This window comes from Rana temporaria, chromosome 1, assembly GCF_905171775.1.
Source record: "Rana temporaria chromosome 1, aRanTem1.1, whole genome shotgun sequence".
In the NCBI taxonomy this organism is placed as follows: Eukaryota; Metazoa; Chordata; class Amphibia; order Anura; family Ranidae; genus Rana; species Rana temporaria.
In genome coordinates, this window is record NC_053489.1 from 517,625,186 (window position 1) to 517,913,543 (window position 288,358).

A 288,358-nucleotide genomic window follows, 5' to 3' on the forward strand; every position below is an offset into this window, starting at 1 on the left:
AAGTTATATATATGCAATAAGGATAGAAATCCTCAAAGGCAAAAAAGACCCCTTTAAAAAGAAATCTTACATAAAAAATATAAATGACGTCAGCCACGATCGCACACCCAAATTACATAAAATACATCAAAAACACATATGTAAATCCTTATATATTAACCCATTAAGGTCTGGAAAAGGAACACTACATGTAACAGATAGATACTGGACATAAATGTTAAGAATATTAAAAATAAAAATAAAAATATTAATATTAAAATATATATATATATAAAATATAATATATACAAAATATAATAAAAAATATTTAAAAATATTTAAAAATATACAGATACATAAGAAAGGGGGGATTATCTATTGGAAATAAAACAATTAAGGTCAAACTCTACATTTAAACCAGCTGGCGAGGATACTTTAGTCTCATATATCCAATAAGACTCACGCCGACTCAATTGGCGGATGTAATGTCCCCCTCGCCAATGTTTTGTAGCGGACCGTTTCCACGGATAAATCCTCTCGAGGATTTCCGCGGATTTCTATGCGATGGAGTGTACTCACCATCGCCATCGGAGGAATTCCTCTGGGATTACTCCGGGTCATTCGAATCTTAGGAACCGCTCTACTTTTAACCCACAATATACAGATACTAGGCATCTTGATGTCTTTCGCAATATGGTGTGTAAAGATTTGGAAAGTCTCAACATCAAGAGAGTGAAAGATTCTCAATGTATTAAGCGTGGAATTTTATCACTAGAAAAACGGAATGATATAGTGATTCGTCCCGCTGATAAGGGGGGGGGGGGCTTGTTGTGCTCAGTAAGGCTTATTATTTCGAGGAGATGAGCAGACTTTTGAGCGACCGTAGTACTTATTCTGTATTGCGGGGTGATCCTATGGTGATGTATAAAAATGAGCTGCATTCTTTGGTGGAAGTGGGTAAGGGTAAGGGTGTTCTGACCAGTAAGGAGGCCTCTTATTTAGATCCTTTTTACTGCCGGACTCCCATTATCTACTTTCTACCGAAATTACATAAGGATGCTGAAAGGCCTCCTGGTCGCCCTATTGTAAACGGCATAGATTCCGTCAGTTCCCGACTGGGACAATATCTTGATGTTTTTCTACAACCCCTTGTATGTAGGTTGCCTGCTTACCTCAGGGATACTAAACAGATCATTCAGATTTTGGATACTATCCCCTGCACTCCCAATACCATTCTTGTGACTGCAGATGTAGGGTCAGTTTGTGAGGCTCCGCAGGAATTGCACCCTGGAGTCGGATTATCTGGCCCAGTCGCAGGAATTATCTAATCGATTTGTGTCTAAAGGTTACTCTCGCCCCTTGATTATGCAAGAAATGGAAAAAGTTAGGCTGTTAGAGAGGAGTGTTATTGTAGCTGACAAACCACCCATTACTGATAAGGAGCCATCTAACTTCAAAATGGTGCTTGACTATAACATTCAGTATAAGAAATTTGAAAAAATAGTGGCCAAACACTGGCCCATCTTGAAGGGCGATGTTGTTTTGGGTACGGCCCTTCCGGATCGGCCACAATTCATCTATAGAAAAGCCCCCTCTCTGAGGGATAGTCTAGCCCCTGGTGTAATTGACCCGCCAGTTGTTGCACAGCCAAAACTTTTTGACTTCCTATCTGGATTTTATGCTTGCGGTCGCTGTGCGACCTGCAAGCATGTCAAACAGCATATTAAGAAACGGAAGTCTTTCTGTTCCAATGTGACCCAGTTAGAGTATCCCATCAAGCAATTAATTACGTGCGATACTATCGGCGTAGTTTATATGCTTGAGTGTGAGTGCGGCTTGCAGTATGTGGGTCGCACGTCACGGGCATTGCATGTGAGAGTGGGGGAACATATCAGCAATATCAAAAGGGGTATTAGGAGTCACAGTGTATCTAAACACTTTAGGCAGTGTCACCAGAGGAATCCCAAAGGGTTAAAATTCTGGGGCATTGAAAAAGTTACAAAACATTGGCGAGGGGGACATTACATCCGCCAATTGAGTCGGCGTGAGTCTTATTGGATATATGAGACTAAAGTATCCTCGCCAGCTGGTTTAAATGTAGAGTTTGACCTTAATTGTTTTATTTCCAATAGATAATCCCCCCTTTCTTATGTATCTGTATATTTTTAAATATTTTTAAATATTTTTATTATATTTTGTATATATTATATTTTATATATATATATATTTTAATATTAATATTTTTATTTTTATTTTTAATATTCTTAACATTTATGTCCAGTATCTATCTGTTACATGTAGTGTTCCTTTTCGAGACCTTAATGGGTTAATATATAAGGATTTACATATGTGTTTTTGATGTATTTTATGTAATTTGGGTGTGCGATCGTGGCTGACGTCATTTATATTTTTTATGTAAGATTTCTTTTTAAAGGGGTCTTTTTTGCCTTTGAGGATTTCTATCCTTATTGCATATATATAACTTTTGGTATTTAGGAGTCTGCCCTTTGATAGTATTCCGATCGAATGTGTTTCCTTTTTCCCATTATGATCGAATCTGTCACTTTTTTCCATCATGGTGCAGTTTGTGCCTTCCTTTGCTGACAGTCTTTGTTGTCTAATTAGGATTGATGGGATGGCTTGATTACTAGTGGGTGTGTCATGGCAGCCACAGGCTTCTTATACCTAGACAGCGGGACGTTTGCATGCTGCCTTTTTTCACCCCACGCTGATGAAGTCCCGCTCATAGGGACGTAACGTCGTACGAGGGGAAGGGGCCACATGTGACGTCAACCGCGATCGCCGACCTAGACTGAAACCCATGCTCTTATGGATGTTTTATGCTGTTTCGCTGCACTCGTTTGAGAGTGCTTATACAGTGAGTGTATTCGTTTTTTATTCTTAAATAAATGTATTTTGGCTTCAGAGAGCACTAGATTTCCTCTCCTTTGTTTTTTATGCCCTGATTGCCATGTCCTGATCCTGAGTCTGACTGATATCGTGGTTCTACTGCTGCATTGCTTGCTGTCCTCTGAGAACAGGTGGTTCTCTGATTATGCTTTGTGACCTATTGCAGGTCGAAGTTGTAAGGTGAGAGGCCATTCCTGCTATTTGGTGGAGGTTCCTTCTGGATATCACCCTTTGGATTTTTGCACTATTATATTCCGATTTGGATCATCTTTTTGCACTTGAGCACTTTATATGGACTTTATTATATAATTTTTAATTATATATCATATATCATATGTTTTAACTTTCTGTATGTATAGTTTAAAATTGTTTGTTTTGCGCTGCACTATTATTATTTTACGTCCGAAGGGATCCCCCGCATGCGTCGTAATGATTCGACGCATGCGTGGAATTCCTTATATGACAGCGTCGCGCACGTCGACGCGTCATAATCGCGGTGACGGCGCGACACGTCATCGCCAGAGGATTTCGGCAGGGGTTTCAATGCGATGGTGAGTACACTCCATCGCATAGAAATCCGCGGAAATCCTCGAGAGGATTTATCCGTGGAAACGGTCCGCTGGTAAATCCTCCCGTGTGTATGGGGCCTTAGAGGAGAGGGGGCACAGAAAAGTCATTGGCGGATTTAATAAAACTGAAGAGTGCTAAATCTGGTGCAGTTCTGCTCGGAAACCAATCAGCTTTCAGGTTTTATTGTCAGAGGTTAATTGAACAAGCTCAGTTTAGAAGAAGCCCGTGTACGGCTGCACCAGATTCTAAATGCTCCAGTTTTATTAAATTTCTCCCATTGCATTACTGTATTGAAACCAGTGGTGGCTGCTCTATTAGAGGCGCAGGGGTGCCTCCCCCCTATTCATGCGACAATTTTAAGGCATTGCCCAATAATGTTATTTAAAGTAGAAGTCCAGCCTGAGCTTTTTACACTAGGCTTCTCCTCTGGATTACAGGAGTGCAATTCATTTTGCACTCCTGTGACCCCTTTTCAGCAGAGAGCGGTCTGAAGTCCGCTCTCCGCTGACGTCACTGCTATCAGTCGGGGCAGCACGTCATCACGATTTCCAGGTTGGGAATCCTCCAGCTGCCTCGATTGATGACAGCCTCAGTGAGCCGCTGAGGCAGTGAGACGGCCGCACCCCGGTCCTCCACTGCTCAGCGCTCTAATGAGCGTGGAGAAGTAGAGCAGAAGCGATGCTCGGGGAGGAGTGAGAACCGAGCCATCGGCGGAGTTCGGTGGCTTGGTTCTCAGTGCAGAGACGCCGGGGTACAGATGCTGCATCCACTGAGGTAAGTATGATTAGAAAAAAGCAAAAACCCATACTTCTCTTTTAAATAATGTCTGTGTTGTTAATGTTTCCCCTAAAGTCACATGAAAAAAAACTCTTCCCACAGTCTCTGTTACTGTCCTCTGGATCAACTGGATGTATAGGATTCTGTAGGATTCTGTATGTGGAGGTTTTTTATGTATTTATTCTGTATATTTATTTTTTTAAAGTGGTTGAACTAGATGGACTTGTGCCTTTTTTTCAACTTGAATGACTATGTATGATTTTTATGGGATTCTTCACTAAGTTTGTTTGCCAAATTTCAAACAGGATTTGCCAAACCCTTCATAAGTCGAACCCAGATTTGCCCATTCCTCTTAAATCCTGCTATGAAAGGGTGTAAAATGCATAACAATTACGGTATGTAGAGCTGTCAGATCACATCACATCCTAGATGCTATTCTCAAAACTTAACAGATACAATCGCTCCTTTTCTCCAAACACACCCACAATGTCAACTTCTGATCGGCTGATTGTTGGAGCCAACTGACCCAAGCTCCCATCCCACTTCTTCCTCGAATAGGACAACAACCCACTGTTGGTAGTTTGTAGCCTTCCCTGTCTTATGCCCAACTCCTTACCACAGGCATACTCATGACATTCCTGGCCATTATCCTTTATATTCATACAAAAGGAATGTTCACACATTGAAATATGTTTTTTGCACTTTAATCATATTCTTCAAAGATGTCAGTAACACATCACATCACATCAACATACTGACAGGTGTCTTTGGCATGCATTGCCATACACAGTGGACAATCTATAGCAGTCGTTGTGAAAGCAGAACATTGCATATCTCACAGCCATCTTCCCATAGCATCTTCTCTCTTCTGTCCTTGGGAGCACCACAGAGTTGTCCCTGTAAACTAGCTCTGTAGCATTCTGCTCTATTCAAACCAAGATTCACAAAGTGAAGCAGCCTGCTTTGTCAGCCATGATTAACAATGTGCTTTTTGTAATATACAAATCTATCTTTCGATTTCCCACTTCATAGCTCTACCCGGCTGCGTATGCTTCCAAATGTTACTCTCTCACATGGTCATTTGTTTTCAATCAGAGGGTTCTGAATCACCCTTTAGGCTTGTATTAGGCTATGTATTCAGCTCACAACTCCCTTCATGTCGTTCCAGAAACAGGACTGCTCCAACTGCACCTCAAGATTCTGTACACTTCTCCTAGAACCTCTAGAGCAGTGGTTCTCAACCTTTTAGTGCCATGACCCCTTGATAAAATGTCCCAAGTTGTGGGGACCCCTAACAGTAAAATGATTTTCGTAGCATGGGTTGTCATCACCCAAGGCAAGACAAGTAATTTGCGCTCCTAACCCACGGAAATTTAGCGCTCCCTGAGTCCCCTCCACTCGTATAGTATTAAAGCCTCATATGGTACATTTTAGGATGTACCACTCTTTCTCTTTGTTCTCCTCTTTTTCCCTTTTATCTCTCGCTATCCTAATTTCTTATTTTTTCCCCCATCGATCTCTAGAGCCATCTTTCTGTTTTTTTCCTCTTATTCTTTCTCTCCCTTTTTCTTTCTTCCTCCCCCTCTTTTCCTCTCCCTTCCATGTATTCTCTATTTTAATTCCTTCTCTTATTTCTTGGTGGAGGGGGAATGGGATGAGTGGCAATGCTAGGGGGAGTTCTGATCAGCCAACTTAGGTGCTCTTGATCAAGGTCATCTGCTAATCTGAGAACTGTAGTGGGGAATTTTAATGGCAACTATAATCATAGGTAGTGTTACCCAGTGTGTCTCCAACTTTGTGGTGTCTCGTAGCAGTGACACCTATGCTGAAATCAGTAGATTGGGTCTCCTCCAGCCCCTCACAATCCTCACCAGTTAGCGGACCTCTAGTCTCTGCCCCCCAACCCATGCCATGAACTGAATGGGCGTCTGCGAAGAGGCTGAGTGGGCAGCCGTGTGCTCTAGGAACAGCCCAGCTGGGTGGCCATGGGCTCCAGAGACAGCCCTGCTGAGCAGCTGCAAGAAGGCTGGGAGAGTGGTGCGGGCTTCAGGAACAGCCCAGGATTTGGTGACCCCTGGCAAACCATCATTTGACACCCGAGGGGGTCCCGACCCCCAGGTTGAGAACCACTGCTCTAGAGGTATTAGTACTCATAACAGAGAACACTGAGGCTGGCCTAAAAGGCCTTTGTATCCTGCTCTCAGTCCTCGTAGACCATGTTTCTGTTCAGGGCAACTTCAGCTGGCTCTTCTGGGTGCTAGAATATCTCTGACCTTCTGCCCTGTGCAGGGCCTTTACAGTAGCTGACTACATCTGCATGACTGTAGGGTGTTTAACTCCTCATTCCTGAAATTTACACTGATTTACCATTACATGACTACAAAAAGTAACATAGTCACTAACATAGAAGAGTAAAAACATAAAAAAAGAGAGGATAAAATCACTACTGGTAGCATCCATTTTGGGGCCAGCGTCCGAACAATGGACTTCCAGCTGGGTGACAGTCTCTTCTATGAATGGAGATTGACTTCCACGAAAAATCCCAACATGTTTCAAAGGTTAAACAATCTTCTTCATCATCCACCAATCCAGGGTCAAATAAATATTAAAGATGGCCCTGCCAGTCAGCAGGCTGGGGTTGAAGTGATGACACCACTGTATTCCTGAACAGAGAAAGTGGTCTCATCCACCTGGAGGTGTAAATCTCAAGACTAGATAGACCGTAATACAAATTCTTTGTCAGGTAAAATAGCTCCTCAATACACAATTCATCTATGTATGTATCTACTTGCCTAAAGTTCATCTGTAACTAGTTTACCATATTTGGCAAAAAAAAATATATTTTTACAATTACTATTCTTCTTAGTCCTGACCATAATAAAAAAACATGTACAGAACCGTTATATATGTACTGTATATATAACATTTTCTTAGCTATTTTATATTTTTCTGTTTATATTTTTAATTTTTTTTAATTTAAATCGATTTTGTCTGCACAATACATCTCACATACCAAATCATTAATTACAAAAACAGTAATATATCTGCAAAACAGACTTTCTCAAACGTTAAACCAAACCAGAAATTTCCTTTAGCTTTGTACATCTTATGTATATGCAGTGGATTCTAGCACGTATACTAGAGTAAGTAACCAGAAGGTTAACCCCAACAGCCAACTCCCAATTCTGTGTAAACAGATAGCATTTATGACATAATAATCGGTGTAAACCATGACAAAAGATACAGTAGTTATGAGAAAGTATGATATGCAGACGTGGCACATAACATTTAATTATGAAAACAAATGCTTATAAAGTAAATAGCATTGATAATGAGTTTTGGGAACCTAACAATATTTTTTTTCAGTTTGGACACATATTAAGACCACCCTCATAGACCAGCTAATTGAAACAAATCCCTAAAGAGACTATTTATCATTTGCTACCATGTTTGGCAGCCAACTAGCCATAACAAAGCATGTAAATTAAACCAGGGCCGATGATTAAAGAGATCGCTGGGAGTTTCTGTTCTGATTTTAATAGTGATAAGGTCTCTACAGAGCTCGCAGTTTCTCAGTCACAGGCATACAATTCTACACACTCAAGGAAACTAAGATACACATAATCTGCTAATGAATTCCTATACATACCATTGGCTGCAGATGTTCATTAGCCATATTAAAGGAATTTTCTGTTTTTTGGAATAAAGTGAAAACTAGTTATGAGTAATCTGATACACTCAAATTTGGATTTCAATCCGGTGATTCACTCTTCTAGGCAGACTAAATCACTCGGTGAATTAAAGTACAAGTCCACCTTAACACTAAAATCTCTACTTTTACAGACATCCACAATCTAACACTAATCTGATCACGAAAAGAAGAAATCAATATACATACCTTTTAAGGCAATCCGACCCGATCCCATGCTGAGCTTCGCTGTGGAGGCGGATGCAGAGGACACAGCCGAAAACGGAAGCCCCATAGTAAGCCTAGGGGTGACGTCACTCCCCATTTATTTCAGAGCCTTTGTCGGCTGTGTCCTCTGCAGAGGTTCCGCCGCTGGAGACTGATTTATTTTTACAGGGCTAGATAGGTTAGTGTTCGATTGTGGATGTCTGTAGATATAGGGATTTTAGTTCTAGGGTGGACTTATCCTTTAAAGGCAGCAGGCCGCGTACACACGATCGGTCAAAACCGATGAAAACGGACTGAAGGAACAATTCATCGGACCAAACCGATCGCGTGTAGGCCCCATCGGTCAGTTATCCTTCGGTCAAAAAAAAGAGAACTTGCTTTAAAATTGAACCGATGGACGCCTAACCGATAGGTCAAAACCGATCGTTAGTATGCAAAAGCATCGGTCAAAAGGCCGTGCAGGCTCAGAATCAAGTCGACGCATGCTTGGAAGCATTGAACTTCGTTTTTTTCAGCACGTCGTGTGTTTTACGTCACCACGTTCTGACACGATCGTTTTTTTAACCGATGGTGTGTAGGCACATCAGACCATCAGTCAGCTTCATCGGTTAACTGGTGAAACGGTCCTTCAGTCCGTTTTCATCAGTTTTGACCGATCGTGTGTACGCGGCCTCAGACTTGCCTCCATATTTGTACTGTGACCATTGTCACTGAGAAAAAAAGGGGAAATCCAAAATATTAGAGTTGCCCTAGAGCAAGAAGAAGTGGAAATATTTCAATAGGGACACCTGTTTTGGGGACAACTATATAAAAGGGGAATTCCTTTCATGTTGGGAGATATTATCTAATTTCCTTTTGTGTCTCTGGCTCAGAAAAACCCTTTAACCCTTTGCTGCTCCTTACAAAACTAGAAAAAAAAGTTTTGCTTTACATACACTTTAAAGTGGTTGTAAACCTTTACAGACCACTTTAACCTACAGGTAAGCCAAGATTAAGGCTTACCTGTAGGTGCAAGAAATATCTCCTAAACCTACACAGTTTAGGAGATATTTGCAGAAAAGACTGCACCGATGTCTATGGTGCATGCGTGCTGTAGACAACGGCGCAGGCGCACTAAGCATTCCGTTAGTTGAAGTCGATCGTGCCGTCACTGACCGCTCCCGCGCACGCCGGAGTCACGTCATTGCGGCTCTGGCCAATCACAGCGCCGGAGCCGCGATACCCGGAAGTCAATCGGGTATCATGGCGGCGGTGGAGGAGAGGAACGAGAGTCACTTCGGGGGTTTGATCTCTCTTTTTATATTTTAGCGGGTTTACTTCCTCTTTAAGGGGTCACACAGAGTTGCCAGCACTCTGTGTTACTTTCAGGTCTTTTTTTCAGCGGGAACGCTGTTCTGGCACCTCCAGAACTGAATGTATGTAATAGCAGGAGGTGCTGGGGTGTGCTGGAGGCTCTATTGATTCTGGGTGCTGGGGGATCTGTTGTCACTGGAGGGGATCTATTTTTGCAGGGGGGTTGTATGTTTCTGGGGGTCAATTGTTGCTGGGAGGGATCTATTGTTAAGGGAGAGATAAAATGATACTGGCTACTGGAGTGTCTCTTGATGCTGAAAGTTGGAGGGTCTGTTGATGTTGGCTGCTGAAGGATCAGATTTTGCTGCTGGATATCCGTTGTTGTTGGAGGGGTCTATTGTTGTGGGGAGGATATGATGTTGGTGGGGGTGCCTATTACTGGTGGGGGGGGGCTATTGTTTCTGGCAGGTTTATTGTTTCTGGGGGGTCCATTATTGCTGGCCACAGGGGATCTATTTTATTGTCTTTCTAGTTATCAATAACAAATTTCATCAAAGTTTCTTAGCACCACAAAATGATACTTGGTTCAGTATTCTCTAAAAGGGATGGTACTGGGAGGTGGGTAGAGGTTGGAAACAAGGGACAGTGCTCCGAGGTGGGTAGGGGGTGGGAACAAGGGGTGACTCAGAAGGTTTGAGTTCCTGCGCACCTGTCCTGGTTACTTTACATATACATACCATATTTTATGTAGAAATAAGCAAATTGGGATAATCAACATTTTATCACTTTTTGATGTTGCTAATTCTTAATTACGGTTCATAAACGGTATAGCAGTAGTTTAATCTTAGTGTTTGCTGATGATAGGAAGCTAACTAAAGCAATAACTTCACAACAAGATGTAGCAACTTTACAAGAAGACCTAGGTAAAATAGAGGGGTGCCCAGTTGTATGGTAGATGAGGTTTAATACTGAAAGTGCACATTAATACACTTGGGAGCTAAAAGTAAAAATTCAATTTACTCGCCAGGGGGAGAACCTCTGTGAGAACAAAGATGGAAAAGGATCTGATGCCCTATTAGATTACAGACTCAGCAATAGCAAAAACAGCTGAGAGGGAAAGATCGCTGTACTAATGTTGGATGGTTAATTTTGTAAATACCCCTGAAGAAGCCAATTCCGGTGAAACATGTTGAGATCAAACACCACATTTGACCATCTACATCTTGCACACCAGTGATCAATGATATGATATGTATATATGCAAATATTTGTATTGAATCCATTTTTTACTTTTTGTGAATAAACTTGATATGTTTCATATGTAATGTGTTTTTTCCATGACTTTTGGCACCGTTATAAACCCACACAATACCCTGTTGTTCCATATATACCCAATAGGGATGAGGTGTCAGATATAGCACTGTCACCTAACCGCTATCCACTGCAACATTTCTTCATACTTGCCACTTTTGCACAGCACTGTATAATCCAAAAAAGAATGTACTGTAAAATAATGAGTTTTGCATAATGAGTCTTGCAGGACAATAGTTTTGGGGATCTCTGCCCTGTTTCAAAAAGAGGTACCTTTTTATCTTGAAAAAGGACAGTGATGCCTAAAATTGTCATTCTGCAGTTTTTTACAGTGTTACACATGTCTTAAACAATATAAGAAATTTGTATGTATTTAATAAAATGTTGTTATTTTTATACATCACTGTGTCATACATAATTCCATTAGGAGCTTTCAGTATCTAACAGTCCCATTACTCTATTTCTTTTTTTTACTGTGTACTGTTGATATATTTCCCTAAAGAAGATTAACCACTTGCTGACTATGCTATAGCCCAATGACAGCTACAGTGCAGTCGTCCAGTTCTTAAAGGGCATCAATTGACGTCCTCCCAGAACTGCGCCGCTGCAGCACACACCCAATGCACTCTGTGATTACTGTGTCCTTCAGACACAGCTGATCGCAGATCGGGGTAAATGGCAATCACAGCAGCCCTTTACTATGTGATCAGCTGTGTCTGATCAGAGCTGATCACAATGTAAACACACGGTTATCGGCATTCCTTTCGTTACACTGTCACAGCGTGAGGAAAGGAAAGCTGGAAACCGGCAAGTGTAAAAGGGGACATCTACACTGATAATCAGGGCACTGATCATCAGTGTCCTGATTATTAGTGCAGCTCCAACAGTGCCCATCAATGCTGCCTATTGGTTCTGATAAAAGTAATTGGGCAGGTCTAAAGTCACCTTATTACTTCTACAGTGCTCTCAAGGGGGCGTTTCCCGGCTCCCACATTGATTCCTTGGTTCTCCTATTCCCCTGGGGAGCCTGGGACCACAGGAAACAGGTTTACTGAAGTAAACAGGAGAAACTCAGGGAAAGTCTATTCCCTGATCTCTCCTTGCGACTAATGATCCCAGAAGTGACGTGTACTACATCACTTTCCGGGGTCAAAGCTGTAGTTTCTCGGCTAGCGTAGACAGGAATGCAGCTATTACAGCATAATCTGGGGGAGGCAGGGGAGACATTGGGGTTCTAATAGACCCCAGTGTCTCTTAAAAGAGGACCTGTCATCTGTCCATGCATCACATAGGGGGCTTGTTAGGGGGCTCCTGGTTATCATGGTCATTCCACCTCTGAGCCTTTTCAGGTCTCTACAAATCCTGACTCACCCATGGAGTATGCTTTCTATGGACCAATTTGCAATCTGAGTGTCATAGCTCTAGCTTTGTAGTTATAGACAAACTCATCAAGATGGCTCTCTTCATTTGCTTGAAGGGTATTCGTTCTGCCACTGCTATGGCTGACACCTTCTTTAGGGAGGTGGAAAGGATTCACAACCTCACAAAATAAATTCAATCTTATAGTGGGGTACAAGCTGATTTGAAGTTCTGGTAGGTGCAAAAATCAAAAGATCCACATATCCCTATTCTCTGGCTACCACCCAAAAACAAATGGCCAGACTGTACGCACTAATCCGACCTTGGAATAATACCTCAGGTGTTTCTCTACCACAACACAATATGACCAGGTCTCCCTACGTCCAATAGCCAAATTTTTATAAAACAGCCTTTTTCTCTTTGCTACCTTGCAAACCCTGCTTTATGACAATTTATACAACTTATATAACAATGCAGTGTGGTACTTCAAACTAATTTGAAACTGTTGTATTAAACTGTTTTGCTACTGGTCAGTTTGTATGTAGTTGAGGACTTCAGCTTTATTATTTTTTTAAATAAAATGTCATACAGGTATACTGTAGCCTTTAGACATGTTTTAGGGTTTTAATGATTTAGATTAAATGCTGAGGTTTGTAAGCAAAGCTAATTGTTAACCACTTAAGGACCGAGGATATTTTTCAGACTCTGTGTTTACAAGTTTAAAACATTTTTTGCTAGAAAATTACTTAACCCCGAAACATTTTATATATTTTTTTCCTAACACCCTAGATAATAAAATTGTGGTCATTGCAATACTTTTTGTCACACCGTATTTGTGCAGCGGTCTTACAAGTACACTTTTTTTGAAAAAAAATAAAATAAGACAACAGTAAAGTCAGCCCAATTTTTTTATACTGTGAAAGATAATGTTACGCCAAGTAAAATGATACCCAACATGTCACGCTTCAAAATTGCGCCCGCTCGTGGAATGGCGTCAAACTTTCATCCTTAAAAATCTTCATAGGCGATGTTTAAAAAATTCCATAGGTTGCATCTTTCGCGTTACAGAGGAGGTATATGGCTAGAATTATTGCTCTCGCTCTAACTATTGCGGCTATACCTCACTTGTGCAGTTTGAACACCGTTTTCATATGCGGGCACTACGCGATACTCACGTATGCCTTCGCTTCTGTGCGCGAGCTCGTCGGGACAGGGCGCTTTAAAAAAATATGTTTTTGTTTTATTATTTTTTTTACTTGATTTTTTTTATTTTTATACTGTTTTTAAAAAATAAAAAAATAGGTCACTTTCATTCCTTTTACAAGGAATGTAAACATCCCTTGTAATAGAAAAATCATGACATGTCCTCTTTAATATGAGATCTGGGGTCAGAAAGACCTCAGATCTCATATTTAGACTAAAGTGCAATAAAAAAAAAAAATATGTATTTGTCATTTGAAAAAACAAAAAAATGACGCATGGGCGGAAGTGCCGTTTTGACATCGCTTTCGCCCTGCTATGCTATGGAGACGGGTGGGGGCCATCTTGCCCTCACTCGTATCAATGACACAGAAAGAGAAGGACCCCTCTCCCGCCACCGATAATGGTGATCTCACGTCGAATCCGCCGCGGAGACCACCATTATCGTTTACAGGACCGGCCACGGAAAAGATGGATATGTCGGTTGTGGCAGCAGCTGCTGCCGTTACCGAGACATCCCTCTTTAAAGTGCCGATGTATATGTTCGTTAGCCGATCCTTAACTTAAATAAATCCATTTTATATCCTTTATTTGTGATGTCAGAATACACTGTCACTAATGCTCTCCATGAAAATCATACTGTCCTGAAACACTAAATGCACCTTTAAGGCCGCGTACACACGGTCGGACAAAACCAATGAGAATGGACCGAGGTTCAGTTTCATTGGTCCAAACCGACCGTGTGTATAGCCCATCGGTCTATTGTCCTTCGGTCCAAAATTTTAAAACATGCTTTAAAATCGACCCGATGGACCACTGCCCGATCGGTCCAAACCGATGGTTAGTACAGAAAGCATTGGTTCAAAACCCGCACATGCTCAGAATCAAGTCGACCCATGCTTGGAAGCCTTGAACTTAATTTTATTCAGCACGTCGTGTGTTTGACGTCACCGCGTTCTGACCTGATCAGTTTTTGGAACGATGGTGTGTACGCACATCAGACCATCAGGCTACCTCAGCGGTGAACCGATGGAAATGGCCCGTCGGACCATTCTCGTCGGTTTGAAACGACCGTGTGTACGCGGCCTAAGGTTTCTCCCAAGCATGCTATTTAGAGAATTGGTCCCTCTACCCCAGTGGTTCTCAACTCCTGTCCTTAGGACCCACTAACAGGCCAGATTTTAGGTATTAATTGGGGAGATGCAGACTAGAATACTGCAACCACAGCAAATGATATCACCTGTGATGTATTTCTTTTTTTTTTTAATCCAACACAAAAGCTTATGACATCTATACAGCAAAACCAGATAGACAGCCATCAAAAACAAACAAAACACAGCATTAGGATTACTAGAACAGCTTCACCCCCTCCATAATACACAGATTCCCATACTATGGCACTCATCCCGCATTCAATCCCAACAGTCTGCCCATGACCAGATCCACCGGTGAAAGCCCCGGCGTATCCAGCCACGGAGCCCAAAGGTTCTCATATTTTCGAGTACTCCCTCTGTGTTGATAAATAAGCTTCTCCATGCGTAACATGTCACCTATCTTAGCAGTCCATTCCCTTGAAGTCGGAGGATTCTCAGATTTCCAGTAGATCATAATTAACTTCCTAGCCTGGAATAACACCCTTTGCACAGCCTCCCTTGTGTACACCTCCTCCACATACTCCTCCAATACGCCCAATAAACAGACTCTGGGGTCCACAGGTATAGATACCCCAAATACAGAATTGACAGTACTCACTACCTCAGCCCAGTATTTGTGCAGTTTGGGGCATCTCCACAGGAGATGTATAAGGTCACCATGGTCACGCTTGCACCTAGTGCATGTATCATCAGTTTGCATCCCCATCAGTTGCAATCTATGCGGCGTATAGTATACCCGGAAAATGATGTATAACTGAGTAAGCCGCTGAGCCACATTCAATGAGCAGGAGCTCACCCCTTGAAATATCTCCTCCCACTGCTCTCCATCCAGTTGGCCCACGTCCCTCTCCCATTTTTCCCTTTTTCCCTCACCATGATTGGATGCTGCCCCAAGAAGTTCTGTAATAGGATGGCATAGCATTGAGAGATAAATCCCTTCGAGGACACAGCATCACCCAGGAGACTGAACACTGGGGTTGGCGACAAATGCCACTCAGAAGACCTACTTTGAGCCCTTACTGCGTGTTGAAGCTGCAGATACTGAAAGAGTGAGTGAGTGAGAAACTTGTAAAACGCAACACATGCGAACTGAATCACCTCAAGAGCATTGAGGATGGAAGCCCATAGTCCGCCCGCAAATCTGCAAACGGCCTGAGCCTCCCATGTCTAAATACATGTTTAATATTTGTGATCCCATATATTTTTCACCCAGCCCCTATCTGTAATTTGGCCAGTTCTGTGTAAGTATCATTAAGCCATAGGGTGCTGTAGTCAGTATATCCATCAGCTTGTTGAATATATTTGCATTTATTCCACACTTTTTGTATGAGATTATACGTAGGGTATTTCTTATTTGGTTTTGCGAAAGCCAAGGCCTCAAGTGCCATGGGGATGGGCCCATCCCCCACCGTGTGGAGCATCAGCCGGCTCACTCCCGAAGCACCCCACCAGGTGCTGCAACTGCGCCGCCAGATAGTACAACCACGGGTTGGGCAGTGCCAGCCCGCCGTTGTCTTTGGGCCTCTGAAGATGCTCCAGTTTAATCCTGGGCGGCTTATTCTTCCAGATCAGAGACCGGAAGATGGAGTTCACTATTCGAAAGACTTTTAGAGGGATCACCACCGGGGAATTGTGACGACAGTAAAGCAATTGCGGCATTAGAATCATCTTCACCAGATTCACCTTGCCCGCTACCGAGATACAGAGATTGTTCAACGAGTTGACCCGTTCCCTAAACCTCTGAAGCAGGGGGGAGATGTTCAAGTGGCTAAAGTCCCTTGGGTTGGCCGTTACATGAATCCCCAGGTATTTAAAGGAGGTCGTGACTGGTATGGGGCAGGCTGGCATCACCGTTTGTGTGGCCTCCCCGTCCAACAATAACAGGGCAGATTTCGACCAGTTGATCTGTAGGCCTGAGTACCACCCGAACCGCACAGGACATGTCAGTATCTCCCAGCATGAGCAAGGTATAATCCGCATAAAGCATCACCTTCTCTTGCAGGGGGCCATAGCAAAACCCCACTATACTTGGATTAGCCCTGATCTCTATAGCGAGGGGTTCAATGGCTAACGCAAAGAGGAGAGGGGACAGCGGGCAACCTTGTCTCGTCCCCCTCCCCAACGCAAAGCCATGGGACAGACAACCAAAGGCTCTGATAGCGGCCTCCGGTCGACTGTAAAGTAAACGTACCCATGCTATATACGTGTCGCCAAACCTGAACCGCGCCAGCACCTCCCACATGTAGTTCCAGTCAATGCTGTCAAATGCCTTAGCTGCATCTAAGGACAGCAGAGCCCTGCTTCCTACATTGTCCGTGTCGGATTGCATATTCAAAAATAACCGTCGTAAATTAATGGCAGTGGACTTATTTGGCATAAACCCTGCCTAATCTTCGTGTATAAGGGACGTTATAACAGAATTCAATCGCATTGCTAGCACCTTTGCCAGGATTTTTATGTCACATTGCAGCAATGAGATCGGTCTGTAGGAGCCTGGTTCAACTGGATCCTTGCCCAGTTTAAGGAGCAAAACAATATTTGCTTTAGCCATGGAGAGCGGAAGCTCTCCGTCCCCCAGAGCCACATTAAACACCCGAGCAAACGCGGCAGCAAAACATTTGCGTGCTGTTTATAAACCTCCATGGGGATCCCATCCTCCCCCGGTGCCTTACAATTAGGGAATAGTCCCACCGCCTCCTGAAGTTCCTCCACCGTGAGGGGCGCGTCCAACCCCGCCCTCTGCTCTACCGTCAACCTAGGGAATGTCAAACCACTCAGATACCTGTGATGTATTTCAGTTATCTTGCAAACCTGTCCTGTTAGGCCTCGTACTCACAATAGGTTAAACAGAGGACAACGGTCTGATGGACTGTTTTCATTGGTCAAAACCGATTGTGTGTGGGCTCCATAGGTTATTTAACCATCGGTTAAAAAAAAAGCCAACTTGCTTAAAATTTAACCAATGGATTCCTAACCGATAGGTCAAAACCGATCGTTAGTAGGCACGACCATCGGTTAAAAATCCACGCATGCTCAGAATCAAGTCGACGCATGTTTGGAAGCATTGAACTTAATTTTTTTCAGCACGTCGTTGTGTTTTACGTCATCGCGTTCTGACACGATCGGTTATTTAACCTATGGTGTGTGGGGGCGCGACGGACCATCAGTCAGCTTCATCGGTTAACCGATGACAACGGTCCTTCAGACCGGTCTCATCGGATGGACTGATCGTGTGTACGCGGCTTCAGTGGGTCCTGAGGACAGGAGTTGAGAACCACTGCTCTACCCCTTATGTTATTTTTACATTTTTTTCAAGCTTTGTTGAATGTTCCCCCTATCAATGTCCAGCTTCCTATTCCTTTTTTGATAATAACATTCCCATTATCCTTGAAAATGGCCAGAATTTACTATCCAGATTAGTTCCCCTGCTTCCCACAGACAATCGAGTTTGATGCTAAGTTCAAGTTTTGTGGATCTCACGAAGGATTCAATGAAACTAGCAGCTCTGCCATGAACTTACCCCAAGCAGATTTGCTCATCTCTACTTAGAATCAAGAAGACACAGGCAATGGTTCTATATTTGGTCGTCTCAATAGCTTATTAATATTAATAATAATACAGTAATATTTTCAGTTTTACGTTTTATATGCTTCTTCAGCCATTGTGGAATTACCATTGTGGCATATGTGTGCTAGAAACCCGTTAATATTCTGACTAGGCTTGGTATATTTCATCGTGGGAGTCATATTTCTTCTCTTACTGCATCATACAGTAGCACATTATCTGGCCCTAAACTATTCTACAATATGTAGCCTTCATCATGTAATGGGTGTATTCCCACTGGGATCCCTAGGGGTTTGAATATTTACGTTCCAAACTCATGAAAAGAGAGAGTTTATCTTTGTAACTGTCGTCACCTTGGTCTCCCAGTGCTGCACATTTTCTAATCCATCTGCTGCTCCACACTTGTTTTAATTTAGCCTTCCCTCGGAGTCTCAGTTACATATGCACTTATGAAACCCCCAGGTGATGTGAAGATCTGGTTTCAGCTTCACAATGAACTTTGATTGTGTATGTTAATGCCGTATGTTATCACTGTTCTATGATAAATGGTTTCTAAAAGGCTGGAATGACCATGAACATGTTCTCTTTTCTCAAAGCCTATGCAAAAATATTCCATCAGATTTATGTTTACTGCATGCTGTGGTTACATTGTATCAATCTTTCCTTTTTCCTAAGCCATGTTACTTATTGAAGACTATCTGAAAATATGTTAAAAGGCTGGATTTATGGCAAAGGATAACATTGCATACTACATTATGAGTAATTTGCCATTATAATGGAGCATATTAGTACATAAAAAGTTTTAAGCAGAGATGAATGAACACATTCCAGCAACTATTTACTTCAGATTATAGTGTGAGAACATGCTGCAGTTCACACATTTCCACAATATAGCCTTTTATAGGGTTATCTTCTTAATAATAATTTAGCAACATCTGCACAATCAGATTCTTGGATTGGGCATACAAGACAAGTCATATGAAGAAGAATATACCGTAATGAATACACACTTTTTGTTGTAGTTACAATTTTGCTATAGTGCCTTTGGCCCGTGTGCCATTGTCTTATACTAACCAGTAGACTTGTGCACTGCCGAAAAATTAGTTCGCTTTAGATTCATTCGTTTTTTTCCGTAAATCCGTAAATTAGGAAAATTCGAAAATAAGAAAAAAAATCTGAAAATTCTAAATAATAACTAACTAATAATGACTAACTTTTACATTATAGGTATTGGAATTTTCTTTAAAAGTTGGCTGTTAGGGAATGCAATGAATACAAATGTATCTGAAGTTCTGAATTATCTGAAATAATAAATGCTGCATCTAAACAAATGATAGAAAAAAGTTTTCACCATAACAGAACAGAATAGTGAGTTGCCACATCCCTAGATATATAGAAAAAGGGAAATACCCCCTAGGTGGGACTTTAAATTGGCAACAACATTCAAGATTTATAACATAGATATTTATTGAAAAATTGAAAGGTAAAAAATCATCAGTGACATATGATGATTAGTAAAACACACATAAACAATAGACAAGGTTACAATAAACACAATGCATAATAACCACTAGATGCCCACGCTATAGTCAAATGACGGCTACAGCGCAGGCCTGAAAATCTGGGAGGACGTCAATAGACGTCCTCCCCTTTGCAAGCGCAATGCGTGCCCCCTGCAGGGCGCTTTTGGCACGCGCTGTGATCACCGAGTCACTGAGACTTGGTGGATCACAGATCCGTGTAAGGGGCCGTTCCCGGCCCCTTACCACGTTATCAGCTGTCAGCCAATGACAGCTGATCACATGATGTAAACAAAGGATCGGTAATCGTTTTTTTTCTCCTCACGCTGACAGCGTGAGGAGAAAAAAAAAGCCAATCACCAGCCTGTTTACAAGGGACATAGATCCCGAAGAGGAAGGAGGCACATCTGCCTCCTCTGTGCCCAAAAATACCGCCTGCCAGTGCCACCTGCCATTGCCACCTTCCAGTGCCCACAGTGCCACCTATCAATGCCTGCAGTGCCACCTATCAATGCCCACAGTGCCACCTATCAATACCCACAAGTTCCACCTATCAATGCCACCTAGTAATGCTGCCTATCAGTGTAACCGATCATTGCCCATTATTGCCACTCATCAGTGCCCATCACTGCCACTCATCAGTGCCCATCACTGCCACCTATCAGTGCCCATCACTGCCAGCTATCAGTGCCACCTATCAATGCCACATATTAGTGCCACTTCTCAGTGCCCACCAGTGCCACCCATCAATGCCCTTCAGTGCCACCCATCAGTGCCACCTCTCAGTGCCACCTATCAGTGCCCACCAGTGTCGCCTATCAGTGCCCACCAGTGTTGCCTTATCGGTGCCCATCAATGCAGCCCATCGCTGCCCATCAGTGCAGCCCATCAGTACAGCCTCATCAAAACCGCAGAGGTGATCAAATACCACCAAAAGAAAGCTCTATTTGTGGGAAAAAATATATAAAATGTAATTTGGGTACAGTATTGCATGATCGCGTGATTGTCATTCACTGAAAGCTGAAAATTGGTCTGGGCAGGAGGGGGGTTTAAGTGCCCAGTAAGCAAGTGGTTAACTTGCTGTAGAATATTGTTGAATATATGAAAAAATTACTCTCCAATGTCCAAGAAACTCTTAGGTAAACGACGCATTTCAGGTTCAAAGACCTTTCATCAGGGGTATTTACTGTATATAGGAGAATTTGTATTCAGCATAGAATAAATGGGGCAGCACTCAAGCACACAAATATTCTGGCAAGGATAGAATCAACACTGTCAGCGAACGGCGTAGTAGAAGGCCTGGTTTTGCCTTCATGTTAGCCTTTTTTGCCCCACGGATGATGCCGTGTCAGTCTAATCCTAAGTGAGAGGAGTTCAGCTGGAAACAGGAGCTTTGAAACTCAAAGTAAAGTCTTTTAGTAAGAGCCAGGTCAGGTTCGTAAATTGTAAGGGTTCGTAAATTTCAGATTTTTGAATTTTCAGGGTTTTCAAATTTTTGGATTTTGGTTCTTTTGAATTTTATTCTTATTCTCAAATTCCTGAACTTCTGAATTTCCAAATTTTCAGATTTACCAATTTCGAATTTTCGAATTTACGAATTTTCAGATTTTCGAATTTACGAATTTTCACATTTCTGAATCTCCAAATTTGTCGAAATTAGTTAAATGAATTCGGAACTAAACAAATTGCACGTCTACTAATCAGCCCTTGGCCCAGATATCAGTTTTACAGCTTGTTGGCACCACCAGTTGCTTATCCAGATCTTACCAGCCAGGCCCCCTTACATCAGAGTCCGCACAGACATCCCTTACATCAATGCCCCCTTACATCAGAGTCTGCACAGACCCCCCTTACATCAGAGTCTGCACAGACCCCCCTTACATCAATGCCCCCCTACATCACAGTCCGCACAGACCCCCCTTACATAAGAGTCAGCACAGACCCCCCCCCTTACATCAGAGCCCCCTTACATCAGAGTCCGCACAGTCACCCCTTAAATCAATTCCCCCTTACATCAGAGTCCGCACAGACCCCCCTTACATCAGAGTCTGCACAGAACCCCCTTACATCAATGCCCCCTACATCACAGTCCGCACAGACCCCCCTTACATAAGAGTCAGCACAGACCCCCCTTACATCAGAGTCCGCACAGAATTTCCACTTACTGTAAGGGGGAGCTCTGTGGGCTCCAATGTAAAGGGGAACCCTAATTTAAGGAGGAATCTTATGTAAAGTGGTGTTCTGAGAACCCTGATTTAAGGGGGAATGCTGTGGACTCTGATGCAAAGGGGAACTCTGATGTAAGGGGTCTCTGGTCATCAAAGCATCAGAGTACACAAAGCACCCCTTAAATTATTTTTAGATGAAGGAGAGAGGGTGATCTTACAAACCCCAGGATATAGGCTCAGGCTACCTTCACATCTCCCCGAGTGTGTGGGCGGGGCAGACACAGAGTAGAGGGGTGGGAGAAGGAACAGCATTCTGTCCGAGCAGGGAGCAGAGAGCGGAACTGTTCGCTCTGAGGCTGAGCTGTGTGTGAAAGAGACACACTGCTCTGCCCATGCAGCCGATAACTGACCAAGAAGCCAGACACAGGTATGGCCGCATAGCGGTAGGTGAGCGGTGGCTGCGGCCTGTGTTAACCCTGTCCAGGCCGCGGTTGCCGCTTACCTCACGCTGGGCGGCATGGACATCAATAGACCGCAGAGCGGGTGGCCCTGCCTCACGCAGTCCCGGCCCACCGGGCAAATGCCTGGTCTGCCCTTTGGCCAGTCCGGGCCTGGGAACAACTTAGGATGACAACTCTGCTCCTCCGCATTACATTAAGAGAGCGATGTCGCCCTAGGTTAGGAAATGTGTTATTGGCATGATTACCAGGTGAAAATAAAAGGGAAAAAACCTGAAAAGAGAACACTAATGTTGCCACCACATCTTAGAACTAGTAAGCTATAATACAATAAATAACATTATGTTCTTGGATTTAGATACCCTTTGAATTTTCTTGGTCCCAGTTTCAAGCACATTACAACATTCACCAGTTACAAAAACTTTTTATTTCCGATTAACATTTCTCATATTATTTACTATTTATTAATACTTCTTTAACAGAATTCAACAGTTTTTATGAGATAATATACTGTATGGTACAATCACGATTAGCAGCTTTTTTTCCCCTAGACAAGGTCTCCCCTTTGTTTTAGTGGCTTTGCAAGGCAGAACAGAAGCTTAACCACTTGATCTCCGGAAGATTTACACCCCTTCACCACCAGGCCATTTGTTGTGTTAAGACACTGTGTTACTTTAATTGACAATTGCACAGTCATGCAACGCTGTACCCAAATAAGATCTATGTCATTTTTTTCCCCACAAATAGAGTTTTCTTTTGGTTGTATTTGATCACCGCTGTGTTTTTATATTTTCTGCCCTATAAACAAACAAAAAAACTGTAAATTTTGAAAAAAACTATGGGCCAGATTCACAAAGGAGATACGACGGAGTATCTCAGATACTCTGTCGTATCTCTAAGGCCCCGTACACACGACCAAACATGTATGCTAAAACTGGTCCACGGGCCAGTTTCAGCATACATGTTCGGTCGTGTGTAGGCGCGAGCGGGCCGAATTCCAGCAAACATTTGCCCGCCGGGCCTTTTCCCAGCGGGCAAATATTCGTGGACGTGTTTTAAAACCGTCCGCTGGAATCCTGCCCGCTCGGACATGTACGGTCGTCAGTACAGACCTACCGTACATGTCCAGGCGCCCGCCGTCCCTCGCATGCGTCGAATGACTTCGACGCATGCGTGGAAGCCTTTAAATGGCAGGCCCGCCCACGTCTCCGCGTCATCGCCGCGTCATCGTCGCGGCGACGACGCGGACACGCCCCGCGTATTGTTTACGCGCTGACTTCTGTACGATGGTTAGTACAACCATCGTACAGAAGCCCTCTGGCAGGCATGTACGGTGAAAACGGTCCGACGGACCGGTTTCACCGTACATGTTTGTTCGTGTGTACCCGGCCTCAGAGTATCTATGCGACTGATTTATAGAATCAGTTACGCATAGATATCCCTAAGATCCGACAGGTGTAATTGTTTTACACTGTCGGATCTTAGGATGCAGTACCGCGGCCGCCGCTGGGGGGAGTTGACGTCGTAAGCCAGCGTTGGGTATGCAAATTAGGAGTTACGGTGATCCACGATGGATTTTCGCGTTCGCTACGTCGCCTCTAGTCTAGTTTCCCGTCGCAAAGTTAGTCATCGTTTTTGGTGCCTTAACTTTACACAGCAATCGTATTGCTGTATAAAGTATGGCCGTCGTTCTACGATACGTTACGCCGCCGCACTTCTACCTGAATCTGGCCCTATATTTTTTACTTACTGCTATAAAACATATCCAATAAAAAAAATCTAAATAATCAAATGTCTTCATAAATTTAAGCCAATATGTATTCTGCTGAAAATAAAATTAAACATTTATATATATATATATATATATATATATATGTATATATATATATATATATATATATACCTGCGCCAAACCTATTAGAAAAAGTAGTTTTTCACATTAACATGCCAAAATAAACAATACAGTATATCCATCAATATGGCGTCAGAGTCGCACAACTAGCCTAAATGCGTTTTGCATGTATTATGCACCATCAGGAAACTTCCTGATGCAACACTGATGCCATATCTTGCCCACAACCCGCACTGAAATTGAGGCTTGAACCGCAGGCCGACTTCCTGTAATGGAACAGCGAGCACCGGCTGTTACTGCAACGCTGGATAGACTCAGTACCTATCCAAAGGTATGTATAAATGTGAGTGGAAAATTCCTTTTTTTTTTTTTTAAACAATAAAAGTGTGGTATTTTGCGCAATGATGGCCATTTGTTTTACATGAGTAACTAAGAATGATATATGGTGGAGACAAAGGAAAGAGTACTGCTGTATCTACTGGGCATAGTTTTGATCCATCTATATAAAGGACCAACAAGATTAAGGCATAAAAAGGCTTTTTTATAATCTTTTTTTGGTGAGTTCATATTGTGAAAGGTGGTGGTGAATTACGAATCACAAGTGTTTTGGATTGCACACTATTACTTACATTTGATATGTGAGACTAATTTATTAAGAACCCGAACTGGGACTTTTTGCATTCAATTATTTTGTATGCACATTTGATTATGAATGTATTGAGCACATTGAATTGAACATAATATTGGTTATGATTTTAAAGGGGAGTTCCAGCCAATTTGTATGTTTATTAAAAGTCAGCAGCTACAAAAAGTGTAGCTGCTGGCTTTTAATAAACAGACACTTACCTGCTCCAGCGACGCGCCGGCCGGGGCTCCGCTCCTCTCCCCCCCTCCCCGGCCGGCGTCTTCATTCTCAGTGTGGGCACCCAGCCGTGACAGCTTTCGGCTTCACGGCCGGGCACCCACTGTGCATGCGCGAGCGGCACTGCACATGTGCGAGCGGCGCGGCCCGGCGCTGCGCCGTGTAATTAGCCAGGAGATCGCCTAGGACCTGTGACGTGTCCTAGGCGATCGCCTACACCAGCCTCTTCCTGTAGGCGATTAAGCTTAGTCGCCTACAGGAAGGAGGAAGTGGGACAGGAAGTCCCACTCTTCCTGAAGCCCCCACTCCCCCCCAAAAAAAATTACATGCCAAATGTGGCATGTAAGGGGGAGAGGAGTGGGTTAAGAGGAAGTTCCAAATTTGGGTGGAACTCCTCTTTAAGTATATATTGGTAAAGTATTGATGGATATATTGTTTATTTTGGCACGTTAATGTGAAACACTATTTTTTGCAATAGCTACATATATATATATATATATACATATATATATATATATATATATATATATATATATATATTCCACCGTTTACACTAATATTAGTGGAAAATTGTAGCAGCAGCAAGCCACATATGTTGAAAAAGGATTTGTTTGATCACTGTTGTTTGAATTATTATTTTGCACTGGTGGAAAATATAACACAATATGTATTCTGCTACATATTTTTGGTAAAAAATAATCAGTGGACAGCCTTCCCAGAAGAGTTGAAGCTGTTGCAAAGGGAGGGGGGAAGGGGATGGGGGTTGACAAACGGCAAACTCAATATTGAACCCTACGGACTAAGACTGGGATTCCATTAAAGTTCATGTACGTATAAACTGCAGGCCTCACAATTAGGGATGAGCTTCGAGTTCGAGTCAAACTCATGTTCGACTCGAACATTGCCTGTTCGGCGAACAGCGAACAATTTGGGGTGTTCGCGGCAAATTCGAAAAGCCGCGGAACACCCTGTTAAAGTCTATGGGAGAAATCTGGAGTGCTAATTTTAAAGGCTAATATGCAAGTTATTGTCCTAAAAAGTGTTTGGGGGCCTGGGTCCATTTAAAATCACTTGCGGCTATAATGAATTGTCGGCTCCCGGCAATTCAGAGAAAAGTCATTCATAAAAAAAAATTAAATTACCAGGCCCTTCAGGTCTGGTATGGATATTAGGGGAACCCCGCTGACAATTTGGAAAAAAAAAATACGCGGGATTCCCCCCAAATATCCATTTGCAGACCCTTCAGGTCTGGTGTGGATTTTAAGGGGAACTCCCCCCCCAATAAAAAAAAATGGCGTGGAGTTCCCCCAAAAATCCACACCAGACCCCTTATCCGCGCACGCAACCTGGCCGGCCACAGGAAAAGAAGGGGGACCAGAGAGCACCCCCCCTCCTGAACCGTACCAGGCCACATGCCCTCAACATTGGGAGGATGCTTTGGGGGTCTGTGACCCCTCAAAGCACCATATCCCCATGTTGATGGGGACAAGGGCCTCATCCCCACAACCCTTGCCAGGTGGTTGTGGGGGTCTGCGGGCGGGAGGCTTATCGGAATCTGGATAACCCCTTTTACAATGGGTACCCCTAGATCCCGCCCCCCCATGTGAATTGGTAATGGGGTACATTGTACCTCTACCATTTCACTAAGAACGTGTAAAGAATTGTAAAAATAAAACACACACACAGTGGAAAAAGTCCTTTATTAACCACTTGACCACCAGGCCTATTCTGGCACTTCTCTCCTTCATGTGAAAATCACAATTTTTTTGCTAGAAAATTAATCAGAACCCCCAAACATTATATATATTTTTTTAGCAGACATCCTAGGGAATAAAATGGCAGTCATTGCAATACTTTTTGTCACACCGTATTTGCGCAGCGGTCTTACAAGCGCACTTTTTTTGGATAAAAATCACTTTTTTGAATTAAAAAATAAGACAACAATAAATTTTGCCCAATTTGTTTATATATTGTGAAAGATAATGTTACGCTGAGTAAAATGATACCCAACATGTCACGCTTAAAAATTGCGCCCGCTCGTGGCATGGCGTCAAACTTTTACCCTTAAAAATCTCGATAGGCGACGTTTAAAAAATTCTACAGGTTGCATTTTTTGAGTTGCAGAGTAGGTCTAGGGCTAGAATTATTGCTCTCACTCTAACGATCGCGGCGATACCTCACTTGTGTGGTTTGAATACCGTTTTCATATGCGGGCGCTACTCGCGTATGCGTTTGCTTCTGCGCGCGAGCTCGTCGGGATTGGGAGCTTTAAAAAAATTTTTTTTTGTTTTCTTATTTATTTTTATTTCGTTTTATAATTCTTTACACTGAAATAAAAAAAAAAAAAATTGATCACTTTTATTCCAATTACAAGGAATGTAAACATCCCTTGTAATAGAAAAAAGCATGACAGGTCCTCTTAAATATGAGATCTGGGGTCAAAAAGACCTCAGATCTCATATTTAGACTTAAATGCAAAAAAAATAAAAAAATAAAAAAAATGTCATTTTTTCAAATGACAAAAAAAAAAATGTTTCTTTAAGAGGCTGGGCGGGACTGACGTTTTGACGTCACTTCCGCCCAGCAGAGCTATGAGGACGGGTGAAGGAGATTTCTCCTTCAGTCCCGTCCCCGCTCAGCTGCCGGACACATCCGATCCCCTCCGACGCTACCGACGGCTCCGGTAAGCGGCGGAGGGCGCGGGAGAGCGGCGGGAGGGGGGGGCCCCCCTCTCCCGCCACCGATAACGGCGATCTCGCGGCGAATCCGCCGCGGAGACCGCCGTTATCGTGTACACCACCGCCCCCTGAAAAGATGAATATCTCGGTTGTGGCAGCAGCTGCTGCCGTTATCGAGATATTCAACTTTAAAAACAGGACGTCTTTTTGACATGGGGCGGTGGTCAAGTGGTTAAAAAAAAAAAAAATCCAGCGCCGGTAATCCACTCTCGGTCCCCATCCTCCCAATGTTGAGGGCAGGTGGCCTGGTACGGTTCAGGAGGGGGAGGCGCTCTCTGAGGCTGGTCAGGTTGCGTGCTCGGATAAGGGGTCTGGTGTGGATTTTTGGAGGAACTCCACGCCATTTTATTTTTAAATTTGGGGTGGAGTTCCCCTTTAAATCTACACCAGACCTGAAGAGCCTGGTAATTGAATTTGGGGGGACCCCACGCTTTTTTTTTATGAATGACTTTTCTCTGAATTGCCAGGAGCCGACAATTCATTATAGCCGCGAGTGATTTTAAATTACTTTTTTTCCTTCAGAAATTACACTTTGTGCAGAGACAGTTCTAAGCACGGGAAACATGCACTGCTTCACAGGCATACTATACACCCCCCAGGTACGAAATTTATATTTCACTTTTATTGTTTCACTTTAAGCATTATTAAATTCACTGCTCCCGAAAAAACTGCAGTTTTTAAAACTTTTTTTTGGATTGATACATGCCCCCTGGGGCAGGACCCAGGTCCCCAAACACTTTTTTGCATATTAGCCTTTAAAATTAGCACTTTAGATTTCAAACGTTCGAATTCCATAGACTTTAACAGGGTTCTAAAGTTCACATGAACTTTTGGTGTGCTTGCAGGTTCTGGTGCAAACTGAACTGGGAGGTTGTTCGGCTCATCCCTAGTCACAATACTTATGACAATATAGTGTATCTCTGTAGCTGGCCACATATATTCCAATATTACTTTTTCATTTATTTAAATTGAATTAAAAAATTGTGAATAATTTCTTTTATAGGGTAAAATCATGCTTGTCTGATTGTCGTTTGCATGCTTTGGTATAAAAAAAAAAACTGGTGCGTATATTACACATGCTACAACCACACTGAAATTGGACTTATACTTTTCAGACTGTCCTATCACTTCTTTCTAATTTTAGCCATAATTAATTAAATGAGGATAAAATAAAGCAAAATTAAATTTCATTTATATTTGGGTGGCAAAAATGATCATTGTCACATCATGAAAATCTTGCACAGCTCCATGCTTCCTGTCACTGTATCATTAGCCAAGAAAGCGTTGTTTCTTCTTACTTGCTGGCAGGAATGTAATTCAAAGACATTGGGCCAGATTCAAGAAGCACTTGCGCCCGCGCAACCATAGGTTGCGCGGCGCAAGGGCTTACTTGCTCCGGTGTAACGAGTGCTCCTGATTCAGGAACCTCGTTACACCGACTGCAGCCTAGGATGTGACAGACATAAGCCTCCTTATGCCTTCACATCCCAGGCTGCATTCTTGCGTTGGCCGCTAGGGGGCGCGGCCATTGTGATCGGCGTATAGTATGCAAATTGCATACTACCACCGATTCACAAAAGTTGCGCGGGCCCTGCGCACGCAAGGTACGGAGTTTCCGTACGGCGACTTTAGCATAAGGCTGCTCCTGCTAATAGCAGGCGCAACCAATGCTAAAGTATAGCTGCGCTTCCCGCTCGCGACGTTCAAATTTTACGTCGTTTACGTAAGTGAACCGTGAATGGCGCTGGACGCCATTCACGTTCACTTAGAAGCAAATGACGTCCTTGCGACGTCATTTGCCGCAATGCACGTCGGGAAAGTTTCCCGACGGAGCATGCGCTGTTCGCTCGGCGCGGGAGCGCGCCTAATTTAAATGATTCCCGCCCCTGGCGGGATCATTTACATTAGGCAGCCTTACACCCGGCTGTTTAGCATATCGCCCGCGCAATTTACGGAGCAACTGCTCCGTGAATCGCGGGCAAAGCGCAATATTTGCGTGGGCGCAGAGAAAAATGTTTGCTCTTTGCCCACGCAAATATTGCGCGAATCTACCTGAATCTGGGCCATTGAAAATCAACATTTGCTCCCACAGATGCTGAGTAATATACTGAGCTAACACACATTCAGCACCTAGAAGAATTGGTAGTCCAACATCCTTTCATGTACCCTACTTACGTGACCACATGGACTATCTTCTTGGGTTTTCCATGAATCAAAACCAATGAATCAAAACCATTCTCTCACATACCTAAATGCTCAAGGGTCGCCCCCCCAATATCCTATAGAAGGCGGGGAGGTTTTGGAACTCTAAATGAGATGCGTTTTTAGCAAAATGCAATTAAATATATATATATGGAATATAAAAAATGTTTCCATAATACCCAGGCTCAAAGTTACCAACCAAAAAAGCAACAAACCAAATTAACCTGTCTAGCTGTAAGCATTAAAAACAGAGGTTTAGTTGCACGCATTTGCAAATACCTGTGTAAGCTGCAGGCCCAGTCAAGGCTCTCTGTGTACTGCAGTTCCTAACTATGAATTTTAAAGTCTCCTCAGTAGGAGCACAGGAGTGCTAATCAATAGATAGGGGGCAGGTGATCACCTGATCATGCCCCTACCTATAGCTGATCTAGCAAAAAAGAGCACTGGAAAAAACAAAAGAAATACAAGAGTGGAACTTATCATGCCTACCAAACCAAAACACCACCAAACCAAGAGCGGACCACATCAACCTGGGTCAGCTAGTCAAAAAATGACAATGCATAATTAACTGTCAGTGGTAAATCTGTGGAGGCACTTTATTCCACTCCTGAAATGCATCTCCATCCCTGGATAATGTAGAAAAAGGGGGGATAAGGTTGGGACTTTACATGAAGCATATGATAAATTACAACCATAGACCTCCATCTCTGTAAATTGATAGAAGGGGGGGAGGTTTTGGGACTTTAAATGAGATGCGTTTTTAGCAAAATGCAAATAAATATATATATGGAATATAAAAATGTTTGAAACATTTTTTATATTTCATATATATATTTAATTGCATTTTGCTAAAACGCATCTCAGGTGATCACCTGCCCCCTATCTATTGATTAGCACTCCTGTGCTCCTACTGAGGAGACTTTAAAATTCATAGGAACTGCAGTACACAGAGAGCCTTGATGGGGCCTGCAGCTTACACAGGTATTTGCAAATGTGTGCAACTAAACCTCTGTTTTTAATGCTTACAGCTAGACAGGTTAATTTGGTTTGTTGCTTTTTTGGTTGGTAACTTTGAGCCTGGGTTTTATGGAAACATTTTTTTTTCTTTCAAAATATTTTTTATGGTATTTTTCAAAGGAAACAAAAAAAAATTCAGTTTCTCAGTCATACACCGTTATCACATATATGCCTGGGTAGGCAACAGACTATCAACATACTTAACGACAATGTTATAGGACACTTGTCCGATTAGACAATATTTGATTGCTTAATCAAGTAACTACAAACCCTGTTTACCCCAACAGGATCATACTGTAAACAAGGGATAATGACTCAATATAATATATTATAGAACAAGAACAAACATACAAGGGTAACAAGAGAGAAGGAAGGGAAGGGGAGGTGAGACGGAAGTTATCTTTTAAATCCTACCAAATTTAAGAGTGTAGTCGTACAGGAGCACATCAATAGTTCTTAGAATTCTTCAGAAAATTAGAAGCCCTAGGGTGTGTAATCCGTTCATTCCAATTTTTTATAAATTTTGCTGTGGAACCTTTTTTGTGCGCTAGCATTAGTTCATAATGAGCTTGCGTGTTGAGTCTCTGGATAACTTCTGATAGATTAGGTGCTAAGGTAGATTTCCATAATTTTGTTATGGTGAGCCTTGCTGCTGTGAGTATATTAGTGACTACAGTTCTATAACAGGGAGAATAAGGGTCAGATCCACATACATCTGCGTGGGCGCAGCGTATGTGAGATACGCTACACCGCTGTAACTTACTTTGCTATTCTTTGAATCCTGAAAGAATTTGCGCCGTAAGTTACGGCGGCGTAGGGTATCTCTTGCAGCGTAAGGGGCGTGTCTTATTTAAATGAAGCGCGTCCCCGCGCCGAACGAACTGCGCATGCCCCGTTAGTCAAAACTCCCAGGGTGCATTGCTCCAAATGACGTCGCAAGGACGTCATTGTTTTCGACGTGTACGTAAATGGCGTCCAGCCCCATTCACGGACGACTTATGCAAACGACGGCTGGGAACGACGGCCATACTTAACATTGAATACGCCACCAGATAGCAGCTTTAACTATACGCCGGAAAAAGCCGAACGGAAACGACGTAAAAGAATGCGACGGCCGCTCGTACGTTCGTGGATCGTCGGAAATAGCTAATTTGCATACTCAACGCGGATTACGACGGGAATGCCACCTAGCGGACGTCGAAAAATTGCATCTAAGATCCGAAGGCGTACAAAGACGTACGCCTGTCGGATCTAACCCAGATGTCGTCGTATCTTGTTTTGAGGATTCAAAACAAAGATACGACGCAGGAATTTGCCAGCGTACTTTCTTTGTGGATCTACCCCTAAATGTCTAGTTTTAAACCTAATAAGGCCAATTCTGGAGTGGGTATCTTTAGGTTTCCAGTGAAAGACACAATAAAGGACGATACATTATTTCAAAAGCTAGACAGAGCTTTACAATCCCAAAGTGTATGTAGTAAATTACCTGTATGGGTGTCACATTTCCAGCACATGGGGGATGAGGTAGGGAATATTTTGGAGAGTCTGTATGGGGTCAAATACCAGCGGTTTAGAATGTTTTGGGCGTTTTACCAGTGTTCTACACATGAAGAATAGGTATTATTAATGTGGATGGCTTTCTGCCACTTTTCCCATGTAAAGGTTTGGGACAGATCCTTCTCCCATTTGATCATATTTGTAGTTTTAGTTTGAAGCGGAAAAGATGCAAGGAGTTTATATATATGGGATATTCCCCTCTTCCCATCCATTTTAGAAGAAGTGAAAAACTCCCACAGCGCCCTAGGGAGCTCCACACTTCTCTCCGGGTTGAAATTTTTATTGAACGGTTTGGCGTTGATCTTAGTTATTATTTTATGCTTGTGATCATTTGATAGCTGATCAAAGAAGTTGATTCCTTGTTTGGACCAGGACGAGGTGATAGTGCGTACTTTACAATAGTCAATTACTCTTAATGGTAATGGTGCGAGGACTGGGGCATAAGTCGGCTGTAACTTTGTTAAAGCAAACTTCCAGGCTGTCAGGGTAGCTCTAATTGTTAGGAAGTTGGGTGTATTTTTTCCCCAACCAGACCAAGTTGTTCAATTTTGAATTAATTTGTGTAAAAAAAATTGACGGTATCGGGATTGGAAGGGAGCGGAAGTAGTATAAGATCTTCGGCAATGTCTTCATTTTGAAAGCCGCAATCCTTCCAATCCAAGACAATTGCGTTTTTTTAATAGATTGTATATCTTGAGTAACTTGGGTCAATAAAGAGGGGTAGTTGACTTCATAGAGTCTGTTAGGTGGGTAGGTAAGCTGAATCCCTAGATAATTAATGGAGGGGTTGTCCCAATTATAGTTAGATTGCTGTTTTAGTTTAACAACTTGATCTGGTGGGATGTTCATAGGTCAAACAAAACATTTATTATGGTTAATCTTATAATAGGGAACTGATCCAAATGCATCTAGGACATTGGTTACTTCTTTTATAAGTGTGTCAGTAACGGACAAAGTTAAAAGGATGTCGTTCGCAAATAGACCCAGCTTATGTTCAATTTGCCCGACCTTAATCCCTACGATATTGGGGTTAGTTCTCAGAGATATCGCAAGGGGTCCAATTGCTAACGAGAATATAATGGGTGATAAGGGGCACCCCTGTCTCGTACCATTTGAAAGATTAAACTGTTTAGAGATACTGCCTGACGTGTAAACCCTGGCAGACGGTGTTGTAGAAAGTGACATTATGGCTTCAAAGATGAATCCCGAGAAACCAAATCTCTTAAGGGTCTCTGCTATATATCCCCAGTGGACCCTGTCGAATGCCTTCTCCGCATCCAAACCGAGAAGCAGAGAAGGCATCCGACCCCGCCCCTATGACTGAGCAGATCAATTATTCGTCTGGTGCTGTCTGGGCCTTGTCGGCCTCTTACAAATCCAACCTGATCCGGTTCAATTAGATAAGGTGTAATTTCTAATAAACGGTTGGCTAAAATCTTAGCAAAAATGTTTAAGTCAGAATTGAGTAATGAGATGGGCCTATAGTTAGTTGGCGACGACGGGTCTTTCCCTTGTTTTGGTATCGTGATAATAATCGCTTCAAGCATTTCCTTAGGGAATGAGTGGATGTTGACAGCATGGTTAAATACTCTTGCTAGATATGGAGAGAGCATTTTTTCAAACGCCTTAAAATATTCGCTAGAAAGGCCATCTGCCCCGGGTGCTTTATTTATCGTTATTCGTCTTCGGTTATGGGATCATTTAATTTTTTTAAGATAGAGGGGTCCACTGTCGGAATAATAATTTTACTAAGAAATTTAGATTTTGGTTGGGTGATAGTTTGGTCCTCTTTTAGGTTATATAAACCCTCTTAGTATTCTGAAAACTCGTCAGCTATACTTTGTGGGTTGTATATTACTTTCCCTGATTTATGGTGGACTAATTTATGAATTTTCTGTTTGTTCTGTCTATTACGTAGTTGGATGGCGAGAAGTTTACCTGCTTTGTTTCCCTGGGTGTAGTGGTTAAGTTTTAGTTTTTTAAGGTATCTTTCATAATTAGAGATTAGAATCGCCCTAAGCTCATTTCTAGCATCATTGAGTTGCTGGAGGAGAAGGGTATGTTTAGGGGATAATTTATGTTCTCTCTCTAGTTTATCTATTTTTGTTAATATATTAGTTACTTCCTGCGCTCATCTTTTTTTATCCTTTGATGTCAACTGGATCAGTATTCCTCTAATAAATGCCTTGTGGGCACACCATATACCAGAGATAGAGACTGCATCATTATCGTTTAACTTAAAAAATTATCTTTTGTCTGAAAAAAATGGATCTTGGCGATCACATCTCTTGGGAGTTTCGCTGGGATATGCTCTGGTTTGGGTAGTCTGTGAGCTCTATCGATGAACAGATCTTGGTTTTGCAATGAGGGGATGAGATCCGTGAACATTTTTTGCAAAAAAATATTAAGATCATTATTTTTGACATTTTCAGGAATGCCGCACAATTTAATATTGTTTCTCCTAGACCTATCTTCGAGGTCTGCGACTTTAAGTTTTAGTTGTCTGACTTCTTCCTCAAGCGCAAAATCATCATCCACTAATTCATTATGGGCATCAGTGAAATCAGTCATTTTATTTTCAATATAATCCACTCTTTCACCTAAATCTTCTATTTCCACTTTGACTTTATGCATAAGTGATCTCATATCATGCTGGATTGCCGCATGCAGTGATTTTAACATTTCTTTCATGTCAGTATCAATCATTGCCTTGCCAGAAGTTGGAAAGGAATCCAGCTTTTCCTCATAAGGGTTAACATCCGCATCTGAGTCTATATCAATGTCACTTACTTTTTCCTCTGCAGCTATTTTCCTCTTTTGCTTCACAGGGCTGACAAAATCAGCTTGAAAGGCATCCTGCTCCTTCACTGTCTGCAGCAGCGTGCAATCCTGTGTCCCTCTCCTCACAGTGTTGGCTGCCTGCTTGTCAGTGTGAGTGAGGGAGGAGGGATCAGCGCCATTTCCTTTCTTAGGAGACCCGGCAGGGCTGTTAAAAGGCCCCAATTTGCAGGGTTTCTTGCTGGAGTTATGTTTCCCCATGGCGGGGGAGAGGTTCACAAATCCCTCCAGCGTGATGCTGAGTCCTCAGGCATGCTGATCGCCGCTGCTAGCCGCTTCAGGGAGGTTAGGAGACACAGCGCTCTAGCAGTGAGAGTCCAGTGAGTGCCGGCCACGCCCAGTCATGGAAATTTTTTTTTTATATTCCATATATATATTTAATTGCACTCCTTCCGCATTGGAGCCGCCACCGAAGCAGCTAGATTAGGCCTAGATGATTCCGTTATTAAAAGTTTAGGTAGATGGCAGTCTATGAGGTTTAGTTTATATATCCGTCCTAATTTATCTCTCTAATTCTAGGGCCAAAGTCGTCCGTCTGGATTATTGGACATTCTTTTATTCACTGGGCTCAAAAACTAGCCTGTCAACGTTGTTAAACTTCTAATTTGTCCTTATCTCCTGATTCTTTTCAAGTTTTTTGGAAGGGTATTCGTGGGCTTTGTTGGAGCAATCTTTTCATTTATCTTTCTTCGCTAGTTCAGTCCTGGCCCTATCCAGATATTTTGATAATTCATCTTGGAGGTAACGATGTAGGTAAAAGTACAATGTTGGATCTGATTTTCATGATAAAGCGTGATTTGCATCGTATTCAACTTTCTTTTCCTGGTACTAAGGTAATTTTCTTGGAGCTGGTCCCACGTCTAGTGTGGTTATCTTTGTCAGAGAATAAATCTTTGGAAAAGATAAGGAGACGTGTTAACCATTCTATTGAAAAATGTATGCCTAGTTTGAATAGTTTCTCCTTCAGGCATATTGATTTGGAAGGAGGTTTTGCGGGCCTTTACAGACAAGATGGTATTCACCTGTCTGATGTAGGCTTAGATATTTTTATTCTGGATTTACAAACTATGATAGAAATGGCCGCAGTGGTGGGGTAGGTCGTTTTTGTTAGCTGACAAAACCAGCTGGTGGGGACTTGAATTTTATTTATTATTTATGGTATTTGCTCGAGTTCTATGACTGAGCGAGATCTTGAGAGATAATTTAAAAGTTTTGAAAGTTTTATTCATTAATGATTTAAATAAAATTAATTCAATATTTATGTTTATATACCAATGAAAGGTGCCGCGGTCAATTTTATTACCAAAAAAAATTATGAATATTTATTAATAATGTTTTTTTAATCTATATATGGTGTGTTGGAATTTTTATTATTTATTCATTCTGAAGTTTTATTTGTACGGCCTACACTCCCATGTTCATTCCACTAGGAAATTAAGTATTCAATCTGTGTATCCACCACACCTCCCGCTGAAGTAAGGTATTGTGTGTAACCCCCCTCTAACAGATCTTTTCACATTGTTCCACATAGCAAAAAGAAAAATACTCCAGATTACCAGCATGAACTGTTCTAAAATGTTTAGACACATTTGAAATATTGTTTGCATTTCTATTTACAGTGTCATTATAGTGTTCTAGTATTCTAATACGTAGATTGCGCATAGTGCATCCCACATACTGTACTCTACAGGTACTGCAATCAAGTTTGTGATATGAAAGTTTTCCTAATAGAATACAAGACAGCAGAAAAATAATGTAGTTGAGGCAAGAAATAATGAGGGTATGAGTTTGTGGACTCTTGAGTTAGGAAGGGGAATATTGTAGATGTAAAGGCAGTATTTATAATTTTTGTTTAAAAAACTTGCATAGCTATTTGTCCAGTGAAACTGATGGTATGTTTGTTTGACAAGATCAAATATTTATCTTTGATTCCTCTAAAGATTGCAGCCGTCTACCAGGAGATTTTGGAGCACTTCATGCCTCCTTCTGCAGACAAGCTCTATAGGGATGCTGACTTAATTTTCCAGCAGGACTTGGCACCTGCCCACACTGCCAAAAGCACCAAAACCTGGTTCAATGACCATGGGATTACTGTGCTTGATTGGCCAGCAAACTGACCTGAGCTGAACCCCATAGAGAATCTATGGGGCATTGCCAAGAGAAAGATGAGAGACATGAGACCGAACAATGCAGAATAGATGTAGGCCACTATTGAAGCATCCTGGTCTTCTATAACACCTCAGCAGTGCCACAGGCTGATACCTTACATGCCACGCCACATTGAGGCAGTAATTGCTGCAAAAGAGGCCCAAACCAAGCTTGTTTTATTGATTGCATGTAATATTCTAATTTTCTGAGATTGTGGATTTGGGGTTTTCATGAGCTGTAAGCCATAATCATAACAATTATGATAAATCACCGCTTGAACTATCTTGCTTTGCATGTAATGAGTCTATCTCATATATTAGTTTCACCTTTTAAGTTACATTAGTGAAATAAATGAACTTTTGCACAATATTCAAATTTTTCGAGTATACACATATTGAATGATACCACAGTACAGTTACAAATTGTTGTAAATGTATAACCTCCAAACTCTGTAATTGACATCAGATATAGATAAAAAATTGCTGTAGCAATAAGAAAGATGAGTGGGAGGTATCGCTTTTAATGTTGCACAATGCTTGAAGTGGCTATTTAACATATATTATCCAAGTATTATTAGACACGTAAACTTTTTCCTGTGTGTTATCTTATGCGTCTGTTTGTGAATTTCTCTTACATTATTTCATTTTTTTTCTTATATTGTATAAAACGTGCAAAGTTAGCATAATATCTTCCCTTGAAATATATGTTATGTATTTATAACAGATACTAAAAAGTACCTGATTATATATTTTAGCAGTAACTGGTTAACTTGCCTTCCTTGCTGCACAGTGGGATCACTATTTTTCTACAATGTGTCAGCCCTTTGTCCTAAAGAAAGGCAAGATATTTTAGCCAGGTGTTCCTCATGACCTTGCTCACATAACTTAACCCTGCATTGTGCTAAACATCTGTAAGTTACAAGTGTTCACACAGCCAGCCCTCCCTGCTCTTGAGAAAAACATGTTCTGCTTCACCTCAGTTTGCTCATTCAAGATCTGCCATTTCCTCCTATTGTCATAGTAGAGATCATTCTGAACTTTCAATTATTAGATGCTGCCACTTCACTAGTACCATATCAAATAGAGTGTATCTGCAGTATACCTGAACAGAAAGCACATAATACAGTGTTGTATTAAAACATAAATAAGGCTTGATGTAGAAGCAAAGTTTAAACAGTAGTTGAGTGGCCTTCCCACCCGCTGCTTTTAGGATTTATTGAAGGCTCCTGAAGTGTACACCTGTGCTATTTTGCCTTGGAGAGCATCTGAATAGGACATGTTTCCGTTCAGGCTGTGCTGAGCATAGCCCGAGGCAGACAAGGTTCTCTCAATTTTCAGAAGCCAATGTATAGCTATCATTAGAACATTTCTTTCACTATGCGTGAATGTGTTTTGCATGTGTAAGTGTGTATAATTGTCTGTCACGTTCAGGAAATACATTTTCTAATGATAGTTGTAAATGGGCTTCCGAAAACTGAGAGAACCCAGTTTCCCTCTGGCTTTGAGCAGCACGGCCCAAATAGCCTTTTTGGTTCCCTTTAGTCCACCTCAGGATAACCTGTCTGGCTATAAACAAATGTTTAAATGTTAAATGTGACAATACTACTTCTGTTACTTCTACCGTGTTTCCCCGAAAATAAGTCAGTATTATATTAATTTTGGCAACAAAAGACACAGTAGGGCTTATTTTTGGGGTAGGTCTTACCATGTAATGTGCTGTCTTCTCTACCCCTCTCTATCCCTGCCTGACAGGAATCCCCATTGTGAACTGAGTTAAAATGCTTGTAAAATCCTATAATCCACTCTATTACAGTAGTATATAATGTACAATGTGAGTGTTTCTGTAATATAATTGGGCCAAATACATTCGTTATAGCGCTGCTCTGCGCTTCTGTGACCCGCCGGAGCTCTCTTCCCTGCAATTATATTACAGAAATACACACATTGTACATTATATACTACTGTAATAGCGTGGATTATAGGATTTTACAAGCATTTTAAACTGGGGCTTATTTTTGGATAGGGCTTATATTGCAATATTCACCACCACACCAGTCAGTGTCCCTAATCCAAGCTGCCCACTCACAGTGTGCCTAATCACTGCTGCACCAATCACAGTGTCCCTAATCATCATCACACCAGTCATATTATCCCTAATCACCCCCCACACCATTTACAATCCCTGATCACCGCCACACCAGTCCCAGTGTCCCTGATCACCACCACATCAGTACCAGGGTCCCTGATCACAGCCACACCAGTCCTAGTGTCTCTGATCTCCACCACATCAGGACCAGTGTCCCTGATCACCAAACCGATTCATGTTCAGATCACTCTTCACAGAATATTAGACAGGCAACGAGGAGGCATTGTATTACTTCTTTAACCCCTGCTTTAACCTCCTTGACAGGCAGTGGGGAGAGGTTGCACTACCTGCTTTAACCCCTTGTACTTTGCACAAGCACCACCATTCTCTTGAATGGGTGACAATCAGTGGGCGTACAAAGGGTATAGTTCCTGCCAAAGCTGTGAAGCAAAGCATCACAGATGCAGCATGTGTACACCCCCAGCCACTGTCTCTGCATCTAAGGGGGTAGTGGTTGAGAAGTGGTAAAACTGTAGCCCATCAACCCCTAAACTCACATGTAAAAGAGCCCTAATATTTAGGCCAGTCAGTGTCTCCAGTCACAACAACATCAGCCAGTGTGGCCAAACCAGTGTAGCTAGAATCAGTGTTCCTGATTGCCACCACCCCAATCCAGTGCAGCCAACTGCAGTTTTCCTAAACCACGCCTCACTAGCCCCAGCATCAGCAGACCAGTATATGCCAGGAAAGGTGTTCCTTTAAACAAACACACCAGTTACAGCATCACCACACCAGTGTAAGCCAGCGACATTGTCCCTGATTGTCGCTGGTCGGCAAGTGAATAAAAGATTCACCATTCCTCTTAGAAAATATCTTGAGATGTCTGTTTCCACTGCCATGGTGCTCCAGGGCCTCCAAAAGTCTCATGCATGTGGTATCGCCATACTCGGGAGGAGGAGCAGAATGTGTTCTAGGGTGTAATCCTAAGTAAGCCCTACTATGTGTGTTAGACTTCAAAGTGGTTACTTTGCCTGTGATGTGTGTTAGAAGTATCGTAATAATTGACAACTTTGTGTAAAAAAAAATGATTACATTTTTTTCTGCATTTTTAAAAAAAATAGCATTTTTAAAAGACTCTCTTTGATTTTCAGAAAATACCTTGGAGTGTTTGCTTTCCAAAACAGTCAATTTGTGAGTGGTTCGCCTGTCCTGACACTTCAGGTGCTCCTTTGGTTTTGGGTCCCTCTATGCATCTAGGCTGTGAAAGTCTCACATGTGGTGTCCCCGTACTTTTAATTGTAAATATGCCAATGCTGTCTGTGAGAAATAAATGGTTAAAATTACAAAAATGTACAACTTCATCATGCTTTTTACTAAATATGGTGGTCTGTCATATGACACTAATGCCGCGTGCACACGATCGGAAATTCCGACAAGAAAACCGTGGATTTTTTTCTGACGGAATGTTGGCTCAAACTTGTGTCAGGAACGCTACATGTATAACACTACAAAGAGCCGAGAAAAATTAAGTTCAATGATTTTGAGCATGCGTTGAATTGATTCCGAGCATGCCTGTTTTTTTGCACGTCGGAATTGCATACAGATGATCGGAATTTCCAACAAGAACTTTTCTTGTCGGAAAAATTGAGAACCAGCTCTCAAATTTTTGCTGTCGGAAATTCCGTCAGAAAAAGTCAGATGAAGCCTACACACGGTCGGAATTTCCGACCAAAAGCTCACATCGAACGTTTCTTGCCGGAAATTACGATCATGTGTTCGCGGCATAAAAAAAGGTACCGTAATTGGTATTGATGAGTACTTGAGGAAAAGTATTGGTACTCATACTCAGTCTTACAAGATTGGTATCGGTGCATCCCTAACATAAACTATAGTTTGTAGACTATAACTTTTACACAGGATAAATAATAAACACTGATTATTTTTACCAAATACATTTAGCAGAATACATTTTGGCCTAAATTTATGAAGAAAGATTTGCAAAACTGTATAACAAAAAAAAAAAAAAAATTGGCACTTGCGATGAAAAATTGCGGCGGTGTAACGTATCTACGATACGTTATGCCGCCGTGATTCTACCTGAATCTGGCCCTAAGTTCCTGGTTCTGCTCCCTTAATTCTTGGAGCTATAGGTATATTCACTAACCTTTGAGTTTTAGGTTCCCTTGTGCTTCATTCTATATATTATTATTATTATTATACAGGATTTATATAGCGCCAACAGTTTGCACATCACTTTACAATATGGGGCAAACAGTACAGTTACAATACAATTCAATACAAGAGGGATCAGAGGGCCCTGCTCGTTAGAGCTTACAATCTAGAAGGAAGGGTCAAGTGGAACAAAAGGTAACAGTGGTGGAGGAATGATCAGCTGGAGAAAATGAAAATACTGTTGTTTGGTGTGTGAGGAGGAGGGTTTTCAGGGATTGTCTAAAAGCTAATAGAGTTGGGAATAATTAGACAGATTGGGGTAAGGAGTTCCATAGGATTGGAGAGGCTCTGGAAAAGTCATGGAGGCAAGCATGGGAGGAGGTGATGAGGGAGCTGGAGAGCATGAGGTCTTGAGAAGAACAAAGAGAACGATTAGGTTGATATTTAGAGACTAGGTCAGTGATGTATCTGGGGGCAGAGTTGTGGACGGCTTTGTAAGTAGTTGTTAGTATTTTGAATTTAATTTGTTGGGTGAGCAGGAGCCAGTGGAGTGGAGTAGCAGACACAGAACGATTGGTTAGGTGTCTGGCAGCAGCATTCATGATGGATTGAAGGGGGGATAGACTATGTAGAGGTAAGCCAATGAGGAGGGAGTTGCAGTAGTCGAGACAAGAGATGAGCAGGGAGTGAATTAAATGATTTTGCTTTGCCCATGACTCAGAATCTAGAAATGTCAGTGCAGCACTGGATGAAAGATGCAAGGGTCCGTCAGGACTATTTTAAATAATAAAAAATATGACTGGGTGAACATGATACCTCTTAAAAGATGCAGACACTGTGGTAACTTTGGAGTACATATATATTGCCTCTGGGTTCTCCAAGACATACTACCATGTAATAAATGAGCTATTCAGTAAATATCAAATGCTGCAGTATCTGAAAGTATTGTTTTCCTTTGAACATATATATTCTCCAGATGAAGCTCAGAAGAGTGCTTACATGTCTAAGATCTTTTACTGATACATATTGGTTCAGGGAACAAATAAATGATGCAAAAAAAAAAAAAAAAAGATAGGGCATCATATTATCAACTGTCAATAAAGTATTGAATATATCTACACAAGACATACAGTATGTTACTTTATTCTATATGCATTGGTTATTTTGCTTTCATTTCCTAATATGTGACTAGCCGTAATTAGCTGAATTAACCATTTACTTTAACTTATCCTGGTTACAAGGGAGGAAATTCTGTATTTACAAAAATATTTTAGCATAACATTATTCTTTTCAGTCATCACATTTAAAAGCAGAAGGAAATGCCTCATTATGGTTCAGTGGCAAACACTCATGGGTCACTTACAGTGATAATATTACCTTCTTGGTGCTCACCATAGAAGCGGTGTTGTGCTGTGAATAATGAAAATAAGAAAGGGCCGATGTTGAAGTAGGAAGCAGCAACGGAGGGAGAGTCACTGAACCATAACTAACAGCAACTGTGAACCATTATTAAAACCAATGTTATCCCCTTCCTCTTATTATCCTAAGCTTAACTGTTTTCCTTTACATTACAGGGGGAAAAGGTTAACAAATAAGCACATATAAATGTGGGATTTCCTGAATAACTACAATTTAAATTGCTATTTGAAATATGTTTCTTGCGAGCCCTGAAGCAGAGAGCCAGACTAAAACAAAAATTAGAATTTATGTTAAAAAAAGAGAGTGATTATATTGTTAAATCCATAATCCACATCAGTGAATTCTAGAAGCCTGTGTAGTGCATTTCATGCTCCTGCTCAGTACCAAAATTAATACTATGTTAGCCTTGCAAACAATAAAGTGCTTTTTGGTAAAGAGTTTCTTCTTTTTGCATAACGTACACCTGCCATGAAAGGAATACAGAGCTTGCCATTTTTGGCCGTGTCTGAAAATGCTATTTGCCTGGAGGGCTGTGGCCAAACTCATTAGTTTCATATGACAGGTATCAAATATTTGGCCACAGTCAACAGGACTTGTTCTGAAATGTTGAAGATGTTTTGCAGCCCATCCAAGCCAGTTCAGTTCTAATGAGTTTCAATAAAATACTCCAGCATTTATTTATACCCACACCGGTAGACATACCATGACCTGGACAAATGAGAACCTTCCGGGACATGTCATTGGATGTATTGAATGACTTGGCCTAAATCCCAGCTTCTGGCTCTACATATATTAACAAATTAAGTCTTTATAGGACATGCATATATACATGGTCCGCCATTTTCACAATAAGAGCTAATTTTTCAGAAAGTTTATTAGGGCTGCCAACGGTAGCTTCTGTTCAGCTGTAGAGAAGGACTGCACATATGTCTTCCCAGTGAGCAAGACTATGCTCACAAAGTCGCTTTGGCTGTGTTGTCAAATTTGATAAGTTTGCTGTATATATGTACAGAATATATTTAACAGTAAACTATAATTGCATTGGCTCAATTTTATTTAATTTTTTCCACTCAATTTTTTTATTCAGTTTCAAAGAAAATTTTAAATACCTAATGGGCATACCCAGCCCCAATGTAATACATAGATACATAAACAAACCAGGCACCTTATCCAATAACAGCTAAAAGGTGTATACCACCTACTATTTAACCAACATCAATAATTGAATACCTTTATTTTATCTTATATGGAGACCTGACACATTCACTCAGGCCTGCCACATGGGTAACCTACCACTTCAAAAAGCTGTGTAGAACCCACTACACCTCCACACCTGCACCAGCCCCCCATTTCTAGATGTAGCACATTTTTCTTTACTCAATTCCTTACCTTATTCTTTCTTCTCTCATTTAAAACCAAAGGTGCAAAAATTCAGCCCTTTCCCTTTCCATCCCCCCCCCCCCCATCCCCCATTTCCCCTTTAGGCTACATGTTTAATTTTCCTGTATCATTAAATGTCACTTACCCCAATTGACATATGATGCCCATTACCCGGGGATAGATGAGAAGGAGAACATGGGGCCCATGGGTCTGCTCAGTTCTAGACTTTCTGAGAAAAGTTAAATCACATTAGGCTTATATCACTTGTATTAATTGTAATAATGTATTCTCTTTATTGCGAGAATACTTAGTGATCTTTTTTTTTACAAGAGCATATTTAAAGCAACTCTGATGTCAAAATAAAAATGTGTCAAAAAATGCAGCCCCTGCAAAAAAGATTGCTTTACCTATCTGAGAGTGTTGATTTTCTACACCACCATTGCACTCAGTGGTTTGATTAACTGCCACCTACTTCACTACAGTATGCTGTACTGATGTAGAGCCAGTAGAAGGAACCATGGAGTGCAGCAGGATACCAAGAAATGTAACATTCCTGGAGATGTTGGATCCTAAAAATTGTTCATGCAGTGATTTCTCTTCAATACAGCCATGATGGTGGGTTGGAGGGCACGAGTACTAACTATACTTATCTTTACAGGCAACACTTATTTTAGTGACAAAGTCCCTTTATTACAAGATGAATCCTTAGGAAATGCTTATAAAAGCACTATGAGTTTTCTAAAGTGAGAGTACATCTGAAGTTGTTTTAGACACTCTGACCTTAATTAGGTGGGTCTTTGCTCTACTAATTCACTTATGTGTGTGAATTACAGCTAGATCTGTTGAGTTCTGTAAACAATAGGGAGGGACTGTAAAGTGTGAAAAGAGACTAAAGTTGGCCATACAGTGCCTTGAAATAGTATTCATACCCCCTGACATTTTCCACATTTTGTCATGTTACAACCAAAAACGTAAATGTACTTTATTGTGATTTTTTGTGATAGACCAACACAAAGTGGAACATAATTGTGAAGTGGAAGGAAAATGATAAATAGTTTTCAAAATGTTTTACAAATAGGGAGGAAGAAATATGGGGAACGGTGTACCTGGCCCAAATATAGGGCCAGGTACACTGTTCCCCATATTGCTTTTATTCTACAGTGATCACTATTATTTTCATGTTGGTTTTTATCAAATAAAACCATATATATTTTTTGACCTGCACCATTGGAAGCCCCCCTTTTTTTTTTTTCACGTTCTGCGGACATGAATTTTTGAGGGCCTTCCATTCGGTCATCGCTACCCCAGTTGGGGCCATTAGTGTTTAGAATTCACTGAATGCTTTTGGACTTTGCTTGGATCGTTTGGCTTTCCCACTTAATTGGAATATTAATGCCTGACGGAGCACTGGTCATGAACAACTAGGCCCAGCAGTTCCATTCGTGGCTACTTCCATCCAGATCCCTTTAAGGAGTACACCGAGTTCCATTGGATTCCTTGGATATCCGGTTCACCAACCGATTGGGAATACCCATGCCTGATTGATTCATTTTCGCTGACAGTCGGGTCCAATGGCTCCGGTAAGAGTGTTTTAGACACACCATTTGTTTGAAGATATAATTGCTATGACGGTTTATATAACCCCAGTGACACCTTCACCGTGAGATTCATCATCTATTTGTGACAGACATCTTATTGGTTTTTGTTTTGGGACTCAGTTTTCACATTTATCAATTTTTTCGTGTGTTTTTTCACAGATTGTTGTACCCCATTGGGCTCATAGTGTTAGTTATTTACACATATTTCACTGCTTAATTACCATAGCGCTGCATATTCACCTCCACCTATCCTTGAATTTACACATTCTTGTGTAGCTGCTTCCTTCTCTTTTTTTGGGATAGCTCAATAATCACTTCCATTCACTTATTCCTGACCTGTCTGGTGTGTTCCTAGGCCTTTATGATGCTGTTTGTTCACTAAGGTTCTCTAACAAACCTCTGAGGGCATCAAAGGACAGCTGTATGTATACTGAGACTGAAATTACACACAGGTGGACTTTATTTACTAATTAGGTGACTTCTGAAGGCAATTGGTTCCAATAGATTTTAGTTAGGGGTGTCAGAGTAAAGGGGACTGAATACAAATGCACACCATACTTTTCACATATTTATTTGTAAAAATAATTAAAAACCATTTATAATTTTCCTTCCACTTCACAATTATGTGCCACTTTGTGTTGGTCTATCACATAGAACTCCAATAAACTAAATTTTCAAGACACTGTAGATGGGTAAAATTTCAAATAAAAAAATCTTGGGAAAAAAAGATTCTAAGAAAGTTAATTTGTTTTTCTATTCGTTAGTGGGCCAAATCTGCATTTGTTTTGGATCGCAGTGACAAGACAGGAGGATGGATTTTTTTTTCAAATGAATGAATTTCGTACACATGATCGGAATTGCCGATGGAAAAAGTCTGACTGACTTTTTCCATCGGATATTCCGATTGTGTGTAGCCCCATCTGAGTTTTTTCATCGGAAATTCCGATGAATTCCATTGGAGTTTAGATATAGAACATGTTCTATTTTATTCCGATGGAATTCCCATGTGATTTGGCCGGACAAAAGCCTGATCGTGTGTATGCGGCATAAAGCCCTGTACACACGATCGGTTTGTCCGATGAAAACAGACCGATGGACTGTTTTCATCGGACATCCCGATCGTGTGTGGGCCCCATTGGTTTGTTTTCCATCGGTAAAAAAATGGAACATGTTTTATATATTTCCTATGGATAAAAAAACGATCGTCTGTGTGGAAGTCAGTCAAAAATCCACGCATGCTCAGAATCAAGTTGACGCATGCTCGGAAGCATTGAACTTCATTTTTTTTCAGCACGTCGTAGTATTTTACGTCACAGCGTTTTGGCATGGTCGGATTTTTGACTGATGGTGTGTAGGCAAGACTAATGAAAGTCAGCTTCATTGGATATCCGACGAAAAAATCCATCGGACTAGATTCCATCAGATATCCGATCGTATGTACGAGGCTTTACAGTGTATTTGGTTTTCATTGAGTAAAGTTAATTTATTCCAAAATCAAATGTTAAACAAAAACAAAATCTTTGGAATAACAAACGAATATTCTGAGAATGAAAGACGTATTGAATTTTCCTAAGACTTCTCCTAAGAATTTTTTAAATGATATCCATCTATAGGCAGCTTTAAGCTCCACCTTCAGGCTTAATGTGGCATCATAATCCTATGCAATAGGTAATATTTACCTGAATAAGAAAAATACAAAATTTATAAAATTACAAAGATATAAAAACTGAGCCACTACATATTCCTTTAAGATAAATTGATGATTATTGTAATGTAATGATTAATTGTATGGTACAAGTAGCTCAAACATGTTGCCTAGAATTGCACTTTCGGCAGCATAAGAGTGTCACCAGTCATATAAAGTGTTACAAGCTTTTAAACATAGTCATACACATTGTGAGAATCATACCATAATGAATTCTTGTAGGAAAGGTTTATTATAGTGAATAATTAGGTATACATATTAATTGGAACTCACTGCAACATCAAATTTCTCATTTTTAATTCACAATAATAAAAGTAAATGTAAACATTAACATGAATAATAATAATAATAATAATAATAATAATAATAATAATAATAATAATAATAATGATAAAAATGTAATTACATTTTAAAATCTGTGCTCAGTCTTGCCCTGAGACGTGGCGATAGTTCACACAGATTCTTGTCATTCATTCCTTTTGATGGACAGGATGTTGTTTAAATAGTCACCAGCCCAGCAGCTATTAACCCCTTTGTATCCAGAGATCAGTAAAGCCTAAATTCCCAGGTCAAATTTAGTAGTGTCAGTATGTGTTGGTTACGTTGACTACAACTCGATGACTAATTTGCAACCTAAAAAGTTTTAAAAAAAATTCCTAAGACAAATAAGGATTTTGTTTGGAATATTGTTTTAATAAAAAGAATGCTTGTTTATATATATGGAACATGGAACCTGCACTTTAAAATACATATACAGATATATATAGATCTATATACATATATATATATATATACACATATATATATATATAGAGAGAGAGAGCGAGAGAGAGAGAGAGAGAGAGAGAGAGATATGGATATATCAGCAATACCAGCTCCCACATTTTTCTATTCACAGGTTTGCTTTAAAGGGGTTGTAAAGGTTAATTTTCTATTGTCTAAATAGGTTCCTTTAAGCTAGTGCATTGTTGGTTCACTTACCTTTTCCTTCAATTTCCCTTCTAAAATTGTTTTCCCTTTGTTTTCTTTGTCTGAATTTCTCACTTCCTGTTCCTCCTCAGTAAGCTGGGGGCAAGCTTACTGAGGAGAAACAGGAAGTGAGAAATTCAGACAAAGAAAAAAAACATTTACAAGCTAAATCAAAAGAAAGGGTAAGTGAACCAACAATGCACTAGCTTAACCACTTCCATACCATGCACTTACGCACCTTCCTGCCCAAGCCAATTTTCAGCTTTCAGCGCTGTCGCACTTTGAATGACAATTGCGCGGTCATGCTACACTGTAACCAAACAATTTTTTTATCATTTTGTTCCAACAAATAGAGCTTTCTTTTAGTGGTATTTAATCACCTCTACGTTTTTTTTTTCTGTAAATGTTTTGGGTAAATAAGTACGTTTTCTACTTCGATTATGGGCACCGATGAGGTGGCACTGATGGGCACCGATGAGGTGGCACTGATGGGCACCGGTGAGGCGGCACTGATGGGCACCGGTGAGGCGGCACTGATAGGCGGCACTGATGGGCACTGATAGGCGGCGCTGGTATGCGGCACCTATGGGCACTCATAGGCGGCACTGATGGGCACTCATAGGTGGCACTGATGGGCACTCATAGGCGGCACTGGGCACTCATAGGCGACACTGATAGGCACTCATGGGCGGCACTTATGGGTGGCACTGATGGGTACTTATGAGTGGCACAGATGGACACTGATAGATGGGCATTGGGCATGGATGGGCACTGAGGGGTGGCACTGATGGACACTGAGGGGTGGCACTCCTATGTAGCCAGTCCTATGTCGCCATGGCATCTATTCTCTTTTTTTTTTTAACTGCCTTTTTTTTTTTTACTGCCCTTCCCTGGTGGTTCAGTGTGGGCTTTCCTGTGGTCCAGTGTGGGAATCCGAGGGGGGGCTGCGCTGATAAACAATCAGCGTGACCCTCCCTGTTAGGAGAGCCGCCGATCGGCTCTCCTCTACTCGCGTCTGTCAGACGCGAGTGAGGAAGAGCCATCAACGGCTCTTCCTGTTTACATCGTGATTAGCCGTGATTGGACACTGCTGATCACGTGGTAAAGAGCCTCAGCCGGAGGCTCTTTACCGAGATCGGAGATACAGGGTATCAGACTGACACCCCGCATCACCGATCGCGAGCCGGCATGAAATCCTGCAGGACGTCAATAGACGTCCAATCAGGATTTCACAACCACTTCCCGGACGTCAATTGTCCATTGACCGGGCGGGAAGAGGTTAAAGGAACCAATTTAGAAAATAAAAAACGAACCTTTACAACCCCTTTAACTTTTGACTTCCCGTAACACTTAAACCCAACAAAAAATGTAATCCCTAATGCTGGTATAACTGTTTTTGCAGCTTACCAGAAATGAGCAGGTCTGGAATGTTGGTACTGAGAACTAATGACCTACAGCAAATTGTCAGTGAGAACTGACACCTGTAATTTCCAAAGTGACCTTCAATCTCTCAGGTGGGCTCATTTCACGCGTGTGTCCTGTAGAGTGAGACACACACTCAGGTAGCTTGAGGCTCTAACGGAGATTCTTGTGAGTACATGTCCTTCTCAAGGTAGTAGTGACTAGGTAATAATATTTATTAGTCAATTGAAGGGCTTTTCTGTCTCTTACTCTGATACTTGTGGAGTGTCTAGGTCAGTGTATGCAGTCCTGTGTAATTCTGCTGCCGGAAGGATTAGCGTACTGCTTCCACATACAACTGGGAGGAATTCCATTCAGTTTAAGAAAGAAACTGAATGATCTCATCTACAATAACTGCACACTATAGAATGAACACCTGAGTGGATGTAAGTGGGGGAAGAGTGCCTCAAAGCTACAGGTTAAGTTAGGTCATTAAAATGTTTTATAAGTGGAATTCATAGAAACTTAGAGGATGCATTTAAAACTTTGAGTAGATGTTCCACTACTAATAAAATACGGTTGTTTTACCAAAGAAATACACAGGCCACAACCTTTGCTTTGTGGAAACATTCAGTAAGTATGATGGAAATATATATTCATATATTAAAAAATGACTCATTTCGTAAATCACGCCAAAGAAAGTTAAAAGCATGGTCCACTGTTTGGATCATGCTACACCTATACTAAGGGCAGTGGTTCTCAACCTGTCTAGTGCCGTGACCCCTTGATAACATTTCCCAAGTTGTGGGGACCCCTAACGGTAAAATGATTTTCCTATCGTGGGTTGTCGGCACCCAAGGTAAGACAAGTAATTTGTGCCCCTAACCCACGGACATTTAGCGCTCCCTGAGTTCCTTCCACTCATACAATATTAAAACCCCTATAGTACATTTTAGGATATACCACTCTTTCTCTTTGTTCTCCTTTCTTTCCCTTTCATCTCTCTATCCTAATTTCTTGATTGTTATCCCCATCCCTCTCTAAACGTCTTTCTTGTTCTTTCTCTAAGGCCCCGTACACACGACCGAACATGTCTGCTGAAACTGATCCGCAGACCAGTTTCAGCGGACATGTTCGGTCATCTGTACGTCCGACCAGACAATTTTTCCGGCGGATCGGACAGGTTTCCAGCGGACAAATGTTTCTTAGCATGCTAAGAGACATGTCTGCTGGAAGCCTGTCCATCGGACATGTTCAGTCGTCTGTACAGACTCACCGTACATGTCCGCTCGGCCGAAAGCCCTCGCATGCGTCGAAGTGATTGACCTTCCAGGGCCGCGCACGTTGCGGCGTCACCGCGTAACGTGTCCGCGCGGATTTCTGTTTGATGGTGTGTACATCCATCAGACAGAAATCTCCGAGCGGACATGTCCGATGAAAACGGTCCGGCGGACCGTTTTCATCAGACAGTCCGTCCGTGTGTTCGAGGCCTTATTCTTTCTCTCCCTTTTTCTTTGTTCCTCCCCCTCTTTTCCTCTCCCCTCCGTGTATTCTCTATTTTTATTCCTTCTCTTACTCCCTGGTGGGGAGTATGGGATCAGTGGCAGTGCTGGCGGGGAGTTGGGATCAGTGGCAGTGCTGGCGGGGAGTTTGGATCAGTGGCAGTGCTGGTGGGGAGTTGGGATCAGCCAACTTAGGTGCTCTTGATCAAGGTCATCTGCTGATCTGAGAACTGTAGTGGGGACTTTTAAAGGCAACTCTAATCACAGGTAGTGTTACTCACTGTGTCTCCGACTTTGTGGTTTCCCGTAGCAGTGACACCTATGCTGAAATCAGCAGATAGGGTCTCCTCCAGCCCCTCCCACTTCACATTCCTCATCAGTCAGCTGACCTCTAGTCCCTGACCCCCAGCTATGCCGTGAACTGAATGGGCGACTGTGAAGTGGCTGAGTGGGCGGCTGCAGGCTTCAGGAACAGCCCAGGTTTTGGTGACCCCTGGCAAATCCTCATTTGAACCCCAAGGGGGTCCCGACCCCAGGTTGAGAACCACTGACTTAGGGCAAAACATGGATGCATACCCCATTCCCAAAACTCAACTGAATCGTGGGGTGAACCTTCTTGGGGAATACTTTTAACTACTGTTATATTTTTATATTAGGAGTGGCTGTGCATGGCTTTGCTTACATAGCTGCATCATCCATTCATAGGGATTGCTGAATCAAAATAATATAAGTCCCATCTGCCGTCATAGCAGAGGGACTCAGCAGAGCTTGCTGGCAGCAAGGCTCTGATGTCATCACTTTTAATCCATTCATTATCTACCTCTTAGCAGGTTGTCCGTACCTCCAAATGGACCTGCAGCTGGAGGTAACCAATGCAGGCACATGTGCGTTGAACCTGTGATGCACTGATTATGGTTGCAATGCTATGCAGGCTTGATTGTCTAAATGGAATAAATGCACATATTATTAATTCATTGTCAGTGGCCAGATTCACATACATCGGCGCATATTTATGCGGGCATAGCGTATCTAATATACGCTACGCCGACGCAGCGCACAGATGCAAGCATTGGATTCACAAAGCACTTGCCCCCAAATCTATGCTGGGTTTCCTCGGCGTAAGCCAGCGTAGGTGGAAGTGGGCATGAGCCATGCTAATGAGGCGTGACCCCATGCTAATGATGGGCCGAGTGACAGACAAGTACTTAAAATGAACGGCGCATGCGCCGTCCCGTGGACGCAACCCAGTGCGTATGCTCAGAATCACGTCAAAACTACTCCCTAAGATACGTCGAATCACTGCCTACGACGTGAACGTAACCTACGCCCAGCCCTATTCACGTACTACTACGTAAACAACGTAAAAAACGACGGCTGTTCCCTGGTCCATACATTTGCTTGAGTTGCGCCTCATAGATGGGGAATAACTATACGCCGGATGAAAGCCTTACGCAAACCGCGTATATTATGCGCCGGGCGCAACTACGTTCGTGAATCGACGTATCTCCCTCATTTGCAAATTTGCAATGAGGCGGCCAGCGTAAATATGCGCCCACGATATGCCGGCGTAGGAAAGTTACGTCGGTCGGATGAAGCCTATTTTCAGGCGTATCTAGTTCTGTGGGCACGGCGCACAGATACGACGGCGCATAGTTACACTTACGCGGCATATATAGAGATACGTCGGCGTAAGTGCTTTGTGAATCCGGGCCCGTGTATTTATATATTTTTCTAAGATGGACTAATTAAAGATTAACCACTAAAGGACTTCTTCACGCCGATATACGTCGGCAGAATGGCATGGCTGGGCACAATCACGTACCTGTACGTGTCTCTTTAAGCCCAGCCGTAGGGTCGCAAAAACGCCGGCGGCATTGCGCTCACGACCCGGTCCGAAGCTCCGTGACCGTACACGCAGGACCCGATCACCGCCGGTGTCCCACGATCGGTCACCGGAGCTGAAGAACGGGGCGAGGTGTGTGTAAACACACCTTCCCTGTTCTTCATTGTGGCAGTGTCAGTAATCGTCTCTTCCCTTATATGGGGAAAGATGATCACTGACGTCACACGTCCAGCCCCGCCCCCCTACAGTTAGAAACACATATGAGGTCACACTTAACCTCTACAGTGCCCCCTAGTGGTTAACTCCTAAACTGAAATTATCATTTTCACAGTAAACAGTGCATTTTTATAGCACTTTTTGCTGTGAAAATGACAATGGTCCCAAAAATGTGTCAAAATTGTCCGATGTGTCTTCCATAATGTCGCAGTCATGAAAAAAATTGCTGATCGCCGCCATTAGTAGTAAAAAAAAAAAAAATATTAATAAAAATGCAATAAAACTATCCCCTATTTTGTAAACGCTATAAATATAGCACAAACCAATCGATAAACGCTTATTGCGATTTTTCTTTACCAAAAATAGGCAGAAGAATACGTATCGGCCTAAACTGAGGGAAAAAAAAGTTTTTTTTTATATCTTTTTTGGGGATATTTATTATAGCAAAGAGTAAAAAATATTGCATTTTTTTCAAAATTGTCGCTCTATTTTTGTTTATATCGCAAAAAATAAAAACCGCAGAGGTGATCAAATACCACCAAAAGAAAGCTATATTTGTGGGGATAAAAGGACGCCAATTTTGTTTGGGAGCCACGTTGCACGACCCCTAAATTGTCAGTTAAAGCGACGCAGTGCCGAATCGCAAAAAGGGGCAAGGTCCTTAACTTGCATAATGGTCCGGGTCTTTAGTGGTTAAAAACATTTAATTTATTGTGTAGATAGATATATTACATCTATTTAAGAATCTGTTAGGTGTCTACAGAAGATGTAAAAAATACAAAAAGACAACAATTACCGGTACCTTTTGAATGTTCTAGGCTGCCTGTCTTCTTCAGTGCTTGTTCGTATTTAGATATGGCAGCGCAACATTGGTAGGGGTTAACAGACTCCTCTGAGAAGAAGTGGTAACGTCATGTGACGTAATTCACTAATGCTGAGATTAGAGTGCACCCTTTAGTATCAGAGTGAGGCTTGGTAGCGTGGTCACATGACCGGCTGTGAGAAGCATATTCAGCGTTACACACAGCTGAGCTTAGAGTGCATCCCCTATTATCAGAGGGAGGCTTGGCTGTGTGATCACATGACCGGCTGTGAACAGCGTTATACATAGTAACTCACTTCCGGTAACGCCACACATACACGACTTGCCGCACACAGTATTGCCTGTACCATTAATTATTCATCTTAACAGGCACAGTGTTTATATTAGAGCAGTCTGTGTTGGACATATAGGGCTAGATCCAGATAGCCCTGCGTAATTTAGTGCGCCGTTCGTGAAAGAATCCCAGTGCGCATGCTCGAAATTCCATCGCAAATCGTCATTGCTTTCGACGTCAACGTAAATTACGTCCAGCCCTATTCGCGAACGACTTACGCAAACAACGTAAAAATGTAAAAATTTGACGCTGGAACGACGTCCATACTTAACATTTGTTGCTTCTCATATAGCAGGAGCAACATTACGCCGGAAAAAGCCTTACGCAAACGACGTAAAAAATTCCGCCGGGCGCACGTACGTTTGTGAATCGGCGTATTTAGGTCATTTGCATATTCTACGCTGAAAACGATGGAAGCACCACCTAGCGGCCAGCGTAAATATGCACCCTAAGATACGACGGCGTAAGAGACTTACGCCAGTCGGATCTTAGCCTAATTTCGGCGCATCTTGCTTTCTGAATACAGAAAGAAGATATGCCGGCGCAGATTTGAATTTACGCGGCGTATCAATAGATACGCCGGTGTAAATTCTCTCTGAATCTAGCCCATATTATTTATCTCTGGTCTGTCCATTTCTTATTTTATTTCAATCCCGAGTCACTTCCCGTTTGAAAGTGAGGCTTGACCCGCACGCCACACTCTCCATCTTTCACCAACCAGGAAGTGGTGAGTTATTGCTACCACTCTCCTATTGGAGCCACGATCTGAGCATGAGGGTCATCCTATGTATTTAAGGGTAAGTATAGCAAGACACCAGCACCCCAGATGATGTTCTATTGTACGAAACATGTCGGGAAGGACTGCTGTCGTTATTGCTACCCTGATTTTATGAGATCGTTTTATCACTGCAATATGTGAGTTTCTTTCTTTTAATAAATGTCGTGTTATTTATACGGAATTATGCTATGTGCACTCCAATTCTTTCCTTTACATTGGGATATCTGATGTGCCGTCTCTGGGATTTGCTGTAAACCATTACCTGGTGTGAACCCCTGGATTTCCCTGTCTCAGGTCTTATCAATGATTCCTGGCTTCGAGACATCTGTGGTATACCCTTAAAGTGTGTCGTATTTACAAGCTTGATTGGCCTAGTGGGTATATGCCCTTCTGGGTCCAATCTATCCGGTAAGCCCCCTGTCATAAGTGGTGGTGGATCTCCTATTCAGAAATCACCGTTGGATTCTGTGTATTTACTTAGTCACTGCATTTCTTATTTATGAATTTCTCCTTTATGAACGTTTTATTCAATTCAATTTTTCTGGCATTGTCCAGATCCTATTACCATTAATATCCATTCATTGGAGGTTTATGTACTTCAACTAATGTTTACACTATCAATTCACATGTGGTGTTGTACATGAAGTTTTGTTTATTTATATTTATATATTTTTTCACTGAAATTTAATCATTACTAGCGCTACACTTTTTCCACTCCAGTCTACAGAAGATGTTTTGTATCGTATTCTAGACTTTACAAACAGATGACAACTCAATGAAGCTATCATGTTATGAAAAAACATTCTTCCATATATTACTTTAAACTAAAAGCACACATATATTTGTAGTACTTACCCCCAAAGGACCTGCTGTTTTTCGGATTCCCTGTTCCTGCGCCCGCGACTCTGCAAATAGCACCACGCACTCTGGCACACCTGGTTAAGTGGGGAATATTTATTGCAAATGCATATTTAGTACCCCAATAACAAAAGAGATGAACAGTAATGACATAACAAATAGTTAAATAATAGTAAGAAATATATTGTAAATATATTGTAAATGGGTGAACAGTAGCAAGAAATATACAGAAACATCAAACTGGCATAAAGAGCAACCCCTCCCAAACCCTATATTGGGGCAATCCTAACTAAACAAAGTTATTTCTCGTAGACGCTTTTCCTCCTGGCAGTAGTGTTTTTGCAGAAAAAATTTGGGTAACGCATTTCGACATGTGAATCGGTTGGACGTTAGTAAACTTCATTGCCCAAAATAATAATTTATTCTGGCCTTTGCAATTGATTAACACTCAAACATTAAACACACCTAGCACTTAGGCATATTTTGATGCATTTACATGTGTTTAGGCACAATTACAGGCATCAAGCATTATACTGTGCCCTCTCTCCTTTGCTGGGCAGCTTGTTGAGGTCCAACTCTTATGAGTTGGGCATACTAAATAGAGCGAGTCCAAAGACTGGTAACAAAAATGATGAAAGGTCCGGGGGATAAAACATATCGAGAGCGACTTCATTCTGATTGAAACCTTTATTGGTGTCCCTTATTTTAAAGGGAGCTTCCAGATTTTGATAAGCTCCCCCACCTACAGACCCCTCAGCCACCAGACCAAGGTTGTGGGAAAAATATGCTTGTCTTTGTCAACATGATGACAAGGTGCTTTATCTGGTGTGTGTCCCCTTGCAAGGTACCTTCCCCATTGAGGACACATGGTAAGGTATAGTTTAGAAGGGGGATGAGGCATGGTGGCTACCAGGCTGCATGCTCAAAACTGCCTGTTTTTGTTTTCTGCACTGGGTCCCCCATTAACATTTAGGCCTGAATCACACTAGTGTGGTGCGAATTTCAGCTCTCTTATCTCTGCAGAGAGATAAGAGAAGTGTTCAGCAGATTAGCAACATTTTAGATGCGAATTTGGAGACCTGGGAGAAGTTCCGGGTGAGAGGAGAGTGGGGGAGAATTGTATTGAGCTGAATGAGAGAAATTCCTGAAGAGAACTGAACACATCTGCGAATTAGATGCGTACCCATAGAAGATAATGGGACTGAATTCGCACCTGAGCCGCACCGCAAGACCTAAAAACCGCACACGGTTTGGAGGCAATGCGCAGTGCGAATGAATCGCACATATGTGAACCAGCCTCATTGAAAACAATGTATTTTGAAATGTCCTGCGAATTGGGTGCGGTTTAAGCCGCACTCAATTCGCATAGGTGTGATCCTAGCCTCAGGGCCAGTTCACACCAGACGCAGTTCCGTACAGTTTCGTGTGCAATTTTTTCTGCATTAAAAATGCATGCACAGCGTTTTCCATGTATTCGTATGGCTCTAGTTGGCTCTAGTTCACACCATGCAGTCAGTTTCTGGTGCAGAAACTGACCGGAGACTGACTGCATGGTGTGAACTAGAGCCAACGAGAGCCATTGGAATACATGGAAAACACTGTGCATGCATTTTGTGCAGAAAAAATGCACACGGAACTGAATGGAACTGCGTCTGGTGTGAACTGGCCCTTATATCAGAACCCCATGAAGGAAAAAAAAACAGCTGGGAACTGTCATTTACCAGCAATTTAAAATTATTTTTTTTCACTTGGTAAGTTCCAGTTTTATGCTTAAGGGCATCCCCTGTTTATATTTATGTTATTTAACCAAATTTTGCATTCTTAATGATGTAATTTAAAAACCTAAGCTCAACCAATAGAAAAATCAGCACATGGAACATAACAGTCAGTAGCAGGGTCGGGACAACTCCTGGTGCCCAGGGTGGAAAAAGGCACAGGGCCAATCACTACAAATATCTTCCTCCACCCCAAGTATAGAGATTTTCCCTTAACTCCAATACCTCTTTCCTCACTACAAAGCTCACCTCTCACCCTACTCCCAGAATAGAGCTCCACCTCCCAATACAAATCTCTTCCCACCCCATAGCCCCCACCCCAGTACATAGCTTCCCCTTCTCCTCTCCCCCCAGAACAGAGCTCCTCCACCCTCTAGCCCTCCAGAACAGAGCCCCCTCCTCCTCCCACCCCCTAGTACAGAGTTACCTATACCCCATAGCCCACACCCCTGTACAGAGCTGCCTCCACCTTCTTTCTCTACAGAACTCCCTTCCATTCCCTTGCCCCCATCCCAGTACAGATCCCCCCTCTTCTCATCCCCCCCTCCCAAGTACAGAGCTCCCCCCCACCCCCCAAAATAGAGATTCTGTTTCCTCCCACTCCTCCAGTACATAGCTCCCCCGCCCCCTAAACCCCCCCTACAACCATGCTCTGCCCTCCACCCACTTCCCGCCCCCTAACCACCGCAAGGACAGAACTCCCCTAGCCCCCAAATCAGAGCTCCTCCCATCCCCCAGTACAGAGCTCCCCTAACCCCCTAGAGCTCCCAGCGCATCCTTTCACTCCGCGCATAGATCCAGTGCCTGGAGAACATGCCCCGTCTGCCCTCTCTCCCCCCTTGTCCCAGGCCTGCTCAGTATGATGTGTCCTTTGTGCTGATGTCTTTTAATTTAGTTGAAACCTTTCCTGTCCATGTCCTCCACCCCTGCAATCTTCCTGTGTAGCGGGAGTTAATAGAACTAAGGGGCTGTCACAAGCTCTCGTCAAGAGAGTCTGACTATACCGGGGGTGACTGACTATTCACCCCCTTGGCATTGTTGGGGTTTTGTTGCCTCACAACCTGGACAACCTGGAATTAACATGGATTGTTTGAGGATTTGCATCTTTTAATTCCCAGAACATGCCCACAACTTTGAAGATGTTTTTTTTTATTGTGAAGCAAACAACAAATAGAACAAAATAACAGAAAAAGTCAATGTGCATAACTATTCACCCAGCTAAAGTCAATGGCCCAGATTCAAGAAGCAATTGCGCCTGTGTAACCATAGGTTACACAGCGCAATTGCTTACTTGCTCCGGCGTTACGAATGCTCCTGATTCAGGAACATCATAACGCCGACTGCAGCCTAAAATCTGCGTGGCATAAGGCTCTTATGCCACGCATATTTTAGGCTGCATTCTTGCGATGACCGCTAGGGGGCGCTCCCATTGTGCTCAGTGTATAGTATGCAAATTGCATACTAACACCGATTCACAATGTTGTGCGAGCCCTGCGTACGCAAGTTACGTCGTTTCCGTACGGCGTGTTTAGCGTAAGGCTGCCCCTTCTAATAGTAGGGGCAGCCAATGCTAAAGTATACCCGTCGTTCCCGCGTCGCGAAATTAGAATTTCACGTCGTTTGCGTAAGTGATTCGTGAATGGCGCTGGACGCCATTCACGTTCACTTGGAAGCAAATGACGCCCTTGCGACGTCATTTGCCGCAATGCACGTCTGGAAAGTTTCCCGATGGAGCATGCGCTCTACGCTCTTAAATGATTCCCGCCCCCTACGGGATCATTTACATTAGGCGCCCTTACGCAGGGCAAGTTTACACAGCGCACACGCAATTTACGGAGCTGCTGCTCCGTGAATCGCGGGTAGCGCAGTAAATTTGCGGGGACGCAGGGCAAAAACGTTGCCCTGCGCCTCTGCAAGAAAGGGGCAAATCTACCTGAATCCGGGCCAATACTTTGTAGAGCCACCTTTTGCGGCTATCACAGCTCCAAGTCACTTGGATAAGTCTCTATGAGCTTGCCACATCTTACCACTGGGATTTTTGCCCATTCCTCCTTGCAAAACTGCTCCAGCTCCTTCAAGTTGGATTGTTTGTGAATAGCAATCTTTAAGTCTGACCACAGATTTTCTATTGGATTGAGGTCTGGGCTTTGACTAGGCCATTCCAACACATTTGCATGTTTCCCCTTTAACCACTCAAATGTTCCTTTAGCAGTGGCCCAGATTCAGGTAGATTCGCACAATATTTGCGTGGGCAAAGAGCAAATATTTTTCTCTGCGCCCACGCAAATATTGCGCTTTGCCCGCGATTCACGGAGCAATTGCTCCGTAAATTGCGCGGGCGATATGTTAATCAGCCGTGCGTAAGGCTGCCTAATGTAAATGATCCCGCCGGAAATGATCCAGCGCATGCTCCGTCGGGAAACTTTCCCGACGTGCATTGCGGCAAATGACGTCGCAAGGACGTCATTTGCTTCTAAGTGAACGTGAATGCCGTCCAGCGCCATTCACGGTTCACTTACGTAAACAACGTTAAATTTGAACGTCGCGAGCGGGAAGCGCAGCTATACTTTAGCATTGGTTGCGCCTGCTATTAGCAGGAGCAGCCTTATGCTAAAGTCGCCGTACGGAAACTCCGTACCTTGCGTGCGCAGGGCCCGCGCAACTTTTGTGAATCGGTGGTAGTATGCAATTTGCATACTATACGCCGATCACAAAGGCCGCGCCCCCTAGCGGCCAACGCAAGAATGCAGCCTGGGATGTGAAGGCATAAGGAGGCTTATGTCTGTCACATCCTAGGCTGCAGTCGGTGTAACGAGGTTCCTGAATCAGGAGCACTCGTTACACCGGAGCAAGTAAGCCCTTGCGCCGCGCAACCTATGGTTGCGCGGGCGCAAGTGCTTCTTGAATCTGGGCCAGTGTGTTTGGGGTCATTGTGCTGCTGGAAGATGAACCTCCGTCCTAGCCTCAAATCACACACAGAGTAGTACAGGTTTTGCTCAAAAATATCCCTGTATTTAGCACCATCCATCTTTCCCTCAACCTTGACCAGTTTTCCAGTCCCGACTGCTGAAAAACATCCCCACAGCATTGTGCCATGCCTGTGGGGAAGGTGTTCTTTGTGTGATGTGATGTGTTGAGTTTGTGCCAGACAGCATTTTCTTTGATGGCCAAAAAGTAACATTTTAGTCTCATCAGATTAAAGCACCTTCCTCCATACATTTTGGGTGTTTCCCACATGCCTTTTCACAAGCTCTAAACGTGCCATTTTGTTTTCTGCTGAAAGTAATGGCTTTCTTCTGGCCACTCTGCCATAAAGCCCAACTCTGTGGAGCGTACGCTTATTGTCGTCCTATGTACAGATAGTCCAGTCACTGCTGTGGAACTCTGGAGCTCCTCCATGGTTACCTTAGGTCTCTGTGCTGCCTCTCTGAATAATACCCTCCTTGCCCGGTCCGTGAATTATGGTGTGTAGCCGTCTCCAGGCAGGTTTGCAGTTGTGCCCTGTTCTTTCCATTTGGTTATGATAGATTTGATTGTGCTCCTAGGGTTCATAAAAGATTTGGATATTTTTTTATAACTTAACCTTGACTTGTACTTCTCAACAACGTTGTCCCTTACTTGTTTGGAGAGTTCCTTGGTCTCCGTGAGAGAGAGAGAGAGAGAGAGAGAGAGAGAGAGAGAGAGAGAGACTTGTAAAGCGCAACACATGCGAACTGAATCGCCTCTGGGCGCTGTATCCATTTCATGGGTAAGGAACCCCTTGACCTCAGAAGAGATGGGTTTTAATCTTTCTCCTGAAGGCCAAGTGGTCCGACTCCAGTCGGATGGTGGTTGGTAGTGCATTCCACAGGCGAGGTCCCTGGACTGCAAATCGTGGCAGTGTTTGGTTAGTGGTGCCTCTTGCTTAAGTGTTGCGGCCTCTGGGGCCTTTCAAAAAGGTATGTCTATGTAATGACAGATCATGTGACACTTAGATTGCACACAGGTGGACATAATTTCACCAGAGATTTTTAGGGGCTTCATAACAAAGGGGGTGAATACATACGCACATTCCAATTATCATTTTTTTTTTATTTCTAAATAATAGTTTTACGTATATATTTTTCTAATTTTTCTTCGCCAACTTAGACTATTGTGTTCTGATCCATCACATATAATTCAGATTAAAAAAAACATTGAACTAAAGGCTGTAATGTAACAAAATAGGTAAAAAGCCAAGGGCAGTGAATACTTTTGCAAGGCACTGTAAGAATGAAATATGATCTATGAATGGAGGACATGTGGATGATTAAAAGGTCCATCTCCCCATTTATAGAGCATGTTTAATTCATAAAAGCTGTATTATTACCTCTATATATGGAGCAGCTAGGTGGAAAGGGTGGGCATAGTCGGGTTGTCTTGAAGAGCGCATATGACAGTGTCTTAGTTCTATTAACCCCCTCTGCACAGGAAGATAACAGCAGGAGGGTGTGGGGTATATGGACAAAATCAGGGGAAAATCGTGGGTGCATGTTATTCGGCAATCCCCGCTCTCTGTGAGGGGAAGAGGAGCGAGCGCCACCAATATACACATAGCCGAGTGTACTGTGTACTCGGCTAGGCTTGGCTCCGCTTGCAGTCACGCCCAGGCCCGCCATTGGACCTGTGTTATGTCCATCATAGGAGCCTGGCCAAGGGGCGGGACTGGGCGGGACTGCGATAGGAGCCGAGTACACAGGACATCCAGCTCTGTCTATCTCAGCGGCAGTAATTTTAAACTGATCATGTTGCAATGACACTGGGCAAGGCTGCAATGACACCGGGCAAGGCTGCAATGACACTGGGCAAGGCTACAGTGACACTGGGCAAGGCTACAGTGACACTGGGCAAGGCTGCAAATGACACTGGGCAAGGCTGCAAATGACACTGGACAAGGCTGCAGTGACACTGGGCAAGGCTGCAAATGACACTGGGCAAGGCTGAAATGACACTGAGCAAGGCTACAGTGACACTGGGCAAGGCTGCAAATGACACTGGGCAAGGCTGCAAATGACACTGGGCAAGGCTACAGTGACACTGGGCAAGGCTGCAAATGACACTGGGCAAGGCTGCAAATGACACTGGGCAAGGCTGCAAATGACACTGGGCAAGGCTGCAAATGACACTGGGAAAGGCTGAAATGACACTGAGCAAGGCTGAAAATGATACTGGGCAAGGCTGAAAATGACACTGGGCAAGGCTGAAAATGACACTGGGCAAAGGGGGCAAATGACACTGGGCAAGGCTGCAGATGGACACTGTACAAGGCTGCAGATGGTCACTGGTCATTTTGCAACGATGGAAAAGGCTGCAGATGGACACTGATCATTCGGCAAATCGTGGGTGCATGTTATATGCCGATCCCCGCTGTCTGTGAGGGGAAGAGGAGCAAGCGGCACCAATATACACATAGCCGAGTGTACTGTGTACTCGGCTAGGCTTGGCTCAGCTTGCAGTCACGCCCAGGCCCGCCATTGGACCTGTGTTATGTCCATCATAGGAGCCTGGCCAAGGGGCAGGACTGGGCGGGACTGCGATAGGAGCCGAGTACACAGGACATCCGGCTCTGTCTATCTGAGCGGCAGTAATTTTAAAATGATCATCCTGCAATGACACTGGGCAAGGCTGCAATGACACCGGGCAAGGCTGCAGTGACACTGGGCAAGGCTGCAAATGACACTGGGCAAGGCTGCAAATGACACTGGACAATGCTGCAATGACACTGGGCAAGGCTGCATTGACACCGGGCAAGGCTGCAAATGACACTGGGCAAGGCTGCAAATGATACTGGGAAAGGCTGAAATGACACTGAGCAAGGCTGCAAATGATACTGGGCAAGGCTGCAAATGACACTGGGCAAGGCTGCAAATGACACTGGGCAAAGGGGGCAAATGACACTGGGCAAGGCTGCAGATGGTCACTGGTCATTTTGCAATGATGGAAAAGGCTGCAGATGGACACTGATCATTCTGCAAATCGTGGGTGCATGTTATATGCCGATCCCCGCTGTCTGTGAGGGGAAGAGGAGCGAGCGCCACCAATATACACATAGCCGAGTGTACTGTGTACTGTGTACTCGGCTAGGCTCGGCTCAGCTTGCATTGACGCCCAGGCCCGCCATTGGACCTGTGTTATGTCCATCATAGGAGTCTGACCAAGGGGCAGGACTGGGCGGGACTGCGATAGGAGCTGAGTACACAGGACATCCGGCTCTGTCTATCTCAGCGGCAGTCATTTTAAAATGATCATGCTGCAATGACACTGGGCAAGGCTCAGGGGAGGGCTGGCAGGGGGGGCAGGGTGGAAATCTCCCCCCGGGCTGGTGACACTATGCACAGCCACCGGCCGCCACTACCAAATGCTGTTTTTTGGAGAGCAGGAATATGCCTGCTGGAGCTCTGTTAACACAGGTCACGTCCGCTGCTCACCTCCCACTGTGCAGCCGTGCCTGCGTCAGCTCCGAGGTAGATGGCTGCAGAGCTGAGCTATGTCTCGTCTCACACATAGCTCGGTCTCAGCGCACACCAGCTCTGACATCCCCTTCTCTCTCTGCACAGACACGAGGAGAGATAGAGCTCATCTGCTCCTCCTCCTTCTGAGTCTGCCCTGCCCACACTCTTCGGGCATGTGTGGGCACTGGACAGGAAGTCTGAACCCAAAAAAGCATCAGACAGCCTGCCTGCGCCTCAGCCTCCATCCTGGTAAGCTCATCCTCTCTAGTCTCTCCTGTCTCCCAGTGTATAAAAAGGGGTGCCCTGTGGACTTTGTTAAAGGGGAGGGGGGGCAGGCTTTGGTGAGCAGAGACCCCCTTTACACAATAGTCCACCGCATGCACCCTTAAATCAAGTTTCGCAGAACACCCCTTACATCAGATCTGATGTATATGGGGTCTGTGCAGACTCTGATGTAAGGGGGGCCTCTGTGCGGACTCTGATGTAAGGGGGGGACTCTGATGTAAGGGGGACCTCTGTGCGAACTCTGATGTAAGGGGGGCCTTTGTGTGGACTCTGATGTAAGGGGGGACTCTGATGTAAGGGGGGACTCTGATGTAAGGGGGGCCTTTGTGCGGACTCTGATGTAAGGGGGGCCTCTGTGCGGACTCTGATGTAAGGGGGGCCTTTGTGTGGACTCTGATGTAAGGGGGTACTCTGATGTAAGGGGGGACTCTGATGTAAGGGAGGCCTCTGTGCGGACTCTGATGTAAGGGGGGCCTCTGTGCGGACTCTGATGTAAGGGGTGCCTCTGATGTAAGGGGGGCCTCTGTGCAGACTCTGATGTAAGGGGGGCCTCTGATGTAAGGGGGGCCTCTGTGCCGACTCTGGTGTAAGGGGGGCCTCTGTGTGGACTCTGATGTAAGGGGGGCCTCTGTGCCGACTCTGGTGTAAGGGGGGCCTCTGTGCGGACTCTGATGTAAGGGGAGGCTCTGTGCGGACTCTTGCGATCTTGAAAAATCTTAGACTGTTTTCCTCGATCCATCACTTTTCCACGCTCTATGGGCCACTTGACTGGACTTGCCACCCAGGCCTAAGGCTGCCAGCCCTCACCTGGCAAGGCTGCAATGACACCGGGCAAGGCTGCAGTGACACTGGGCAAGGCTGCAAATGACACTGGGCAAGGCTGAAAATGACACTGGACAATGCTGCAATGACACTGGGCAAGGCTGCATTGACATTGGGCAAGGCTGCAAATGACACTGGGCAAGGCTGCAATGACATTGGGCAAGGCTGCAATGACACTGGGCAAGGCTGCAAATGACACTGGGCAAGGCTGCAATGACACTGGGCAAGGCTGCAATGACACTGGGCAAGGCTGCAAACTACACTGGCAAGGCTACAAATGACACTGGGCAAGGCTGCAAATGACACTGGGAAAGGCTGCAATGACACTGAGCAAGGCTGCAAATGACACTGGGCAAGGCTGCAAATGACACTGGGCAAAGGGGGCAAATGACACTGGCAAGGCTGCAGATGGACACTGGGCAAGGCTGCAGATGGTCACTGGTCATTCTGCAATGATGGACAAGGCTGCAGATGGACACTGATAAGGCTGCATTGATGGGCATTTAAATGTAAGTTTTTTCCTTAAAATTCCCTCCCAAACTTGGGGTGGGTGTTATACCCCGGGCTTGTTATACGGCGATAAATACGGTATTTTATTTATTTGGGCTGCAATTATTATCAAAACCGTTTACCCCTGCCAGATTGAAATTGGTACATTATCCCCATGGCAGTGCCTCACCTATTATCCCAGAAAATGGCCATTCTGCAAGGATGAGTAGGGACTGGGTAGATTACTTTGATGCAGTTGGCCAGCTTGAACACGTATTGCAATAAATACAATTTAAGAATCCCTGTTTTGAAGTAAAGGTTTGCTATGCATAAAAGGCTAGAGCAGACAAATGAAAGGAGTGTATGGACAGAGCAGAGACTTTGAGGTAGTGGAATGACTGAGCAAGCACACTGACGATGTGGATGAACTGAACAGACAGTGTGAATAGTTGCAAGGACTGAGAAGACAACGTGAAGGAGTGCAGGGACTAAGCAGACGATGAGAGTAAGGATTGAGCAGACACACTGGGGATGATTTTCTAAAGGCACATAGACTGTGCACTTTGCAAAGTGCAGTTGCACTCTGTAGGAGCAGCTTATTAAATGAGCAGAAACTCTACTGACTTCCATCATCCAATTAAGTGCAAGCAAAAAGGTTTATTTTTTATTTTTCCTGCACGTTATTGGGTGTTCTTTGCAAAGTAAAGCTTCCCCTCATGTACTAAGCTCTGGAGGAACAGCCCTTGCAGAGTACAACTGCACGTTGCAAAGTGCACAGTCTATTTGCCTTTAGTAAATCAACCCCATTGTATGAGCACAAGGACTGAGCAGAAAAACGGAAAGAGCATAAAGACTGTGTTATATGAATGTACAATCACACTCCATGACCACATATATTGTAACGTGTCCCCTATAGAACACCACCATAGTAAGTATGTGTAGAGTATGTAGTGGAATGTGCCCCCATAGTGAGTATGTATAGTATTTTGTGTCCCCCATAGTAAGTATGTATTGAGTTTTGTGTCCCCCCCATAGTAAGTATGTATAGAGTTATGTGTCCCCCATAGTGAGTATGTATAGAGTTATGTGTCCCCCATAGTAAGTATGTAGTGGAATTTGTCCCCCATAGTGAGTATGTAGTGGAATTTGTCCCCCATAGTGAGTATGTATAGTATTTTGTGTCCCCCATAGTAAGTATGTATTGAGTTTTGTGTCCCCCCCATAGTAAGTATGTATAGAGTTATGTGTCCCCCATAGTGAGTATGTATAGAGTTTTGTGTCCCCCATAGTAAGTATGTAGTGGAATGCTTCCCCTATAGTAAGTATGTCTAGAGTTTTGTGTCCCCCATAGTAAGTATGTAGCGGAATGCTTCCCCTATAGTAAGTATGTATAGAGTTTTGTGTCCCCCATAGTAAGTATGTATAGAGTTTTGTGTCCCCCATAGTAAGTATGTATAGAGTTTTGTGTCCTCCCATAGTAAATATGTATAAAGTTATGTGTCCCCCCATAGTGAGTATGTATAGAGTTATGTGTCCCCCATAGTGAGTATGTATAGTGTTTTGATTCCCATAGTGAGTATGTATAGAGTTTTTTGTCCCCCGTAGTAAGTATGTAGTGGAATGCTTCCCCTATAGTAAGTATGTATAGAGTTTTGTGTCCCCCGTAGTAAGTATGTAGTGGAATGCTTCCCCTATAGTAAGTATGTATAGAGTTTTGTGTCCCCCGTAGTAAGTATGTATTGGAATGCTTCCCCTATAGTAATTATGTTTAGAGTTTTGTGTCCCCCGTAGTAAGTATGTAGTGGAATGCTTCCCCTATAGTGAGTATGTATGGAGTTTTGTGTCCCCCGTAGTAAGTATGTATAGAGTTATGTGTCCCCCATAGTAAGTATGTATAGAGTTATGTGTCCCCCATAGTAAGTATGTAGTGGAATTTGTCCCCCATAGTGAGTATGTAGTGGAATTTGTCCCCCATAGTGAGTATGTATAGTATTTTGTGTCCCCCATAGTAAGTATGTATTGAGTTTTGTGTCCCCCCCATAGTAAGTATGTATAGAGTTTTGTGTCCCCCATAGTAAGTATGTATAAAGTTATGTGTCCCCCCATAGTGAGTATGTATAGAGTTATGTGTCCCCCCCATAGTGAGTATGTATAGAGTTGTGTGTCCCCCGTAGTAAGTATGTAGTGGAATGCTTCCCCTATAGTGAGTATGTATGGAGTTTTGTGTCCCCCGTAGTAAGTATGTAGTGGAATGCTTCTTCTATAGTAAGTATGCATAGAGTTTTCCGTCCCCCGGTAAACATGTAGCAGTGTGCCCCCCATGTGCGCTGAGCTCTCTCCCCGCCCCCCTGTATACAGGCCGGTGTACGTTGGGGCAGTGACGTCAGGGGGCGCGGGGTGGCACCTCCTTGCTCTCTAGTTAAAAAGAAGCAAAAAGAGGAGCGAAACATGAGAGTCGAGCGGAGATGCGAGGAGAGCAGCACTCACAGCCATCCCAGTGAGCCGCATCCACACAGCCAGTCGGGGAGGACACATCGCATCCCAGCGCCGTTCCAAAGCCTTGTCCCCTGGTCCCAGCCCCGAGCAGATGAGCCCACCTCACCTGAGGTCCCTCAGTCCAGGTCAACTGGGATCCCTCAGCCCTGCTCATCTGAGATCCCTCAGCCCACCTCACCTGGGATCCCTCAGCCCTGCTCTTCTGGGATCCCTCAGCCCTGCTCACCTGAGATCCCTCAGACCACCTCACCTGGGATCCCTCAGCCCTGCTCACCTGAGATCCCTCAGAGCACCTCACCTGGGATCCCTCAGCCCTGCTCACCTGAGGTCCCTCAGCCCACCTCACCTGGGATCCCTCAGCCCTGCTCACCTGAGATCCCTCAGACCACTTGACCTGGGATCCCTCAACCGTGCTCACCTGGGATCCATCAGCCCTGTTCATCTGAGATCCCTCAGCCCACCTCACCTGGAATCCATCAGCCCTGCTCATCGGAGGTCCCTCAGTCCACCTCACCTGGGATCCCTCAGCCCACCGGATCCCTCAGCCCACCTCACCTGAGGTCCTTCAGACCACCTCACCTGGGATCCCTCAGCCCACCTCACCTGAGGTCCTTCAGACCACCTCACCTGGGATCCGTCAGCCCGGCTTAGTGTCTCCTCCGCTCTCCTACACCTGGACTTGTTGCTGGGAGGAAGATGCTGATGTTTCAGTGGATGTTGTTGGTGGGCACGGCTCTTGTGGTTCTGGAGTGTGAAGCCAAGTATGGAGAGAAGAGTGACCCCACAGCCAGGAGGAGAAGGTGTCTGAATGGGAGCCCCCCAAAACGTCTGAAGAAGAGGCATAGGAAGCTGCAGAGCCTGGACCTTGGTGGGGCTGGGGAGGGATGTAGGGGGCTCTACCCCCGGCTCTCCTGCTGTTCCAAACCTGAAAGCACAGGCTTCTTCATGGACCCCAAGGTAGGTCCTCCTGGCTACCTACAACCAAGTGTCTCCAACATGGGCCAGAGGGCAGGCTGTGCAGGTGTTTGCTTGCTGAACTCATCCTTCTGAAGGCAATATTTTATATTTTCTTTTCATCCAACTGCGTAAGGCATTTACAGGTGGACTTTATCTCCAGCCGCAGCGCATGCACGACAGGCTGACCGAGCTGTCACCGACAGCTGTGGGCGTCCAATCATGTGACCACTGTGACAGCCAATCACCCACTTAAGTATTTACTATAAAGATTGCAGAACACCTAGAATGAAACCAGGTAGCTGGAGCAAGGCTTCCTTAGATGCCTTCAGGCTACGTAGATTATAAGGGCTCATTCACACCCTTAGGCGCGCACGTATGGGTGTATGCGTCTAAATGCAGCACTATAAGAATCATTTGGCCCATATGCACAGCTGCGTCTACAAACTCAAATACGCGCAGCGTGCCAAAAAAATTAGGACGCCACTGCACCCGGGCCATGCGTATGTGCAGGTTTTAGAGGTGTATTTAGGAATTATGAATATGTTATGCAGAATTTTCCAATAGCTCTGCCAGCACGAACACGCGTTCTGCAGAGAAATGATGCCCATGTGAATGAGTCCTAAAGCTGGACTAGGAAGGGAAAAATCCTCCGTGGCAGTGGGGCTACCTCCACACTGCAAGGATAAGCTGCTCATTGTGTTCTAGGGGGCCAGGAAAAGCAGTTTTACTTGCCTGATCCTCCAGGGCGTAGGATTGGTCACCACAGCCTCTTCTTCCTTATGCTTTGATGGTGGCAGGTCCTCGGATGTCATCAAGTACAATACATGGCCAAAAGCCATGGATGTGAGGGTGCCAAGGTACAGCTCACTGTGTCGGGGAAGAAGAGGAGAGCGCAGACTGCTGAAGGAGCGAAAGGTAAGTACAACTGCACTTCCTGGTCCACTAGACCTAAATAAGCTTTTTAGTCCTGTTGCAAGGGAGTATTTTTCTTCCCGGAAATTTTTTTTTTTTTTGGTCATCTGTGTCCCATTGGGGTGATTTCCTTTCATTTTCTGTCCCAGAGACACAAAAGGGAGGGAAATCCCTTCCTTGGAATTGATCACCAGAACAACTTTCCCCATTGAAAGAAAGCCATCTATGGCTGTTCTGGTGACAACCCAATGTTTGTGAATCTGCCTTCCTTTCACTTTTGTTGTCAGTAGTTCCCTAAGAGCGACACGCATAACAATAAACGTAAAACACGTAAAACCACCAATATTTTGGAGACTTGATTTTCTAAAACGGAAAAATATGTTGCAGCTCTGCATGGAAACCAATCAGCTTCCATGTTTTATTGTCAAAGCTTAATTGCTGAAGTTTGATTGATTTCTATGCAGAGCTGTACCCGATTTTGCACTCTCCAGTTTTAGTAAATCGACCCCTGTGGTCCGCTGTCTCAAAGTTTTTTTTTTTTTGCTTCACAAGCTATTGTTATTACAATGAGATCTTAGAAAAGATCTGAGATCTGTGACCTCAGGTGTGGTGGTCATTTCTGCTACTTTGGATTCTTCTGGTGTCTCTGTTGGCCGTGTGCCCTCTTCAAGGTGACGATGCGGGATGGATTTACGTTCAGCAATAAATACCTGACAAGGGATCTCCAGGGCTGTCTTAATGAGAGAGCACACCTGGGCACTGCCCAGGGGCCCCACCTGTATGGGGGGGGCTGCACTTTCCCCAAAGCAGATGGTCCTTGAGCATACGCTGCCCCGAAATTGGGGGGCCCCATGATGGCACTGAGAGTGATAGATGCAAAGGGGAGGCAGTCTGCCTCCTACCTACTTTATGTCTGTTTACCTGCACTGTCATCATTGTAGGGGCCCCAGAGCATTACTTTGCCCAGGGGCCCATGATGCTATTAAGATGGCCCTGGGGATCTCTCATAGGCGTGCGCACAGGTTGTGCCCAAGCACACCCTCATCACCCTATGCAGCACAGATTCCCCCTACTGCCCTGGTTCCCCTCTCCTTCCCCCTACAGCACTTCCCTACTCTCCTCTCCCTCCAGCTGTTACTGCGGGGATGTTTTAGGATGAGTTGGGGGAAGGGGCCAGTAAATATGCAACTTACCGACCCCTTCTCTTTCATCGTGAGTGATCGGTACTATATGTTTGATCTTTTTGCACACCCTAATGCAATAGGCTGTGCACACCTATGGCATCTCTTTTCAAAACTAAAAAGGTTTTGGCTTTAGATACACTTGAGCAAAGTAGTGCAGAGGGCAGGAGATACAGTATAACAGCCAATAGGATTTTATCATTGATAAAATGGTGTATATTGCACTTGGCAAAAATGTGATTCTCCGCTATTCACGGAGTTATGGTGGTTTTTCTTTAAAGTGGAGGTTCCCCCTAAAAAAAAATTCTAACAATACATTCAGAAGACTGATTACACTGCGGGTAGGCTGGGTTTTTTTTTTTCGTACATACCTCGTTATCGCCCTTTCATCCCTCGGCTTCCGGGTATGATTCTTGCTGGACCTAGTTGATTGACGTTCCTCCGACCGGCGCATACTGCACGTCACGACTTTCCGACAGAAGCCGAACGTCATTGCGCAGGCGCCGTATAGAGTCGGCTCTATACGGCGCCTGCGCAGCGACGTTCGGCTTCTTTCGGAAAGTCGTGACGTCAAGTATGCGTCGGTCGGAGGAACGTCAATCAACTAGGAATGCCCAGCCCCACAAGAATCATACCCGGAAGCCGAGGGATGAAACGGCGATATCGAGGTATGTACAAAAAAAAAAACAGCCTACCCGCAGTGTAATCAGTCTTCTGAATGTATTGTTAGAATTTTTTTTTAGGGGGAACCTCCACTTTAAGTTGAATTTACTAAAACTGGTGCACACAAAATCTGGTGCAGCTGTGCATAGTAACCAATCAGCTTCCAGGTTTTATTGTCAAAGCTTAATTGAACAAGCTGAAGTTAGAAGCTGATTGGTTACTATGCACATCTGTACCAGATTTAGTAAATCTCCCCCAGTTGAGCTGGCCATACACCATACAATTTCCTTATTCAATTTTCTTTAGATTTACCTTCAACTATGTAGTAGAAGGGCCTGCCTGATTGCATACAAATTGAAAGTGTTTAGGTTTGACCTCATATTATATGGCTTTGGTAAATCTAAAGACATTTTTCACAAGAAAATTGTATAATGTATGGCCAGCCTGAGTGCTGAATACTCTATGTCCAAGTATAACTCGGTCTTTTCAAAGCATACCAGGTCAGCTAATCTGTAGTAGCCACAAGGGGCCACAGGTTGCATCCCTTAAATGTAGGTAAGATGGGCCAGGGATGCGTTGTATCAGCTCCGTGGCTCTCAGAAGTCCAGATCTCTGTGCTAACAGCTCTTGACACTAAGAGGCTGCAGCACATCACATGTGAAGGGAAACAGGCAAGCGCTGCGGGAATTTGATCACCATCCAATGCCTCGTACTAGCGTGCTTCAAAACTGAAAGAGTCCATTGATGTTACGATAACTTTTCAAGAATGTCTGTGTACCGTTTATTTTCATATTGCTGTTTTATGGACGGGGATGTGAGCTCTAAAAACCTTTGTTACTGAACGCTCCTGTATTAACTTCATGCGAGTAAAGGCGCAGGGTATAGGGGTTTGAGAATCGCGATTTTAGCGATACGGTTTAATGGAACTGTAAGATTTTAGCGCTGAACTGTTTAGCTCACATACTTTGATGCCAGATCTTCGGAATTTTGCTTTTATGAAATGTATGTATTTTTAGGCTGAGTTTTTGGGGTGCCAAATGCATTTTGTGGGATTGATTTACTAAAAGTGGAGAGTGAAAAATCTGATGCAGCTCAGTTTTTTGTCATAGCTTGAAGAATAACTGCACATTTGTTGAGAAAAACAAACAAACATCCCCTCTGGATGATCTGTGTAAATAGCAAGGATTTTAACAAACTTTGTTACAGGTTCCTAACTTTTGTTATTCTGAAGAAATCTATGTGTTTTTATCTGTGTTCATGTGCGGAGTGAATGTAATGGGAGTGGTTTTATAATTATTAATTAGCTGCTGCATCTGCAGGGCTCTAATCGTAAAAATTGCTGGGTCTGCATCCCTTTAGACGTGATTTACTTTTTGGGGATATCTCACCAAAAATGATTTTGTTGCAGAAGATGCCCAAAATCTGACTTTAGTTTGGTGCAGACTTCAGTAAGTCAAGCAGGAAATGACATATTCAGGGGGCGTTCTGTACACCATCAATGTGCAGAACTCCCCCAGGTTGTCATGTTGCATTTTACAGGAAATTATAGCCTGTGAATTGAAAAGGAAAGGTTGTTCTTAATTAACATTTAATTACAATATGACTTAGCAATTGTATATGCTATATTATCATTATTATTTTTTTATTTACAATTTTTTTTTTCACGAAAGTGGAGTTACCCTTTAATTCAGGGGTCTCCAAACTTTTTAAACAAAGGGCCAGTTTATTGTCCTTTAGACTTTAGGAGGGCCGGATTGAGGCCAGCAGGGGCAAAAAATGTTGGCATCAGTGAGAATAAATGTGGCCTCAGGATTGGTGGTCAATAGGAGGAAGAATAGTATCCCATCATTGGTATCAGTGGAAGAAAGAGTGCCCCATTGTTGGTGTCGGTGGGAGGAATAGTGCCTCATATCAGTGGAAGAAATAGTGCCCCAAGGGCCGGATAGAAGCTAGCAAAGGGCCACATCTGGCCCTCGGGCCGCAGTTTGGAGACCCCTGCTTTAATTGAACAAGCTGAAGTTAGAAGCTGATTGGCTTGCACAGCTGCACCAGAATATGCACTCTCCAGTTTTAATAAATAAAATGTGTTTTTTAAGGACCGTAGTGTACGCAAGTTTTAAACAATTTTAAGCAAGTTTTAAACAATAGATGTTGATTTACTAAAACTGGAGAGTAGAAAGATCTAGTGCATAGTAGGCAAGCAGCTTTTGAAGTGAAAGCGGAGGTTCACCCGTATATATTACTTTTTTTACTTAGATGGATGCTCGTTTTGTCTAGGGGAATCGGCTAGATGTTTTAAAATATGAGCCGTACTTACCGTTTACGAGATGCATCTTCTCCGTCGCTTCCGGGTATGGGCTGCGGGACTGGGCGGTCCTATGTTGATTGACAGTCTTCCGAGAGGCTTCCGACGGTCGCATCCATCGCGTCACGATTTTCCGAAAGAAGCCGAACGTCGGTGCGCAGGCGCAGTATAGAGCCGCACCGACGTTCGGCTTCTTTCGGCTAATAGTGACGCGATGGATGCGACCGTTGGAAGCCTCTCGGAAGACTGTCAATCAAGAAGGAACGCCCGCTCCCGAAGACCCATACCCGGAAGCCGACGGAGAAGATGCATCTCGAAAACGGTAAGTACAGCTCATATTTTAAAACAATTAGCCGATTCCCCTAGACAAAACGAGCAGGAATCTAAGGGGAAAAGATCAAACAATAAATAAATGGGTGAACACTGAACTCCCGCTTGAAGTTCCACCCATTTAAAAGTCAGCAGCTACAAAAAGTGTAGCTGCTGACTTTTAATAATCAGACACTCACCTGTCCCAAAGTCCAGCGATGCGGGTACAGGAAGCCCTCGCTCCTCTCTCCCTCCTCTCCGAGGTGCCGGCATTCTAACTGTGGGCGCCCGACTGTGACTTCACAGCCGGGCACGCACTGTGCATGCGCAAGCCATGCTGCGTGCTGTGAATGGCCGGGCAATCTTCTGGGACCTGTGACGTGTTCCAGAAGATTGCAGGGAGGGGGAGAGGTGAACTTCCTTCCGATGCCTGCAGAGCCCTGTGGGAGGAAGTGGGAACTGGGTGCCCGTAAAAGCAGGGTATCCGCTACTCCCCCAAAACAATGACATGTCAAATGTGGCATGTCAGGGGGTCACCTGCACTTAAAGCGGAAGTTCAATTTTTGGGTGGAAAATGAGCCCCCCGTTCACATCGGCACGATTTGACATGTCAAATCGCATGCCAAATCACAGCCTTTTGCCGGCACTGGTGCTGTTCCAACCGGTGCAACGTTGACTTTGCGGTGTCGCACCGATTTCCAAAAGTAGTTCAGCTGTACTCGCAAGATTTCAATCCGAGTTCAGTGTGAATGAGGGCTAAAACCTGGAAGCTGTTTGCTTTCTATGCAGAGCTGCACCACATTTTGCAATCAGAAAGTCAGAAGCCTGCTAGCAACTTGTATAAAGTGGCAATAAACACTCCCATTATGATCTGTATTCCACATGTACAAACTGGAGCTGAATGCCACTAATAGCTTAGACAAAGCTTTCTGAAAGCTCTTTAAATGCTCTGTCAAAGCTTGCTGTTCACATTGCTCTTATACAAGCTGACTCCTGTGTGAAACAGGCTTTTTCTTGCACATTATTGGATGATGGAAATCAGCAAAGCTTTACCGCATTTACTAAGCTCTGGGAAAAATTAGTGCATTGTACTTGCAGAGTGCAGCTTCACTTCCAAAGCGCACAGTCTAGTTGGCTTTAGAAAATCAACCTCCCTTTCTGTATTGCCCAAACCTACCATTCAGATTTAGGCTCGGTTCACTTTGGTGCGATGTCAGACATCGCACGTGATTTGCACCTCACTGCTGTGCAGATCAAATGCGATGTCTGTGCGATGCAAATTCAGCTATACAGAGCGTATGGCTGAATTTGCATTGCATTTGGACCAAAGGCGTGCAGGGACCTTTTTTTTGATCCACACCAGAATTGGATCACACCCATGCGATCCGATTCAGGTCCGAATCGATAGTTCACACTGCGATATGCGCATCGATCTGGGGTGTCATTAACTTTGTTTTGACACCTGCAGCGGTTTGCATATGTATGCACGGGTTCTCGCATCGCAGCAGTGTGAAGCGAGCCTTAAAAATAAGCAAAGGATCCCCCCCCCCTACACACTTATACTTACCTAGGTGGAAACAGCATTGGTCCGATGCTGCATCTGTGGCCCACAGGCTTTACACTGAGAACTGGGCGATCAAACACGCCGATCACTCGGTTCTGACAGCTCCGCGAGCAGAAAGCTGCTGACTGTCAATTGGCAGCGCTGCCTCTCCTCGCTCATTGAAGGAAAGTGCTGTGAAGGGACGGGGAGCAGCTGGCTCACACTCTCAGCGGCTCACTGAGAGGCTGAGCGGGGTGTCAGTTCAGGCACCTGGCAGATCCAGACAGGCTCTGTGACGTCAGCGGAGAGAGGACTTCAGACCGCTCTCTGCTGAAAACGGGTCACAAGAGTGAAAAACGAACTGCACTCCTGGGACCCATAGGATAAGTCCAGCCAAACAAGCTCAGGCTGGACTCCTCCTTTAAAGGGTTTGTAAAGGTAAAAGTTTTTTTACCTTAATGCATCCTATGCATTAAGGTAAAAAAACATCTGACAGCGCCGCCCCCCCCCCCGAGCCCCCGTTTTGCTTACCTCACCGTTCGAAAGTCCCGGGCGCGTGCTTGTCATCCTGCTCGGTTCCCAGCCTGGCCGTTGATTGGCTATGCTGGACGGATTGATAGCAGCGCAGCCATTGGCTGGCGCTGCTGTCAATCACAGCGGATGACGCGGCGCGCCGGGGGGCGGGGCCGAGTGATACAGTCGGCGGCTATGGCCGCTGCTGTATCACGGGAGCGCGCTCGCAAAAGCTTTCCACCATGCGAGGGAGCTCGCATGAACGTGGAAAGCTTTTGCGAGGAGGAGCCGAGACAGCCGCCGAGGGACCCCAGAAGACACGGATCCGGGTCACTCTGTGCAAAACGATCTGCACAGTGGAGGTAAGTAGAATGTATGTTATTTAAAAAAAAAAAATTGTACCTTTAGTGTTCCTTTAAGTTTGTAACCAGCAATGGCATTTTTAAGAGCAAAAAGTTTGAATCTGGTTGATTGGTGTCTGTGAGAAACAAAGATACAGTAAAACCTTGGATTGCGAGCATAATTCTTTCCAGAAACATGCTTGTAATCCAAAGCACTTGTATATCAAAGCAAATTTCCCCATAAGGAATAATGGAAACTCAAATGATTAGTTCCACAACCATTTAATCATAGGTCCTTCAGTTTATAGTCCATATAAAAATGTAATAGCAATGTGATAGGTTGTGTAACCTATAAAATGTCCATCCACAATTGGAAGCCTCCACAAGGGGATAAGAAGCAAAATCCAGCAGGAACCACAGAGTATAAAAGAGAAGAGAGGCGCCTTTAAGTGTAGCAATATGTTGCTAAATGTTGTACCTTCATTGCTACATTTAGAGGCGCCTCTCTTCTATTTTATACTCAGTTGTGACATGACGGTACTTGTATATCAAGACATCACTTGTATATCAAGTCAAAATGTATTAAAAAATGTTGCTTGTCTTGCAAAACGCTCTCAAATCAAGTTACAGTAAAACCTTGGTTTGAGAGCGTTTTGCAAGACAAGCTACATTTTTTAATAAATATTGACTTGATATGCAAGCAATGTCTTGATATAAGAGAAGCGTTGTGTAACAACTGAGTATAAAAGAGAAGAGAAGAGCCTCTTAGGGCTCTTTCGCACCCGCGGACAGTATGCCCATTTTTCATCCATTCGTTTTCGGATGAAATACGGACATACTCTGCTATGCTCCGTTTCTGCAGGCGGAGGAAAATCCTATTTTTTCATCCGTCTGCGCATCAGATCGGATGAACACGGACAGACGGTCTGTTTTCATCCCATCCCCCCATAGGACAGGGCGTTCCCTGCACAATGCAGGGAACTGTCGTCTACCAACTGTCGTCTACCGGCTCAGTGGGGATCGCTCCGTTGATCAACGGAGCGATCCCCGCTGAGCAAACAAGTGTTAAAGGAACGGATCCTCATGGGATCTGTACGTGTGAAAGGGCCCTAATGACGCGTACACATGACCGTTATTCAAGTCATGGAAAAAAAAATTGTTTTTCTCAACGTGTTTTCTCTCAAGCCTGCCTTGCATACACACGATCGTCATAAAAAATGCTCGAGCATAGCACGGTGACGTACAACACGTACAACGGCAATATAAAGGGGAAGTTCCATTCGACTGGGGCTACCCTTTAAGCTGCTTATGCTAATTTCCCTGTCTCATAACTTGCCTTTTCCCCCTCGTTAAAGAGTACACACGACCGTTTTTCACAACGTGAAAAAATAGAGCAGGTTCTAAATTTTTAACGCCCATTTTTCTCGTCAAGAAAAATGCTCTGGAGCCTACACACGACCGTTTTTCACAACGTTTTTCACAACTAATTAAAAAAATTGAATTTTTCTCGTCATGAAAAACGGTCATGTGTACGCGGCATAAGTGATGCAATACCGTTACATTTGATGAAGGTACAACATTTAGCAACTTATTGCTACACTTAGAGGCGCCTCTCTTCTCTTTTATACTCTGTAGCTCCTGCTGGATTTTACTTCTAATCACCTTGTGGAAGCTCCTATTTGTGGATGGACATTTTATGGTTATACAACCTATCACATTGCTATAATCTTTTTATATGGACTATAAACGGAAGGACCTATGAATAAATGGTTATGGAACGAATCATTTGAGTTTCCATTATTTCTTATGGTGAAATTTGCTTTGATATACAAGTGCTTTGGATTACAAGTATGTTTCTGAAACAAATTATGCTCGCAATCCAAGGTTTTACTGTACACTCAAACCAAGGTTTTCACTGTAGTTCTTTTTTTTTTTTAGTGAAGCTGATAAAATTGAACCAAGCTTTTGATTTTAACCACTTCCCATCCGCCCATCGACTATTTACAGCCACAGGGTGGCTCTAAAATGCCAGGAGGCCGTCAATACACAGCCTCTGGCCTCCCGCCACTGGGGGGCGCGGGTGCCCCCCGCGTCACTCAGGTGCCGATGCGCGTGCCTTGCGGCCGCGATGCCCACCAGTCACCCGCTATCGGCAATCACAGAGCCAGGGTTGTGGATCTCTGTGTGTAAACACAGAGATCCACGTCCTGTCAGGGAGAGGAGACCGATGGTGTGTCCCTTGTACATAGGGACACAGATCGGTCTCCTCCCCCAGTCAGTCCCCCTCCCCCCACAGTAAGAATCACTCCCAGGGAACATATTTAACCCCTTGTTTGCCCCCTAGTGTTAACCCCTTCCGTGCCAGTCACATTTATACAGTAATCAGTGCATATTTATAGCACTGTTCGCTGTATAAATGTGAATGGTCCCAAAAATGTGTCAAAAGTGTCCGATGTGTCCGCCGCAATATCGCAGTCCTGACAAAATAACATAAAACAAAAATTCATAATTCTATCCCCTATTTTGTAGGCGGTATAACGCTTGTGCAAACCAATCACTGTACGCTAATTGGGATTTTTTTTTACCAAAAATATGTAGAAGAATACGTATCGGCCTAAACTGAGAAAAAAATATAATTTTTTTTTTTAATTGGATATTTATTATAGCAAAAAGTTAAAAATATTGTGTTTTTTCAAAATTGTCGCTCTATTTTTGTTCATAGCGCAAACAATAAAAACCACAGAGATGATCAAATACCACCAAAAGAAAGTTTTATTTGTGGGAAAAAAAGGACATCAATTTTGTTTGGGAGCCACGTCGCACGATCGCGCAATTGTCATTCAAACGTGACTGAAGTTTCGCCTGAGCAGAAAGGGGGTATATGTGCCCATTAAGCAAGTGGTTAATCAGTGCAAAGAAATATATTTTGGTGTGCAAATGACGACTCAAAGACAGTTTCTGATGGCCTGTGGAATCTGATATCAAATCGAACTGGTTGCTTATCCTAGTTCATTGGGTCGCGTTATTAGATAACATTGTAGATCAAGTGCCTGACGTGGGGTTGGAGTTTGTGTTGCATTCACTTTGCACATTAGTGGATGATGTTGATGAGAACAAAGGTGCAGTTGTCTCCATTTACAATCAAATATGTCACCGGGCAACGTCTGAGCTGTTGGTTTTATGGCGCTGTGCAATTATTTTGTGGGCAGGTTATGATGTAGAGCTGTAAAGTTTGCAGGACTTCGCACACGTAGGGTCTTGTGCCATGAAACACCTGGGAGTCTTCTCAGCGCCCCCCCACCGTCCTCCCCTCCTGCCCACCCGCCTTCCTTTGCCAGTATGATGTCAATGCAAAGCACAGGAAGCAGAAAGGGGTTAATAGTGCGTCGGAATGTGTACGTTTGTATACACATGTCTATAATGTTTGTGTTACCATTTGTGTACCTTTTTTAATGGTGTTTATGAAGGAGGGGGTGCTTATTTATGGGAAGTGTACAGTACATGATGTTGTAGTTAAATATATAATGTATATATATACACAGTTTGCCCCGCTGTTAATAAATAAAGACGTGTATATAGGTAAGCACATTTCAGTGGGTGGGTTTTTGGATGTGATATAAGCTGAATACGTCATAGGCATGTGTTTTGTTTTTTCTATAAGTGTGTGTATATGTTTGCCTAGCTAACCATAAATAGGATTTGGGAGGAATAATGATATGTTTATAAGCATTTGACTTTATAAAGTGTCCTACAACAGTTCCATTTACAAATAAGGTTAATGCTGCATCTGCTTTTTTTTTTTTTTTCGGCCCCCCAATGTTTTCTTGTTTATAGAAGAAGCTATGGCCTAGTAGAGATATACACGTCCTGGTAAGAAGTACACAACTGTGCTCTGTGTTCCATGTTTGTGTGTGATGTATAGGATTACTGGGAGTTTTGCTGCTGCTTTGGTGATTACAGATGTTGAGCCGGTCAGATCCATCTTGTCTATACCATGGACAGAGACATCCTTTGCAAACAAGCCTCACATTACAAGACCACACAGAAAAAAAAGTCTCAGCTTAAGCCAGCTTTTTAAAGCAGAAAGGAGATGCTTGCAAAGATGTTTATCTTGACACCTTTTGTAGCTTCCTTCAGCGCCTGCAGAGTTTGCAACGTTTTTTGGCTGTCAGGGGCTTGAATTGCAAAGGGAAAAGCTTCTTAGCTATTATACTCGTCTGTTAGGGACCAAAAATGAAAAGGGAATTGTTAACAAGTATTCATTTGGCTGCTGATTTTCATTTTTATTTTTTTAAAGATTGACCGAGTCCTGTATATTTAAAGAGGCAGATGGTACAGGTCTTAGTAAAAAAAAAAAAAAGGATGTACAATTAAAGGGGTTGTAAAGGTAATTTTTTTCCCCCTAAATTGCTTCCTTTACCTTAGTGCAGTCCTCCTTCACTTACCTGATCCTTCCATTTTGCTTTTAAATGGGTTGTAAAGGTACCGTATTTATCGGCGTATACCGCTTACTTTTTTCCCCTGAAAAGAGGGGGAAAATCACGGGTGCGCGCTATACGCCAATAGCATACCTCGGAGGGGAAGGAGGAGGACGAGCGCCCGCCGGAAATCACCGAGCCATCATCTCCTCTCGGCTGTCACGTCACACACGCACAGTTCCGCCTCCGCCACCAGCATTGGACCAGTGTTCTGTCTGTGGAATCCCCGCCTGTGGAATGCACTACCAACCACCATCTGACTGGAGTCGGACCACTTGGCCTTCAGGAGAAAGATTAAAACCCATCTCTTCTGAGGTCAAGGGGTTCCTTATCCATGAAATGGATACAGCGCCCAGAGGCGATTCAGTTCGCATGTGTTGCGCTTTACAAGTCTCTCACTCACTCTGTCTGTCACAGGAGATGGTCCAATGGCGGAGGCGGGACTGTGCATGTGTGACATGACAGCTGAGTGAGAGCCGAGTTGAGTGTCGTCAGCGTAGGAGTGGTAGAGTAGACTCTGGTTACTGATGGAGATGATGGCTCTGTGATTTCCGGCGGTGATTTCTGCGGGCGCTTCCCCTCCTTCCCCTCCGAGGTATGACATAGGTACGCGCTACAGTCTCGGCCAGCGCTGCCGCTCTGCCCGCGTTTAAGGGTTTCCTCACCCTCCCCTTCACCACAGAATGAGAATGCTGAATATTTGTGTATAGAAGCCCCAAGCCTCGCTACAGGTGTCAGGTAAAATAAATTCTGCTTATTTTTTGTGACATCATGAAAGTCTAGATGGGAGAATAAGAAGTAATTTTAAGAATTCATAAAAAGTTTGTGTCTAATGTTAAATAGTGATTATAAATAACTGTAAACGTAACTGTAGTTTTTCCAGAAAATTCCCTCTTAAAATTGGGGTGCGCGTTATACGCCGGCGCGCATTATACGCCGATAAATACGGTAAATGTTTCACAAAAAACATCCGACGGTACCGGCCCCCCCCCAAACCCCTGTTTTACTTACCTCACCCCTCAAAAGTCCCGCGCTCGTCCCCTTCATCCTCTTCGGTTCCCAGCCTGGCCGTTGATTGGCTAGGCTGGACGGATTGATAACAGCGCAGCCATTGGCTGGCGCTGCTGTCAATCACATCCGATGATACAACCGGCGGCTATGCCCGCCGCTGTATCACGGGAGCGTGCCCGCAAAAGCTTTCCACCATGCGAGCTTGCTCGCATGAAGGTGGAAAGCTCTTGCGAGGAGGAGCCGAGACAGCCGCCGAGGGACCCCAGAAGACCGGGTTCGGGGACACTCTGTGCAAAACGAGCTGCACAGTGGTGGTAAGTATAACATGTTTGTTATTTTACAAAAAAAAAAAATTCCTTTAGTGTTCCTTTAAATGTCCTTATTTCTTTTGAGAAATCCTCACTTCCTGTTCTTCTGTCTGTAAACTCCACACAGTAATGCAAGGCTTTCTCCCTGGTGTGGAGGGTCGTGCTTGCCCCCTCCCTTGGACTCCTCTCCCCCTCCTCTCCTCGGCACCTCCAATGGAACTGTGGGCACCTGGCCATGACCGCTTGTGGCTTCATGGCCGGGTGAGCACTGCGCATGTGCTCTCCCAGTGGACAGGCGATCTTCTGGGACCTGGGATGTGTCCCAGAAGATTGCGGAGAGGGAGGGGCCGCTTATGTGAAGAGAAGGAGTCGCCTAGGCGGCACATAGGTGGAAACAGGAAATGGGACAGGAAATTCACACTTAAAACTAAGCACCCACTCCCCCCCCCAAAAAAATGACATGCCACATTTGGGGAGGCGAGGAGTGCTTAAAGTGGAAGTACCACTTTTGGGTGGAACTCCGCTTTAAAGCCTACCCTCTTTTCTACTACACATATAAGTTATGTGGGCAGCAAGAGGTTAAAATACACAATCTTTCTGTGCTATTAGCTGCTGTTGTTTACAGTGGTGACAGTGTCCCTAAAGACTGTAAAGAAGACTATCTCATTGATTTTGTCAACAAAATTAACTTTGTTGCTTATCAGTTGTGACTTTTGTGACCATTGCATGTAACCACGGCTGGCTGTTAACAGTTGTAAATACAGATAAGATTAGTACTCAGCGAATACCGATCGACTTCTGTACTCCCACCCTCTGGGATTTTTCCCCACTTGACAGAGTGGGGGGTTCCCTCATCTACCTCAAATGTGTAAATGGGCAACTCAGGTCAGTTTTTTTTTTCATTCGTCAGGTGATTGAATGAAAAAACTGGGCAGCTTCACCCAAATTTAGTTTGATACATAAAACAAAAGTGTAATCGGAAAAACTACTGAATAAATAGTTCCTATAGCACACTGCATAAGCTTGGTTGTCAAATTGGTGTTTTGGGCCATATTCAGCCCAGCTAGTCTAAAGGGTTTAAACTGAATACAATTATTATCCGCAAACATCACCAGTGCACAGACAACAATGATAGCGAATCACAAAAGTAGAAGAGGCTCGTCAAGTGTGTATTGAAGAAACATTCAATCTGGGACACTGCTGCTCTTCTTGAGAGAAAAAATAAAATGGCTGCTCACGTCTCATGACGAGAAACCAGCATGTATCATCGGGTACAAAGTGTCACTCCCATCCAGCCTGGAGTCAGCCAGAATCCCTGTCATTGGGATGTCCCTCTCTACAGACCGATATCTGACTAGCTCAGGGAAGCCCAGTGGTGTCATCCAAGCATGGTGGGGGTGGATACGCCCTTGGTGATCTGCCTTCTTTCTCAAGCCTAAAAGGAGGGGTAGGGTCCCCAAAACACATAGCTACCCCCAACATGCTTGGGAGTGCCATCAAGGGGCTTCCCTGAGCTAGTCAAGTCGCTTGATGCTTATTGTTTATATCACTTTGCTGTTCCTTGATTTAACATTTTCGGCAGTCCATACATTAATAGATTTTTTGGTGGATGGGGAAATTGAGGCCTGTTTTTTTCATTCAATCTGGATGAAAAAAAAAGACTCAAATTCCCCATCCACACACATAATATGTATGGACGAATCCTCCCTGCTGTGCTTTTGTATTCTGACAGCAGGGAGACCACCCCGACCATTACAATACACTGATCGGCACTGCCGGCTGTAGCCAGCAGTGCTGATCGAGCAGCAAAAATCTGACAGTTGTAGACAAGGCAATCAGTAGATTGACTTGTGTAAAATCACCCTGCCTATACAGAGATCAAAATTTGTTTGGTCCCTGCTGAACCAGCTGAATTTTGATTCATGTATAGCCCCACATGGTACACATATCTAGAAGACATAAGCCGTTTTTAATATTTAAAATTAATTTCTACAAAGCAAGGCTGTATCATTAATATGCTGATCTGTAAAGAAGTGTTAAGCCCCGTACACACGACCGGTTTTCCTGCCAGAAAAACTGCCAAGAGAGATTTTGGCCGGGAAAACCGTACGTGTGTATGCTTCCTAGCAGTTTTCCTGCTAGAATCTGCTCTCTATTTTCTCGTCGGGATTCCCGGCGGCTTTTTTGCCACCAGATTTACTAATACTCTATGGGAAACACTTCAAGGCAGTGCCCATGGAGCATACTAGGGTTGTCCCGATACCACTTTTTTTGAGACCGAGTACAAGTACCGATACTTTTTTTCAAGTACTCGCCGATACCGAATACCGATCCTTTTTTTTTAAAGTCATGTGACAGTGGCTGTATTTTTTTATATTTTTTTTACAATTTTTTTTTTACAGTGATTTTTTATTTTTTTTTTGGAGTGGGGAGTGAATTGTCAGTGTGTTTGTTTTTTTTATTTATATTTTATTTTTTATTTTTTTTAAAAAATATTTATTGCAATTTTTTTTTTTTTATCAGCCCTGTTGGTGGTCTTTGGTGAGATATCAGGGGTCTTAAAAGACCTCTGAAATTTCCCCTTTAAGACAGAGAAAGGGACTAAGGACACAGATTCCCCAGTCCCTTTCTCTGCAGCCTCAGCTGAAATATATGGAGGGAAGCTCCTCTCCATTCATAAACTGAAGCTTTGTAAACACAGTTTATGATGCTCAGCTATGTGAATGGACAGAGTCAGTGATCACTGACTCTGTCCATTCGGAAAAGGTAGGAGCCGGGTTTAGCAGCTCCTACCTCCGCGCTCTATCCTCACAAATTGAGGGTGGAGAGCGGCACGGACGGGGGGAGAATAGCAACACGGACAGGGGGGGGGAGAGAAGAGCGACACGGACGGGGGGGGGGGAGAATAGCGGCACGGATGGGGGAGAGAAGAGCGACACGGATGGGGGGGGAGAATAGCGGATCCCTTCACCCCGCCCCCCCCACTATCTATACCAGGCCCTTTGGATCATGTATGGATTTTAGGGGGACCCCACACAAAAAAAATGGCATAAGGTCTACCCCAAAAACCCATACCAGGCCCTTGAAAATGGATCCCATACAGAGAAATTAAGGGTGCCCTTTAGGCTCTAAAACACAGGTGTCAAACTGGCAGCCCTCCAGCTGTTGTGGAATTACAAGCCCCATGAGGCATTGCAAGGCTGACAGTTACAAGCATGACTCCCACAGTCACAGGCATAATGGGACTACAACAGGTGGAGGGGTGCCAGTTTGACACACCTGAAATAGATCCTTATATCCTTGCAGCCGCTTGGAGTACAGGCTGAGAAAGAGCTTGTTTCTGCTCCATGGAAGTCAGTAAGAAAGGAAAAGAAGTCACAGGAGCTGCAGATCACACAAAACCCTCATGTGAAGAGTGGACTCCCATGACTAAACCCGTGGGTGGGGGAAACATGTCAGGTGTGTGGCCTGGATGGCGTCTAGGCTGAGGCCGCTTCTCCTCTTCACATTAGGGTTTTGTGTGACTCCTAGGACTTCTTTTCCTTCCTCCTTGACCTTGACCATGGATGTACAAAAGATACTTTCTCCTTAACAACCTTTGTTGTCCATGGCTGGCAGCAGGGATAGGTCATTGGTTGTTAGCACACCGGCAGGTGCCTGCTCCTTACTGAGCTACAAAAGTTTGTAAAAAATGCATGTGCATTTCTATTGAAATCTGCAAGGCCAAAATCACGCTGTAATCGCACAAAATGTGCCGTTCTGTGCGGCATTGATGTGAACGAGCACCATAGAGAATAAAGTGTAATCCAATGTCATGCCATTCTGTGAGTCTCAAGTCGCATATAATATCACACTAGTGTGAAAAAGGCCTTAGTATAACTAATGTGGTCCTTACTTGTGGAAGGCTATCCAAACAAGACACTCATTTTCCTTTGAGTTTGACATGCCTGGCAAAACCCATACACGCAACACCTGGAGTTGTGTATCCACAACATTATCTCCTGGGCATCAATTTACTATTAACAGGCCTGTACACTTTCATATGCAGGGGTACTCCTATGCTCATGCAAATAAGTATTATAAAAAAGAACCCTTAAAAAATGGGATACGATGATTGCATATGTTGATCGAATACTGATCCACATCGGCGTCACATTCTATAGCTGGCAGCAAGTGGTTGTAAACCTCAGATATGAAATATGAAAAAAGCACATCCTCCTATACTGTGTACTTGTCTCTCTCTCTAAAGCTCTGTGTCAATTTTCTCTGCAGCCTGGTTCCTCTGTTATCAGCATGATATCGTTTTGGCAGCTTTTCCTGACACCATGAGGTTGTTTTACTAAAGGCAAATAGACTGTGCACTTTGCAAAGTGCAGTTGCACTCTGCAAGTGCAGTTTCTCCAAACTTAGTAAATGAGGGAAAGCCTTACTTTGCAAAGAATACCCAATCATGTACAAGGAAAAGCATTTTTGCTTGCACATGAATGGATGATGAAAGTTTAATTTACTAATTCCTGGAGAAACTGCATTTGCAGAATAAGGTAAAGAAGCCTCTACTACAGGGGTTGACAAATTTGCTTGGAATCTAGGAGCCAGCTAAAAAAGTTAGGAGCCAGAAAACGCACCCCGTCCCGGCGAGCTTGCGCGCAGAAGCGAACACATACGTGAGCAGCGACCGCATATGTAAACGGTGTTCAAACCACACATGTGAGATATCGCCGCGATTGGTTTGAGCGAGAGCAATAATTCTAGCCCTAGACCTCCTCTAACTCAAAACATGCAACCTGTAGATTTTTTTAAACGTCGCCTATGGAGATTTTAAAGGGTAAAAGTTTGTCGGCATTCCACGAGCGGACGTAATTTTGAAGCATGACATGTTGGGTATCAATTTACTCGGCGTAACATTATCTTTCATAATATTAAAAAAATGGGGATAACTTTACTGTTGTCTTATTTTTTAATTAAAAAAAGTGTAATTTTTTCCCAAAAAAGTGCGCTTGTAAGGCCGCTGCGCAAATACGGCGTGACAGAAAGTATTGCAACGATCGCCATTTTATTCTCTAGGGCGTTAGGATAAAAAATATATATAATGTTTGGGGGTTCTAATTAGAGGGAAGAAGATGGCAGTGAAAATAGTGAAAAATTACATTAGAATTGCTGTTTAACTTGTAATGCTTAACTTGTAATACCAACGGCCACCACCAGATGGCGCCAGCTCACACATCAGGGGGTAATAACTTGTAATACCAACGGCTCACCACCAGATGGCGCTAGCTCACAAAAAAAAAAAAGCCAAGCCAAGTCGCCAGGACCCTATTTCTAGTCGCCATGGCGACCTGGCGCCCGGGATTTGTCGAGCCCTGCTCTACTAAAAAATAGCTGTTATGTGGACAGCTGCTGGCATTGATCACATCTCATAAAATCGTGCAAAGTAAATACTGTATTTATCAGCGTACAACAGACACTTTTTCCCCCTCAAGATCAGGGGAAAATCGTGGGTGCGTGTTATACGCCGAACGGCTGCCTCGGAGGGGAATGAGGGCCGCCAAAAAAAGACAGAGCCGAGTGTACAGTGTACTCGGCTCCGCTCGCAGTTATGGCCAGTCCTGCCTCCCGCCATTGGACCGGTTTTATGTCCATCATAGTAGCCGGGCCAAGGGGAGGGGCTGGGCGGGACTGCGAGACAAGCCGTGAGGAGCCGAGTGCACAAGACATACGGTTCTGTCTATCTCTGCGGCGCTTGTTCCATCCTCGGCAGGCTGCAGATGGACACTGTTGGGGGCAAGGCTGCAGATGGAGACTGTTGGGGCAAGGCAGCAGATGGACACTGTTGGGGGCAAGGCAGCAGATGGACAGTGTTGGGGGCAAGGCTGCAGATGGATAGTGTTAGGGGCAAGGCTGCAGCTGGACAGTGTTGGGGGAAAGGCTGCAGATTGACAGTTTTGGGGGCAAGGCTGCAGATTGACAGTGTTTGGGGCAAGGCTGCATATTGACAGTGTTTGGGGCAAGGCTGCAGATTGACAGTGTTTGGGGCAAGGCTGTAGATTGACAGTGTTGGGGCAAGGCTGCAGATGGACACTGTTAGGGGCAAGGCAGCAGATGGACACTGTTGGGGGCAAGGCTGCAGATGGACACTGATCATTCTGCAATGATGGGCAAGGCTGCAGATGGACAGTGTTGGGGGCAAGGCTGCAGATGGACAGTGTTGGGGGCAGGGCTGCAGATGGACACTGTTGGGGGCAAGGCTGCAGATGGACACTGATCATTCTGCAATGATGGGCAAGGCTGCAGATGGGCACTGATAAGGCTGCATTGATAGGCATTTAAAATGTACGTTGTTTTCCTTAAACTTCCCTCCTAAACTTGGGGTGCGTGTTATACACCTGTGCTTGTTATACGCCGAAAAATACAGTATGTATGGAAACGCTGCGCTATCTTTAAAAATGTATAGACAAACAAGCACCTATTTATTGTATTATAGCTCCTTATTTGGATATTTTTACATATGTTTGTCTATACATTTTTAAAGATAGCGCAGCATTTCCATATATATTTGCATTTCCATTTAGTAAATCAACCCCCAAGAGTTAAAATGGTGACCAGGGAGAGAGCTGCAGCACTCAGCCTGTGACTGTTATCCACAGCTGTGCTTGTTCTTTATACTATGTGAAGGGGATGTGTCATTTCCCTTCAATCAAGGCCCAGAGCTGCCAGCAGTGTGAGGACTTCAGATCCCAGCCCCCTGCTCCTAAAACTAAAGAGAGATCCTTTCTTCTATGTGTCTTCAGAACGATCTGCTGAAGAAATGACTGCAGATACAAAGCTACAACTTATGTAGGAGGGTTTGTTTCATCTCTGTGCATGATCTAATGCTGGTCACTGGGGGTGTACAACCACTTTAAGATTTTAGACTTTGAGTTCAACTTTTATTTCCTAAGGCCTCGTACACACGACCAAGTTTCTCGGCAAAAACCAGCAAGAAACTTGCTGTGATTTTTTTTTTGCCAAGAAAACTGGTAGTGTGTACATTTTTCGACGAGGAAACTGTCGAGTATCCCGTCGAGCCAAAAAGAGAGCATGTCTTTTTTTTCCTCGTAGGGAATGGAGAAACTTGCCTTGTCGAGTTCCTCGACAGCCTAACAAGGAACTCGACGAGGAAAACGATGTGTTTCGCCCGTCGAGTTCCTCGGTCGTGTGTACGAGGCTTAAGGCTGTCTTCTGTGATAATTTTTACTATACTGTATACACTGTCCAAGTATCAAGCAAAAGAAGGATAAAACCTAATATTGGGTGATGGTCATCAAGTATCACGGAGTACCTTGAAATGCAGAACATTCAATGTCAGCTATTTGTCTAGATTTGGAAGTTAACTAGTTTGAGATGCGGTTGATTTTAAAACTGTCCTTTAAATGATGGCATGCCCTTGGCAGGTTTTGAGGTCTTTTTTGAAATAGAGAGCTGTTTAAGGCTTTGTTTGGACGATGAAGAACAGACTATTCAAGGGTGAATGTGTTAAATGTACCCTTTGTATTGTGCACTTATCCGTATTGGTGTTAAGGCGTCATATAATTAGGAATCAGCGCACGTGAAGTAAACCATCAGGTGTCCCTTTTATTTTTTCCTTATTCTGGTTTTAGTTTAATTAAGCATTCCTTAGTGGCAAGCGTGTTGTTGTCAAGGCCTGAGAGAGTCTTGGAAAACTTGTGTTACAGCCTTTCTGGCCCAAGCACTGTAAAGAAAAATGGCCATTGCTGAATCGAATTTTTATGCTTAGTTCACGGTAGATTTCATTCTATTCTCATGTAAACAGCTTCTACGAATCAACATATGTGTCTGGGTGGTATCTTTCACTTTGTTTTGTAACAAAAAGCCATATTGCATCATTTAATTTGCTCAAGTCATGCAAATAGAACAAAATCAATAGGACAAAAAGGGGTCGACTTCTCCTCCTCCCCACTAAACTGCTGCCCACACACAGAGTCTTGTTGCTTATGGCAAAAGAATAACAACACCATTGTGTATGTTAGTTGGTTCACTAATGGGTGAAACTGGAGAACATCATTCTCCTTCAGTCCTCACACTCTGTCCAAATGTTCTTGGCTTTTCAGGGAGAATTTGGGCTAGGCCCCTTTTCTCAACTCAAATGAGTGAGAACTGTCTTGCTGCAGGTTTTAATGTCACTTTGCCCATTATTCTCCTCATGACCAGGGGCAGTTTATGATTCTAGACATGGATAGAGCCTCATGTTTATAGTGTTCCAGGACCACTGAGGTTACACAGTGACTGAAATGTACTGCAAACAGATGGTTCCAAGCATCTCCTGATGGTTTGAGCTCTTTAGTTTCCTTGTTTCAGCATCTCAGTCCAGAATTATGGTATGTCCTTGCATAAATCAATATGATTTATGTTACACTAGCTGATAGTACAGTAAAACCTTGGTTTGCGAGCAGAATTCGTTCCAGAAACATGCTTGTAATCCAAAGCACTTGTATATCAAAGGATTTTATTTACAGGGTATAAAAGAGAAGAGAGGCACCTCTAAGGCCCCGTACACACCAGCGGATCTGTCCGATGAAAATGGTCCGCGGACCGTTTTCATCGGACATGTCCGCTGCCGGAATTTTGGTCTGATGGCTGTACACACCATCAGACCAAAATCCCAGCGGAAAACAAACGCGGTGATGTGTCGCGACGTGGCCGCGTCGTCACCGCGACGAGGACGCGGCAACGTGCGCGACCCTGGAAGGTCAATGCTTCCATGCATGCGTCGAATCACTTCGACGCATGCGAGGGATGGCGGCCGATCGGACATGTCCGGTGAGTCTGTACAGACGACCGAACATGTCCGACGGACATGGTTCCAGCGGACATGTTTCTTAGCATGCTAAGAAACATTTGTCCGCTGGAAACCTGTCCGATCCGCCGGACATTTGTCCGGTCGGCCGTACAGACGACCGAACATGTCTGCTGAAACTGGTCAGCGGACCAGTTTCAGCAGACATGTTCGGTCGTGTGTACGAGGCCTAAGTGTAGCAATATGTTGCTAAATGTTGTACCTTCATTAAATGTAACCATATTGTTACACTAATGCCCTGTACACACGATAGGTTAGTCTGATGAAAACGGTCTGATGGATTTTTCCATCAGTTATCCGATGAAGCTGACTGATGATCAGTCGTGTCTACACACCATCAGTTAAAAAAACGATCGTGTCAGAACGCGGTGACGTAAAACACATCATCAGACTAACCTATCGTGTGTACGCAGCATTAGAGGCTCCTCTCTTCTTTTTTATACTCAGTTGTGACATGACGCTACTCTTATATAAAGACATCGCTTGTATATCAAGACAAAATTCATTAAAACACAGGGTTTGACAAATTTGCTTGAAATCTAGGAGCCAGCTAAAAAAGTTAAGAGCCAGAAAACGCGCCCCGTCCCGACGAGCTCGCACGCAGAAGCAAATACATATGTGAGTAGCGCCCGCATATGTTAACGGTATTCAAACGACACATGTGAGGTATCGCCGCGATCGTTAGAGCGAGAGCAACAATTCTAGCTCTAGACCTCCTCTGTAACTCAAAACATGCAACCTGTAGAATTTTTTAAACGTCTCCTATGGAGATTTTAAAGGGTAAAAGTTTGTTGCCATTCCACGAGCGGACGCAATTTTGAAGCGTGACATGTTGGGTATCAATTTACTCGGCGTAACATTATCTTTCACACTATAAAAAAAAATTGGGATAACTTTACTGATGTCTTATTTTTTTTTAAAAAGTGCGCTTGTAAGACCGCTGCGCAAATACGGCGTGACAGAAAGTATTGCAATGATCGCCATTTTATTCTCTAGGGTGTTAGAATAAAATATATATATAATGTTTTAGGGTTTTAATTAGAGGGAAGGAGATGGCAGTGAAAACAGTGAAAAATTCCACATTACACAACTGGTTTTACTTGTAATGCCAACGGCCACCACCAGATGGCGCCAGGTCACAGAAGGAACTTGGGACTTCACAAGGCCGCAAAGCCGCGGCCTCAATTACCGGCCATTGCGGGCCTGCCGCGATCGCGCGGCCGGGGAGGTGGGGGCGCACGGAGACACAGGATCCTGTGCCCTCCATGCGCCCCCACCTCCCCCGCCGCGCAATCGCGGTGGGCCCGGCAACGGCCGGTAATTGAGGCAGCAGGTTTGTGGCCTTGTAGGCGACCTGGCGCCCGGAATTTTGTCGAGCCCTGTTAAAACATTTTGCTTGTCTTGCAAAACGCTCTCAAACCAAGTTACTCTCAAACCAAGGTTTTACTGTATATGAAATTGATACACATGCTAAGAAGATGACCGAACACATTTAAAGCAGAACTAAGAATTTGATGTTTTTGCTCACTTTTCAAACATTATCAAATACCAGAGATGACTGAAATCTTATGTTGGCTGCACTTATGGTCCCCAATCAAGGGAGAAAATGTTGTCAGCTTTGTACAACAATGGCATTATGTATATGTTGCAGAAATGATTTCAATATAACTTTGAGACCTTCATTTCAGAATATTTTTGCTGGTTTGGAAATTTCATTCAATTTATCTTTAATGGACAGAAAAAAGAGAACCGTGGCCTAAAGTGCCAATCAATCTCAATGATACCGAAGGGAAGTTGGAGAGCTTATCAAAGTCCAAAGCCAAAATCACTATGCCCTTTCTTTCCTGCCATTAATAATAGATGTGTTGTCCAGGTACAGAATATATTTTTTGGGTGTAATTGCTCAGAATGAGAGTAGTGACTGGTTTGATATGCATTCAGAATCCTGCATTCTCTAAAGCTTAATACACAAGGGCCGAATGTCGGATGGCATCGGCCGGTTCAATAGAAGCTGGCTGACATTTGGCCCGTGTACTGGACTTGGTCCGACAGAAGGCGGCCGTTCAGCTGGCCCCTGTCAAAGGGGAATGACCGAAAAAGGTCTGCCGATTGGCTCCCGATCAGCGCTCTCAGCCAATGGCTCAAAGTGCTGACCGGAGTGTCCCTTGTCAGAACACAATAGAACAGCAGAGGAGATCACTGTACTAACGTCTAATAAATAGTACAGCAGCCCCGAGCTGTCAGTATTTTTATTAGGTCAGCCCTGCTGGGTTGAATGAAAATTAACTACTAGTGTGTATGAGGCCTCGTACACTTGACCGTTTTCCTCGACAGAATCCATTAAGAAACTTGGTGGCAGAGCTTTTTTGCCGAGGAAAACGGTCGTGTGTATGTTTTTCATCGAGAAAACTGTCGAGGAACTCGATGAGAAAAAAAGAGAACAAGTTCTCTTTTTCCTCGTCGGGAGTCTCAATTTCCTCGTCGTGTTCCTCGTCGGGCTGGTTTTCGACGAGAAACACGTTCGTGTGTATGCATAGAAACCCGCTCAGAAGGGTGGCGCCAGTGGAATCAACCTTCCCCTTTATAGTGCCGTCGTACGTGTTTTACGTCACCGCGTTTGAGATAGATGAGATTTTGTCTTGACAGTGTGTACGCAAAGAAAGCTTGTCAAGTTTCTGAACAAGCCTGACAAGGAACTCGTCGATCAAAACAATGTTTAATTTAGGACGAGTTCCTCGGTCGTGTGTACGAGGCCTGAGGCTTTAGTGTCCCATGGGCCAGTTTCTCCCCTAAAGCTTTGTACACACTATTTTTTTTTTTTTTACGAAAATAACAGCTCAGGAGGAGCTGCTGTACTAACTTCTCCAATATTTTTACAGTGATCTCCCCTGCTGTTCTATTGTGTTCTATTGTGTTCTGATAGGGGGACGCTCCACCCTCCCCGCCAGAACACTTCGGTCAGTGCTTCAAGCCATTGGCTAAGAGCCCTGATCGGGAGCCGATTGGCAGACCTTTTTTCGGTCATGCCCCTTTGACAGAAGGCGGTTGAATGGCCAGTTTCTGTCAGACCTACTCCAGTACACACAGGCCGAATGTCGGCCAGTTTCTATTGAACCAGCAAATGCCACCCGACATTCCTAGGCTTAAACAAGATGGCTGTAGTCAGTTATGGCCCCAGGGAGCAAGCAGTACCAACTGGACGTAGTTTTCTAGCCTGCTTAATTGCTTTTTAGCTTGAGAACACATAATTAAGGCTGTCATACTTGTTCCACTGATACTAATTATTGTCCCTTGACTGACACCTCAGAAACCCCCTTGTATGGGCAGTCTTTAAAAAGTATACCACTTAGCACTGTTTGCATCTCTTATAATACAATAGGAGCTTCCCTTTTTTGCTTGGAGTAAACTGTGCTGATAGTCTGTATAATATTGTGAAGGTGGTTGACTCCGACACAAGGTGTTGTAGGCTGTTTTAGCTACCCTCACATTGCGAGAAATATAAGTAAAAGTGGAAACCTGTTCTATTTAATTTCAAAAGCTAATATTTTTAAAAGCAATATCCTGTTCACCCATAAAGGCCAACATTTTTTATTAAGGTACAAAATGCATCCTGATCATTCACGCAGGAATGTGTTCTTTTACAAATATTGGACATGAAGACATCTTAGAAACCAATCTGCACATCCCCTGTACAGCCCACGGCAGCTGACCTTTCCCCTTTCCACACATTCTGACATGCTGCATTTGATTTTTTTCTGTATTGTTAACAAAGTAAAATAGGGAATTAGACAGAAGTTTCCAACCCATCCCATCAAGGGTCTGATGTTCAGAGATGATGTGTTTTATACTTTTTAACACTCCTACACGTGTCAAATTGTTGTATGATTACACCAGAATAATTTGTTTTGTGTTAAAATGTGGTTCTGTGTTAGTATCTTTATTTAAGACATGTAAATTCATGAGGTAGGAGAGATGTGTTGCACATGTGCTTGATTGTCAGACCAGTGCTTCTCTTCCAGCCCCGGGTCCATTACTGTATAGCATGAAAGATTCACAGCCAAGGCTGTCAAGAGATGTTGTGTGATTATGGTCCTCAAGTGTGTTCTTTTACAATCACTTGTTTGCTTTAGCTCTTTATAGACAAAAGCTTTTGTCAGTCTCATCTGACTAAACAAACAATGTCTCCTAGGGTCTTTTGTAACTCCTGCCAGGCTATTATAACTTATTTACACACTAACTTAAAATTGAAATTGAACTCTTTAGTAATAGAATTTAAGGACACACGTTGGGGATAATTATCTCCTATGTGTGCATAAACAACAAATTAGAGCCATCGGAGACAGAACTTCTGTGTTTGATATAGTCCTTTATAAGTCTGTGGGATTTGTAGCTTGACTTGATGAATTTACCCACTGCACTTGGGTATCTACAGACGTAAGATTACCATTTCCCAGTACCATAGGTGTGCACTGCCTATTGCACACCAAAAATCAAACACACATTCTTATAAACAAATGTAAACAAACATTTTATAATGTATTAAAACATGAACGTGTCAGTAGAACAGTGGATGTGTTAGTAGGGCAGTGGACGATGTCAGTAGAACAGTGGATGTGTCAGTAGGGCAGTGGTTGGTGTTAGTAGGACAGTGGACGGTGTCAGTAGAGCAGTGGATGTGTCAGTAGGGTAGTGTTGGTGTTAGTAGGGCAGTGGACGATGTCAGTAGAGCAGTGGATGTGTCAGTAGGGCAGTGGTTGGTGTTAGTAGGACAGTGGACGGTTTCAGTAGAGCAGTAGACGGTGTCAGTAGGGCAGTGGTTGGTGTTAGTAGGACAGTGGATGGTTTCAGTAGAGCAGTAGACGTTGTCAGTAGGGCAGTGGTTGGTGTTAGTAGGACAGTGGACGGTTTCAGTAGAGCAGTAGACGGTTTCAGTAGGGCAGTGGTTGGTGTTAGTAGGACAGTGGACGGTTTCAGTAGAGCAGTAGACATTGTCAGTAGGGCAGTAGTTGGTGTTAATAGGACAGTGGAAGGTTTCTGTAGAGCAGTAGATGGTGTCATTAGGGCAGTGGATGATGTCTGTCAGTAGACCAGTAGGCAGTGTCAGTAGGGCAGTGGGCTTTGTCTGTTGAGTAGAGGACGGTGTCAATACAGCAGTAAACTGTGTCAGTAGGGCAGCGATTGGTGTCAGTAGGGCAGTGGACGGTGTCAGTAGGGCAGAAATTGGTGTCAGTAGGGCAGTGGATGATGTCAGTTAGTAAAGCAGTGGATGGTCTTTAGGGCAGTGGACTTTGTCAGAAGGGTAGATATTGGTGTCAGAACAGCAGTAGACAATGTCAGTAGATTTTTATTATTTCGTTTTTTATCATTTTTTTCAATTTTACTATTTTATTATTTTTTTCAATATTATTTTTTATTGTTTTTTAACAGCCCTGTTTGGGGGCTTTGGAGAAATATCTAAACATCCCCTTTTGCCCACAGCAGCTGGGCAACAGGGTCCAGAGCATAAAGTGAACGATGGAGTAATCTGCCACAGCGTTTCCCTACAATTAAATTAAATCCCCAACCTGTCCCGGTGGATTGATATAGAAGAGGCCAGGACTTAAATGTAAATATTGGGAATCGCAGTGCGGTAGATCACTAAGCCTGCACCTGAAAGTGGTTAAATAGTTTAAAAAAAATAGTTGCAGAGTGGGGGGGGGGAGTATTCTCCAGAATTTGTGAGTCCAACTCCTCTCTCTGCCACTGGCCCCCCTGCTGTGCGCATGTCTATGGCCAGTATGAGGGTTCGGAAAATTATCAAACTGTATGACTTCCAGAGGTCTCCAGACATCTCAAAGCAGACCTTACTTTGGGGGGAGGGAGTATAATCGTTAATGGTGAATTTTTCCAACCAGTTCCTGTTGGTTGCCCTGCTGGCCACAGTGGTATCACAATGCCCCCTCCTTCCTCTTACAATGAAATAAATACATACACTTGCACGTGACAGATTTTTAGTGGGAAGCATCTTTTAGAGGTCAGATACTGTCTGTATTTCAATATGCTATTTAGCTATTATTAGGTAGTTTTACTTCATGTAGTTAAAAAAATCTTATAGGTGACAAATACACAAAACTGTTGAAATACAAAGGATACCCAGCTTGTTCACTGAACAATATGTTGGCATCATGCAAGGTGTTCTCTGATTGGTGAGGTGCAGATGAACATAATGATCTTCTCCCCCCAGTGGTTTGGATCTTCTCCCCCCCAGTCATAGAATGACTTGCCCGTGTTCTGTGTACTCCAGTCAGAACTGTACGTTTTAGCACCAGACATTCAGTGATAGGTGGAATGAAAGTAAAAGTATTACATAATTCAGTAGCCCTGTAAATTGCACACAATCCATAAGTGTGCATTTATTTTGAAAGTACAAATTGCCAAACTTTGCTTTGCTTTTGGCCAGAGTTTAGCTTTAAAGGCTAAGTTCACCTTTGGAACATGTCACAATACAGCCATATTTTGGGCGTACCATATAATGTTCTAGCTCGTGCCCCACTCATCCCGCTCATCCCTTCCCCTGTGACAGCTGACAGGGGATCCTTTACCCCACAGCTGTTGTCACATTTTAAAATTGGCGCAGGTGTGTAGGGCTCTGACTACATAGTCATGTCATTCATTAACAGATGGCTTGTATTTCTCAAAGGACTGTAAGGGCACTGGTAAAATGTCATTTGCATATTCAAATTAAGCTGTTTTGGCTCATACTGGGCAAAGTAAAGCCGCATACACACGATCAGTCCATCCGATGAGAACGGTCTGATGGACCATTTTCATCGGTTAACCGATGAAGCTGACTGATGGTCCGTCGTGCCTACACACCATCGGTTACATTTTTTTCTGTGGGTAGTCAGTAGGGATGTCACATAGTCCCTTTTCCTCTGGTGGGAGTTTTCTCTGGCTGTGGGCAGTGGACTAGGGAATTTTTGTACTTTTGCACTCAGTTTACATCTGTGTAGGCTTCTGGCAAATATTCACGTTCATACTTGTGTGAGTTGTGGGGAGTTACTGGCAAAAGCATACATTGTACGGGACTTCAATAATTGTAATACACTGATTTTCACAAGCTTGGATGGCAAATCCCCATGGAGTCACAGAGGCCAGATTTTTAACCTTCCACTCAAGTACTTCTTCAGCTTACAATAAAACGGTACCTACTGTGAATCAATTGAAGAGAAGGTTCACTGGATTTTTTTTTAAAGTCAGCAGCTACACATCCTTTACCTGCTGACTTACAATAAAAGGACACTTACATGTCCAATGATCCAGCGCTGTCCTCACCCATGCTAGATCTTCACTAGCCTTCGGGTTCCTGGCGGCGGCATCCTAACCATGTGGAGCCGGCTATGCGGGTATTTGGCTTCATAGCCAGCTGCCCACTCTGCATGCTCGAGCTTTGTTGCACTTTCTGAATGGTCCTGCAGTCTTCTGGGATCTGTGATGTGTCCTGGAAGACTGCGGAAGGGAGTGGGAGAGAAGAACTTCTGCTCAGATCACCTAGGCAATCTGGGAGGAGGACCTTAAGTGTAACTTCCCCTTTTGGGTGGAGTTTCACTTTAACATGACAGTTTACTGGCTGTTTTTCAATAAATGTTTTTTTTAAAGGAGTCATATAGTAAAACTACAAAATACCAAATACCTGGTATCACTGCACCCTCCAGCATCTCACAGAGCGCGAACAGCAAGGATAAAGGTAAAGAGAAGCCAAAAAGACAATTTTTAAACCATAATTTATAGGATTTTTGCACTTATGGTTCACACTAGCAACACTGAGTTAGGGCACAGGCATATTGATATTGTTCACTTTGCAGCCACTGTGCCATCAATTGTTGCCACTGTGCCATGCCATTAAACGCAGCCACTGTGCCATCAATTGTCACCACTGTGCCATCAATTGTCACCACTGTGCCATGCCATCAATCGCAGCCACTGTGCCATCAATTGTCACCACTGTGCCATCCCATCAAACGCAGTCACTGTGCCATGCCATCAAACGCAGCCACTGTGCCATCAATTGTCGTCACTGTGCCATGCCATTAAACACAGCCACTGTGCCATCAATTGTCACCACTGTGACATGCCAAACGCAGCCACTGTGCCATCAATTGTCACCACTGTGCCATCAATTTTCAACACTGTGCCATCCCATCAAATGCAGTCACTGTGCCATGCCATCAAACGCAGCCACTGTGCCATCAATTTTCGCCACTGTGCCATGCCATTAAACGCAGCCACTGTGCCATCAATTGTCACCACTGTGACATGCCAAACGCAGCCACTGTGCCATCAATTGTCACCACTGTGCCATCAATTTTGTCGTATTTTTGGGGCGTGTGTAGCACACCCAAAGTCTGCAACTAGTTAACCGGTGTTATTTTTACACATTTGTACAATAGTATTTTTTTATTAAGGTTTAATCAGATGAATACAAAATATTGTATGTGAATAATATGCAGCCTTTTATCCTGCTAGTAGGTGGAACTGTAAACTCTTTTCATCAATTTCTACCAGGTTTTGAAACAATCATTAATACAGAGGTCAATAGCTCAACGTCAAATTCACAATTCATACAGATGCATACATAGGACCCCTTCCCTACCTCACCCCCCCCCCCCCCCACACACACACGGTGGGGTTTAGTTACTAAAGGTGAATAGACTGTTTTTATTTTCCCTGCACCTGATTGGTTATTTTTTTACAAAATGAAGCTTCACTACATTTACTAAGCTCTGGGGAAAATGAGTGCAACTGCCTTTAGTAATTCAACCCTAATGACTAATCTCTCATCAAAGGCCTCTAAGGTTTCAAAGAGATGGCTGGATTTGAAAGGAAGCTACTTCTGTTGTGAAGTCACTTAAGCTAACTCATAGTGCTTTGGGATTTCTTTGTCATGCAGTGCTTATTTGTTATAAAAAAGGGAGTATACATTTAGTAGAAAAGCAAAACAATTATCCAAAACACTCTTGTTTCCCCCAGTTAGTGCTGTAAATAATCAGGTTTTGTAATTATTTTATTTGACTTGAATTATATAACTAAAGGGATTGTTTGCAGTGAAGAAGGATTAAAGTGGATATTGATCTTAGAAAAAGAAAAGGGTCTGGTTGAGAAAGAAGCAAGGATAGTTCAGACTATGTCCTAAAAAAATACGGCATGTCTAACATGCCAGTCCAATAGTTTGTGTGCTAAATAGGACCCTAAGGCGTTATAATTGACTTCACAGAGAGTATTCGTTTATTGAAACCAAACCTGGAATGATGGCTCTATCAATCTTCCAGAAAGGTAATTCTACCACAGACCTCACACAGAACAAGATGTTAGACTCCTGCTGTGTTGGAATGGCATGAGACACACAAAATAAAGAATAGCAGAGTTCAGTTTTGACAATTTATGGAAGCCCATTCCACATCTCGCATTTATAAAGATTTTTTTTTTTCTATCAACCCGCAACATTCATTAATAATTCCACTTGACAGTTCAATAGAATGCATTACATTGTGCCAAGAACTGAGGTATCTCTTCCAATTATATTTTCTTTTCAGTGCATGAATTTTACTACTAAGGGGGCAGTTCAGGCAACATAGCTATTTTCTTGTACATATTCTACTAAAGCAGAACTTCACCTTAAAGGGGAAGTTCTGCTTTATGTACTTCTTCCCTCCTCCTCTACCACTTTTGACACATGATCTTTTTTTTTTGTAAGGAGTGGGTACCTAGTTTTGATAAGTACCTGCTCCCACTTAGGTGATCTGAGCAGAAGTTCTGCCCCCCTCTTTTTGCCAGCAGCCTTCTGGGACACGTTGTAAATCCCAGAAGGCTGCGGGACCATTCACAAAGCGGGGCATGGCTCACACATGTGCAGTGGGAAGCTAGCTGTGAAGCCGCAAGGAGTTACAGCCGGCTTCCCACAGTAAACATGCCAGCACTGGGCACCCGAAGACTGGCGAAGGACCATCCTGGGTGAGAATAGTGCTGGATCCCTGGACATGTTAGTGTCCTTTTATTAAAAGTCAGCAGCTACAGTGTTTGTAGCTGCTGACTTTTTTTTCTTTTTTTACATTCTAGGGTGAGTATCCTCTTTAATTGAAACAATCCTGTGTTCTATGAAATCACGATAGGAAAAAAGGTAGTCTCGACCTGACTAGAGCACAGAGGTGTGATTTCTGCTAGATTCCTTATTGCTAGACTCCATCCGTGCACTGAAATCCATAGATGAGGCAAATTCTGTTCCAGATACCATGTAATTAATACTACTTTTTGTTCAGTTGCATAGATGGATAAAGCTACACAAACTCCGGGGACAAAACTATAATTTTTATATTTTTTTAGTTAACTACTTTTCATTCAGAGGCAGCAACACCTGTTAATAAGTGGCATTGCAGTATCAATTTTGTTCCCTTTCTGGTTTTACTATAAGGCACCAGTGGTTTTGAAGGTTTGATCGGGAAGGTGTTAAACCAAATCATTACTGGACTGGCTTCACTGAGTAACCCTTTTCTGGCAAGGGTGTAGTGACTGCTTACACATTCAAACAAAGAGAATTCCTATATCGATTTATTCACAGTTGTGTGATTTTCATACATTTAACTTTCTGTTTGAGAGGGAACTAGCGCAAAGTGCATTTTACTTTAGTGTTAACAAATTTAACTGGCTCCCGGTCTTTTCATTGACAGATCATGCAGCAGCGATACACACATTCAATAGACCAGAGTTGTACACTGCTTTCCATATGAACATTTATTTTCCTGGACCTAAGCATAATGTAACTAGTCTATATGCACTAAAGGAGCAAATAATGATTCCAAATGTCTAAACGACATAAAAAAATTCAGCATGTTCGAATTATTTTTGTGTCGTTTTTCAGAAGCCGAAAAACGATGTGAAGCCCACACACGATGATTTTAAATGACGTTTTAAAAAATGTCATTTTTTTTCATGCCGAAAAACGACCGTGTGTACGCGGCATAAGGCCTCGTACACACGATCAGAATTTCCGATGGAAAAAGTCAGACAGACTTTTTCCATCGGAATATCCGACAATGTGTCTGCCCCACCTGAGGCCCCGTACACACGACCGAGTTTCTCGGCAGAATTCAGCCAGAAACTCGATCGGAGCTGTATTCTGCCGAGAAACCCGGTGGTGTGTACACTTTTGGCCGAGGAAGCCGACGAGGATGTTCTATATTTCCTCATTAGTCAATGAGGAAACTTGGCTCACCGAGATCCTCGGCGGCTTCACAAGGAACTTGACGAGCAAAACGATGTGTTTTGCCCGTCGAGTTCCTCGGACGTGTGTACGGGGCCTGAGAAATTCCATCGGAAATTCCAATGAATTCCATTGCAGATTACATAGAGAACATGTTCTCTTTTCCTCCGATGGAATTCCGTTGTGAACAAATCTCCAACCTGCCCAATAAATAGTCAGAGGGCAGACTCTATTGCCATAAATTAGATGTTTGCCTGATTTGACCAAAAATCTCCAACTAATTTTTTTAGGCAACGTCAGACAGTATAGTTGGAAACAAGGAATTTTCAACACTGACACATTCCTCATTGTCCTAATTCAAAGTTACTCAATGAAACCATGATTTTTGGAGAAAAAAGTAGCATTTTAAGACTGATATCATGCCAGTTATCCTGTATATAAGACATATAGAACAGGCTGACCTGTGTATTGGAATTGAGCTTTAAATTCCACATCCCTTTATCGGGTACATGGCCATATACATATATTATATTTTATTGTTTTTTTATGTCCAATATCTCAAAAAGTTCAGATTAACCTACAGTGAATACTTATACAATAACTATGTAGTTCAAGAAATCGATTTCATTCTCTATAGATGGCATTTGTATTGCACAATAAAACAACAACAAATACGTTAAGCTTTCTGCTCAACAACACTTCATGTACAGAAAAGTTTATCAAACCAAATAAGCTAAAAGGGGCAAGAGGAACCCCTATTGAGAAAATTCCACAGTAGGAATTTCAAGACTAGGATCAAACATTCTAATCAAAAGCATGCATATTTTACCCACCTGCATATTGTTTGTTCTTCTGCTTTTTGATGTTAACATTTGAAAACCTAACATGCATCCCTAGAAACTGAAAATACAAAAACACAAATCATACATGTTGCTGTTTCATTTATCAAACAATAAAAAAACATTGATTGTGTCTTATGTGTCAAAGTGTATTGTTGTCCTTTTTATTTGTAAGCCAAAGAATAGTATATAGTAATTTATTTAACTTTTTTTTTTTACTTGCAGATGTTCTCAGTTACTAACAACACAGAATGTGCAAAGATTCTAGAAGAAATCAAGTGTGCTTCCTGTTCACCACATGCTCAGAACCTCTTCCACCAACCAGAAAAAGTTGACACATTTGACAGACAATTGGTTCTACCTACCTTGTGCAAGGACTACTGTAAAGAGTTCTACTACACATGTCGGGGACAGATACCAGGTAAGAGCATTCTCTGAGGCAAAGTCAAGTGGAACTATTGTTTAATGAGTAGACTGCTCCGTGTGCTTCAAATAGAAAATTAATTACAAGACTAGAACACGATTGACTCTAAATTAATGTTTGATTAGATATGTTGGGTTGTTTTCCTGAGACATTCTTAAAATTCCCCACACAACAGCAAATGAAAACTATTTTTGGCCACTTACATGTCTGGTCACATTGGTTAGTGTAGCTTCTAGTGATAGGGTGGCAGTGGTGCCCTAATCATTTTGAATTCACAACAAAATTGTACCTCTCTTGTAGGCCATGCCTTCTTGAGTTAGCGTTCAATGAGAAGATTTTGCAGGGGGCATGGCTATCAGCATCGTCACTGCTGATTAAGAAGTCTGTAGCTTGTCAATCAATACTTGTCCACACCTTGCACTGCCCAATGCATTTTGGATTAACAGCACTGATTCTGTTGAAACCCTCCCACTGTGAGCTGCAGTGTCTGGACAAAGGAGAACATGAGACACAAATCCAAGAGGATTTGGCTCAGTCAAGGAAGGTAAAGGAAGAGCTTGTGCAACAAATAGTAATTGGATTTGGAACTTGTTTAGACTTTCATACAGAAACCTTTAGATGTACAATAACAATTTGGGTTTGTTAATTTCCCATCCCATGGATAGTAGTCATCAGGACAATAAAACTGGGGGAATCGCCTCAGTGGAGACAGGACAGCTAAGAAAACCTGAAAGAGGTCAAAAACCTTCCCCATTCCATCCAGAACTACAAAATGTCTACCTTAGATATGCTTTGTTTTTTTCATCATGCATGATTTATTATTCATGATTATTTATTATTTTGTGCCTATGTGATATGTGGCAAGTATTTTACTTAGTAGGATGGCCACATTTACTGCTCATCTTCCCAAATACAACTTAGGAGATGTAAGATATTATTACTGCATCCTATCTTCTCAAGAAGTTTAATGCCAGTCTTGCATAATATGTAAGCTGAAGAGATTATTATGCTTTTGTATTTAGCATCCTACTTGAAATAAAGAGGAAAGGACCTAAAGGAACATTATTCATTTTTAATGCATACAGACAGTGGCGGGATCAAAGGAAAATGTGGTTCCTACATTGTTCTAAGCAGTTACATGTCCCATCTAATGGCTACATAAGGCATTTTGTTAGCTGCACTGATTCAAATAGAACAACAAATGGGCATTTAAAATTAGTTTGTCTGTTCGAGCAGAAAGCAGAGCCAGTCCCATAGTACTCAAGCAGTGTCTATTGCTTTTCCCTGACTTTAAGTGTTACTAAACCCAGGACCATGCATTTACTATATCTGGTCTCCCACAGTACACAAAAGATGGAAATACAGTTATATTAGTAAATATAAACAGCTAAAAACTGTTTCTCATCAGCAGTATATAGCAGTCTTGCGACTTCTATCAGTGTCTGGTTGAGCACTGGTTATAGCTTATAGTTTTCATTCTCCTGTGATTGTCATAGGAGGCTGCAGGACCCTTAACATTCCGTCTGGACAGTGCTGATTGGCCTTATGTCTATCACATGCATTCCTCCCCCCCAAAAAAAAACTCTAGCAATACACACCAGACTGAGCATGTGCAGAGTGTTTCCAAGGCTCTGTTCTATCAGCAGATGGATTGCGAACTGTGGAAGCAGGGGGGAATCAGAGACGACAGGACTAAACAGCCTTTTTACACAACACAGAGGATTAATCCCTTAGGTTCCACAGTGGATATAACAAGCATGCTTTACTGCATTTACAGACTGATTTTACTGTTGTGGGTTTAGTAACACTCTAAGCTGGCCATACACACATAGATTTATTTTTTTCAGTCAGTGTACAGGCTGAAAGCATGCTTAACAGTGCTGATGGACAAATATCTTGCTACAGCTATTGTATTGCTATAGCTGACTACGCAGGCTGTCAAAATACCTAAGCATTGCCTGCATTTGATTGTACGCAGGCACTATTTGGCCACATTTATTAAATGTTTTATTTTGACCAATTTTTTATTTTTTTCAATGGATGGATGTCAGCCAGTAGGTTGGTAACAGGGCCACCCATGCAGTAAAATGTAGTCAATGTATGGACAGCTTAGGAAACATTCATATCTGCTGAGCAGTCAAATCAACATCACAGCCTGGCATACAGATTTTCTATTCTGAATGGGTTATAGGTTACATCTTTTTGCAATTGGCTGCAGTCTCATTTATATGAAAACAGATTGAGTTCTTCATGATCGACCAGTATGCATTTCTGTTATTAGGACATTAAAGCCCTGTACACACGATCGGTCCATCCGATGAAAACAGTCTGATGGACCGTTTTCATCGGTGAACCGATTAAGCTGACTGATGGTCACTCGTGCCTACACACCATCGGTTAAAAAAACGATCGTGTCAGAATGCGGTGACGTAAAACACAACGACGTGCTGAAAAAAACGAAGTTCAATCCTTCCAAGCATGTGTCGACTTGATTCTGAACATGCGTGGATTTTTAACCGATGGACGTGCCTACTATCGGTTAGGTATCCATCGGTTAAATTTAAAACAAGTCTTTTTTTTTTAACCTATGAATAAATAACCGATGGGGCCCACACACGATTGGTTTGGTCCGATGAAAACGGTCCATCAGACCGTTCTCATCGGTTTGACCGATCGTGTGTACGCGGCATAAGAGTTTAGATAAGTTATTACTTCTCATGGGATTCTAGCTTCAAGTGTAAAGTGTACAAATTGTTTTGCTTTTAGTGGATGAGCAATCACCAAGTGATGAACTGAGATGTACCAATGTTTTTTCCACCACTCTGTTTCAGAAGTGAGCTTACAGTATGTCTCGCTGAAATATGAATGTTACATTTAGTTGGTGGTGGTTATGCCATTTACATATAAGTCAAATATCTGTCTATATATACAATGCTATTAATACCTTGCAATATACAGAAGGTCATTTTCTGGTGTAGTGGTTAGGTTTATTGAAAACTTCAACAACAGCAGAAACCTTTTGGACTTGTATGGATAAATACATTAAACAATGAAGCATACTTAAGAGAAGACAAATGAATATACATTTTTAAATACTGCAGGCTACAGAATAATACTGGGTTTGTCTATGTGTGCAAAACTATTTTTTAATATTTGATTTAAAAAAAAAAAGTTATTTCAAACCTTTGTCAGGAAAAAACAATGAACCAACACATTTAGAGAAGAGCAGGCCTCTGTCTCTTCACATGCCAACACATGTCCAACACCCTACCTCCAGAAGTAGTTAAATATACCACCTTTTTAAAAGGTACTGCATAGACACATGCCCATTACATCCCAAAGTGTAATTCTTAATGTCTGATCAACCTTTTGGGAGGTCATGGTGCCACATAAGAGGAAGGGGAATTTACTTTTGTATTCGGTTATATGAGTTTAAAGTGATATTATAGTAAAAAAAAAAATAGAAATAACAGACATGTTATACTTACCTGTTCTGTGCAGTGTTTTTGCATAAAGCCGTCCCGATCCTCCTCTTCTCGAGTCCACTGCTGTCACTCTTGACCCGTCCTTTCTGCCAAGTGCCCCCAGAGCAAGCAGCTTGCAATGGGGGCACCCGAGCCACAGCACTGCATGTCCATTGGCACACAGAGCCGCAGCTCGGCCCCACTCCCCTCTCTCTATTCATTGGCTTCTGCTGCTGCTCAGCCAATGAGGAGGGAGAGTCCCCTGAGGCCTCGTACACACGACCGAGGAACTCGTCGTAAATTAAACATCGTTTTCCTCGACGAGTTCCTTGTCAGGCTTGTGGAGAAACTTGACAAGCTTTCTTTGCGTACACACTGTCAAGACCAAATCTCCTCGTTCTCAAACGCGGTGACGTACAACACATACAACGGCAGGGGAAGTTCGATTCCACTGACACAAACCTTGGGGCTGCTTTTGCTAATCTCATGTTACTGTGTGTTAAGTAAAAGTTTGGTAAGAGACAATTTGCACTTTTCAGACTGTTACAGCGTGACAAATGTGCTATCTCCATTACAAACGCTACTTTTACCGAAGGTGCGCTCCCGTCTCATACTTTATTCTGAGCATGCGCGGGTTTCTTAGCATACACACGTATGTGTTTCTCGCCGAAAACCAGCCCGACGAGGAATGCGACGAGGAAATTGAGACTCCCGTCGAGGAAAAAGAGTTCCTCAACAGTTTCCTCGATGAAAAACATACACACGACCGTTTTCCTCAGTAAAAAAGCTCTGCCACCATGTTTCTTGATGGATTCTGTCGAGGAAAACGGTTGTGTGTACGAGGCCTGAGAGCCAAGGTGCTCTTGTGCACATTGCTGGAGGAAGATCAAGCTCAGGTAAATATTCAGGAGGGGGGGTCTTGGGGGGCTGCTACACAGAGAAGGCTTTTCTTACCCTTATGCATAGAATGCATTAAGGTAAAACACCTTCAGCGTTTACAGACACATTAATCTTTCAATAAGATCAATTTAAAGATGCATTTCTTAAGATAATATGCTGTTGATTATATACGATTATGATCCACACCTACAAATATTATTTATTAAGTAATTATTCAGTGATTGAATTTTGGCAATTGTTGGGTACTAAGGGTCAAAATGGTCAAAAGGGTCAAAATGGAGTAGAACTTCTCGGACAAGTTCATCTATGTGTTAAGACATATATTCTGGTGTTCTATAAATAAACAAAACACATAATTTGAATGCACCTGCTGGTGATGCTGGAAAACAGTTTTTGTAGTCCCCTTTATACACAGAAATCTGATGTAAATTTCATTATTAGGATGTTTTTTGGTTCGTCCATTTAGATTAAAAACTACTTTGGAAGTGTAAATGTAATTGGTGAAGTTGGAAGCTCCTACTCTCCTCCTCCTGACCCTCTGTGGAGTTTTGTGTGCTGTAGAGGCTGGGAGTTGAAGAGAACCCACAATAATTGAGTAAACTTTGACAATATAGCATAGCTGCAGTGTGCTTAAACTCATTGGTAGATCACTGATTGATTTTACGTATTGCCTAGAATTGTTCTCTAATCTAGCATGTGAATTAGTATTCATTACAGGTTCACTTAACTTCAACCTGTATATGGCCTGTTTCAGATGCTTTTGCATGCTCATAGACTTGTATAAGATGAAAGGCAGTTCTAAAGGGAATAAAAACCCATCAACACCGTCCCGTGAAGGAAAAATTGCATTGGTATTCTCTGTAGTTCTTACAGAATGGGGTTGTTCTTACAAAACACTTAAAAAAGCAGTAGAATATGAAAATACTTGTTAACCTGCCAGGGAACCCAGTGCACACTGCACTTGGTCCAATTTAAATCTGTGCAAGAGATTTCAAATAAAATAATATTTATATTACTGTCAGTACTGGCTGTAGCTCCACCCTAGGCTGAAGCTCAAATTATGGGCATTTCACCCAAAGCTAATATTTCGGATTTACATAGCTGCTAAAAATCTAGGTTGCTGGCTTCTTTTATTTCTCAGAGACTCAGTGGCAAGAATGCCAAGTTTCCCCACCTACTATGGGCAGTATAAAGCCATATGATGATGTAATGGCCATGATGATTTCTCCACAATGAGGATTTAAAAAATAAGTGGAGATTCCATTTGTTAGCAAGTGACATTCAGTATTACTGTGGGACACAGAGCAGCCAGAATCTTCCTCTTCTTAAATGTCTCATCAGCGCTGCTGGCTCCTCTCCCTGGCGAGTGCCCACCATACCATAGCAAACTCAGGCAGGCTTGCTCCTGAGCCGGCTCTATGTGCTTCCCTCCTCGATGGCTGTGTTTAACAGCTGCGGGAGCCAAAGTATTACTAACCGCAGTAATACTGCCAGCAATGCGCCTCTACAATGGTGCATTGCCGGCGGTATTAACCCTTTTTCGGACGCTAGTGGGGGTTAAAACTGCACCGCTAGCGGCCGAATATCGCAGTAAATACGACGGTATAGCGGCGCTAAAAATTGCGCCACTATACCGTCACTGCACCTCCACTGCCCCGTGTGAAAGGGGCCTTAGTCAGGAAGCATTAGCTTTGCTAAATGGTAAAAAGCTCTTGTACTGACTCAGAGGGTGTTTTACCTATGCACTATGTGCTCATGTGACCTTCCGCCGCTCTCCTCTTCTCCTCCCAGCTGACATCAGTGGGGAAACACAGCCCCACTGTAGTGCTCAGACTGAGAAGGAGAACGCCAGTAGGTCATGTGAACGCTGTAAAATAAGGTATTTTGTGTAAAAAAAAAATCAAAACTACAGATACTGCACATTAAATCTTAATTTAAGAGAGGGTATTACATGTTTTATTACTAGTGAGTTTACAACCACTTTAAATACACTGCAGTTGGATACTGTATGAATTGGTACTCGCATTTATGGCCATATGCATCCTGGGACATATGCCCAGAAAATAGAATACCTGCATTCCAGCCATACATCCCTGAATGCATAAGGCTGTAAACATGAGTACCATTCAGTGCAGTGTGCAGCCAAAGTGCAATTTAGCCTGGTTTAGATTTTGACAGGCTGTAGGTAGCCGATCTAGATGCTGCACCTGTGCCTTCTTGGTGCATGAAAATGCAGGGATCTGATGCACCAGGCTGTTGCATAAGGGCACGTTGCATGCCTTGGTGCACTCCAATGCAAATCATAGTAAATGGCACACAAACATGCATTCAAAGCACATGTTCTGTGCATTATGCAGTGATAAAATGCAAACCATGCCTATTTTCTGTACATCGAAGGTTGTTTTCCATAAAGCTGAATTCAATGTCAATGTCACATGCCAAAGCACAAAAACATGTGTGCCCTAGTACACTGTGTTATGGTATTACCTGCACCTTGATGTTAGCAAAACACACTGAGCCACATAAAACATATTATCTCCGTTCTAAAGGCAAAAAGTTTTTTTACCCTAATGCATTCTCTGCTCTCTTAGCTCTCTCCCTCTCCTCATTGGCTCAGACACAGCAGTGGTAGCCATTGGCTCTAGCTGTTGTCAACTACAGCCAGTGAGGAGGGAGCAGGGGGTGAGGTTGAGCCTCTGTCTGTGTGTCAGCGGGACCCGAAAAGAGGAGGATTATGCAAAACCACTGCACAGAGCAGGTAAGTATAACATGTTTTTTTTTTCTTTTTATATATATATTTAAACCTTTATGCCTCGTACACACGGCAGGATTTTCTGAGAAAAAAGTCAGACAGGCTTTTTTTCTAGGAAAGTCCTGCAGTGTGTAGCCTCCATCAGACTTTTTTTTCTGAAGTTCGACGGACCTTAGAGAACCTGTTTTCTTTCTTTCTGTCGGACTTTTGCACGGTCAAAAGTCAGACCGTGTGTACCAGGCATTACACTTACTTTAATGCATTGCATTAAGGTAAAAAAAAAAACTTCTGTGTACAGCTGCCTCCCCAGCTTGGCCTTGTACTTATCTGAGCCTGATCTTGATTCAGCACTGTGCCCGAGAGCACCAGCTTTCTCCACTCTCTCTTCCACCCCACTGGAGGCAGAAGCGGGAGCCATTGGCTCAGTCACAGCCTATGAGGAGAGAGTGTGTCATTTGACACACACAGCAGGGCTCAGGATCAAGCCCACAGGAGTGTTGGCAGCACTCATCAGAGGGGTGAGGCCAGGAGCATCGAAGGGGGGACCCGTGAAAAGGATGACTGGGGCTGCTCTGTGCAATTGTATGACATGTTTGTTATAAGAAAAAAATCCCTTTACAATCAATTTAAGGAGTGCTGTGTTTCTCAATACGCTGGCTGTGCAAGATCTGTCTTCTTGAATAGAAATTTGGTTTACTCTTAAAACAAATCATTTTGCAATAAAATCGATACTCTGTATGTTATGTGGTGGAAAGGGTTAAAGCAATACGTGAGAATACGGTATAGATGAACACAGACAGGAGCCAGCGCTGCTGGAACTTCACTCCCCAGATCAACATATGTGGTGACGAATGACAAATTTATTTTTCTACAAAGGCTGTGTATATGTAAAACTGCTGAAGTGCATCAAGATGTCAAGTGCTTTTTGTGACCACCCAGGCTGCTCTGAAGGATAACCAGATGAAAGCATAACTCTAGCACTGTACAGAGCCATGCTGCTCTGTACTGGAAGAAGACAGACCAGCGATCACATGCTACACAATCAAGGAGAGTCAGATGCTAATAATTAGCGCAGCAGTAAGAGATAACAAAAATAGAAGTTATGAATGGGAGCTGTAGCTTTTTTTTTATTGTCGTTTTTTTTTTTTTTCAATGTCATACTGATAGTTGGACTTTTTTTGTGTTTTCGTTACAATATTTAATTGTGAAACTTTATCTGTGTTCCATAAATGTTAACTACAACTAGATTTAACTTGTAGGCTATTTAAAATCAGTTTCAAAATTGTTTAGAGTAATCAGTGTACTTCTAGTAATCTCAAATTGAGATTTTAATAGAGCAATACAGGATGTATACAATGAAGCCTTTTAGATAATCCATTGTATTGAATTGACTTGATTGGCAGATATGCAACTCTAGTCTTTTTGCATTTAATAGCTGGCGATCATCTTTCACGTCAGAAGAAAAATGGGTACTTTAGAAAAGCACTAACATTTCTTGATTCTTATAATGTATAAAAAACAGGCAGAGGGCAGTGCAGCACAGATGTTCCTGCCTTAATAGAAAATCCAGACAAGTAATATGTCAATGAACTGCTAATGCTGTGAAGGAAACAGAAATTCCTCTCACTATGATTTTAATCTGTGTTTTACTGAATAGAAACAAGACACCGTTCACACTTTGTGGCCTGAAAGCAGCCTCCTGTCATATGGTTCTGCGCTGTGCAACCTACCGCTCTCTTCGATTAAAGTTTTCTAGGCACAGATATGAACACCAGCAACAATATTTCAGCTGTTATGAGATGGAACAGTTATTCTGCATAGAAGCGCATTGACTTTGGCAACAGGGAGGCTGTGGTACAATATACAAATTATCCACTAAGCATTAATAATGCTCTAAAGTATAGTATAATATATTAGTGTGCTCATTGCCAGACTTGAAGGTTCTTCATTGACCTGGGGTATATAAATATAATATGTCCAGCTTCTAACTCGCAAAAACAACTGTAGCCCAGCTAGCATTAGCCATGAGAACCACATCCTAAACCTTTCTGTTATTATATACTGATAACCAACCACCTATAACCAACCACCTAAGTGTTAACTGCAAACAGGCAATAGCCCAAAAATGTTCTCCCAGAGGAGTAAAAATCTTTTCAGTGCAAAATTTGATGGCAGAGAGTGCAGGGATAAACCACAGGTTCAGATGATTTTATTCAGTGTTCTTAAAGTGGTTCTAAAGGCACAAGTTTGTTTGTACCTTAAAGGGGTTGTAAAGTTAAAAGTTTTTTCACCTTAATGCATTCTATAAATTAAGGTGAAAAAAATCTGCGGATTAGAGGCCCCCCCCGAACCCCCCCCCCCCCTTTACTTACCTGACCCCTTGAAAGTCCCGCGCCATGAACGCACAGGCTTCTTGGCCGTCTACCCAGCTCATTCATTGGTTGATTGAAAGCAGCGCAGCCATTGGCTCATGCTGCTGTCAATCACATCCAATGATGCGGGGGGGGCGGGGCCCAGTGATACAGTCGGTGGCTTTAGCCGCCGGCTGTATCACGGGAGCGAGCCTGCAAGAACTCAACACCATGCGAGCTCGCTCACATGAAGGTGTTGAGTCCTTGCGGAGGGGAGCCATGACAGCCGTCGGGGGACCCCAGAAGACCAGGTTGGGAGCCCCTCCATGGAAAACATGCTGTGCAGTGGAGGTAAGTATAACATGTTTGTTATTTAAAAAAATATATTTTTATTTATTTTATATATATTTTTTAACTTTAGTGATCCTTTAATGCATTTTATGCATTAAGGTACAAAAAACCTTCTGCATGCAGCCCCCCTAGCCCCCCTAAATACTAACCTGAGCCCAATCTCGATCCAGCAATGTGCACAAGTGCAGTGACTGTCTTGGGTCTCTGTTCCCTCGTTGGACAGAGAGGTAGCAGCAGCAGCTGCTGCTGTCAATCACAGCCAGTGAGGAGAGAGTGGGTGGTGGGGCTGAGCCACACTCTGTCAATCGACAGTCAGAGTCGGCTCAGGAGCGAGCACACACAAGTGCCTTCAGAGCAAGCAGCTTGCTATGAGGGCACTCGGCAGGGGGAGGAGCCAGGAGCGTTAACAGGGACCCAAGAAGAGGAGGATAGGTGCTGCTCTGTGTAAAACCGTTGCACAGAGCAGGTAAGTATATCATGATTGTTATTTTTAAAAGATACAATTTTTGCCCTTATAATCACTTTAAATCAGTGTTCCAAAGAAAGAGAAGAATGTGTCCACTCTTTTACCCCAACGCACTTTCTCAATAAAAAAAAAAATCACTAATCAAAAATGTCCACTTAAACGAATAAATAGGTCATACAGACCACTGGTATGATAATTGCAGATATACTGCTGTTTGATATCAATTATAATTTCCCAGGGTCACCAGGATAGAGTATTAATTAAAATAGAAGAAGGTAACCATCTTTATTAGAAACATTAAAAACAAAGCGTAAAACCACCACTTACAAGTCACTGGTGCTTGCTCAGCACTAAGGCGAATGCAATTAGTCTGTGTCCGTGGACCATCCCAATGCATAATGACCATTGCTGAAAAGTGCCCACTTTGTCTACTATTACACTATGCATAATATTGCTTTTTAGACCTTAAGGTGCTTTGCCTTTTTCCGAGCATTGGTTAAGGTCCCTTTTAATATGCCAGTCAAGTAAGCTACCAGTCAGGTGGCAACTGTACATGGCATGTGTCCATTAGCCTATAATATCAGCATTTAACTATTGAAATCATGCATGTATGTCTGACTACCCTCTTTAGAGTCCTAATAAAATGTTTGTATAGTCTGTTTTTTGAGCGGCAAACTTGTATACCAGAAAATACATGTATATCTGACTCCCTAGACTCCCTAGAAAGCACTGAGATGTTTGGTTCTCCAGTTCTTCCCAGTAATGATCCATTCTAACTTGGCATAAAACTTATTGACACATCAGTAGTGTTAAAAGTAGGGTGACCACGTGTCCCGGATTGCCCATTTTGCAGGTCTGTCCCAGGCACATTCATTCCAGGACAATACAGTGTCCCTGAATGAAACAGACACAACCACCCCCCCCCCCCCCCGGGCCAATCTGATGCGGAAAAAAAGGACGCCACATCACCGCTTTATTTACCGACAGTACTTGTCCTGGTTGGGAATGCCTGGAGGAGCACAATCCTGCTTGTGATTGGAGAAATCATAAATCCCGCCTCTTGTGTCCAATCACTGTGCTGTGATTTGTTACAGCACAAGCTGATTTTTGGGAAGGAAGGGTGTCCCTGAATGGTAGTTTGGAAATGTGGTTACCCTAGTTAAAAGGGCTGATAAATGAGAATGAACGCCCTGCAGAGGAAAATTGGTTAAGACCGTATGGCAATAACAAGGTAAACCTAATACTGATTTCAGAAACAAACACTGTTATAACTGTATATAAAGGTCAATTCTATCTGCAAATCTGAGGCTCTAACTATACCATTGGCCAGATAAGGTCTAACACATTCTACTGGCATGGGACTTGTCTCTCTTATGACCCAAAGGGAATGCCCAAAAAGTCCCAGGCCAAATTTCTATGTGACAGCAACGTTTTTTGAAAACATGACCAGGAAAGGAAATCTTCATTATTATATTTTTGCAATAGCTGTCACAGTGGGGTTGGTTTACTAAAACTAGAGGGTGCAACATCTAAGGGAAGCTGTGGATGGAAACCAGTCAGCGTCCAGATTTCTTTTTTTCCAAAGCTTAATTGAAGAGTTTTCAGGCTGATTGTGCGATCACAAGTTGCCTAGGGTGACTAAATTACAGGATCAGCATTGTCACCCTGTGATAGAAAGTACTCATGTTGACATTATCACCAGGTTAAAAAAGACCAAATATGGGCAACAACGACAAAAAGGCTGCACACACTGTTTACAGGTGGCGCTAAGCTATCACATGTTTAATTATGTTATTTGCCTTTATGCCTTTACATACGCTTCAAAGCCCAAGTCTAGCTTGGTCACAAAATACAAAAGTCCCCAACAGCTCTTAACCATACAAAAGCATCCACAGCTGCAATACACATCTCTTCTCTGGAGCTGTCATCTGCCGAGTTCAACCAACTTCCTGTAAGCGCAGGGTATAAAGGACATGCCTTATGCCCTGGACTCACAGAAGAATGGCCACCCACCACCAGAGGGAAAGGAGGATCAGTTAAATGGTCACCATGTGGGGGGGGGGGCAATTTCTCCCATGAGAAAATGAAGGGGAAAACGAGCAGGGAGATCTTGAGTCCCAACCTGGGCTTTAAAAGCTCCCCCAGGCATTGGGAGTGGAATAGAGACAGTATAATTCAAGATGCAAAGACAATTGAAAGCATGCTCTCTACCACTAGCCATGTAAGTATAAAGCATGTCAGGGGTGGGCAGTCTGGAGACGGAGACGGTAGCATGCTTGTGTTTTGCATCTTGAATTAAGCTTTTAATGACCAGTGATATCATCGGTGTGGGGTTTTCTTGCATGTTTGGATTGAGATACATGGAGCAGAGCTGGGCTGCAAAGCCTGCATCTGAATAATGCCTGGAAAGAGGCATACAAGTGAGTTTTGGAGCAGTGACATTTGTTTGCAGTTCTATTTTTTCCTCACTGTTGAATGCAAAGTTCTTACTTTCAATATAACCAGTTCATTAGAAAATGCATGGGCCGCTATTGTAAATAATGCCTTCTGACAATGCAAGTTGTCTGGTTGTCAATACCTTCTGAACTACTAAACCAAAGCAAGTATGCAGATACGGAATTCATTCTTATTTACCTAGAAATGAAGATCAATATGAAAGCCAGAGAAGTGGCAAATTCCAAAGGATGTCAGCAGTAGTAGCTACAGCTAAATAATATTAAAAACAACTTCATCCCCTTCTGAGAATTCAAATTATGTAGCAACAATTTAATAACAGAGTGCACAACCTATAATTAAATCAGGAAGAACATGTAGATTAACAAATTGAACTGAGCATTTAAGAGGACTTACTTGATGCTACTTGACGTTGGATGGTGTTAACATGACTTGTGGTTTACCCATAGCTTTTAACTTTTAAGACATTGTTTGAATGTTACCGAGTCAGGCCAGTGGAACAAATTAGTAAATATTACTGGTATAGCTTGGGTTTTTAAAGATTTCAGTGGGAGGTGGGAACCTGTGCCATGTGCACTGTATTTACTGCAATACTGAAAAGATATCTTGAATTGACTTTTCTTTATGCAGTTTACATTAGACCTTTCATGAAAGACAATTCAGATGTCACCAAGCTTTGCAGAAAGTAAGCATTTTATCCAATTCCAGAGTTACTTAATTACTCTTACATCATGTATATCGAGAAAGTGAAGTTTTACAGTGCTCATAAATACAGTTTTGTTTATGTCTGGAACATGAAATGAGACATGGCTCCCTTACATTGGAAAGTTTAAGAACATACATGTTTGTCTAAAAAGTCTCGCATGTAGTGTTTTTGTAGTGTTTTTGTGTTGGTAAAGTCAAATGAAAGATTTAAGACTTCAAGTCAACCTATCAGAGTTTAATTATGGAAGCCGTCATTGCTGACTTGATTTTTAAAGAGCTCCAGGGCTTTCTTTAGATTCTGGTCTCACTACTTTGGAAGCCTCTGACCTGAAGCAAGACTACAGCACGAGTGACTTTTCAGACTTCATTAATATCATGTTTGTTCCAAATTGCAAACCCCTAATTGGATTATTCACATGGGTAATGATGACATATACGTGATTATATGTGTTTAGAGGCAATTTCTAATGCATGTAATGGTTTTCATTGGTATAATGCACACTGTGTGTATACTTACATTCCAGTGCATTCAGTTTAATTGTATTTCCAAAAAACAAAAACAAATATGTGCATCTGGGAGCAGATTGAATTTTGCATAATATATTTTTGCATATAAATGCAGAATAAATGCTATATTTTCCTAGATCAACACAGAAACCCCATGTGAATAAAGCCTAAAACCAAAAAAGAGGGTTGGTTATAGCCCACTCCCTTCAACACTATTTTGGCTTTTTATCAGAAATCTTTATATCACATATTCTTTACGTCTACGTTTATTGGACCTTTTTAAGTGACAGTCATAGACTACCAGATACTGCATGTGTTACACGCCACTGATCAGGCATTATATCATCAAATGTAAAAAATGTTCCAAAAGTACAGGAGCCAAAAGGATCTTTAAAGCCTCTATTGAATTTCTGCAATTTGTTAACAGAGCAGGTAGAAATTAATTATCCAATGGGTCAGGACCTATCCTGAGAGTACAGATCTCAGCTTCCCATAACCTGCCTGACAGCCAGCCCACTGTAATCCTACTATATATATGTGTTATGTGACATATTCCTAACTGTCTACACATACTGTACATACAAATGTCTGAAATACTGTGAATGCACCAAATCCCAGGATGCGCTAACTGGCGCTATTCAGTCTGGTGATGGCCCCTCCAACCCAAGCTTTCTATTGGCCTATTACTGTAGTGATCAATGGCCAGCAGCAAGGTGCACGAGGGCATGATGGCATCACATAGGTCAAACAGGAGATTCTCAAGAATTTCACATTTTGCCTGTTTTTGTACCCCAGGATTTGGGGACAATTAAAGTTATGTACAGATAACTCAAATGTCTGAAAAAGGAGTAAAGGAGCAGGGGTACTTTAAACCTATAACCCACTCTTTCGCACCCCATGATTACCTAAATTCAATAGCCATGGAATGCAGAAATTAACGCAGACTCTGGCTGAAATCTTCTTGCAGGCCTCTACATTCAATCCCTGTAGACTTTTCAGAGGCTGCCTCCTTAAACAAGTCAATTTAGCCAGAGTCTGTGAGAATTGCTGCAGACTGTGGTCATTGGATTTAGGTGGTCATTTGAATTTATGCATCCAGATCAGAGGAAGGTGAGTTAAATTTGTTTATGGTCCAAGGAGAAAATACCAAATCCTGCACATATTTTTGCATGCTACCTACTTATACCTTTAAATTGCTTTTTTGGTTCTAACCATCCATCCTTTTGTGCATTGTAGGGTTGCTTCAAACCACTGCAGATGAGTTCTGCTTTTATCACGGGATGAGAGACAATGGACTGTGCTTCCCAGACTTCCCAAGAAAACAAGTGCGAGGACCAGCATCAAACTACTTGGACCAAATGGAGGAGTATGACAAAGTGGAAGAGATCAGCAGGTTCATATAGATAAATACACTTTAATCTTTAAAAAAACTGACATCTTCTTGTGGTTTTGACAGTAAATTAACGTGGTCTGGCCTGATGTTTAGCAGCTGTGCCCTCCAGATGTTTTGCTCATCTGCTGTTTATGTGATTGCCTGGGAACAAATGCCTTTTTAATATTTTGGATGCTCGTCATGCTTTCTCAGTTGTTAGTATGTACTTCCGACCCACAGAGCTCTCCCGCATTCTTGTTTATAGATTTCATTTGCAATGAAATATTAAACTATTGTGGATGTTTTTAACAGGAAAATAACAATGGCAATTACTGTGATACCTTTTTAAATACCTTGTAGACTCCTAATTTAGTTGACTGCAAATTCAATCAATTGCCTCTTATGGGTAGAAATTGTTGGTGTGAATCAACCTAAGTCTCTAAAATCTTTCTCACACTCGAGAGCATCATCTCACTATTGGAATTTATGCCACCTATATATTCAGCTGGCTTCAGAAGGAGTGATTCATGCCACCTATATTCTCCCTGTAAAGGTTTCGGGGTTTTTATTTGTCCGGAAATGACTCAAGCTTTAATATATTCTATTATTTCAAACGTTTTTTTAAACCTTTTTAATTAAAAGAATACCAGGTGATTCCATTACAAAGGTCTTTGTGCAGGCACTGCTGTAAGATGGCAACTGTCTTCCCAGTTTATTCTCCTGCGTTGTCACCCTGTTGCATTCACCGCTGGTAAATAGTGTTGGGTGAGGATTCTCCCTCTGGAAGCTTATTCCTTCAGGGTTTGGCCAAACATAGGTTTGGACCAAACCCAAGCTCATCACTAATAGTAAAGATTTCAGCTGCCTTGCTGACATACATTGCACAAGTATAGTCCATCGATGTCCGCTGATCCAAAGTGATGATGTGCAGCCAAAGCTAGAGTGAGTACATGTGCACAGAAAGTGACTGAAAGAGTATGGAAGAAATGAGCAGCACTGTGATGCAAGAAAGATTAAAATTATGTAAAAAAAGGGTTTTATTAAAAACATAGTATATGTTTATGATTTACAATGCTTTAGCATTAAAAAAATGTCATCCAATTAGGGTTTACATCTTTTTTAAGCCAGCACCCCCCTGTACCTCTGTTGCCAGCAACAGCAACATTATACTACCTTGTATATGTATACTTACAGTTCTGCCTTAACATTGTCAAGACATTAAAGAGGAAGTAAACTCTTGTAAAAAAAAACAACCTGCAAGACAAAGGCATAATGAGCTAGTATGCACAGCATACTAGCTCATTATGAATTACTTACCTTGGATCAAAGCCGTCCTCGTCTCCCCCTCCTGCCGCAGATATCTCTCCCGGGGTTACTTCCGGGTTTCACGGCACCGGCGCTGTGATTGGCCATAGCTGCGATGACGTCACTCCCGCGGATGCACATGGGAGACGCCAGTAACTGCACGCAGACTGATGCAGCGGCACATAGGTGCCATTGCGTCAGTTTGCTCTAGTGCGCATGTGCCGATGTCATTGGCACATGTAGTGGACAGGGTATATCTCCTAAACCGTGCAGGTTTAAGAGACATTCTGGTTAACTACAAGTAAGCTTTAATATAGGCTTACCTGTAGCATAAAGTTTCAAGTATCCTTGTATCACACTAACATTTCAAGGAAAGAAGTGTAAAATGACTGATAGTGATAGGTATAGTTTACCAGATTATGTCACAGACTTCAGAGTTCAAAAAAGTGATAGCAGTCAACACAGAAGTGAAGACTGAAACAGAATGGCCAAATTGGGCCTGCATTGGTGTACAATACTTTATTGTCCCTTGGCCTCTTATCTTTGTCAAACCCACTCCGATTAGGAACTGGAGCACTGTCAAAGGAAAGTGGTTATGAGGGGTCAATTGAAGAACTCTATCACGTTTTAACCACATCTCAAAGTCCTACTAAGTAGTGTTCCAAAGACCTACACACCTGATGGATGAAACAACAGAACTGTTATAGAAATTATTGTTTCTGCGGCTGTTGTTAACTATAAATTATATTTAGAAATGCTCTTTTGTGTACTATGTGCATTGCATCATTTTAACACCTTTTATCTATTTGTAGGAAACACAAGCACAACTGCTTCTGCATACAGGAGGTTATCAGAGGCCTAAGACAGCCTGTTGGAGCAATGCACAGTGGAGATGGATCACACCGTCTCTTCATCCTTGAAAAGGAAGGCCATGTGAAGATTCTTACTCCTGAGGGTGATTTAGTAAAGGAGCCTTTTCTGGACATACACAAAGTGGTTCAGTGTGGAATTAAGGTCAGATATCATTGTGCCTTTAAGTTATTATTATGTTTGTAGCTTTGATGTGTGAATATACTTAATGCACTGATTCAAACTACACCTGTAAAAAGGAAATAAATATAATGCTGTTAAGGAAAAGGATAGGATAGGAGGGTGCTCTTCTTTCCGTGATGACGATTTTGTTCTGTTTTGTTTAAGGCTTACTATGTCCTTCTTTACCTTGGAAGTGAAATAGTTAGTTGTAACTGACATTCAGTCAGAAAATACAACCCCAATTCAACTGACAATACAACCCCAATTCCAAAAAAGTTGGGACGCTATGTAAAATCTACATCTACATATCTACAGAACAGAATACAATGATTTGCAAATCTTATAAACCCATATTTTTTTTTAACAATAGAAAATAGAAAACAAATCAAATGTTTAAATTAAGAAAATGTACAATTTTAAGAAAAAAATAAGGTAATTTTGGCAGCAACACCTCCCAAAAAGGTTGGGACAAAGTAACAAAAAACTAGCAGTGTAAGTGATATAAGAAGGAAGAGCTGGAAGAAAATGTTGCACCTAATTAATTAGCAACAGGTCAGTAACATGACTGAGCATCTTAGAGAGTGAGCGTGTCTCAGAAGAAAAGATGTGCAGAGGTTCATCAATCAGTCAAAAGTTGCGTTTAAAAATCGTTGAACAATTTCAGAGTAATGTTCCTCAATGTAAAACTATAAAGACTTTAAATAGATTATCATCTACAGTATGTCATATCATCGAACGATTTAAGGATCTGGAGAAATCTCTGTGTGCAAGGGAGAAGAACGAAACACAATATTGGTTGTTGGTGATCTTCAGGTGCTCAGATAGCACTGCATTAAAAACAGGCATGATTTTGTGATGGACATCACTGCATTGACTCAGAAATTCTTCCAAAAAGCACTGTCTGTGAACGCAGTTTGCTGTGGCATCAAATAATGCAAGTTAAAGCAGAACTTTACCCTAAAAAGGAAGTTCTGCTCTAATGCCGCGTACACACGATCATTTTTCGGCATGTAAAAAACGAAGTTTTTAAAATATATAATTTAAAATGATTGTTTGTACGCGGCATAACACCTCCACCCCCCTCCTCTCCCACTTTTGGAGGTTTTTGTGCTTACCTGGCCTGCCTGCAGTCCAGACCTTTCACCAATGGAACATTTTTGGTGCATCTTTAAACAAAAAAAAATTCAACAAAGAAGATCCAGGAGTGTTGAGGAGGTAGAATCCTTTGTCAGGCAAGAATGGGACAACGCTCCTCTCCCATATCTCCAGCAACTGGTCTCATCAGTTTTCAGAGTGTTTTAAAAAGAAGAGGGGATACTACACAGTGGTAAACATAGCCATGTCCCAACTTTTGTGAGACGTGTTGCTGCCATCAATTTCAAAATTACCTTATTGTTCTCTCAAAATAGTACATTTTAAAATGTGATCTATATTCTCTATTGTGAATAAAATATTGGTTTATGAGATTTGGAAATCATTCCGTTCTTTTTTTAATGTAGATTTTGCACAGCTTTCCAACTTTTTGGGAATTGGGGTTGTATTAACAATCACAATCTGGCCAGATACCTTATGCAAAGAGAGGGGTTATTATGTAGGTGGGATACAAATACGCTAAACCTTCATTACTGAAAAGAAAAAACAATGACAGTGTCTACATTGCCTAGTCCTATTTGCAATTTTTTAGGTCTTCCCAAATGTACAGGTGTAAAAGGTTTTCCAGTTTTGTTTGCTTGTTGCCACACTAAACAAGATTCTGCCTGTTTATAATCATGGGTACACCAGGTGGGCAATATCACCAACAAAAATTGTGAAAGATATAAGACCTCAGTGGGTGGCTCAACATACCAGTGCCACTAATAATGTGCATACCATGTAAGGTGCTATGGCCTTGAAGATCATCTCTCTGCCATAAATACCTAAATAGGTCTTTATATTCACAACCAGACCAGACTTTAAAAAAGCAAATCTGCCTTAACTACCTGGTGGAAAGTTTTATATGCAACCCTTTTCTCAATACTAGTCAAAATATCTTATCACTAGTATTAATTTAACATGCACCTATGCTTAGTAAGTGCAGGACAAAATAATACATTTACATTAGTACCCAGCCTACCCCACCTTTTTTTCAAGGTCACTTTCCCTCTGCTTACCAACTGCTCTATTTGGCTGTTTGAAATTAGTGGAACTACCATGTTATTCCTGTATGGGGGAGCATGTGACTTGGGCTGGATGCAATTGCTAGGCATCAGTGTTTTAAGCTGAGGGCAGGGTGAGTTGAAAGTCCCTAGCCCTGTGTAAGCACTGACCAGGATGACTTAAGCCCAGTACACCAGTTGAGATTATGGGACAAATGATCGTCTATTTATTTTATTTGCATGCTAATCTCAGATCGAATCTGATGAGTTTAGTAAAGTCACGAAAATTCTCATACGACAGAATAAAAATGTGAAAGTGATGTCATGTGTTGTAATTCATTTGTATTGCATTTTTGAACGACAGCTGTACTGATTAAACGAAAATCGTATGGTCTGGCATCGTACGAAAACAAATTTTGTGTGTACCGGGCATTAGAACATACACAAGGCTTCTTTCTTTTTTTGCTCCTTTGGATTTTCATAGTGGCGAGTAAATTAATATCTTTTTTTCTGAATGGCCATATACAGGTTTACTTTAAGAAAGCCAAAGCGATTGAAAGTTAAATTATTGCCCATAGCAGCTGTTTGGATTCCATGTTTAATTTTACTTCTGCAGGTTAAAAAAATTAACCCTAAAATGTAGTTGCTGCTATGGGAAACAGCGAAATGTTCATACCAACTTAAGAACAAGAAAGCATTTGAAAAGCATGATATAGGTGAGGACTTTGACATTAGACATAATGCTGTTATTTCAATTATTTCAAAAGGTTAAACTCACTTGCATCCTTGTGGGAGAATCTGGTTACCCTGGAACTCAATGAGTTGGTATTAGCTTTCTCACAGCTATTTACTTTAATGTCTGCCAAAATATTTCCACTATCTTGTTCAAGTCACTCTATCTCAATGTGTGTTCATGGATATGATTATTTCACATAGCTTAGTGCTGTGTGGCATGTCTTTCGACTAAACAGATTGAGTGCATGTGTTTTTCATTATGTGGTTTCAAGAGTACAAGTAGAATAATTATTTTCTTGCAGCAAGGTGCTGCTTAGCAAGTGTGTAAAGATGCTGAAACAATAACAAGGTATTTTTTACTACAGCTTTCGAACCTTGTGTAATTTTATTGACATTACTATTGAACATTTGTAATTTTCCTAACGAATATATATTTTTTTATGGGATGTTACACCTTAGTTATTCAGGGCTGTTTTGAGCTCCAGCAGTGGTTAAATTGTACAACAGGATAGCTATAAAGGTATACTTAATGTGTATGTCAGTGCATAATGGAAGCAGTTTTCCAGTCAAAAATGAAAACAAAAAAAAAGATTAGCCAATTTAAAGATAACATAAAAAAAATGCTTTTTCTGCAATATACTCCAATAATTCTGATATTGCTCTCTGTTTTTCCTTCTGCCATTCAATGTCCTTGCTCTGAAAGCCAGCATCTTTCAACTTACTTGCTCCCAAACTGTGACTGGACAGTGAAAGGAACAGTAGAACAAAGTTTATGATTATTTGGAGAAGGATTAGAACCTCTGTCACATTTTATTGCTTTCTTTATTCCTTTGCAGTCACCAGTACAGGAAGTGATGGGTAGTCTCTGAAGTTGAAAGACAGGAATTTAACATGTAAAAAAAAAGATACCGTTTCCTTGTCTATAAAACATTTAGTGCTTGAGATTAAAATTAATATTTTTGTGTTTTCAAATGACACAAAGCTTTGTAATTGAATCCATGGAGAATGCATCCAATTTGCAAGCTGACCTAGACACACTTGTCAGTTTGGAAACTGCATGGCTAATAAGATTCAGTGTGGATAAATACAGGGAACTTAAAGATCCAAAAATAGCGAGACAAGGAAAATCATACGGGGGGTGTATTGTTCAGTAAATGCCTAGGGGTGAATTACAGACCTTATAACACAGTACAATATCAGTCTACAATGACATAGTCTAACAAGATATTTTCTACTATTACACTCGAGAGAGACATGATTTGCCCCAACACAAAGAATTAGTGGTGCTTTACCATTGATATGCAATTTGATTTTGGAAACCAGCTGTCCGAAAGTTAACACAGTACAGAGACAGACATCCTAGTTAAAAGGAGAATGAAGGGCATTGGCTATAAAGAAAAAATATAGAATTTAATTATGGGAGACAATTGGGAGTGTGATCATCATATATAAATATTATTGTCACATACAGAACACTGTAAAAGTAGGAATCAAACCCATGTTGAATCACCACAGAAGACCTCTTGCACTTGAAAAGAAAGAGGTTCAAGCTATAGGTTTGAAAATGTTTTGCAAGAAATTTGAAACTTGTGAAACAAGCTTTCAAGGACCCTTTTAGCTGTGGGCACTGTGGAGCAATTTATCATGGTAGTTTACAGTAGAATTAATGTAGTCATTAAGTTCATTCCTAAAGCGCTTTTTCCATGTTGACATTAGAAATGGGCTAGAAGGTTGCTGAGTATCTGCTAGAAGGTTCTGAGAAAATGCTTTGAAGAACTTATTTTTTTTTTTCCTTCAGTGATCCTTTAAGTGCTTCTACTGTAAATATTGAGGATAATTTACACCACACTGCCTTCATATTCAGAAGTTAGTAAAGGACTTGATTCAAAGCTTAAGAATATGTAGATACTTGAATATGCATATCCTTCTCATAGGTTCATTTTAAGCTACACATAGATTTGATCATGTGTGAATGCTGAAGATATGTCTGAACTATTTTGTTAACATGCGCATGCATGCATTTTCTCTTTGACCAGATATACATATATAAGCCTATAGAGGAGATATGGATAGGCATAAAGAGATCCCTGGTGTCATTATGTCTTGGGGGAAAGCAATAATAATCTGCTGATTAGAATTTGCTTTATTTAAAAAAGTCAGGAAATAGATTTCTGGAAAATTCAGAGAGTGCCTTTAGACATAAAATCTTTCACATTCCATTTCCAGCCAGATTGGGTAAAAAATAAGCTCATGCTTCTCAATTTTCAAATAAATTCTTCTTTGGTTGTAGCATAAGAAGCTTAACCCAACAATAGGGGACACTCATTCCCAAGACCCTTGGTTTTTGTGGTGGAACATGGTGAGTTAGCTAAAAAAAATGTATGCAGAACACACTTAAGCCTAGTACACGCGGGTCGAATGTTGGACGGCATCGGCTGGTTCAATTGAAACCAATCTGTCATTTGGCCTTTGGCCAGCTTCTGTGGAAGAGTCATGACCGAAAAAGGTCTGCTGACTGGCTCCCAATCAGCGCTCTCAGCCAATGGCTGGAGTGTTCTGGCGGATGAGCTACCCCCCTATCAGAACACAATGAAGTGGCAGGGGAGATCGCTGTATGAACATCGGATTGTTAGGGCAATGCCTTGTTTGTAATGATTTTTTTTTTAAATGTGGGGAGTTAATAAAGTGTCTTGATTCTGAAGTTTAGAACTTTGATGGCCTTTTGTATAAGTGCTTACAGTCCTATTAATGATAATTTGTCGTTCAAGACACTACAGCATCTTATCCAAAATATAGTTCTTTTTTCTTCAATACCCTTTTTCACCCACATACCTGTTATCACAAATTACAACCTTATGTTCTACAAATGTGGAACATAACTTTTACATTTGGCAGTAATTATTGTGCTGGCTGTGTATTCATATTGATAACTATTGATAACTATACCTAACATAAAGGTAAAAGAAATAGTGAGACAGAATGTTTCCTAATATATCAATCATAACCAAATACATTTTTGGATGATGAGGACATCCAAAAAAAAAAGAAAGAAGTGATCTGGTTGCAGTGTTTGACTAAATATTTGCCCTGCGCAATAAGCAGATCTTTAAATAGAGGCTTGTGACTTGAGTATCTTCCCATATAACGATTACGTATTACATATTCTAGTTGATTGAAGTTAGCAGCATGGATAAAGACCACAGATATGGAGCACAGTTGGGCTTGCCCTATTAAATGTCCAATCTGTGCCTTAGACTTCTGAGTGGCAGCGGCAGTTGCCTTTTCTTGAAAGTATGCATGGTAAAAGTATTAAATCTGTCAGCAGACATTCATATCTATGAAACTTGGTAGGCTTGTTTATGATCTTTTGCCAGGGCATTTTATGTGACTCCAGCTGCCATTACCTCATTCCTCATGGGCAGCTTTGAACAATTAGGTTAACTCCCATTTTTATTGTTATGGAATTTGCATGTTCAGAGGTAGTCTACAAAAACTCAGAAGTAGGCTGTACTCTTACTATCGAAGTCAACAAAAAGGAATGCACACACAAACTTATTTTTCAATATTTATTAGATAAAGCTAGATATTTTTACTGTCTCCACAACTCTAATACTGCGTACACATGATTGGAATTTCCAACAAGAAAAGTTTGATGTGAGCTTTTGGTCAGAAATATTCCGACCGTGTGTAGGCCACATCGGACATTTTCTGTCCGATGGCAAAAATTTGAGAGCTGGTTCTCAATTTTTCCAATGGGAAATTCCGATCATCTGTATGCAATTCCGACGCGCAAAAATCCTACTCATGCTCGGAATCAATCCTACGCTTGCTTGGAATCGTTGAACTTCATTTTTCTCAGCTCGTCGTAGTGTTGTACGTCGCCACGTTCTTGACGGTCAGAATTTCCGACAACATTTGTGTGACCGTGTGTATGCAACACAAGTTTGAGCCAACATTCTGTCGGAAAAAAAATCCATGGTTTTCTGGTTGGAAATTCCGATCGTGTGTACGCGGCATTAGGATTTCACTACGTCATGTTGTTAACCTTTGTGCATTGGTCATAGACACAGTTCAGCAATGCACAGAAGAATGTGACAAACTCCACCCATCCAAAGGAGTCAATTTTGCTTGTAAATGCTTACACACCTATGCACAGGCTAGAGCCTAAGCTAAATATAGAATAAGGGGCTTAAATCACTGTAGATTACCTGTCCATGGATATTACCTTAGGCACAGCTGCAGCTTGAACATTTTGAATTTTGAACAGCTGGGTTATATATCATCTATAACATCAAGAAGTGTCAAAATATTAGTATTATTGAGTAGAGAATAAGACCTCGTACACACGATCAGTCCATCCGATGAGAACGGCCCGAAGGACCGTTGTCATCGGTTAACCGATGAAGCTGACTGATGGTCTGATGTGCCTACACACCATCGGTTAAATAACCGATCGTGTCAGAACGCGGTGACGTAAAACACAACGACGTGCTGAAAAAAATTAAGTTCAATGCTTCCAAGCATGCGTCGACTTGATTCTGAGCATGCGCGGGTTTTTAACCGATGCTATTGCATACTAACGATCGCTTTTGACCTATCGGTTAGGCGTTCATCGGTTCAATTTTAAAGCAAGTTCCTATTTTTTGGACCGAAGGATAACTAACCGATGGGGCCCACACACGATCGGTTTGGACCGATGAAAACGGTCCATCAGACCATTCTCATTGGATGGACCGATCGTGTGTACGCGGCTTTATAGCCTTCCAGCTATTCTGGTTATGGATCAAGTTCAAGTTTTTTGTCTGTTTTTTATTATTATTGTTTCTGTTTTGTTGCAAAGTCCACACACCTATATAATTAAATTTTTAGTTTTAGTTTTTACCCTGTTTCATTAATATTTCAGCTTTTGGTCTCTAAATTATATATATATACCGTATATATTTTTTTTAAACACATAGTAGACAATTCTGTGTTTACTCGATGTGGTTATTTAAGTGTTCTTTTATGCTGTTGTTTATTTAAAAGCTTTATTGTCTTTACCCCAAAATGCCCAACACCGGTTTCAACTTTTGATGCACATTTTGTGTTAAGTCTCATTATAAATGGTGATTTTGACACCTTTGCCTATTCATATTTTGCAGTAAATGTTGGTCTTTTCATTCTTCAATACTTCCTAGTCGTAAGATTTTGTTTTGGGGCTCTTTTTGTCTCTAGTACAGTGCAGAACAAAGTATGTTAAGTAGATAATGGAGAAAGATCAGCTGCAGGGACACAACATGTGTCTAGTGTTTTGTCCTCTGCCTGCCTTTTTTAATCACAGTTTCCATACTTGCATTTCTTTGATTTGTAGTCACCTGTATTACCTTTAAGTGTCTTAAAGTGATTGTAAAGTCTTATTTTTTTTTAATAAAAATAACAAACATGTTATGCCGCGTACACACGGTAGTTTTTTGTGATGAAAATAAACAGTCATTTTTTAGCATGAAAAAAAACGAAGTTTTTCAAACCTCATTTTAAAAAACAACGTTGCCTACACAACATTGTTTTTTCAAAATGCTCTAGCAAAGCGCGGTTACATTAAGCACGTACGGCGGCACTCTGTTCCATTCAAGCTTGCATCATAACTTGCTTCTGAGCATGCGCGGGTTTAAAAACATTGTTTTAAACGTTGTTTTAGCCTACACACGGTCATTTTTTATGACACAAAAAAACGACGTTTTGAAAAACGACATAAAAAATTGAAGCATGCTCGAATTTTTTTTTGTCGTTTTTCAGAAGACATAAAACAACGTTTTCCCCACACACGGTCATTTTAAATGACGTTTTTAAAAATGTCGTTTTTTTTCCATCACAAAAAAGACTGTGTGTACGCGGCATTATACTTACCTGCTCTGTATAATGGTTTTGCACAGGGCAGCCAAGACCCTCCTCTTCTCGGGTCCCTTGTTGGTGCTTCTGGCCCCTCCCATCTGTTGGGTGCCCCCACAGCAAGCAACCTGATAGGTGGGGCACCCGAGCCGAGCGCCAGCTCTGTGTATCCATTCAGACAAGGAGTCATGGCCCGGCCCCTTCCCCTTTCACTCCTCACTTTGATGACAGCAGCAAGAGCCAAAGGCGCCGCTGCTGTGTCTCATCCTAACAGGAGGGAGAGTCCCGGACAGACGAGGCACTCGTGGACATCGCTGGATAGAGATGGGCTCAGGTAAGGGGGGGGGCTGAGGGGGGCTGCTGCACCTAGAATGTTTTTTTTATTTTAATGTAACAAAATGCATTAAGATAAAAAAAACTTCTGCCTTTACAACCACTTTAGGTACCGAGTACATTCTGGTGAATTATAGGTTTTAGAAGGATGGGGTGTCCTCATCTAGCTTGGGGATAGCTTTAACTTGTTCAGTATTAATATACCTGTAGAAAAATGTCTTCACTAATTAGGAGTAAAACTGTCTATGCATTGATCATAATTTGTTCGAGTCAGCAGGGGCCAGGCAAATTTCGATAGGTGTGTGTGGCCACCCCTGCTCAAAAGAACTTGATTGCTTTATCGACTTCAGATGAATGGAAATACTGAAAATGTTTGTCAAGCAGCAACTGTAGCCACTGATCAATGTATTTTGACAGTGGCTGGTACTGCTGTCAGAATACAATTTCCTGTTGGGGGGTATTTCCTCCATCTACCTCACTCATGTGGATAAAGGAATTTGTTAATTTTATTATTTTTTTTCATTAGCTTTGGAGAGGAAATCCTGCTTTATCGTGATCCCCTTTATTTCTAATGTATAAACTATTGTTTTTTTACTTTTCAGAATGAAGGGTAAAAGCCAACAAATTTTGAGGATTTACAGTGTATAGCATCAAAATGTAAAGCGTTTATTCCTGAGCTGAGATTTTTGAAAACAGAATTTAATAATTAAATTCTTTGGTTGCCAATTGTTTCAAGGTTTATTCCCTTGGGCTGTATTGGCTCTATCCAGATGTTTCAAAGGAGCACCAGTGGTTATTGCTGCAAAGGAATTTTGTGGGTAAGCTTGGGTATCCTATTCATCTGGTAATTTAATCCTGCTAGAACTGCATTTATAGTGTTGATGGTATTTGTGACATTTTTGGTGTGGATATACCAAACATGTTTCTGATACTGTTACATATACGTATGCTTCCATAGTCAGACCCAATTGCAGACTGTGCAGAGAAAATACCTATTCAAGTAGCTGTAATCTGTGTGCCTATACATTTGCCACATGAAGTGCCCTATTTGCTCTGTCTGTTATGCATTTCCATAGTGCTAGTTTGGAAATTAGTATAATGCCGTTGTAAGCAGATTAATGCATAGTCTTCCTCTATGATCGTAAAGGTAACTTCAGACTTTTCTTTATATTTTCTGGATATAATTAACCACTTCAATACAGGACACTTTCACACCCCTCCTGCCCTGGACAATTTTCAGCTTTTAGCGCTGTCGCACTTTGAATGACAATTGCACGGTCATGTAACACTATACCAAAATTATATTTTTATCATTTTGTTCACACAAATAGAGCATAACAAGACATTTTGGACAATTTCATTTTCCCAACTATGTAGGAACAGTTTGGAATGGTCCCTTCCTGTTCCAACATGACTACGCACCTGTGCACAAATCAAGGTCCATAAAGACATGGATGAGTGAGCTTGGAGTGGAGGAACTTGACTGACTTGCGCAGAGTCTGGACCTCAACCTAATAGAACACTGTTGGGATGAATCAGAGCTGAGACTGCGAGCCAGGCCTTCTTATCCAACATCAGTGCCTGACCTCACAAATGCGCTTCTGTAAGAATGGTCAAACATTCCCATAGACACACTCCTAAACCTTGTGGACAGCCTTCCCAGAAGAGTTGAGACCGTTATAGCTGCTAAAGTTGGGCCAACTCCATATTGAACCCTACGGACTAAGACGGTGGTGCCATTAAAGTTCATGTGCGTGTAAAGGCAGGTGTCCCAATACTTTTGGCAACATAGTGTATCTGAAAATTTATCATTTCTGATGTACTGATGACATCTCATTACTTAAGGCTGCTTTAATGACATGTTAAATGTTACACCCGGAATATGAGTGTAACATGGATCATGTTGCTAAAGGTGAACTTATCCTTTAATTGATAACAAATAACTGACATTGGATCTGATACCAGTGATCTCTATAGAAAAAGTATGAGATATATGAGAAGTGCTCCCAGGTTTGGGATCACAGACTGAATGAAGACAACCTAAAGATTTTGAGCACCTGTTGTTGCTAAAAAAAAATATGATCTTCCTCTCTGGGAGCAGGTTCGTAGAACTGCCATAAAACAAGGTTCTGATCCCTCTTCCTGTTCTAAAACGTGGTCATCCTACTGTATGTAATAATATAAAGTGTTCTTCGCGCTACTAAGAGCCAGTAAATGATATATACCAAACAAAAGTGTAAATGCAGCAAAACCTAATAGTGTTTACAAAACACAAGTGGAATAATGTTAAAGAGAGGGGTTTTGCGCAAAAGCGAAACACTATCAAACAAAAAAGTGACGGTGATGGGTGATGATCAATCAAAAAAATATATAAACAAGGTGATCATAACAGTGAAAGAATTACAAATAAAATAAATGGTGGTAAGTGTCCCGTGTATCAAATTGCAGTAAACTGTCAAAAAACAGGGAACAGAAATAGGGCTGAATGTCCACTGTGCAAGATGTATCTAGATGACAATGAGAGATTTGATCACATCCATAAAAGGGCTCCCAGAACTCTCACCTCAATAACAAGGGTCTAAAGCATCAAAAAGATCTCCTTGCGTCATCCACCTCCTCGCAGCCAAAAACCTTCCCACCTGTCACACTTCACTGGTGCTTCTCCAGCCTCTCCAGCTGTCCACAGCCTTCCATCTATGGTACTGACACGCACCTCCTCGATCAGCCCCTAATAGAGACTCTGTTCCAGGGGAGGGGGAGAGAGATAACAAAAGCCTCCAATAGTGTGATATGTAAAAAGCAGGGGGACGTTTATTCAAGAAAAACCTGCGCTTACATCAATGTTAACATAAAGTGCAATAATAGAAACAACCAGTGGCGTCCTCAGCGCCTGCTTACTTCACTCCAGGTGTACGTCTCCACGGCCAATCCCAGATGAAGACACGTGACTGTGCCGTAACACGTAGGGATTGGCCGTGGACAGACGTACACTTGGAGTGACGTAAGCAGGCGCAGAGGACGCCGCTGGTTGTTTCTATTATTGCACTTTATTTTAACATTAATGTAAGCGCAGGTTTTTCTTGAATAAACGTCCCCCTGCTTTTCACATATCACACTATTGGAGGCTTTTTGTTATCTCGCTCTCCCTCCCCTGGAACAGAGTCTCTATTAGGGGCTGATCGAGGAGGTGCGTGTCTGTACCATAGAGGGAAGGCCGTGGACATCTGGAGAGGCTGGAGAAGCACCAGTGAAGTGTGACAGGTGGGAAGGTTTTTGGCTGCGAGGAGGTGGATGACGCAAGGAGATCTTTTTGATGCTTTAGACCCTTGTTATTGAGGTGAGAGTTCTGGGAGCCCTTTTATGGATGTGATCAAATCTCTCATTGTCATCTAGATACATATTGCACAGTGGACATTCAGCCCTATTTCTGTTCCCTGGTTTTTGACAGTTTACTGCAATTTGATACACGGGACACTTACCACCATTTATTTTATTTTTTATTTTTTCACTGTTATGATCACCTTGTTTACATCCTACTGTATGGCAACATTAAAAGATCTAGTGCTTCTTTTCCCATACTTGTATGATGTCAGCATGCACAGTAGACTGGACTTCCACTTGCCATGAACAGGCAAAATAGGCTGCAAGTTTGTCATTACTGGCTGTGGGTGTCCCGATCTGCAAATGTTTGCCATCTACCGGAATGATTAGATTGCATACAGTATATGTGTGCTGGGTGCCTATTATCAAGCATATTGGGGGAATTTTTTTTACGACATAAACACACCAAATTCATCAATTGTAGGAATGTATCAATAATTGCTGTTATTTGATATTCACATATCAAATTTGTTACAGCCTATTGCTATTTACCAGCATAGTGGATATAAAGTGTCACTAGAGAAGTATGGGGGCTGTCATTGTAGGCCTCCTTCTGAGAATATGCCTGGCTGACTAGATGCCTGGCTGTGTCTGAAATCAGTATGTTTCACTCACAATCCTGAAATAAGCATTCTCCTTATGTGTGTCGAAACCTCTTGCCTAGCAGTAAAAAGGGTCACTGGTTTGAATCCCATCTACAATACTACCTGCCTGGAGTTTGCATGTTCTCCCTGTGCCTGTGTGGGTTTCCTCCAGGTACTCCAGTTTCCTTTCACACTCTAAAGACATGCTGGTAGGTTAATTGGCTTCTTTCTAAATTGGCCCTAGTATATGAATGTGAGTGAGGCCGGGTTCACACTGGTCCGACAAACGCTCCGACATTGGGAGCTCATGTCGCATGACATGTGAAAATCAATGTTTCCCTATGAGAGCCGTCTTAACTGGTCCGACACAAGTTGGTCCCACTTTGAAAATGCTCCCTGTACTACTTTGGTCCGACTTTGATCCTACTTCAGCCCGTTGAATATCATTGAAGTCAGATCAAAGTAGGACCCTTGTCCTTACCATCCGACATTGTGATTACAGCAGCAGTAAAAGGACTTTATCTCACTCTGGGTTTGTTTTGATTGGTCAAAGAACAAGTCAGACTATTACAAAGTCGGATCAAAGTAGTATCCTGTTCATGAAAGTCGGATGGATGTAGGACCAATGTAGAACCGATGTCGCAGGGCAAAGTAGGATGAAAGTCGTACTACTGTCGTGTAGTATAGTGTGAACCCAGCCTTAGACCCCTTTCACATTGTGGAGTTTTTCAGGCGGTACAGCGCTAAAAATAGCGCCTAAATACCGCCTGAAAAACTCCTGCCCAGCCTTCTCAATGTGAAAGCCTGAGGGCTTTCACACTGAGGCAATGCGCTGGCAGGAGAGAAAAAAATCTCCTGCAAGCAGCATCTTTGGAGCGGTGAGAAGAGCGGTATGTATACCGCTCCTTCCCATTTAAAACAATGGTAAACCGCGGTAATACCGCCCGCAATGCGCCTCTGCAGAGGTGCATTGCGGGCGGTATTAATCCTTTATCGGCACTAGCGGGGGTTAATACTGCACCGCTAGTGGCCGAATCCCGCAGCAATTCCGACGGTATAGCACCGCTATTTTTAGCGGCGCTATCCCGCCTCCCGCCCCAGTGTGAAAGGGGCCTTAGGGACCTTAGATTGTAAACTTCTTGAGGGTAGGGGCCGATATGAATATATAATGTATGTGTAAAGTTCTGCATAAATTGACAGCGCAATATAAGTACCTTAATTAATAATGTGTTATAATTTAGCAGGTGAAGATGATCAGTATGGCAGTTACATGTCGTTCTGGCAATGTTTGTAGTTATTGCAAGCTGTGTGCTTTTGGCCATTTGCCATTTTTGTTAGAAGCCCAAAATGCTTATTATACCATTTTTCCTTGTAAATGCCTGTTCTGATTTGTCTGTATGAAACAGTGTTTTCTGTAAGGTGCAATAAACCTAGCACTGTACAGCTGATGGATTGCTTTGTCAGTACTATAAGGAGTTGTTCACACTTCATGCATGAGTTCATCTTGTAATTGGATATCCCTCTCAAGTGTTATTTGTGGAAGTCCTAATGAGTATGACAAGAGTAGAGGCACGACAAGCCTGAAAGGCCAACATTTTTGTGGGGGAGCACCTTTCACCTACCCCACGGGCCAAGAATGCTGTTCATGAAGACTCAGGAAATTCTCTCTTTCTTAGTTCTGTTCCTATTATCTTGCATTGCTGAATCTAGCAAAGCAGATAATACTTCATTGGTTTACATACACATGTGTACATTTCAATGTTCTCTGTTTCCTTGAGAGGAATCCCAAGGAGCCAATTAACCTAACGTGTTCCCAAACAATTCTCTGTTTGGAAAGAATAATTTTCAGTGTGGGTGTTCCTTGAAATTGTATGCCTCATACCCTGTTATTACTGAAATGTGTGCGCTGCTCTGCTGAGTGCCAGCTCCGTTCTCATGCACTGTATAGACTATTGCAGTATCCCACACACAGTGCAAGATAATCCCTGTTTTGATTTTGTTAGGCATACAAATCCTTTTTGAACGTTTAGTCATTTAAAAAATGTAGAAATCCCATCTGTATCTAGAACAACGATGTGTAAACAGAAATTGCCTAATTTAAATGTTTTAATTAGTGATTTATTTGGTTAAAACAGTAGTGTGACATGTTTAAGAGTTCTTTCTTTTCTTACATAAAGAAATCAATGCTGTTTTTATTTTTTTGTAATGCCGTACGGAAAATGTTTTCCTTAGTGCAGGGCTGGCCCATTTAAATGCTATAAATTCGGGACTGGATAATTGCTTTTATAGAAGCATGGGGCATTATTGTGATGATTTGCTTTTCTTGGCATTTGCTACACCTTCAGAGTCTGCAAAGTTTGATGACTGTTACAGTGTGTAAATTACATGCTGATGTTAATGAAAAGACTGCAAAACATCACTTTTCTGTTTCCATTCATTGTAAGAGACAAATGCTGATTTTTTATAAAAGCTGTGAATAATGTGGGGTATATCTTATAGGGTAAATAGCAATCTGCAGAGTCCAGTAGCCAATAGCAACCAATCAGCCATCAGATTGTTCTGAACACTCTAAACTAATAAAAGGCAAAAGGTGATTGGTTACTCTGAGTAACTACACTTTATACTTAATCACTTTCCTTAGACCTCTTGCACACCACAGCTTGAAATAGCTCAGTACAGCCTTTTTTATACTGAGCTAAAATACAGCCCATTAATTGTAATGTGCTTATGCACACAGGTCTAAACAAGCGCTGTGGATTCTTCAGTTAAAAAAAAAAAATATTGCATCTTTTGGGCAGTAATTACGCATCAGCGTGCAAAAGCGTTCGAGTTTGCATAAATGCGCGTGAATAACCATTGGCATATTGTGCAGAACGAGAATGCAAGAATAAATACACAAAACAATTTGTGCAAATACATACAAAAAAAATACCCCAAATTATGTCTGAAAAAGTAGATGCTCAAATGGGAGTGTCATGTGCAAGAGGCCTTAAAGGTTGACTCCACTTTTGTGAAAAAAACATATAGGGAGTTTTAAAAAATAATATAGCATATGCAATTGATACATAAGCCATATTATAATTGAATGTTATTATAAATTTCCTTTCCTTTTCAATCTGCAGCTGCTGTCATTTTCTGTAAAATTCAATGCAATTTGGTATCTTGGAGGCATTCTGTACACAGATGGTGTAGAGCAGTGGTCATCAACCCTGTCCTCAGGGCCCATTAAGGCCCCTTTCACAAGGTCGGACCGTTCAGGTCTGCCTGTCAGTTTTGTCGGCGGACCTGAACGCCCGCTCTATGGAGTGTCGGATGTCAGCGGAGATATGTCTGCTGACATTCGATCTGCTAAAATCACCCGTCCATGGCGGATTGGATCGGGTGAGATCTGATGAATACGGACATGCTGTCCATTTTCATCAGATCTCTCCATAGGAGACAGCTGTGCTGGATAAGCCCCTCCCCGCTCAGTGAGCAGAGAGGGACTTGAAATCCACCGGCTCAGCGGAGAGATCTACCGCTGAAAGCGGATCCGTCCTTGTGTGAAAGGGGCCTAACAGGCCAAATTTTATGCATTACCTTGGGGAGATGCAGACTAGAATACTGCAATCACTGAGCAGCAAGTGATATCACCGGTGATGTATTTCAGTTATCTTGCAAACCTGGCCTTTTATTGGGCTCTGAGGACAGGGTTGCTGACCACTGGTGTAGAGAACTTACCCAAAGATGAAATTTCCTGCTTATGTGATTGGCTCATTGATTTTCCCAGAAATCTGCACTTAGATGCAAGGCACATTTAGGCATCCTTCGCATTCAAAATTATATTTTTGGTGAGATATTTCCTAAGGCTGAATTACTTGTAAAGGGATGCAACGTTCCTCATTAGAACTCTGAAACTGCATCAGCTGATTAAATTGAACACAGACCCTCCCATTTAGGAATTGGTAGGACATAATGGAACATCCTAGGTTGGAATCTACTACTAAGCTTGTTAAAATCCCTGCAATGTACATTGATCACCCAGAGCGGAATATTTTATTAATTGTTTTTAACAAAGGTGAAGTAACTTTTTAAATTGCATTATTTTATATTTTTGTGTATGTGTTATTATGCTTACTTTTTTTAGTCTACTTTCACTACCAAGACAGGAAAATCCAGAAAACCCACAAAAGGTTTTTCACCCATAACTAAATATCTTTCATCTGTACATTCCTGAAATGATGCTTAATTGAGCTTTCAAGGTACTGAAAGGGTAAATATCCCTCCCAGACTCTGCAAACTGTTTAAATTACTTAAAGAGAGAAGTTTGGTGGATTTTTACATTACGGACCCACATTCCAAGGGTTTGAATTTCAGATGGTATGCCAGTCATTATTTTTAGGTGAATTATTTACTCAACAGTTATTTAGAGTGTTCTTTCTCTTTAAATTTCATTATTGTTTTACGTTATGCGTGTAATTCAATTCCTTTGTTGTAAATATCGGTGGACTGGATAATGATTTCACCTGGTGAACATAGCATACAGTATTGATGTCAAAAATATTTAAACCAGGCTTTATACAGCTGTATTGAATCAAAGAATAAATGCCCTTGAGGCGTGAAAGTTAGTATATTTATATGGATGTTGCATGCTTTCAGGTTTTTAAAAATGCTACTCTCCTGTTTTGCATTATGTTTATTTATCCCAAGAAAGTTTGATACAGTATATTGCTAAATAAGGTTGACTGTATTTTTTCTTCTTTTGAGTACTTAGGAACCCATGAAGATTGCTCCAACTTTTTGTCAGATTGAAAACCGCATATAAATATAACATACGTCATAAGCCACGCTAAATATATATATATATATATAAAAAAAAAATCTGTTTGCATATTTTTTTTTTTTAAAGAATTATATATCATTATGATAATAGTAACATAATGATTATGATAAGTATATGAAGAAGACAGGTGATGAAGGTCTTTGTTGAGTCTCACAAAATGTACTTAAGAACTTCAACCGGCTACCAAAACATTCCTAGCAATTTTTGTTGGAATCGTTTAGTCTGATTCTGCCAAAATCAACACATTTATGGTATTCCACAGACCTCTATGGATAAGGTAAACATACACTGCCTAATTTTCACAAGTGATGGGACAGGTATCCAAACATCTCTTTTGATAATGGGGATTGTAGCCATTTAAACCTAAGCTATCAGAAGCATTTGCTATTTTCAAGAGATTTTCCCAAACTTTCCAAAATATCAACAAATGCCTGTGTTGGCTGACCCCTCCTCATAAAAACTATGGGCTGATCCTCTCAACACCTTTTTTGGCTATGGGATAGGACAGTGATAGTGAACCTTGGCAGTTGGCACCCCAGATGTTTTAGAACTACATTTCCCATTATGCTCATGCACTCTGCAGTGTAGTTGAGCATCATGGGAAATGTAGTTCCAAAACATCGGGGGTGCCAAGGTTCGCCATCACTGGGATAGGAAGTGAAGGAAAATCTCACCAATGGGGCACAGATGGCAAAAAAAAAATAACCTTCCTTTAGGCTGAGTTCACATTAGCTGTGGCCATGGCTCGCAGCAGGGGGTCTGGTGCTTCCCTGTTCTCTGTTTCAGGTGTGAATTTCTTCCTGAATTCGGACCCGAAAAGGAGCCAAAGACACAGAGAACCCTTTTCCAGTGCGGACTGGGGCTGCACAAGCCCCCCCCCCCCCCCCGAAGCTTTGTGAACTGGCTCTTTTGAGAGCTGGTCACAGTCACCTGTCATGCTAATTGGATATGGGTAGACTTTTTCCACAATTTGTTATGTTACTGCCTTATTCTAAAATGGATTAAATTCATTATTTGTTTGTTTGAAATCTTTGCAAATTTCTTAAAAATATAAAAAAATTATATAAATTTGCAAAGATTTCAAATAAACTTCTTTCACGTTGTCCTTATGGGGTATTTGTAGAATTTTGAGGAAAATAATGAATTCATTTTGGAATAAGGCTGTAACAGAACAAAATGTTGAAAAAGTGCAGCGCTGTGAATACTTTCCGGATGCACTCTAACACAGTGAATGAGTTTCCATTGTGTGTTTCATTATAAGGACTTGTTTACACTAGGTACAACTGAAAAATGCTTAATAGATTTTTAAAGTACCATAAAGTTTGCCTGGTTTACAATATAAAGAAAAAACTGCATGGAATCGCAGTGCATAATGAATGGTCTATTATTCAAACTAACGTCTCTCTGGAGAAGAGACGCTTGAGAGGGGATATGCTAGCAATAGATAAATACCGTACTGGTGACTTTAGCATAGGGAAAAACGTTTTAGTGAAAGGGAGTTTTAAAAGACACACAGCCATTCACTGAGATTAAAAGAGAAGAGGTTTAACCATATTTAGGTGGGCGTTATTTACTGTCAAAGCAGTAAGGATGTGAAATTCTCTTCCATAACTAGTGGTATCAGCAGGGCGAATCTATAGTTTCAAGACTATATTGCACTGGTGAAATGAGCAAAATGCATGAAAACACAGAAATCTTACATCACAAAGCTATGTGAGAATTTTAAATATGAGAAGCCTTCTGTGACAATGTCACCTACTCAGCATGTGACATTTTTCACTGATGGGCATAGACAAAGCATGACTTCTACTAAGTCGCAGTGGACATTCAAGTGTTCCTAATAAGCAGTACATTTTAAAATAACCCATCACTGACCTTCTTAGCTGCAGGTACTGTGGAGTAATTAACTCTCAAAGATTGCAGCAGAAGCACTGAAGTTGTTGAAGTGGGTTCTTTTACCAACCCAGCCTTCTCTGATCCCCCTTTCCTAGAGCTCCTGCTCAGTTTATACATTTGAAATTTGAAGGCTGAAAAGTTGCTCAGTTACTGCTGGAAGGGGGACAAGATTAAGCTGATCCTGCCGCTGACAATTTCTCAAACTCGAAAGCTGCAGGATCACTAAGAGGCTGCTTGTTTTGTCCTTATGGAATCACTCCTTCTGTTGCTGAAGCAGCGAGATTCATTTGGTGTTTCGGCAACAGACATCATTGTTTCTTAAATAAGTATGCAGATTAGTAATGTGTTCATTGTCAGTGACTCAAATTAGTAAAGCACGAATGTCAGACAGGGAACTGTGATTTTCAAGGTCAACCGTACAACCAGGCAAATGGCATTTTCAATGTCAGCAAGGGCAACTGCCATGTTTCCTCCATGGCAGGTTTCCTTTAAAGAAGGATTAACACAGATATCTGTTCAATAAGTGCAAAATAATGCCAGAAATGTAGTGAGCCTGTTACTTCCTTTGAACTTATACACCCCATCACTAATCACCCCCTTTCTAGTTTGTTTCAGTGAACTAGAAAACACTTCACCTTTTGCTGTGGAGATAGGAAGAGAGAAGGTGTTCTGTGGTCCAAATAGGGAGCAAGTAGCATAGAGTGACAATGCTGCTCCTCCGGGATTTTTTCTTGATGGGTTTCCTCAGAGGTTGCTAGGGGTTCTTTGAGAAATGAAGGGTTTCTAACTCCTAGTAGCCACTGATATCAATTATCTTTTTAGCTGTGTGGAGGGGGGCAGTTTTACCCACTGGCCAAAGATGTCCTTTTTCCAATGTCCATTAACCAATTAACCCCCGGACCATATTGCTGGTCAAAGACCAGAGCACTTTTTGCGATTCGGCACTGCGTCGCTTTAACTGACAATTGCGCGGTCGTGGCTCCCAAACAAAATTGGCGTTCTTTTTTCCCCACAAATAGAGCTTTCTTTTGGTGGTATTTGATCACCTCTGCGGTTTTTAGTTTTTGCGCTATAAACAAAAATAGAGCGACAATTTTGAAAAAAAATTATATTTTTTACTTTTTGCTATAATAAATATCCCCCAAAAATATTTGTTTTCCTCAGTTTAGGCCGATACGTATTCTTCTACATATTTTTCATTAAAAAAAAATCGCAATAAGCGTTTATTGATTGGTTTGCGCAAAAGTTATAGCGTTTACAAAATAGAGGGTATTTTTATGGCATTTTTATTAATATTTTTTTTTTACTAGTACATATTACATATGGCGGCGATCAGCGATTTTTTTTTTGGTACTGCAACATTATGGCAGACACTTCGGACACTTTTGACACATTTTTGGGACCATTTGCATTTTTATAGCGATCAGTGCTATAAAAATGCATTGGATTACTATAAAATGCCACTGGCAGTGAGGGGGTTAACACTAGGGGGCAGGGAAGGGGTTAAGTATGTTCCCTGGGTGTGTTCTAACTGTAGGGGGGTGGCCTCACTAGGGGAAATGACTGATCTTCTGTTCATACGTTGTATGAACAGAAGATCAGCATTTCTCTCCCTGACAGGACCGGGAGCTGTGTGTTTACGCCTGCGCGAGAGCCGACATAAAGCTACGGGCTCTCGCACAGGGGAGCCGACCTGCCGCCGTAAGAAGACGGCGGCTGGTCGGCAAGCTGTTAATATACAGTAAGGGGTCCTTTCCACAAATGTATGGGACCTCTCCAAATGACTACCAACATATGAAGTCACTTTTTTACTGACCACTACACATTTCTCAGTTGCAGTTTCTTTTGTGCCAATTGATATTATTTAATTTCATTATTGTTACTGAAACAATGTTTTCTTATAGAGCAGGGGAGTATCAAAAGAGAAATATGGGAAACACCGCTGATCACTGGGTTCTCAAAGCTCCTTGGGCAGAGAGCTGGTGACTGTCAGTCACCAGATTTTTGCTCTGCCTCCCCCCTCTCGCTCACTGGAGCGCTGGGCTGTGAAGGGGGAACAGCCTAATCAGGCTCTTAGTGGTTCGCTGAGTCGGGTGCTGGTCCAGGCATGTGGGCCGATCCCAACTATATGGTCGCAATCTTTCCCCAGCCTGGACCGACTCAGTGACGTCAGCCGCTTTGTTTTTTTGGCTGTACTTCTCCTTTAAAAAAACAAATATGCTTTTGGTGTCAAATATGCTAGATACACTACATTCTATGTAGCATTATATCTACAACTTACTGGCCATGCAAATGTGCATGAGTTAGAGATGTAATAATTTCGCAGGGGTTCCCTGAAACATCAAAATTACTTCTAGGTGTCCTCTGTTTTAAAAAGGTTGAGAAAAGCTGCGCTGATCCATAGATACAATAAAGTAAGGGTAGATACAGGACAGGTGTTTTAATGGAAGGATCGATGAGTGAAAATAAGGAATACAAGTAAGCTACAATATAAAATATTTTAGATTTTTGTGTTTCAGTACACATTAAAAAGTTGTACTGTATGTGGAGATCCATCTTTTGTGCCCCTGGAAGAAATATAAACACTCACCCTGGTATATTTCACACTATGACAAATAAAGAAATAAAGTAAAGAATGCCTCATACTGATCATCAGTTGTTAGATCAAGCACGATGGTAGATTAGTAAAAACATTGGGGTTGCTGTATTTGTAAAGCATGTAAGAAATGAGTGCATCTGATTTGGCCAAGCCACATTACCCAGCCTTTAATTTCACTGAAAAATTAAGAACCAAATTGTTTAGGAACATTATAATAACCTGAACCATTTGTTGAAATCCCTAACCAATTAATGACCATGATGACATTTTTATTGTGCACCTCAAATAATTTATACCTTGGCTAAAGGAGACAGGTTTAAGAAACACATAATAATTGTTACAATTAAGAATGATTTGTTGTTAACACATATTAGCAACCAAAATGAGTTTAAATAGCATGTGATCCATTTCTACGGAAGCAGTTTAGCCTCATATACATCTTTTCTGTTATTTCCGGCTGTTTTCTTGCTAGTGAAGCAAGTAACCACATTCTACAGGCATTATAAAAGGTGAAGCTTCCATTTCAATTTAGCATATATGCGCCTTAACTTTAAAATGAGAAATATATTTTAGTGCTGATCTGCACTTTATTTTTTAAACCACTGTAAAGCCTTGATATTGGAAGTGAATATTAAAACTTAAACTGGAGCGAGCTCTGTTACAGGTTTGCACTGAGTCAAATTACTTTTTCGTTTTTTGACAATTGCACTATTTTCAACCAAAATTACTGTAGCGGGTCTATATAACACTCAGCAGGGATTGATTTAATAAACCAAAATTAGGGAGACCTAAGAACATTAACTTCACCATCATACATTATTTTTCAATCAGTTTCCCAAGCAGGCTATAATGAAACTTTAAAAGCATTGGCCCTAGTTGTGCATTTTTGGCATATAGACTGCAGTAAGACTGGCAAATTACCATTTTAGATTTTTATAGCTTTATTACAAATCAGTTAAATTGCTCAATGTGCATTGCCTGATATCTGTAAAGTGCAGCTGTGTCAATTCATTCTGTTGGCTCTTTCTAATTAAGTGCAAGGTACTGGCCTAAAAACTTGGCTTTCCACACGTCATTATTAAAGTATAGACATCTGTTTTGGCACATTTCCTGGTCTGTTCCATTTATGAACCTTGACCTGTAAAGAGCATAGGTCACTAGCCTCCGGAAGGTGAAGCAATATGGCTATCAGGCTCATCAGACCTGCCATTCTTTACACAGAGCGAAATTGTGTTGTTATGTAGGCGTAGGCTCAGGTTTTTTTTGTGCACTCAAGGCCATTTGACCTCTTAGGTGCTAAACAGCTTGTATTATATGTTCTTCTCACTGAACTCCAACTTTGTTCACTATTTCTTCTGTTTAAAGATATCAGAGTAAGTTTCTTTGCCTTAGCAAAGACACCAAACGTCGGTAAATATAATCCTGTTATTAGTGTTCTGGAATCTGGACTAACATATCTAATGTAGAATGTGGAAGTTTATCAGCTACTTAAGTGTATGCAAATCCTAACATTGAGCTTTTCTTACTTGTAGAAAAAAATATGCGCTAAACAAAAATCTCATATTGAGTTATTAAATCCAACTGTAGAAAACACAAACCCGTGATAAGAAGTTGAACCCAAAAAAGAAAACCTCCACATAATGCGTGCACCGTCACTGCAGGCAATATAAACTCTTACCAGATAGTCTGGACCCTTTACTATGAAGGGTCAAACAGGCTTGATGTAACAATCTTTGCATGGTCATCAGCTGGAGATGTGTCCTCAGATCAAACAGGGCATAAGTAGGATATTCAAACCAAACTCCATCCACCCCACAATCAGATTGCAAGAGACTTCTTTCGAAGCCCCAGTTCTTACTGACTGTCTACTGAAAAGGATCATTTTAGACCTTCTCTGCTAAATGGTCTGTATATAGGCTTCCTCAGACTTTCAAGGCTTTGAAATATTCACTAAGATATCAAACAACCTGTGAGAAATGTGAAAGGTTACATGATTGCCATAATAGTTATTGTGTCTTTCTTAAATAAGAGCTAACCCTTCAGTTGAACTGTTTCCCAAAACAGTTATGTTTAAGACATGCCAATTAGAGAGGAACCTGCCTCCTCATATAAATCATATTTATGCAATAGCCTGATCGGCGTACTTCCCTGTGATGAGCATGTTTAGGAGCTGCCATATTTTAGTAGCATCAGACAGCATTGTCGGGTATTGTTTTCCTTGTTTCGTTATCCATTGAAAATATTATAGGTTTCTAAAACACAAGCATCAACATAGCCAGGATCGAAGGGGAAGTTGATATAACATATCACATGACCAACAGGACAGGGATATTAAAGGTGCAAGTTGTGTTAACAGCATAAAATTCTGAGGTTAATTGGAGGAGTGGATGAGACATGCTCCAGGTCCACCAAAACCATGATCTCACCAGCCCCTATTCCATGGATTTTAAAATGCATGAACAAAGGAAAATGCATGGGCACTACTGTATTTTGTTGCAGTAAAAAATCCTAAATGCTTTATATTAATGCCTTGCCCTGTGTGCTTCCATTCAGGTAGCATACTGAACTGCATCCTGTCCCTGCAATGTAATTCATGTAGAAATAAATTACAATGCACAGCACCAAAATATGTGTGGCTGTTTATATAACATTATGAATCAGCTCTAACCCTGGTAAAGTTTCTACATGTTCCACTTACTTTACAGATAAAAATGGCCAAAACAGGTTATACCAAAATAATGTACTTATTATTAATTGATTTAATTTATTAATTTAATTTATACAGGAATTTAAATATGTAAGTTTGTTTGTACAGTACAGACCAAAAGTTTGAACACACCTTCTCATTCAAAGAGTTTTCTTTATTTTCATGACTATGAAAATTGTAGATTCACACGGAAGGCATCAAAACTATGAATTAACACATGTGGAATTATACATAACAAAAAAGTGTGAAACAACTGAAAATATATTTCATATTCTAGGTTCTTCAAAGTAGCCACCTTTTGCTTTGAATCCTGCTCGGCACACTCTTGGCATTCTCTTGATGAGCTTCAAGAGGTAGTCACCTGGCGCAGCACCCCATCACTCTCCTTCTTGGTCAAATAGCCCTTACACAGCCTGGATGTGTGTGTTGGGGTCATTGTCCTGTTGAAAAATAAATGATGGTCCAACTAAACGCAAACCTGATGGAATAGCATGCCGATGCAAGATGCTGTGGTAGCCATGCTGGTTCAGTATGCCTTCAATTTTGATTAAATCCCCAACAGTGTCACCAGCAAAGCACCCCCACACCATCACACCTCCTTCTCCATGCTTCACGGTGGGAACAGGGCATGTAGAGTCCATCCGTTCACCTTTTCTGCGTCGCACAAAGACACGGGGGTTGGAACCAAAGATCTCAAGTTTGGACTCATCATACCAAAGCACAGATTTCCACTGGTCTTATGTCCATTCCTTGTGTTCTTTAGCCAAAACAAGTCTCTTCTGCTTGTTGCCTTTCTTTAGCAGTGGTTTCCTAGCAGATATTCTACCATGAAGGTCTGATTCACGCAGTCTCCTCTTAACAGTTCTAGAGATATGTCTGCTGCAAAAGGTGGCTACTTTGAAGAACCTAGAATATGAAATATATTTTCAGTTGTTTCACACTTTTTTGTTATGTATAATTCCACATATGTTAATTAATAGTTTTGATGCCTTCAGTGTGAATCTACAATTTTCATAGTCATGAAAATAAAGAAAACTCTTTGATTGAGAAGGTGTGTCCAAACTTTTGGTCTGTACTGTATTTATTCAGTAGGAAGATTTGAGTAGCTTTGTAAAACCCTATATAAACCATTAAATGCTTCATATGTATGAGCTTTGAATGATGGTAATGAACACTTAATTTGGGTAAAAAGTCTTGGATGATCACCTTTAGAAGCATCGCAAATTATTTATAGATTGTTAAATTATATATAGATTGTTTACAAATATTAGGATACTTCTGGCTTATAGGAACACAAAACAATATTTCTGATATTGTGTATTTTGCATAATACAGCATGTTTTTGTTAATGAGCATTTATAGTTCAAAAATGCTATTCAAATTTCAAAGTTGTGTGTGCGCTGTTGAGGGCACCAGGCACTTGTATTTAATATGACAGCTATGCATATCTGACAGGACTTACTGATTACATAATGACATTACTTTGGTTACACAGTGGGTTATATGATCTGGAACAAGTCACAGGGGTCACACGACTTCAAAGTTAGCCATAGACATAAGAAGATAGAGATAGCTGAAACTGGCCAGATTGTGCCATGGGTGTTACCAGCCAGTTGTCCTTAGGCAAATTGTTTTGTGAGACTGTTTTATTTTGGGGCTATTTATTATAGTTTCAGTATAACTGCATGCTGAAGCAGAAATATGTTTTTTAAACAAAAACATTGTGGGATTGGTTGCGCTCCCATGTTGGATCATCTTTATTATTATTTATTATTGTATCATAAAGTCATACATGTGTTATAGTGGCTCTGATTCCCTGTCATAAACAGTCATGCAAAGTCTTAATGACTGGGCATAATAGTCGCTGTAGTTCTTATAACATAGAATTGTGGTGTGTACTGCAATCTTCATAGCATCCAGAAATTGTGATGTCACAGTTCACATATTTTCTATAGTCCTGTTGTTGTCAAGTTCTTGTGGCTACTGATCCCATAAGTAAACTAGTTCGTAGTAAGTAGTGATCGTTGGATTTAACTACTTTGAAAAACAATTTTGCTGGAATCTCACATCAATGCAGAAATTATCTCATGAGTCTGATTTGTTTTATGATGTGATATATAATATGTTAAATTAGCTGTGTATAACTAGCAGAAGATGTGGTTGTACTTAGTTGACAGTCTTCACCACGCACACAGGCTGTGTGTTTAGGCATACTGCTACATAGACTAAACCTTGGGTATGCTGTTCAAATAAATTGTATAAAAATGACAATGCAACTATTTCCAGCTAGGTAATAATGAATTCATCAGACTACCCATGGATTCATTTCTCATTTTTATTGTAAGTAAATAAGGTGGATTTAATGCCACATGATCAGTTCACTTTTAGGCAGTATTTCCTGTTCTAATTGACATTACGTGATATTTTAAACAATTGTTTTATCGCTGTTTTATGTAAAATCATCTGTGCTCCAAATGATTTTCATACATTTATTAGATGCTATATATGCATACCTATACTAGTTATTAAAGCGGATCTCCACCCAAAAGGGGAAGATCCGCCTGTTTGCCCCCTCCGCTGCCACATTTGGCACCTTTCGGGGGGGGGGGTGGTACCCTTTTCTGACAGATACCCGCTTCCACTTCTGGCTGATTTTGCCTAGGCAAACTCAGCAGGAAGATCTTCCCCCTTCCTCCTTTCCCCACCGCCGGGCCATTCACAAAGCGCAGCTGGCTTCGCACATGCGCAGTTGGGAACCGGCTGTAAAGCCGCAAGGCTATCTTAGCCAAGATGGTGGCAGCAGCACCCGAGAGCTGATTGAAAAATTGGCTCAGGTAAAGATGCTGCTGAATTTGTGGTCAGGTAAGTGTCCTAAAATTAAAAGTCAGCAGCTACAGTATTTGTAGTTGCTGACTTTTATTTTTTTCGGAAGGAGCCTGGAGCTCCACCACCAATACACATGACAAACCCATGCCTTTCAGGACATTCGGGACAATTGTACTGTAAATGGCATGCAAAAACAGATAATGACGAGTTGTTAGTCAATTCAAATCATAAGTTCATGATTAATATATTTAGATGTAACAAAATGAAGCAACACATTTAAAGTGATGCAAACTTATGTAGTCAAAGTGAACTGAGGAGAACCGTACCAGGAACATGTGGCAAATATTACTGACATGATGAGCGAAGAGTTTTTTCCCTCTAAGGTGCTATAAAAACACAGGATCAGAGTTTACAGTTGGCATTCCCACTAATGTGTATAATTTGCAAGTGAAATTTATACATGTTGAACAACATTAGCGGAGACCTGTCATATAAATATAGCGCTCAGCGGAGGCAACCTGTGAGGTATACAACTTCTACTAATATGCAAGGACATGTTTGACATCTCATGTTATAAGACACTCACATTGTTATTGCTTGACTTTTCATCTGAAAAACATTGGCGGTTGGTTTAAATATATTCAAGTGCACTGTTTCTTGATATCAAAATATTTTCCTGAGAACATGTACACCACTGGGTTTGATGAGAGCATGCGTTCCTGGCAGAACTGGCAGTGACATCACTGTTTTAAAACCAATGTACTTTATAATCATTGAAGCATTACCTTGGTCCCACTTTAGGGTATAGTCCTTAGAAATAGTTCATGGGTATAATTAGATGCCTAGAGGATGTCTAGAGACTGTCTAGAGACTGGTAAATGCAGAAACACAAAATTAATGTATGTATCAAAGCCACAATCTACACTACTGGAGACTACAAACATTCTGCTGTGAAAAATACCACATATAATGAGGTGTTAATTGGATCTTTAGTGGTGCTTTCATACATTATTCCTGAAGTGGATTACAGAAGAAGTGTATAACAATCCATATACCTATAATATAAGAATACATATTCCATTGATTGGGACCTTATACACCAAGCACGCCCTTTAATGTTGATGTGCTCAAGGCCTTACACACAGTCCCAGATAGGTTTAAGTGTACATTTTCTGGGCCTCATCTGCCTCACTTGCCATGAACACAAAAGAAAAAAAATGATCAAGCTTTCGAGGGTCGTAGCTTGGCGACCTGGTGTGTATGGAGCCAAAGTCCTACCCCACCACTGGTCACAATTTGGGGCTCCTGCCACCTATGATTTCAGAGATACTGGGCTCCTTGCACAGCCTGTCAAAAGCTACATACAGAGCGGCCAGTTTAAGTACAAGCTGGCATAGTTTGTTTGCAGCAGACTGAGAGGTTGTGCTAACAGTGCCCCTCACTTCTTTTCAGAGGCACTGAGTTCAATGAACAGCTTGGAGCCTTGGACCAATGGTAAAGCACCATTGGTCCAAGCTCTCCAATAAAAATGCTGCAGTGGAGGCTCTTATCTCACTGCAGTGTCATAGAAGGAGGCATGTGTCTTAAAGACACATGCTCCCTTCCAGCCCAGCCCTCTTAACTACAAGGAGAAAACATGTGTTTATGGGTACAAGATTTGCCCATTATCCAAAGTTTTTCTCACACAGTTTAGAGGGAGAATGAGAATCTGCTGCTGCTGAAAATGTTATAACATAATATTTTACTGTGAAATTACTAATTTGAAGTAACTTCAAACTTCGGTAATTTGTCCATTAAGCCACCTGCATGAGTACAGTTTTTGAAAATTTAGTAAGTTACCTTAAAAACAATGTATTTTACTTACTTATGGTAATTAACCACTTGCCACCCAGGCCAATTCTGAGGCCCCGTACACACGTTTGAGAAACTCAACGAGCAAAACACATCGTTTTGCTCGTCGAGTTCCTTGTGAAGCCGCCAAGGATCTCGGCAAGCCAAGTTTCCTCATTGACTAATGAGGAAATAGAGAACATGTCGGTTTCCTCGGCCAAAAGTGTACACACGACCGGGTTTCTCGGCAGAATACGGCTCCGATCGAGTTTCTGGCTGAATTCTGCCGAGAAACTCGGTCGTGTGTACGGGGCCTGAGACTTCTCTCCTACATGTAAAAATCATAATTACTCAGAACTCCCAAACTATACATATATATATATATATATATATATATATATATATATATATATATATATATATATATATATATATGTTTTAGCAGAGACCCTAGGGAATAAAATGGTGATCGTTGAAACTTTTTATGTTACACAGTATTTGTGCAGCGTTTATTTTCTGTAAAAAAATATTTTAAGAATAAAAAAAAAAAAACACTAAAGTTAGCCCAATTTTTTTTGTATAATGTGAAAGATGGTGTTGCGCCGAGTAAATAACATGTCACACTTTAAAATTGTGCACACTTGTGGAATGGCGCCAATGTACTTAAACATCTTTATAGGCGACGCTTTAAATTTTTTTACAGGTTAAGGCCCGGATTCACATACATCGGCGCATATTTCTGCCGCCGTAGCGTATCTCTTTTACGCTACGCCGGCGCAGCGCACAGAGGCAAGCACTGGACTTACAAAGCACTCGCTCCCACTCGCTCTTAAAGATACGCTGGGTTTCCTCGGCGTAAGCCAGCGTAGGTGGGAGTGGGCGTGAGCCATACTAATGAGGCGTGACCCCATGTAAATGATGGATTGAGCGTCATAAAGATACGAATAACGTACAGTGCATGCACCGTCCCGTGGACGCATCCCAGTGCGCATGCGCAGAATCACGTCGGAACTACTCCCTAAGATACGACGGATCACTGCCTACGACGTGAATGTAACCTACGCCCAGCACTATTCACGTACTACGTAAACAACGTAAAATACGACGGCTCTGTTCCCTGGTCCATACCTTAGCTTGAGTTGCGCCTCCTATATGGGAAATAACTTTACGCCGGACGTACGCCTTATGCAAACCGCGTATATTATGCGCCGGGCGCAAATACGTTCGTGAATCGGCGTATCTCCCTCATTTGCACATGTGCATAGAAAATCTATGGGAACAGAAAATGCGCCCAGCGTAAATATGCGCCCACGATACGACGGCGTAGGCAAGTTACGTCGGTCGTTGGAAGCCTATTTTTAGGCGTATCTCAGATTGTGGGCACGGCGCATAGTTAGACTTACGCGGCGTATCTCGAGATACGTCGGCGTAAGTGCTTTGTGAATCCGGGCCTAAATGTTTAGAGCAGTGTTTTTCAACTCCAGTCCTCAAGGCACACCAACAGGTCATGTTTTCAGGCTTTCCATTATTTTGAACAGGTGATTTGATCAGTTTCACTGCCTTAGTAATCACCACAGTCGTTTCATCTAAAGGAAATCCTGAAAACATGACCTGTTGGTGTGCCTTGAGGACTGGAGTTGAAAAACACTGGTTTAGAGTTACAGAGGAGGTTTAGTGTTAGAGGCCCAGATTCACATAGAACTGCGGCGGCGTAATGTATCGTAGATACGTTACACCGCCGCAAGTTTTCATCGCAAGTGCCTGATTCACCAAGCACTTGCATGAAAACTTACGCCGGCGGCCTCCGGCGTAAGCCCACGTAATTCAAAGGGGCGCGCTCCGTTTTGAAATTCCCGCCGTGCTTTGCGCGAAGTGACGTCATTTTTTCGAACGGCGACGTGCGTAGCGGACGTCTTACGCAAGAACAAAAAATTTTTACATTTCGAAGCGGGAACGACGGCCATACTTTATACAGCACATATGTGGGCTGTGTAAAGTTAGGTCAGGTAAAACGACGACTAAAATTGCGACGGGAAACTAGACTAGCGACAACGTACCGAACGCTGTAAAACCTCATTTGCATACCCGACGCTGGAATACGACGCAAACTCCACCCAGCTGCGGCCGCAGTATTGCATCCTAAGATCCAACAGTGTAAAACAATTACACATGTCGGATCTAAGGGCTATCTATGCGTAACTGATTCTATGAATCAGTCGCATAGATACTCTGAGAGATACGACGGAGTATCTGAGATACTCCGTCGTATCTCTGCTGTGAATCTGGCCCCCTATTTTTGTTCTCGCTCTAACTTTTGCGGCATAAGGAACCTGTGTGTATCTGGCTAGCCAGTGCCTCAACAGTCACTGTGCTCACCACACGTCGTTGATTTGTTCTAGTTACAATTTTTGCTGAAAATAAGAAATAAAACAAAAAACAAAGTATAACTAAAATCTTTTTTTTTTTGAGTTTTAGACAGAGTGAAAGGGGATTATAACCTCTGTCAATTTTTTATTGCTGTCTGTTTCCCCTTTAGGGAGAGTCACCTCTTTTTTATTCCTGTTTATCATTAGGACCCTGGTGACAACCAAGGTTTGTCTCACTTTTTCATTTTGGAGGGCTTTACTCTCACTTCCTGTTTTGGCTATGGGACAGGAAGTGGGCGCAATTTCCATAATGGGACACAGATGGCAAAAAACTGACATGTTTGTAACTTGTGTATGTATGCTTGTTTCCAATAATGTCCTTTTTTTTGGGGGTCATAACCTTTCCTTGCTCTATTTAAATGAAAAATGTTTTGCCTTTAGTTCTACTTTTAGTTATCACTGGAACAATAATCGGGGGAAGGTCTTCCAACGGGTTCCTTTGGTGTATTTTCTTTAACTTCCTGATGTATCTACAGCACAGAAAGTAAAGGGAATCTCCCCAGTGTGACACAAATACTGTAGCAAAAAAAAAAAAAAAACAATAACAGGGAATTTGAACCCTTTCTCATTTTGAGTCCTGGTAACATGTTAAGAAGGTGAATATTTCAGGGGGGCATAGAGAACCAAAAAACGGTTAAGCTTTAATCATGACTCTGAACTCATAGGACTTTCTCTCCTCACTTCTAGTTACTACTTGGAACAGTGGCAGAGGAAAGGAAGGTGGTTATGTGGAGCTGAGAAGGGGAAACTAAATGAACCTGTTACTTTACCCTGTATGAGCAAAACACAGGTTCACTTTGAGCTGAAGACTATAGTTTAAATGCTAAGAGATTTTTTTTTTTTTTTTTTAAAGAAACCTTCCTCTTATTTAAGAAGTAATGTCACTATGATATGTGTATTTTTTTTTTCCTGAGCCGTCTTATTCTCTAGATGTAAAGCCTGTGTGTAATAAAACTGCTTGGCCACCAAAAATAAAAAGGTGTGACTCAGTCATGATTTAATTGACAAAATTATTACTGCACTATGTAATGCTTCTCTGAAGATTACCCTATTTTCGTAGCTGGTTTTTATTAGTTGCAGGAGCCGGCATGTGATTTTTGTGATTGTGTGTGCTGATGCCTGCACGGGGAGGAGGGATCAAGGCAAGGTTGATTATGTAATCCACGTGCCACTGAGAGAATGAACAGGGGTGACCTGCAAGAGCCACTGAAAAGTGCCCTTATGTTGTTTCATTCAGGTCGGCTCCATAGGATTTTTCATCATCCCATCAAACATGTGAGGGCTGTTTTATGGAGGCACAAAATGGCTAAACTTCTTAGACATCTCACTCAAGAAATCTTTTCCAACCTAGAAGGTGTTCATTTAACAAACAGGAAAGACCACTAAATATTATCCAAGAGTGAGACATGGAAAGCTGCATGGATGAAGTCGCACATTACAAATATTATTTGTACTTTTGGGCTTTTTTTAAGACCTTATGAGAATGACATCATACCTATGACTAGTTTTTAATAGCTTTTTCTTCAAAACTCAAGTCTGGAACTGTTAAAACCAGTGTTCCAAGATATGCAAACTGCGTCTACGTTCTGCTAACTTTTTTAGACCAATTTTGTTAATAAATCGATAGAACAGACTTAAACTGCAATTTACCAAATGCTTTTTATTTGCTGATAATGTAAAACATGGGTTCAAAGATGATAATTTTATTTTAAGCTTGTAAAAAGAAGGAAATTAGTGCATTTTATTTTATTTTCCTCTGCTTTATTTGGCTTGAATTGGCTGACATGTTGGTTACATTTATAAGGTTTGGGGAAGACATGCAAAAGTATGTTATATTTTATCCATTGACATGAAGATAATTTAAATATACAATGGGCCACATTGGGATAGTGCTTCAGGGCAGCCAGTAAAAATCATGGGGCCCCGTACAACCTACCTACTAGGGAAAAACACCTGCCTACACCCTCCCCCCACCCCTTTCCACCGCTGATGTTGAAAAGCAAAATCAGTTACACAGAGTGACTCTGCTAGTGTCTGTGCAGAATACAGTATCAGAGAGGAAACCCACAGGGAGACTCAGCACCCTGCCGGCTTGATGAGGCCCAGGCCTGGTACAGAAGTACTGCTGTTCCCCAACAGACAGCCCTGTAGTGCCTGTAAAGTTTTCTTTTGCCAGTAGCAACTTATTAGGGAAATCCATTTAGTACTATTAAGGTGGAATCTAAATGGCTGCACCTTTTTTATATATATATGCACCTGAATAGGCTGCAGTTATTTTTTTTAAATGGACCTAGCATTATTTATATTTTGTTCATGTTAGGTGTGTGGTACATGGATTTTAAGTAATGTATAATGCCCTGTACACACGATCGGTTCGTCTGATGAAAACGGTCCGATGGACCGTTTTCATCGGACGAACCGATCGTGTGTGGGCCCCATCGTTTTTTTTTCCCATCGGTGAAAAAACATAGAACCTGTTTTAAAATGTTCTGATGGTTAAAATACCGATAGAAAAAAATGATCGTCTGTGGGGAAATCCATCGGTCAAAAATCCATGCATGCTCAGAATCAAGTCGACGCATGCTCGGAAGCATTGAACTTCATTTTTCTCTGCACGTCGTTGTGTTTTACGTCACCGCATTGGACACGATCGGATTTTTAACTGATGGTGTGTAGGCAAGACTGATGAAAGTCAGCTTCATCGGATATCTGATGAAAAAGTCCATCGGTCCGTGTGTACATGGCATAAGTGTAACATTTTATTACCTTTCATAGAGATTACTGTACTCCCCCGACAAATTTTGAATCTGCTTTTCTCTCCAAAAGGTCTGTACCATCTTTCTTCAGACATCCAGGGTCAGCGTCTAATTACAAGACTTCTCTGCCCAGAAATGACACAATGATGTTGATTCCGGGGGCCTGTGCATTTATTTACCTGCTGTTTAGGCAGATTATTTCCCTCCTGTCCCCCCACCACAACCTCTGCCATCTTCTGACTTGCAACAAGTTACAATGTCAGGCAGGCAGAGCAATTAGAGAGCAAGAGGAAGTATAGGGAAATGCTTCCTCTTGCCTGCAGTATACTAATGACATAATTTTCCCATATTCCTAGTTTTTGCCCAGGCACAGTCACTTGGCTAGAGCTCAAGACTGCTTTGAAACCGTAAAAGGTTTTTATAGAAAAATCTGTGCTGTTGCTGTGTATTGTATGGCAGGAAATTATTCATACCAACTGACAGGTCCACTTTATTGGGGCGTTTTTGGAGAAATAACCCCCAAAAATGGGTGTGCCTACTAGTAAAATCTGGCATCCTGCAACTACTATAATGATTCTTAGCAAGCTGTGAGAGAAGCAGATAAAAGAAAGATAATTCTGTTCTGTTGCTATGGGTCACTACAATTTGCACCCTATACTTCAACTTATGAACAAGCTGTTACTAGTTTATCTGTTTTATGGCCAGTTGAACATTGTAGTTTGCAGGGGGAAAAAAAGAATGCAGATTATCTATGTTGTGTGCAGTATTTTTGTCTTTTGACCCAGGAGTCAAAACAATCTGTTGCAGAACTCCGCAGGGGCAGAAACATGATAGAAAACTCATATATCTTAAAATTTATGAATGTTTCTTGGTGGTCTAAAGCACAATTGGGAAAGGGAGTACTTAGCCTTCTAAACTGTTTAATGTTTGTTCTCGAGGAAGGTCAGTTTGAGTTCTTATTTAGATTTATTGTAACAAATATAGAATGTCAGTAGCAAATCCAAAGACTAGCAAGTTACAAGTCGGGGTTACTGGATTTATGTTTCATTATAATGACGTGAGGATAATTCTTTTAGCTGCATGACCATTTCATTAGTCACAGTTTGTAGAAACAAATCTTTGTACAAATAAAGGTTTGAATTAAAACAAAAACAAATGAAGTCACGTTTATCCTTGTCTTCCGTTTGGCAAGAGCAATGAGCCGTTTTTACTGATTGTTCATCTAGTTAAAATAGCAGGAAATTCAGTATTTTTAAAGTGTCCACAACTGGTTGATGAGTCTGTATAGGAAAGCTTGAGCGGAGTAGTAGTAACCTTCTCTGGTTTGGCTTGGAAACAGATGCTTTATGTATTTATATGTATATGTATAATTAATCATTTTTGGACACTTTGAGATGCAATGATATTGCATGTTTTTGATTTTTTTTTAATCAAGAGGGGCTGCCAAATCCTAGGAATGTATTTCCATGGACAATAAGTGCCTTCTAAATGACAGAGCCAAAGTAGAAAATGCCATGTTCAGGGAGAGTGTGTTGAGGCAAGGCTGCCCAAACTTTTGTGAAGGGTTTGGATTGTGGTTGTCTGTGCATGACATTGCATCTGCACTTATGTGAAGTTAGCTTTACATACAGTCCTGGTCAAAAGTTTAAGACCACTTGAAAAATGGCAAAAAATCATATTTTACATTGTTGGATCTTAACAAGGTTCCAAGTAGAGCTTCAACATGCAACAAGAAGAAATGAGAGTGAGACAAAACATTTTTTGAGCATTCAATTTAATGAAAACAACGAATAAACTGAAACAGGCTGTTTTTCAGCTGATCAAAAGTTTAGGACCACGCCTCCAAAAAAAAAAAAAAAAACCCCAAAACAGAAATCCAACTTCCAAACATGAACTCAGTAATGAGTAGCTCCGCCGTTATTGTTGATCACTTAAAAAAATCGTTTCGGCATGCTTGATGCAAGCGTTTCCATGAGGTGAGTGGGAACATTTCTCCAAGTGGTGAAGACAGCCGCATGAAGGCCATCTACTGTCTGGAACTGTTGTCCATTTTTGTAAACTTCCCTTGCCATCCATCCCCAAAGGTTCTCAATTGGATTTAGATCAAGGGAACATGCAGGATGGGCCAAAAGAGTGATGTTATTCTCCTGGAAGAAGTCCCTTGTCCTGCGGGCATTGTGTACTGTAGCGTTGTCCTGTTGAAAAACCCAGTCGTTACCACACAGACGAGGGCCCTCAGTCATGAGGAATGCTCTCTGCAACATCTGGACATAGCCAGCGGCCGTTTGACGCCCCTACACAACCTGAAGCTCCATTGTTCCACTGAAGGAAAAAGCACCCCAGACCATTATGGCGCCCCTCCAAGAGTGAGAGGGGAGAGACAAAAAAGATGATTATAGAACATGTTCTGACCTGTCACAGTGCTTCCCTCAGTACAAATGGGCACATGTTCAAATATGGATGTTGTCTTACCCTAATTCAGAAAATGTTGGAGTTCACAAGACCAAAAAGAATGTCACAAAGAATTGTGTTTGGACCTTTTGTAATGCATTGAGGATGAACCTGATTTGTTGAATTCAGAATTGGATGTTTACATATGATCCAGAAACTATTTCTACATTTTTCCAAAACTCAAGTTGGTACTCAAAGAAACCTTTTCTTTGTCAGACAAGACTTTGACAGAGAGCAGACCTACTGTTATTGACTAATGAAATACACTGGGGAGGTCAGCACTAATGGAGTGAACTTGTTGCTGTGCCATGTATGGGCAAAGAATGGGTAATTTGTCTACATAAGTGAATTAGCATTAGAATTCATTGAAACTATTTTAAGGCCTTGTGGTCATGTATTAAATACTCTAATGTCCAGACTGCACCTTTACACAATGATGTGGTTTAGATAGAGGTAATTAAAAGCTACAGTTCATTGTATTTTATATTAATCCTGCCCATCTGTACTGAGGTAAAATCTCACTTTTCTGTGGGCTTAGAGGAAGCTCGTTGCAAGTTTGTCTGAAGCATAATAAGTTCCAATAAATCCTTACATTTCTAATTTTTTTTTTTTCAGTTTCCTTTGACATGCATTTTAGGCTTATGCGCGTACACACAATCGGCTTTCCCGTCGGAATAACCTTGGATGGTTTTTCCGACGAAATTCCATGCAAGCTTGTCTTGCATACACACGGTCACACCAAATTCCGCTCGTCAAGAACGCGGTGACGTACAACACGTACGACAAAACGAGATCAATGAAGTTCAATAGGCAGTTCGGCTCTTCTGCTTGATTCTGAGCATGCATGTTTTTTTGCGTGTCGGAATTCCATACAGACGAACGGTTTTTCTGCTAGGATTTTTCTCCATCGGGAAAATAGCGATTCTGCTCTCAAACTTTTGCTAGCGGAAATTATGACAGAAAAAGTCCGATGGAGCATGCACATGGTCGGAATTCCCATCCAAAAGCTCACATCTGACTTTTTCCAACGGGAAAACCGATCGTGTGTGCGCGGCATTAGTATTCTATAAAAAATGTAAACACTGAACACTTCATAGGGTTCCTAAAGCCTGTTGTCTTGCATAAGAGTAGAATTTCCTAAGTACCATATAATTGTTGAAATGATAACTTTCCGCCTGCATACTGAAAATGACGGTAATGTCCTCCATCTCTTCTAAGACTTTCAGAGTTATCCCATTCTAAAAACTATCTGACTCCTCATGTAAGTCTTTGGATTTTTTGGATGTTTGTTATTGCATTCATTAGGCAGAACGTGCCATTCTAATCTACAGCGGGACATGGTGCCAGATTCTTATCAAAGCACCAGTGGCTCTAATATTTGTAAGCTGGAGTTTTTTCTTCTCCACTAACAAGGGATTGAGTGTCATGCATTCTGGAAATGCTTTCAAGGCATGCTTAGCCAGGACAGAAATATTTTCACTTGCAGGGTTACTAGGGAGACAAAGATTACATGAGTCAGTATCCTGGGTCTGTGACTCAGGAGTGTCCATTTATTAAATGTTTCCATCTCAAAGTTGTTGTGTAATTATTATAGGCATGGATTTATATGATGAAAAAAAAATATGAAGACCATTTTAGAAATTAACAATTTCTCTGTGTTTTATAGTACTACCTATTTTAGCAAATGTCAGTTACGTTTTTAGACGCCTGTGATGAGAGGCTACCATTGCATACCTCTCCTGAATATTATACTTGTCTAGATGCCATACCGATCTGGTGGCTTAAATCTCTTATGAGACACTACTGACCAAGGATCAAGTATGCAGATCAGGAGTTCAGACTTTACTTTCACTTTCTTTGACTAGTACATGTTCTGTGATGCAGATGATTTCAACTGTAATAAAGTAGTGCCACCTAAATCAGGTTTATTTATTATTTTTTGTGGTGTGGACAGAGCTCTATCCCCTGTCAAGTCCAGCCACATCACTAATGCCTAGTACACATAATCCAGAAAATTGGATGAAAAATACAGATTTTTTAGCGATCGTATGATAATCTGATCGTTAGTACATAGCTTTCAAGTGCCGATCTTGATAGTTTGTGCGAAATTATCTGAAGGGACATATTGTACAATATTTGTTTAATCAATACAGTATCAACCTGAAAAAAAATCAGAAGACCAAGACCACGCATGCTCTGAAATGACAGAATACATTACAATACAATACAACACATTACATCACTTTCGAAGTTGTAATGAGAATTTTTGGAACTTAAGTAACCTTTTCATTTTCGATATGAGACTAACGTGCAAAAAAAACAAACAGACGATCATTTGTCTGATATTCTTATCGTGCGTACAAAGCTTAAAATTGCTTAGCTCAGTTTGTTCAGTCTACTTGTGTCATTCGTCTCTGTATAATTTATAGAGGTAAAGCAGCTTTCTGTGGGGGTACCCAATGAAGAAGAGGAGCTTGGAGCGCAGACGGGGGACCCCAGAAGAAGAGGATCAGGCTGCTCTGTGCAAAACCATTGCACAGAGCAGGTAAGTATAGGCATGTTTGTTATTTTTATTTAAAAAAAAAGCGAGGGTTTACAATTACTTTAACATTTAGTGAGGTTTTAAATTCTCCTTGATCTCCACTCAAAACCAATAAGCCTGTTTTAGGTGGAACAGTTGTTTAAATGTTTTTGTTTGTAGAGAAAAGTCAATGTTATACTTTGGCAGTGGGCAGAGGCTTGTAGCAGCTTTCAGTATATTTAATTTGCTTTCATTTATGTAAAGAAATTGCCTCAGCTAGTGTTGACCACATGTCCAGCTCTGAACACTATGCAGGAGTCAGAGATAGCAGGTTATTACCTACAGTGAGCTATGATGTGTAGACCACCAGAGTAGTGACAAGTGATGTATCTGCCCCCAGGGTAAAACAAAGGTTTACATATTACACTAGAAATTTGAATGTTTTCAAAACATTTTGCCAAGACAGTGGAACTTGGCAGCCATGAGTGCTTTTTTTTCCCTTCAGTTTTGCATATTTGGATTAAACATTATTAACTTTTTTCCTTGATTTTCCTACAAGCAACTATGAGCAACCTAGTAACACAGCTAAGAATTTTTCACAGCACTTAGACTTGTCTTCATGGCTACCAAAAGATTACACACACAAATCACTGCACAAAAGTAGCAAACGAGCCAGAGAGCTAGATAACCACACCAGACAATTGTCTTGTCCAAACTCTTAAATAGCCCCCAAAGTGAAATGTTTTATAATCTGTTTATGTGCGGTAGTCACGGAAAAAAAAAAGAAAAAAAAGAAAGAGGTTTGGGCACAGAATAACTGATAGAAAGAAAGAGACTTTTTTTTGGGTTCCAACTGAAACACAATAAAGCACATAATTAACTTTACAATTCTTTGTGTTTCTCGTTTGACTGCAGGGAGGAGATGAAAGGGGACTGCTAGGCCTTGCATTCCATCCCAATTATAAGAAAAATGGAAAGCTGTATGTGTCGTACACCACCAACCAAGAACGCTGGGCCAGCGGACCTCACGACCACATTCTTCGAGTTGTGGAATATACGGTGTCTAGGTACCACATCTACCACTTTTTATTATTGAAGGCAGTGAATATCCACTACAAGCTGCTCTTACCTGTGCACAAATGTGAATGAAATATTTGACATTGCATCCTGCAGGTTTAGTAGCAGCAGTTGGTGGTCTGCATCTGCAGGATTACCAGTCAGAAAATCAGCTATAGTAGATGCACGAAAATATCTCCCCCACAATACCAACTATATTTTTATCATGATGACTTTTGATAAGCTCTAGATTTTTTTTTGCTGCTTAAAAAGGAACAAGTGTCGGTTCACACCAGTGTGTTCTGCGAGATCGCATGTGATTCGCACTGCAGTGCAAATCACATGCAATGTCTGTGTGATGCGATTTCAGTTATACAGATAGTATGGCTGATATCGCATCACATTGGGACCAATCTTGCACAGGACCCTTTTTTTGGTCCGCACCAGAATCGGATTGCATGGGTGTTCATAACGATACGATCCAATTAATGTCTGAACTGTCAGTTCGCAATGCGAAATGCGAACTGAAATGGTGGTGTCATTAACAATGTATTGAAACTCCCAGCAGTTTGCATATGGCAGTGTGAACTGCCGTGCAATGCGGGAACTCGCAGTGGATTTTCAGGGTTCCCGCATCGCACAAGTGTGAACCGAGCCTTAATGTATAGAAAGAAAGTGAAAAACAACTGCGCTAAGATAATGATGATTAAATAAATATAAATGTGAATAGCATGAAACTATTGTGCAAAGCAGCAACTAACCTGCAAACAAACAGTGGGCAAATTAAGAAAATAAATAGTTGCTCTAAGTCCTAAAAAATCCTTAGAGGGATATTCTGAATGCTGCCAAAACAGGGAGCATCCAATTTGCACATATAACTTAAGCTCTGAATACAGTTTAACATAAATGATCAATAAACCATAAACAAAAAAAGAATATGTGAAAAATAAACAAAGTCCTAAAGGGTTAACATAAGGGTCAACATTGAAATGACCATGTGCAAAAAGTCCAAATAAAAAAGTGAAATAGTCCATCCACAAAACACACCCGTGTGAAATCCAAATGGCTAGACTCTATGATGGAGTATTGCAGCCAGAGTGATATCCACCACCATGAAGAGGTAAACTGCTTACCAGAACCGATGGTCCATAGGACCTAATCCAGCATGTGTGTATAAATCAGCGAGCCACTGACAGCAACCAATCCGTAGTGTAGTAGACCTCGGATAGACTCCTCAGCTTTCATGCTTGTTAATAGTTATACCATGTAAGGAAACGAATGCCTCATATAGTATAGTATAGGGCCCGAGACGGCTTGACCTATCACAAAAAGCGTAGGGCGGAACGAGCGGCGTACTGACGTCATCACCCGCATCGGCTTGGTCTCCATACGGACGGGTTTGCCTGTTAGCGTCCGGCCGGCACTACAGGCTTGAGGCTGATCTTTCTTAACCTAACTGTGAGTTTCACACCTGTCAGTTTTTTAGGCAGACCTGGACGGACGCTCCGTGCAGGTCTATGGAGCCACGGATGTCATCGGTGACATGCCCACTGACATCCGATCCGCTAAAGTGTGACGGATGGAAACCCTATTTTCCATCCGTCTGGCGGATTGGTTCAGGTGAAGGCTGACCGTCTTCATCCGATCCCCCATAGGTGGAAGCAGCGCTCTAACAGGTCGGTTCCTGCACAGTGTGCAGAGACAGACCTGTCATCTGCCTGCTCAGCGGGGATCAACGGAGCGATCCCCCGCTGAGCAAAGCGGAGCCCGTACATGTACACGCCTGTGTGAAAGGGCCCTTACTATCCTTTAAAAAAAAAGTGCAGGAACCTCCACTGGGGGGGGGGGGGGGGGGGGGGGGGGATGTGTCTGAGGGATCTTTCCTGTGGGTGGAGAGCAGAGCTGAAGAGCTGAAGCCATCTCACATTACCTGGTTTCGTTTTGGTCACAATGAGTCTGTGTCCTGTGTGCAATGGATATACATGCACCTTACGCAACTCCACTGGTCTCCATGCTTTCTCATTATGGTGCAGATTTGGAAACTGTTCACATCCAAATTAGGTCCGTTCATATTGCTGCAGTGCGTTAAAGTATATGCAAACCTAAGTGGCCTTAAAAATAAAGAAATGGATAGAGGCCTAAGTGAGTAATGTATTCAGCACACTGGTCATATCCATGGCTGTGCTGGTCGGGATAGATTGCTTGTCAAGCTCTGTGTGGGCTGCAAGAAAATTAAGCCTGTACTCAGAACTAAACATGTTAGTCAACCTAAATAAATGTAAATGGATTAAGCTCTTATTCCCTATCCATGAAGAAATATTCTTACGCGTTACGCCCATGTGGGGCTTAATAGTAGAGGCCTCTTCTATTAAGCCCCCATGAGTGTAACGAGTCAGATCCATCCTCCATGGGTGGGAAATTAAAGCTGAAGCCATTTTCATTCATTTAGGTTTACTAACAAGTTTACAATGTGCTGGTTCTAAGTGTGGACAGGTGCCATTTTCTTGAATCACTGTCATACTGCTAAATTATTTCCGATGGCAATTTTCAATACTCCTTAAATTAATACCTGGTGGTCCTGCTATAAATGTCCTTGTTTACACATTTGCTGCTATAGGGAGACAACACTGTCCCTATCTTCCAGTTGTGCTCCTGCGTTCCATGGAGACAAGAAGCAGTCATTTAAATACACATTGCACAGTCATGGCCCATTGCTGTCACCATTAGTAATCTGCATGTAGGCATCACTGGAGTATGTGTAGACAGGAAGTGGCTGCAAAGATGCTATGGGAGACCTTCAGCATTGAGATGCAACAAAGAACAAGAGAAAGGTTGAAATTGTATTTTTTTTATTGCAATTGTATATGATACATGCTGCTTTTGGGTTTACATGTACTTCAAAGAAATTTAGATTAGAGTGTACATTAATGCATATAAAAACAAGAATCAACTTCCACAAAGGCATTCCTATATTGTGCATAAACAACATACAAAACTGGTTGTATTTTCACAATGCAAGGTTTGAACCTATTGCTTAGTGGTGTATAGTCTAGTGTCCACACAGCAGAGAGCACATGATCACAGTGGTATGGGGTGCAAGCCCATGTGCCTTGTGTGCCAGATTATCTTTTTTTTTGGGGTGGCTGGAAAACATCTTATCTTTAAAGTTAGAAAATAAGAAACATATTTAAAAGGTGAAGTGGACTGGATGTGAAGCCTGGAAAGAGGATTTCGGGAGAGGACAAGGCAAACCACATTGACATTTCAAACACTTTTTCAGCTATGTTGCATCGTTCTTATCATAGGTATCTTTCTTCAATGTATGTTAAAAGATCAAAAGAGATTAAAAAAAAAACATGTGTAAAAGTGTGCCAACATTATAAATTGTATGCATTCAGTGTTTTTTTATCCATCATTGGAAACAGGAAGAACCCCAGTCAAGTTGATGTGAGGACAGAGAGGATGTTTCTCGAAGTAGCTGAGTTACACAGAAAACACCTGGGAGGACAGCTTTTGTTTGGTCCAGATGGCTTCTTGTATATTTTCCTTGGAGATGGAATGATAACTATCGATGATATGGAAGAAATGGATGGTTTGAGGTAAAAATAATATACATTTTCATAAAGGGTGCTTTCTCACATGTTTTAGACCATATTGAGCTGGAATAGGAAACCTATAAACATGCTCACTGTTAATGTAAAGTGCAATGCATTTCAATTCATCCTGAATATTCTTTCAGCTCAAAAAGTGGCTTCTTATACTATAAACCTCAGACTGCCCCTTTCCGTGTTTTGGCTGGTGCTGGGAAATGCCAACTTTTCATAAGTTTCCTTTTGTATATATACCAAAATTAATATTATTCAGGATTTATATAGCAACACCAGTTTGCACAATGATTTACAATATAAAGGTAAACAGTACGGTTACAATACAGTTTAAAGCAAGCTTTGGAGGGCTCTGCACATGAGAGCTTATAATGGAAGGGAGGCTAGTGATACTGGAGATGAGGTGATAGGGGTAGACATTCCTGAAGAGATGAGGTAGGTATAATCTAAAGTGGAAGGTAGCAGAACAATTTGAGAAAGAGAGCTCCAGTGGATGGGAGAGGTTTTGAAGTAGTCTTGGAGGCAAGCATTTGAGAAGGTGAGCTGGAGAACAGGAGGTCTTGGGGTCTATTTTAAAACAAGGTATGTGATGTCGTTTGGGGCAGAGCTGTGGATTGCTTTGTATGGTTTTGTTAGGATTTTGAAACAAATAAATGTTGGTAATGGTAGAGAGGGGTAGAGGGAGCTGAATGGTTAAAAGGTTGGTAAGTCTAGCAGCAGCATTTCTGACTGAAGAGGTGATATGTTACTGTATGTCTATGTAGAGGTAGGCCAACAAGGTGGCAGTTGCAGTAGGAAGGCGAGAGTTATCGTGAGAGTGAATTATGGATTGATGTATTAGAGGAGAGCATTTTCATTTTTGGAACGTGAATGTTAACTTAGCTTAGTGAATAAGGTGAAACCATCTTCACTATGAAGATAGAGTAAATGCTTTAAGCCTCGTACACACGATCAGTCCATCCGATGAGAACGGTCTGAAGGACCGTTGTCATCGGTTAACCAATGAATCTGACTGATGGTCTGTCGAGCCTACACACCATCGGTTAAAAAAACGATCGTGTCAGAACGCGGTGACGTAAAACACAAAGACGTGCTGAAAAAAACAAAGTTCAATGCTTCCAAGCATGCGTCGACTTGATTCTGAGCATGCGTGGATTTTTAACCGATGGTTGTGCCTACTAACGATCAGTTTTGACTTATCGGTTAGGAATCCATCGGTTAAATTTAAAGCAAATTGGCTTTTTTTTAACCGATGGTTAAATAGCCTATGGGGCCCACACACGATCGGTTTTGACCGATGAAAACGGTCCGTCAGACCGTTGTCCTCTGTTTAACCGATCGTGTGTACGAGGCCTTACTCTATCTCTAATTGTGGACAGAAGATCATCAATCACTACAGTGAGCTTAGAGAAGTCTAATAAATGCCTTCAACAAAAAAGGACTTTTAAAAAAGTAATCTGTGTAATATTACCATTAAATATATGCAGAGGGTAAATCATAATATGTATTTTGCATATTACACCATCACCCTTATTCCAGTCTATAGTATAAAGGTTAAAAATATAGGGCCAGATTCACAGAGCAAGTACGCCGGCGTATCTACTGATACACCGGTGTACTTTCAAATTTGCTGCGTCGTATCTTTAATTTGAATCCTCAAACCAAGATACGACGGCTTCTGGCTTCGATCCGTCAGGCGTACGGCTTCGTACGCCTTCAGATCGTAGGTGCAATACTTTTGTGCCCGCGGGGTGGAGTTTGCGTCGTTTTCCGCATTGGGTATGCTAATTAGCTTTTTCCGTCGATCCACGAAGGTACGCGTGGCCGTCGCATTCTCTTACGTCGTCGCTAGTCGGCTTTTCCCGGCGTATAGTTAAAGCTGCTATTTTGTGGCGTATAGATAGACTTGCCATGTTAAAGTATGGCCGTCGTTCCCGCATCGAATTACATTTTTTTATTTTTTTTGCGTAAGTCGTCCGTGAATAGGAAAGGACGTAACTCACGTCTAAGTTCAAAAAATGACGTTGGTGCGATGTAATTTCGCGCAAAGCACGCTGGAAATTTCAAAACGGAGCATGCGCAGTTCATTCGGCGCGGGGACGCGCTTCATTTAAATGAATCAAGCCCCCAACCCGCCCAATTTCAAATACGCCGCCAGAAAAACACTACGCCGCCATAACTTATGGCGCGAAATTGATGAGGATTCAAAATTCCGCCAGGTAAGATACGGCGGCGTAGCGTATCACTGATACGCGGCGCAAGTGCAAATGTCTGTGAATCTGGCCCATAGATCCTGTTATTGCTAACCTGGTTTTTAAAGTGGCACTAACTCCATCGATATAATGGCTTCCCAAAACAGTTGCATTCAAGAAATTCCATGATGAATAACTGTCCCACATTGCTTGTGTTCTCAACCAAACTATCAAGCCATCAAATGGCTGGTGACATTGATCACTTGTGCAGCACCTCACAACTGCAGATCAAACAGAGGCCAAGATGGCAGTTTCCTTAGCTGTAAAGGATGGGTGGGTATAGTTCCACATTCATTTGCTGGCTGGAGGGTTGTCTCTTTGTGCATGCTTTACAACCCATTTAATCCAAGTCTATAGCCAACATATGTTTTGTTTTAGAGTGATAAAGTGTTAGAATCTACCTCAGTTTCTTTCTACTGTCTTTGTTCCCATTACCATTGGTACAGGAATAGAAGGAAAGTCTCTCTTAACAAGGAGAGGACAGCTATGAAAACCCCTTTTAGAAGCATTAACAAGGCCTGGAATCGTTCTTGGCATTTTATTGTGGTTGTGTTCCTGTTGGAGATTCTCCCTCACTTTCCGTTTTAGGAAGAGAGCAAAAAATACCCATCATTCTAAATCTTTTCTTCTCTATTAAAACTTAAAAAAAGTTACAGCTGAAGTTCTGCTTTTATTTATTTTGTTATAGCATGTTACTAGTCTGTAATTTGGTTCTATTAAGCTAACACTGAATTGTCTGTGTTTTTTGCATACATTATATTGGTTATAGCGCATCACCAGTCTCTTGGACACATAACACTTAATTATTTGAAATGTTTTGTTTTTCTGAAGAATTTATTGTCTACCTTTTTCTTTTGCTCTTTTAGTGACTTTACAGGATCTGTACTGAGATTGGATGTTGATATTGATGGATGCAGCTCTCTTTATTCCATACCTAAAACTAACCCACATTTTAATAGTACAAATCAGCCACCAGAGATATTTGCACATGGCCTACATAACCCAGGCAGGTAAGCCAGTATATTTACTGTCATCGCTTTTTTTAAAACTCGTAAATAAAAATAAAGTGTATAGACTGCTGAAGTTGAATACATGCTTTATTTGATTTCTTGTAATATTCTCTGTAAATGCCTATTTAATCAAATAGGCAGCCAACACACCAAAATTGAAAAAAAAATTGACAAGCAGTATTTCATGGTTACTAAGTATGTAACCATGTTAGTGCATTATAATATTGTTGTTGTGCACTGCAGGCAATGTGGGTCAGAGGTGCATTGGATTACTGCACTGGGCTGCCAAAATAAATGGCACCACAACGTGCTAGGGGTAACACTAGACTCTAAACTGTCCTTTCAGGTACACATCCAATCCCTGTCCCTGCCTCCGCAGCATCTCTAGAATATGCCCCTTTTTAACCAATGACACCCCCAAACTTCTAATCCGCTCCCTGGTTATCTCTCGCTTTGAGTTCTGCAACTCACTCCTCATTGGATTACCTTTACATACACTATCCCCCCCCCCTTGTTCAGTGTCCCCCACCCCTCTCTACCAATCCCTGCACTGGCTTCCACTCACCCAACAAATAAAATTCAAAGTGCTAACAATAATTTACAAAGCCGTCCAGAACACTGCCCCCAGCTACATCACTAACCTAGTCTCTAAATACCGACCAAGCCGCTCTCTTCGGTCCTCTCAAAACCACCTGCTCTCTAGCTCCCTCGTCACCTCCTGCCATGCTCACCCTACAGGATTTCTCCGTAGCTTCTCTCATCCTTTGGAACTCCCTACCCCAATCTGTCCGACTGTCCCCTAATCTATCCATCTTTGGACGATCCCTGAAAACCCTTCTCTTTAAAGAAGCCAATCCTGCTTCTAACTAATACACTGTTCAACTTTCTCCATCAGCTCATCCCCCACAGCTATTACCTTTTGTATCAATCGACCCTCCCTCCTACATTGTAAGCTCTAAAAAACAGGTTCCTCTGATTCCTCTTGTAACAAATTGTAATGTAACTGTAATGTCTGCCTTAATTTTGTTAAGCGCTGCATAAACTGTTGGCGCTATATAAATCTTGTATAATAAAAAATAATAATAATAGTGTATGGAATGTGTGTTGTGCTTAGGTGTGCATTAACCTCTCAGGGACCAAGCCTATTTTTTACACCTGATGTTTACAAGTTAAAATCATTTATTTTTTTGCTAAAAAATTACTTATAAACCCCAAACATTATATATTTTTTTTCAGTCACCCTAGAGAATAAAATGGCATTGTTGCAATACTTTGTGTCACAATGTATTTGCACAGCAGTCTTACAAACGCAATATTTCTGAAAAAAATGTTTTTGAATACAAAAAAGAAAAAGTAAAGTTAGTCCAATGTTTTTTAAATTGTGAAAGATAATGTTATGCCGAGTAAATTGATACCCAACATGTCACGCTTCAAAATAGTGACAAACTTTGCACAGCAGTCTTACAAACACAATATTTCTGAAAAAAAAAAAATTTAATACAAAAATAAGAAAAAGTAAAGTTAGTGCAATGTTTTTTAAATTGTGAAAAATAATGTTATGCAGAGTAAATTGATACCCAACATGTCATGCTTCAAAATTGTGCCCGCTCGTGCAATAGTGACAAACTTTGCCCCCTTAAAATCTCCATAGGCAAAGTTAAAAAAATTCTACAGGTTAACAGTTTTGAGTTACAGAGGAGAACTTCTACTAGAATTATTGCTCTCACTCTAACGATCACGACTATGGCTCACATGTGTGATTTGAACACGTTTACATATGCAGGCGCGACTTAGGTATGCATTAGCTACTTCACGCGAGCTTGGAGGGACGGGACACTTTAAAAAAAAAATGTTTTCTTATTTATTTTAATTTTTAATTTTTATTTTTACACTGTTCCTTTAAAAAAAATATGGATCGCTTTTATTCCTATAACAAGGAATATAAACATCCCTTGTAGTAGAAAATATGCATGACGGGACCTCTTTAATGTGAGATCTGGGGTCAAAAATGCCTCAGATCTCACATTTACACCTAAAAGCAATAAAAAATATATTTTTAAAAATAAAAAAAATTGTCCCTTGTCGCTATTGGACAGAAGTGACATTTTCTACTCTGCCATCATCCAATAGCATAGAGTCTATGATGGGACACCTCACCTCTCAGTCCACCGATAATATTGATCTTGTGGTGAATCCACTGCAGAGACCACTTTTATCTGAAAGCGGACCGTCCGCCGTTAAAGAAAATACTGGGGTTATGGCACTTGTAGTGTTGTAATGTTAAATGTAATTACATTTAAAAACACGTTTATTATATTTGCTTTTTTATTTTATTATATAGATGTGCAGTTGACCGCCAAAGCAGAGACAGCAGTATGAATGTAACAATCCTGTGTTCAGATATAAACAGCAAGAACAGGTCAAATGTCAGGATTTTGCCAATCATTAAAGGAAAGGATTATGGTAGGCTATATCGTGATTTTGTCTGTCTCCATAGGCTTGTTAATATGTTTATGCAGTTATACTGTCACATACTACAGAATAAATTAATGTGTATTAAGGCATTTGTCAGAAACAGAAGATTCTTTATTTCAGGAAATACCTCATTTAAAAATGTGCCATTATTCTAATGTAAGTATATGTATTAGGTTGGTTAAATATTAAGTTCTCCTTATTTATAATTTTGACAAAATAATTATTCTTTACAAATTCATGGTCCCATTATTTCTTGCTAATTTCAAATGTCATGGCTAAGTACTCTCTCTCACTTTATTTTCTGCAAATTATCATTACTGCATAAACTATTTTAACTCTGAGATTTAGAAAAACTATTTCCTGGTTGATACAGTCTACATTCTTTAAAACGAGCACAAATTTTTGTTTTTTGATTAACTATTTGCAATCATAACAAGACTTTGGGTTAGACTTACTAATTGTTTTTTCCATCAAACAGCTTGCTGCATTATTGGAAACTAAAAAAATAAGTTGACTTCCTTGGCTGTTTTACCTGTATGCCAAGTATAAGTATAGTAACTGAATGTTTCCTTTTTGTATTACAAAATAAAAAGGAGAAATAATAACTGTTGTTCTTTGATTTTGTTACATATTATAGCAGACCTTCATCCAAACAGTTACATCTATAATTTGAATAGACATGTATTAACCTGTTCTAATATTGGTAATTCTGATCACCCATTTTTATGATTGACATCCTTAACCTGAACAAAAAAGCAATATTCACAGCTTCTGTCTTATCTACCCTCCTGGGGTTTGCTTTTTGACTTGGATGAACATCGCCTCACTGATAACATCCTCCTTCTACTCCTATGAGCCTTATTACCTCCTCCAGTCACCTGTATTTGAAACATCATTGTACAATACAGTATAGCCCAGTTAAGCTTCAGTTCTGCCATTTAAACACTCATTTCAGATTCACCCTCACCTTCTATCTCAATGACAGCTGGTCGCCAAAATTGACAGATACCACTTGAATTGACAATTTTAACCATAAAAAATAACTTGATAATGATAACACAGTGCTCTAAAGCAATGTTTCTAAACTCCAGTGCTCAAGTACCCCCAGCATGTCATATTTACAGGCCTATTATTTTGCACAGGTGATTTGGTAAGTTTCAATGCCTTAGTAATTACTACAGCTGTTTCTGAGGGAAATCCTGAAAACATGACCTGTTGAGGGTACTTGAGGACTAGAGTTGAGAAACACTCCAGTGCTCACACAGTCCTGAAACACTGTCAGACAATTTATCATAAAATATTGATCCCCAAAAAGGGTTTGGGTTCTGTGAAATATATGACTTATGATTTTAGTATTTTATTTAGCTCTTGAAAATTATATACTACTGTTTTGAATTTATACTACTGTTACTGATCTGACCTACTTATGTATTGTTCTTTCTGCCTTCTGTACTGTTTTGGCCTAATACTACAACAGTTCCTTATTTTTTCCAGAAAGTGAGCCTCCACTTTTAGAATTCAAGCCTCTGAGCAGTGGGCACATGGTAGGCGGCTTTATATACAGAGGATGCCAGTCAGAAAGGCTGTATGGGAGCTACGTGTTTGGTGATCGCTACGGGTATGTTTTATAATCATTTTATGTATTTCTTTTCCCAGCTCTTTTAGTATTACTATAATTTGTTGTTGGCTTGCACGGGTCTCATATACAACAAGATTATGAGATTGGATGCATTCAGAAAGGCAGTATATATTATAGCTTTGTCAGTGCTTAAGTGTATAGAAATATTCATATCTGCTATTCAAATCTAAAACTATAATGGGTGGCTGTGTGTGTATATATATATATATATATATATATATATATATATATATATATATATATATATATATATATATATATATATATATATATATATATATATATATATATAGATAGATAAATAGATAGATAGAAATAATATATATTACAAATAAACCTTAATTACAAATAAACCTTTAATACACTTTCAGGATTTCCAAAGCACTATGGGTTAGCCAAATAGTACAACAGAACAGCTGGGCTGGCTTTGAGCAGAGCAGAGCAGCCTGATGAGGGACACGTCATTGTTTTGAAGACAAGTTCTGTATACAAGTATTCTGAAAACTAAAAAAGATGAATATGTAAAAAAAAAAAAAAAAATAGAGTAAAAAAAGGTTCTTAATGTTAATTTTTTTAGTCTTGAGATTAATAAAGAGAGAAAATATATCCAAAACCACTATACATTTCTTGAAAATCCTTTTTACCTGTAGTCTGTAGATTATCATTTATATTCATTTTGTCCCATACTGAGGATATGGTAAACTCAGGGGCGGACTGACCATTGAGTCTCTCGGGCACTGCCCGAGGGCCCCATGCCACTAGGGGGCCCCATCAGGGTTGCCAGGCTCAGTAAAACCAGGGACAGTATGTAAAAATCTGTGTTTTTTTTAGATCTGTCCCTGATATGTCCGAAACTGACATGCTTTTAATGTGAAGATCCCAAGATTTTAGCTGCCCTGCCTCTGCACTGCCTCCTGGCGTGGTGGCCATCTGTAAGCCAGAGGAGCCCCATAATCTTCTATTGCCCGGGGGCCCAATGAGTTGTCAGTCCGCCCCTGGGTAAACTACATCATTAATTTTACAGATACAAACTGACATCGTCCTTAGTTGCTAGCTGCCAAACCTAGTTCCCGATCATGTGTTCACTATGCATGCTGAAGGTTTCATTTAGGGGGGAAAAAAAATTCAGTTTACAGAGGACACTGCATCATGTAGATGGATGGCAGTGTGCCTCTCTTTAAAATTATTCTAAACCTTTATTTAAAAAAAAAATAGCAAACATACTTACCTGCTCTGCATAGTGGTTTTGCACAGAGCAGCCCCAATCCTCCCCTCCTGGGGCCCCCCACTGGTGCTCCTAGCTCCTTCTGCCTTCCATGTACCCCCCTAGCAAGACGCTTGTTAAGGGTGGTACATGTGCAGGATCCCTCCTGCGCCCCGCTGCCTGTGTCTATAGACACATACAGTGCGGCTTTGCCTTGCCCCCCACTCCCTCTTCATATCAATTGATTGACAGCAGCAGGAACCAATGGCTCCTGCTGCTACTAGTCTGCCCTGTAGAAGGGAGAAAGCGGAGAGAGCCGTCTCCTGCACAGCGCTGGATCAAGATCAGGCTCAGGTACGTTTAATGTGGGGCTGGGGAGATCCTGGACACAGAAGGTTTTTTACTTTAATGCAGAGAATGCATTAAAATAAAAAACATCAAGGATATATAATCACTTTAATAACCAGATTTTCTGAATTAATGAAATGTAATTTTATATGGCTTTAAAACATCTAAAAAAAAATAGGTATGTAGATTATTTAAGTGAACTCACACAAACTGATGCTACTAAGTTTGGCCTTGAAACAGGTTTCATTGACCTCTTGGTAGGAAGTGTTAATAAAGGAGGTAATTGAAACACATACTAAAGCCGGCCATACATTGATCCCTACTGAACTGTCTGAATTTCCATCCATGTAAAGACAGGCTGAAGCCAATTTATCAATCCCAAATGATCAGTGCAACCAGCTATAGCCGACAAAATTGGTCATTGTATTCTGACCGCGGGGAGGCCATGTGTATATATACACACATTTGAGGCCCCGTACACACGACTGAACATGTCCGCTGAAACTGGTCCGACGGACCAGTTTCAGCAGACATGTTCGGTCGTGTGTATGGCCGACCGGACAATTGTCCGGCGGATCGGACAGTTTCCAGCGGACAAATGTTTCTTAGCAGACAGATCCGCTGGTGTGTACGAGGCCATAGATTTGAATAAAAGATATTATGTATATTTAAAGCCAGGTGGTGCCAACAGGGCAATTCTAAGCTTTAGTTTCAGCAAATTCAACAGGAATTTACCTCTACAAGCTTCGAGTGGCTGAGCATAGAGATGTGAGCAACCTGTATTCAGAACAATAAGAATGCTGAGCATTGTCACGTGTAGGCTAAGGCACAAAAATATGCAAAACACCCTCAGGTGTGTACAGGGGGCTATGACTGGCATTGCTGAACTCTTCTAAAAATCCAAGTTCCCTGACTTTTGTGCCTACCCTCTTGCTTCAGTACCCAGAACAAAAAGTTCTGTTTTTTTGCTGACTTTCCTGGTCTGTATAGCCAGAGAGATAGTACAGCATCCAGACTGCTAGCACTTCTAGAAGCTCAACAGTGACAGCGGGTTGATTGCTTTGATGGCATGTTTTCTTTAAAGCAACCTGAATGCAGTTTTATTTTCCTTGTATGGTTATTAATAGATGATCTCATGGACATTTTATAACTCTAAAGCTTGCCCTGGTATGTATTAATGTGTCAGCACATTGGCTTTTCTTTAGCAGATTGGCTTGCTTGAGGACAGAACTGTAGTGTACAGTAGGTGAACCCGATTTTGTGTCAATCTCGCTCTCTTTCTCGGCGAGATTGAGCACCTACGAGCCCCATCGCGGGAGCCAGCGCCGAGCTGGCTTGCCGCGATGGAGACAGAGCCGTCATAGAAGCGACGGGAGATCCGACTTGGATTCCCGCCAATTCTACACGTGTGCGGCGTTTGTTATGAATCCTGAGGGGGAAGTCCCCGCCGGATTTTAAATAAAAATCCGGCATGGGTCCCCCCCTCAGGAGCATACCGGGCCCTTAGGTCTGTTATGGGTTGTAAGGAGAGCCCCCCTACGCCGAAAAAAACGGCGTAGGGGGTCCCCCTACGATCCATACCAGACCCGTATCCAAAGCACGCTACCCGGCCAGCCAGGAAGGGAGTGGGGACGAGCGAGCGCCCCCCCCCCTCCTGAGCCGTACCAGGCTGCATGCCCTCAACATGGGGGGGTTGGGTGCTCTGGGGCAGGGGGGCGCACTGCGGCCCCCCCACCTCAGAGCACCCTGTCCCCATGTTGATGAGGACAGGGCCCCTTCCCGACAACCCTGGCCGTTGGTTGTCGGGGTATGCGGGCGGGAGGCTTATCGGAATCTGGGAGCCCCCTTTAATAAGGGGGCCCCCAGATACCGGCCCCCCACCCTAAGTGAATGAGTATGGGGTACATCGTACCCCTACCCATTCACCTGCAAGAAAAGTGGTAAAAACACAAATAAACCACACAGTGTATTAAAATATTTTATTAGTCTGCTCCGGAGGCCGCCCCCTGTCTTCTTTATTAGCTCTTTTACCAGGGGGGGCTTCTTCTTTGACGTCTTCGGGTGGGTGGGGGCCGCCGTCTGGTTCTCTTCCACCGCCGGGGGGGGGTGGCTTTTAAAAAAGCCCCCACCCCCCCGGCGGGTTTCCTCCGGCGTCTTCGGCGGGGCTCTTCTTCTTCCGCTATCCCGACGGGTCTTCTCCGCTATCCGGGGGGTCTCGCCGCTCTCCGCTGTTGACTCGTCGCACCCCGGTTCTTCGTCTCGCAGTCCGGTCCCTTCTTCCGTGCTGTACGTCTTCTTCCGCGCTGTGACGTCATGTTCTTCACTTCTCTTCTTCTCCCGATGTTGACTCGCCGGTCCTCCTCGCTGAAATGACGGATGCGCGCCTTGCATCGGACCTATATAGGCCTCACAGTCCCATCATGCTCTGTACCTACCCATGTGATACCTACCACGTGGGTAGGTATCACATGGGTAGGTACAGAGCATGATGGGACTGTGAGGCCTATATAGGTCCGATGCAAGGCGCGCATCCGTCATTTCAGCGAGGAGGACCGGCGAGTCAACATCGGGAGAAGAAGAGAAGTGAAGAACATGACGTCACAGCGCGGAAGAAGACGTACAGCACGGAAGAAGGGACCGGACTGCGAGACGAAGAACCGGGGTGCGACGAGTCAACAGCGGAGAGCGGCGAGACCCCCCGGATAGCGGAGAAGACCCGTCGGGATAGCGGAAGAAGAAGAGCCCCGCCGAAGACGCCGGAGGAAACCCGCCGGGGGGGTGGGGGCTTTTTTAAAAGCCACCCCCCCCCGGCGGTGGAAGAGAACCAGACGGCGGCCCCCACCCACCCGAAGACGTCAAAGAAGAAGCCCCCCCTGGTAAAAGAGCTAATAAAGAAGACAGGGGGCGGCCTCCGGAGCAGACTAATAAAATATTTTAATACACTGTGTGGTTTATTTGTGTTTTTACCACTTTTCTTGCAGGTGAATGGGTAGGGGTACGATGTACCCCATACTCATTCACTTAGGGTGGGGGGCCGGTATCTGGGGGCCCCCTTATTAAAGGGGGCTCCCAGATTCCGATAAGCCTCCCGCCCGCATACCCCGACAACCAACGGCCAGGGTTGTCGGGAAGGGGCCCTGTCCTCATCAACATGGGGACAGGGTGCTCTGAGGTGGGGGGACCGCAGTGCGCCCCCCTGCCCCAGAGCACCCAACCCCCCCATGTTGAGGGCATGCAGCCTGGTACGGCTCAGGAGGGGGGGGGGGGCGCTCGCTCATCCCCACTCCCTTCCTGGCTGGCCGGGTAGCGTGCTTTGGATACGGGTCTGGTATGGATCGTAGGGGGACCCCCTACGCCGGTTTTTTCGGCGTAGGGGGGCTCTCCTTACAACCCATAACAGACCTAAGGGCCCGGTATGCTCCTGAGGGGGGGACCCATGCCGGATTTTTATTTAAAATCCGGCGGGGACTTCCCCCTCAGGATTCATAACAAACGCCGCACACGTGTAGAATTGGCGGGAATCCAAGTCGGATCTCCCGTCGCTTCTATGACGCGCTTGCTGGGATGTGCTGTCACTATTCCAGTGAGTGCAAGATGTCGGCGAGATCTCGGCACCATGTCGCCGAGTATCAGCGCGACGCTGTCGTGCTAAAAGCACAATATCACAAACACCTACTGTATGTAACAAAGAGAAGTCTCTGTAAGGATCTTTTATATCTATGAACCTTATGAATAGTATTGAAATCATCCAAAAAGTTATTGATTTAGAGAAGTTCCTGAGGATTTTTGTCTACATATGACCTCAGATAAATTGCTTATACAGGGTGGTTAATTGGGGATTTAAAAAAATCAACTTGAAAGCTGGTCATGGCAACAAAAATTGCATTTTAAATAGAGAATTTTTGTATCTTCTATTTTGGTTCAATTCTTTGGAGCCATTCTAAGCGTTCATTTGAGTGTCCCTTTTAAAACAAAAAAGCTTTTCATTGCTGTCTGTGTTCTTCCTGGAGTGATTAATCCTCTGTATTTCACTTGATGACCTTTGTCATCGGGAATGAAAATCCCAAATTTTGAGTTATAACCAGAAACAAAGGGACTATCTATCAATAGGGATACTTTTTCTGGTTGCAGATCTCTAAAGGAGAGGATATCCCTCATTTTGGCAAAATGTCCTCTCTCTCTTCCTATTGTGTCTACAGGACAGGAAATTAAGGTAAATTTCCCCAACGGGACACGGATATCAAAAGGACCTGGCAGGGCTCTTAACCATTCCTTAGTATATCCAAAAAGAGAAGAAAAAGACTTTGGTGTTGTAGATATACTTTGTGGTGCAGAAAGGATACATTATTTTTATTCTATAAAAGCAAATACAACATGCATAACTGGCATAGAGCTAGTTATTAAACTGTACATAATGTAATTCACCTTCTGACAACCAGTATGTAAATTTAACTTAGCCTGAAAAAATCTTTGGTAATAAAACAGCCCCAAACTATGGTGGGCACCTCAGTCAAAAGCATAAAGTATACACACTTTGGAAAGAAGGAACACAGTGGACAAAGGCAGTTTTGGGGCGCAAAGACTGGCCATTTTTCAGTCCACACTAGTATTTGGCCTCCCTCACACGGTGTCCGAGCCCTTGCAACATAAATTCTGACTTATTTCCCTCCCCTGGAAAGCCCAGGTGCTGCGTATAGCTGCAAATAGACACTACTTTTTGCGGCTGTTCTTCTTAGTGAGCACTAATATAGCATATGACGTAATGCAAAAAATTAAAAAATGTTAAACTAAACTGACATTTGACTTATAATAGTGTACCAAATAAGATGGATTAAATATTATTGATTCCTAGAACCGTTCTTTGAGAACCGCTAACAGGTCATGTTTTCTAAATTTCCACCAAGGAGCACAGATGTGCTCAATGCAAAGAACTACACAAAGGGGTTGATTTACTAAAACTGGATAGTGCAAAATCTGGTGCAGCTCTGCATAGAAACCAATCAGCTTCCAGGAGTTTGTCAAAGCTTAATTGAACAAGCTGAGGTAAGAAGCTGATTGGCTACCATGCACAGCTTCACCAGATTTTGCGCTCTTCAGTTTTAGTAACTGGAGAATAGAGAACGTGATGAATGCACTGTTTGGAAAGCCTAAAAATTGCTACAACTAGAAGTATAACATAAACTATATTTAAATATAATATGTATTCAATGTATATAAATATGCATAAATAAATACAATATGTAGTCACATGTTCATATCCTATTAATTCAAGTATGAACAGGTTCATGTCATATTGCAAGAGTTCTCATCCATGTTATACAATGATATAAGGTCTTATAGTTGTTTAGGAATAAAACTAAGTAATGTATTATTTCAGAAACTTTGTAACACTCCTTCAAAACTCCGTCACTAAACAGTGGCAAGAGAAACCATTTTGTCTCGGCATCGGAGCATCTTGCAGAGGACCATTCACAGGTCATATACAGGGATTTGGAGAAGACGAATTAGGTAAATCAATGAAGAATGCTTAAAACAATGTATTTATTTTTTTATTTCGATTTGTATCATGCAGCTCTGTACATACACTTCCTTGTCTCCAGCTAAAAGATACAACTGAAGCCAAAGCTTTTACTTGTTATGTTGAATAGATTGTGAAAGTTATAAAACCCTTGTCAGGTGTCCACCACTGTTTATTTTGTGGCCAGATTCACCCTTTCTATTTGTCTTGCTCACCAGGACAAAGTAAAGGGAATCTCCCTAATAGGACACAAGCAGAGAAAAAACTAAAGCCTCGTACACACGGTCAGACTTTTTGCCAACAAACTTCGAAATGAGCAAGTTTTCCAAAAAATCCGACCTTGTGTACGCTCCATCAGACAAACTTTTTCGGTTTTCATCAGACAAAAGTTCGCTTTGCAAATGGACAAACTTTTCGGTAACAAAAGTTTGATGGTGCAAAGTCTGACCATGTGTACAGAAATCCATGGATGTGCCCGGCCAACTCCCTTCAAACAAAAATTCACGAAAAAGTTTGTTTGAAGTCTGACCGTGTGTACGAGGCTTTACATTGTGTTGCTTACAAGAGGGGGGGGGGCCAGGAGCAGCAAAGAGGGACCCGAGAAAAGGAGGATCTGGGCTGCTCTGTGCAAAACCACAGCAACAGAGCAGGTAAGTATAACAAGTTTGTTATTTTCTTTAAAAAAGGAAAAAAAAAGAAAAAGAGAGACTTTACAATCACTTTAAGAGCATTTTATGCTAAAGAGACCAGAACTGTGCCATGGCTTCTAACAAGCTTCACTAAATCTGACATCTGACAAATGTCTGTGGTATGTCATAAAAATTGTGTGTAATCCCTGTACTATATTGGTTTCTTCTAACAGGTGAAGTCTACATTCTGTCAAGCAGTAAAAGTATGACTCAGTCACATAGTGGAAAACTCTACAAGATTGTTGACCCTAAAAGGTACATCTTTATACTACTTGTAATGTATGTAATGTTTATTTTTGATTTGACTTTTCACATTGTTTGGATGAATGTGTACTACATTCTGGTTATTGTTGTGGGCTCTTCCTTTATAATCCATCAATACTTGATCAGCCTTCTCAAACTACAATTTCTGATATGAATTAGGGCTGCAAAGAGAGTGTATTGTTCATTCTGACCAGACTGTGATAGAAAGAAGAAAAATAAGTGCAAAATCTTTATGCAGCACGTTCAACCATGTTTAGAAGATGTATGCATATGACTCTCCATGTTCTTTTCTGACAGCAAAAAATGGAGAGCTGGTTCTCAAATTTTCAGACGGCACTAGTTCTTGTCGGAAATTCCGATCATCTGTATGCAATTTCAACACACATAAATCCTACGCATGCTCAGATTTATTGATCTTCATCTTTCTCGGCTCGCCGTAGTGTTGTACGTCACGGCGTTCTTGATGTCCGGAATTTCAGACATTTGTGTGACTGTGTGTATGCAACACAAGTTTGAGCCAAAATTTCATTTGGAAAAAATCCCTGGTTTTGTTGTCGGAAATTCCGATCGTGTGTACGCAGCATTACGATGGAAAAACAGTCCCAGAGGCACAACAGGAAATTAGAGGAAAATCTACAAAGTGAGGGGACAGTTATTTCTGAGTTTTTACCTTCATCTCATGTTCTGGTGACAGATGTAAAACGTTGGATTTCTCATTCATTTCTGTCTCTGTGACGGAAACAGATGAGGAAAAGTCTTGGCTAAAGATACACTTTATGTACACTTTAAAGAAAAACTGTGATGTCTATCAAAGTGCAACCAATTCCCAAATCAATGGAAAATTATTTATAATTGTTTGCTATGGGTTACAGTGGTATTCATATAAAAATATTTCTTGCACCTCCTCATTGATTAGCTTCATAAAAAGAAGAAAAAATAAACTACATCTAAGGGCGCTTTAAAAAATCTGATACTGCCAAACTTTACATATTTACTTTAATAGTCACAATTAAGGAGAAACTTTACTTTCAGACCTCTAGCTGGGTAGGCTTGATTTATTATGTGCGCTGTACCCCCTCCTCACCTGTCCACACTGGCTTTCATGTTTTCAAGCTGGGCAGATTAAAATAGGATTCATGCTACTCAGTTTGATTCCCTCAAAGAGAATACCAAAATACATTCTCTGGGTTGGGGTGTTGATCTGACTGTTTCTGATTCATCAGCAAAAAGACCAAAGTTGACTTTTGATAAAGAATTATATAAATAGACCATGTGTTTATAGTATGTAAATATAATATAAGTGGTCAGCACTTCCTGTTACAAAATAGCATTTTTTTTTATTTAATTATCTTTAACCACTTAAGCCCCGGACCATATTGCTGCCTAAAGACCCAAGGGGTTTTTACAGTTCGGGACTGTGTCGCTTAAACAGACAATTGCGCGGTCGTGCGACGTGGCTCCCAAACAAAATTGGCGTCCTTTTTTCCCCACAAATAGAGCTTTCTTTTGGTGGTATTTGATCACCTCTGCGGTTTTTATTTTTTGCGCTATAAACAAAAATAGAGCGACAATTTTGAAAAAAATGCAATATTTTTTACTTTTTGCTGTAATAAATATCCCCCAAAAACATATATAAAAACATTTTTTTTCCTCAGTTTAGGCCGATACGTATTCTTCTACCTATTTTTTGTAAAAAAAATCGCAATAAGCGTTTATCGATTGGTTTGCGCAAAATTTATAGCGTTTACAAAATAGGGGATAGTTTTATTGCATTTTTATTAATTTTTTTTTTTTTACTACTAATGGCAGCGATCAGCGATTTTTTTCGTGACTGCGACATTATGGCGGACACTTCGGACAATTTTGACACATTTTTGGGACCATTGTCATTTTCACAGCAAAAAATGCATTTAAATTGCATTCTTTATTGTGAAAATGACAGTTGCAGTTTGGGAGTTAACCACAGGGGGCGCTGTAGGAGTTAGGGTGCACCTAGTATGTGTTTACAACTGTTGGGGGGTGTGGCTGTAGGAATGACGTCATCGATCGTGTCTTCCCTATAAAGGGAATGACGCGATCGATGCGCCGACACAGTGAAGCACGGGGAAGCCGTGTTTACACACGGCTCTCCCCGTTCTTCAGCTCCGGGGAGCGATCGCGACAGCGCGGCTAAAAACAAATAGCCGCGCCGTCGTCCCGGATCGCTCCCCGAGCGGACCCGACCTCCGCATGTAGCGGGGGGGTCCCGATCGGACCCCCCACCCGCTAATAGGCGAGGACGTACCTGTACGCCCATGTGCCTGTACGTGCCATATTGTGGACGTATATGTACATGCGGGGGTCGGGAACTGGTTAAAAAAAGAAAAATATATTTCTGGTAAATAGTCATTCCATGTATTAAACATTACCGTTGTTGCTGCTGCTCTTTTTAAGTATTGTATATACATTAAAAGATCAGCACAAGTTATAGAGACTGTGGTGATTTTTGGCACTAGCCTTCAGCACCCTTTATCTTGATTTCGCCAGGAGTATACAGCTCAAGCCAAGCCTCACCAGCAAGGCTGTATGTTCGGGTAAGGGTCTGATATTGAATCGGGGGGTCCACCCTTTTGTTTTATTGAGTGGGGTACCCCCTTAAAACATAAAGCAAACCCTATCCAGGTTAGGCATAATGTACAGATTTTGGCGGGAACCCTATGACATAATTTTTTTCTGCATAGCATCTTTGGTTGTTGTGGTGGCTTCATAACAAACAATGGCCATGCAACCACTGACATCCTAGCAACCAATGATGTAATCAGTTCTAAGTGCGCAGGCAGCCCACCAACCAACACAGTGTTCTTGTTTGCTAGGAAGCTGACAGTGGCCACCTCTAGCAACCAACAAGGAGAGTGCACATCCCTAAGCAGAAAACTGTCACAGTGTTTGACTTCCTGCTGCAACTGGAGGTTTTTCTTCAGTGGGAAGGCAAACAGGATACAGTTTAGAACCCTCTGTCTCCAGGTATTCAAACGTCATCCCTATTGATGAGAATAAAAAACATTTAATGAGTAAAACATGTCAGTCCATACTTAGCAAAATATAAAGTATAGTAAAACAGAGAACATCCTTATAAAAACTTAAGACATCCTTTTGCCTTGCAGGATCTTTTGCTTAGTTGAATGGCAGGAATGCTGTGATATACAGAGCACCTTGTATGTGTATATAAATGTAGCTAAGCTCTCTCTGATTATAATGGCCAACAGACATGCAGGTCCCAAAATGGCTGTGTTTACAGCCAGAGTAAACGTTTAGAAATAGATGGACAGTGTAGCATTCTTCTAGATAAGAACGTAAACACAGAGAAATAACTCAAAATTAATTTGGAAACCAGGGCCAGAAAGCCCATAGTTGTGTTAACCTGTGAAATGATTGAAAAGAAGACAGGGAGTTAGATCCTTTGCCCTGCAGTGTGACTGATGCACACCATGACTTATAACTCTGACCTATAGCTCTATGGTGAACATGAATGCAGCATTTACTTTGCTGGTTGTCCTTAATGACATTCTCTGAAAGCAAATTCTGCAAATTCTGTCAACCATTGGGATCTGTTTTCAAAAAAACATCTTAATTGACCTTGACTTTGTTCTTACATTCAAGTAAACTAGTAGGGTGGTCCCAGAATGTCATACCTGAAAGGCCAGACCTCCCATTGCAGTGCTCCTACTTGGGCTGTTGTGTGTGTGGGCGAAAAGTTTTGTATTGAGTATCTGAGAGGACATGGAGGAGACAGACTGTAGGAATGCTAAACCCATTGACCCCATCGTGTCGATGGATAAATTGGATATTAGATTCATTTTGACACAGTAATGTGATTTTCATATAAGGTTTGGGAACAAAGAGCAAGCATTTTGTCTTCCATTTATCTTGGAAGGTTTATTCAAAGCACTTTATAACTAAAGACAAATTCAAGTGAAATTAAATACTGTGCCTTTTATTTTCACATCCAGTAATAATGACATAACCGAGATAAACACTGCCTCAATTTTATGGCCAAAATTTTGCACTAATAATATCTTGTCACTTGTTTGAGTCATAAATACATAATACCTCACCATAAGATTACAAAATGTACAGAGTTAGCATTAAAGAGATATACTGTACTATAAAATGTATGGTGCTAAACGTAATTGTGTCATTCATAGCAGCCAACAATATTATTACTTTTATTTTTAATTACGTTGCATAAACAGAATCATTATGCTTTGCATGGGCTTTCTGAATTAGCTTGAATGAATGATCAAAGCAGCAGTGTATCAAAACTTGTGACAGTGAAACAATTCAAAAGACTTCACCACTTTCACAAAGTTGAAGTTGCTTTCATGAGAACAGCTGCCTAAAGCATGGATGCCCAAGAGGGCAGAACATTCCACTGAAAGCACAGTTTAAAAGGTGTAATGTATTTGTCGTGTTTTAATGTTGTACAGCAGTTTTCAGTATAATGTCTTCAATGAAAGATGTGCGTAGCCTTGAGAACACCCACACTGACCGCAAAACACATTTCTATTCACAATGTAAAGCTTTTATTATGTGGTTATATATATGTTCCAGAAGCGTGTGATGTTTGGAGTAACAAGTGTGTTGTTTGGAAATATTCAGCGCACTAGCTCACCCCTCTTCTATAAACTAACACCCTGCTAAAACACAGTCATGCACTAAAATACTTCATCCAGTAATATGTTTTTTAACTATGGGCATTCTCAGCATTGTTCTAAATCAGAGTGCAGATGGACAATTTTTGCAACAGGTGGCTGATGCTTTTTTATGTGTGTGGTTATATATCTGAAGTATATAGTACATGCTAAAACATAGGTAAGGGGGTGATGCAAAGTATTTTTTGTGCACCAGCCCAATTTTTTAAATATCATTTATTTTTCTCTGATTGGGTGTTAATCCTAAACGGTATCCTGGACCAGTATAAAAATGTTAAGATAAAAAAATACTTCTGTGCAGTATCACAGAGCAAACAGATTCCAAGTCTTAAACCTCGTACACACGATCGGATTTGCATTGGACAAATCGCAGGACTTTTGTCCGAAGGGCGTTAGTCGTGAACTTGTATTGCATAAAAATGGCAAAGAATTGTCGGCCAACAAACACAAAACAACATGTTTTTTCAGCTCTTTAGCGCCACCCTTTGGGCAACTTCTGCTAATGTTGTGTTATGGTTAGCATTGCTTCTGAGCATGCGTGTTTGTACTCTGGAGTTTTGTCCAATCAGATAATCTGACAACACACATTTGTTGTCGGAAAATGTTAAAGGGGCTGTAAAGGTTTGTTTTTTATTTTCTAAATAGGTTACTTTAAGCTAGTGCATTGTTGGTTCACTTACCTTTTCCCTTCTAAATGTTTATTTTTCTTTGTTTTCTTTGTCTGAATTTCTCACTTCCTGCTCCTCCTCAGTAAGGTGTTCAGTAAGCTATTTTAAATGACTTTCCACCACTCGGATGATGGTGGAAAGCTTACTGAGGAGAAACAAGAAGTGAGAAATTCAAACAAAGAAAAAAAACATTTAGAAGGGAAATCGAAGGAAAAGGTAAGTGAACCAACAATGCACTAGCTTAAAGGAACATGTTTAGAAAATAAAAAACAAACCTTTACAACCCCTTTAAAGCATGCTATCTAACATTTGTTGGCGGAAAATCTGACAACAATTGTCCGATAGAGCATACAAACGGTTGGTTTGTGAAAACACAAAAATGAATCAAATAATGACATCAAACTTAGGTGAAAAACCTATATAAAGAAATCACACCAAATATGTAAATAAGCGTCCATAAGAGCCCATTCACAAGGGCTAAAAAAATAGAAAAATATATGTGAAACAAGAAAGTCCAAAGGAAACAAATCATCCACGATTCACTTGCTTCAGCAGTTTCCCTACAGTCACAATTCGTAGTGCTTCCACCACCAGGTGACACCAAGTATTAAAGCCTCTTACCGGATCCCGTGGACCATCATATAGTATGGTCAAATGTGCGTTACATCTCCTTATATAGGGTACCTACAAAGCGCCAAATGTGATACAGTCAGGGTTGGTTCATCAGTAGGATGAAAAATAAAAAGCATATACGCCCATAGTGTAAAAAACATTTATTCAAAAAATAACAAGTGAAACTTGCAAAGGGAATCACACCAAGCAAATCTTTGGGCAATAGATGTAAAAAACTTGCATTTAGCAATAAAAACAGATACAATTGCTCTCCCAAAAAGCAGCAGGCTGGGTGGCTGCACCAGGATCTCCCACTGGTCAGCAAGCTCTCTGTAAAGGTTTTTGTACCTTAATGTATGCTATGCATTAATAAAGGTAAAAAAACTTTCACTGCCTGTTCCCTCCACCCTCCTTCCCTAAATACTTACAACGACCCAGTGTTGTGCCTGGCTGTAGTTCTTTACTCCCCTCTCCCTGCTCTCACAGGCTGCATTAATATCAGCAGGAGTCATTGTCTCCTGCTGCTGTCAATCAAATCATGTGAGGAGGGTGCGGGGGTGTGACAAAGCCGCACTGTATGTGCCTGTAGATCAGTGGTTCTCAACCTGGGGGTCGGGACCCCCTCGGGGGTCGAATGATGATTTGCCAGGGGTCACCAAATCCTGGGCTGTTCCTGAAGCCCGCAGCGCTCTCCTGGCCTTTTTGCGACCGCTCAGCAGGGCTGTCCCTTGAGCCTGTGGCCGCCCAGCTGGGCTGTTCCTGGAGCCCCGCAGCCGCCCACTCAGCCTTTTTGCAGCCGCCCATTCAGTTCATGGCATGGCTGTGACTAGAGGTCAGCTGACTGGTGAGGAATGTGAAGTGGGAGGGGCTGGAGGAGACCCTATCTCCTGATTTCGGGCATAGGTGACACAACAAAGTCAGAGACGCAGAGAGTAAAATTACCTGTGATTAGAGTTGCCATTAAAAGTCCCCACTACAGTTCTGATGCCGCGTACACACCATCACTTTATGTGATGAAAAAAAATGACGTTTTTAAAAACGTCACTTTAATTGACCGTGTGTGGGGGAAAACGTCGTTTTATGTCTTCTAAAAAACGACCAAAAAAAATTGAAGCATGTTTCAGTTTTATGTGTCGTTTTTCAAAACGTCAACTTTTACTTCACAGAAATTGACCGTGTGTAGTAAAAAATGTCGTTTAAAACGACGTTTTTTCACCCGCGCATGCCCAGAAGCTACTTAGGAAGCGAGCTTCAATGGAAAAAGTGGTGAGAACGTAACCTCGCTTTGCTAGAACATTGTGAGAAAAACGATGGTGTGTAGGCAACTTCGTCTTTGAAAATTGAAGTTTCAAAAACGTCATTTTTTACTTCACAGAAAATTTCGGGTTTTTTCATCACATAAAGTGATGGTGTGTACGCGGCATGAGATCAGCAGATGATCTTCATCAAGAACACCTAAGTTGGCCGATCAGAACTCCCCCCAGCACACCATTCCATAGCTTAGGGGCGCAAATTACTTTTCTTACCTTGGGTGCTGACAACCCATGCTACAAAAATAATTTTACTGTTGGGGGTCCCCACAACTTGGGAAATGTTATTAAGGGGTCACGGCACTAATAAGGTTGAGAACCACTGCTGTAGATGCACACAGTGTGGTTCAGGAGCTCGCCCTCACGTGTGCCCCATAGCACTTGCTATGGAAGGGCACACGTAGGGAATGAGGGGAAGAGCTCAGAAGAGGAGGTAAGAGGCTGCTGCAAGCAAATAAAGAACAGAATATATTTCTGCTGTTCAAAGTAGAAAAGCTTGTGTTAATTTTAAGTAGAAAAATAAAGAGAAAAAATAAAAAAAATATTAGATTTTTATTGACAATTAAATATTGGCCTGACCTACAATTATAAATATGAGGTCATAAATAGGAATCTTGCCAGTTTGTTTTGTGGTTTTCATTAGCCAGAAATGTTGTATCTTTTAAGAAAATCTACTCATTGTAGAAAGTCCAGCAGGCTGGTTCTCCCCAGTGGTACAGGAAGAGTTTAATGCAAGTGGTCCTTTTAGTTGATAAACTCCTACAGGGCCTGTTGACCCAGCTGCTAAGTGCTTATGCAGCAGGTGTTGTTTTTGCGACCACCCTGCTAGTATTGCTGTTTAGCAGTTGCACTAACCTCTGAGCTATTAATCCCTTTTCTGGGCAGGCTGGCAACGTACGGGTTAATTTTCATTCTGAGTGCACAAGGCCTTTCAAACATGAGACGAGGTCGGGAGCAAATGTGCCATACTTTAATTCATTTGATACGCAGTTATTTAGAAACACGAAAATGAAAAGAATGACATTTCTTCATGCCAGGCAATCTATATATAGGACTGTATATAGGTTGAAGAGCATTTTACATCAATTATCTCATGCATACCCACATTCAAAACTAGGGTGGTTTCCAGTATTTGCTCAAAAGTTTTTAAATTATATAAAGTATACTGTATTATATGTCACAAGCTCAGCTTTCGTTGTGCCAGCATCCAACTACCATTATCTCAATATGGAGAAATACAAGAAGCCAGATAGGTGACAGGCTAAAAATTCAGATACTATAATATATTATTATTATACAGGATTTATATAGCGCCTAACAAAAAGAAGGGAGACATTACAATTAGGCCCCATACACACGAGAGGATTTATCCGCAGATACGGTCCAGCGGACCGTATCCGCGGATAAATCCTCTCGAGGATTTCAGAAGATTTCTATGCGATGGCGTGTACACACCATCGCATTGAAATCCGCGCTGAAATCCTCTGGCGATGACGTGTCGCGCCGTCACCGCTATTATGACGCGGCGACGGGCGCGACGCTGTCATATAAGGAATTCCACGCATGCGTCAAATCATTACGACGCGTGCGGGGAATCCCTTTGGACGGATGGATCCGGTGAGTCTGTACAGACGAGCGGATCCATCCGTTGGAATGGATTCCAGCAGATGGATTTGTTGAGCATGTCAGCAAATATCCATCTGCTGGAAATCCATCCCAGGGGAGATTTATCCGCGGATAAATATCCGACGGAGTGTACACAACATAGAATCTATCCGCAGAAACCCATTTGATGGGATTTATCTGCGGATAGATTCTATGGTGTGTATGGGGCCTAAGATTACCATTTGGTACAAGAGGAATCAGAGGGCCCTGCTCATTAGAGCTTACAATCTAGTACTTCAATATATGCTTTTAAAATACTTCACCTTCAGATCATTTTATTATACCATTCTTCATTTTAATGTTAGATGCTCTATGTTGTTTTGGTCTTAAAAACTTGTAAAGTTTATTTTCCGGCAAACAATTTATACGTTTCTAAGCAGTAATATTACATTTGCAAACAGTTTATGAGCTTTTAAATGCTGGAGCTGGAGGGTCTGTACTTAGAGGTCAAGGCGAAGCAGTTTTCGGTAACAGGTGAATAAAAATAAAAATGAACATAAAAGCTTGTGTGAACAATAATGTCTTCTCATAGCAATCCCTCACTTTTCTTTTGGCTAAACTCATAGCAAGTACTATGATATAAACATCTGTAACAGTTGATTAGCAATACCTCCTCTTCTGGATTCCTCCCATAAACCTCATCACAAAATCAGTTACATAGGTAATAGTGCATTATGATAAAAGAAGTTTCTGCAATTTGATTTGTTGGGGCAGCTTTTATACAGCTTTTTTAGTAATCTATATATGCAGAACAGACATTGGGCCAGATCCAGAGAGAGAGTACGCCGGCGTATCTACTGATACGCCGGCGTACTTTCAAATTACCCACGTTGTATCTTTAGTTTGAATCCTCAAACCAAGATACGGCATTTGGGTTCGATCCGACAGGCGTACGGCTTCGTACGCCTTCGGATCGTAGATGCAATACTTCGGCGTCCGCTGGGTGGAGTTTGCGTCGTTTTCCGCGTCGGGTATGCAAATGAGCTTTTTCCGACGATCCACGAACATACGCACGGCCGTCGCATTCTCTTACGTCGTCTCTAGTCGGCTTTTTCCGGCGTATAGTTAAAGCTGGTATTTTGCTGCGTATAGATAGACTTGCCATGTTAAGTATGGCCGTCGTTCCCGCGTCAAAATTTGAATTTTTTTTTTTGCGTAAGTCGTCCGTGAATAGGGATGGACGTAACTCACGTCTAAGTTAAAAAAATGACGTCGTTGCGACGTCATTTCGCGCAAAGCACGGCGGGAAATTTCGAAACGGAGCATGCGCAGTTCAATCGGCGCAGGGACGCGCTTCATTTAAATGAATCACGCCCCCTAATCGCCGATTTGAATTCTGCCGCCAGAAATACACTACGCCGCCGTAACTTTCGTTGCGCAATCTTTCAGGATTCGAACTAAAGCCGGAAAAGTTACGGCGGCGTAGCGTATCTCTGATACGCTGTGCCTATCCATTTCTATGTGGATCTGGCCCATTGTACCTAGGCATAGGCTTAAAAAAAAAATAAAGATTCTATGGCCTCGTACACATGACCATTTTCCTCGACAGAATCCATCAAGAAACATGGTGGCAGAGCTTTTTTGCCGAGGAAAACGGTCGCGTGTATGTTTTTCGAAACTGTCGAGGAACTCGACGAGAAAAAAAGAGAACAAATTCTCTTTTTCCTCAACGGGAGTCTCAATTTCCTCGTCGGGCTGGTTTTTGACGAGAAACAGGTTCGTGTGTATGCTAAGAAACCTGTGCATGCTCAGAATAAAGTATGAGACGGGAGCGCACCTTCGGTAAAAGTAGCGTTTGTAATAGAGATAGCACATTTGTCACACTGTGTTAGTCTGAAAAGTGTAAATTGTCTCTTACCAAACTTTTACTTAACACGCAGTAACATGAGATTAGCAAAAGCAGCCCCAAGGGTTGTGCCAGTGGAATCGAATTTCCCCTGCTGTTGTATGTGTTGTACGTCACCGCGTTTGAGAACGAGGAGATTTGGTCTTGACAGTGTGTACGCAAAGCAAGCTTGTCAAGTTTCTCCACAAGCCTGACAAGGAACTCGTCGAGGAAAACGATGTTTCATTTACGACAAGTTCCTCGGTCGTGTGTACGAGGCCTCTCTCTCTTTGACTTAGTGCATCCTCACTTACTGTGAGTGGGGAGAGTTTCTAAGAACCCATCTATAGCTCTAAAGGTGGTTGATTTAAAGTTGAAATCTACCTAAAGCTTTTTTAGACTTAGGATAGAGTTAGAAGGGTTAAAACGGTGGTGGCCAACCTGAAAATTACAGAGGATCTCATTGCCCACAGTGCACAGTAAAGAGAACATGGGAGTAAACTAGGCCACATCATTTCTATTAGTGGCAGTAATAGTGACTCCCAGCACTGGTGTCCACAATAATAACCCATGCATGTGTCAGTCACTGTATTTTTAACCCCCAGCATTTGGGCTAGGTATTGCAATAATAACCCCCATCATTGATGCAAAGGATCACATTAAAACCCCCAGCACTGGTGACAGTAAAAAGCTCTACATGGGTGGTCAGTGTCAGTGCTATTTAACCTCCTTCATTTAAAGGTGTTATTTAAAAAAAATGCATTGGTAATCAGTGGCATGGTTATTTTAACACCCTCCCCAAGTTGGTTGTCAGTGGCATTGTTAACCCTTTCCATAACAGTGCCCTCACCCCACACTCACACAACACACATACATGCAGACATTGGTGGTCAGGGGCAGTGTTAGTTACTCTGCTGCATGTTTCCTTCTTTTTCTCTTCCCGATAATCAAAATTATCAGTCTTAATTATTTTATGTGGGATACCTAGGAATATATGTCTTTGCCTGTGCCTGACTCTTCAGTCATGACACTGAACTCGGACAAAATACACAAAGCTAAATAGGATAATAAAAGATATGAGTAAAATAAAATCTTCATAAGTGAGTCTGTCAAGATTTATTAACTAAACAATTAAAATACAAGCCTGTCTGTGATTGGTTCTCTCTTAGGCAGGCCCCTCCCCTACATTACAGTCTTCAGGTCTAGTGATTGGTTGCTCAGTCACTCAGAGAGAGGATGCTTATTCCTGTATTCAGAAGTGGGATAGCAGATCATGGTTGCTGATGCAATAGAGTTTGATTGGAAGTCTCAATCCAATTCACAAGCAATGTTATGGTAACATGAACAGAATTAATTATTTTTAGAAACAACAAAGGTATTCACTTCATACTGGAGGTTACAAGCAGAGTACGTGGAAATACATCCATATTGTTGCCAACTAGGGCTAGAATGAAGATTTCAGGCTTACCATTAAGTGGAAAGCACCTTTATCATGAGCTTTTAGGCGAATAACAGGTCCACTTTCATATGCTTTCCGATATGCACAGAATCAGATATTATGGTCAAAACATATACACTAGTAAGTTTGTATTAGGCATAGAAACATTTTACGTGATGGTGTATTGGTTGTTACTTTAGGAGTTTTATGATGTGATACAATTTTCTTAACAAATACAAAATCTGGTAATTGTAAAGGTATTAAAGGAGTCATGTTTATGGAAAATCTATTGCTATATATTTAATTTCTAACTGATCTGGATCACAGGTGCAATTATTTATAGGCCCTATTAAAATATGTGAATGCATGCAAGGCAACATATATATTGAAATAGCTATAAAACACGCTCACTTATAAAGTAAGCTTCAACTTCAATATGCTCGTTCTATAACAGTGTGTTTATTTTGGCAGATTTAGCTTTCAGGTTATAGAAATGTTTTCTTTAGGCCTCTTTACTCCTTCTAGAAGACATTTTGTTAAACCAAAAATATATGTACAGCTTCATACTCTGGATAGAGATGTATACAGAGTAATTAAAGAATGTAATGCCCACTGTAAATACTTTGACATAGTAATGTTGTGCCACACATAAGTAATATTAACTATAAGCTAATACTTAGCAGTACAAAACTAAATCTTTAAACATTCACCATATCCAATTTAGCAAGCAATGTTACTTAGTTAAATGATTTGTTATAAACAATTAACATAATATTAGCAGAGTTACTTAAAAATGTAAATTGCATTTATGTATAGTAAAAATGCTTTTAAAATATAGTGTCAGGTTTTGATTTTTACAGTTTTTGAAATAAATACTTTACAACTAGGAGGCACTGCAGATAAGGTGGAACTAAAGCCCAACATTTTGGAAACTATCAGGTTTTATAAAAACTGTCTCTGTCCCCACTTTCCTTCACTTCATGGTATCTTTTGTGACAAAAGAGGAACGGAAACAAAATCTTTGCAGTGTGAAGGAAGATACCACCATTTACAGTTGTCACCAGGATAGATTTACCCTCTATTCTGACTATGGTGATAATTCCCAACAGTGCAATTCCCCATACTTACTGTTTCAGTCTCCAAGGCCCAGTGGTAAATGTCACCAAGACTTTTGTATTGGTTTGTATTCTGGAGCAACTGCACTTTTTGCCTTTAGTAAATCAACCCCTATATGTATTCAGCCTTGGTGTCATTTGTGTATTTCTGAGATCTTGCGTGAAATTACATTTGCTTGTTGCAGGAGTTTCCTGTAATAAAGAATAGTCACAGCTGTTCTCCTTTGTGTAGGACGATTGGTCCCCCCCCCCAACTCAAAGGTTTCTCATTACTTCCCAACGATGTACCACAAAGCCACAAGTACCTGACAGGGGTTCTACCCCTTCCCTTTAGTATAGTGCCACAGGAGGGAGTGTGAATAACACAGTGTCAAAAAAGGAAGGAACAACATCCTACAAACTGCTACACTGCTGAAAATATAAAAACTTAATCTCAAAAATGAAAAAAAAAACTAACCCATAAACGCATTTAAAAAACAAACACCCATTAATCTCTATTAATTATCTATCTCTATATCATAGAGCTGATATGTGAATTATATCATAGAATCAAAGCATATATAAATTAATAAACCATGGCAGCTGAGAATAAAGAAGAGCATAATACAATCAAGCAGCCAAGAAATAGTGAATGCTGTAACTGTAGTGAGTCTTGGCATCTTGCTTCTTGCATTTTGTTTCAGCACCACTTTGTCAAAAGCTCTGTATCATCTTAGACAATGATAAATATTATGTCACCAGTACTCAGAGCACTTTAGCATCTATATCCTATTTTGCAATAGAAAGCTATCATTTGTACCTGTTTTGCTTGCGTTTATCATGTACGGTTACTTTGCGGAAATTCAGGCCACTGCAGAGTATAAATGTGCTTTTACTATACAAAAATTACAAAACTATTACAATATTAGGAATACAAATCAAGACTGACCGTAATATCAAGCAAGTTGCCAGGCAAATAAGCAGAAACCATGGTCTCTAACAGTGGAAATACGCTTAAAAGTTACTTAACTCCGGTTACTGTATGTTCGTGATCTCCGTTGACAACAAAGAGTCAGGCTTCTTAAGCAGCTGCTGGAAATCGGGCGAAAAACATCTTTAGGTATGTTCTGTCTGGTTACAGACTGTCCTTGGTGATTAAGGCATGATACGTCCTCAGTAGCAATAGGAGGAAGGAGATGGACAGCCGCACTCCGAAATAACTTTTCAAAAAAGTTGTCTTTTATTTTCAAGCAGGAACATGCATAATCACCACAACCATAAACCAGGACAGCCGACTAGTTTCGCACTCTTGCTAGTGCTTAAGCCATGATTAAGCACTAGCAAGAGTGCGAAACTAGTCGGCTGTCCTGGTTTATGGTTGTGGTGATTATGCATGTTCCTGCTTGAAAATAAAAGACAACTTTTTTGAAAAGTTATTTCGGAGTGCGGCTGTCCATCTCCTTCCTCCTATTGATACTGCTACGTGCATTGCCAGCACCTTGGTAATCCGACCGTCCCTGATTGTCTATAGGGCTCCCCTGGAGCGGTGAAAATCTTCTTATGATACGTCCTCGTTGTCAACGGAGACACACAGTAACCAGAGTTAAGTAACTTTTAAGTTTATTTTTCCTGTTACAGACCATAGTTTCTGCTTATTCGCTAGCGTGATAAATCTGTCAGTCTTGATTTGTATTCCTAATATTGTACTAGTTTTGTATGTACAGCATTTTTGTATAGTAAAAGCACATTTATACACTGCAGAGGTCTGAGCTGACATAAAAAAAACATCTGCTTTCTGCATCCACACCATGCAATAGTCTACCGATTTCATGGATTCAAAAAATGTATTAGCATTATACAATCACAGATCATACAATGACAATTCAGGCATAGCTTTACACAAAACATAACTCAACACTCACATATCAACAATTAAAAATATGACCTAAATATATATATAAAAAAACTAACACACACTTGAAAATAAACAGAGTCATCTTCCCCTATTTAATTTACTGAATTGAAAATCCACACTGCCCAAGGAAAAAAGGTATTTTTTTAATTCTTTGTATGAGCCCTAATGCTACTATAACACTTACCTAACAATAGCATCACAGAAAAATCAAAAAATGATGATGACATTGTAGAACATGGGTTGAATCTGGAGAACAATATTTTTATATATTGTAGTTTACCATCCCCTTAGAAGTGGTGGCTGTGTTTTCTTTTTTCGGCTGGCTTTACAGTATTTGAGGCACGACTCGCAGCAGGGGGTCCGGTGCGTCCCCCTTCACCGTTTCAGGTCCGAATTGAATTCGGACCGAAACAGAGCCAAAGAGGCACAGGAACCTTCTGCAGTGCACTCAGTGGCCGCCCCGCAGATGTGTGAACCGGCTCTATTGAGAGCCGGTCAAACTCTCCTGTCATGCAAATTCGATGTGGGGAAATCCCACATCCAATTCACGTAAGTGTGAACACAGCCTCTGTCTTTTTTCCCTCTGTATTCACCTGGTGATCTAGCCAGAAACACACCTCACACTCTGGATGTAGGAGCACAGGGGCACCTTTGGACAGCAGCATTGTCAGTCTGTGGGGAGGGGAGTTTTAAATGTACTATCAGATTTAGATACACTAATAAATTGAAACCAAACTTCTGCTCACACTGCAGTTACACAAGCAGTTACAGCAACAGTTTTTTTCTGTTGGGATAAAGGTTTTACATGAATAAATAAAAACTGATCACTCTACGCACCCCTGTCAGTGGTAGTTTGTCCAAGCACTCTAACTGATACATTTGCAAGAGAGCTTGTTCTGTTGAAAAACTTAAAGACTTATTGGCTGGATCCCCAGATTACAATAATGCCGTGTACACACGATCGTTTTTTTCCTATGAAAAAAGTCAGATAGACTTTTTTCATAGGAAAAAACGTTCCGGTGTGGGCCCCATCTGACTTTTTTCCATCGGTGTAAAAAAATAGAACATGTTTTAAATTTTTCCGATGAAAAAAAACGATAGGAAATTCCCATCATCTGTGTGGAACTCCATCGGAGAAAAATCCACGCATGCTCAGAATCAAGTCGACGCATGCTCGGAAGCATTGAACTTAATTTTTCTCGACTCGTTGTAGTGTTTTACGTCACCGCGTTTTGGACGGTCGGAATTTAGTCTGATAGTGTGTAGGCAAGACTGATGAAAGTCAGCTTCATCGCAATTCCGACAAAAAATTCCATCGGATTTTATTCCATCGGAAATACGATCCTGTGTACGCGGCATAAAAGAAAGAAAGCCTAAAAACGAAAGTTAATGCAGCCAAAACATCTAAGAATTGTTAAGCTGAAATACACAATGTAATTGTTTGCTTTTGGGGTTTATTGCTACTTTAAATAAGATCCGAATAGCCCTAGTTACTTATTTTGTTCCCCTTAAGATGTGTGGTTAGCTTTTTATCAACCTCCTTTTCGTCCTATGTTATTATTTCATATCTTCTAAGTCCTCATCTTTTTTACCTCAAAATATGACATGTTAAAGAGGAACTTTATCCATGTGACGTACCCCCCCCCCCCCCCAAAAAAAACAAAATCCCCAATTGCTACTTACCCTTTAATGCTCTTTTATTTTAGGAAAAACATGCTCACCAGCCCAGTGAATCCCATGTTGTCCTCTTCTTCCACACTGCACATTCTGCCCCAAGCCACCATATTTCTTTCTTTCTAATCAAGAGCTGACTGTCTCTTCAGATTTCTTGCACCTGGCATGATGGTGAACTGGCTACGGGTTCACCCTTCTTCTCTACAGTTTATAAGCCTGCAGCCTCCTGGGATATGTAATGTTGGTATCCCAGGAGGCTGCAGCAAGAGAATCCATGTCACTTTTGCCTAGGGGTAAATTGAGGCAATGGGCAGGTCAGCAATGAAAAAAAAGGTGGTTGGTTAGACTGCTGCAAAGTTTAATTTAAAATTGAAGGTCCGCTTTAATGAAGTTGCAATGTTTACGTACATTTAAGTGTTGCAGTGAGTTTTTACACAGGACAGATAAAACATTTTAGCATTAATCATTTCTGTATTTCTGCAGTTGTTTTGTAACATATTTATTAAAAAATTAAATTCAGCGTACTATTTTCCATATAATATAGAGGCCCATCTCCTATTCCACATATGTGTATGGTAGGTGTACTGTGTGATATACCTTTCTCAATTCTAGAACACAGCCTGCACTTGTACACAAGCATTTATGGTGTCGATTTATTGGCACTTTTCAGTGCTTTACTGTCACTGGATTTATTATGTGTTTTAATTGCTTGCACCTGGGAGCAAATAGAGGTTTTCTGCTTGCTAGGATGTTGTACTAATGAGCGTTTGGCTATGCCTGAAATCTGAAGAAGGACATTTTCAGTCCTTGTGGCAAACTTTATATTTCTACTGAAATATGCTGTACTAATAGTTAACTATGAACAAAATTAAATTGTTATTTTAAAATCGTTCTCCATTTTCTACATATCTTCCTAATTATTTGTAAGCTATATTTATATTGTTATATTACCAGAATGATAACATAGGTGGTGCAGATCACCTTAATTGGGGGTTGCTTCCCTTGTTAGTTGCTATACTAACAAGGTCAGATGTAAAGACTGCAGTCAATATGTACTTAAAGGAGTTGTAAAAGCAGAATGTTTTTTATCTTAATGCATTCTATGCATTAAAAATAAAAAAGCTTTCTTTGTGCAGCAGCCGCCTCAGTACCCCTTTACCTGAGCCCCATCTCTGTCCAGCGATGTCCATGAGTCCCTCAAGCCGTCAGGGACTCTACCTCCCAATAAGCTGAGATACAGCAGTTGCGGCATTGGCTCCCGAGGCTGTCAATGAAAGTCAGTTAGCCAGTCAGGAGAAAGAGAGTGGGGCAGAAGGAATGCTTAGTGTCTGGATAGACACAAAGGGCGACAGCTCGGCTCGGGTGCTCCCATAGCAAGCTGCTTGCTGTGGGGGCACTTGACAGGAGGGAGAATTTGGGCTGTTCAGTGCAAATCCACTACACAGAGGAGGTAAGTATAACATGTTTGTGACTTTACAATCATTTTATAAAGAAAATGGACTGAACTCTGGAAGCTGTACCCAAGAAAATTAGGGCAGAGGGAACAAAACTAGTCACAGTATTGCCTGTGGTCTCCCTGCAGAATATTATTTCCAAATAATAACTTGCCATTCCTTGTTCTGCACATGTGTGGAGGCATTAATCTTGGTAAAGGTAGGGCCTTGCTTCTTCATAATGGAACCTCCAACAAAAAAGAACAGTGAGTGGCATAGTATTGACATAACCAAATTCCACGCCAAATTGCTGAGACCAGTAGCCAAATGCAGCAGTAGCTTAGATCTTTCACTGCATATTTACAAACATAATAAACGCGTGCCTAGCCACATTCACATACCTGAAAGTGTGCTGCTATTCAGGAGGAATGGTTAGGTCCTCTGTTTATTTGCAGTCTTTGGCCCTAATTAGGAGATTTCCCAATTCCAGAAAATGAGGGAAAAACCCCAACAAGACACTAGACTAAAACTGATAGAGATTAAACCCATTCCCTGATCTAAAACCAAAAAAAAGTTTTATCTGGAGTTGCACTGCTGAATGTATTCTTTGCCCTGGAACTAGCATGCAGTTGGGGGAGTCATGAATTGCCTTCTTTCTTCAGTGCCTGTCCATCCAGTTTTCTTACTTTGTGGAACCCTTTAAAATATTTAGCACAATTTTTTTTTTTTTACATATTAATAACTGGTGTACTTACTGAATGTTAACTTTTATAATTTCTTGTTTTCACTGAATTTTTTAGGCCAGCAACTCCTGAAGAGTGCAAGAGGCCTGTTCTCCCACCGCAACCACTGTCCTCAGAATGCTCCCGTCAATGTAAAAATGGCCATTGTACACCCACTGGAAAATGCTGTTGCAATCAAGGATGGGAAGGAGAGTTCTGTCGGATTGGTTAGTAATCTTTCTATTATGAATACCATGCTTTTACTATGTGTTTTCCATTAATTTGTCATCATCACCACAGAGAAATACTCCGAACTATACCCAGATTCATGTAACTCGAGAGAAAAGGATTATAGGGATTTAGTGACATTACCAAGCAATGTGACGTAAATGTTGTATGCGTTTCCGGGTGCCTCAGAATATATATAATTTGGGACCTTGATACTTTTGTAGCTGTAATTTTATTGTGGTGGATCAATGCTGGAAAAAGCCCAATGTCTCTGTGTAATGAAATTTTGCATACCATATGACATATGAGCCATACTGCTGCCTCTGTATAATGATGGGAATTTTCTTCTGTTGATTTACTCTACAGCACCTAGATTTCTGCTAATCTGATATTATGCTTTTATTTGGAGTTATTTTAGTGGTCTATGTTTTAGTGTATTAATCAGAAAATACAGAAAATAATAATGATTTATGCCATGATTACATTAAATCTGCAACTCTATTTAAAAAACATACACATCTACAGCAATTTATTAGAAGTTCAGCTTTACCAGACCAGTGAAAATGTTTGGATATTTACTGTAGTCTATATAAATACCATAAATAAGACCATTTAGAGCACAGGAACACCTAACAGCCTTCCAGAAATATTTAGCCAATCTGACTTTAAAAAATGAAAATGGTTTTGGTTGATAACCTATCTGCACTTTGTACTTAAATAAACCTGGTATTTACCCATGTGCAAATGACCAGAATAATCATTTATAAATAAATGTTTTGATTAGTTCTTCCATCTACTAGAGTTGCCCAAGATATAACTATGTTGGATCCCAGTGGGCAACATACAGATTCACCACAACCCACTTGCTTTTGTATTGATGAGCTAATTCCATGAAATGGCCTACCACTACTAGTTTGAAAGTATTTACAGTAGATGGTGTTATATTAGCATACTACCTGACTTGAACAGTCTGTCTTGATAAAATTCAAAACTGAGTAACATAGGTATTTTTGGGTGCCCAGATTGTTAGACATTCGGTTCATTCTACTAGGAGAACCGCTTTTCTCACCTAGCAAATTCACAGTTAGCATCATAGGAGATCAGATGAAAAGTTGGAGATGTAACAGTCCATGTATGATAAGGTTGAATCATCTCCCTATCAGCATCTTAGAACAGTGCAAACCAGTGTTTCTGATGACAGAAGGAAACACATCTAGTGCCCTACGTAGCTCTTTATTTGCATCTTTAATATATTAGCGATACACCAGATCACACTTTTTGGGCTTAAAGCCTCGTACACACGATAGGTTATCCAGAGGACAACGGTCTGAAGGACCGTTGTCCTAGGTTAACCTATAAAGCTGACTGATGGTCCGTCATGCGTACACACCATCAGTTAAAAAAACGATCGTGTCAGAACGCCGTGACGTAAAACACAACGACGTGCTGAAAAAAACAAAGTTCAATGCTTCCAAGCATGCGTCGACTTAAATTCTGAGCATGCATGGATTTTTAACCGTTGGTTGTGCAAACTAACGATCGGTTTTGACCTATTGGTTAGCAATCCATTGGTTAAATTTTAAAGCAAGTTGCCATTTTTTTAACCTAAGTTTAAATAACCTATGGGGCCTACACACGATCGGTTTGGACCGATGAAAACGGTCCTTCAGACCGCTGTCCTCTGGTTAACCTATCGTGTGTACGAGGCCTAACAGCCAAAACCTGTCAACAGGTATTATTGTCTGTATGTTGAAGTGTTAAAGAACTTTTTGGTCTTACACCAAATTCAATATTGTGGTTAATTATTCTTCCTTCAGATTAGCTCCTTATGGAACTTCTTACAAAATTAAGATTATTTAGGAAGTTTGTATTCACTGCACATGCCTGTCCTCATTGGGCAACTTTCTGCAGGTTATCCTCTGTTGTAATCTTAAATATAATGCATGCCTACAAGTGACACTGTACTTACTGTAAGGGCTTGAAGCCTATTCTTTTCTGCACTCTACTTTCTTGCAGTTATAATAACTGGTTATAACAGGGTGTGCTCTTGTTACTGTCAACATACAAATTATGTATGGTTAGCACTGCCAGTACTTTGCTGATTAGTATGATTAATAAAATCTTAGAGCTTTTTTACAATCAGATCTTGCTAACATTTTGTGAGAACTGATATTTTTTTAATGCTATCACATTCTGTTTTATGTAATCGAGCTACAAGCAAATTAAGCGTATCCAAACTCAAAACCAGAAAATGACAGGGCCCTCTGATTCCTCCTGTATTGAATTGTATTGTAACTGTGCTGTCTGCCCTCGTGTTGTAAAGCGCTACGCAAACTGTTGGCATTATAAAAATACTGTCGAATAATGATGATAGTATTTCAGCTTACTAGTTCTTAGATGTGGTGGCTGCATTAGTTTAATGTTTTTTTTTCACCTGGTAATCCTGCCATAGCTTCCCCTCATTTCAAATCTTCCACTCAGATTTACAGAAACTGCTCTTCCATGTGTACTTTCAAGTGCAATTGCAGTGCCCTTGTAGTGCACAGTGGATTTTAATCAACCCCACTGTGTTAGGACAACATAACACCTCCCTCTCATCTCCTCAAGAGAGGGAGGTATTTTGAAGTCCAAGGAAATGACAGTTAAGAGGCAAAGCGCATAGGAAGTTATTGGCTCACAATATTTCTGAGCTAGATGAACAGCTATTTTTCAAGTTCAAGTTTTGTTTTGTATTCTGGTGTTCTTAATTCAGTGCAAATCAAATCAACATTAATCTTTAACATAAAAATTACCACTAACTTTCCATGGGATTAAAGTTGATATCAATATCATTCTCCCCTAACCTGATACTGTAAGAACAATGATAAACCAAACTTTGTATTTATCATTAATTTCATATCTTGTTGCTAAACATCTATACAAACCGTTAAAGTAACAACAAATGTTTATTTGCTTGTACAAAAGCATAAGAAAGTTAAGGGACACACCACTATTTTTCGTGACTACATAATGTTTCTGTAGATAGATGTCTTTATGATTCCATCTTCAACTCTAGTCAACCCTTTGCCCTCTTTCACACGGGCACCTCCGCTAAGTGGGTTTTGCTTGCTCAGCGGGTGATCTCTCCGCTGATCCCCACTGAGTAGTTGGATGACAGATCCGTGTCCGCTCAGGTATGCAGAGCGGACATGGACAGTCCCGCTCTCCTGTTTGGGGCAATGGGATAGAAATGGACCGCCTACCCAATCCGCCAGACAGATGGGGAATAGGACCACCATCTGTCTGTTTTTGGTGGTCATGATTGGATCAGATGTCGGCGGGTGTCAGCGGGCATGTATATATCTCTTACCTTTTAGATGTTTCTCAGGCAAGTAAGGGCAAAGTAAGCTGCAATTTTTTTATATATTTTTTAAGTTATGCCATGTGAATGGGGACGTGTAATAAATATAAATTAGGTGCTATTCTAGTTTGGCTGCAAAAGTGGAAGTACACTTTAAATATAGGAATTCCCATATCCAAACAACATTGCTGCAAAAAAATTGACATTTCCCATTGGAATGTTATCAATGGTTCAATACCCTGTCTAACACAAATAATTAACATGGATAATAAATACAGTTTGCATAGTTGATTGTCTCACAGCCCTGCCTTTTAGCATTACATTTTATGAAAATTAGGATAAGGATGATGTGTCAATTTAAGAAAATCACTGGCTACTTGAGCTGTGTAAACCAGGGAAGCCTTGAAAGGGGCAGAGAGTATAGAGAAAAGATGAAAATGTATAAGCTTGTACTAAATTCAGTATTACAATTTTCTCAACTGTAATGAACTCATGTTTCTAGAAGTTTCAATAGGTGACTTTGTATCTCTTTGTTTGCAACAGCAAAATGTGAACCAGCATGTCGACATGGAGGTGTCTGTGTAAGACCAAACAAGTGCTTATGTAAAAAAGGATACCTGGGCTCGCAGTGTGAGCAGGTGGACAGAAACATTCGCAGAGTCGCCAGGGCAGGTATTCTAGACCAAATCATCGACGTGACGTCATATTTGCTGGATCTCACCAGCTACATTGTATAGTTTTTGCGGACTGCTTGGATACGTTCTGAACGGGCATTTATTTTTAAACCATGTAAATTAAACAGACAAAAAAGGACTTTGTAATTCTGCTCTAAATCCCTGTGTTTTAAAATATTTTTATTAATTTAAATATATTGTCCATAAAAGTGAGTTTGTGTGTGTAATTTATGAATATTTGAGTGTATATGTATGTGTGAAGATATAGACAATTCATTTATTAAACATTCTGTTATTGTAAACACTGGCTGCAAGAAGGTCATGTGAGCAACTTTATGCTTTTTGTCTATAAAGTAACATTAAAATAGTTATTTAGATGAAAATATGTCATGTGTACAGTATTTCATTTGTATTCACTGTGGGAGGGACAAGTTTTCATAAATCACTTTCTTTTCTTTTTTATATATATATAATTATCTCAGGTAATTGCATTTTTAGCTTTCACAGGTAATTTTACTATATTATCATAGTAATGCAAGTATTCTTTGCAATAAACCTGTAATTTGTAATATTACTCTTTTCCTTGTGTGTCTACTTTTTGGGAAGCGTGGGAAGGAGGCAGATCAAATATAGGATGTTCTATGGCTTGAATAACAGTTATGTTCTGTAACCTTTACACAAGCTGGTTTTATGTAAATATAATTGCTTCAGTAAGAGGAATAGCCATCTTTTATGTGGTACCATAACAAGGAGTGGTAGAACAATTGACAAATGTCTGTGTTGGGTCAACCTGCCTATTTATTAGAGTAATGCCTCATACACATGGCTGGACTTTCCAAGAAAAAAGTCAGATGGGCTTTTTTTTCTCAGAAAGTCCGGAAGTGTGTAGCCTCCATGTGACTTTTTTTATCGGAAGTCCGACGGACCTTAGAGAACCTTCCAACGGACTCACGGCGGACCTTTGCACAGTCAAAAGTCCGACCGTGTGTACGAGGCATAAGAGTATTCATTTAATATCAGCTCTAACACAGGAATACAGTAGATAGACGTCAGAGTATTCCAAACTGCAAAATCATCTTTTCATACTACTCCAAAGCTATCAGCTAGAATAGTTGCGGTGTGGATTTGGTGGCACTGTACCTCCCTTGTGGTCATAATCTGGCCTTTGGTTTGGGGGTGGTGGAGTGTATGTTATGGAAATGTAATATCGAGGTGTTAAATCATTTGTAGGTGAAGACAATCTTTACGATGATTTATCCAAGCAATAAGGTATGTTTGTTTTTTCACCCCTCCATGCTGAAAACAGTTTTATAGTAAAAAACAATTGTCATAGCTTAGCAAATTAAGCCTAATGTCTGTATTATAAAAACCTTTCAGTCAACATACAGTATCTCACAAATGTGAGTACACCCCTCACAGTTTTGTAAATATTTTATTATATTTTTTCATGTGACAACACTGAAAAAATTACACTTTGTCACAATGTAAAGTAGTGAGTGTACAGCTTATACAACAGTGTAAATTTGCTGCCCCCTCAAAATAACTCAACACACCATTACTGTCTAAACCGCTGGCAACAAGAGTGAGTACACCCCTAAGTGAAAATGTCCAAATTGGGCCCAATTAGCCATTTCCCTCCATGTGTCATGTGACTGATTAGTGTTACAAGGTCTCATGTGTGAATGGGGAGCAGGTGTGTAAATTGTGGTGTTATCTCTCTCACTTTCTCATACTGGTCACTGGAAGTACAACATGGCACCTCATGGCAAAGAACTCTCTAAGTATCTGCTCTACATAAAGATGGCTTAGGTGATAAGAAGATGGCTTTGGCGATAAGAAGATTGCTAAGACCCTGAAACTGAGCTTCAGCAGGGTGGCCAAGACCATACAGCAGTTTACCAGACCAGGTTCCACTCAGAACAGGCCTCGCCGTGGTCGACCAAAGAAGTTGAGTGCATGTGCTCAGTGTCATATGCAGAGGTTGTCTTTGGGTTATAGACGTATGAGTGCTGCCAGCATTGCTGCAGAGGTTAAAGTGGTGGGGAGTCAGCCTGTCAGTGCTCAGACCATACGCCGCACCCTGCATCAAATTGGTCTGCATGGCTGCCCAGAATTAAAAACCTCTTCTAAAGATGATACAAAGACAAGTGTGTCTTGTCTACAGTTAAGCATGGTGTTGGGTTTGTCATGGTCTGGGGCTGCATAAGTCCTGCAGGCACTGGGGAGCTACAGTTCATTGAGGGAACCATGACTGCCAGCATGTACTGTGACATACTGAAGCAGAGCATGATCCCCTTTCTTCGGAGACTGGGCCACACTGGGTCGCAGTATTCCAACATGATAACAACCTCGGAACACACCTCTAAGAACGCCACTGCCTTGCTAAAGAAGCTGAGGGTAAAGGTGATGGACTGGCCAAGCCCTATCGAGACCAAAACCCTATCGAGCATCTGTGGGGCATCCTCAAATGGAAGGTGGAGGAACGCAAGGTGTCTAACATCCACCAGCTCCGTGATGTTGTCATGGAGGAGTGAAAGAGGACTCAAGTGGCAGCCTCTGAAGCTCTGGTGAACTCTACGCCCAAGAGGGTTAAGGCAGTGCTGGAAAATAATGGTGGCCACACAAAATATTGACAATTTGGAGATTTTCACTTAGGGGTGTACTCACTTTTGTTGCCAGCGGTGTAGACATTAGTAGCTGTATGTTGAAGCTGTACACTCACTACTTTACATTGTAGCAAAGTGCCATTTCTTTAGTGTTGTCACATGAAAAGATATAATAAAATGTCTACAAAAATGTGAGGGGTGCACTCACTTTTGTGAGATACTGTAGATTTCCTGGACCACAAATAATTTTGATGTAGTAAATCTTAAGCCATACAACACCTAGTTAGAAAATGCCCTAATATGGCAAAATGAAAATGGCTTGCTTTGATATACATAAATACAACAAATCATGTACCTGGCCATAATATGATTGCCAGAATCCAGACTAAACTAATAAAGATAAATCAGATCATTATAAAAGTGTAATATATGTAATATTTGCTGCATGCAGCAGCAGCACCCCCCTGGTATGGTCAATCTACTGACGGGGACATCAAAGTGATGGACTAGTTTAGTGGTGAAATTGGGAATGAAATAGCAAAACACTTTGTAAAGCATTCCTGTGTTTGAATGAAATGTTCTTGGCAAGCATAATATTACTGGGTATACAACCTCAAATAAATATCTGGCAAAAGCTATGTACCTTAAGAACATCACTTGCTGTTACATGAATCCTCTTAGTATTTGTGTTTTCAGCCTTGGAAAGATACCCTGGAACTTCAGGATGTTTTCTGTAAGATTGATGTATGGGAAATACGTATCCGTTTCCTAATATATCAGTCAGTACTTTTTCAGTTACCGCTGAGAGACTTCCAATTATAATGATGCTGTTGGTCTTATGCTGTGGAATAAAATGTAATGAAGTGGGGTTTCTCTTGTGGAAGATCAAAATTTTTTTTTTAGAGGAAGACTGTTAGCCTTAATATCACACTCGAAAGACCTCCCAGCTGCAGTCATTAATGCTAAAATAGCAGATGCATGAAAATATGTAATAGTACATAATATGTTTAAAGGAAAACTATGGTCATAAGGAAAATAAGGATACTTTTTTTATTAAATGACGAGATGTATAAAATTATAAAACACAACCATCTGACACTTCATTGCAATGAAGGAGCAGCTAATATGCAGTTCATGAGATGTAAAATGTTGTGTCTGTTCCCACCAGATTCAGGACATCATGCTGACAGCTTACATAAAGCAGAATAGAGGAGGCCCATATTATGTCAGTGGAGTAGTGTTGAGTCCTACTAGGTTGTAATGTACGTAAGAAGAAAACGGACATACACAACTACAGATTTTTTTTTTTTTTTATATTCTGCTATGTGTTTCTAAATGTCACATGCATAGGGATCCAAAAAAAAGGTTATTTTTTTTCTGAAATTGCCCTGGAGTTTTGTTATCTCATTAGTATAGATGCAAACAAGTGCTGTGTAGTGTTCCCTTTTAGAGCCTATACTCCTCTAATAACAGTGTATTTTTAATTCAATACCATTTTATGAGTAGATTGCTCAATTCAGTCTCTTCATTGGGTTGAACATAATAGGAGATGGCGGTCACTGGTTGACCCCGTCCCTTCAATGACTTAATCTGGTATGAGGAATTATTTATATTTTTATTTATTTCCCAACTTTAAAGATGAATGCACCTCCACTTACTTATGTCATGTGAAAATGGAGATTAGCTGTGACATCTGTATTGAGCTTTCATTGAACAATACTTACCATAATAGAGTGCATTCATAATGCAGCACAATGTGGACTTCACTGACAGCCTGTTTAAAACAGCATTGGAAAGAATAGAGCATGAAGACCAAGTTGCCCTTTTAGCTCAGTAAAAGGTGGTCCCATTTAATCACAGCACAATTCATTGGGTAGGCAGTGTGACCAATTCCCAATGATCCAGCCTGTATTTAACAGTTAATAGCAACCTTTTGTACTCAGTCTTTTCCCTGAGAAGAAAATCCATGACATGAGACGTTTCCATTATTTACGTGTGATCTAGTTAAATTTTTTTAAGTAATATGTTCTGTGGGTAATATGTACCGTATATGGAATAATGTATCTGTGCTTTCCTTGACAAAAAAACAACTAAATCTTAATACAGTATTATGTATTGTATATAGCAAAGAGAAAGTAATCTACACTCATCTTGCCATGCTACAAGGGAAGCAATCATCTTCATACATGTATAACCCATAGCTTTTAAATCCACAGGATCATTTAAAAAAAGCATGTAATGTGCTTTTGCCTTGGACCCAGTGCAATAGTTTGCTCATTGTTAGTAATGGAGAATGATATCTAATGCGGTTTCTACATTCCCTAGTGATCCGAAAAAGCCAAGAAACCCATTACTTGAAAAGGAAAAGTCATTTTATTGATAATTGCAGGAAATCCTTAATGAAAAAATTGTTAAACTATTGTAGACATGCTTTAAACTTTTTTTCATCCAGTCTTTACAAAACTATCCTACTTTAAAACTATCTATTGCTAATATGGTCTCATGTATACCATTATAAATATTTAGAATGTATTCATACCCTCGCAGGGATCCTCAAACTACGGCCCTCCAGCTGTGAATGAATGAATGAATGAAAAACTTATATAGCGCAGCACATGCGAACTAAATCGCCTCTGGGCGCTTGTTGTTCCTGTCTCCTTTAATATCAAAAGAGATGAGTCTTGATCTTTCTCCTGAATGCTAAGTGGTTTTCCTCCAACCGAATGCCGGTTGGTAAAGCGTTCCATAGTCTGGGACCCTGGACTGCGAATCTTCTTTCTCCTTTGGATTTGTAGTTGGCTTTTGGTATCTGGAGCAGATTTTGGTGAGCTTTTATTTTTTCGCATAGATAATGGGGAGCATTCCCATGGATACATCTATGTGTTAGACAGAGTGCTTTAAAAACAATTCTGTCTTTTACTGGCAACCAATGAAGGGTTCTCAGCGAAGGTGAGATTGATTCCCAGGGTTTTTTCCCAGTCACTAGTCTGGCGGCCGTATTTTGAATGACTTGCAGACGAGCGATTTGGTATTTAGGGAGTCCGAGGTAAAGGGCGTTTGCATAGTCCAATCTGGAGTTCACAATCGCTCCCACCACGGCCACTATGTCTCCTTTGGGAATAAAAGCTGTTGTAGAACTACACATCCCATGAGGCATTGTAACACACCGACATTCACAGACATGACTAGGCATGATGGGAATTGTAGTTCCTGAACAACTGGAGGGCCGTAGTTTGAAGACCCATGCTCTATAGAATTGATACAAAGAGATACTTATGCATATCAAATGGAATTTCCATGCAAAGTGTCTTTGGGCAATCCAGAACGCCAAAATAAAGTTATTCACATGTTTTAATGATTTTTACATTTGCATTTGTACAAAGGCATATAACTATAACAAAGGCTTGACGGGCCACCAATCAGAAGGGAACTAGGGCTGCTCAGTGTTGCAGGTAAAAAGTAAATCTTAAAAAAAGAATGTGTAACTTGGTCTGGTCCGATGGTGATCTTTAGAATGGGTATATATGACATACAGAGTGAAAGCATTGCAGAGATAGATAAGAAATAGTTTCCAGAGAACCACATGTTAAAATGAGTTGTTAAAATGATTTGCCATTCCACCAAACTGACAAAATGTATAGCCTTTATTATGATAAATTTGGAACAAAAGTGTCACACATAATGAGCCATTTATCTTTAGAAATCTATATGGGTTGTCAAGCTTAAGCTAACATTTTACAGACCCAATACATTGCCTTACAGCCATACAGTCTATGACATCATCCCTAAACTGATTCTCCTTATGAATTCCATTTCCTACATGGGGGTATTGCAAGGAGCAGACACTCAGCAGGGACTGTCTGTGACCACACAGGTTATTTATGTAGTTTGGTCTGTCTGCCATTTTGGAATGTAGATATGGAAACCTATATGCATGTTATAAATATACATTTCTGTATACTGTAAAGTAAGTGAGAATAATGGCAGTCCAGAGTTGTTGCTGTAACATTTACAATTAGAAAAACCAGTTTTGTAACTCTTTAAAAAAATAAAAATGAGTTTCCTGGAGATCCAAGCACTTTAAAGATATTACTGATTTCAAATTATTAATGTGTATTTATACTTTTTTTTTTTTACTTTTAGATATAATAAGGAAAGGCTAGAACCCCTGTCAGGTTTGATTGCTCTTTGTTAGTGAGATTTCAATTCACCTTCTGTTCTTTGACCGAAATTTTACCATACAGGACGCAAAAGAAAATCTGCAACAGAGCAAAAGTAAGATGCAAGATGGCAGAGATGCTAGAATTCCCCTACTTAAAGGGGTTGTAAAGGTTCGTTTTTTATTTTCTAAATCGGTTCCTTTAAGCTAATGCATTGTTGGTTCACTTACCTTTTCCTTCTATTTCCCTTCTAAAAAAATTGTTCTTTGTCTGAATTTTTTACTTCCTGTTCCTCCTCAGTAAGCTGTTCTGGCTGACTAAACACCGCTCGGATGATGGTGTCAAGTTTACTGAGGAGAAACAGGAAGTGAGAAATTCAGACAAAGAAAAAAAACATTTAGAAGGGAAATCGAAGGAAAAGGTAAGTGAACCAACAATGCACTAGCTTAAAGGAACCTATTTAGAAAATAAAAAACATACCTTTACAACCCCTTTAAGTCTATCTGAAACAAAAAAAGGTCTGGTTGTATATACAATCTAATAGTACTAGGTGGTAATGAAAAAAAGAGCCACCATCCAATACATAATTAGAGTTTCTAGTGTAGAAGCAATGGGTGTTAATATGTTTATGTATTTATATACAAACTATTTGCACACTCCATGAAACCAAATTAAATATTTCCACATGGTCACTGAATGTATACCAGATCTTTAATCCATTGTTACTTTCTCTTTGCTGTTCTTGTTCTTTATTTTTGTACCCTTTGCACACATTTGGTTGCCATGGGCCAGATTCACAAAAGAGATACAACGGCGTATCTCCTGATACGCCGTCGTATCTCTGTTTCTATCTATGCGAGTGATTCATAGAATCAGTTACGCAAAGATATCCCTAAGATCCGACAGGTGTAATTGTTTTACACTGTCGGATCTTAGGATGCAGTACTGCGGCCGCCGCTGGGGGGAGTTTGCGTCGTAAACCAGCATCGGGTATGCAAATTAGGAGTTACGGCGATCCACGACGGATTTTCGCGTTCGCTACGTCGCCGCTAGTTTAGTTTCCCGTCGCAAAGTTAGTCGTCGTTTTGGGTGCCTTAACTTTAGTCAGCAATCTTATTGCTGTCTAAAGTGTGGCCGTCGTTCCCGCGTCAAAATTTTAAATTTAATGTCGTTTGCGTAACACTTCCGGGAATACGGAAATACGCTACGCGCGTCGCCGTTCGAAAAAATGACGTCACTTCGCGTAAAGCACGGCGGGAGTTAAGAAACGGAGCGCAGTAGGTCCGGCGCGGGAGCGCGCCTAATTTAAATGGCACACGCCCATTTGAATTGGCCCGCCTTGTGACGGACGTCTTTATGATACACCGCCGCAAGTTTCCAGGTAAGTGCTTGGTGGATCGGGCACTAAAACTGGAAACTTGCGGCGGTGTATCGTAAACGGGTTACGTTACACCGGCGCTCTTGTACGTGAATCTGGCCCCATGTTCCTGGCTAAAAGCCTTTTTTATAATATGCAACTGTTGACAGTAAATATTCTTTTTTCCTAAACTCCCTAATTGTTGGTAAAGGTTTATTCTAATGATGCCTATGAAGCCTATTTATTAAAAAAAAATGCTTAATTTTTTAACCAGCAGCTGCATACAACTATCAAATGCAAAATATAGTAAATTACCATATCTGCCCACATTCCTACCTATATAATAGTTAGGCCGAGTACTCACGAGCAGACATGTCCGATGAAACCGGTCCGCGGACCGTTTTCATCGGACATGTCTGCCCGGGGACTGCCCGGGGACTTCTGTTCGATGGCTGTACACACCATCGAACAGAGGTCCGCGCGTAAACAATACGCGGGGCGTGTCCGCGGTATCGCCGCGTCGATGACGCGGTGTCGCCGCGACAATGACGTGGCGACGTGGGCGGCCTGCCTTTAAAATGCTTCCACGCAAGCGTCGAAGTCATTCAACGCATGCGAGGGATGGCGGGCGGCAGAACATGTACGGTAGGTCTGTACAGACGACCGTTCATGTCCGGGCGGACAGGTTTCCAGCGGACTGTTTTAAAGCAAGTCCAGGAAACAGTTGTCCACTGGAAACCTGCCCGATCCGCCCGAAAATGGTCCGCTCGGGCCTACACACGGCCAAACATGTCTGCTGAAACTTGTCCGCGGACCAGTTTCAGCAGACATGTTTGGTCGTGAGTACGGGGCCTTACTTGCAAGGCCATTGTTAAAAAAAATAGATCACGTTTAATGAAAACATCATAAGACAAACAATACATGCATAACAGTATGTTTAAAAGAATAAATTATCTAGCACTAGTGATGATCCTGATGTTCGAGTCGACCGTAAGTTCGACTCGAACATCGGGTGTTCGCCGAATAGCAAACATTGTGAGGTGTTCGTGGCGAATTCGAAAGCTGTAAAATACTGTTTAAAAAAGTCTAGGGGAGATTAACATGAAAAATCAAAAGTGCTAGGGGGCCTAGGTTCTATCCTAGGGGACATGTATAAATTTTTTTTTTTAAATGGAAGTTTTTTCAGGAGCAGGGATTTTAACCACTTGCCGCCCGCCAATGACAAATTGACGTCGGCAAAGTGGTTTTAAAATCCTGACTGGACGTCATATGGCGTCCTCAGGATTTTAAGCAGCAGCGATCGTTGTTGCAGGGTGTCAGTCTGACACCCCGCAACACCGATCTAGGTAAAGAGTCTCTCACGGAGACTCTTTACCACGTGATCAGCCGTGTCAAATCACGGCTGATCACGCTGTAAACAGGAAAAGCCGGTAATCGGCTTTTCCTCACTCGCGTCTGTCAGACGCGAATAGAGGAGAGCCGATCGGCTGTTCCTGTGACAGGGGGGTTTGTGCTAATCGATTATCAGCACAGCCCCCCCTGAGGATGCTCACTGGACCACCAGGGATGCCCACTGGACCACCAGAGATGCAAAAAAAAAACACAGGTATGCCACCCTAGACCACCAGGGATGACAATGACACAAAAATGGATGCCAATCAGTGCCCACAATGGGCATCACTGATTGGCAGGCATTGTTTGGCACTGATTGGCATCCATTAGTACAACACATACGATAGTGCCAACTATCAGTGCCCATCTATGCCCATCCGTGCCACCTATCAGTGCCCATCCATGCTGCCTATCAGTGCCCATCCATGCCGCCTATCAGTGCCCATCCATGCTGCCTATCAGTGCCCATCCATGCCGCCTATCAGTGCCCATCCATGCCGCCTATCAGTGCCCATCCATGCCGCCTATCAGTGCCGCCTATCTATGCCCATCCGTGCCGCCCATCAGTGCCGCATATTAGTGCCCATCAATGCCACCTCATCGGTGCCCATCAGTGCCGCCTTATCAGTGCCTGTCAGTGCAGTACCATCAGTGCCCATCAGTGAAGGAGAAAAATTACTTATTTACAATGTTTTATAACAGAAACAAAAAATACATTTTTTTTCTAAATTTTCGGTTGTTTTTTTTTTTTTGCAGAAAATAAAAATCCCAGAGGTGATCAAATACCACCTAAAATAAAGCTCTATTTGTGGGTACAAAATGAAAAAAATTTAGTTTGGGTACAGTGTAGCATGACCGCACAATTGTCATTCAAAATGCAACAGCACTGAAAGCTAAAAATTGGTCTGGGCGGGAAGGTGTATAAGTGCCATGTATGGAAGTGGTTAATGATGCTTAAAGTGAAACAAAAAGTGAAATATTCCTTTACATTTCGTGCCTGGAGGTATCTATAGTATGCCTTAAAGTGGTGCATTTTTCCCCGCGTTTAGAACAGTCCCGCAGCAAAATTACATTTCTAAAGGAAAAAAAGTAATTTAAAACTGATAACGGCTGTGATGAATTGTGGGGTCTCAGCAATACAGATTAAACTCATTGAAAAAAAACAGCATGCACCCCCCCCCCCAGTCCATTACTAGGCCCTTTGGGTGTGGTATGAATATTAGGGGGAACCCCGAAACCACAATTCAGGTCTGGTATGGATATTAAGGGGAACCCTGCACCAATTTTTTTTAATGGCGTAGGAGACCCCCTTAAAATCCATACCAGACCCTTATCCAAGCACACAATCTGGCAGGCTGCAGGAAAAGAGGGGGATAAAAGAGGGGGATAAAAGAGCGCCCCCCCTCCTGAACCATAACAGGCCACATGCCCTCAACATGAGGAGGATGCATGTTAATGGGGACAAGGTGGTTGTGGGGGTCTACGGGCGGGGGGCTTATTGTTATCTGGAAGCCCCCTTTAACAAGGGGACCCCCAGATCCAGGCCCCCCTATATGAATTGGTAATGGGTACATTCTACCCCTACCATTTCACCCAAAAAAGTGTCAAAAATTAAAAAAAAAACAAGCGACAGTTCTTTATTAAAAAATAAAAATGACCAGCGATGATTGAAAAAAAAAAAACAGCGACAGTTCCGCCGCTAAAGGCAGGGCCACCCAGGGACGTAAACGGGTGACCGCCCCCTCTAATGCCACAGGCAAACCACAGGAAAACCCTGTGGCATCAGAGGGGGCGGGGTCACCCATTTACGTCACAGAGTGGCCCCGCCCTCAGCTATATAATAGCTGTAACTGACGGGAGAAGCATCACTCGGCGGAACCGCAACATTTTCGCCTCTGTGGGAGGCTCCGCCGAGTGATACTTCTCCCACCTGATGACCTCTGCATCAACAAATGGGGTGCTGAATCCAAGCAACTGATCTTGTCCTCCTTAAATGGGTACATATTGGAGAACCTGTTAATCAGAAGGGGCCTTCTCTCCACTTTATTCATTCAGTAAAATGCATTCTTTAATTTCCCCTATAAGAAGGAAAGGTAACAAGGACTTTTTCAGATGTGGATCATACCTCCTATATTTTGAATGCTGTTCCACTGTTGCCTCTCACTCAGTGGCCCCGTTGATGACTTTGACTGGAGGCCCTGCAGAAGGGAAATCAAATCCACCCACCAAAGAAACCTCAAGCAGAAACTCTTCTCCTGAGAGTGATGCTGGTTCAGAGTCTTTGGCCTATTGCTTCAAAGCTAGAAGTTGCTGCCTGATTTAGCCCCTGATAATTCTCAAATACAGTACCTGACAATTTGTTTAATTACTGAGGTGATTTCTCTGCCTCTGTCCGCTGCAACCTCTAACATGCAGAGCTCGAACAGCATCTTGGCAGGCAACGTCAGCAGACTACAAGCCCGGCACTGTTCAAAGGTTGAACTATCTTTGTGACATTAGTTTTTTCCTTAAGTCTTCCTCTTGGAGAATGTCAGGACCCTGAAAGTGTAGCTGGTTCTTCAGGGCTTGAAGATAACCATTGGAGGGAGGGAGTCACCTCTCTTCATCTTGAGGGCTGGTCATGAGGGCTAAAGAGATTTAAAATTCAATAAATACAGAATCATGCATTAGCAACAGCACAAACACTGGCTTCCAGATCTTACCTGCAGTGCACTGGCTGGGTTAGGGCACAACAATGTAGATAGAATACAATACTGTGGGCAACAAAAAGGCACTATTTAGCTCCAGACCTCAAGAAATACCTGGTCTATCACAAAAAGGGTTCGGGAGTGACATACTTGCAAGGCCTCAGGAATAGGACACTACCCCTGCCACCTCACGTTGTGTGCTGCAGTGCTATACCAGCTGAATAAAATGGCCACAAAAAGGATAGAGTGGGGCACTTCCTAGCAAAAGAAAACATTATCTAGGTGGGGTCTTTTGAACTTGCCAGTGGATTCTACATCATAGGCACGTGAAAGTTGAGCTGGACGTCAGAAAGGCACTTTATTGGAACCTGAATCTGCCGGGCTGGTCATATGAACCTGTAAAGTAAAGTAAAAACAAAATTTTGCCTTATAACAGCATAGCCAGGTGACCGTGAGGAGGAAAAGGCCTTAGGGTTGCGAGTTATGAGAATACTTACGCTAAGTGTTTATTTTTTAGTATAACTGATCTCGTGACTGTGTAGGACAGAGCTATACCCATGTGTGTACGCATTCATGTTTTGTGCCAAGAAAGTTCTTTTGAATAAATAGGCATTGTGCGTCAATAAAAAGATGAAATTAAGTGCTGAGATAAAAATATAATCCTCATGTACTCCCTTCTTTATACTGCTGAAAATAAGTAAGCCAGCCTTCCTTTCAACATCACAGCAAAGAAGCTGTTCACTTTTACAAGTGTCAAATATTCTTTTGACTAGCCACTCCAGTTTGGAACCGAAATTGGCAAGAAGTGGCGGGACTAAAAATTCTAAACAAAAGTGAGTTTTTTTTCCTAATGTATATTATACATCATGTACATGCATAATTTTTTTCTTCAAAAGGTCTGCTTTAAAACAAACCACAGTTAAAGCTATAAGTGAACATTAAACTGAATTATTCCACATAAGATTTTCTTTTATAAACAATTTATTTTAGGGATGGAATGGGAACAAAAATTCAGTAAATAAAATGTGATATACTGTATACAATTGTGTGCCCCATGTACTATATTATTGTCTTGTTTATAAACATGTATAGGGGTTCTGGACCTCTAGAGTCAGGGAGAGCTGACATCCTTCTTGGTAGAGTGGGTTACAAGGCATGGTGAGAGTAATGCAAGCTGAAGCGATGGGTGCCAAACACTTTTTGAATGCAAAGAGATTTATTGTCCCTTGAACAAGAATTGTGGGAGAGAGGATTAGGTCCAAGTAGATGCAATGATAATTGGCAGACTCTGAGACTTCTATAGGTAGACAGCTATGCAGTGGAAGGCCTCCAGCCAGATACCACGTCTGTATAGGTAGGACCGCTGCCTCCTATGGCAACAAATCTTGTTAAAGTCACCAACGTTAATTGTACTTAACTATTGGTAAAACTGAATATTTCTCGCACGCTACAGTCTCTTACTGTAGGTCTTCACTCGCTGAGCTCCCAGTCTCTCTTTATACTCTGAGACCCAATCGCCACTAGATCCCTTGAGCTCTTCCACTTAGATTGCTCAGTATCTTCCTCAGGCGTCACCCTGCTGGGTCCCTGGCTTGGCACTCACAGATACTCCTCAAGTGTCACCCCTACTGACCCACTAGGTCCCTGGCTTGGCACTCACTGATGCTCCTTAAGCATTACCTCTGCTGTCCCGCCAGGTCCCTGGCTTGGCACTTGCTGAAGTTTTCCCACTTCCCCGACTGGTGAGAAAACTCCTCTGGTACTGTCTCCAGCTTACTCACAATGGTCTCCGGTAACAAGGTGGATGGTCCCTTAGTGGCGACAGCTTCCCCTCTACCTCTGACCTCAACTGGTTCCCCGTCCAGCTGAACTGTTACTCTCGGTTGGACGTCAATCCTGCAGCCCCAACCCTGCACTGCTTCTTGATAGGCCCTCAGACAGCCTAGCAGCCAGATGTCCCCGGGATAGGCCTTGGGCTTCCAACCTAGCAGCCGGGGGCAGCATAATACACGTCCAACTCAGACAGCTGTCCAGGTGGCACAGAACCCTGATCACCTGACTCCACACAAATAAATAGGCTCTCCCAGCAGGCCAAGAGACTAAAGAAACCCCCACCAATTGGCTGAGACACCCCATCCATTCATAACTTGACCTTGCTAAGCCCTTGTCTATCTAATGTCACCAGCATAACGCCACCTAGCGACAGAAGAGAGAAGGTGCAGCAAGTCCAGAACTAGAGAGCAATCAGTGGATCTACTAACAATTAACCAGGGCAACTACTGCCTGGCATTTTATTTAGCAAGCCTGCCTAAAGACCAGGGTGCTACATACAGATAGCATGTTGTAAATTTACTTTTTAGAGCTGATATTGAAAATGCGTTATTTATTTTAGTTAAGAATAATTATTCCATAAAATCTTTCAGAAGTTCCAACCATTCCCCACGCTTCTGTAAAGAGGCTTTGTTAAAATATCTGTCCCTACTGGAAATATTTGCCATCACTTCCTGTTTCTCAAGCCACAGGGATAGGAAATAAGGGACAATCCCCCATATAGATGCTTAGACAGCAACAAACACATGACACCCATGCTAGGCCTTCTTAACTCTATACAAACTAAGTTCTGACACTATATAATACCACTACTAACTAAAATGTATAGGTATGATACTGCACTTAATGAAAAACTTTAGTGGGATCAGTAGTAGACTTTAGGCTTATTTCACAAAAGTAGTGCATCAGGAAAAGAACATTTTAGACAAAGTGACAGTTATTTACAGTATGTCCAACAGGATTTAATTACAGTCACTGGGCTGAAAATACTATATCCTTTGTTAAAGCATTGGGAGTTTAGTCTTTGACTGTTGAAGGCCCCAATGTAAAGTAATACTTTGGGTTACTTTTGACAGTTGCAATTGTAGTATCTTCTCTTATTACAATGCCACCTAACACGTATGATTCTGTAAAGAACACATTGGACGCTAAAGTATAATGTGTCTACAACCCCATCTTCCTGCCTCTAACAATCCACCACCTGATTCACAAGTAATTTCTTCTCTGGTATTACCCAGTTATGCTGGAGCCACTTTTAGTAATTGGCAATAAGACAGGACTAAATCTCATGATGCAGCTCTTAAAGGGTCACTAAAGGAATTTTTTTTTAAGCTAAAAATCTTCCTTTACCTTACTGTAGTCCTGGTTTCATGTCCTCATTATTCGTTTTTGCTCTGATGTTGCTGTAATTCTGCTCTGTTCTGGACACTTCCTGGTTGTCTGTTTCCTGAGGACCACAGTACTGGGAGCTTCTAGTTTTGTTTTCCAAACCATCACTTCTCTATGGCTCTATACAGCACAAAGGCAGGATAACATGCAAAAACGAAACTGAAAATACAGGTACATTATATGATTGATTTTTATCCGTTTTTAAAATGAATCAGCTAACTATTATGGCCCGGATTCACAAAGCGCTTACGCCGACGTATCTCGAGCTATGCCGCGTAAGTATAACTATGTGCCGTCGTATCTGTGCGCTGTGCCCACAATCTGAGATACGCCTAAAAATAGGCTTCCTACGACCGACGTAACTTGCCTACGCCGTCGTATCGTGGGCGCATATTTACGCTGGGCGCATTTTCTGCTCCCATTGATTTTCTATGCACATATGCAAATGAGGGAGATACGCCAATTCACGAACGTAGTTGCGCCCGGCGCATAATATACGCGTTTGCGTAAGTCGTACGTCCGGCGTAAAGTTATTGTCCATATAGGAGGCGCAACTCATGCAAAGGTATGGACCAGGGAACACAAGCCGTCGTATCTTTTGTCGTTTACGTTGTACGTGAATATGACTAGGCGTAGGTTACGTTCACGTCGTAGGCAGTGATTCAACGTATCTTAGGCAGTTGTTGCGACGTGATTCTGAGCATGCGCACTGGGATACGGCCACGGGACAGCGCATGCTCCGTTCATTTTAAGTACTTCTATGGTTCTTGGCCCATCATTTGCATGGGGTCACGCCTCATTAGCATGGCTCACGCCCACTTCCACCTACGCTGGCTTACGCCAGCGTAGGCTTACGCCGACGTTTCGCACTGACTTAGTGCTTATTCATGAGCCATGAATAAGCACTAAGTCAGTGCGAAACGTCGGTTATCCTCCTGTTTCTGTTGCTGTGATCTGGTATGTTTTTGCTGTTCGTTTAAATAAAGACAACCTGTTTGGTTTGGAGTGCGGCCATCCATCCTTCATTTTATGCCAATGCTTGCCTAGTGCACTGCCAGCACCCTTGGAATCCTACACCTGTGTATGACCCTATAGCAGACCCACCTTGAGCGGTGATTTTCCTTCTTCTATTGCTTTTGGATTTTGAAACTCAGCGTATCTTTAAGAGCGAATGGGAGCGAGTGCTTTGTGAATCCAGTGCTTGCCTCTGTGCATTGCGCCTGCGTAGCGTAAAAGAGATACGCTACGGCGGCATAAATATGCGCCGATGTATGTGAATCCGGGCCTATGTCTCTATACCCTGTAAACAGTCATTTGAGGAGAAAAAATTCCTTTACAACTCCTTCAAGCATCCATGGTGCTGTATGGTTCCTTCTTCAAGGGTTTCCAGGTGATCTACAGCAAAAAGAAGGACCCTCTTTTATCCTGATCATTTCACTTGCTCTGGGTTTACTCTTAACTAGCTGAGGCTAGTTCTTTCCTAAGAAGTCAGTATGCTCACCATTGGGTATGTTGAGGTTATTGACTCTTATCATTTCTGGTTTCTCAAATGTGCATGGGACTTTAAACAAATTTGATGTTAGAACTTTAAAAAAAATTGAGTTTCTCTACCTTGCACTGGGCAGTATTTAAATCCAAAGGAGTTACAATTCTAATATGCAGAATTAGGCCTTCACTTCCTCATAGTAGCTTTTGGAAGACAATAAGGACAATGTTTTTTAACTACTTCAGTCCTAGAGCCTTTTCTTTCCTTTCTCTGTTAAAGACATTTACACTTGCTTTGTTTTGCAGCATGGCAAAATGATACCCCCAGTCATGTTTGACATGAAGTGATGCCACCAAATGCGAGCCAAACACGAGGCTCGTGCTTGCAGCACAGTATGCCTATTGAAAAAAAAAACATTAAGCTGTCAAAAAAAAACAGGATTTTAGAAGGGGGCAGTATCATTAAATGCCTGTGTAGCCAGTTCCTTAGTTGGCACAGAAGAACAACTACAAAGACACCATGCTGCAGCTGCTCCATGTGTTCTTAGAGGACTTCTATGCTGATCCAACCAGTACCATTCTGCTTCCATTCACTAGAAGGAGCCTGTGGGACACAAAGTACCAGAGATACTCTAATACATAACCGGGATGGATTGTGGGAAACCGAGTTTACTGGAGGAACTTTGAAAGTGTAGCAGTTGAGGGAAGGACTTCAACTGCCAAGCGTGGTGATAACAAGGAAGAACCCAGAGGTATTTTTCCTTGGCAGAATAAGGAAGCACAGTCTCTTTTTGCGGGAGGACCGAGTAGTGCACACCTCAACCTAGCCGTGTGCAGTAAAAGCAGAGGACCATTATCCTGGGCCTGAGACTGCAACCTAGACAGTTAGGAACTGATTACTCAGAAAGGGTCCGTTTGCTGAGGATGTCACCAGAGGAGTCCCTAGTTGCCAAGCATCTGGACCAAAGTTCGCTGTGCACACAGGACTGGTAAGTGGCCACTGGTTGGCTTTACACTAACACTGCTAGCAGAGTGAGACTAACTGTTATTTGAGAACACTGTACCACTGCATGCAGAATTCTTAAAGCGACAGTATTTTAGGTGCACAAGCACCAAGTTTGGGCCACACTAAATAGCCAACAGGTCAAGAGCAAGGAGTCCACTAACTACTAACTGCTGTCATGGTGATCACCCAGAGGTTCTTTCCTGGCCAAGGACACCCTTTGCAGGTTGAATACAAAAAGTGGACGTTTGGAATATTTACTGATTGCTGCCAGGCAAGTCAATATTTCATCCACTGCATTATCATTTGACATTGTTTATGGCTGCTGTTATTTTCTATTTGATTTATTCCTGTGGTCTACCTATCATTTGTAAGTTACTATAACCTTATCAGTAAATTTTCCAAAAGTGCACTTTTTGTATTCAACCTGCAAAGGGTGTCCTTGGCCAGGAAAAAAACTCTGGGTGATCACCATGACAGCAGAAATAGAAATAGAAATACAAAGCAGAACTGATAAAGTCCAGATTCCAGCATGGTAACCTATGTGAGAAAGATATGCAGGGCCAGGCTGTCTTGTCAAAGAACAGAAGAGGTTTAAAATAAATGATCTTCGGTAGTACCTCCCCAGCCCTGAAAAAGGGGAAATAGAAACATGAAGTCATGTGACAGTTTGACCCGTTGGGGGGAGGTAATGGGAAGGGATCCCACCGAGGTGGCCACAGGCAAGGGAGTATGCCCGAAGCTAACCCAGTGTGCATCAGAAATCGCCTCCATTTAATTATAAACAGATGAAGTCATGAGAGAAAAAATACAAGAGGGGAAGAAAGAAAAAAAAGGGGAAGGTGAGAAAGGGGGAGGGAGATCAGGGAATGACTCCAACAGGGGGGAGAGGGTCGGCTCCCTCAACCAGGGGAATCCACATCCAAGAGAACCTTATCTTCCTCCGAATACATAAAATATTTCACAAAGACCAAGTTTTTGAATATATCTCTCACTTTTGCTGTGCCGTCAACACCAGATGTTTCTTCCTGTTTAACTCCTCGACCTGCTTTTTTTTGTATAATCAACTATATTGTAAATTTTATATATAAAACATACAAGACATGTCCAACAGCAATGGTATAGGCAAAGGACAGCTTCGACCACGCAGGGTCGTGTAAGCAACAATATCTCAAAGGAGCCAATTGAACAGACATAACAGAAACAAACAGTGCTATTTTGGTGAGCACCAAACAGGGGGCTCAGAGTCTGCACCGTATCGGGGGATGTACAGAAACTTAGGGGGTGATGTAATGGTGAACAGCCATGAGGATGTAGGCAACGTATGTAGCATTTTGGTCTTTCCGCGAACGTCTCTGTCTCCAAAAATGGGTCCCAGAGGTTGTTGGAACACATGGGACCATGGCCCGCAGGGGGGGGGGGCACAACGGCCTCTGTAAAACCACCCTCTACTCCCCTCCGCACACCAAGGGCACCAGAATAAATGTGGAAATGCTGCACTATGAAAGCTCTTTCCTTTTATTGAGCCTGGTGGAGAAGGGAAAAAGGATAGTGTTAGTTTCTCCTAAAGCCCATGTCTTGGAGGCATACTAATACCAAGAAGATCTGTGGTACCCCCTCACCAGATACAAGCGAGTCTGTCTTCCAGACTGAAAAGCTGTGGGTCCATTTTCTCTGGTGAGCAGGGGCACAAGAGGGATGCGTGCCACACTTCACTTTGCAGCATGTTTGGTTTGAAGCACCTTATTTAGGAATTACTAAGCACAGAGCACTTTCTATTTAAAGATGTATGAATATGGAATGAAACACATTTGAATTTTTGAACACGTATTGGACTAATTTGTTAACACACGTTTATTATTGTATTTAAATTTTATATATTTTGCAAGATGTACTGTAAATGGTCGTGCGTGGGCTTTAATGACGTGAAAAAAACATGCATGCTCAGAAGCAAGTTATGAGACAGGAGCGCTCGTTCTGGTATACTAGCGTTCGTAATGGAGTAAGCATATTCATCACGCTGTAACAGACTGAAAAGCGTGAATCGTCTTTTACTAACACGAAATCAGCAAAAGCAGCCCAAAGGGTGGCGCCAGCCACATGGAACTTCCCCTTTATCGTGTGTACGCGATCCGTTTTAATGATCGGGTTGAAAAAAAACATTGTTTTTTCTAGAATCTTAAAAACATAATTTTTTACAACCCGAAAAACGGTCGTACGTGGAATTAGATTTTCTGCAGATTTTTGTCTTCAGATTTACCAAAACCATGTAGTGCAAGGGCCTGACTGATTGCATACAAATGGAAACTCTTAAGGTTTGACCTCATATTATATATATATATAGTTTTGGTAAATCTGAAGACAAAAATCTTCAGAAACTCTAGTGTACATGGGGTCTAGTCTTAAACATTTTTGTTAATTTTGAAGATTTTAATTGCCATACTATCTACAATGGATATTTTATGTTCTCATATAGACATAGGTTTTTTCTAGTTGCTCCATTTTCTCCCCACAATCCCACACTGATAGGTTTAACAGTTTCCCCCCAAACTGACCCCAGTGAGTGCATTTCTCTATGATGGGAAAATAAAGCCGTATGCTTCCTTAGGAACTAGGACAGCTCTAATTGGACTATGTGCTTTGTAAATTTAGGATAACGACTTCCATGATGTTTTTTTGGTGGCTTAATTAAATGCCTTCACTGCTCATAATCAACACATTAACCTCCCTGGCGGTCTGATTATGTCAGTATTTTTGAATGTCAAAGCGTTACATTGTTTTGCATGGAAATGTGTTGTTTTGTATTGTAGGCCTGTGATTCTTAGGAATAACTCACTTAAGTCAGCCCAGACAAGAGTCTAGTAGTAATCCCGGGTATGATAAAGTTTGAAACACAAAATCATAAATTATAATATAATAAATAATTATAATAATATAATAATACATTTTACTCAATAATGTAATCAAACCAAAAACACTGATATTTGTCCAAACAAGGGTGCAATATTACAAGTCACTGTAATACTAGACACTGCATATTGGTTTTGTAAACATCCCGGGTATGAAACATTTTGAAACATGGGACTGTACAAAGTCCAACGTCACAATCAGGACAATGGAACCTGGTTATCTTTCTGACTTTCTTTCCACTTACATCTTGCTTCAAGCAATAAACCATGCACATCCATGTAGTTCATGAAGGGACAACCAGTCGGGCATTCCAGGTAGACAACACCAACAGCACAACGTCCAGCTCTATTCACAGCCATTGATGGTGTTTGGTGGTTCACAAAGATACGTTCGGCAACTTTCCAAATTAAGTCAGAATGAATCACAGGCTTGTCACTTTTTTTTTTTGCAGAATTTAGGCATTCCACAAGCATTGCTCAAAAAGATGCCTGAAGGTCTTCTTAAAGAACTTATTTTGCTGTTTCCTTATTGCTGGGTAGAATGGCATTGCTTGGTCAGCTCTGTGGACACCTCCAATGGTGTTATTATAGTCTATCACTACTTGTGATTTCTTTCCCACCTTTCATGCGTACCATAACAGTGGAGGTATTATGAACTGTACTCATTAGGCACACATCTTTTTTGTCACGCCATCGCAGTGCCATCATTTTGCCTTTCTGCCAGGCAACCATTTCTCCAGTCTTCAGCTTCTTATTGCCAAACATTGGGGGGATGTTGCGCCAGTTAGCCCTAACAGTTCCATATGCATCTGTTTTGTTTTGCAGAAGAAACGCATAAAGTTCAGGAGACGTAAAAAAGTTGTCGGTTGTTGCGCAGTAGCCCTGATTTAGCAATTGCTCAATGAGTGAAAGAACGGAAGATATTGCCATTCCATAGTTGCTGTATTTTGTTCCTTTTCCAGTGTATATGACTGGATTCCAAATGCAGCCAGTTGACGATTTGCATAGCATGTAGGATGTGACGCCAAATTATGCTCTCTTTGATGCCATTTATTTTATCCAGCTGAGCCTTCCTTTGTAGGCCATTAGACTTTCATCTATACTGATAGATCTTTCTGTCACATTGCTCCGTTGGAAATTCTTTAGAATCATTTGAGACACTTCCCAATTGTTATTTTAGTTTTGGTACAGGATGAGTAGTTTCATTAAATTATTTCTATGTTTTCTAAGTGTAAATATTTCATGATCAGGGAAAATCTGTACTCTTACATGACCGTGCCAAAGAATGGAGTGGAAGGTAACTTATTAGTTGTCCAATACCACTCCCTGAAGTATTATTAGGCCCAGAAATTTCCAAATGTTATCTTTGGTCACTGGTTCCCAGTTTCTGCTTCTTGAAAATTTCCCATGCATAGTAGCCAATTGTTACTTTTTGTACCGGTTTGTGTCACTAACAATTTTTTCAATAACCTCATCAGTCACAAATAATTGTAAGTATGCCAAGGGGTTGTTTTGTTCAATGTCTACTTTCATACCAGATGCTTGAGTAAATGGGAATCTTGGGGGCGCTGCTTGATCCATACAATAGTCAATAGAGCACAAAGTTCACACATCACTGAGCTCAGTCGCAGAATCGTCGATGTCATCGATTTCAGTGTCTGATGTTGAATTTCCCCACTAATCAATATCGCTCAATTCTGCAAGTTATTTGATTTCACTATCGCTGTTTTCTAGCTGGTCCAAAACTGCTTTTGACCTAAAAAAAAACGCTTTTTGGATGCCATGGATGTTCTCAAGTTTCCAAGCAGAAAGAATGGTAAAAGTGCAGGCAGGGCATTGGACAAAGCACTAAGTGAAGTGAAGTGAAATGGGGGTTGCACTGTGAGTTTGATACAGTAATGTAATACTAAAAGATTATAATGTATTGTGTCTATGTTATGTTTTGAACTTTTTTGAATTTCCCGCCCGACTCCGCTCCCTGTGTCACGGAGCTCGCAGTGAAGGGAACTTGGAAGATGGATGCATTGGACAGAGGACACAGCCAGAGGACACAGCAGGAAGACATTGGGGATCGTAGGGACAAGGTAAATAAAAGTGCAAGGATTCTGCTGTGTAACCCCGAGTTTGGCTCGGTGTTACCGCTTTTGGTACTGAAATATAACCCTGAGCCACACTCGGGATTACTGCCAAGGAGGTTAATGCCATTCTGAAGACACCACAGAGCTGCTTAGAAAAGTTCTTCACAAGCCATCCGTACAGATCAGCCAATATGCCTTGGTTGAGTTGGCAAACAGTTCCATGGATTTTGCTCGAAGTTTGAAGTTCACAAACTTTGAGGCAAACTCCTATAGAGCCTAAGGGGACCAAAGCTTTTAATTCAATTCTGGTCATTTATGATGCTAATAACTAAGCAAGCTATTGTCAAACACAGGGTAAAGGAAGGCTGACATTGCCATGGGTGACATGCACCAATGCCAAAATTAAAACAATAATAATTATAAAACTTATCTATTCCTATACAGAATTTTCAGCTTGCCCTAACAGATCCAAAACACACTGGCCCGGATTCAGATAGATTCGTCTATCTATCTGCGGGCGTAACGTATCTCAGATACGTTACGCCGCTGTAACTTTGGGCGCAAGTTCCGTATGCAGAAAGAACTTGCGCCCTTAGTTACGGCGGTGTAACGTATGTGTGGCGGCGTAAGCCTGCCTAATTCAAATGGGGATGTTGTGGGCGTGTTTTATGTCAATTTAAGATGACCCCGCATATTTTACGTTTTTTGTGAACGGCGCATGCGCCGTCCGTGAAATATCCCAGTGTGCATTGCTCCAAAGTACGCCGCAAGGGCGTATTGGATTCGACGTGAACGTAAATGACGTCCAGACCTATTCGCGAACGACTTACGCAAACAACGTAACATTTTCAAAACTCGGCGCGGGAATGACGTCCATACTTAACATTAGCTACGCCTCATATAGCAGGGGTAACTATACACCGAAAAAAGACTAACGTAAACGACGTAAAAAAATGCGCCGGCGGGACGTACGTTTCTGAATCTGCGTAAATACCTAATTAGCATATTCCTTGCGTAACTATACGGAAGCGCCACCTAGCGGCCAGCGTAAATATGCAGCCTAAGATACGACGGTGTAAGACACTTACGCCGGTCGAATCTTAGGGAAATCTATGCGTAACTGATTCTCTGAATCAGGCACATAGATACGACGGCCCGCACTCAGATATACGACGGCGTATCTGGAGATACGCCGTCGTATCTCCTATCTGAATCCAGCCCACTGACATTATATGGATGCTATAAGTCCAACCATTTATTTTGCAGATGCTAGGTTATCCATTCCTTCAAGCTATTGGCTCTTGTGACTTTGCTGGCCATTGTAGAATAGCCATTCCAACCAACCAATCATAAGTATTTTTAATTTTTTTTTGCGATAATTCAATAGGACAATATACAATAGGACAATATACTGTTCAATTCTCTGGCTTGGTAAATAAACCCATATTTTGTAAAACTCACGTATTCTAACTTTCTGTCCCTATCTTACGACAAGCCGAGAAAAATGAAGTTCAATAGGCAGTGCAGCTCTTCTGCTTGATTCCAAGCATGCGTGGAATTGTGTGCGTCGGAATTGTGTACACACAATCAGAATTTCTGACAACAAAACTTGTTGTCGGAAAATTTAAGAACCAGCTCTCAAATTTTTGTTGTCGACAGCAAATGTCCGATGGAGCCTACACACGGTCCGAATTTCCGACAACAAGCTCCCATCGAACATTTGTTGTCGGAAATTCCGATCGTGTGTACGAGGCATAATAGTTTTACGAAGTATACCTGTCAGGCCTCGTACACAAAAACCAGCAAGAAACTTGCTGGTAGATATTTTTTTGCCGAGGAAACCGGTCGTGTGTACATTTTCGTTGAGGAAACTGTCGAGAAACTCGACGAGCCAAAAAGAGAGCAAGTTCTCTATTTCCTCAACGGGAATAGAGAAACTTGCCTTGTCAAGTTCCTCGACAACCTGACAAGGAAGTGGACGAGGAAAACGATGTGTTTCGCCCGTCGAGTTCCTCGGTCGTGTGTACAAGGCTTTATAAGAAAAATGTGGACTGTCATTGCGGACTCCACTTTCTGAAAATAATAGTTCCCTGGCTGTCATGCTAATACTACTATTGTTTGCAAGTCATGGACCTGGAATAAATTATACAGACAAGGGACGCTAAAAATGTTCTTACTTTCATTTAATAGATGTTTGTTCTGAGTTTCTAGCTCAGAAGTATTAAGGCTATACACAGGCAGGCAATCATTTTCAGAAGGAAGATAACAATGACAGCGTACATATTTCTATCATGACAGGTGCACTTTAAAGAAAATGATAGGAAAATAGCTGATTTCCCTGTGAAACTGCCCACTCCTGCATTTGTCCGGTGGATAATAGGAACTGTTTCCTTATACTAATGAACTGTAATTCTCTGATTAGAATAGATGTGTGTGATTTATGGCATGTAAGTGGAACATTATTTCCATATTACAATACCAAAGGGGTTAAGTACCAATGTGATTTAAGAGCAGCACTCTAGAGCATAATCAACAGAACATACTTAATGCCCTATAATTTCCTGAAACATCATTTATTCTAAGCCAAGAACAAATCTACAGTATTTTTTATAGTAAATTTGAAGTAATCTTATCCTTGCCTTAGAAACATTAAAACATTTGTTATGAAATAGGAGAAAAAAAGAAAGCAATAGTTAAGATTAAATGGTGGGAGGAAACAATAAGTAAAATAAATAATGCTATATTGTTTTCTAGTAGATCAATGAAAATGTTAATGTATTCTTGTCAAATACCCTGAAATTTAAACTTACAGACGGTCGAGATATTATTACCAGGACTGTAATCATTAATATTCAGTGGTACAGTGGCACAAATTCAATGTGCCGTGGAAACATTTTGCTGTGTGGATTTGAGGAGGGCGGGCAATTTATTTTAGTTTTTTCTATGCTTAAAACAGGGGTTCACCCTATAAAAAAAAAAAAAAAAATGTTTTCTTCTAGCATAAAATTTGGCATAGTAGCGCGAGCTACAGTATGCCTGTCTTAATTTTTTTATCCCCGTACTCACTGTTATATCGTACATAGAAGATTCCGACTGCGCACGGGGAATGGGCATTCCAATCCAGACGGAAGGTGATTGACGGCCGGCTCTGGCGCGTCACGCTTCTCCGGAAATAGCCGAAATAGGTTTGGCTCTTCACGGCGCCAGCGCATAGTCTGTGCGCAGGCGCCGTGAAGAGCCGAGACCTACTCCGGCTGTCTTCGGGGAGCGTGACGTGCCAGAGCCGGCTGTCAATCACCCTCCCTCTTGAAAGGAATGCCCATTCCCCGCGGGCAGTCAGAATCTTCTATGTACGATATAACAGTGAGTACGGGGATAAAAAAATGAAGACAGGCATACTGTAGCTCGCGCTACTATGCCGAATTTTATGCTAAAAAGTTGTTCTGCAGGGTGAAACACCGCTTTAAAAAAATCTATCAATCCAAATGCATCAACTACAACATTTCCTAACATCATAAAGTAGATCAATAATTTCAGGAGATTATAGGCATTACCTTATGCCACTGAAATGTTACACCTAAACATTAAAATAGTATATTTCCACTTATTTGATATATCATGGCCCATTTAGATTCAGATTATATTTTTTAATACAGACATTATGTATGATAAAAAAGTTTAGGTCCCTTTAACCACTTCAGCCCCAGAAGGTTTTACACCCTTAATGACCAGAGTATTTTTTGCAATACGGCACTGCATCGCTTTAACTGACAATTACGTGGTTGTGCGACGCTGTACCCAAACAAAATGTATGTCCTTTTTTTCCCCCACAAATAAAAACAGCGGTTAGGTGTCCAAGAATGTAAGGGATATAAACCTTAGTCTCACCACATCCCTAAATATAGAATATCTATGTACACCCCGAAGAGTGTGTTTCCTCAATGGGACTTTAGATTGGGAGGACTAGGTAATTAAGTGACAAAATAGGTCACAGAGTATTTTAAAAGAATATAATTTATTAACAAAAAATTAGATCAAATGAAAATATGAATGGCCAATCTCATCATCAGAAGCGCATCCAAGAGAATGAGAAAAGCAAAACGAGAGACAATATCGGCAACAAAATTAAACAGATAACAAGCATATATGACAGTAATAGTGCGACAACTAGTACTGTCTATTAGGGGAAGACAGATGACCCAACGTTTCGAGGCTTCTTTACTTTATATGACCTCTTCTTCAGGGGAGGGGTATTGCGGTCTATGCTGATAGCAGTATCATTTCACACGCTTGTGCGTATTCTCAAAGAAAATAGATTAAAATGCCGGTTATTAAAAAGGCGTCCAGGTATGTTGAACCAAAGACTTTGGCATATAATCTCCAAGAAGTTATATATGCGCACAAAAGGGCGTACAAAATGGAGAGGTCCCCTGCCAGGAGAATGCCTGTAGTTTAAATAATGTCATTCATCTGAGACCATCCTCTAATGTCAGGAAAAACCCAGCAGATTTCTAAAAAGACACTTGCTCTTTGTTTTGGAATCCAAGACCCTGTTGTACCCTAAATACATAGGCAGATGGCAGGGAAGGCAGAGGATATATGACTATGTAGTGTGATCCACTGAATATACGATGCGTCTGGTGGGTTATTGCTGCAGTTAGGCAAAAACACTACAAAACAGCTCAAAAAGTGCGTGCCCTGGCTCGGAGTCGAGAATAGCTTTAACTGACAATTGTGTGGTCGTGCGACGCTGTACCCAAACAAAATTTATGTCCTTTTTTTTCCCACAAATAGAGCTTTCTTTTGGTGGTATTTGATTACCTTTGCGATTTTTTTTTCTCTCTATAAAAAAAAGAGCGACAGTTTTGAAAAAAAGTTTTTTTTTACATTCAGCTATAATACATATCCCCCCCCCCAAAAAAAAAATAAAAAAATGTATATATCAGTTTAGGCCGATATATATTCTTCTACATATTTTTGACATAAAAAAATAAATGATTTAAAAATCGCAATAGGTGTATATTGATTGGTTTGCGCAAAAGTTATCGCTTCTACAAACTACGGGATTAATTTAGGGACTTACATTTTTTTATTGTTTTTACTGGTAATGGCAGTGATCTGTAATTTTTAGCAGGACTGCGACATTGCGTTGGACAAATCTGACCCCAAATTTCACTTTTTGGGGACCAGTGACAGTATTACATTGATCAGTGCTATAAAAATGCACTGTTAGGTGTAAAAATGACACTGGCAGTGAAGGGGTTAACACTAGGGGGTGATCAAGGGGTTAAGTGTGTTCTCTCAGCGAGTTCTAGCTGTAGGGGGGGGGCTTACTGAAACATGACAGAGATCACTGCTCCCATTCACTGGGAACAGAAGATCCCTGTCATGTCAGTAGGCAGAATGGGGAAATGCCGTGTTTACATAGGCAGTTCCCTGTTCTGCCTCTCCTCGCCACGATTGCCGGCCACCAGTGGACATCAAGTCCACAGGATCCGCAGGCATGCTCCCGTGGCAGGCGTGCTCACTATCCTGCTTTTACAGACTGACCTACAGGTACATCAATTTGCGCAAGAGAGACATTCTGCCGACGTATATCGATGTGAGCCACTCGACAAGTGAATGAGTTCTATAGGTTTCATAGCTGTAGTTGTTTATCTGTAGGGGCTTACCTTGGTTGGAGTCATAATGCAGAGCTGTATGCTCACCCTTGCAAATACACACAGCCCACGGTAACAAGGTAAGAAGCTACCTGGGCTGTGAGTCTGTGCACGGGGGGTTGACAGGAATTTGCCAAAGGATAGTCGGAGTAAAGCCGTAGTCAGGGATTCCAGAATTCAGAATAAACATTTAACATAGCCAGGGTCAGAAGCCGGAGTCAGTCTTGTAGCTGTAACTAGAACACAGGAATACAGGAACCTTTGGCAATGATAGAAACATAATAATGAACTGACAAATCCCTCAGAGTGAGGCAGTGTTTTATACCCTAGTTGATTAGGTAACCTGCCTCAGCTGAACAAGAAGAGACAGGTGCAAATTGCAAGGAGATCCAGAGAAAGGCGATCAGCACATCATTCAGAACCAGACTTAGCCAGAAAGCAAGCAGAATACCAAACTGAGGAGTGGCTCAGAAGTAAAGAACCGAAGCAGCAACAGAGAGGTCCCGGGTTCAATACCATCCTGGAGTCACTTGCGGTGCGACCATGCCTAGCCGTCTGCTTGGCACGGTAGGGAACATGACAGTATCCATCCCTCTCTGATAAGGAAATAACAAACAATACACACTCTGGCACTTACCCAGTTAGCTTCTTTTTTTTCCCCCAAATTTAAACCACCATTTTTTATTGCAGTGCTTGCAACAGTTGGGTTGAATATGGAAATTTGTGTGGGATATATATTTTCCAAAGGGCACTCGTTTAGGGGGACAAGAAGACTAATAAAAATGTACTCCCTACACTACTACAGGTTTAGCTTTACGTGTATGGATTTTGTGTAATTATACATGCAATTGGGGTTGTACACCTCTAGGGTAACTGGGGAACTGAGATGCTATAGTGTGATATATTTGTTATGCCAAAAAAATTTGCCTATCTCAACCTCCTGGCTGTAAGCATCATGTAGCAGGCTTTAGTCTCCCATTTGAGCCCCAGCATGCTGTGAGTGAGGTTTTTAAGCCAAAACACAAATCTGTGCAGACTATGGGGTTCATTTACTGAGGCGTGCAAAATCTAGTGCACCGTTGCATAGAAACCAATCAGCTTCCAAGTTTTTTTGTCAAAGCTTACTTGAACAAGCTGAAGTTAGAAGCTGATTGACTACCATGCACAGCTGCACCAGATTTTGCACTTTCCAAATTTAGGATATCAACCCCTATGTATGGCCTCTGGTGTTAACTTTTTCTAATATGTTTGTTATGGCCTTATGGGAGGCAGCCCTCTAGATCTTTACACCTAGAAGTAAACTTCTAGCAGGGCATCATTTGTTATTAAACAATAGGGACCCATCTGGACTGTCGTGGAAGTTAGGGCCTCCCTCTTGAACTTTGTTATACACAGGAAAGTGTTACTGCCTTGGAGTCACTACAATGTATAAAAGCCAGCATGTGTAGTTCCATTTGCTGGCAACCATGCAAGACTATAACAGAAACTCACTTTTGGATGAAGTTACCTTACACTATATAATGTATTCACACAAGGCACTACTACACTGCATCTTGAAAACTGTTTGGGCCTTGGTATGTCCTTCTGTTCTACAGGACTTTTTTTCTCTGGGTTATTAAAGGTCTATGTGCAGTATAGGTCTGACTACAAATCAAAGATGCATGCAGGCACCCCTGCCATTTTCCTGCTGTCTTTGAAACTATGCCATAGGTATGCCAGCATGCTAGTTGGATGTACAGTCATTTACCACTCTTCCTAGAGCTCATTCATTTACCCAAACCCACACAAATATACAAAGTTCCAACAAACATACTATATATGTAAGTTGTGACAGATATGTGAAAAGAATTAGTGTATCAGAGGATTAAAATATGACATGGACAGGAAGGCATCACTAGGAGTGATCTTCAAATGTTGTGAAGAAGAGGGTTGACTTTGGCACTGTGAGTAAATTCTAAACAACAGCTGGGGGATTCATGAGGTAATTAATGAGATCCTCTACTCAAGGGAGCCAAGAGAGGGAACGTTTCCTCTGGAAAGTGCTTCTTCCCTTCTATGAAGAGGCTGATTGTCAAATACAGAAGGTTTTCAAGACAATTTTATGGCTTTGACCACATGCATTGCAAACTATAAACAGCAATATCCTAGACAAGCGTACTCAGTAGCACTATAACACACTTTAATGTTAGGCTTAACAGTTACTTCTTTATTTAAATTCAGATTTTTAACTTCCTAATAGGTTTGTGTTTAGCTATGATGCCTTTTAATGTCGCCACATAATATATGTGACATTATAGAACCGGATAGAACAGGAAAATCCATGGATAACTTCCTGTACTAGCCCAGCAGATTTGGTTTATCCCCATAATCCCTTTTGTGTATGTGATGAAAAATTAGATTCACATGATGTGTCATGGTTCACACATACTTACATTTGCTTATGTCATAATTGTGACAAGGCAAATCTCTCTTGCACCTTCAGGTTCAGTCATCCGCAGCTAAACTTGAGAAAAATGAACAGGATGGGGGTGTATGGGGGTGTACCTCAATGCATTGTATATAACAATTCGGTATAAAAAAAATGATAGCAATTTCTAACAATAGCAGGCTTATCATGGTCACCCAGGGGAAACAGCATGTAGGTGGCAGCGAACTCGAAATCTTACACTGTTCAGATACAAAAACCAGCAGGGACTGCAGATTGCATTTAAAGCAAATAACTTTTTTTAGATTTATAAGACAATGGAAAATAATATGTGTGTATGACCTCACAGCAGAACACAATAGCACTGCATGTGAGATTCCCCCATCAACACTGAGGCCTCGTACACACGACCGAGGAACTCGTCGTAAATGAAACATCGTTTTCCTCGATGAGTTCCTTATCAGGCTTGTGGAGAAACTTGACAAGCTTTCTTTGTGTACACACTGTCAAGACCAAATCTCGTCGTTCTCAAACGCGGTGACGTACAACACATACAACAGCAGGGGAAGTTCGATTTCACTGGCACAACCCTTGGGGCTGCTTTTGCTAATCTCATGTCACTGCGTGTTAAGTAAAAGTTTGGTAAGAGGCAATTTGCACTTTTCACACTGTTACAGCGTGACAAATGTGCTATCTCCATTACAAACGCTACTTTTACCGAAGGTGCGCTCCCGTCTCATACTTTATTCTGAGCATGCGCGGGTTTCTTAGCATACACACGAACGTGTTTCTCGTTGAAAACCAGCCCAACGAGGAATACGACGAGGAAATTGAGACTCCTGTCGAGGAAAAAGAGAACTTGTTCTCTTTTTTTCTCGTCGAGATCCTCGACAGTTTCCTCGATGAAAAACGTACACACGACCGTTTTCCTCGGCAAAAAAGCTCTGCCACCAAGTTTCTTGATGGATTCTGTCGAGGAAAACGGTCGTGTGTACGAGGCCTGACTGTGTTAATCAAGCTACTTTCTTTGCTGACGGACACCCATGGTGAAAATTTTATTATCTGTGGCTTGCCTTAGTGAATGTGGTGAAAAAATGCTTTGCAAGGAATACCCAATAACGTGAAAATAAAATAAAAAATAGGATATGCATTTGCACATGATTAAAGTTAGCACAGCTTCATCTCACTCTAAGACCCCTTTCACACTGAAGCGTTTTTACAGCGCTTTAGCGTTAAAAATAGCGCTATTAAAACGCTCATAAAACAGTCTCCGTGCATCTCAATGGATCCTTTCACACTGAGTCCTGCAAGCAGCATCTTTGGAGCAGCTTTTGGGCGCTGAAAAAAAACGCTCTAAAAACGCCCCTCTCCATTGAAATGAATTGAAAGCGCTGTAAAAATGCCTTAAACTTTTACACTAAGGCGTTGCACTGGCGGAGCATTGAGAAAAGTCCTGCAAGCAGCATCTTTGGAGTAGCTTTTGGGCGCTGAAAAAAACGCTCCAAAAACGCCCCTCTCCATTGAAATGAATAGAAAGCGCTGTAAAAACGCTCTACCCTTTCACACTGAGGCGTTGCACTGGCGGGGCGTTGAGAAAAGTCCTGCAAGCAGCATCTTTGGAGCAGCTTTTGGGCGCTGAAAAAAACGCTCCAAAAATGCCCCTCACCATTGAAATGAATTGAAAGCGCTGTAAAAAACATCTTGCCCTTTCACACCGAGGCACGCCCTAAAACGTTAGGGTCTTAGCGGTGCTTTACCAGCATTTTTCGGGCGCTGGCAGTGTGAAAGGGCTCTGAAAGCACTCGGTCTTTCACATTGGGATTGCAGATGAGGCTTCTTTCAGGCGCTTTACAGGCTTTTTTTAACGCCAAAGTGCCTAAAAAACACTCGAAAAACACCCGAAAAACGCCCCAGTGTAAAAGGGGTGCTAAGTGTTTACTCACAGACTTGTTAAAGCTGGCTTTAACTACACATTTACAGTATTTTCGTTTTTTCCAGTAGAGGTATGCGAGATAACAAAAACTGCAAACAGAGAGAAAAGTGGATGCTGCCCTGTTAGTCCCCTATGTATATATATATAAATACCCCCACCTTCCATGGGAAATTATACAAATGGGACTTACAACGTTACAAAAGAAAATAATTAACAGTCAACCAAACCGAAAGGTATCTACAAATGACTTCCAATCAACAGTGTTATCTTAATGAAAGTGACTGTAAAAAAATTATAACACCAAGGAGGGGCCCCATATGAATGTATAAGCCTATTACCGTATGTGGAAAAGGTCTAAGTAGTCAGCTTCAAAAAATGTCTACATACCATACAATAAATACATTTGAAGTATATTACATCAACAAATAATCTTTCTATAAAAAAAAGTTATATAATAAACATTCCAATATTGTAGTTTGCAAAATTCTGTTCAGGTCCTTCAAGACCATATACTGTATAATATGTCCATATATATTAAAAATGAAAAATTTTCCTAAAAATTCAGTTCTTTAACCACTTGACAACCGGGCCTATTTTTACTCCTTCATGTAAAAATCTAAATTGTTGGGATAGAAAATTAATCAGATCCCCCAAACAGTATATATATTTTTTTAGAAGACACCCTAGGGAATAAAATGGCGGTCATTGCAACTTTTTTTCTCGCACGGTATTTGCGCAATAATTTTTTTTTATGTATTAAAAAATAACAAAACAGTAAAGTTAGCCCAATTTTTTTGTATAATGTGAAAGATGGTGTTATGCCGAGTAAATAGATACCTAACATGTCACGCTTTAAAATTGTGCACACTCATGGAATTGGCGCCAAACTTCGGTACTTAAAAATCTCCATAGGCAACGCTTTAACATTTTTTACAGGTTACTATTTTCAAGTTATAGAGGAGGTCTAGAATTGTTGCACACACTCCAACGCACGCGACGATACCTCACATGTGGGGTTTGAACGGCGTTTACATATGTGGGCGGGACTTGCATGCGTGTACAGGGGCGTTTTACATTTTTAACTTAAGTTTTTTATTTTTATACTTTTTTTACATTTTTTTTTTGATCACTTTTATTCCTATTACAAGAAAGGTAAACATTGCACGTTTTTGTGTTTCACTCTTTATGTGTGTGCACATTTTTTTGGCACCGGGTGAAGTTCACACACCATGGGCTTTCAAAGAAGCCCATTATTATTTGGGTTACACACCCAGTAAGGCAACATTAATCAAAATGACAGCCACAATAAATAATAACAAAATAAGCAAAACGGTACAAGCAATGGGAGAAACTGTACCTCAGTCCAAAACCTAGGGTGGAGGAGTCCTAATTATATGCAATACTAGAAGCTAAAAAAATTGATGTATCTTTCCAAAACCTATGCTACTGGTCAGTGTGGTATTAAACTTTTGGGCCCAGAGTCCTGTGTTAGACTACTTAGATCTATATGTATCGCACAGTAAAGGGCATTAGTTCCCAAACTACGACCTAAGTTAGGTTGGCGCTGTTCCTTTAAGGCCTCGTACACACGACCGAACATGTCCGCGGAAACTGGTCCGTCGGACCAGCTTCCACGGACATGTTCGGTCGTGTGTAGGGCCGACCGGACAGTTTCCCGGCCTAGCGGACAGGTTTCCAGCGGACAAAAGTTTCTTAGCATGCTAAGAAACTTGTCCGCTGGAAGCCTGTCCGTCGGACATGTCCGATGGTCAGTACGACTCATCGGACATGGCCCGAGAAGCCGCGCATGGCGTCTAAGTGATTCGACGCATGCGTGGAAGCATTGAACTTCCGGGTTCACGTCACCGCGCTGTCTGTCCGCGGGGATTTCGGTTTGATGGTGTGTACAACCATCAGACCGAAAAGGCCTAAGAAGACGGCTGAAGTCTTAAGAATCCCTCTCCTGCTCTCTGATGACAGGAACCTGTTGCATTAGTGACAACTCTGGACTTTGTAACAGCAATCGTTTACAAAAAACAATGACCCCTCCCCCCTCTCCTCCAGCCTGCTGGATCCCTCTGACAGATATTACCTCTATGTGAATGCAGCATCACAGTCTCATTTTGACACTGTGACAAGCTCTGACAGCAACAGCATCTCTGACTCAGCAGTACCCTCCAATTGTCACCTCTCACTCCCAACATGAGACTGCCTAGAGCCCTGGCTTCTCCTTGTTTTCCTTCTTTCTGCAGCACACCACCCTCCTGAGACTTGTAATCCCATACACTTCTCCACTTAATAGAGGCTGTCTCCTGGGGACTATATCCCCCACAGTTCCAAGAGGCTCCAGAAGTTTTTCACAACTCCCAGGCTGCCCTGCAGTGAATCATCACTGACTGTGGAAACTTTACACTGGACCTCATGCAACTTGGATTATTTGCCTCCTCACTCCTCCTCCAGTCTATGGAATGCAAGTTGTATGAGGTCCAGTGTGAAGTTTCCACAGTCAGTGATGATTTGGGGAGCCATGTCATCTGCTGGTGTTGGCTCACTGTGTTTTATCAAGTCCATAGTCAGCAAAGCCCTCTACTAGGAAATTCTAGAGCACTTCATGCTTCCCTCTGCTGACCAGCTTCATGGAAATGCAGATTTAATTTTTCAACAGGACTTGGAACCTGCCCACACTGCCAAAAGTACCAATTCCCAGTTTAATGATCATGGTATCACTGTGCTTGAATGGCTAGTAAACTTGTCTGACCTAAACCCCATGAGAATTTGTGGGGTATTGTCAAGAGGAAGATGAAAGAGACTAGACCCAACAATGCAGACGATCTGAAAGCCGCTATGAAAGCAACCTAGGCTTCCATAACACCTCAGCAATGCCACAGGCTGATTGCCTCCATGCCATGCCGCATTGATACAGTAATTCATGCAAAAGGAGCCCCGACCATGTATTGAGTGCATACTATGCTGTACATGGACATACTTTTCAGTAAGCCAACATTTCTGTAATAAAATATCCTTTTTCTTTTTTTGGTCTTATGTAATATTGTACTTTTCTGAGATACTGATTTTTGGGTCTTCATTAGCTGTAAGTCATAATCATCAACATTAAAAGAAAGAAATGCTTGAAATATATCACCCCGTGTGCAATGAATCTATATAATATATGAGTTTCACTTTTTGAATTGATTTACTAAAATAAATAAACTTTTTAATTATATTAAAAACAATTGAGATGCACCTGTACATATCGACAAGATACAGTTTTATAATTAAAGGGAACAGATAATGATATAGGGCTATTTTATTTTGTTTATTAAATCCATGTTTAAATACTTGCCGACCTGCCGCCGTCGTTTTACGGCGGCAGGTCGGCTCCCCTGCGCGAGAGCCCGTAGCTCTATGTCGGCTCTCTCGCAGGCCACTTCTGGTCCTGTCAAGGGGGGAAATGCTAATCCTCTGTTCATACAATGTATGAACAGAAGATCAGTAATTTCCCCTAGTGAGGCCACCCCCCTACAGTTAGAATACACCCAGGGAACATACTTAACCCCTTCCCCGTCCCCTAGTGTTAACCCCTTCCCTGCCAGTGGCATTTTTATAGTAATACAATGCATTTTTATAGCACTGATCGCTATAAAAATGCCAATGGTCCCAAAAATGTGTCAAACGTGTCTGAAGTGTCCGCCATAATGTCGCAGTACCGAAAAAAAATCGCTGATCGCCGCCATTACTAGTAAAAAAACAATATTATTAAAAATGCCATAAAAATACCCCCTATTTTGTAAACGCTATAACTTTTGCGCAAACCAATCAATAAACGCTTATTGCGATTTTTTTTTTACGAAAAATATGTAGAAGAATACGTATCGGCCTAAACTGAGGAAAAAAAAGTTTTTTTATATATTTTTGGGGGATATTTATTACAGCAAAAAGTAAAAAATATTAATTTTTTTCAAAATTGTCGCTCTATTTTTGTTTATAGCGCAAAAACTAAAAACCGCAGAGGTGATCAAATACCACCAAAAGAAAGCTGTATTTGTGTAAAAAAAAGGACGCCAATTTTGTTTGGGAGCCACATCGCACGACCGCACAATTGTCAGTTAAAGCGACACAGTGCCGAATCGCAAAAAGTGCTCTGGTCTTTGACCAGCAATATGGTCCGGGGGTTAAGTGGTTAAACTGATATATTTAATGTATCTTTTCTAAACATATATACGATATTTGTTTTACAAATTAACATTTTAACACATGATACACATTTTAACACTATGGGCTACCAAAAGAGATAACACAACTGCCTGCCTTAAAGGAGTTGTAAAGGAATTTATTTATTTTTTGCTGAAATTACTGTTTACAGGGTATAGAGACATAATAGTTAACTGATTTCTTTTAAAAATGATTAAAAATAGATAAAAATCAATCATATAATGTAACTACAGTTTCAGTTTCGTTTTTGCATGCTGTTTCCTGGTTCTGTGATGTACAGACACTCAGAGCCAATACAGGGCAGTGATGGTTTGTAAAACGAAACTGATTGGTGTTGAGGGGTTTTAGACACACAGTAATCACACCTCCTTGATTAGTGACCACAGAGAGAAAGCTCACATGACTTTTTTCATCAGGAAACAGACAACCAGGAAGTGTTCAGAACAGAGAAGGATTACAGCAACATCAGAGCAAAAACGAACAATGATGACATGAAACCAGGACTGCAGTAAGGTAAAGGGAGCTATTTAGCTAAAAAAAAAATCCTTTAGTGACCCTTTAAGGCTCACTTTGTCTCCATAAAGCCATATAGTAAGGGATGAGCCACTGCATTGAGTCAATTCTCTTACACATTCGGTCCTGTGGGTACATTTTAGAACTCAGCTGCTAAACTCTTTTTTGCTGCAGGTGTTAAAATGATTGTAAAGCTTAAAATCTTTTAAATTATAATAATAATTATCTCATACTTACTTGCTCTGTGCAATGGTTTTTGCAAAAAAAAGCCCCGATCGTCTGCGAGCACTCCTGGCTCCCCTCCGCCAAGTCCCCACATAGGAAGCCACTTTCTATGGGGGCACTTATCCGTGCTCGATCCTGAGCTGGGCTGTTAGCATCTATTCAGGCACACAGCCTGGCTCGGCCCTGGCTCTTACTGCTCTCAGCGAAAGCCTGTGAGACAGGGGAGAGGGGAGAAGTGCTGCTGCAAATGGGTACAGCACTGGATGGAGATCGGTCTCATGTGAATATGTATGGAGGGATGTGGGGGCACTACCGTGTTTTCCTGAAAATAAAACCTACCCCGAAAATAAGACCTAGCATCATTTTCCAGGAGGGCTACAATATAAGCCGCACCCCGAAAATAAGCCCTAGTTTAAAATGCTTGTAAAATCCTATAGCCCACTCTATTACAGTAGTACATAATGTACAATGTGTGTGTTTCTGTAATATAATTGCTGGGAAGAGAGCTCTGGCGGGTCACAAAAGCACAGAGCTCTGCCATAACGAAGGTATTTGGCACAGTTATATTACAGAAACACACAAATTGCACATTATATACTACTGTAATAGAGTGGATTATGGGATTTTACAAGCATTTTAACTCAGTTCACACTGTCAGGCAGGGAGAGAGAGGGGGAGAGAAGACAGCACATTACATGGTAAGACCTACCCTGAAAATAAGCCCTACTGCATCCTTTGTTGCCAAAATTAATATAATACCCAGGCTTATTTTTGGGGAAACACGGTACTATTAAAAGTTTTTTATCTTAATGCGGAGAATGCATTAAGGTAAAAAAAAAAAAAACTTTACCTTTACAACCACTTTAAGCAAATAAAGGAAACATGTGAAAAGCAGTCATGAGTTCCACTTACTGGCTGGATAAAAGACTATGTATGGTTTAAGTGCAATATTTATTATTTATTTGCCTGAATAAAAAAATGTAATAACCAAATATACCATGTTAAAAAATATAAGGAAGAATGTTTTAAATGTTTTTATTTTTATTTTAGTCCTGATCATAATAAAATATATATATGCAAACCAGTATATCACCTTAATATTTAGCAATGCAAATGATCAACATTACAGTTGAGCTAATCATTTTCTGCACTCACTTAAATAGAAGTGAAATAGCATGCTTCTCCACTTACCCATATGTCTGGCTACACAGAACTAACTTCTATGGGATTAGCCCGTTTAATCCCTATAGTACATAGTTCTCTAGTTTTAGGAATGTGCCTGTTTTTCCTCTACATTTACTTGTTCTGAACATTAATTGGCTAATTATCATACTTAAAATGACAAGCATGTACATTGTAACAAATAAATCACAATTTATGTACTAGAATTTGTGCAGCTATTAGTCAAATACTTCCTTCCTCCTGAAGTATGTCTGAACCATTTTAATTATTTAAGTACTTTGACTACATAAAATCCCAGTGGTCTTGAAAGAGTTTAATCGCTGATAGGTTACAAACACATTTTTTTCAATTAAGATATGGTTTTATTTATACATTTTCATTTAGTAAACATTCACATGCTTCCAATAATTTTAGAGGTAGATATCAAGCTATCTAAAAAAGCTAATATTACAATTGCAATATCCGTCACTTGAAAGGATACTGAAAATATATTACAGAATTTTAATAAACTGAAAATAAAGTTAAAAAGAAAACGTTTAACTGTGGCTTTCCTGGACCCTAATTGTTAAGCATATAGGGCCAGATTCACGTACTTGCGCTGCGGCGTAACGTATGTCATTTACGTTACACTGCCGCAAGTTTAAGCTTAAGTGCTTGATTCACAAAGCACTTGCCTGTAAACTTGCGGCGGCGTAACGTAAACCCGTCCGGCGCAAGCCCGCCTAATTCAAATGGGGCGTGTACCATTTAAATTAGGCGCATTCCCGCGCCGAACGTTCTGCGCATGCTCCGTTAGGAAATTTCCCGCCGTGCTTTGCGCGAAATTACGGCGCCCCGACGTGCTTTTTGAACGGCGACACACGTTACGTCCTTTCGTATTCCCGGACGTCTTGCGCAAAAAAAAATTGAAATTCGACGCGGGAACGACGGCCATACTTTAACATGGGCTGTCTAATATTACACCACCTAAATAGCAATCGCAACTTTACCATGGGAAAAGCCTACTAGCGACGACGTAAGAGAATGCGACGAACACGCGTACCTTCGTGGATCGCCGTAATCAAGTAATTTGCATACCCTACGTGGAAAACGATGCAAACTCCACCTAGCGGTCGCCGAAGTATTGCATCCTAAGATCAGCAGATACTCCGGCGTACTTTTTCTGTGAATCTGGCCCATTGTTTTCATAAATAAACTGCTTTAAAACATATATAGGTACATATGAATTAGAGATGTTAAGTAGAGATGTGCACTGCCGAAAAGCATTGTTAGCTTTCATTTCATTTTTTTTTTTTTTTAGGGTCATTCGTTATGATTGAAATTCACAAATTCGAAATTTTTTAAATTTGAAAAAATCTGAAAATTTGAGAATCTAAAAATAAGAAAGTCCAAAAATTTGAAATAATAATAACTAACTAACTAATAATAACTAACTATTAAATTATAGGTATTAAAATTTCCTTTCAAAGTTGGCTGTTAGTCAATGTAACGAATACGAATTTAACCAAAGTTATGAATTATCCGAAATAACAAATGCTGCATCTAAACAAATGGAATGGAATTAATTAATAACAATAGCAAGTTTTTTTATTATTATTATTATTATTATTATTATTATTAATGTTAATTTTTTATTATTGATTTATTACGTTCTTTTAGTTTAGATACAACATTCTGTATTTTGGATAATTCGTAACTTCGAATAAATTCATATTTGTTATCTCTAACAGACAAATTTGAAAGAAAATAATTAAAATATTAAATAATTACAATTAATTATTAATTAAAATAATTTAATAGAAATAGTTAGGTTATTATTAGTTAATAATATTTTTTAGATTTTCGAATTTTCGGATTTTCATTCTTATTTTACAATTTTCGTTCATTTGAATTTTCGTTCTTATTTTTAGTATTTCAAATTTACGAATTTCCAAAATCTCGGATTTTCGAATCTTGAAAATTCTAAATCACAAATATTCTGAAAAATTTGGTAAATGGGTTTTCGTTAAGTCGGATATTTCCAAATTAATGAATTTGTTAAAATTAGTTAAAAAACAAATTTGGAACAAAACGAATTGCACATGTCTAATTTTGAGTGCAAATGTTTAAAGCATGCCTTGCATCAAACTGGAAGTTTTTTTTGTTTTTTTTTACAAAAACAGGGGTGCTTTATTTTTCAATACCATTATACAGAAGCGACATAATCAAAATATCCACAATGCATTACATCATCACTAGGAACAATACAAAAAATAAATTTGTCTTCAGGGAAAGTGCTAAACCACTTCAGCCCCGGACCATATTGCTGGTCAATGACCAGGCCACTTTTTGCGATTTGGCACTGCGTCGCTTTTACAAGACAATTGCGCGGTCTTGCAACGTGGCTCCCAAACAAAAATTACGTCCTTTTTTTCCCACAAATAGAGCTTTCTTTTGGTGGTATTTGATCAACTCTGTGGTTTTTATTTTTTGCGTATAAACAAAAATAGAGTGACAATTGTGAAAAAAAATGAATATTTTTTACTTTTTGCTGTAATAAATACCCCCAGAAATATATAAAAAAAACAATTTTTTTCCTCAGTTTAGGCCGATACATATTCTTCTACATATTTCTCATAAAATAAATCGCAATAAGCGTTTATTGATTGGTTTGCGCAAAAGTTATAGCGTCTACAAAATAGGGCATAGTTTTATGGCATTTTTATCTTTTTTTTTTTTTTACTAGTAATGGCGGCGATCGGTACTGCGACCTTATGGCGGACACTTTTGACACATTTTTGGGACCATTGGCATTTTTATAGCGATCAGTGCTATAAAAATGCATTGATTACTATAAAAATGTCACTGGCAGGGAAGGGGTTAACACTAGGGGGCGAGGAAGGGGTTAAGTATGTTCCCTAGGTTTGTTCTAACTGAAGGGTGGGACTGACTTGGAGAAATTACAGATCGCTGTTCATTCATTGTATGAACAGCGAACAGTCATTTCTCCCCCTGACAGGACCTGGAGCTGTGTGTTTACACACACACAGCTCCCGGTTCTCGCTCTGTAACGAGCGATCGCGGGTGCCCGGCGGTAATTGCGACCGCTGGGCACGCGCGTCGGGACCAGGGGCGAGCAGGGGGCGTGCGCACATCCGGCGGCACGCACGCGCCCCTATTGGCTGCAGAGCAAAATGACTTATAGCTACGTGATCTCACGCAACAGAGTCGTTATACAGCGGCTGGTCGGCAAGTAGTTAACGTCATACAGAGCATGTACACATAACCATTGAGGCACATCCATGTAGGAACATATCAAGTCCCGAATCCCTCAACTAAGCCATCCACCCCCACCCCTTCTACCAATATTGGCCAGCTAATCAGATGTCCAGGAGGACCATACCTTGTCAAACTTCCATGGGCAACCCTGGTTTAAATACGTCAATTTATACATAGGGAGGGCAGCGTCCACCATAGCCTCTCAGGAAGAATGAACAGCCATTGAGATGGGGACAGCCATCCTCTGGATCAAACGGGGAGGGATGGTTTAGCAAGTGGGGAACCCACTTGAAAATCTTCCTTCCCATCATCATTGAATACCCCCCCCGATCAATATCATATTCCCCGGCATTCTCTGTGATTATGTCTAATCTGAGATACTCTGCAGAATTCATTTGGGGTCTGAAGCCATTCGCCTCAATATTACCAGCCGTCACCAAAAAAGCTCTAAGGAATGAGTAACTGTTAAGAATACACGCATTCACCCCAACCTAAGCACATATCATGCGCTTTGGTCAATACAAGATCGGCAGTAAAACACCGATAAGAAATCCATGATTTCATCCTACAAAACGATTTAGACTGCCTCTTTATCACAGAAAGCTGGCTTACAGCCGACTGTAATACCATTCTAGGAGAACTGGTGCCAGAGAATTATCGCATTCTAACAGAAAACAGAGTGGGGCAAAGAGGAGGAGGCCTGGCGGTGATCCACAAGACTCACCTCTCGATCACTAAACCAGACCTTCAGGACTCACTTCCATTCATGGAAACCCTCATTCTGCAACTGCAAACAAATCCCCAGGACACCGTTCACATACTACTGTGCTATAGACCACCGGGTCCAAAAACGCACCTGCTCATGTCATTGACAGAGTTTATCTCCACCTATACCCTAAACATCAAACACCTCCTGCTGCTCGGGGATTTCAACCTCTGGGCCAACTCCTCACAAGACCCCGTCGCCGATGCCTGCATTGACCATTTGGAAGGATTAGGTCTGCAGCAACTAGTACATGGGCCCACTCATGCCTCAGGTCACACGCTCGATCTCATTTTCAGACAAGATTTGGAAATCAATATTTTGGAAAATGAGCCGCAACCATGGACAGATCACCATGCAATTAAATTCATAATTACTAAAAATGCCCCTTCAAAAAAAAACATTAAAAACGGTGACAACACACTGGACTAGATCTCAGAAGAAGCTCCATTCGGAACTCTTCAAAACGACATTAGGGAACAAAATAAAATCAATCCAACTACATCAAACAGCCACAGATACTCTTGATGCCATCAACAAGGCTCTACTACAATCAGCCGACTTAGTAGCGCCAAAACGCAAAACGTGCATCCGGAAAAACAACTCCAGCTGGTTCAATGACCAGCTGTCGTTGCTAAAGCAAGAGCACAGAAGAGCTAAAGCAGCCTGGAAAAGAAGCTCTTCAGAGGAAAACCACACCACTTATAAGATAATAACTAAAAAATACCATAAAGAAATCTTTTGCACCAAAGTCAAAAGTCTCGGAGTCATCTTCGACACCTACATGACAATGGATGCACAAATAGGGTCAGTAGTCAGTGGATCCCACCATCTGCTGCGCCTACTACTCAGACTCACTCCCTTTATTCCAAAAGAAGACATAGCAGTCGTGGTGGGAACAACCCTCTATCTCGGACTCCGAAAGTACCAAATCACTCGCCTGCAGGTCGTTCAAAATACGGCCGCTCGACTTGTGACTGGGAAAAAAACATGGGAATCAATCTCACCTTCACTGAGATCCCTTTATTGGTTGCCAGTAAAAGACAGAATCACTTTCAAGGCACTCTGTCTAACGCACAAGTGTATTCTGGGAAATGCCCCCCAATATCTATACGAAAAACTAAAAGCCCACAACACCAATCGCGTTCTGCGATCCACCAACCAAAATCTAGACCAGATACAAGTCCAAAGGAGAACGAAGATTTGCGGTCCAAGGACCCAGACTATGGAATGCTCTACCAACCAGTATCCGGTTGGAGGAAAACCACTTGGCCTTCAGGAGAAGGATCAAAACCCATCTCTTCTGAGGGCCCGGGGTAATGGATACCAAGCGCCCAGAGGTGATTTAGTTCGCATGTGTTGCACTATGTAAGTTTCTCACTCACTCACTCATTCATCAAGATTTCTTTTTTCGCATAATAAAGGAGGCTGTAGGCCCTCAGTCCCTGGTAGACAAAGTTCCTGAGGTCGGACAAGAAACCCAGGAAAGCAGCCTCCCGAAACGTAGCCGCATTAGCCCTGGAACCCCAAAACCACCGGTATACCGACACCAACATCGCCGCCCAGAAATACACTTGAAAATTGGGTAGCGCCAAACCTCCCAAACTGGTAGGAAGACACAAAGTGGTTTTGGCTAGACGGGGCGGCGCCATTCCAAATGAAGGAGCCCACACAGGGACCCAAAGCGGACAGTTCTGGGAATATGTAGTTACATTTAGGAAGGAGCATCATTTTCACAAGGTTTCTCCTACCTACAGATTCAGGGGAATGTTAGACCAAGATTTGCATTTGTCCTTAAGCATAGATGACAGGGGGAGGAGATTACGATCATGTCGCAGTGTCTCGAGTAACATGTATCCCCAAGTATCTAAATTCCTCAACTCAACCCGGCTGAGAAGGGAATCCCAGTTGCACTGTCTGTGTGTCTATAGGAAAGAGGATGGATTTGGTCCAGTTAATCCTGATGCCCGAAAAAGAGCCAAACGTTTCAAAGATCCACAGCGCTGCCAGGAGAGACGGGCCTGCATCATTAAGGTATAGCCGGGCATCATCCACGTATAAGGATAATTTCACTTCCAGCGTCCACACACTCAAGTCCAATGACTCAGGTGACCCCCTGATCAAATTGGCGAGGGGTTCCAGAGCCAGAGCAAAAAGAAATGGGGACAGCAGACATCCTTGCCGTGTACCCCTAAAGAGGGGAAAGGCCTCAGAGAGCCAATCATTGGTGCGGACCCATGCCCTAGGCATCCCAAAAAAATAGCTGGATGCTACTGAATCTCTATTTCTTTATACTGTTATACAATTATCCAGATCAATATTTAGCTCTAACTATAGATAAAACCCTTACCAGATTTAGTTGTTAACAAACATTATTGGTTGAAAGGACACTATGCCTTTCTCTAAATATGGCCTCTGCTAGGTAAACTTGTGCAGAGGTTTGGATTTCATTGGTTTTAACACAAAGGCTATGTGCCTTTGTGTTTCAGCCTTGAATTTGTGTAGTTTTGAAATTTGGAGCCCTTCAACTAGACTACTGAAGGTCACAATAGTTTTGAAGCTGGTCCACAGGTTCACTTCTATGGTTATTAGGAAGCCTGCGCTTTGTTGCCGTTTAACAGATATCCCATTGAACGACTATCATGATGATGACCTTCAACATACAAGTACTGTTTATTACTGCAGTGTGTCCATGGCTGGCTGGCATTATTTTTAAAACACAGGTATTGGATTAATAAAGGCAAATAGGCTGTTCACTTTGCAAGGGAATTTCTCACATTGCAAGGAAATTTTCCCTTGGCTTAGTACTTTAAATGTGGTGAGAATTCACCTTTTAACCACTTCTGGACCGCCCACCACACATATACTGTGGTAGGACAGCCCAGCTGCCTGAGCCGATGTAACTGTACATCGGTCTGTGCATTAGATACAGCGGGCGCGCACCTGTCACACTGTGGGAGCTCACCCGCGGGTCCAGCGGACTCAATGTCTGCCAGCCACCCACAATGCAAATAAGGAGGAGGGAGAGATCAGCTGTTCCTAGTGATCAGGAACAGTGATCTCTCTCTACTCTCTCTCTACTCCCAGTTAGTTCGTCCCCCTGACAGTTATAAAGCACCTCCCTAGGCAACACTTAACCCTTTGATCACCCCATAGTGTTAACCCCTTCCCTGCCAGTGCAATTTATACAGTGATCAGTGTTTTTTTTTAGCACTGATCACTGGTCACCAAAAAGTCTCACTTAGGGTCAAATTTGTCTGCCGCATTGTTGCATACCCACTAAAAATCGCTGATCCCCACCATTACTAGTAAAAGCAATAAAAAAATAAAAAGTTCCTAAATCTTTCCCCTTTTTGTAGACGCTATAACTTTTGTGCAAACCAATCAATATATACGCTTTCTGCAATTTGTTTTACCAAAAATATGTAACAGAATACATATTGGCTTAAACTGATGAATAAATTCGTTTTTTATATATATATTTTTTGGATATCTATTATAGCAGAAGGTTCACCCTCCTTCCTGACCAGGCCATTTTTTGCGATACAGCACATGCGTTATTTTAGGTGACAATTGAGCGGCCATGTGATGTTGTACCCAAATAAAATGTATGTTCTTTTTTCCCCTACAAATATAGCCAATTTTGAAATAAATAAATATTTTTACTTTCTGCTACAATCACATCCAATAATAAATTGTAAGAAATCGAATTTCTTTATCAATTTAGGGCAATATTTACATGTTTTTGGTAAAAAAAACAAAAACAATAAGCGTATATTGATTGGTTTGCACAAAAGTTATAGCGTCTACAAACTATGGGATATATTTATGGATTTTTTTTTTTTACTAGAAATGGCAGAGATCGGCAATTTTTTGCGGGACTGCGACATTGCGCCAGACAAATCTGACACTAAATGACAGTTTGTGGGGGCCACTGACACCAATACAGTGATCAGTGTTAACAAAAATGCACTGTCACTGTACTAATGATACTGGCAGGGAAGGGTTAACATCAGGGGCGATGATGTTAAATAGGTTCCCTGGGAGTGCTTTCTTACTGTGTGGGGGATGGTTTAACTGGCTAAGCAGAAACACAAGATCTCTGTCTTCCTTACTAGCAGAACGGCGATCTGTCTAGTTTACATAGGCAGATTGTAGTTCTGCCTCTCTCGGAATGACCGCCGCTGACTGGCTGTGATTGCAGGCAGCGGGTCACCAGCAGGGCGTGCAGACCCAAAAAGATAAAAATTACAAAAAAATACGTGATTTCGCGCTTAAGGGCCACAGTATAATTACGTATGGCGGTCCTTAAGTGGCTAAAGAAAACCGAATCAAGTGCAAGGAAAGAAAAACAAAATGTTTTTGCTTGCATATGATTGGATGTTGGAAGTCAGCAGCGCTTCACCTCATTCTCTAAGCTACAGTAAACATTTTTTTGCAAAGTGAACAGCCTATGTGACTTTAGTAAATCAATCCTACAGGGTACATTAGCCATCTATTTGACAAATATTAAACAACTGAAAAAGGAACAGTGCTCGCCGCTTACCTTAATCATTAACTATATGGTGTGGTGTATTCTTAACACACTGTACGAGATTTAATAAAACTGATGCACATGGAATATGGTGCAGTTCTACATAGTCACTAATCAGTTTTTAACTTAGAAGCTGATTGGTTACTATGCACAGCTGCACCAGACTCTTTGCGCACCAGTTTTAGTAAATCTCCCCCATAAATTTTTAGAAAATAAAAATCACTTTAATGAGACCTCTCTGTTCAAATTGATAAAATATAAACCTAGCCATAAGCCAACTCCTATACTTGACTTAAAATAACATGTCCCAAATTATAAGTTCCAAAAAGATGCACTGAAAACTGTCACAGAATCATTACATCTGTTTATAAGGTGGTTTTTCAATTACTTTATCTACACTCCGTGCTACTCCCTGGATTAGATCATATTTACATTTAATTGTTTTTTCTCCCCATTAAATTTTGTTTGCATGATTTCACTCCCACAATCTCCATATAATATTATTGGAACACACACAAGATAAAAAGTCTTAACACAATAAATACATTGCCTTTTGTATCAGTGACATAACAATTGTTAAATAACTTTAGGCACCCAAAATAAGTGCTGAATTTATATTAGGAATATAGACCTCATTCATGGAGGTAAAAAAAAGAAAAACTGTGGGTCTTCAGCACTCCGGCCAGTTCCCAAATAGCGCCATCAAAATTAAAGCCTAAAAAGAGTGACTGAAAGAAAAAAGAAACCTCAGAAAAAAATATTACATTTAGCTGAGCAGAACCTTCTTGGTCTAAGTGAAAACAATATTTAATATAACATGCAATATTTAATAATGATTTATATTATATTCATGTCATACATATACAGTACATGTCAAGTATCTTAATTTTATAAACTTTTAACCATCATAATAGTGGGCATTTTCACCCCCTTCCTACCTGGGCCGTTTTTTCACCTTTTAGCACTGTCACGCTTTCTTTTCACTTTGGTGGTTTTTATAATTTTTTGCACTACAAATGAAAAAAGACCGAAAATTTCTGTTAAAAATTTTGCAAATAAGGAAGTTTTCTTCAGAACTTTTGACCAAATTTATACTGCTACGTTTCTTTGGTAAAAATAACCAAAATCCATGTATATTATTTGGTCTGTGCTAGGCTTGGTTAACATCAGAGATGTGCAGTCAGGGGGGGCAAGGGAGGCAGAGGAATGAAAAAAAAAAACAATCAAGCTTCAAGGGCCGTAGCTCGGCGACCTGGGTTCACCTGCAGGACACCTGCATCGGCAAGAGTATGAGAGCACACCTGTGAAGGGATAAAGCTGCTGTCACTGAAGGAACGCTGTCATAAATCCACAACCCCTGAAAGTGGAGGCCGCCTGACGTAGCCGATGTTCACATGCACAGTAGGATACAGGGACATGTTTTCAAGCTTCAAGCTTTGTCCTGTCTACATTAGAAAAATGATGACTAGCATAGAGTAGGGTAGCTTAGTGTGGTTTCGTGTAGGTCCTGCCCTAGAAGAGTCTACTTTGTCGTGGTGGGCAGGCTTGGAATCTCTTGGTCAAAAGTGTGCCAGTGAATAGGAGTGATCACTACTCATAATGTAATGTATGCTCCTAGAACGCCTGATGGTGCTACTTGGATGTTGGGCATCTGTATGTGGCCAAGCTGTGTAAAAGTCTCACACATGTGGTATCCCCATACTCAGGAGGAGTAGCAGAATGTATTTTGGGGTGTTATTTTTGCTATGTACATGCTATGTGTTGGAAATATCTTATAAATGGACAACTTTGTTTAAAAAAATGTGTTTTCATTTTTTTTCCACATTTTCCAAAAACGTCTGGAAAAAAAATAACCACTCAAAAGATTCACTATGCCTCATAGATTATACGTTGGGGTGTTTGCTTTCCAAAATGGGGTCATTTTGTGGGAAATTCCATTGTCCTGATGCTCCAGGGCCTTCAAAAGTGTAATAGGTGGCTGAGAAATGAGATGTGCAATTTATGCTTGTAGATCGCCTGATGGTGCTACTTCAATGTTGGGCCTCTGTATGTGGCCAGGCTGTGTAAAAGTCCCATACTCAGGAGGAGTAGCAGAATGTATTTTGGGGTGTCATTTTTGCTATGTATTTGCTGTGTTGGAAATATCTTATAAATGGACAATTTTGTGTAAAAAAAATGTGTTTTAATTTTTTTTCCACGTTTTCCAAAAACTTCTGGAAAAAAATAACCACTCAAAAGACTCATTATGCCTCATAGATTATACGTTGGGGTGTTTGCTTTCCAAAATGGGGTCATTTTGTGGGCAATTCCATTGTCCTGGCGCTCCAGGGCCTTCAAAAGTGTAATAGGTGGCTGAGAAAGGAGATGTGCTATTTATGCTCGTAGATTGCCTGATGGTGCTACTTCAATGTTGGGCCTTTGTATGTGGCCAGGCTGTGTAAAAGTCCCACACATGTGGTATCCCCATACTCAGGAGGAGTAGCAGAATGTATTTTGGGGTGTCATTTTTGCTATTCATTTGCTATGTGTTCGAAATGTTTTAAAAATGGACAACTTTGTGTAAATAAAATGTGTTTTCATTTTTTTCCACATTTTCCAAAAACTTCTGGGAAAAAAATAACCGCTCAAAAGACTCATTATGCCTCATAGATCATACGTTGGGGTGTTTGCTTTCCAAAATTGGGTCATTTTGTGGGCAATTCCATTGTCCTGGTGCTCCAGGGCCTTCAAAAGTGTAATAGGTGGTTGAGAAATGAGATGTGCAATTTATGCTCATAGAGCGCCTGATGGTGCTACTTCAATGTTGGGCCTTTGTATGTGGCCAGGCTGTGTAAAAGTCCCACACATAAGGTATCCCCATACTCAGGAGGAGCAGCAGAATGTATTTTGGGGTGTAATTTGTTTTATTCATATGCTCTGTGAGAGAAATAACCAGTTAATATGACAATTTTGTAAAAAAAAATCTTATTTTTGCAAAGAATTGTGGGAAAAAATTACAACTTAAAAACAATCGCCATGCTATTTATTTAATACCTTGGAATGTCTACTTTCTAAAAAGGGGTCATTTGGGGGGTATTTGTACTTTTCTGACTTGTTAGTATCTCAAGAAATTAGATAGGCCGTCAGTACTTCAAGTGTGATCAGATTGATCAATTTTCAGGGATTGGCACCATAGTTTGTAGACTCTATAACTTTCACAAAGACCAAATAATATACACCAATTTGGGTTATTTTTACCAAAGATATGTAGCAGTATAAATTTTGGCCAAAATTTATGAAGAAAAATTACAAATTTGCTAAATTTTATGACAAAAACAAAGAAAAAGGCAATTTTCACAAAATTTACGGTATTTTTTTATTTATAGAGCAAAAACAAAGAAACCCACCAGTGATTAAATACCACCAAGAGAAAGCTCTATTTGTGTGAAATAAAGGATGCAATTTTTATTTGGGTACAGTGTTGTCATTCAAAGTGTGAGAGCACCGAAAGCTGAACATTGGTCTTGGTAAGAAGAGGGTTTAAGTGCACTGTATTGAAGTGGTTAAAGAACAGCGGGCCCTTGAAGAACAGTGGGCCCTTAAAGAACAGCGGGCACTTGAAGAACAGTGGGCACTTGAAGATCAGTGGGCCCTTAAAGAACAGCGGGCTCTTAAAGAACAGCAGGCCCGTGAAGAACAGCGGGGCCCTAATAGAACAGCAGATCCTTAAAGAACAGCGGGCCCTTGAAGAACTGCAGGCCCTTGAAGAACAGCAGGCCCTAGAAAAACAGCGGGCCCTTGAAGAACAGCGGGCACTTGAAGAACAGCGGAAACTTGAAGAAAAGCGGGCCCTAGAAGAACAGCGGGCCCTTGAAGAACAGTGGGCCCTTGAAGAACAGCGGGCCCTAGAAGAACAGCAGGCCCTTGAAGAACAGCAGGTCCTAGAGAAACACCGGCACTCTTGAAGAACAGCAGGCCCTTGAACAACAGCTGGCCCTTGAAGAACAGTGGGCCCTTGAAGAACAGTGGACCCAAGAAGAACAGCAGGCCCTTGAAGAACAGCAGGCTCTTGAAGAACAGCGGGCCCGTAAACATCAGTGGGGCCTTGAAGAACAGTGGGCCCTTGAAGAACAGGGGGCCCTTAAAGAACAGCGGGCCCTTAAAGAACTGCAGGCCTTTGAAGAACAGCAGGCCTTAGAAAAACAGTGAGCCCTTGAATAACAGTGGGCCATAGAAGAACAGCAGGCCCTTGAACAACCGCGGGCCCTTGAAGAACAGCGGGCCCTAGAAAAACAGCAGGGCCCTTGAAGAACAGCAGTCCCTTTAAGAACAGCAGGCCCTTAAAGAACAGCGGGCTCTAGAGGAACAGCAGGCCCTTGAAGAACTGCGGCCCTTGAAGAACAGCAGGCCCTAGAAAAACAGTGGGCCCTTGAAGAACAGCGGGCACTTGAAGAACAGCGGGCCCTTGAAGAATTGTGGGCCCTTAAAGAACAGCAGGCCCTTGAAGATCAGTGGGCCCAAAAAGGACAGCGGGCTCTTAAAGAACAGCGGGCCCGTGAAGAACAGTGGGGCCTTAGAAGAACAGCAGATCATTAAAGAACAGCGGGCCCTTGAAGAACAGCAGGCCCTAGAAAAACAGCGGGCCATTGGAGAACAGTGGGCACTTGAAGAACAGCAGGCACTTAAAGAAGAGTGGGCCCTAGAAGAACAGTGGGCCCTTAAAGAACAGCGGGCCCTAGAAGAACAGCAGGCCCTTGAAGAACAGCAGGCCCTAGAAAAACAGCGGGCCCTTGAAGAACAGTGGGCCCTAGAAGAACAGCAGGCCCTTGAACAACAGCGGGCCCTTGAAGAACAGCCTGCCCTAGAAAAACAGCGGGCCCTTGAAGAACAGCAGGCCCTTGAAGAACAGTAGGCCCTTAAAGAACAGCGGGCTCTAGAAGAACAGCGGGCCTTTAAAGAACAGCGGGCCCTTAAAGAACTGGGGGCCATTGAAGAACAGCAGGCCCCAAAAAAACTGTGAGCCCTTGAAGAACAGTGGGCCCTAGAAGAACAGCAGGCCCTTGAACAACCGCGGGCCCTTGAAGAACAGCGGACCCTAGAAAAACAGCAGGCCCTTTAAGAACAGCAGGCCCTTAAAGAACAGCAGGCTTTAGAAGAACAGCAGGCCCTTGAAGAACAGCAGGCCCTTTAAGAACAGCAGGCCCTTAAAGAACAGCGGTCTTTAGAAGAACAGCAGGCCCTTGAAGAACAGCAGGCCCTAGAAAAACAGTGGGCCCTTGAAGAACAGCAGGCCCTTGAAGAACAGTGGGCCATAGAAGAACAGCAGGCCCTTGAACAACCGCGGAACCTTGAAGAACAGTGGGCCTTTAAAACACAGCGGGCCCTAGAAAAACAGGAGGGCCCTTAAAGAACAGCGGGCCCTTAAAGAACAGCAGGCTCTAGAAGAACAGCAGGCCCTTGAAGAACAGCGGGCCTTAGAAGGACAGTGGGCCCTTGAAGAGCAGCAGGCCCTAGAAGAACAGTGGGCCCTTGAAGAACAGCAGGTCCTAGAAAAACAGCAGGCCCTAGAAGAACAGCGGGCCATTGAAGAACAATGGGCCCTTAAAGAACAGCGGCCCTAAAACCAGCGGACCCTTGAAGAACAGCAGGCCCTAGAAGAACGGGCCCTTGAAGAGCAGCGGACCCTAGAAGAACAGTGGGCCCTTGAAGAACAGTGGGCCATTGAAGAACAGCGGGCCCTAGAAAAACAGCAGGCCCTAGAAGAACTGTGGGCCTTTAAAGAACAGTGGGACCTTAAAGAACAGCAGGCCCTTGAAAAACAGCTGGCCCTTAAAGAACAGTGGGCCCTAGAAAAACAGCGGGCCCTAGAAAAACAGCGGGTCATTGAAGAACAATGGGCCCTTAAAAAACAGTGGGCCCTTAAAGAACAGCAGCCCTAAAAACCAGTGGGCCCTTAAAGAACAGCGGGCCCTAGAAAAACAATGGGCCCTTGAAGAGCAGCGGGCCCTTGAAGAACAGCGGGCCCTAATAAAACAGCGGGCCCTAGAAGAACTGTGGGCCCTTAAAGAACAGTGGGCCCTTAAAGAACAGCAGGCCCTTGAAGAACAGTGGGCCCTTAAAGAACAGCAGGCCCTTAAAGAACAGCTGCCCCTTTATGAACAGCGGGCCCTTAAGGAACAGCGGGCCCTTGAAGAACAGCGGGCCCTTGAGGAACAGCAGGCCCTTGAAGAACAACAGGCCCTAGAAAATCAGCGGGCCCTTGAAGAACAGCGGGCCCTTGAAGAACAGTGGGCCCTTAAAGAAGAGCGGGCCCATGAAGATCAGTGGGCCCTTAAAGAGCAGTGGGCTCTTAAAGAACAGCGGGCCCGTGAAGAACAGCGGGCCCGTGAAGAACAGCGGGCCCTAGAAGAACAGCAGCGGGCCCTTGAAGAACAGCGGGCCCTTGAAGAACAGCAGGCCCTCGAAGAACAGTGGGCCCTTGAAGAACAGTGGGCCCTCATAGATCAACAGGCCCTTAAAGAACAGTGGGCCCTAGAAAAACAGCAGGCCTTGAAGAACAGTGGGCTCTTGAAGAACCACAGGCCCTTGAAGAACAGCGGGCCCTTGAAGAACAGCAGGCCCTTAAAGAATATCAGGCCCTTGAAGAACAGCGGGCCCTAGAAGAACAGCAGGCCCTTGAAGAGCAGCGGGCCTTAAAAGAACAGCGGGCACTTGAAGAACAGCGGGCCCTAGAAAAACAGCAGGGCCCTTGAAGAACAGCAGGCCCTTTAAAAACAGCAGGCCCTTAAAGAACAGCGGGCTTTAGAAGAACACCAGGCCCTTGAAGAACAGCGGGCCCTAGAAAAACAGCAGTCCCTAGAAGAACAGCAGGCCATTGAATAACAGTGGGCCCTTAAAGAACAGCAGCCCTAAAACCAGTGGACCCTTGAAGAACAGCAGGCCCTAGAAGAACAACGGGCCCTTGAAGAGCAGCAGGCCCTAGAAGAACAGCGGGCCCTTGAAGAACAGTAGGCCCTTGAAGAACAGCAGGCCCTAGAAAAAGAGCAGGCCCTAGAAGAACTGTGGGCCCTTTAAGAACAGTGGTCCCTTAAAGAACAGCACGCCCTTGAAGAACAGCAGGCCCTTAAAGAACAGCTACCCCTTTATGAACAGTGGGCCCTTAAAGAACAACGGGCCCTAGAAAAACAGCGGGCCCTTGAAGAACAGTGGGCACTTGAAGAACAGCGGTCCCTTGAAGAACAGTGGGCCCTTAAAGAACAGCGGGCCCTTGAAGATCAGTGGGCCTTAAAAACCGCGGGCTCTTGAAGAACAGCGGGCCCGTGAAGAACAGCGGGCCCTAGAAGAACAGCAGATCCTTAAAGAACAGCGGGCCCTTGAAGAACAGAGGGCCCTTGAAGAACAGTGGGCCCTTGAAGAGCAGCAGACCCTTAAAGAACAACGGGCCCTTGAAGAACTGCAGGCCCTAGAAAAACAGTGGGCCCTTGAAGAACAGCGGGCCCTTGAAGAACAGTAGGCCCTTGAAGAACAGCGGGCTCTAGAAGAACAGCAGGCCCTTGAAGAACAGCAGGCCCTTGAACAACCGCAGGCCCTAAAAGAACAGCGGGCCCTTGAAGAACAGCAGGCCCTTGAACAACCGCGGGCCCTTATAGAACAGCGGGCCCTTGAAGAACAGTGGGCACCTTGAAGAACAGCAGACCCTTAAAAAACAGCGAGCCCTAGAAAAACATCAGGGCACTTGAAGAACAGCAGGTCCTTAAAGAACAGCGGGCTCTAGAAGAACAGCAGGCCCTTGAAGAACAGCGGGCCCTTAAAGAACAGTGGGCCCTAGAAAAACAGCAGGCCCTAAAAGAACAGCGGGCCATTGAAGAACAGTGGGCCCTTAAAGGACAGCGGCCCTAAAAACCAGTGGGCCCTTGAAGAACAGCAGGCCCTAGAAAAACAATGGGCCCTTGAAGAACAGTGGGCCCTTGAAGAACAGCGGGCCCTAGAAAAACAGCAGGCCCTAGAAGAACTGTGGGCCCTTAAAGAACAGTGGGCCCTTAAAGAACAGCAGGCCCTTGAAGAATAGTGGGCCCTTAAAGAACAGTGGGCCCTAGAAAAACAGCAGGCCCTAGAAGAACAGCGGCTCATTGAAGAACAGTGGGCCCTTAAAGAACAGCGGCCCTAAAAACCAATGGGCACTTAAATAACAGCAGGCCCTAGAAGAACAATGGGCCCTTGAAGAGCAGCAGGCCCTAGAAGAACAGCAGGCCCTTGAAGAACAGCAGGCCCTAATAAAACAACAGGCCCTAGAAGAACTGTGGGCCCTTAAAGAACAGTGGGCCCTTAAAGAACAGCAGGACCTTGAAGAACAGTGGGCCCTTAAAGAACAGCAGGCCCCTAAAGAACAGCTGCCCCTTTATGAACAGCGGGCCCTTAAAGAACAGCGGGCCCTTGAAGAACAGCGGGCACTTGAGGAACAGCAGGCCCTTGAAGAACAACGGGCCCTAGAAAATCATCGGGCCCTTGAAGAACAGCGAGCACTTGAAGAACAGTGGGCACTTGAAGAACAGTGGGCCCTTAAAGAACAGCAGGCCCTTAAAGATCAGTGGGCCCTTAAAGAACAGTGGGCTCTTAAAGAACAGCAGGCCCGTGAAGAACAGCAGGCCCGTGATGAACAGCGGGCCCTAGAAGAACAGCAGAGCCTTAAAGAACAGCGGGCCCTTGAAGAACAGCAGGCCCTCGAAGAACAGTGGGCCCTTGAAGAACAGTGGGCCCTTGTAGATCAGCAGGCCCTTAAAGAACAGTGGGCCCTAGAAGAGCAGTGGGCCCTTAAAGAACAATGGGCCCTTAAAGAACAGCGGCCCTAGAAAACAGCGGGCCCTTGAAGAACAGCGGGCCCTAGAAAATCAGCGGGCCCTTGAAGAACAGCGAGCACTTGAAGAACAGCGGGCCCTTGAAGAACAGTGGGCCCTTAAAGAACAGCGGGCCCTTAAAGATCAGTGGGCCCTTAAAGAACAGTGGGCTCTTAAAGAACAGCGGGCCCGTGAAGAACAGCAGGCCCGTGATGAACAGCGGGCCCTAGAAGAACAGCAGAGCCTTAAAGAACAGCGGGCCCTTGAAGAACAGCAGGCCCTCGAAGAACAGTGGGCCCTTGAAGAACAGTGGGCCCTTGTAGATCAGCAGGCCCTTAAAGAACAGTGGGCCCTAGAAGAGCAGTGGGCCCTTAAAGAACAATGGGCCCTTAAAGAACAGCGGCCCTAGAAAACAGCATGCCCTTGAAGAACAGCGGGCCCTAGAAGAACAGCGGGCCCTTGAAGAGCAGTGGGCCTTAAAAGAACAGCAGGCCCTTGAAGAACAGCGGGCCCTAGAAAAACAGCAGGGCCCTTGAAGAACAGCAGGCCCTTTAAGAACAGCAGGCCCTTAAAGAACAGCGGGCTTTAGAAGAACAGCAGGCCCTTGAAGAACAGCAGGCCCTAGAAAAACAGTGGGCCCTTAAAGAACAGCAGGCCCTTGAAGAACAGTGGGCCATAGAAGAACAGCAGGCCCTTGAACAACCACGGAACCTTGAAGAACAGTGGGCCCTTAAAAAACAGCAGGCCCTAGAAAAACAGGAGGGCCCTTGAAGAACAGCAGGCCCTTAAAGAACAGCGGGCTCTAGAAGAACAGCAGGCCCTTGAAGAACAGCGGGCCCTTGAAGAGCAGCGGGCCCTAGAAGAACAGTGGGCCCTTGAAGAACAGTGGGCCCTAGAAAAACAGCAGTCCCTAGAAGAACAGCAGGCCATTGAATAACAGTGGGCCCTTAAAGAACAGCGGCCCTAAATCCAGCGGACCCTTGAAGAACAGCAGGCCCTAGAAGAACAACGAGCCCTTGAAGAGCAGCAGGCCCTAGAAGAACAGCGGGCCCTTGAAGAACAGTGGGCCCTTGAAGAACAGCAGGCCCTAGAAAAACTGCAGGCCCTAGAAGAACTGTGGGCCCTTTAAGAACAGTGGTCCCTTAAAGAACAGCAGGCCCTTGAAGAACAGCAGGCCCTTAAAGAACAGCTACCCCTTTATGAACAGTGGGCCCTTAAAGAACAACGGGCCCTAGAAAAACAGCGGGCCCTTGAAGAACAGTGGGCACTTGAAGAACAGCGGTCCCTTGAAGAACAGTGGGCCCTTAAAGAACAGCGGGCCCTTGAAGATCAGTGGGCCCTTAAAAACAGTGGGCTCTTGAAGAACAGCGGGCCCGTGAAGAACAGCGGGCCCTAGAAGAACAGCAGATCCTTAAAGAACAGCGGGCCCTTGAAGAACAGAGGGCCCTTGAAGAACAGCGGGCCCTTGAAGAGCAGCAGACCCTTAAAGAACAACGGGCCCTTGAAGAACTGCGGGCCCTTGAAGAACAGCAGGCCCTAGAAAAACAGCGGGCCCTTGAAGAACAGCGGGCCCTTGAAGAACAGTAGGCCCTTAAAGAACAGCGGGCTCTAGAAGAACAGCAGGCCCTTGAAGAACAGCAGGCCCTTGAACAACCGCAGGCCCTTAAAGAACAGTGGGCCTTTGAAGAACAGCAGGCCCTTGAAGAACAGTGGGCCCTAGAAGAACAGCAGGCCCTTGAACAACCGCGGGCCCTTATAGAACAGCGGGCCCTTGAAGAACAGTGGGCACCTTGAAGAACAGCAGGCCCTTAAAAAACAGCGAGCCCTAGAAAAACATCAGGGCCCTTGAAGAACAGCAGGTCCTTAAAGAACAGCGGGCTCTAGAAGAACAGCAGGCCCTTGAAGAACAGCGGGCCCTTAAAGAACAGTGGGCCCTAGAAAAACAGCAGGCCCTAGAAGAACAGCAGGCCATTGAAGAACAGTGGGCCCTTAAAGAACAGTGGGCCCTTAAAGGACTGCGGCCCTAAAAACCAGTGGGCCCTTTAAGAACAGCAGGCCCTAGAAGAACAATGGGCCCCTGAAGAACAGTGGGCCCTTGAAGAACAGCGGGCCCTAGAAAAACAGCAGGCCCTAGAAGAACTGTGGGCCCTTAAAGAACAACAGGCCCTTGAAGAACAGCGGGCCCTTAAAGAACAGTGGGCCCTAGAAAAACAGCAGGCCCTAGAAGAACAGCGGGTCATTGAAGAACAGTGGGCCCTTAAAGAACAGCGGCCCTAAAAACCAGTGGGCCCTTAAAGAAGAGCGGGCCCTAGAAGAACAATGGGCCCTTGAAGAGCAGCAGGCCCTTGAAGAACAGCAGGCCCTTGAAGAACAGCAGGCCCTAATAAAACAGCGGGCCCTAGAAGAACTGTGGGCCCTTAAAGAACAGTGGGCCCTTAAAGAACAGCAGGCCCTTGAAGAACAGTGGGCCCTTAAAGAACAGCAGGCCCTTAAAGAACAGCTGCCCCTTTATGAACAGCAGGCCCTTAAAGAACAGCAGGCCCTTGAAGAACAGCGGGCACTTGAGGAACAGCAGGCCCTTGAAGAACAACGGGCCCCAGAAAATCAGCAGGCCCTTGAAGAACAGCGAGCACTTGAAGAACAGCGGGCCCTTGAAGAACAGTGGGCCCTTAAATAACAGCGGGCCCTTAAAGATCAGTGGGCCCTTAAAGAACAGCGGGCTCTTAAAGAACAGCGGGCCCGTGAAGAACAGCAGGCCCGTGATGAACAGCGGGCCCTAGAAGAACAGCAGAGCCTTAAAGAACAGCGGGCCCTTGAAGAACAGCGGGCCCTTGAAGAACAGCAGGCCCTTGAAGAACAGTGGGCCATTGAAGAACAGTGGGCCCTTGTAGATCAGCAGGCCCTTAAAGAACAGTGGGCCCTAGAAAAACAGCAGGCCTTGAAGAACAGTGGGCTCTTGAAGATCAGCAGGCCCTTGAAGAACCACAGGCCCTTGAAGAACAGCGGGCCATTGAAGAACAGCAAGCCCTTAAAGAATATCAGGCCCTTGAAGAACAGCGGGCCCTTAAAGAACAGCGGGTCCTAGAAAAACAGTGGGCCTTTAAAGAACAGTGGGCCCTAGAAGAACAGCAGGCCCTTGAAGAACAGCAGGCCCTTAAAGAACAGTGGGCCCTTGAAGAATAGTGGGCCCTTAAAGAACAATGGGCTCTTAAAAAACAGCGGCCCTAGAAAACAGCGGGCCCTTGAAGAACAGCGGGCCCTAGAAGAACAGCGGGCCCTTGAAGAGCAGCGGGCCTTAAAAGAACAGCGGGCCTTAGAAAAACAGCAGGCCCTAGAAGAACTGTGGGCCCTTAAAGAACAGTGGGCCCTTAAAGAACAGCGGGTCCTTAAAGAACAACGGGCCCTAGAAAAACAGCAGGCCCTTGAAGAACAGCGGGCCCTTGAAGAACAGTGGGCCCTTAAAGAACAGCTGGCCCTTGAAGAACAGTGGGCCCTTAAAGAACAGTGGGCTCTTAAAGAACATTGGGCCCTTGAAGAACAGTTGGCCCTAGAAGAACAGTGGGCCCTTGAAGAACAGCAGGCCCTCGAAGAACAGCAGAACCTTGAAGAAATGTGGGCCCTTGAAGAACAGCAGCCCTCGAAGAACAACAAGCCCTCGTAGAACAGCAGGCCCTTAAAGAACAGTGGGCCCTTTAAGAACATTGGGCCCTAGAAAAACAGCGGGCCCTTGAAGAACAGTGGGCCCTTGAAGAACCACAGGCCCTTGAAGAACAGTGGGCCCTTGAAGAACAGCAGGCCCTTAAAGAACAGCAGGCCCTTGAAGAACAGCGGGCCCTTAAAGAACAGCAGGCCCTTAAAGAACAGCGGGTCCTAGAAAAACAGCAGGCCATTGAAGAACAATGGGCCCTTGAAGAACAGTGGGTCCTATAAGAACAGCAGGCCCTCGAATAACCGCGGGCCCTTAAAGAACAGCGTGCCCTTGAAGAACAGCGGGCACCTTGAAGAACAGTGGGCACTTGAAAAACAGCAGGGCCCTTGAAGAACAGCAGGCCCTTGAAGAACAGCGGGCACTAGAAGAACAGCAGGCCCTTAAAGAACAGCGGACCCTTAAAGAACAGTGGGCCCTAGAAAAACAGTGGTTCATTGAAGAACAGTGGGCCCTTGAAGAACAGCAGGCCCTAGAAGAACAGTGGGCCCTTGAAGAAAAGCGGGTCCTTAAAGAACAGTGGGCCCTTGAAAAACAGCAGGCCCTAGAAAAACAGCAGGCCCTAGAAGAACTGTGGGCCCTTAAAGAACAGCGGGCCCTTGAAGAACAGCAAGCCCTTGAAGAACAGCAAGCCCTTAAAGAACAACGGGCCCTAGAAAAACAGTGGGCCCTTGAAGAACAGTGGGCCCTTGAAGAACAGCGGGCACTTGAAGAACAGCGGGCCCTTGAAGAACAGTAGGCCCTTAAAGAACAGCGGACTTTTAAAGATCAGCGGGCCCTAGAAGAACGCCGGATCCTTAAAGAACAGCGGGCCCTTGAAGAACAGCGGGCCCTTGAAGAACAGCGGGCCCTCGAAGAACATCGGGCCCTTGAAGAAAAGCGGGCCCTTGAAGAACAGCAGCCCCTCGAAGAACAGTGGGCCCTCGAAGAACAACGAGCCCCCGTAGAACAGCAGGCCCTAGAAAAACAGTGGGCTCTTGAAGAACAGTGGGCCCTTGAAGAACAGCGGGCCCTTGAAGAACAGCAGGCCTTGAAGAAAAGCAGGCCCTTAAAGAACAGCAGGTCCTTGAAGAACAGCGGGCCCTTGAAGAACACCGGGCCCTTAAAGAACAGCAGGCCCTTGAAGAACAGCAACCCTTAAAGAACACCGGGCTCTTGAAGAACAGCGGGCCCTTGAAGAACAGCGGGCACTTGAAGAACAGCGGGCCCTAGAAGAACAGCGAGCCCTTGAAGAACAGCGGGCCCTTAAAGAACAGCGGGCAACTTGAAGAACAGTGGGCCCTTAAAGAACAGCGGGCCCTTGAAGAACAGTGGGCGCTTAAAGAAAAGTGTGCCCTAGAAAAACAGCGGGCCCTAAAAGAACAGCGGGCCCTTAAAGAACAGTGGGCCCTAGAAAAACAGCAGGCCCTTAAATAACAGTGTGCCCTAGAAAAACAGTGGGCCCTTGAAGAACAGAAAACAGCAGGTCCTTGAAAAACAGCGGTCCCTTGAAGAACAACGGGCCAATAAAGAACAGCGGGCCCTTAACGAACAAGGGTGTGCACTGCGCTACTTCAACTAGGAGTTACGCGATCATGCAACACTGTAAGCAAATGAAATATATATTTTTTGTGATATAAACGAAAAAAGACTAAGAGCAATTCTCCAGTTATTTGTGTGCAGAGTAGGGGCTTGTAGCAGTATAGATGGAGCATGGAGGGAATACCTTCAGTGATAAAGGTAAACTTCTCCCCATTAGTCACTTACCACATGGCTGGAAGTAGATGACGCCCATGCTGCAATCTCTGCCCCACCTCCTTCCCAGTTTTAGCTGCTCGATCAGACAGAGCAGCCACCTGTAAGTGCATATAAATGTGTGTTCACCCACAACCCCGGGCTGCCCACCACCTGCTCTGCCCAGGGAGATACAAGCTAAGACCCCCCTGGCTGCAAGCCTCAGTATGCTATTTGTGGGGCACTAGAGAAATGCTGCAGCCGAAGTAGAAAGTCAGACAGACCTTGCCGACCTGGTGAGATAGTTGCAGAGATGGGGGTGAACCCAAGAACCTTTCCTGGAGCTGCTCCTGGATTCGGGTGTGCCCAGACACACTCGGCACGCCCCCTTTGCACACCTATGCCTGATCCTCGGTCTGGACAGTGCTGATGGGCCCTGTTTTGATCACATGCACTCCCTGAAGAAAAAAAGAAACACTATAGCAATACACACCAAACTGAGCATGTGCAGCGTGCCCCCAAGGCTCTGTTATATCAGGAGATGGTTTGTAGACTGTGGAAGAAGGGGAGGATCAGAGAAGGCAGGTGAGTATAACAAGCATGCTTTACTGCATTGACAGACTGATTTTTATTGTTGTGGGTTTAGTAACACTTTAACCCCCCTGGCGGTATTCCCGAGTCTGGCTCGGGGTGAAATTTCAGAACCAAAACCGGTAACCGCGAGCCAGACTCTGGATTGCCTCGCAGCAGCCTCAGGCATGGTTTACTTACCTTGTCCCTGGATCCTGCAATGCCTCTCGGCTGTGTGATCGAGCTGTCTCCTCGCTCGATTCACAGTGTCCCTGTGTGCCGCCGAGCTCCATTCCCTACGCCGTTACGACACACTGGGCGGAGAACGGCGCCAAATTCAAAAGAGTTAATAAACACAATACATACAGTATACTGTAATTTTACAGATTACAGTACTGTATGTAAAAAATATACACCCCCTTTGTCCCTAGTGGTCTGCAAAGTGTCCTGCATGTACTTTTATATAATACAAACGTTTCTTTCTGCCTGGAAACTGGAGATTGTCCATAGCAACCAAAAAGTGTCCCTTTATGTCAAAAGTGGTTTTAGACCAGCTAGAAAACAGCCATAGTAAATTATAATGACTTGCAAAATTGAGTGATAAAAGTAATGACAGCGACAATTCTGCAACAGAGAAAATTTCAGTCATTTTGAGTTGATTACATTATTGAATAATTTGTATTATAATTATATTTAATTAATATTTGTTATAATTATTTATTATATTATAATTTTTTGGTTTTTGTTTTTTAAACTTTTACATACCCAAGATGTCTACTAGACTCTTGTTTGGACAGATTTAAGTGAGTTATTCCTAAAAATTACAGGCCAAATTTCCTTGCAAAATAATGGTACCGCTTTCAGCACCTAAAATCTGCAATAATCATACCGCCAGGAAGGTTAAGGGACAATTCCACGATTGTAATTTATAACTCTATCTGTGCACAGTCAAATATGTATATTGTGCAATTTAAATAGAACATGATAAAAAAAATCGTTATTACTTCAACACAAAAGCAGAAAACACAAAAGCAGAAAACTTTCTGTATCATCGTTGCATCATATGTGTTTACTAGTGGTGGTAGTCTGTTCATTTTGTTTTGTTAGAAAAATATACAATCCTATCTTGAATCTCTCTAAAGTTTCTGCCAGTGACAGTTCTTGCTGAAGTGAATTCCATGGTTTCACTTCTTTTACTATAAAAAACAGATTTAGCAGCTGGAGATTGAATCTATTTATTCCAGCCACAAGGGTCAGCTTTGTGTTCTCTATGGAGACCTTTAACTTAACGTGTTTACTCAGTTTTCTGTGTGGGCTATCAAAGTATCTGTACATTTCGTTCATATACCCAAAGATCATACCTTCCATCCAAATCTTGTCCCCACAGGCTCATAAATGACATCAACTTTTTGTTAGAGACAGCTACCACTCTAATTCTTTCAAGGTGCACTCGAGGTTATTTAATAAAAATAAAAGTTTTAAAAAATATCAACAAAAATGTTTTAGGAGGAGCTTCTACAACTGTCTTGAACCAAGCCCATTGTACCCTTAAAAATCACATTCATTTTGCCTTGTCCACTGATTCTATTGCATTTTCCCAAAATGGTAAATTTGAATTACATTACTCCAACTTATTCAGGCAACATTTAGGCAAAGTGAAAACGTTAAATTGGTCTCCATGTTAAATTTCCTTGTTCTGTACCCCTACCTGGAAATTTCCGTAAATTCCCTTAAAGGGATTGTAAAGGTTTGTCTTTTATCTTCTAAATTGGTTCCTTTAAGCTAGTGCATTGTTGGATCACGTACCTTTTCCTTCCATTTCCCTTCTAAATATTTTTTTTCTTTGTTTGAATTTCTCACTTCCTGTTTCTCCTCAGTAAGCTTTCCACCATCATCTGAGCAGTGGAAAGTAATTTAGAACAGCTTACTGAACACCTTACTGAGGAGGAACAGGCAGTGAGAAATTCAGACAAAGAAAACAAAGAAAAAAAACATTTAGAAGGGAAATCAAAGGAAAAGGTTAGTGAACCAACAATGCACTAGCTTAAAGGAACCTATTTAGAAAATAAAAAACAAACCTTTACAACCCCTTTAATTTCCTTTATGGTCACTTTTATGCCTTTATTTACTAAAGGCAAATAGACTGTTCACCTTGCAAAGAGGATTTTTCCCAGGGCTTAGTGAATAAAAATAAAATTGTGCTGACTCCAATAATCCAATGGCGCACAAGCAAAAATTTATTTTGTTTATTTTCCTTCCTTTTTTGGGGTATTCTTTGAAAGTGAAATTTCACCACATTCGGTAAGCTCTAGGAAAAATACCCTTGCAAAGAGCAACTTCCCTTGCAAAACAAAAAGCTTATTCGGCTAGTAAATCATCCCCAATAAGTGAGAAGAAAAATCTTTAATAGTTACACCGGTTGCAACAAAAACATAATAGAGGTTATAACTTCCCAAACTAAAAAAAAAAAAATTACTTGCAGTTTCATTAAAATTTGCATTACCTGCATCCACCTGCAATAATCCAGCCATACTATACAGTTGCATACACATTTCATAGCTGCCTAACTATCAAAAGAAAGAACTACTATGTGTGTGTGGACTCTTGACTTAATATAATGCATTATTTAACCTCTACTTTTCCTTATTTTAATCTGCGTCTCATCTCTACTCTAAATACACTTATAGCAAGTGCCTTATTGACATCTTTCGTATTACTTCTTTATACAGTTTTAGATGTATTTTTTTATATGCTGTTCAAATCAGCATGATGATCAATCACTCAAGTTAAAGAGGAAGTAAACCCTCTAAAACTTTTTTTTTTTAAAACCCTGCAAGAGAAAGGCATAATGAGCTAGTATGCATAGCATAATAGCTCATTATAAATAACTTACCTGAGATCGAAGCCCCCGAAGCGACTCTCATTCCTCTCCTCTGCCACCGCCATGATATCTGAGTGACTTCTGGGTACTATCGGGGCTCCGGCACTGTGATTGGCAGAAGCCGGGATGACGCCACTCCCGCGCATGAAGGCACGATCGCCTTCACTAACAGCACGCTCCGTGCGCCTACGGTGTTGTCTACCGCGAACATGCCTCGTAGACATCGATGCAGACTTTTCTGCAAGTATCTCCTAAACCGTGTAGGTTTAGGAGATATTTGTTGCACCTACAGGTAAGCCTTAATCTAGGCTTACCTGTAGGTTAAAGTGGTCTGTAAGGGTTTACAACGACTTTAACTTGTCACTTAAAATAAAAGATAACATAAAGGGGTCACTCTGCTGATATTTACTGTTCCTGCACTTCACTGACCCTATATCGGCTTTGTTTTAATCTATGTTGGAACAAATACATGACTAAAGACATTACCCCTGTCTCCATGTAACAGCACTTGGGCTTACCGATTGGAGGCTTAGATGACAAGCACTGTATTGTGGAAGAAGGGGAGAAACATTGTTTGAATTCTGACTTAGGAAACGTCATGCATATGTAATGAAAAAAGGTTGTATATGCAGGCCTGTTTGAAGTTAGTGGTGGTGGGTCCCGGGCAAACATTTTATGGCCAATCTCTGTAACCCCTATTACTCCCACCCCCCCCCCCCCCCACCATGGTATATAGATTGTATGTGACTCTCCATTTGAAAGGGGGGCAACAACCATTCAGCCATTTGTCAAGTATCTACATATTTTTTGGAAATCTAGGCCCGGATTCATGTAGAGCGGCGTACATTTGTGCGGGCGTAGCGCATCTCATATGCGCTACGCCGTTGTAACATAGAGAGGCAAGAATTGTATTCACAAAGCACTTGCTCCCTACGTTGCGCCGGCGTAGCGTAAATTGGTCGGCGTAATCCCGCCTAATTCGAAGTAGGAAGGAAGTGGGCGTGATCCATTTAAATGAAGCGTGACCCCATGCAAATGAAGGGCCGAACGAACGGCGCATGCGTGCGCATGCTCAGAATCACGTTGAATATATATCCCTAAGATACGACGGCTCAATGCCTACGACGTGAACGTAACCTACGCCCAGCCCCATTTACGTACGACTTACATAAACAACGTAAAATACGACGGCTGTTCCCTGGTCCATACCCTAACATAACTTACACCTGCTTTATGAGGCTTAACTTTACGCCGGGCGTACGCCTTACGTAAACGGCGTAGATTACTGCGACGGGCGTAAGTACGTTCCTGAATCGGCGTATCTCGCTCACATATTCAACACGTAAATCAATGGAAGCGCCCCTTGCGGCCAGCGTAAATATGCGCCCAAGATACGATGGTCATATGAAGCCAAAATTCAGGCATATCTTACTTGCAGAATCAGGCGCATAGATACGACGGCGCATCCGTGCACTTACGCGGCGTATCAGTAGATACGTCGGCGTAAGTGCTTTAAAAATCCGGGACATAATGTATTTCTAAGCAGAATATTTTTCATCCAATTAAAAATACCTAAGTAGTTAGTTTAACCACTTCAATACCGGACACTTCTATCCCTTTCCAGCCCAGGTCAATTTTCAGCTTTCAGCGCTGTCACACTTTGAATGACAATTTCACGATCATGTAACACTGTACCCAAATTCTTATCATTTTTTTTCACACAAATAGAGCCTTATTTCAGTGGTATTTAACTACTTGCCGACCGCCCACCGCCGTTATACGTCATCACTTTAGAGATGAATATCTCGGTAACGGTAGCAGCTGCTGCCACAATCGAGATATTCATCTCTTCTGTGGGCGGCCGTGTTAACGATAATGGCGGTCTCTGTGGCGAATCCGCCGCGAGATCGCCGTTATCGGTGGCGGGAGAGGGCCCCTCCCGCCGCTGTTCCGCGCCCTCCGCCGCTTACCGGAGCCGTCGGTAGCGGCGGAGGAGATCGCGACCATCCGGCAGCTGAGCGGGGACGAGACTGAAGGAAAAATCTCCTTCGCCCGTCCCCATAGCTCCGCTGGGCGGAAGTGACGTCAAAACGTCAGTCCCGCCCAGCGTCTTAAAGAAACATTTTTTTTTTTGTCATTTGAAAAAATGACATTTCCAAATTTTTTTTTTTTTTTTGCATTTAAGCCTAAATATGAGATCTGAGGTCTTTTTGACCCCAGATCTCATATTTAAGAGGACCTGTCATGCTTTTTTCTTTTACAAGGGATGTTTACATTCCTTGTAATAGGAATAAAAGTGATAATTTTTTTTTTTTTTTTTTTTCAGTGTTAAAAATTGTAAAATAAATAAAAATAAATGCGAAAAGCAAAAAAAAAATTTTTTAAAGCGCCCCGTCCCGACGAGCTCGCGCGTAGAAGCGAACGTATACGCGAGTAGTGCCGACATATGAAAACGGTATTCAAACCACACAAGTGAGGTATCGCCGCGATCGTTAGAGCGAGAGCATTAATTTTAGCCCTAGGCCTACTCTGTAACTCAAAAAATGCAACCTGTAGAATTTTTTAAACGTCGCCTATCAAGATTTTTAAGGGTAAAAGTTTGACGCCATGCCACGAGCGGGCGAAATTTTTAAGCGTGACATGTTGGGTATCATTTTACTCGGCGTAACATTATCTTTCACAATATATAAAAAAATTGGGCCAAATTTATTGTTGTCTTATTTTTTCATTTAAAAAAGTGAATTTTTTCCAAAAAAAGTGCGCTTGTAAGACTGCTGCGCAAATACGGTGTGACAAAAAGTATTGCAATGACTTCCATTTTATTCTCTAGGGTGTTAGAAAAAAAAAATATATAATGTTTGGGGGTTTTAAGTAATTTTCTAGCAAAAAAAAATGGTTTTGTCTCGTAAACACCGACTCTGAAAAACAGGCCCGGGGTTAAAGTGGTTAATCACAGCTCGGTTTTTCATTTTTTTTCTAAATAAATGAAAAAAGGCTGAAAATGTTTTTAAAGAAACACATTTCTCTTTGTTTCTATGATAACATTTTGCAAATAAATAATCTTTCTTCATAGATGTAGGCCAAAATGTATTCTGCTACATTTCTTTGGTGAAAATAGCCCAAATCGGTGTACAGTGCCTTGAAAAGGTATTCATACCCCTTGAGATTTTCCACATTTTGTCATGTTACAACCAAAAACGTAAATGTATTGTATTTGGGATTTTATGTAATAGACTAACACAAAGTGGCACATAATTGTGAAGTGGAAAGAAAATAATAAATGGTTTTAATTTTTTTTTACCAATAAATATCTAAAAAATGTGTCGTGCAATTTCTATTTAGCCCCCTAACTCTCATACCCCTAACTAAAATCTAATGTAACCGATTGCCTTAAGAAGTCACCTAATTAGTAAATAGGGTCCATCTGTGTATAATTTTATCTCACTGTAAATACTGCTGTTCTGTGAAGCCCTCAGAGGTTTGTTAGAGAACCTAAATGAACAAACAGCACCATGAAGGCCAAGAAACAGACCAGACAGGCCATGGATAAAGTTGTGTAGAAGTTTAAAGCAGGGTTCAATCTGTCATCTGAAAATGGAAAGAGTATGGTACAACTGCAAACCTACCAAGACATGGCCGTCCACCTAAACTGACAGGCTGGGCAAGGACAGCATTAATCAGAGAAGCAGCCAAGAGGCTCATGGTAACTCTGGAAGAGCTGCAGAGATCCCCAGGTGGGAGAATCTGTCCACAGGACAACTATTAGTCGTACACTCCACAAATCTGGCCTTTATGGAAGAGTGGCAAGAAGAAAGTTATTGTTGAAAGAAAGCCATAAGAAGTCCTGTTTGCAGTTTGTTAGAAGTCATGTGGGGGACATAGAAAACATGTGGAAGAAGGTGCTCTGGTCAGATGAGACCAAAATTTAGCTTTTTGGCCTAAAAGCAAAACCCTATGTGTGGCGGAAAACTAACACTGCAAATCACCCTGAACACACCATCCTCATCGTGAAACATGGTGGTGGTAGCATCATGTTGTGGGGATGCTTTTCTTCAGCAGGGACAGGGAAGCTGGTCAGAGTTGAAGGGAAGATGGATGGAGCCAAATACAGAGCAATCTTAGAAGAAAACCTGTTATGCCACGTACACGCGATCGGTTGTCGGTTGAAAACCGTCTGATGGACCGTTTTCATCAGACTAAGCCGATCGCGTGTGGGCCCCATCGGTTATTTATCTATCGGTTAAAAATATAGGAACTTGTTTTAAAATTATCTGATGGATAAAAAACCTATAGAAAAAAACGATCGTCTGTAGGCACGTCCATCGGTTAAAAATCCATGCATGCTCAGAATCAAGTCGACGCATGCTTGGAAGCATTGAACTTCATTTTCTTCAGCATGTCATTGTGTTTTACGTCACCGCGTTCTGACACGATCGTTTTTTAACTGATGGTGTGTAGGCACGACTGATCATCAGTCAACTTAATCGGATAACTGATGGAAAAATCCATCAGACCGTTTTCATCGGATGGACCGATCGTGTGTATAGGGCATTAAGTTTGCAAAAGACTTGAGACTGAGGTGTATGTTTACCTTCCAGCGGGAAAACGAATCTAAAATTTACAGCCAGAGCTAGAGAGAGAGAGAGAGAGACTTGTAAAGCGCAACACATGCGAACTGAATCGCCTCTGGGCGCTGTATCCATTTCATGGGTAAGGAACCCCTTGACCTCAGAAGAGATGGGTTTTAATCTTTCTCCTGAAGGCCAAGTGGTCCGACTCCAGTCGGATGGTGGTTGGTAGTGCATTCCACAGGCGAGGTCCCTGGACTGCAAATCTTCGATCTCCTTTGGACTTGTATCTGGCTTTGGGTATCTGGAGGAGGTTTTGATTGGTGGATCGCAGAATGCGATTGGGGTTATGGGCTTTTATTTTTTCGCATAGATATTGGGGGCGTTGCCTTGAATACACTTATGTATTAGGCAGAGTGCCTTGAAAGTGATTCTGTCTTTTACTGGCAAACAATGAAGGGATCTCAGTGAAGGTGAGATTGATTCCCATGTTTTTTTCCCAGTCACTAGTCGAGCGGCCGTATTTTGAACGACTTGCAGACGAGTGATTTGGTATTTGGGGAGTCCTAGATAGAGGGCATTTGTGTAGTCGAGTCTGGAATTGATGATTGTTCCCACCACGACTGCAATGTCCTCTTTCGGGATAAAGGGCGTGAGTCTGCGTAGTAGGCGCAGCAGATGGTGGGATCCGCTGACTACTGACCCTATTTGTGCATCCATTGTCATGTAGGTATCGAAAATGACTCTGAGACTTTTGACTTTGGTGCTAGGGGTGATAGTTTTACCCAGAATGGGTGGGGGAGTCCATGTTGACGCGGGGTGATTTTTCCGGTTAGCGTGAAACAGGAGAAGTTCTGTTTTTGAACCATTGAGCTTAAGATAACTGTTTGTCATCCAGTTATCTATTAGAGTGAGGCATTTCTCTAGTCCAAGAGAATGATCCTTTTTGTTGCAGATGCGGAAATACAGTTGTGTGTCGTCTGCATAGGAGTGGTAAAGTAACTTCTGGTTACTGATGCTACACTGTAATCGTTTAGATCAAAGCATATTAATGTGTTATAATGACCAAGTCAAAGTCGAGACCTAAATCCAATTGAAAATCTATGGCAAGACTTGAATATTGCTGCTCTCCATCCAATCTGACAGAGATTAAGCTATTTTGCAAAGAAGAATGGGCACAAATTTCACTCTCTAGATGTGCAAAGCTGGTAGAGACATATCCAAAAAGACTTGCAGCTGTAATTGCAGCAAAAGGTGGTTCTACAAAGTATTGACTCAGGGGTGCTGAATACAAATGCACGCCACACTTTTCAGATATTTATTTGTAAAAACATGTGAAAACCATTTATCATTTTCCTTCCACTTCACAATTATGTGCCATTTTGTGTTGGTCTATCACATAAAATCCCAATAAAATACATTTACATTTTTGGTCGTAACATGAGAAAATTTGGAAAATTTCAAGGGAGTATGAATACTCTTTCAAAGCACTGTATATAATTTAGTCCTTAGGAAAGTTAGAGACCACAAATTATGGTGTAAATATCTGAAAATCGATCAATCCAGATATACTGATCTCATTTCTAGTGGCCCAAACATGCCAGAACAGTGCAAATGCCCCAAATTACCAATTTTTGCAAAGTAGACAGGCCAACACCATTTTTTTCTAAATGAAAACTATTCATTCAGTGTTTACTATTGTAATTTGCTGTGATTGGCCACAGCTAATCACATGATACAGATGAGCTGTGACTGGCCCTGTCTGCACCATGTGATCACTGTGAAAATCACAGGGCACATCACAATAGTACACAATGAATGGCATGAATCAAAGCCATTCATTGTGTACAATTACGATGTGATCTGCTGTGATTGGCACAGCAATCACATGGTACTGGCAGCGGGCCAGTGCAGTGATCTGCCATCAGGTGTGTCATATGATGTTCTCCCAGAATAACAGGGCTTCCACTCGGCCGTCATATTACAATAGGCTGGGTGGGAAGAGCTTAATTATAGCATTAACCCCTTTATGACCACCCAACAATGGCAAAATGGTGGGCTTTAACACCCACACACCGCACATATGCGTCGCTGAGCTGCCAATGTTAATGCTCAGAGCTCCCAGCATAGAGACCGAGCTGTGAAAGACAGCTCTTGGTCTCTACTAAAGATTGATAGCTGGCAGGATCAGCTCCCTATTATGTGACCCTTGTGACAGTCAACCACAGTAGTCACATGATCTTTCCCACCTGGCGTTCAGAACTTTTTAAATAACTTTTTAAAGGGACACCGGAGCAGACAGGAAAGGGTTAAACATTCGATGAAATCACAAGTTACATAGTAGTTGCCTAACATTAAAGCGGAGGTCCACACAAAAAGTGAACCTCCGCTTTTCGGAAACCCTTCCTCCCTCCGATGTCACATTTGGTATCTTTCAGGGGGTAGGGGGAGCAGATACCAGTATAATACAGGTATTTGCACCCACTTCTGGGTATAGACTCCTGTCCCCCGTCCGTCTTCTGGGAAACACACTGGTCCCAGGAGACAGCGGGGACCAGTGAGGACGTGCCGCACGACTTGTGCATGCGCAGTAGGGAACCGGGAAGTGAAGCCACAGGGCTTCACTTCCTGATTCCCTCACCGAGGATGGTGGCGGGGGCAGCCGAGAGTCGAGCGGTTGCTCGGCTTCAGCTGCCGACATCGCGGGCACCCTGGACAGGTAAGTGTGCATTTATTAAAAGTCAGCAGCTGCAGTATTTGTAGCTGCTGGCTTTTAATAAATTTTTTTAGGCGGACCTCCGCTTTAAAACATCATCAAATTGTTGATATCTTACCAAGGAAGATCGCAAAACAGTTTAGTGTTGCTCATGCGGTTTGTGGTTTTACATCTGCAAAATTGTATAACTTCTTATTCATTTGTGGCTGCAGTTCAGTTCAGTTTTACAACAAACCTCTGGTTATCTTTTTTGTCCAAAATACTCAAGACAACACTTAAATTAAGAGAAGTTCCTCTTATCGGGTTTCACTATTCCTTCAAATATTTCCATCTTCTTGTTAACAATTTTTTTCAATCATTTAATTGTTATTATTTTTTTCACAATACAGCAACAATACACACCATAAAAACATTTCCCACAAAAAAACCCACCCAAATGAATCTAAAGAAAGAAAAAAAAAGAGAGAAAGAAAAAAAAATTAACTCTTTGCTCACATCTCCAACCAAACATGCAAATTCCTTCTTTTTACCTACAATTTTTCCATTTCACACGTCTCTTTTATACCACACAATAAAACTGTGGCATTGTGATTCTATTGTCCTACTTTAAAAAAAGACTGACATCACATAATTAAGGGAAGGCAGAAGGAGCAGTTGTTATATGGCATACATTGCATATGCAGCTTTTCTTTATAGGCCTCCAAATTAGAAGCCTACAAGGGCTTTGCGACAGACCCAACTAGGACATTGGCTTTTGGAGGGGACTAGGGACAAGCCTCCTACCAACTGATTATGGCCCATGGAGAGAGCAGATACTTCTCTAATGATGGACAACAATGTGATGAACGCTGAGAGCGAGGCTTAAATTAATTAAGTAAAGACAATAAAGATTCCCTTCTGGAGTGGATAGAAAGGTGTAATATTATTTCTGTACAAGTCAATGGTCAGAGGAAATATGGTGGCCCTCCTGCAGATTGGGCTGGAGAGGCTCCTACACCTGGGACAGAAATATTTATCAACAATAACCCTCAAGAAATCTATGAAGATAACTTAATTCTACTTTTTCCGACTGCTGGAACATTGTTTGTCTTCTGATGACTTGTCTAGTACACAATTAAACCAGTTAACTACTTAACCCCTGGACCATATTGCTGCCCAAAGACCAGAGTACTTTTTGCGATTCGGGACTGCGTCGCTTTAACAGACAATTGCGCGGTCGTGCGACGTAGCTCCCAAACAAAATTGGCGTCCTTTTTTTCCCACAAATAGAGCTTTCTTTTGGTGGTATTTGATCACCTCTGCGGTTTTTAGTTTTTGCGCTATAAACAAAAATAGAGCGACAATTTTGAAAAAAATTAATATTTTTTACATTTTGCTATAATAAATATCCCCCAAAAATATATAAAAAAACATTTTTTTTCCTCAGTTTAGGCCGATACGTTTTCTTCTACATATTTTTCGTAAAAAAAAATCGCAATAAGCGTTTATTGATTGGTTTGCGCAAAAGTTATAGCGTTTACAAAATAGGGGGTATTTTTATGTCATTTTTATTATATTTTTTTTACTAGTAATGACGGCGATCAGCGATTTTTTTTTCGGTATTGCGACATTATGGCGGACACTTCGGACACTTTTGACACATTTTTGGGACCATTGGCATTTTTATAGCGATCAGTGCTATAAAAATGCATTGGATTACTATAAAAATGCCACTGGCAGTGAAGGGGTTAACACTAGGGGGCGGGGAAGGGGTTAAGTATGCCTGGGTGTGTTCTTACTGTGGGGGGGGGGTGGCCTCACTAGGGGAAACACTGATCCTCGGTTCATACATTGTATGAACCGAAGATCAGCATTTCCCCTGCTGACAGGACCGGGAGCTGTGTGTTTACACACACAGCTCCCGGTCCCCGCTCTGTAACGAGCGATCGCGTGTGCCCGGCGGCGATCGCTCCCGCCGGGCACACGCACGGGAGTCGGGGGCGAGCGGGCCCCTAGTGGCGGCTGGGAGAGAGGACGTTATACTACGTGCTCTCGCCCAGCCGAGCCAACTTGCCGACGTAGAACGGCGGTGGGCGGTCGGCTAGTGGTTAAAGACAAACACCTGCAGACAGCATGTGTAATGTACTTTGGGTATACAGGGTTGTAGGCTGTCTGGGTGGCTAGTTGTTAACCAATTGAGACCCGCGCTATTGACAAAAGACGTCAACAGCGCGGCCCTCAGGTGCCAACTGGACGTCTTTGGACGTATTTTTAAAAGCATTACCCGCGCATGCCTCTGGGGGGCGCGCAGCGGGTAAACACTGTCCCGGCGCATCGCTGGGGAGCCGATGCGTGTACCTGGTGGCCGCGATGTCCGCCGGGTACACGCGATCGTCGGTTACACAGCAGGGACGTGGAGCTCTGTGTGTAAACACAGAGCTCCACGTGCTGTCAGAGGAGAGGAGACCGATCTGTGTCCCTTGTACATAGGGACACAGCATCGGTCACCTCCCCCAGTCACCCCCCTCCCCCCACACAGTTAGAACACACCCAGGCTACACATTTAACCCCTTCCTCACCCCCTAGTGTTAACCCCTTCCCTGCCAGTCACATTTATTCAGTAATTAGTGCATTTTTATAGCACTGATCGCTGTACAAATGTGAATGGTCCCAAATTTGTGTCGAAAGTGTCCGATACGTCCGCCGCAATATCGCAGTCCCAATAAAAATCACAGATCGCCGCCATTACTAGTAAAAAAAAAAATAATAAAAAAAAATCATAATTCTGTTCCCCATTTTGTAGGCGCTATAACTTTTGCGCAAACCAGTCGCTTATTGCGATTTTTTTTTTTTTACAAAAATACGTCGAAAAATACGTATCGGCCTTAACTGAGAAAAAAAAATGTTTTTAAAAAAAAAATGGGATATTTATTATAGCAACAAGTAAAAAATATATATTTTTTTTTAAAATTGTCGCTCTTTTTTTGTTTATAGAGCAAAAAATAAAAACCGCAGAGGTGATCAAATACCACCAAAATAAAGCTCTATTTGTGGGGAAAAAAGGACGTCAATTTTGTTTGGGAGCTAAGACGCATGACCACGCAAATGTCAGTTAAAGCGACGCAGTGCCGGAAGCTGAAATTTCGCCTGGGAACGAAGGGGGTTTATGTGCCCAGTAAGCAAGTGGTTAATTAGTTCATGATAATTACATCACTGTCAGCTATTATACTGTTTATGTTGACTGTTCCTTAGATGTGCTAATTGCTTAGGATAATGTGATCAAACTCTTATCTGATTTTGCATGGTATAAATTCTGTGTGAATTTACAATAAAGAGTTCCAGTTCCGGTTTGCACCCAAGCTAGTTTCATCTAGGTCTTGGGTGCTCAGCTACAATACCTGGTTCTGGGGTCTAGACTGGAGGAAGCTATATCTTGACAGAAGCACCTAAGCCGGGTGCTAGACATTCCATCACAGGCTTAAAAGTAGATGTATTCTCCATTAGGAGCTAAGAAGAAAAAACAGTACTTGTGCAGTATGCCACAGTATACTAGCTCAGAGAGGAGGGTTGAATAACCACCAGAGCTGGCCTAGACTGTAGCAACTGAAGCAGGAGGATGTCTGCTGTAGAAGTAGTTCTCCTTGAACACAGATTGTCGGGAGTTCATCCTTAAAGTTGTTCCAAAGTTAGATGTATTTTTTTTAGCCTAATGCATTCTATGCATTAAGAAAAAAAACTTCTGGGTGCATCCCCCCACCTTATACTTACCTGAGCCCCATCTTGACCCAGCGATGTGCATGAAAGCAGTGTCTCTCCCGGGTCTCCCTCTCCTCATTGGCTCACACAGCAGTGGAAGCCATTGGCTCCTGCTGCTGTCAGTCACAGCCAGTGAGCCATTGAGGAGAGAGCATGGAGCGGTGGACACACAGAGCACAGCTCGGGATGCAAACCAGCTCAAGTGCCCCCATAAAAAAAAAGGCTTGCTATGGGGGGCACTCAGCGGAGGGAAGGAGCCAAGACCATAAGTGGGGGACACAAAAAGAAGAGGATCAAGGCTGCTCCCACCATTACAGAGCAGGTGAGTATACCATGTGTGTTAACTAACTTGTTTCTGCATGTTAATGTGTCTTGTATTAAGGCAGGCCATTTAAATGAATGGGCTTGCAACTCCCCAAAACATGGCAAAAAAATGGATATGCATCATTTTAGGCAACACAGCACACCACAACGCACAGTAGTGTGTCCCCATTTGTTGTGGTGCATTGCATGTGTGTTGGAGTTGTTTTGTCCTAGTACGTTGGGGTGCCATTAAAAATGGATGGTACCGCAACACACAAAGTGTGCAATGCGCTTCAACATTTTACTGTAATGCACACCTTACCGTTATGTACCACAGCAGAAAAGTGTGAACACAGCCTAATGCCTGGTACACACGGTCGGAATTTCCGATGAAAAAAGTCAGACGGAAGTGTGTGTGTGCCCCATCTGAGTTTCTCCTTCGGAAATTCCGACGGACTTAGAAAGAGAACATGTTCGGAATTTGGTGTGACAGTGTGTATGCAAGACAGCTTGAACGGAATTCCGATCGTGTGTACAAGGCATACGTTTTTTTTTCATAGTGTGTGCAGTGGAACTGTTGCTCTCCATAGAGAACAATGATCTCTGAGCTTGCCACACTTTTTACTCAGGCAACATAACAAAACTACATTTATTTCTTTGCTGTAGAAGTTATAATTCAATAAAAAAAATCTGCAGAGTTCCCTCTAGCAGACAGGAAAACAGCGATTACTGTAGCAGACATTACCCAGACCCAGGAGAGACTGTATGTTGAAAGTAAAGGCACCCAGTAGAGGCTGCAGTATACTAAAATAACCCATACTGTTGAGGAGCATTAGCTAAATACAATAAGCTTAAAGTAAATTTATCCTTAAATAATTGAAAACGCTATCAAAACAGCAATTAAAATTATGCCAAATTTATTAGTACTACACGTTTCATAAGCATTAGTCATATGTCTACACAAATTTGTCTGCTTGAAGACACTATGGACGAGTAGGACTTGGCAGGCATTGTAAATTGTAGTGTGCACTTCACCTTCAGTCAAAATAATCAATGTCATTCTCTTAATGAATGCAAATAACATTCACTGTAGTAACCCCGACTCTTTGTGTGATGTGTGAGCTTTGGAGCTTCGGAATTCCAGTGAGCAGTATGAAAAAAAAAGAGACATGAGTCATCCAACTCCAGCTCTCCCATCAGTCCTGTGAAAAATGAACAGCATGGTGAGCACAAAGCCAACTGACATGCATCCAGTGTAGCACTACATTTCCCTGCTGGACCTGTCAAAATGAATGTGGGTGGGGGTGAGGTGGAGCACATCTGGAATTAGCTGATGGAAAATAAACCAGGATATAAAAAAAAAAAAAAAAAACGAGGAAAGCTCAAAATATGACCCACCCCTAGGGAAAGAGTCTTAGGTCATTGACAGTTAAATTATAACAGTATTATTATTGTGAAAAAGTACATGAACTGTTTGCTTAAGGACAAAGAACACTGACCTACCTCTCTGGGTTGTCAAAATATTCCACATCCATTTTGTATAAACACTTTCTTTCTGATATCCTCTCTAAAATTACAATGATTTTTTTGGCAATTGGGATTTCCCTTTAACAGAAGTTTTCTGATCTGTGGTTTGTGTGTCAAGACCTCCATCAGTTCTAGCAAAAGAAATGTATCTTTATTTTTCATGGCTGAAGAAGTAAGCATGTGTTCAGCTGTTGTGCTTAGTTTCTTCCAATCAATGTGGTAAAATGCAGAGATTGGGTTTTTTTGTGTGTTTTTTTTTAAAGAGAGTTTAAATGTTTCTTGAATTATCATAAATAAATAGATAGGAGCCTAAAGCTGGATACACGCTATACAATTTTCTGTAGATTTTTTCCTTCAGATTTACCAAAACCATATAATATGAGGTCAAACCCTAAAGCCCCGTACACACGATCGGAATTTCCGATGGAAAAAGTCAGACGGACTTTTTCCATCGGAAATTCCGACAGTGTGTATGCCCCATCAGAATAATTCCATCGGAAATTCCGATGAATTCCATCGGAATTTAGATAGAGAACATGTTTTCTTTTACTCCAATAGAATTCTGTCGGAATTCCGATGTGATATTGGTTGGACAAAGGTCCGATCGTGTGTACGGGGCTTTAGAGTTTCAATATGCATGCAATCAGACAGGCCCTGCACTACATGGTTTTAGTAAATCTAAAGGAAATCAGACAAAAAAGTTGTATAGTGTGTATGGGGTCTTACTCTAAATCCTGCTACTTTGTCCTCTATTTCTTTGCATTTCAACCTTTCATAAACACAGTTTGTCATTTTATGCAATATAGTTTAAATCTCAACTCCTGGCAAATATACATACTGCGATTATATATTTATTAGATCAATCATTAAAGCGGAGGTCCACACAAAATCATAATATAATCTTATCCCCTTCAGTTCATTGCATAGATGTTAAAATGACCCTAGAATTTTTTTTATCGCTGTAATTACCTTATTATCATAGTTTATTCTGGCACTTCCTGTCTATCAGTCCCGCAGGAGAAGGCGTGTATATTGCTTTTCCCCCGACGCTGTTCTGTCTCCTGGGAGCTAAGTGTCAGGCTTCCCAAAAATCAGTGCGGAACACCGCTGCCTCAAAATCTCAAGAGATCGTGAGTCAGTTCCTATTTAAAAAAAAAAAGTTGTATTGGTTTGGTTGCCATCACAACAGGCAAGGAGTATGCGCGGGAAGGATCGGTGAATGCTGGGAGCTCAGCATTCACCGCATCCAGGAAATCAATGCTTGTGGGCTTACATGCCCACAAGCAAGATGGAACCGGCCATCATCAGTTTTTATAACTTCTTCTTATGTACGAAAACAGACATCGGCTGATATATTACACCCAAACAGTGAGTATTATTTTGTGATTAGGAAAGTGTCTGAATGACTAAAAAAAAAAAAAATGAATGGTCGGCGGACCTCCGCTTTAAAGATGAAATCTTGCTCACTTTTTACTTATCACAGCTATTGTAAATATCAAAATCTGTCTTGATATCAGACAGTAAGGCCTCATGCCCATGGGCGTTATAAAAAATGGTCAGTAAAGCTAGTACTGAAGCCAGGAAAAAAACGATTTTATCTGCGTTTTGCATTGGCCTCAATGCACGTTTAGCCTCACAAGCTTCCAGCCGTTTTTCTCTGCCTCTATTCAAAATCAATGGTTCCCTATGGGATTCCATTGATTTGAATAGAAGTCGCACCAGAAGTCGGATCCTAATGATCGGACTTGCGGTGCGACTTGTGTGCTGAGGATCTTGAAGGGGAACTACCGCCAAAATGAAAAAAAAAATGGCGTGGGGTTCCCCCAGGAAGATACCAGACCCTTAGGTCTAGTGTGAATTTTAAGACGAACCCCACGCCAAACAAAAAGGAGTGTGGTCCCCACAAGATCCATAACAGACCCTTATCCGAGCACGCAGCTCAGTAGGTCAGGAAAGGGGGGGCCAGGGGAGAAGACCCGGCAAAAGAGCGAGAAGACAGCGCAGAGAGGAGAAGAACAGGAGAGGGAGAAGGACCGGCAGAGGGAGAAGACGTCCCCAGAAGAGCTGGCCGCCCTGCCTCCTATTGTGTTGCTGGAACAGGCTGCACACATCACGTAAGGGATTAGCCCCCAAGGGCGGACCTAAATCCTATTGACACTGTCGCTTCCCAGATCCAGGGGAAACTACACATCTGTTACATGAGCCAGTGCCCCCAGTGGCAGGGATGTACATCCAACTGCCGCGTCATTTTAAGGAGCCTCTATGTAGACTATTAATGGGTCTGGTGATCGTCCATTGGCAACCCCGCCGGCACAGTGCCATCTAGCGGTCGCTTCACATTATGACAGACAAATCCGTAATATATACAATTGCAAATTGCAATTGCTTCAGCAACACTTTTTCCATAATAATACTTCAGCTGATATGTAATGTTGATACTAGTTTTTCCTGTTCTAGCCATATGAAAATTTTGCACATGTATACCACGCTCTGTCTGCATTGATCTCTGATGTGTCCTTTGTTATATCCTTTTAAAGTTAAACAATTTATGACTATACTGTCCCCCATCCTACATACCCCTGACAAAGGTGTTAAACCAGAAATGCGTCGGGTATTGGGGACCACCACCCATCGGAGAGTAACATTGTCATTTACGTGAATTGTTATAGTTTTTTTTCCTACGTTGTCTTTGTTCCATGTGTATCTTACCAAACGCTTCACTATTTTAATCTTTATATGTATAAATAAATATTAACTTTTTTGATACACACCAGTGTCCCATTCCGGGGGGGTTCTGTTTTGTTCTATCTAATCCGGGATGTAGCTATGACATTGGGCATATCTGGCATGATGAAACCCTTCTTTTTGGTAATGAAGAATGTCCTGCAGACCTCGTATTGGCACCCCCCCCCCCTCACCCACGACACACAGACACACACACACTGCTTCTCCTTCTTTTAAAGACAGGTGGTTTCGAGCCAGAGTGCCTGTGAAATATGGTACACAGCCAGCCTTTAGAAAGAAGGTTCCTTCGTAGAACATCCCACAGATGTTTTTTTTTGCCCCCTCTGTAAAGGCAAAATTATAATATATGTTGGACTATGTCTGTGGTCAGGTCTACTCTACAGCTGACTACGTGTTCCAGCAATGTGGAAACATTAACTTTCACATAATGGGGGAAGGCAGAGGTGGCGTTAATGACAAAAAATAATAGCCAAGAATCTTTCACTGTGATATAGTTAAGGCTGCAAGTCCCAGGAAGGTGACCTACTCTACCTCCTGGAACAGCAGCAGTGGTAAACCCAGCCATTTTTTAGCAGGTAGCACTGGGACACTGGGCATGGGGATGGCTGGGGATGTACTTTTTTTATGTTTCAGCAGTAGACATGTGCAGAAAATTTTGTTTTGTTTTGGATGTATTCGTTCATTGAAGAATTTCATTTTGTCATATTTGTACTGTTGAAACAATTTGTTTTTGGAATTTGTTTTGTATCTTCGGCATTAGTTTTGTGAATTTGTTGGTCCAGGTGGATTTAAACATTTTTGAATTTTTTTCAGAAGACAATATATAATAATATATTATCGAATCAGGCGATTCAATATTTTTGGTAGTCCAACCCTCCAGGAGAAATTGCAATGCCCTGAATGGACGATATCGACTTGCATCATGTGCATCCATATTAACAAATGGAATGAAATTTGGATCCATTTGTTATCCAAATTCAAAATTGAATTAAATTCCCCATGGGCCCGAACTAATATCGCATCATGTGACATCATTCAAATGAAATGAATGAAACAACTGCATTCATTAATTTTGTTCTAACTTTTTTCAGATTCGTTAACATTCATTACTATGTCCATGAGGGCCTTTTGCTGTGAACTTTTAGTATACAGGTGTTGTTCTTACTAAGTTGATGAATACTCATATGTCTCACCATACAAGTGGTACTCGTTATATACGTAATACGGTGTGATCTGCATCATGTGTTGAAAAAAGGCCCATACAATCAAATAAGAAAGGGGATAACAGTGGTGAACCCATGGAGCTTTGGTAGAATATGGCAGATGCTCACTCCTCTCCTATTTGAGCTGCCCCTGAATGACATCCTGCCTCACTGATATCGTGCTTCTCCCTCGCTTTCCTCCTTGTCTATGTCTGGACCCTGTGTATGGTCAGAAACCTCAATATCCTCCCTCCCATTGCTGGACGCAACTTGACAGTAAGCTGAAGCTCATAACATTTATTAAATAGCCCATGAAATAGTTGATTACAAAAGTGAAAAAATAATAATGAAAATGCAAGTAAAAAAATATAAACATCATATACGTGCAAACACCACTGAGTGCTAATGTTCAAATATTATAACATACCATTTATCATACAAATGTCCATCAAAAATGTGTATCCAATTTTTATAAAGTTCATCAAAGGTGAATATTGGTACTATTCTACTCTCTTTAAGTAATAAATGTTCACTTCCTTGTTGTGCTCACCACCAATCCTCTGCAAATTCCTCCAACATACAAATTGCTCACTCACCAAATTTACATATATTATGAGCGTAATCATCCAGTCCACCAGGGATCCTGTTTCCACTTAAATGGGATATTCTCTCTCACTCAGTTAGGAAATAAAAGAAATGCTATGATTGCAAAA

At 42.0% G+C, this 288,358-nt stretch overlaps 2 protein-coding genes across 2 annotated transcripts; both read left to right on the plus strand.

The window, feature by feature from the left end:
* Positions 1-68,747: 68,747 nt before the first annotated feature.
* On the plus strand, positions 68,748-69,483 carry LOC120919406 (extensin-1-like). The gene is made up of 2 exons (XM_040331568.1): positions 68,748-69,337; positions 69,379-69,483. The coding sequence occupies exons 1-2, from the start codon at positions 68,905-68,907 to the stop codon at positions 69,462-69,464; spliced, it is 519 nt and encodes a 172-aa protein (XP_040187502.1). The 5' UTR covers positions 68,748-68,904; the 3' UTR covers positions 69,465-69,483.
* On the plus strand, positions 69,343-205,950 carry LOC120919398 (hedgehog interacting protein). Its single transcript, XM_040331555.1, has 13 exons — positions 69,343-69,770; positions 104,489-104,684; positions 119,874-120,030; positions 122,127-122,328; positions 163,132-163,283; positions 166,698-166,871; positions 169,996-170,139; positions 172,481-172,602; positions 174,109-174,232; positions 181,183-181,313; positions 182,186-182,267; positions 201,402-201,550; positions 205,435-205,950. The coding sequence occupies exons 1-13, from the start codon at positions 69,510-69,512 to the stop codon at positions 205,626-205,628; spliced, it is 2,088 nt and encodes a 695-aa protein (XP_040187489.1). The 5' UTR covers positions 69,343-69,509; the 3' UTR covers positions 205,629-205,950.
* The last annotated feature ends 82,408 nt before the right edge of the window (positions 205,951-288,358 follow it).

What these genes read in the sequence shown, in the direction of transcription:
- LOC120919406 (XM_040331568.1), top strand. Translation starts at nt 68,905, where the DNA reads ATGAGCCCACCTCACCTGAGGTCCCTCAGTCCAGGTCAACTGGGATCC. An exon ending in TCCACCTCACCTGGGATCCC is followed by an intron (nt 69,338 to 69,378) that starts TCAGCCCACCGG and finishes ACCTGAGGTCCT; the next exon opens with TCAGACCACCTCACCTGGGA.
- LOC120919398 (XM_040331555.1), top strand. Translation starts at nt 69,510, where the DNA reads ATGCTGATGTTTCAGTGGATGTTGTTGGTGGGCACGGCTCTTGTGGTT. An exon ending in ATGTCGGGGACAGATACCAG is followed by an intron (nt 104,685 to 119,873) that starts GTAAGAGCATTC and finishes TGTGCATTGTAG; the next exon opens with GGTTGCTTCAAACCACTGCA. An exon ending in GAAGAAATGGATGGTTTGAG is followed by an intron (nt 166,872 to 169,995) that starts GTAAAAATAATA and finishes TTGCTCTTTTAG; the next exon opens with TGACTTTACAGGATCTGTAC.